Genomic DNA, 253,687 nt, shown 5'->3' on the forward strand with positions numbered 1-253,687 from the left:
TAGAAAGACCAGGAGAGGGAGGGTAATAAAGAAAATTGGGGGTAATTGAATAGAAGAGCACTCGGGCTACGAAAAAAACAGCTGACAGATAGATGAAGAGTAGGAGCACCGTGGAAGGAGAGAGAGAGAGAGAGAGAGGGAGAGAGAGAGAGAGAGAAGAGAGAACGATAGTAAAGAGAGATAGGGAGAGAAGGGCATAGAAGAGGTAAAATAAGCTAAGAGAGAAGAGAGGGACAAGAGAGGGAGAGGAAAGAGGAGAGGAAAGAGAGAGGAGAGAGAAGGTTAAGACGAGAGGAAGAGGGAAAGGACTCAAGAAGAGAGATGGGATTGAGGAAGGACGAGAGCATTCTGAAAGAAGACACTTAATAGAGTAGGACTTAGGAGACGTTAAATCGAGAGACGCTAGGAAAGAGAGACGGGTTCGAGACCGTGAGGAACCGTAGAAGAGATAAGAAGCAGAGGGGGAGCAACCATGAGAGACCCCCTTGCCTTAGACGAAGGAAAGAGATCAGGAAGAAGTAAGATAAGGGAAGAATGAGAGAGCGGACGCTGCCCAGATGACGAGGGATGAGCAGAGTGTATAGCACAGATGAGAGGGCCACAGTCTATGGAGACCGAGGACGAGCGCAGAGCGAGCCGAGGTAGAGGAAGACGGATGCAGAGATGATCGTCAAGACGAGAGCGAGCCCAGAGAGAGCAGAGAAGAGGATCCAGATAGAGACTCCCTGACGAGCATGTGAACGACGGACGAGGAAGAGACAGTGACGGAGAGAGGGAGAGAGGACGGGGAGTAAACCGAGAACGACGAGAGAAAAGCACCAAGGAGAAGGGAAGCAGAGAGAGGACCCCGAGAGAACGTAGGCAAGAAGACGGAAGAGCCCTGAGAGGAGAAGACCCTTGCCGCATGAAGACGAGCTGACCGCTAGAATGCGACAGAGATCTAGAGACGGCTAAAGGGAGAGAGGACGAGGAAGAGCCGAAGAGAGGAGGGAATCCCAGAGAGAGGAAGAGAGGCAAGGAGAGGAAGGGAAAAATTACATGGAGAGAGGTAGAGAAAAGAGAGTTAAAAAGGACGCCAGGAGGAGGAAAAGAGAGTGAGAGGAGGAGTGTGAGAGAGAGAATAGGAAGTTCCAGACCTGAGCTTTCTCACGATTACTTGACAGTGAGGAGGATGGAGTGTTCACCCGAGTACGGAGAGGAGGATAGGAATGAGGAGAGGAATAGCTCTGGATGGGCAATAGTGAGGATAAGAGAGACGGAGTAGCAAGAGCCCGGGTCCGAGGTAGGGGAAGGCAAACCGCAGCAAGGTCTACACGCACTTGGGTGGGGGGGGGGGGTAGGGGAACAGAGAGAAGCGGGAGAACAAAGGTAGAGGAGGATGAGCGAGAAAGTGAAGAGAGCAGGAAGAAAGGGGGAGAGAATGAAGAGCGAGTGTGAGAAGACGAGAGAAGATGGAGCAGGAGAGACAGAGACGGGGAGAGGGAGGGGAGGGGGGAAAGAGGGGGAAGGAGGAATAGGGAGGAAGAGCCCAAGGAAGAGGGAAGAAGATAGCCGCCGGGGATACCGAATTGAATACGATTACTATATGAATGAGGTCGAAGCAACCCTCCCAGGGCTAATCCGGAGAGCAGCCACTCGGGGACATATGTGCGAAGTCGAAGGAGGGTCACACCCAGTGCAAGAAATAAGACATTACCGAAGGCACGGATGGATGATATGAAAAGAGAAGGGAAGAACGTCAAGCAGACCCCTGAGCTCGAGCAAGGAAAAGGAGAAGTAGACGCATACATAGAGAGGAGACCCGAACGAAACCAAGTCACCTGAACGACGGACGAGAAAGGAACAGAGGAAACGAGAGAGCGTGGGAAGAGAAAAGCAGAGGGCGAGAGAGGGGATGAAAGAGCGTGAAGAGCAACAGCGACGACAACGAGATGAGTGACGAAAGAAGAGAGCAAAAGAGGACAATAAAGGATGAGAGAGAGGAGAGAGACGGGAAAGAGGAGAGGGGAGAGGGGCAGAGAGAGGGGCAAGAGAGAGCAGGCAGAGAGAGAAAGAGAGAGAGAGAGAGAGAGAGAGGAAGAGAGAGAGGGACAGAGCGAAAGAGAGAGAGGGAGAGAGAGGAAGAGAGAGAGAACAAAGAGGAGGATCAGTGTAGCAGCTGAAGAGAGAGAGAGAGAGAGAGGGAGGGAGAGAGAGAGAGAGGGAGAGAGAGAGAGAGAGGGAGGGAGAGAGAGAGAGAGAGAGAAAGAGAGGGAGGGAGAGAGAGAGAGAGGGGGAGGGAGAGAGAGAGAGAGAGAGAGAGAGAGGAGAGGGAGAGGGACAGAGAGAGAGCGGGGCACAGAGTAGGTGAAAGTGTGTGTTCACAGTGAATCGGGCTGGTTCACACCGTTGTACATGTCAAGAGAGTGGGAGGCACCACTGAGATTGTAGATTGTAAAAGACAACGGGCACGTCTCACTTTTTGGGTGATTTTTTGCAAACCCCGAGCCTTTTTTCACTCTCTCTGCTTCATGAAGGAGGTCACGGCGAAGAGGAGCTTCGGAGCCCGGACCGCCGACTAGAAGGTATTCACTTAAAATGTGCCGCTCGTAAAGTGATAGAAAGTGTTGGTCGCGCGAATGAGGAGGGGGGGGGGGGGGGTTCTGGCTCCTGGCTTCTGAACCTTAAAGCTGCACGTGAAGGCGTCCGGAGCACAAAGGCAGACGCTGATCTTTAGCTGCGGGGACGCGCGAGGGCGACAGTCACGGAGGCGGCCGGCGGAGCGGCGCGAGCGTCCTCCGAGGCTCGCCTCGCACGTTTTATGTAGGTGTGGGGGGGAGTGGGGGCGGGGGGGGGGGCTCTGCAGTAATTGCTTGTTTCACTCCACGCTGGCATTAAGTCTGATTAGCGCTGCTGTGATGCACCCAGGCTTCAGTCACAGCAGTCGTTTGGTCGTATCTGATTATTTTATTAGCAAATTAATCTTAAAAAGAATGAATGAAAACTACTTAATGCTTGTTTTATCTCATGTTGTAAGTTTATGACGACCTTCTGAATCACAGTAATACCTGCACTGAAGAACTAGAGGAATGATTGATGGCGATAATGAGCATTGGATCAGTCTGGGAGCTTGAAAAGAAACTATTAGCGCGCGTGCTTATGTAAAACCTGCATTTATGTAATCGCTATATTAAAACCTCCCAAACGCTTACAGAAGTGTAATGCACGGGTTCAAAGAGGGTGGAAAAAAAAGTGTTGAAATGGAAAGGTGAGCAGTATCAAATGGGAGCTCATCAACACCCACACTTCACAGGCTTCTTCAGCTGCGACTTGTCAGAATTGTTGCCCTGCTCTCAGCGCTCGTGGCCTCGGCTCGTGGGGAGGTGGAGACCCCGCCAACACTCCTGAGAGGGGCGGGGCCTGACGGCGTTCGCGGCCGCGTCCCAGCTCGTGTCCCTTCATCCTACGCATATAACATAATTGACTCTGCCCAGCCTCCTAAGACCTGCCCTCCACACTGCAATGCACAACCGGCAACATTGGCTTTAAAAGCATTATTTTTTTCCAGCGGCGCCGAGGGGAATTCATTTGGCAAAGAGGGGGGAATAAACAAACTGGGCAATTTAGAGGCGAGTGGGCACGCGAAGATTAATGGCTCCCGCGCATACACAACAATTGGTCATAATGGAAGAAAAGGAGGCCGGGTGACGTCCTCGGAGCCAGAGAGGAGCTGAGTTATGATGCGTAATGTGTGGGTAATGCCAGAGGAGAATGTGATTATGAGGCGAGTGAGTGGAAGATGAAAGACGTACAATCCACTAAGTTGGAGGAGCGAGTCTCGCCGCTGCCGCCGCTGCCGACTTATTGCCACCGTCCTGTCACGTGACGCCGCAGTTTCCCGCTCCCATCTGGCCCCGGAGGGCGCGTGCCAATAAGCTTCCGGTCAGTGACAGCGCTGCGGGCCTCCAGGGTCTGGAGCCCAACGACGGACAGACACGCAGAGACGGCACTTCCAGTGACAGCTCGCAGCGATAAAGGGAAACGGCTTCACTCAGTCGGTTCCGAGCCGTAAAACACCACAGCAACACGTGCTTTAAATCCGCCTCCCGGGAGGGTTAAACTAGGCTACAGTTGTGTGGCGCTGTTCGAAGCGAACACCTAAACAAGATGCGCGCACACACATTCACGAGTTTGTAATTCAAGGACAAACGTGTGCAAAGAAATGCAACATATCCTCCGTGTGTCGTTTAAAGTGACACAAGCACATATAATGACGTGTTTATGGAGCCGATTCTCCGATATGACTGTTAATAAACCTCTATGGGATAATTGTGGCGCTACCCGCGTCGTACTGTGCTCATTAAGACAGTGAACGCAGCACCGGCTCCCCCGGCTCTGCAGGCTTTTCATTACGTGAGGGGGGGGGGGGTTCTCCCGGGGGGGAAAGTGCTGGAGAATCGCTGTAAGCAACGAAAACAGACTCCACACACATTCAGGCTCGTGGAGAAGTGCACAACATCAAAACGATTGACTGCAAAATACAGTCGCAGCCTGCACTGAACGGACGCGTATGGGAGCCGGATTTTCGCCTGCTTAAAGGGACAGACGCTGCTTTTAAACACGACAACGACACAAGTTGTGGGACGTGTCCAAGCACGTAAACATCACCAGAGGAGGAAGCAGCAGCGTCACCTCAGGTCTCACCTCGCTGACGTCACTGGGGGGCGACGAGGAGCCCTGAACTGACCCGGAGCTGTCGCTTCAAGGCTGTGCCGAAGCCCTTTAGATCTGAAGGGTCTCGGTAAAAACGCGTGTTTCCAGCTCCATTTGATACTTTAATTGCCTTTCCTGCCCAACATTCAACCTCCGCCTTTTTTTGTACAGGTGTTGTCAAGCGCCGGTCTCTCACCCCATTCGTTCAAGGTTATAGATGTTGGAGTGTGCAGCGATAAAAGCAGTGAACCAGTCATAGGTGCATGTGAATGCTGAACGGCTCAGAGCTCTTCTGGTTTGGCGGGTGGGTGTGTGAGCTGTACCGGGGCGGCCCTCACTGTGTCAGCCATGTCTAACCGCATTTATTAGACCACTGTTGACTTTTGTCTCTCAGCGTCGCCTTAATGTCGGCGGACGTGCGAGGTAAGTGAAACTGTCAGCGCTGCCCCGTGTGTCTGTGGCTAACGGCCCGCCATAAAATCCACGCCAACGGCTTGACTCATCGCCCCGTGTGTCTGACTACTTATGCTCAGCTTCGGCCGTGGCATCGGATCGCTCGCTTCTGCAGCTGCGTCGCGTCAAGATCCGCAGGCCCGTCCGACCAAGTTTAAACCCCGCCAGGCCCTCGGCACACGTTCTGACCCAATTATATCCTGTCTAAGGGGAAAGATAGCCCACTTTGATCTGCTGGAAGCCGCCGGCCAAGCTTAGGCTGACTGGTCTGGTTCTCTTTGTGTGCGTAACACTTTTCCAGAACAGATGTGTTTTAAGTGCAACCTGAAGGGAGAGCAGGATGTTTCCTGTTAAATGAGGTGGAGGTAATTATTCCAATCATCAACTATCTGATTAGCAGCAGTTATTTGATTAGATGTGCGGGTGATTGAGAGGCCACATCAGAGAGTTTCTGCTTCCTGTGAGGGAGATGCCAGAAACTCTTGGTATCACTTGAATGCTCGTATTTTGATCTGTCCTTTTCAAAATTAATCAAAGAACAGCGTGATGGTCAATTAGGCAGTTGGATTTCATCAAGCACAGATTAGATGAGCACCTAAAGAGTCTACACGACCATCATCAGAGCAACAAAAACGCAGGCTGGACAAACGAAGCATATATTTAAGGTTTATTTTTATGGCTTGCTGATGCATTATGCAGTGGAGGACCCACTTATCATCTCCAGGCAAAGGCCTTCCCCTTCAGACTCCTGCGTCAGAGCACCACCCCCAAACCTGATGGCTAGCGATGCGCCGTTCACCCAAAACCAAGCGTCCTCTCCCCCCTTTGTTGTGACTCATCGCATTCACGCTGTGCCGGAGCGTTCCTCGCGCCCGGCCCTCGTCGCTGGCGGTGGGAAGGCGGCTGAAGGGTAGAGGCCCAGCCGCAGAGAGGAATATAGAGGACACAACTTGGCCGCTCCACTTTCACGGGATGTTAAAGTGGGACAATCTGTTCCTTGGATGATCTCCAACTCTACTTTCTGGGGACCGATACACTGAAAATATATCTATACACACGCTCTGTCCTACATAGGGTGAGAGCGACTGAGTGAGCGCGGGAGAGGAAACAAAGAATACGAGCATCCATTAGGTCTTTGCAGCAGGTCGTGCTGTGTGTTTATGAATTAGCAGACGAAAGGCGAGGAGAAGCCCCTTTATGATTAGAGCCGCGCAATGTTCTGCAGCTGCTAAAAGCAAGTCGTTTAAGGCGGCGGCATTGAACAGCGCAACATCTGATTAGAAGCATTAATCTGATCCCATCAAAAGGTCCAGATTATGTGGAGAGATGGTGGCGAGCGCCGGGTCCAAGGAGCTGATTGATCCGCTGTGGCACCGTGTAGTTGAGGGTCACGGTGGTGGTGGTGGTGGTGGTGGTGGGGGGGGGGGGGGGGGTGCAAGGACGAGATGAGCCGTGACATCCATGATGGACGAGCGAGGAGGTGTGATTCCAGGAGCCACTGTTGCTCCTGTCGATCCGGGCTTCTTCGTGCCCCCCCCCCCCTTCTCGGCCGCTCGCCCTCCTCCACCCCCACGACCTGGTTACTCCGCTCTATGCAAACGCCGCCCCCTCCGTCTTTCCCTTCTCGCGCGTACTTCCTTATCTGGCCTGGTGCAGACTCGCTGTTGTTCAATATTTGATGAGACTTTGTTCATAAATCAAGCCTCTCTATTCCCCGCTGACACACTTGAATGATAGTGTTAATCTCCCCATGCTTGCGGAACGATGTCTTACTAGAATATATTTTCCATAGGTCGAACCCATTCTGTCTCGTGTGTTGTGGTTTTCTGCCCGTCTGAATTCCTGGCGCTGACAGACGCGTACGTCCCGCCCTGTCACTGCCACAGCGTCCTGGGGGGAATCCTTCCACCCAGAACTGCTCGACCAGCAGACTTCCGTCAAAGCGTGGACAGAGCGCGCTCGCTCGAATCCTCGGCCTCTCAAACGCTGCTCACTTTAAAGCGAAGGCATTTGGGGCAATTTACACAAAGAAGGCCCGAAAAAGTAGCTTCAACCGGCATCGGGGACCTAATTGTGTTCTAGCATTAACCGTTCTCTTGGTGATACTCACTAAACTCATCAAATGTTGTATCTTTGCGTATTGGCTTGCTTCCTTATCTCTACAATATTATTTATGTCAATTCCAGGCCACTGTAAGCTGAGCCAGACACCTGTCGATGTTCCTTGATCACCGATAGAGGTTGATAAGTCAAAAATTATAGATCACTTTATGCCCCTTAACCTGCATCTGTGCCATATTTTTACATATTCTATTAACAGCCGATCGACTGTTTATGTACTTGCATGTTGTTAGTCTGTGATCGAACGCCTCTAGACGTGTGTCCTCATTTGAGCTCGTCTCCATTGGTTCCATCTGTCCGTCCGAGCTCCGGCGAAACTCATCTGTTTCAGACTCCCAGCTCATTCGCTATTCAGAGCGCCGATCAGCCAATGAGGCGCTGGGAGATTCCCCCGCATCATTCGCCACCATCACCGCAGCTGCTGGCAACGGCCCCCGGATCCGCATGGCGGCAAACGCCCGGAGCCGCGACTCGCCACAGAACCGGGACAGAACATACGGTGGCGTCAGCTAGCAACGAGACGATCTTAAAGCAAAAATCCACCTGAAAAACAGAGTATTGTTTTAGCTCCATTCATTGATATCAGGACTTCATTCATAAAGGGAAAATCAGTGTAACTGGTATACTCACAATTCTCTGCCTACAAGCAGCACGCTGCCAATTTTAGTAAATCATTCATAGCATGTGGGCAATTTTGACAGTGAGTACAGGGTCAGTCACAGCACCTGATTTAAAAGCAACACAAGCATCACGGCGAGCAGGAGTAATCAGGGGGGTGGAGTTTTCCTTTAAGAGGCTCCCATTTGGCTGTTAGCCCTGGGTTGCGCCTCAGACGGAGCTCGGGCTCCATCATCGGAAGTCGCAATGATCTTGACCTCGTGTGAAGCTAAATTGCATATCCAACTCGCACTCCTCTGCAAAGAACCTGTGATGCCAATTCACAGCGTTTATATATAGCCCGCCTTTCATCAGCCTGCTATTCCCCGTTGCATTCCCAGTGGCTAAATGGAAAATGTGGACCAGCTCTGTGCTCATTCACACATGTGGACTTATTAGCATCGCCGGTGGCTAGATCCTCTATTATTGCACATACTAGGATAACACACATTCTAATTTTAAGCTCACTCCATCAGTGTGATGCCAAGTGTCAAATGACCAACGTTTACTTCCTTCTCTACCTGTTTCCCCACAGCATGTTTCTAAGGATGGCGCCGGTCTCATGGGATAGCCATGTTTTGTCCTCATGACAGCTATGTCACTCAGCCCTCTCTGCAGTGACCCCTGCACAGAAAAGGATGCTGGGAAATAACGAGCACTTTTATCCCGGTCAGGATGACAAAGACGGAGAGGATGAGGAGGAGGAAGAGGAGCAGGCAGGAGAGAACGGGGAAGGGGACCGGGGACGAGACACGGAGAATGGAGTGTTAGAGGGTCTGGAGGAGAGGGAGATGACGGGGGGACGACAGTCCTGGGAAGGCAAGGGCGGCGACGCCATGAAACCGGCAGCCATTGTGGTGGGCAGACAGAGGGCAGAGCGGCCGTTCAGGCCCGGCCTTCTGGGCAGCCGGGGAATCCCCTACACGGCCGGTCACGTCCCGCTTTATCACCACGCAGCCAGTAAACAGCAGAATTTGATCGCAGCCAATCAGCAGCCTCACCACCCGGGACTGAACGCCCTCCAGAAAAGACGGGCCCCAATGGAGCGCAGCATGACCACGGCGGCGCCGCTGGAGGACGCCTTCCTCACCATGATGGTGTTTCGGGTCGGGATCCCTGACATCAAACAAACGGTAGGTGTCCGTCCGCACCAGCCACACCACGAAGCCACGACCATGAGCCTGAATCAGACCTTGAGGAGAAAAGTTGTATCAAACTTTTAGAAATTCCAGTTACTAGAATAAAACTTCCCAAACGGGGCATGAGGTCTTTCCAAATGAGGAATTGGTTCAAGCCGAGTCTCGCAGGTATTCGCTCCTCAGAGAGAGAAGACTTCCATTTGACAAACAGGAATGTCAGGCTGCTTTACACCAGTAACTGAGGGAATGACCTCCTAAAAGCCAAAGTCCAGCCTCTTTGCATCTGTAGCTGTTTTACTTTGCTATTAAAACACTACAGACGAGCTGTACAAGTAGATCTCACACTGTAGACGTCTCACAGGCCCCGAGAGGAACGTGGGGTTTGACCCGCGTCGAGCAGCAGAACCGTGCAGGCGTCTGCCTCAGGTCGGGTCCGGCCGTGATTAGTTTCCCAACCTGACGTTTGTATCACTTCACACTTGTGGCAGGTCCCGTGCGTCCGGTGGCGGCAGGTGAGAATTGTCCAGCCACAAACACCATTTCCAGGTGAGAACGGCCCGGCCCGCTGTGACTCCCGCTCCCCACTCCTGTCTCCCAGAACACGCCGACTGTTCCCGGTGTCAGCTGATATGCCCTCAATAAAACAGTAATTGCTAATTATCTAATGGGTTTTTAATGAGTTTGGGGAGAGCTGGGGAGGCGAGCGACTCGGAAAAGGAAATAATACGCGAGCGCCGTGTCTGTGGGCTTTCTTCTACGTGAAAGCTTATCGAAGTTAATGCTGAGGGTTTCACAACGGGGAGTGAATGGCAGGAGCTACTTAAAGAGAGAGAGCGAGGAAGTTATGAAAATAGGGCTGTGGAGGGAATAAGTAACAAGGAGGATGTATGCATTTACCAAGAACAGTCAGGGAGTCAATCGTGCTCCCGCACGGAGACTGGTGCTGGCAGAAAGACCTCAAACTATAATATACACTATACATTACATTAGAGCCCTCTCCCAGGGAGAGCCAATCACAAATACACACACTAGTACACAACTGCAATCCCATAGGAACACACACACACACACTCTCGACTGCTCCATAACTCGCTTATAAGCCTGCACACACACACACACACACACACACACACACACACACACACACACACACACACACACACACACACACACACACATCCTCATCATGTGGTTTACCTCCCGGGGACCACCAAGACATTGCTACGGCAACGGGCGCCTGCCTACACTAATGAACTGGTTGCCATGCCAATGGAGTTAGCTACACTATCAACTACTGCATCTTAGTGGGGGAGCTGTGGAGGGAGGGGGCTCGCTGGGTGGAGGGTGGGGGGCGAGGGGGGGCACGGGGAGTGTGCTGAGCTGTGCAGTTTGTACTCTGAGTTCTGTGGAACGGAACGAGAGCGCGGACACAAACATCTCGTTTAGCCCTGAGCCCCGCTGTTAACACCCTGTTCCCACTCCAGCTCCGTCCTCCGGCTCCAGACTCTAATAAGAAAAGGGACGAGGAAGGTGATCTGGAAATGCTGAGAAAATGGGATAATACGAGGAAATAGGCAGTGCAGGAATCAGCGTGAAATCAAGCTGGGCACAGTGCGTACACAGAACACATCTGAGATGTGTGTTTGGGGAGCCTCTGGTGAATCACACACACACACACACACACACACACACACACACACACACACACACACACACACACACACACACACACACACACACACACACACACACACACACCCAGTGAGATGCCAGAGACAATTTTCTCTCCAAACTAGACTTGTTTTTTCAGTCCGGATCGTGGTGCAGATCTGACATAATGCATAAAGAGATCAAAGACGAACAGAACCAAAGGGAAATATTTATTCCACTATAAAATCTTCACTCCTTTTTTTTTTTTTACAAGTAAGGAGAAAACAGTGGCGTGGAAATAAAGCCCAGAGCTCCTGGTAGCGTTGAATAAGTCAACTTGGTTCCATGAATGTGGCATGTGATTAATTATTCAGACGAGGCGCATTCATATTCTGCCTGCGTCACATTCTCATGCATTTATCATCCTCCAACTTATGTTGAAACAGTCGTACCACATCATTGAATAATAACATCAGACTAAGTGGTTCGGCTGGAATGACCATCACAGGGAGGACATGTTTTATATTTACAAGCCCGTGTCAGTGACTTTGAGTGCTCTCTAGTATTTCTACCACGTAAAATAATGACCTGACCGACGCTGTTTTGGCCGCTGTGTCTGTCAGAGATGTCTCCAGTTTGACCAGGACTGCACCGTGTGGCACGCCAAGCAGCAGATCATCTGCTCCCTCACCGAGTCGCTGTGGGACGTCTACAACTACGGCCTCTTCCTTCCGGCGGGAGACGGACAGGACGCCAAGTTCCTGGAGGAGGAGCGGGCCCTGAGGGAGTACGCACAGTCCTTTGAGAAGGGAGTGCCTTATCTGGAGGTATGGAGACATCACTAATGCTCCCTCTACAATAATATTTTTATCTCCATATCCCTCAAAAACAATTATTTTAATTAAATTATCAATATTATGTGACTGTCAAATTATGTTTTCCACTTTTTGGGATCTGGGTTGATAAATGGCATCAATATGAAGTTTGCCTGCTGTAATATAATGGTCCCACAGCGCCCTCTAGTGGCCAAGGCGCTGTTACTGTTGAAGTGCTGGGTGCGGCTTACAGTATCACACCACACGGTTCACATCACTGACTCAGAACATGCTTGTGCCCTGCAGACACATCGTCTGCATATGCAGTGTTTATGGCACGGGTAATGAATTTTGAATCAGTGAATCCATATTGTTGGTGATTGTTTACACCAATTCAACCCCTTTCTTCATGTGTTTGAATGCAAATCAGGCTTTAATCTCATTTTTATTCCCAGCTCTGCTTCTGAGTTTCAAATGCTCATAATGAACAGCGCCATGTGAATCACAGCACAATTAGCGACGTTGTTGTTATTGTCTCTATATGCCCTGTGCTGATCAGCTGAACTGTGATGCAGTGAGATGATTCACGGTTTTCACACATATCTTTTTCTGCTCCTCAGTTTAGATACAAAACCAGAGTTTATAAGCAGACTAATCTGGATGAGAAGGCTCTCGCCAAGCTCAGCTCAAAGGTATTTCTGCTCTTTCAAAACATGCCCCGTGCTCCCCAGTCGTTCCTCCTCACTCACACCTTGGCCTCTTTTAGGCCAGTCTGAAGAAGTTCCTGGATTACGTTCAGACTGGAGCAATAGAGAAAATGGCAAAAATCCTGGATAAAGGTCTGGATCCAAATTTCCACGACCCTGACAACGGAGGTGGGTTTGTCACACGGCAGCGCTCGCTGTTCTAGGGTTCACTCAAACACGTGTCCCCCCCCCCCCCCCCCTCCCCCAACCCCAACAGAGACCCCGCTCTCCGTGGCCATGCAGTCCGGCCTGTCGCTGGACGGCATCAGGGTGCTGGTCCAGGGAGGGGCTCACTTGGACTTCAGGACCCGGGACGGCCTGACGCCGCTGCACAAAGCCGTGCGGGCCCACAACCCCGGCGGGCTGATGGTGAGGATGGTGGAACCGATGGGGAGCGGCTCGCAGCCGCCACGGCCATTCACAATGCTCTCCTCCCGCCAGGCCCTCCTGTCCCTGGGGGCGTCTCCGGACTATAAAGACCGCTGTGGCCTGACCCCGCTGTACCACACTGTACTGGCAGGGGGCGACACCTCCTGCTGCGAGACCCTGCTCTACTACCGGGCAAAGTTGGGGACGAGGGACGAGAACGGCTGGGACGAGAGTCACCAGGTAGTCGGCCCGTCCCAGTATCCGTCGGTCCAACGGTTTCCTTTCATATTTTCTGGCGGAGCCTCGCTGGTCTTTGTCTCCATGCACGCACGTCAGCGCTGTACAAATACCCCCCCGTCGCCCTCAGTCTCTCCCTGCCATCTCCTCCCGGCCTTCCTCACTCATCTCCACTCTCTCTCCTCCCTCTCTCTTTCCATAGCGCAGGGATGAAGAGGAGTTTGGAATGGAAGAAATACATAAGGTATCCTTCATCCCAGCTGATAGCGACCAGGCCGCTCATAAAGCTCCTCAGTTCTCACCCTCCTAGAGCTGAATCCACCTGATATCACAGTATCTTACTGTAGATATGGGTGCGTTGCCTGCATTCGCGTCTCGCTGGCATTCTGGGGCATTTGCGTTTGCGCTGTGAGCTGGTTGTCATGGTATTTTATTTTGGTTTCTTTCTTTACTTTGTTCGTATCTTGTGATATTTTAGTCGCTGCAGAAAAATATGAGGAAACCTCTCAGGCTGCTGAAGGCTCCTTTTTTGTTGTTTTTATGTTTTTTGTCTCTTTTCTTTTCCACCATGGTGCAATGTAATTGGCTCTGACCTGTTTTTCTGTAGCAGTAATTATGGATCTAAATGTGGATAGAAAACATTCCCTTCCTTTTCTCTTTGTAATTCTTGTGTCTCTTACTGTATTCTGCCCCTTTTCTTAGCTCTCTTCTCAAACGGCCCTGTCTATGAAATTACCCCCCTTCACGTTAACATTTCTCTGTCTTTATATTTTCAAACTGACGCTCTATCGGCGTGTGTTGCAATCACAAGGCTTGTCAGAACGGCTTTGCCCAGCACTTGGAGCATCTGCTGTTTTACGGAGCAGACACCACGTCTCAAAACGCCTCAGGAAACACCGCACTTCACATTTCGGCCCTGTACAACAAGGCGAGTATGGGACCAGATGGGTCAGAGGAACAGCTTGAGAGGACGTTTTCTGAAGGTGTTAATTGAGCCTTTGCCCCTCTGAATGAGCAGGAGAGCTGTGTCCGCGTTCTCCTGTACAGGGGAGCCAATAAAGAGGCCAAGAACAAGCACGGTCAAACCCCTTTTCAGGTAAACGCTTCAACGTTTCATCTGATCCGCCTGCTCACAAGCCTGAAATGGAACTAGACAATTCTGAGACGGTGTGTTTGCAGCTTGCTGTAATGTCTGGTCACTTTGAACTCGGGGAACTTCTGAAGAACCACAAAGATTCGGACGTAGGTATGTTTTCATGTCAGACTGTTCAGCCACATTTATTTTTACCCATAGCACTCCTATTTGCTTCTATTTTTCTGAATAGCGTCATAATGTTTACTTCCTCTCACGCTGTCTGCTGCTCCCTCACCCTAACGCCTCACCCTAACGCCTCGCATCTCCGTCTTCAGTGCCCTTTTTGGAATCTCCAAAGTATGTTCCTAAGAGAAGAGAGAGTTCCCACACGCTGCCTCTTCCCTCGCTTCACTCCCACCCTCTGCTGCGAGCCAACAGCGATAACACCATGACCCAGTCGGACCCCCTGGGGTTGCCCATCAAGGCTGGAACCAATCCCAACCCCGGACAGGTACTTGTTGGATCTACCAGTCTCATAATGAACTTGTCTGCTGCACATCTGCTTTAAAATGGCGCCTGGTGTGTTCCTACAGGCCCAGCGCAGGGCCTCCATAGGCATGAGAAGCTCCAGCAGCCCCAGAACCCGCACCCGGTCCCCATCCAGAGGAAGGGGAGGAGGCCAAAGCGACACCGAGGAGAGGCATCGGCAGCCACGAGGCCGACACGGGTAAGAGCGGTGGTCACAGCTTACATGAAGGAGAGGGAGCCTGGCGAGGTCCACTATCAGCCAGGGGTCGCTAACCTCCAGTTACGGGGAAGCAACCCTTCGCGTCTCCGCTGCATACCAGCTGCTATTTCTGTCTGCAGGCGTGTCGTGAATTCGAGGCGTGGAGCCGGTGGGCATTGTTGTCCGTCGGCCCAACATGAATAGACGAGCTCCGCTGGGCTTAGGAGCAAAGCGGTAGAAAGGCAGCAGCTAACTGGACACGCGAACGCAAGAGTCCTGTGAACCTTACTGCAGCCATCAACACATTTAAAGGGTCCTCCTTCCTCACATTCCCTCTAGAGTCCCCTATTAGCACATAATAAATTGTTTACTGCAGTAAATGGCATCTATTATGCTGCATGATTATGTAATTCTTTGTGATATACTGCGTGTACTGACTGACAGAGAACACGACTTTAGCATGCGCCGCTATGACGGCTTAGCATGACTCAGCCACTGACTGTCTCTGAACTAGCCGGGGCGAGTTGCCTGGCGTCTCGTTTTGTCTCGTTGCGTTTTCCACAGTCCTACCTCACGGCTTTGCGAGTGACTCTGCCTCCCCCCTCCCTCCCCCCTCTGTCTGCAGGGCAACCTCGGCGGGCAGCGGGGGAGGTCAGGTGAAGCGCATGTACAGCGCAGTGCCGGGGCGGGTGTACGTGGCCACTCGGGCCCACTCGGCCGCCGGAGACAGGGAGCTGTCCCTCAGCAAAGGGGACAAAGTTAAAGGTGACAGGAAGTCAGAAGTAAAAGAAAGCATGATGCCTAATTGCACAAGGAGGATTGTACATTGATCAGAATGTACCTATGCGTGATGGCGGGTGAGGGAGGTGTGGGAGAGGAGGCGGGTGTCTGCCACTCTAACTGTGCCTGTGTGTTGGCCTCTCTCAGTGCTGAGTGTGGGAGAGGGGGGGTACTGGGAGGGCACAGTTAAAGGTCGCACCGGCTGGTTCCCTTCAGACTGCGTGGAAGAGGTGGCGGCTCTCGGCAAAGACAATCGATCAGGTATGAAAAAAGTCGACGCTTCACCTTTATGTTGGTGTTTTAAAAATACACTCTCTCTTTTTAAAATTTTGCTGTAATATGTAGAAACACTGAAGATTTCAGCTTTCCTTTTTTAATCTTTTTGAACTGTTGCTGCATAGATTGAAATCATTTAGGTGATATTTCATTAGCCGTATTAGACATGCTGGAGGGAAGGGCATTCTGGTAAATGGTTTACTTACTCCCTCAGGACGCCGATATCCTTTAAGTCACTGTAACTCCCATGTCACATGTCACAAGCTTGTTTACAGTCGGTTCTAATTTCACAGCCGCACCGTTTCATCCAGTCAGAAAACCAATGAAGACCCAAGCAAGTGTCAAACGTGTCTGATGAACTTGTGCCTCGTGCTGCCACACTTCTAGAAAAAAGCTAGCAAGGCGGTGTCGTGATGGAAGCTCAGCATGTGTTTTGCGTCCATGTGCTTTGCAGAGACGCGGAGCGACAAAGCCAAGAGGAAGCTCTTCCGCAATGTCACCGTCGGAGCCTATGACGGCACCGAGGGCCCCAGGTAATGTAAAGACGAGACGGACCAGCGTCGGTCTGAAATGCTGAATGTGTTTAAAGGTGAAGCTGTGTTTCATGGACGGGCCTCGGCGGGTTCCTCACCGCGTGACACCCGCCGCGTCCTCCCACATCCTGTCTGTGTGTTTGCCGCGTGTCGCTTCCCGCGAGGCCCCTTCTTGGCCGCAGCGGCGGGAGTTTGCTCCCTTGACACCTCCGCGCGCGTGCACGCGCCACACCAGCCTTTGCTCCCGCGCCGGAAATAAAAAAAAAAACCCGAGCGTTACGCGCAAATACCCTCGCGTTATGCGCTCGCGCTGATGAGTCACGAGGAGGCTGATTGCTAGCGTCTTCGCTAGTCGTCACTTTACGGCCGCAGATTGCATCACCCGCGAAGGCTTCGCTTGTGTTTTAAATGGAAGCAGCAGCCGCTGGGGTTGCATTATCCGCGTTAAGTTGGTTAAGTGTAATTGCGGCGCTGTGGTGAAGTGGTGCTCAATTAAGAGTGAGGTGATCCAGATCATGTTCCCTCACTGCAGCTAGGCATTTGGGAGAATGTCAATTACTGTTTGAGAGAGAGCGCGAGATGGGAGAGGGGGGCGTGTTTGTTGGCGTGGCGGCGATGACAGCTCCGCTTTGGCGGCGAGCGAGGAGTTGGCAAGTTGGCGAGTGTGTGTGTAAGTAAATCCAGGGTGGGAATCAGCTGTTAGTATATCTGTGATACACCAGTCTGTGGATAAGCAAATATGAGCTTTCTCCCTCTCTCTGTCTGTTCTGCTGCTTTATTCCCATCCCCCATCTCGTCCTGAAATGCATCTCTCCTCTCCCTCTATTTTATGACTGTCGTCCACCAGCACACACTCAGCCTGTTGTGATAATCTACTATTGTCTTCCTGTCGCTGCGTCTCTGTCTTTCTTTCTCTAGTCTGAAGTGTGCGGGGTGCAGATCAACGCGCGCTCTCTCTCTCTCTCTCTTCCTCTCTCTCTCTCTCTCTCTTCCACTCTCGCTCTCTCTCTCTCTCTCTTCCACTCTCGCTCTCTCTCTCTCTCTCTCTCTTCCACTCTCGCTCTCTCTCTCTCTCTCTCTCTCTCTCTCTCTCTCTCTTCCACTCTCGCTCTCTCTCTCTCTCTCTCTCTCTCTCTCTCTCTCTCTCTCTCTTCCACTCTCGCGGCTTTCTTCGACTGAGCTCTCGCTGGAGGACCGGGAGGCGGGGAGGAGGCGATGTAGCGCGCGCGCGCGCAAAAGAGAGAGAGGGGGAGCGAGCGAGCGAGAGAGAGGCGGGGGGGACATGGCAATGGGGGGATGCGGAGAGAGAGATTTCTCTCTCTCCCTCTCTTCTTCGTGGCCGTCACTGGGCCCCAGAAACAGGAGCGTGTGGTTCATTTACAGGTAGCGGCTGTTTCCTCATTCATTGGCTGGCTATGGATGTGAGGAGAGGACAATGGAGAGAGGGGAGAGGTAGATGATGCTACTGAGAGGCCGTGCCTTTTCCAAGACAGACTAATAAGCTATGTATTCCGTGCGTGTGTCTCTGAGTGTGCGTGCATGCGTGCGTCTTAAATTTGATTTTTTTTCCCTCCTTCCTCTGCATGTGAATCAGTGGGACGCAGCTATTGAATGGAGACTCCGCCGCATGTTTATTTCTGTGTCTTCCTCCCGTGTCTCTGAGCGCTGTGTGCGTGTGTTAGCGCGTGAAAGGTAGCACATATTGATGCATTTCAGTCAGACAGTGTGGGTGTATTTCATTCTCTTTGAGTCATGATTCCTTTAAGCAGATATCCTCCATTCATCAGGATCCCTGTTCCCTCAAAGCGATGTCACGTCCCATATTTCCGTGTGTCTCGTTGTGTCATTAACTGATACGTTGCGTTATGATGGATAAATGTGAATGAGTGAGAAAAGTGGTGGCTGAGGTTTGTCAGTGTCCTCATTGGAGACACCGGTCATTTCTCTCTGTGTGTGTGTGTGTGTGTGTGTGTGTGTGTGTGTGTGTGTGTGTGTGTGTGTGTGTGTGTGTGTGTGACTATACACTGAGTGATATATATTAAGTGTATATACATCATAGTGCATGATTGCAGTGGGAACATCTGTCTTTTTCATCCATCTGCATCCACAGCGTGTGTCACTAACATCTGTCTGGTGGATGGGCATCGACCCCCATCAACCCCCCCCCCCCCAACAATCGCCTGTCTATCTGCATACGTTCAGCAGGTGAATGGTTAAAACAAAGCCTTTCGTTCCCAGTAATTGTGGATAGAAGAGAGGATGACTCAGGAGGGTACATAATAACTCTGGTCTCTCGTAGGCTTCCAGCTCCATGGCAGCCAGTTCACAGGGACGGTGTCCTACTAGCTAGTAGCTATTAAGCCGGGGCGTTTGTGCTTTTCATGGTCGGGCCATAGCAGTCAGTCGGGGCAACAGACCGGCCCAATAGGTTGTAAAGCATCAAGCCGGCGACAGTAAGTCCTGGTGCCCGAGGGACCACCGCCGGACACGTTCCCCCCCCTTGTTGCAGAGGACGGACGAGGGAGCGCGGCGGAACCGTCCACCCACTCCATGTTCCTTTGATCCTCGGAGAGGGAAAGCATGATGGTTGACAGGGTGAGAGAGAGAGAGAAAAAGGAATGAGGTGTGAGGAGCAGATGGCTGGAAGGCGGCTGTGCGTTGGCGAAACAGTAACATTGATGGAGAACACACAAGGGACGGACCTCAGTAGGGGAAACTAGCAGTCGTCTGTTCGGCGCTAAAGTTACGGCTTGGTGTCGAAGTCGGATTCTTCGGGCCTGTCGGCCGCCGCACGCGCGCCGAACTCCATTCTGTACAGCAGGAGGCGGCGTGAAATATAAAAGCACTGTGTTAATGTCGTTGCTGTATATACTGTACGTGTGGGTGGAGGTTTGGTTTCGCGAGGGGCGGAGGCAGATTTTATGAAACTGACGAAACAACACCTGGATGCGCGAGACCAGGTTTAGGTTGAGACGACAAATACTTGGTTTGGTGTCATTTTCATTGGGTTTGAGAAGGCCACGTTTTAAACACCCAGGCTTCCCGTTTACAGAGGAAAGTAATAAAATCCTTATTCCCAGTGGAAATTACATTGGAGTTTACCTAGACGGCATTATCCTGCATGATTTTCTGATTCCGTGTCCAGCCATCACTATAAAAACACCTGCTCTTCAACTAGGCTACAAGTCCCATTCGCTCACACTTGAACCTGTCGAGGAAATCCAATTCTTTTGATTTGATTACAGCTGGGCTGTCGGTTCGAGTTAAGCTGAGAGGCGCAAAACCAACACAAAAACCAGCAGGCCCGGGAAAGAAATATCTGGAATTTCTATGATATCATACAGCTCTGCTCCAGCCCCGGGCTCCCCGACAGCACCGGGGTGAACTGACATTGTTAGAAAGTCAAGTCCAGAAATGAGTCATGAGATGTGGCTGTGTGGAGTCTGTTTAAGCGGCTCTATATTAGAAGAGTTATGAAGCAGCTTGGCCACCAGTCCCAGACATGATAATGGAATAATGAAGGTGCTTCCTGGGACGCTTGATGCGCTGCTCTCTGTCTCCTAATGCGATTGCATCACTAATGCCTGCCATTGCTGTTGCCGGCGTCCCAGGCTGCACGAGGCCCGTTCGGAGGAGATTAGAGTCCCGTCCGACGTCTTGGCGTGTACGATTGGAAGTGTCACGCGTGACTAGTAGCGGCGTGCTGGAGGACGTGAAGCAGGATCCTGCCAGAGGCACTGTGATCTGGGCGTCTTTGGAAGTTTTTATTTTTTGGGGGGGTTGAGTTGCCAAGTGTGCATCAGCCGCGAAGAATTAGTATAGAAATCCATGTCATAGACGCCTCTTCCCACCAGAACCGCCTGTGTGACATTCACCAAACCATCTTTTGCTGCAGCGCCATTTCATGTGTTTTACAAAATACATTATTTGCATGACAGTAGCGGGTTATAAATATATATACTGCATATATATAAGTCACAAGCCATCTTCAAGCTCGTGTCTCTCTTTACGTCCTCTGCCCCTTCTTAGTGACTACATCATTAAGGAGAAGACAGTGCTCCTACAGAAGAAAGACAATGAGGGCTTTGGCTTTGTGCTTAGGGGAGCCAAAGGTGAGCCTCACCTTCAAAACTCTCCTCAGCCTCTGTAGGTTTGGGTTTCGTGCTCTAGTCCCCCCTGATCTACTCACGCTCACCCTTTTAACCCCCCTCCAGCTCAGACTCCCATAGAGGAGTTCACCCCGACGCCAGCTTTTCCTGCTCTGCAGTACCTGGAGTCTGTGGATGAGGGAGGAGTGGCATGGAGGGCCGGCCTGAGGATGGGCGACTTCCTCATCGAGGTACGCTCCCGCGAACGTCGCACTCACGTCGGCGCGCAACCCGGCGCTTTTCGCTCGTCGTCGCCGTTATTTTTGGCCGAGCGCGCGTACGACGCGTACGACCTGCGTCATCGTTTGGCTTTACATAATCACTTTGCCACTTTTACTTACCGACGCCGCTGCCAAGCGTTATTCAGAGGAATAAAGGAGACGACGCGAGCATAGCGTTATGCTAATTCAGCTGCTATTCTCTAGGAAGCTTTTCTGAGTCTGAGACGTGAGGAGCGACTGTAGGTGGAACAACTTGTCTGTGACACACGAGCAGCTCAGGCACTTTCTGGTCATTTTGTTCCTTTTAAAAGTTCCAGTAGGTTGCGCAGAGAACTCTGTTCCATAAATGGTGATTGTCAAACCTTTATTAAGGCTGACACATACAGCTAATTAGTATTCAACCTAATATGAGTCACTTTATAGCTGCCCAAGCCTTTGTAGCTGTGATTTACTGCAGCCGCTGCCTGAGTTGGTGGTGCAACCATCCAGGCGACTGTAATATGTCTTGAAAGAAAAACTATTTTCCTGATATGAGATCGATGCCCCTGTCTCCGCGTGTTGCAGGTTAACGGCCAGAACGTAGTGAAAGTTGGCCACCGGCAGGTGGTCAACATGATCCGACAGGGCGGCAACAGCCTGATGGTGAAGGTGGTGATGGTCGCCCGGAACCCCGAACTGGAGGACACGGCTCGGAAGAGAGGCAAGCGTGTGATGCTTCCATCCTGTGTTTATGACGCGACGCGAGGCTGATTGCATGTTTACTTCAGCCTAAAAGCCCGTTGCCATATGGTTATCGTTGGGGACCGCGTGTTTATGTGTGAACGCTAAACATTAGGCCGGTGTTTGGCCGGATTCTCTTGGCAGCTCCACAGCAGACCAAGAGGCTGACTCCTCCCGCCATCGCCCTGCGCTCCAAGTCAATGACATCAGAGCTGGAGGACATGGGTAAGATGATGGAGAGAGAAAATCTAAAGATGATGTAGTTTTTCTTTTACAAATGAGTTAGAAATTCAACCGAATTTGATGAGAAACTAGTCCTTTGATTTTTTGATGTTTTAAAGTCACAGCTCTTTTCTTTCCTTCTGAATCCCATGTGCTGCACAGTGGACAAAGGTGGGAGCCTCATGTGTACTGTCATTATCTTTTGTGTCCCCATCACCATCCGTCCCATCACATCAGCATTCACGCCATCACATGTTTTAGTATGTACCTCATCCTTTTATTTGCTTTGCACACATGACTACACAGCAGCTATAAACACAACTAATGTCTGCTTCACCCATTACGTATGCTGCAGCAGCCTCTCCGTGGAAAAAGAAAGCAGGTGAATATCAGGCTTTATCGTTACCCCCATCAGCCTCGGAGCTTTAATTAAAAGTCCCGCCTGTTTGATGCACCTTTTTTCTCCTCCTTTTCAGAATACGAGTCGTCTCAGGGCCCCGATAAGAAGAGGACAGTCTATCAGATGGCACTAAGTGAGAAATCACTCGTCTCGTGCTGCAACTTTGTTCTTTAAAAATCCTTGAGGGTTGTTTGGGCTCGGTTGAAACCCGTTGCCTGTGCTCCTCGTGTCTTCGCTCTAGATAAACTGGACGAAATCCTGGCTGCTGCCCAGCACACCATTACATCAGACAACCAGGGCCAGAGAGGTCACGGGGGAAAGAGGGACCGGAGCAAAAGCATTGTTGCAAATGAGGTACTTTTAGTACGTTTAGTAGGAGTTGGGCAAGGTGTAAAAGATGACAGACTCTGCATAGCCTTTTCCTAGAGCGGTGATATCACTTTAACAGATTAGACTGCAGGACATATCCAGTCAAGGAAGTGACTAATGCTAGAAAAAAATAAATCAACTTGGTCTGTATATTTCATATCTGTGTGGTCTGCTGCCCTCGCCCTGCACTTTAAAGAAAATGATTGACAATGTACCACCCACACCAAAACATTTGTTTAACCATGAGTCAGGTTGTGCCCGTTCATTTATGCTCTGTTGCCTGGTAAAACGCAGACCGACTGCTTCTCCTGTATCGCTTTGTGTACCGGTGTGTAAATCCTTCATCTCCTGACTTCACTCGCTTTCAAGTCCTTCTTTGTTCTTTTTCTTTTTTTTTTAAATGGTGCCCCAACACCTGAAGCAACCCTATGAGCAGCAGGCTTCTGTGAGCTTGGTGCAGCCTGGGCCCGGCTTTGGCTACAACCAAGCTCATTTCCAACCGGGCCACGGTCCTCAGCATGCGGTCATGATGCGGCAAAAATCTATCGGTAACAATATTCATTGTTTGACAGACTTTAGCAGATCAGGGGGAGTGTGTGTTGTTAAATGCTAATGTTGTTGTGTTTAGGCGTAACAGAGGAGGAAAGGCAATACCTCCACCCACCTGCTATGAAGCTGGCTCGCAGCCTGTCGGTGCCAGGGCCAGAGGAAATCCCCCCACCCCCCAACACCTCTGCACCAGAGCCCCCTCTATCTGCAGGACCTCATCCTGGCAGAGGCCCGGCTATGCCCATACCCTCTGTCTCTCAAACCCATTTCCAGTTCCACTCCCAACAAGTGCATCCTACTCAAGCAGGCTGGGAGAGGGGAGTCCCCGGTGGGATGAGCCAGCAGGTTATGGTGCCCACCCTCCGAAGACAGTCGGAAGGACTATGTGGCAGAGAGCAGGAGGCGCCCAGGAGAGGTGGGGGCAAGATGGGGGGGTTAAGGAGAGGCTACAGCAGTGCTACGCCGCCTACAAGTGCGAAGCCGAAGGCCCAGCAAGCGCAGCCGCAACACACGCACATGGCCAACCAGCAGGGGGGAGGGGTTGGCAGGGGGGCGGCCAGGAGGGGCGGCCGAGGGGCGCTGATGAAGCAGTCCAAGGTGGAAGACGGCCTGCGGCAGCACCGGGGGAAGGGGGGCACGGCCAAGGAGAAGAGCTCCATCCCCATCCCCACCATCATTGTTAAAGCCCCCTCCACCAGCAGCAGCGGGCGGAGCAGCCAGGGCAGCAGCATGGAGGCGGAGCCCTCCCAAGACGCCGGGGACCAGACATCGGCCGACGCCGGCCCGGACAGCCTCAACGCCAACCTGCCCTCGCCTCTCACCCCCTCGCCGCCCCAGCCCCCCACAGCCAGCCCCATGGCGTCGTCGACCGCTGCGCCGCCGGTTTCCTCGCAGCAGATCTCGGACAACTTGGAATACACGTCGACGTTCGGCACGGCGACCGGGGGAGGGGGCGCGCGGCGAGAACGGGAGCGTTTTAGGGAGATGCGAAGGAAGAGCGCGTCGTTCTTCCTCTCGTCCGAGGAGGACATCCAGGGAGAAGCCGGGGGAGGCGTGGGCGAGGGAGCAGGACCAACAGGACCCCGAATCCAACCTCTACAGGGCTCCCAAATGGAGGTGCCCGCCCCACGACTTCGACCCTCCAAGTCTATAGATGAGGGCATGTTTTCTGGAGACAACTACATCAACTACTCCAGCAGCATGCCCCCAGCCTTTGGCCTGCCAGAGTATTCCTCCCCTGTCCTCAGTCAGGATGGACAGCCAAAGTCGGCCCCCTCCATGTACGGCGCTCAGCCGGCTACTACCTTTATTCACCCGCTGACGGGGAAGGTTCTGGACCCCTCCTCCCCACTCGGCTTAGCCCTGGCTGCAAGAGAAAGAGCCCTTAAGGATGACCACAAGACTCGCAGAGAGGACAGGCACTTTGGTCGGCAGTTGTCCACAGTTGGGTCGTTCCCCACCCCGGTTCAGACCCCAACCCCTTCTCTCTTCGCAACCCCTACACAATCAACCTACAATTCTCCAGTGTCCCTCCACCTGAGCTCTCCCACCACCACCACCTCGCCTGCATCCCTGAGTCGGCCACAGTCACCAAGGATTTTACGTTTGGGAGGAGGTGGGGAGAGAATGGACAGAGAAAAGGAGGGAGGACCTAGGGAGGGTCTTAGAGTTCGCTTTTCCGAGGACAGAAACAGTCAGTATTCAACCCAGTATTACCCACAGAGCCCCAGGGAGCGAGAAAGAGACAAGGAGGTGTACGACGCTCGGTCTGCTCCACCCATACAGCCTCCTCCACCTCCAGCTCAGCCCGCACCCCGCAGACCTTCTTTTCTGCAGATGGAAAGTGCTCCAAACACCAGCTACATCCCACAGTACACCGTCCCCACAGCCCCGGCTCAGACACAAGACGCTATGGGAGAGCAAAGGGCAGGAGCAGGTGGAGGTCTGGGACTGATGGTTCTCCCTCCACCAGCTCCGTCAGTAGATGCAGATGATGAGTTTGTCTTTGCAGATCCCCTGCCTCCTCCTCTACAGTTTGCTAATGGCAAGAGAGAGAGAATCCAGGCGTCTCATCAGCAACATCAGCACCCAAGTCAGCACTCTGCTGCTGCTCCACCCCCTCCGCCCCCTCTTCCGTCTCCCAAGTCCTCGACTGCCCAAGCCTCTCCACAGGGTGGTGACTCTGCCGCCTCCAGCCTCACGTCTTACGACAGCGAAGTCGCCAACCTTACGCAGTCAGCTTTTTCCCCGTCTTATCCATCCCCACAGATATTTCCCCCTTCCTCCACCAACACCACCTCCGCTTCTGCTCTGCCTCCGACATCACTACACAGACCTCAGCCCGTGTCCCAGCCTCATCCCTATTACAGCGGTCCCAACGACCACTCGGTAGGTGGTCACCCCCCAGCGCAGGACAGAGGCACAGCTGCCCTCACCACCACCATGACCTATGCTACCACTACCATGACCGCTACTGCTGCCGCCACCACCACCACGATCTCACCAGCTTCATTTGAATACAGCATTACCATGGCTGGGCCCAAAGCTGGCCTCAGCACGGGGGGCAAAGCTGCTGACCACTCACATCACACTACAGGTACGCCTAAGAGTGGAGACTGGCAAGATACTGTGGTAGACTCTGGTATTGAGGAGCTGGACAGTCATAGCAGTAGCGACCACCATTTAGAAATGCTGGGGCTGAGGGGAGAGAGGGGAGGGGTCCTAGGAGAGGGAGAGAAAGGCGGTGAACATCAGGATTCTTGCACAACCTACTCAGGTGGGCAAATATATGAGGTGCACAGTGCCAAACTGGCAAACCCCGTGTTTCCAAAGATGACTCATTACAAGGAGGGGGGAGGGAGGGTCTCATCTGTAGCGTTACGTAGGCAGAACAGCACCAACCCTGCTCCTCTGCAGTTGCACAGACAAACCAACCCGGAAGATGCCAGGTTAGATGGAGCTCTCCTAGATGAAAGGAAGTGTAAGCAAAGTCGAGACAAAATGGAGGACGGCTTTAGCTCGGCCCTCGCTGCCTGCTTAGAGAGGCCTATGGACGCTCGGTCGCTGACCTGGGGGGAGGTTGAGGAACATGAGCACGGGGGAGGAGTCCAGAGGCCTAGCATGGTTTTGGAGGGCCGCAGGCTGCATTCGCCTCTTTCAGGCGTAAAGGCCAGTATCATTAATGAACTAAGCTCCAAACTGCAACAGATGAGTAGCATGAAGAGCATGGACGACTGGGGTCACGCTCCCAAATCACCCACCATGCACAGGTGTGTCTTCCGTCGCTTGTATTAAGATAGAACGTCTGGCTCCCTCTAACCAAAGTTGACATGTCCGCTCTGTGTCTTGCAGGTACTCAGCGGATTTCACCGATGCATTTCACAGCCCCCCTTCCGGGCGCTCCACCTCGCCGTTACCCACTTCCTCCCCGCAGCATCGTCAGATCCTGACGCCGAACCTGTCGGCCACCCCGTCCGTCTCCCCCTCCCCTCAAGTACCAGTTCAGCGCAACTGGACCCGCTCCCCGTCTCCACAGATGCCTTCATCCCCGGTGCATTCGCACCCTCCCCATTCCCCGACCTACTGCCCGTATCCAACATCACCGAAGCATCGATCCAAGATGCGAAGGCAGACTTTTGATTTCCAGTGCAGTCCCACAAAGGAGCGGTCTGCAGTCTCCCGGCGCCGAGCTCCGAGTCCTCTTATTTATAACACCGAGCAACCAAACCCCACACCTCCCAGACCTTCCTCTCTTCCCATTCTTCCCAGCACACCTGTCTACAGCAATCCTTTCGACTTCCCTGGGCCCCTTACTCCTCCATCTCCAGGCATATCCCTTGGTGACACCTACAAGGCTTCAACACCTCCCCTGTTCTCCCCATCTGGCATACAAAGTCCAAACCCTTTACTTGTGTCCCGCTCTATGTCCCCCACTCATTTTCTCTCTGGGGCCTCCTCCCCTTTGCACTTGCCCCCTAGTCCATCTTGCCTGAATTATCCCCATCTCACTCCTCCTCCACCAGCCAAACCCTTCGCCGTTAAGCCGCTGCCCTACTGGACCAAGTACGACGTGGCAGACTGGCTGGCTTACCTAAACCTGGGTGAACACCGGGAGCGTTTTATAGACAATGAGATCGACGGATCGCACCTCCCTTCGCTCACCAAGGACGACTTCTTGGACCTGGGGGTGACACGCGTCGGACACCGCATGAACATCGAGAGGGCGCTGAAGAAACTCACTGACAGGTGAGGGAAGACGTAGAGACTCTGGGACAAACCGAGGCAGCGTCTAAAGCTCAAAGGAAGCGCCAGAGTTTCTGCAAGTTAGCTGGATCATCCCTCTTCTTTATTAGAGTCTTATTATTTGATAAGTTTTCCCATCTTTCCCTTTCCCGGTAATAATCTATTTTATCCATCTTCATTTCATTTCCATCCATTCCTATTCTTTGATTTGCCCTCCTTCTCTTCCTAGGCGGCTCTCTCCTTTGCATGTCACTACTTCTCCCCGAGACACAGACTGACACGGTGACGGGGTGATATAGAGATGAAAGAAAGAGGGAAAACTAATTGAAAGATGAACAATAATAGAAGATGTACAAGAGAAGAACAGCGGACATCAACTAAATGCTGGATATGAGGAGAGTGTTGTCTTAAATCTGCTACACGTGTAGTGAAAACCTCTACATGACGTTTACTGGTCGAGAAAGTGTACGAAGGATTTAATACTATTATTTCAAAAATGACAATCTTCAACTGAAACTATATGTTAGAACTTTTGATGGACATGCATTTAATTAAACCCCAGTTCTGTGCTGTAAAACACAAACACCTATACACACACACACACACGCACACACAGTTCCTTTCGCGCGCCGACAGACGGATTCCGGCACCATCTGCTGCATAGCTGCGCCGAGGAAAACCTCCGCCTGGGTTCAAGGAAAAGTCGCAAAGTTGCTGCTGAAAACCCCAAAATGTTTCTGCTCCCAACATCCGTTTTGTAGCTTCACGCAGACGAGACATGGGTTTTGTTTGTAAATGCTGACAGAAACCAGTTATATACAGCTATAGTATTCTTTTTATATTTGCTATACTCCTCCAAAGGACCCCCCAATAAGCTTTGTATGTATGTACTTTGCGAGCACTGACTATATCTTACATGTTAAAGGAGATTCAGTATAGAGCCATTTGTTTTGTACCAAGTGGTCGCAATCATTCATTTCAAACCGGTCAGGGTATTTATATTATGTGAATATGAGGACATACAAATGCTGAGAAGATGTTGTTGTGAAGTAGATCAGAGATGGAAAGAGTCTGGTGTCATTTCAACCTGCACATTTTCTTTTGTCCCATGACATTGGCGTTTCGTGGGCACAGCACGGGTGGAGGGTGGGCTCGGTCCACTTTGGCGGCGCCGTGTTAACCGTGCGCGCTCACGCAGCAGGTGCAGTGATCAAAAAAGGGCTTTTCACCACTTCCACGTCTGCCTCACCTCAGTCTTCAGCCTCCGTGAGTCTGTGTTGCTGATTTTGTGCGTGTGTGTTTGTCAACCTGCATTGGTGCCAATGCCCCCCCGACGTACACTTTTCTCTTTCTAATGCCTTTTCAGAGACATATTTATAATAGACAGAAAACACTGATGTTTTCTCTCTCGTTGACAATCCAAGCGGCTCCATTTTCCACACAAACCCTCAAAGACAAAGGCTAAAACCTAATTGTTTGTCGGTGACAGTAAATTCTGTATAATGCACAGAGATGGACACACGAACACCAGTTCAGCAATTTCCTGCAGTGACTCTAACTGTAAGGCAACAACACATCATTTATAGATCTGTATGTAACAACAATGACAATTATAACATATAGTATAATAAAGATAATATTAGTTATGTAAACATTTTTAAGATCTCTGTCTTCCAGTAGTGTGGACACAATCTTTGACGCTTCGTTTTCATTTCGGGTTTTCTGTAAGTGCTTTCTATACTGCTGTGGCCCCGGTGAGGCCGACACACATTAGCTAACGCATATTCTCTCCGTGTGAGTAAAAACGATGACACTGTAGTCTCATGCTCAGCTGCCTCAGTGCTATGACATGATGGATGCTCTCGTGAGAACTCAAAGGACTGAGCAGTAGTGTAGAAAGCATCACATACTATAATTTAAAGGAATATTTTAGGTCTAGTCAAATGCATAATGAATATGACAACATACAGTATGAGAATAGTATGCAGAGATTATATATATATATATATACATATACATGCATAGATATATGTATATATTTATATTTATGAATATAAAGTTTTGTTTAAAATTAAATAAAATATATACTGATAAATGATATGATAGAGGTACAACTGTACAACTAAGGTGTTGAAATAAAGGCTAAAATAAACTGTGGCATTGTTGTGATACTAATTTTCTCCCTGGATTCCTTCTTCTGACAGCTTCACATAACCATCCAATTTGAAGCGCCGTGTTTGAATTGAGTCATTTGGCCGCAGCCCGTCTCAGCGCCGCTGTGGGAGAACACAGCATTGTTTTCAGGTCCAGCTTTACTTTCCCCATCAGGCCTCGTGAGCTGATAGGACCAGAGCGCGTCACTCATGGGGTGGGATGAAGGTGAGCGATGGCTTGATTCAAGGCATTGTTTGCCTGTACGGCCCTGCAGCAAATATATAATATAGCAAATACACAAGCCTGATGTGTCTGATGGTGGAAAGCTGTAATCATAACGCTGCTGTCCAGCCGGAGTTACCCAAGTAGCGACCTGGCGCTGGTACAGAGTGTTATCATGAAGCATCTTAAGCATTTGACGGATTAGTTCACAGATTAGGTTGCTTATCTGTGTTTCTGGTGGAAGCTGCTCCTCTTGAAAATGTGAAAATACAATAACACAAAAGGCAGCAACACTCTGCACCATTAGTAAATGAGGAAATGTGTGTTTGTCAAGTGGGTGAAATGACACTTTAATATCAGCTGGGACGTAGAGTCTCCACCAGGATCTGTTGTATGCATCAAAACATGTCACCCTGTGGTTAAATGTGAGTAAAATCACATAATGACTGCGCTTGACTACAAACTGGCCAATCATAGATTTTTATTTTCAGGTCTTTATGATTTAAAAACAGAAATGTGCAGCAGTTTGTAATGCACAACAATGCAATTATTGAGCATTTGAAAGATTTCTATTTATAATATCTGGAGTGTGTACCCAAGATGACGTTAAACTAAACCCGCTGCAATAACAAGTGCAAAACATCCTCTCTCCTTCGGTGGGTTGTGAAAATAGTCCTTCAGACACTCAGGCTCCGGAGAAGCTGTTAGAAATCAGGAAACGTTTGAAATGTGTAATTACAGCATTTATTATGGGAAGACTGCGAAATCTAAAGCAGACGCAGGCTGCAGTGGATGAACTGGAACCCGGGACGACACTGGGTGACGTCCAGGACGGATCAGAATAAATAAACAGTACGTGGGTGGATGTGCTGCATATGGCAAGGGCTTTGATGGCCTTTCTCTGGGCTCAACCACAAAAGGAACGGAGGGTCGGGAGAGCTGATGTCCAGGTCCTTAGGACTCGCCGCCCATCCCTGCTGTAACGCACAGCCGCTAATAAGCTCACATGTCGCCGTGCCGCCCTGACACGATTCTGTGACCAGCGCCCGGTCAGAAGGAAAGTTCAGCATCTCATTAGCACCATATTGAGAGCGACAGAGGGAGGGACGCGCTGGGAGACCAGAGAAGGGGGGGGGGGGGGCTCCAGCTGTTTTCTAGCTAATAACAGGGGAGAGAAAGTGAGGGGCTAATAGTCACAGAGGGGCTGGAGATCCGAACGGCCCGAGAGAGGAAGCCGGGGAGTTAAACAAGCAAAGAATGGGCCTGACAGAGTGAAGAGGGGAGAAGCGTTCATCCTAAATGATGTCACAGCCGAGAGGGGAGGAGAGCGAGAAAGGTAAGCAAAGCTGTTGCCCTTCGCCCCGAAGCCAATAAGCGCCGGCGATTACAGGCAAATGCGCTCATTTGTTGAACTTATTTCTCTCTCGATTGCGTTGTCTCAGTGTCTCACACCCATTTTCAGTGTGTGTGTGTGTGTGTGTGTGTGTGTGTGTAGGTGTGTGTGTGTGTGTAACTTTAAGTGCCAAGGGAAAATTGGGTCAGGAGAGAGAGAGAGAGGGGGAGAGGAGTGAGGTAGAGAAGTGTGTTGGAGGGGGAGACTCGCTGGGAGAGAGGGAGACGCACAGAGAAATGGAGAGAAGCCCTCAGCGGCCCTGGCACTAGTGCAACGAGTGGTCACTTGAGTAATCACTGGTGATTCAGGGAGAAACGTAAGTGCTGGTTTGCTCAAAGGCATGACTGCTCTGCTGCTGCTCTGCTTTACGCGTCCTCTGCTTTGTGGATGGACTGTTCTTAGCTTGAAATGGACCCGGGTCTCAGAGCGGCTCCGTCCTGGTCCAGAGCGTTCCCTTGTATGGGCAGGAACAGGGAGAGCAGCGGGTGAGAAAGCGCAAGTCGGAGGACGGAGCCGAGGGACGGGGCCGTGGAGGAGTCTCCGTCATGCGGTCTTGTGATGAGGCGTGGTTGGTCACTGTGGTGTCGCTCTGGTGTCACTGTGGTGTCGCTCTGGTGTCGCTCCGACGGTCGCGAGGCCCAAAGTGACTGCGTCCGTTGATTGTGTGTGAACCTTGAATCTCCCGGGTTCCGTCACATGCTACCAGCTTGGCTTTAGTGCGAACGGAGGAGTCACAGTTGGTTCCAACCGGCTTCATATTAGTCAGAGCAAAGGGGAAAGATGACCTTTCCCTGCTGTTTATTTTGGGAAAGCCACAGGAAGAATGCCGGAGCAGCTGTTCCATTCCTGCTGGCAGATCCCACCCGTTTGAATTCCAGCGTGACACATCCGCGACGCTCCCCCTCTTACTCACGCGCCTCGTATCCGAGCAGCGTACGGCAAACGCAACATGAGAGTTGCTACGGCGACGGCGCCAATCATTCGCTATCAGACATTCCTGCTCTATTAACGAGGAAGTCCAACCTGTTGCATCTGCGCCTGCCAATAAAACTCCTTCCCCGCTTCGAAATGCATCGCAAACCAGTCTGACGACTGTTCCTGTATCGCGCCGACTTCTTCTTCTGCTTTCCGAGACAGACGCGGCGCTAATAATGGCGGGCCTCCCCAAGGAGCCGCCCCAGGACGGCAAGAAGCAGAGCTTCTGGATGGTGAGCACTGCGCCCGGAGGGCTCGTTTCCGCCGCAGGCCCGCTCTGCCCGCGTGTCACCACAGGTCTTCCTTTCTCGCCTTCCAGCCTGGGAACTACGTGGCCACGGTGCACAGGACCGAGCAGTCCTTCCAGGCCTGCAACGACATCGTGGCCTGCTTCGCCGAGAGGGCGAAGGTGGAGAAGCAGTACGCGCAGCAGCTGAGCCAGTGGAGCAGCAAGTGGAAGTCCATAGTGGATTCCCGTGAGTAGAGGAGGCTGCGTGATGCCGGGCCACGGGGGGGAGGGGGGTGGGGGGTCTGATTAACTGCTCACCGGCTCCGCTCCATCCCCAGGGCCGCTCTATGGCTCCCTGATGAGGGCGTGGCAGTGCTTCTTCAGCTCGGCCGAGCGCCTGGCCGCCCTCCACTGCTCCGTGTCCCAGGCCCTGGCGGCGGAGGAGGGGGGGCGGGTGAAGACCTGGCAGAAGGAGACCTTCCCCAAGAAGATCTTCTGCGGGTTCAAGGAGAGCCACGACAACAACGCGAGCTTCTCGCGAGCACAGAAACCCTGGTCCAAAAAGCTCCTGAAGGTCTAGAACACACGTCGTATTTCACTTTTGTGTGTTGTGTGGATTAGCTTAGCGTAAAGTTGAACCGCTTAGAGGGTTTGTTTACAGTGTTATTGGTCCCAATATTAGAATAAGAACATGCTGCTAGCTTCTCGCTTTGTTTGTACGCGTGCAGCTGGAGAAGACCCGAGCTGAGTATCACAAGGCCTGTCAGAGAGAGCAGGCGGCTGTGGACAAAGAGAAGCAGGTGAGCGACAGCACGGAGATGAGTCCGGAGAAGAAGCAGAAGTTCACGGCGGCCAGAGAGAAGGCCGCGGAGGAGAGGGAGCGGGTGAGGAGCCGCCGGATGCTAACGCGAGCTAGCGCTAAGCGCTCAGACACGCCTCATCACAAACCTGTTCCCGCAGACGAGGGAGCGCTACGAGAAGACGCTGGAGGACGTGTCCACGTACACGCCGCGCTACATGGAGGAGATGGAGGCCGTCTTTGAGCAGGCGCAGGAGGAGGAGAGGAAGCGGATCAGCTTCCTCAAGCAGGTGTTCCTGTCCATCCACAGGCATCTGGACGTCACCAACAACGAGAGGTGAACGGGGCGGCTCATTCGTGGAGCGGGTGGAACGGGTCGAAGCGGCGGGTGACGCGTGCGGCTCTTCCTTTCTGTCAGTGTGAAGGCGGTGTACAGCGATCTCCACAGCACGCTGATGTCCATCGATGAGCAGGACGATCTGAAATGGTGGAAGAACAACCACGGGCCCAGCATGCCCACCGACTGGCCCAAGATCGAGGTGAGCGAGACCTGTATAAATACTAATGCTGTAATGTTAACAAAGCAGGGATTTGTGTTGCCCTGCAGGAATGGGTGCCACCTGTCAAAAAGTTAAAGAGAAAGAAGAGGAATCAGAAAGGGAAAGAGAGCCGACCGTGAGTAGCAACGCAGCGTTAGCGTTAGCATTAGCGTTAGCGGATGTGGGACTGTTTAAAGACGCTGGTCTCCTCCTTGTCAGCGTGATGATCGGGGGCGTGAAGGTGCGAGCGCTGTACGAGTACAAAGGCGAGGAGGAGGACGAGCTCTCCTTCAGAGCAGGTGACGCCGTCTCACATCCACTACACACGGGCTCCAGTTGTGCGATACGCTCGTGACACGGTTCGCGGGCTGAAAGGATTCCGATCTATAATCGCATTCGCACATGAAATCCAGGCAGACTTCAGAAGAAGAGGCGCCGAGTTGTTAAGTTTGGAGCAACACAGCTCATATTTGCACAGTTGGGTGATGCAGAAATCAGCTGGGCAAATAGCATCTAGTGCTGTCAGTCGAGGCGGAATCCCTTCAGCCACACATGCCGTTCATAAGTCATCCGGTAATTAAAACAGCCCACCCTGACCCGTTCGATGTGTTGCGATGGCAGGTGAGGTGTTCCTGAAGGTGGAGGAGGAGGACGACCAGGGCTGGTGTCGGGGCGTGCTGAGCGGGGGCAAGGAGGGCTTCTACCCGGCCAATTACGTCCAAGTGGTTGACTGAATCAGCCTTTAACTCCTCACACACGGATGTCTGAACTGCTGAGTCTGCGTCAGGATCTGTTTTGAAATATACATATATATATATACACGCTTAAGGCCTTGAGACGCTATTGCTTTGAGTACTTCTACAAATGAATGTGTGATATGAACATGTGTGTGAGCTGTACACGCAGACGGAAGGTTAACACTGACGCAGGATTGCACCGCAGTAACGGTACCTGCTGTAGCCTGTGCTGTTTTCAAACTGCACTGCAGAGATGTTGATTTCTGCCGTATTAACACTGCACCAGGCGAGTGAGGTCCCAGTGTATCTGCTGAACTGCCAAGAGAGACAGAGGATATTTATTTGCTGTCATGTCTGAGTGGGAGCTGATAATGATGAGCTTCACCCGGGCTCAGGTTGACAGTCACGTGTTTACACACAGGAGATTGAATTTCAAAATAAATCCTATCTTGTTTATCTTTCTCAAGGACATTTTTCATTGGATTGCACCTGTACTTTTTTGTGTTGCTAATATAAGAAACTGAGCTAATGAATATGCTGATGTTATTATTTATCTATTTACATTAACTCCTACCGCAAATAAATATTTAATTTGTTATAGAGCTACTATTTACATAAATTAAGCTCTGTCAACAGAAAATAAACACAACTCTGTGCAAAAGATGTTCTTTTATTTTGAAAGACGACCGCAGTGGCATTTACCTTCAACCTACAGTCTTATCTCAGCTTCATGCTTCGTTTACGGTCACGAATGCTTAACCACGATGAGCGTCACGCTGCCGTCACGGGGAGCGAGAACCTGTTTGACGAGACGTCCGCAGCAGAGAATAAATGACAACATGTCTCAAAGCAGCTGAGCCATTTGAGACCAGAAGAGGTTTCACGCTGGAGGAAGAACTTTTACTTTAACGCTCGGAGGACTCTACATGTGTAAGTGTTTTATCTATCTTTGCTTGGAAAATAACTGAAAAATTCAAGACGTGGTTTCTTTATTCTTCACTTCAAGGCGTGACAACGATTATACTGTAACATGATTGCATTGGGCTTGAGTAATAATTGTTCAATTATGTGTTAAGGAAGTCTCCAATTAAAAGGATGTTGGGTTCATTTTTTACAGTAAACTGACACCACGATGGAATTTGCCTGCGGTTTTGTTTACGTGCCCCCGTTGCTAAATCAGAGGAGCTGCCAACAAACCACCGCCAACGGCATCAAGCGCTCAGGTGGGACAAACACTGAACCCATTTAAAAGCCCATTCTGCTTTACATGCACGCGTGTTTGGTTTCCCACATATCTGCAAGGTCAGCGAAGGCAACATGAGTGTTTACTGACTGTTATGTCTGCGGCCACCACTTTACCTGCTGTCAGGTGCACTCAGTGGCTTCCTCCTATGACGTAACTGCAGTTTATTGTTTTTACTGGGAAGCTGCTTGGGCGAATACCATAATGTGTTATGCAACCAGTGACACAACAGTGTTCGGGGAAGCAGTCTGCGAATTCCGTGATTCCGTGATCGCTGCACCCGTTGTCTTGTCTTTGCACTCACTGAACTTCTCCTTTTTTTGCAGCCCTTTTGCCTCCCGCTCACCGGCTCCGTCCTCGCAGCCCTCCCCCGTCTCCCCCGTCTCCCCCCTCTTCGCCAAACAGCACAGAGAAGAGCCGAGAGGCGAGGGAGGCTGGGAGGCCCCCGTACGAGAACGTGGATTTTCAGAATAAAATAAAGAACTTGGCACCTCAGCCAACGCCAGCTCCTCGACGGGCGGGTAATTAAAGCCTGAACGCGACCTCATACTAGATGGTGCTTTGCGTCTGCTGTTTGTGGCAGTCGTGGTGATTTGTCCATTTTGCAGCCCTTCTTCCGCCGTGTATGAGGCAAAACAAGAGCGAGACCCCCGACCCGCCGACGCCTGAGTCCCAGTTAAACGGCCAAGACCTTTACTACTCATACTGTGCACCGGAACGTTGTTGGAGCGAGGCGAAGCCGCCACCGTGTAAATAGACACAACACATATTGTGTGTTTTCAGCTTTTGTGTTGCTGTGGTTGTCTGACAATGTTCTGCTCGACCCCTCAGCCCCGGCCGTGCCCCAGAGGCCCTTGTTCATGGACCTCACCCCAGAGTACGTAATGGTGGTGTCCTCACCATCATCGACGTCCCAGTCTACTACAGGTAAAGCTCAATACAAAACAGTGAGAACACCACTGTCAGACATAGAGCTTCTGTTGAACACTGACGTTATTCCCAAATCGGGACCCACAGACGTGGGGCCTCTTCCAGGGAATCCTAACGTGGTCCTGGTTCCTTTAGGAAGACTGCTCTCAGAGGACGCAGGTCAGTCTCCGTGTATCATCGCCCGAAAATCTCAGTCATCCGTCGTATGATGTTTATTTTGCTTCCTGTTAATTGCATGTTTTCAGTGCAGCCCATCAGAGGACAACCCACCATCTGCACCCAGTGTGGCTCAGTGCTGAACTCCCTCTATGTTAATGTGGTAATTATACCTTTACTCTGGAAGCGTCAAGCGGTGACATAATTAAGAGTGATTGATTTCAAATATGAACAGCTGTGTGGTAAATCTTTTAACCGCTGCTGGGAAACACGGATCATTATTGATCTATTGATCGTTTGAGCTGCAGGTTAGTGTGTGTTGCTTCTGCGCGTCCTCGGGGTTGACCCATCCTCCGAGCGCTTACGAGGACGGCCTGTTTTTGCTCAACCCGGATGAAGCGCCGCTGTGCACCTCCGACGCGCTCCTGATCTTCTGCATCGATATTTCAGGCTCAATGAGTTTGACCTCTAAGGTGAACGCGAACGCCCCCGCGGCCGATGCTGATCCCTGTCTGTGGCTCGTTATGAACCCATCACTGTCTTTCTAGGTCACCGTGGGGAGGTCTGTTCTCCAGAAATCAAGACTCCAGGTCAGTTCCTTCTAATTTTTTGAATTGCTGACAATTCATGAGACTGATTCAACACATTCATCATGGCAATCGCTGATATCATGATCGATTTAAACCAGTTCGTCCGTGAGGCTGTGCTGACGTGTCTTGAGAGACTAAATGAACAGAACCCTGGCGTGAGAGTGGGTCTCGTCACCTTCAACGACGAGGTGTGGACACAATCTGTCTGACTGTATTGTGGTTTGTTGCACAGGTTTTGAGTGAGTAAGATGTCTTGTTTCCAGGTGACGATCCATGGACATAACAGTTTATCGTGGCGTTTCCTGAGCGGTAACGAGTTGACCGACGTGGACTTGCTTAAAAACGCTGCTCACGACTACCCCAGTCCACCTCCCCTCTGGCAGACCAAAGGCCTGTTACAGAAACAAGTCCGGGGGTGAGAAGAAACTCAACCATTTAACTCATTTTATTGTGTGATCAACCCAAGCATGGGTTCAGATATCCGTCCTCTTGATTCTGTTGGTTAATCAAAGGCTACGTCAAAGTGGGCCCACAGCTCTGGGTCCGGCTGCTCTACTGTCTATTGCAATGGCCGCCAGGCAGCCCGGCTCCAAGGTGCGTCTGCTTAAGTCCAGTCACGTGAAAATGAATGATTTCTGTTTGCCCAAGCTCCACGCTGATCCTCTGTCCTCCATGATCTGGAAGGTAATTATATGTACAGACGGGAAGGCCAACACCGACTTGGGAAACCTGGAGGTGGAGGATAACGATGCTCGCACCCTCCTGTCGTCCACCATCTTTTACCAGACGCTGGGGGAATACGCCGCCGATCAGGGGTTGGTGCACGTCACGCCGTCAATGCGTTTACACACGATTAACTAGTAAAAAATCCCTCTATTTCCCTCAGTGTGACGGTGTCTGTGCTGTCTATAGAGGGAACCGACTGCCGGCTGGATGAGCTGGGAAGACTCGTCGATCACACCGGAGGAAACGTGAGTGACGGTGTGCTGAGTCCATTTCCATCCATTCCATCAGACCCGTTTACCCGCGTCTTCTCCTTCAGGTGGTGATAGCGAGTCCCAACATGCTGCAGGCAGAGTTTGAGCAGATGACTGAGGACAGGACCATAGCCACGCACTGTGCCGTCACGCTACGGCTGCCCAAATCGCTGTAAGAGCTCCGTAGCGATGCGCTAAACACTCGTTGGCTCTAGATCGGCCTTATCGCGGCATTGACTGACGCTCTGCTTCAACGCAGGCGCGTGAGAGGGGAGAGGGAGGCGGGAAGCAGAGCGACCAGGGAGGTCGGGAACGTGGACTCGGCCAAAGAGCTCACCTTCCAGTTCGGAGCCGGCGATCCGGACGCGGGAGGTGAGGCGGCATCGCGTGCGGAGCCAAGTATCGCAGCGCGGTGATTATTGCTGAGAAAGGAAGGCTTTTCCATCTGAGGCCGCTGCCAGAGAGAAAACCTGTCGTGAACAAAGCGAGAGCCAGAGTTCCTACAGTGGCGAGCAGCAGCTGGAGACAACGACTAACAACTGGAGCGAGGAGGATTGTTTACTGCCACTGGACGCCCATCTGTGATACCAACTGCAAATATTACACGTCTGATGAAGCTGTTGAAGCTTTATTTGTTAGAACCTGGACTGATAAAGAAAATCATGTTCATGGTGACCAGAGGATGAACCCTGGTGGTCATTTCCTTCATCCAGCACCAGACTGAGTCTCCTTCATCCAGACTGTTGTTTGTGTGCTTTGTTTCAGTGCCGGCACCGTCGTCTGGCGCCCGTGTGCCCATCCAGCTGCAGATCAGGTACAGGAGGAGGAACGGACAGAAGATGCTCAGAGTGATAACATCGGAGCGAGAGGTCACCGATGACAGGTGATGAGGTCATTTCCATAGTGGCATCGATGTGATCAGAGGGCCCTAGCTTGTGCCTGGAGCCTCCTCGTGAGCATAAACAAGTCATTATCAGCGACTGATTAGGACTTGATCAGTGTAAACTGGTCTCAGGAAACCTTCAGGCAAAGTCGTTTAGAAACTCCAAGGAGACTGGTGGTTGCTGAGATACTGGAGCAGAAACGATTGCGCCGTGTAAATCACATTTCTCATCCATTCCACGTCTCGTCACACCGTAATGAACCTCTCCAGCCGCTCCGTCTGCTCCACACGCGCAACGAAGGTCACGTAATTCATCATGCGAGTGGCTGCGAAGTGACCGCCGAGTGTTTTTTTTGGGGGGGTTTCAGGTCGGCGGCGCTGTCCTCGCTGTCCGTGGACATCGTGCAGCTCAACTCGGCCCAGGCCAGCGCCACTCTGGCCGTCAGGGGCCGCTTCCTGGAGGCCCGGCGGGAGGACGAGCAGCAGAGGAAGCTGATCGCCAGAGCCATGTGAGTCAGAGCGAGGACGGTGGAATACGGCCGTGCAGTAACCTCAGCAATAATCAGAATCGAAAGCGTAAATATCATCACGGATAAAAGCGAGGAATGTGCGTGTCTGTTCGTTTGCAGAGAACATAATCACAGCGCAGAGGACAAACACACTTACCAGCAGTGGGTGGAAACCATGGAGCCCATATACAACAACATACACAACTACACCAGGGTCAGTGTGGCCTGCACACGCTTCACATTGAACTGCCTCGACTCAAATGACAAAACTTTCTCAATTCTTCTCTGCTCTTCAGAGGAAATGTGTCATTTCAGACAAAGAGGTATTAACATTACAGCACTTTACTACATTATGTTTTAGTATTAGTATTCCACTGTGCTAACTCTTTGTCCTTCTCTTCCATCCAGCCTCTAACGGATGCTGGTGCAGCGATGCTCTATACCATGAAGCACAGCAACAGAAATTCCCTCTCACGGAGGAAAGCACATCAACCTACAAAACTACCAAAATCTTCCTTTTACGACGTGTGAGACTACGAGACTATACAAGTATTAGCGTTGATTATTTGACTAAATATTGCAAATATACCTCAGATGTAAGTAAATATTAATTATAATATGTAAACTGAACAGGAAACATAAATAAAACTCTCAGAAAGACTCACAGTAAAAAGGTACAGCACTGAGTTGAGAGCAAACTGGAAGATGCAACGAAAGCATTCAACTTTTTACCCATTTTTATTGATATAAAAATGTCATTCTTTGGAATCAGAAGTTGAATTTTTAAATATAACAAATGTTCTATTCTATGACGCTTATTACAAATAATTACACGGTTTCAAACTGTTTCACTGAAGAAAATTAAATTAAAACTGTATTAAAACAACATTTAAATAGATGTTACAGTAATCGGCATATACTGCATGTTTACAACACTACTTTTTATACCACGATTATGACAGGTAAGATAACTGATGAGACGCTATTTACAGTTTATATCATACATTTAAAAAATGTTTAAAAAAACAGCATCAAGGTGCTCACAATTTACATGGAGAGTTCATGTTAAAGGTCGATGCTGTTGAAAAGTGTCCCAGTCTCTAATGGACTTAAGCCATTTAACTGTTGTTTTAAAAACTTACAGTCCCTCTTCTTTGACTAAGTATTCTGGCAAAGTCTGAAAAGACGCCACAGGCACAGTCACTGGGACCGTCAGTGATATGGCACTGGGTTCCACGGTGGAGTGGGGAGCCTCGGTGGGGGGCGGCGGGGACGGGAGCGGGTCCGTGTGCATGATGTTCAGGTCGTCGAGCTGCGCCGCGGCCTTGGCGGCGTCCGTGTGCGTGCGTAAGTGCTTGCGAAGGTAAGCGGCGAACAGGAAGGCTTTGCCGCAGCACGGGCAGCTGTGGGGTTTGCTGGCGGAGTGGATCTTCTGGTGTTTGCGGAGCCCCGATTTGTTGAGGAAGCCTTTGCCGCAGCTGCCGCACACGTGCGGCCTCGGCTTGGGATGCTGCTTCTCGTGCTCCTGCAAGTCCGCCAGCTGGGTGAACTCCGCCCGGCAGGTCTCGCAGGCGTGCGAGGCCATTTTGGCAGCAGTCGGAGGAGCGGGGTCGATGGAGTGGAGATTTTCATGGGCCTGAACTTCATCCCAGCTGCCGAACGTAGCGTCACAATGCGTACAAGAGAACTGGGGGAGGGTTGTGTGGGCAGCAAAGCCTGAGGCTGACCCGGCGTCTGTCTCCTGTTGCTGCTGCTGCTGCTCAGTCTGCTCAGCTAGATGAGTTCTCTCGTGTTTGCGCAGGCTGGAAGACACAACAAACGACTTCAAACACTCCTCGCATTTGAAAGGCCTCTCTCCGGAGTGCACGCGCCGGTGCTTGTTGAGGCTGGAGCGCTCGGCGAACGACTTGTCGCACTCGGTGCACGAAAAGGGCCTGAGACCCGTGTGGACGAGCATGTGGCGCCGCAGGTCCCATGAGGCCACGAAGGCCTTGTCGCAGCTCTGGCACTTGTACGGCCGCTCCCCAGAGTGCACGCGCTCGTGCACGGCCAGGTCGGCCGGCTGCCTGAACCTCTTGGAGCACTTATCACAGGGATAGGGCTTGAAGCCCAGGTGGGCTCTCTGGTGGCGACGGAAGCTGGACGGGTCCGAGAACATCTTTCCACACTGCGGACAGAGGAATGGCTTCTCACCGGAGTGAGTGCGGAGATGGGACTGGTACGAGGACAGCTGCGTGAAGCCCTTGCCGCACTGCTCGCACTGATAGGGTTTGTTCTGCGAGTGAATGCGCTGATGGCAGGCGAGCGAGGAGGAGCGGGAGAAGGCCTTGCCGCAGTCCGAGCACAGGTACGGCTTCTCCCCGGTGTGCGAGCGCTCGTGGTTCTTCAGGTCCTTCAGCTCCGTGTACGTCTTCCCACACTTCTCGCACGCGTAAGGCCGATGGCCCTGGTGGTTTCGCCTGTGTTTTCTGAACACGGACGGATCGGCGAAGCTCTTCCCGCACTCGGCGCAGAAGTACGGCTTCTCCCCCGTGTGCGAGCGCAGGTGCACCTTCATTTTCGACAGGGTGGGATAGCTTTTAGAGCACTGCGGGCAAACGTGAGGACGCTCGCCACTGTGCTGCGTCTTGTGGATTCTCAGACATATAGCCTGCATGAAGGCCTTCCCGCACTCGGTGCATACGAAGGGTTTCTCCCCAGTGTGGGAGCGGCTGTGGTTGCGCAGCTCTGTGGGCGTCTTGTAGGCCTTGTGGCAGTCGGGACACTGAAACGGGCGCTGCACTGAATGAGTGCGCTCGTGCTTCGCCAGCTGAGCCTTGCTGGAGAATGGCTTGGTGCACTGGGAGCACGGGTGTTGCTGCTTACAGTCCTTCACGTGGGCAGAGAGCTTGTGGCTTCGCAGGGCCGACACAGTCCTGAAGGCCTCGGCGCACGTGGAGCATTTGTAGGAAGGCTTGGCTTTGGGGGGTCTTCCTCTGCCGCGCTTCCTCGCAGGCTCGATCCTCGCCGCCTCTTCCTCCGTGATTTCATCCTTCAGCTCATCGTCGCTCAGTTCATCCTTCACAAGAGGAGTGTACTGCTCTGCAGAAGGTGGGCTGCCAGGCTGAGGAGAAGCCATTTTTAAATCTGTAAATAATATTTTTTTTTAGAAAATGTTATTATTTAGATAAACAAATGATCTGCAACATAAGGTGAAATATAGAAGTCGGGCTCATATATGACACATACAAATTAGCAGAGGACCCTGATTGACGGGCTCATGGGGGATCAACGCTCAAACAGCAACGTAACATGAAATAAAATACTAACAGAAATATGCGGGCGTACATTAATTCACAAAATGGCTGGCATTAGGACCTCAGGGACAATAAGCTAACTGGGCTGATGCCAGAGGAAGTTAGCGCCGCAGCGGCACGGACCACTGTTTATGACTGACTGACATGTGTCCCACCGGACACGCGGATCACAGATTACAAGTTAGTGCGATGTTATTGCCGGTCGAACCACATGTGTAAGTTTTCCCCTTTGTGCTAGCTAGCTCGCTAAACATTTTAACTAACTCAAAATGGCTGGCTTTAGGACCGGCTGCACCAACGCACTCTACGCTGTCGACATCATGACCGCTGGAAAGGATCTAGCAAATCTAGCTTTTTGACACTATCATCCCGCGTTGCATCAGAGACACGAATGTCTTTCCTACCTGGACCATGAATAGCTGATCGGTAGCACCAGGGAGATGTTTCCTTACACGGCTGCATTTACCGTGACACGGTGGTTGCTGTTGACTGGCTGCAGGATGGGGGACGGCTCTAGGACCATGATGACGAAAGCTGTCAGAAAGCTAAGCGTCCAACGCGCTAACGTCTTTTACAATTAATAAAGTAAACGTAAAACGCACGATAATTGCAACAGAGCCCGGTTGGAGATAAGATAGCTATTATATTTGTTTTACTGTTGATGTATATAGGTCTGCCAAATTGGAGCCAATTGTGGAGTACAGTACTTCTAGAGCTAGTGCTAGAAGTTAGCATTAGCTAGCGAAAGAGCTAGCTCTGTGAGCGGACCTAAATGTGTCTGAAACAGCTAATTAGGGGTTACGGGTAGTTTTAGATAAAAACCTATGAAATTAACATTTAAAGCTTTTAATTCTTTCAAATTATTTACAAAATCCCTTAAATCGGTATTTAGCTTAGCACGTCCTGTAAAGTGTAAGGGGGACGTTTTTCTCTGCTGCACATTTCCTGTTTCTTAGCAACAAGAGCAATGTGGAAATGGAGCTGGAAGAAAGGGAATTAGAAAAAAAGGTATTGCCCTTTACATAAATCTACATTTTTAAAGTAATGAATGAAAATGTGTCGTTCGGAGCTTTATTGAATAAGACCTGTCGCTGGTGTATGTTTGTGACGCATTTACTGACGTTATTAAGCATTTGAAACGACTTCTTGTCTTTTTGGTGCAATGTTTGTTTAGCTAGCCACGATGATGCTATCGGGTCCGCTAAAACTAGCGGTTAGAGCACTGTTGTGACATAAATGCCCTAATGGGTGTTATACGGTCCGTTCTTCTGTATAATCCAAAGAGGAAGAATATGCTTTTTATATTGTTATTTGTAACGTATTAGTATTTGTTGTTGTTACCGTTAATCTGGAGCAAGAGGCGTCTCCCGGTTTATTGACATAGCTAGCTCTGTTAGCCTGCTGGTGCAGAGATGTAGCAAAGTATGTCAGGCTCGACGAGTGAACTGTTAGTGAGTCTGTCTTCTGCGCTTGTGAACTGCTGTCGGGGAAGCAAAATGAACATAGAGTTTCTGGGTTTTCCGAAGATATAGCGTTGTTGAGTTTGACAGACTTACTTAGGCTTAAAATAGTAACACGTTTACTGAAATAGCAAAGGAATAAGTGTGAGGTTGTACAAAACAAACGCATTGGTAAATGTGTAGTGTAGTTTATCTGCAGGTTACTTTAGTTTATACATAATGTGCATGTTCATATATATTATACTAAAAGTGTACATTTCATTTCTTCTGTCCTCAACAGCTCACATTGCCTGCTTCTAACAAGTTATTCTGATATCGCTCTAAATAAAATTTTTCTTTTTTTATGGACAAGAAAACCATCTAATGCATTACCCTCCTACATTCTCATCTCCCCATCTGGTGCACTTTATTCAGTTGTTACCTTGCGATGGCAGTACAAGACCCTGGCAGGACTACAGGATTTCTTTGCAAGGAGTGTGGCATTGCCTGCCCAAATATGCCCAGGCTGCTCGAGCACATGGATACACACCTTCAACAAGACGGAGAACGCAAATTTAAATGTGATGAATGTGGACGTGGCTATAGGCATGCTGGAAGCCTAGCTAACCACAAAAAGACTCACACAGTGGGTTCTTTCCAATGTAACATATGTGGTAAAGACAACTCCAATGCTTTGGCCCTGAAGAGTCATCTCCGGAGCCACACGTCGCCGAAGAAGTACTCCTGCGCAGAGTGTGGAAAAGCATTTCGTCTGGCATCACAGCTGGCTACGCATGAGAGGGTACATCTCGCCAAACGAGCAAAGGAGCAGTCCTACAGGAAGGTAGATGTGGATAATGTCACACGTGAAACTAGACCTAAAATTAAAAACAATCACTCTCAAAACTTCAGTGGGCATTTAGTCAATGCAGGGACTTCTACTGAATATAGCCCAGCTGAGATCAAGATGGAGGAGGATATATACAATGCAAAAGCTGAGACGGCATCAGACGATGCAGCAAATCGGCCTTTCAGATGTGACTTGTGTGACAAATCATACATACACCATCGGAGCCTGGCCAATCATAAAAAGACTCACCAAGTGGGGAAGTTTGAGTGCACAGTATGTTTAAAACTGTTTAATAACATGGCTGCCCTCTACAGCCACCAGAGAACTCACAAGGCCAGAAATGGGCCAGACAACAGTTCACTGGGGGGGTTGTACACAGGGACTCCAATAGACCAGTTTTCACCTCAGAAGCAGGATGCTCAAGTAAATTTTTGCCATTTGTGTCAGGTACTATTTCCCAATGATGATGAGTTCCAGGAACACATCCAAATGCATAACTCTGCATCTCTGTCCTTCGGGCTTCAAGATGCCTTGTCAGAGAACCATAGTATATCGTACGATGGTAGTATTGCTTCACCGGAGTCAAATCTTTATTCACCTGTGAACAATATTCCTTCAGTATCAACTGTAGATAATCATCAAAGTTTTGATCAGCCACAGGTGCAAATGAGAGGAAACAGTCACATATATTCAGTTTGCTCCAATAGCCAACCCCCATCTTCCAATAGCACTCAGGGAGAACCCCCGATTATGGACGCAAGCAATCTCAATTCCTGCCTAACACACACACAGTACACAGACAATGCATCTGACATGGCAGAGGAAACAGCTGTAGATTCTGGTGATCGTCCCTTCAAGTGTCAAACCTGTGGTAAAAGCTATCGCCACTCTGGGAGCCTCATTAACCACAAAAGGTCACATCAGGTTGGAATTTACCAGTGTTCCATCTGTAGAAAAAGTTATCCTCACCTGGCAGCCCTCAAAAGTCATCTTCGCCTCCACAAAACTCAGCTGCCGTCTTTTAGCCCCAAGTCTGAGGGAGACTGGCTCTCCTCTGAGCCGCTTACTCTGGATAACCAGCAGAGCTGCTTTTCCTCACACGATGAAGAGGACAGCGCTCACCCTGTGCTTGGTATTGATCAGGAGAATGGAGTAAATCACAGCAATGGACTGTTGTACCATGAGCATTTTAATCAGGACTTCTCCCAGGATATGAGTGTGCATCTACCTCACAATGACCACCTGATGCAGAGGCACATGTGTGCAGACTGTGGTGAGACATTTGCAGATATTCCAGGGATTAAGTCTCACAATTGTCCGCTGCTACAGCAGCAGCACGACACTACTAGCAATGACTATGACACTAATGTAAACCTCCAGGACAGCATCAGTCACTGTGCCCTTGGAAATCCGGGAAGTAATGTAGACTTTCACAGCGACCAAAATTACTTTGACCAGAATTTCCATAACAGTCTAAATGGTGACCAGGTAAAAGATGGCACAGACAGTGATGATGCTGAAGAGGACGATGACGATGATGACGGCGACCTTTACCAGTGCTCTATATGTGGCAACAGCTACACCAGCATGAGGGCTCTCAGGAGCCACCTCCGAGGGCACACACAGTCTCACAGTACTCCTGCGAGCTCAGGGCCTTCTTCCTTGTCCTCCCACGAGACGGTGAAAGACGATGAGGTGGGAGAGATGATGATCTGTAGTACCTGTGGGGAGAGTTTTGCCAATAGGCAGGACTTCATCACACATCAGCTTCTACACAAGAACCAGACAGGGCATGATTTACAGACGAGCAATGATGTATCTGGTGATAAGGAAGAGGCACAGAGCAACATCTGTGGTAGCTGTGGCATCTTCTGCACGAGCTACCATCATCTCGAGAACCACGGTTGCACATCTGAGAAGAGCGAGGAGTTGCAGCATAGTGAAGAGGAAAACTTAGTGAACGACATCACCCAGCGTAAAGACACAAACCTCATCAAAGAAAGCGATTCTAAGGCTCGTCGGTACAAATGTGATCAGTGTGGGCGATCGTACCGACATGCCGGCTCTCTCCTCAACCACAAGAAGTCTCACAAAACAGGCGTGTTCCGATGCCTCGTGTGCCAGAAGCGCTTCTACAACCTGTTGGCCCTCAAAAATCATCAGAGGTCTCACTTCGATATTAAAAGGTTGGTTTGAGGAATAATGCACATTATTATCCATGGAGAGTTCTCACGTGTCTAACTTATACCGTGGAGCCTGCAGGTGTTTGGTTACAAAAGCATAATCATTTTGTGGTGTAGTTGGTTTTAGATACATTTTCCTATAAAGACTCTATTTCTAGGCTGTTTTGTAAACAAACGTTTTAACTAATTATGCTGTGTCTCCTGCCCCAGGCACACTTGTCAGGAGTGTGGGAAAGCCTTTAAAATTCAGAAGCAACTGTTGAGCCACCTCAGAAGGCACAAAGAGAACCAAGCCAAAATCCAGGAACTCAACAACCAGATTCAGGCCCTCATGCAGATGAACGGGACTAAATCAGGTTCAGGAATGCAGTCTCCAAATGCCAGTCTGGCTTTTACATCCAGAGAAACAGAGACAGAAAATCTGAAGTCTGAGACCCCAGTCAAATCAGAGGATACCGATGACCAGCGGCCTTTCGCCTGTGACCAGTGTGGCCGTACCTATCGCCATGCTGGAAGCCTGGTCAACCATCGAAATTCCCATAAAACAGGCCAATATTACTGTTCTGTTTGTAACAACACTTACTCTAATCAACTAGCAATGAAGAACCACTTGCGCACCCATTTTGCATATAAGAAGCACTCTTGCCAAAACTGTGGAAAAGGCTTTAGAGGAAAGAAGCAGCTCTTGGCCCACATTTGTGCCGACCTCCGAAAGGACAGAGCCTCAGGCAGGAGGAGCCTCAAATCTAGAGTTTTTAAGTGTAAGGAATGTAAACAGGCCTTTCTCTCTGCCGACCAACTGGACGCCCACACCTGTGACGGACCTTCAGGCAGCAGTGCTGCAAAAACATCTCCAGTAAAAGAAGAGCGACCTTTCACGTGCAACATCTGCAATCGCAGCTATCGCCACGCCGGCTCACTTCTGAACCACAAAAACACCCACAAGACGGGGCACTTCAGCTGCAACTTCTGCTCCAAGCCCTTCACTAACCCCATGGCCCTGCGCAATCACACGCGCATCCACACGCAGAAGAAAAAGTACGTGTGCCTCACGTGCGGGAAGGCCTTCCGCCTCGCCAGTATCCTGCACAACCACCAGAGGGTCCACAACCGAGCGGCGAGCCACTTTAGATGCTCGGCCTGTGGGAAGAGCTTCCAGGGCAGGTCTGGTATGAAGAGGCACCGCTGCTGCAGAGGTCAGGAGAACTCTGCAAGAGCTGGAGTGCAGCAGTCGGAGAGGGCAGACAAGTGCTTCACGTGAGTGTGAAGGTTTCTGTACCAAGAACATATGTAGGTAACACTATGGTAATACTGTTATTGAGGCATGTTTTCTTTAATAACTTACTGTTGAGTTTTAAACATGAACTCATGCCCGTTGCAGGTGTGACCTGTGTGGCCGCTCCTACCGCCATGCTGGCTCCCTCCTCAACCATAAAAAGACCCACTCTGAAAACCTGCTGCACTGTACTCTGTGTCTCCAAACGTTCCCCGATCCCGTCAGTCTGCAGTTACACTCCCAGATGCGGCGCCACTGCTGCCCCGACTGTGGTAAGACTTTCTGCCTGGTTGCACACCTGCAGAGCCACATGGAGGTGCACTCAAAGGACAGGGCTGTGGTCTGCAGCATATGCCAGCAGAGCTTTCCCAACACAGCCAGCTACCAGCAGCATCATGACATGCACCACAGGGCTCAGGGCCCATATCAGCCAGGGGTGGATGAAGCTGCAGATAACGACCTCCACTGGGACTCAGTAAATCAGACTATGAGGATGAATGGGCTGGAGAAGCCGGTCCCACCACCGTTGTCCCATATTCCAGAAAACATCAGACATTCACAGAAGAGTGACGACACTGCGGGCGCGGAAGAGAAAAGTCACGTGTGTGAGCACTGCGGCCGCACTTATCGCCACGCCGGCTCCCTCCTCAACCATAAGAACAGCCACAAGACGGGCTCCTTCTTCTGCTCTGTGTGCCAGAAAGAGTTCACCAACCTGATGGCCCTCAAGAACCACAGGCGCATTCACACGGAGCCCAAGCGCTACCAGTGCCTGGAGTGCGGAAAGGCATTCCGTGTGTCCACTCAGCTCATATGTCACCGAAGGATTCACACCAAAGAGAAGCCCTTCGTCTGTCTGCTGTGCAACAAGAGCTTTTCCAGCAAGTCCAACCTGCGGCACCATCAGAAGATGCACCAAAACACCCAGACCTATGACTCCTTCAGCATAGATGCCGACTCCTTTATGGACATGGACATGGGCTCCTTTCTTTGAAATCATACTCTAAGAAGAGGACAGGTGGTCCTTTGTTATTTATCCATCTATCAATAATTGTAAAACAGTTAGTTTTTTCAGAACTTGCTCCGTGGTCCTTGTAGAAGCACCTTTTGAAGACGCACATCTCATTACTGACTTCCAGTCTTATCTCCACAGCAGATGGCAACATCGCTGAAAAGCCTCCAGAGAGTTTATCTGGCAGCTTTCACCAAGGCTTGAATGTTTTCCGCGAATACACAGGATCCCAGAATACAGGTCAGGAGACGAATCAGCTGCCGCTTAACCCTCAGTGACAAACCAACCAACCAAAGTGAACACAAAGGTGCAGCGCTGGTCCGTGTAGGAACGTCAACAGTGACAAGCTTTTGTAAGACAGTACTGTTCTAACAACTACTTCTCCTGTGCTACAGTATGTATTATTGTGTTCAGTGCCTCTGTAAGTTCTTTAGGAAACAAAGTATAAATACACAAACTATATTTATCTCAGAATCACTTTTGTTAGCTTTGCTATCAGTTCTGAACAACTGTTCAACTTTCTTTTGGGATCTCACATAGGGCAAACCTGTTAAATACCTCTGGGTGTGCAAAGGTCAGTGGCAAAGTGGTTTACTGAAACTGTCAAGTAAATAGTCGCACTGCTAATAATATTCACATTGAGTTACATTGTATGCTAAAATGGATGTATTTATTAATTTATTGCTGTTATTTTATGTATATATATCATTATAAAAAAAAAGTACAAGCTGTCTTCTGAAACCCATGTAGCGTTTAAGGAAATCCATCACTCGATTTGTAACTCAGTTTGTAGGTTGCACAGGTTAGAGCGAATGAGCCAAGTTGGGTGACTGGCAGCACTCAGGGTCAACCTTCAAAAGGTCTGTACCTGACGTGTGACGCCCTGTCGTCAGTTTCTGAACTGAGCATAAGACCTAGGTGATGATGGTTGTCAGTCTCTCCAGTGTTGAGGTGCAGCTCCACGTGCAGTGCATGCTGTAATCAGAAGCATCATCTACATTGACGTGCCAGTGCCTCAAATGTAAGTTGATTGTAGCAGTTTAATGTGAACTTGTTATACTGTACAACGGTATTTCCCCCTTTTTAACTCTAATGACTCAGTCCACTCAGCCATTAACGTTTAGAAATTGAGTATGCTGACAAACAAAAGTATTGAAAACCATAAGGTGAAAGTCACTTCTTTAGCTTCTGTCAAATCACTTTGCATATGTAGTTTTTAACAAAAGGGTGAACAGAATGCCTCGTTTCTAGGAAGCACAAATATTACCAAGACACAACAGAGCTGTGTAGGAGCACCCAGTTTCATCTCAGCCTTCAGGTTCATGAGTCACATTTGTTCTGTGCAAAATGTGCAATTATTGATTCTTTGGATTACTTTGGTCCTGTTGTCTAATGTGCCTATTGTTCCTTAGGTGGTTTCTTTCAACAAATAAGAAATCTAGCAAAAGTGAACACTTTTTTTAATAATCTTTTTTTTTGCCTTACTCATTACGTTTCTCATTGTAGTATGTGCCACTGGTCAGAAGTATGAAATACCTCATTGAAAGCCCTGCCTACCTAGCAACTGATACTTAATGCCTCATACAATTTAATTGTAAAGAAACTGTAAGCATAAAGGCTCCAGTAGTTATCCATGATGAACCACAGAATGGAGGAAGCATTGTCTTTAGTTCGCAGAGGTTCCTTTCCTTCTTTTTGTTCTATTTGCACATATGTAGTTGTAGCCTAATGAGGACAGGCAGGATTTAATAATGCAGCAGACAAGTTGTTTTGTGTGGGTTCGTCATTATTGTATTAAATGTGTCGGTCGGCTCCTCGGTAGCTGACCTCAGCTAGTTGGCAGGTCGTAGTATTTAAGCAATATGCTGCAAGTTTCGTTTCACTGCATGACCTGAGTGCGCGATTCCATTTACTCACACTAGCCTTGAAAAACCACAACGCCGCACCACGTCCTCTCCTGTTACCGGTGATGCATATTGATTTTGGTGTGTCAGATTATCGTGACACGTTCTTCTGCCTCTGTAGCGTTTATGTAAAGCAACACGCGCACATTTCAGGTAAAACTGCAATTTGATTTATTGATCCCATTCACCGCCGGGTAGTTTTATGTGTAAATATTAGACTCACAATATCAGATGGATCTCTGTAAACTCATGGCAAGATTTTCCTCAACAGGAGTAAACTGCTAGATTAGCTATTGTGTAATAAAATCCTTATTCCACATGTTCTGATGTATTGGATTTTTAGTGCTAAGAAATGTCTGGTCAGTATTTAGTTCATATTTCTATAACTATTTTGTCACTGAAGCGTAGATTTTTACTCATGTTAGAGTTAGTTTAGAATCTAAGGAGATTATTGACAAAACTAGTTTAAATTAATTAAACGACTTATACAAGACGGTGTAACGTGTTTGTTTCTTGTCTACATTCTTGCAACTAACAGTCACCAGTACAGCCCAGATTACTAATCAAAGTTGTCAGTTTTATTGTGAAAATACATTTGCTACACGAGCGGTTTATACGGCTGCGTTGGGATAAAGAGGCCAGTGCATGTACAGTATATACAGGTAGGAAGCAGGAGGAGGAAGCAGAGGGTGTTAGCTGGTGCTCAGTGACGTCATTCACTGGCCTGGTGGGGATCGTTCACCTCCCTTTACAATGTGCTGGTACCCTGCAGTTAGAAACAACATCACTGCAGGATGCTTCAAATAAATAATATAAACATCTAAGAAAGAAAAATAGACGGCTATCTATTTTGAGTCCACGTTTCTGTGAGTTTGCCCTCAGTGACCGACGACTGTTTCTCTGCAACAACTTACTGCGCGATGATTAGAGATTAATAAAGGTTTGATCTGCTATAAAACTACACCCTCGCCGACTGTTCGCCGAAAACACTGCAGGCGTGACGCTTCCCGGCTACAGTACATTCTAACGCGCTGGTTAGTGTCAAACCTGGGCGTCTCCTTGGGGTTAATGACGCCCAAACAAGCGGTACGCTGTCCCGGGGGTCGCTGCCCCCTTTCGTCAGGCTGCTGGGAACATGGAGGTACAGCAGGGGGCAAACGCTGGGAGACAGTTCACCTGAAGGGAGCTACATTCAAACGGCTGGATGTGCCGGACGGGTGCCGTGGAATGAGGGGGGGGGGTCGGTCTGCAGCCCAGCGGGGGGTCAGGGGCTGTGTTACATTCAGTGGAGCACGGGTTCTAGTTCCATGTGCTGCGTGGATGAATCCAAGCCTTTTACATCCGACCTAAGTATAAACTAAAGGCACTGATAGAGCCTCTATGCGCCATGTTGCTACTCATACAGAGGTGTGAGGGGTGCTGCTTGAGAGTCGTGGTCACGGTGGGACCGGCACTAAGCTTTGAGAACGGATCTCTCCACAGTCTCATAAGTTAAGATGGTCCATTTCTGCTCAGGAGACCCCGACCCTGCAGTCGCAGTCTTCAGATCCTGGTCCAGAGGTTTTCACGGTCCGGCTCCCAACCAGTCGCCCGTCGATGCTGTCACATCTGTTTCCAAAGGAAGATGAGGCTGCGGAGGCCACGGCAGAGACGTTCGAATAAGCATGATTGGAGCCACATGTGAACTGAAACTGATTATTTGTATGTTTCTGTTCATTCTTCTAAAACACTTTTATTCCTGTTTTTACTTTTATGTCTTATACTTACTGATACGTTTAAGCTTGATAAAGTGGCCCCGCAGTCTCTTCAATGGGTTCTGTAATGCAAAACAAATGTTAACTTAGATTGTTTATGTGTATGTATATAGTGTGTATATGGAGAACGGGGTTACAGCTGTTGTGTTGCTGTGTTTCAGACTCTCACCACGTAGAGGTCGTTTGTGAGACTTGCGTCGGTGCACCATGACCCCGATGATCAAAGCGGCGCCGACCAGCACGACGGCCAGCACCGAGAAGCTGGTGATGGCCGCCAGCTTCCACACGTCGGTCGAGTCCTCCACGTGTTTACCTGCGGACGGAAGAGGGGGGGGGACGTGAGCTGCAGCGCTGCGGGGCGCGCGGAGGGGTTTACGTCATCGGCGCGTGAGTCCGCGTCTTACATGTGTTGCACGAAGGCGTCTTCGGGTACTGCTTGCACGACGCGCACGCCACGCAAACGTCCAGGTCCGCGTTCCAGAACTCCGAGCTGTCACACTGACCTGCACGAGCATAATGTGACGTCATCTCCTAATTGTTCATGAACTTGTCAAAGCTGAACTTTTATGCATTATTAATTAATTGGATCAGGAGATCTGAACAAATAACAGTAATCACTTGGGGTGCAAATAAATCATGCAGTTCAACCAGGTCCGAGGAACTTGGTGGTTTAGTTCTTCTTATAAAATGAAAGCGGGAAATTCCACGCAGATTTCTGATTCAACTTTATTGCCTGAGAGAGAATTACTCAGTAACTCCGGGCGTGAGAGCCCGAGGAGGCAGCGCGAGAGGAGCAGGATGTTTTCACGGCTTCCTTCCGCTGAGCCGCGTTGTTTCTGTTTACGTGCGAGACTTCCAGAAAACCTGAACGTTTCTACCACGGAAAACCGACAGCCGCCGCCGTCGCAGAGTCAACGCCTCGTGTCCTTTTTAACGGCTGCCTGGCATCTGGATTATTAAGAGGAAGCACGGACACGTGAAACAGTTAATGCCAAGCAGAAATGTGAATGGAGACGGTTGTAGTGTTTTTATAGTGTGTGGTTTCCTCTGCAGGTTTAACATCCTGGTTTGGTTAAGACGCATGTGCATCAAAGAAGTACACGAAACAGCAAAACAACCACAAAATAATTTGAAAGAAATATGTATAATGTTTATCTATATCTATAATATATATATCTATATCTATAATAGATAATAGATCTCTGTGCCAGTCCTGTTTGTTTGCCCGCTGCTCTACTGAATCATCGCCATCATTACTAAAAGCAAAACTCTGAGGGGGCACGTTTGATGTAACACAGGCGCGCTTCAAGGCGTCGGCCGCAACCTGTGGTCACTTCACCGACACGAACGGCGGCTAATGAACGCCGCAGTGACGTCACGCCGAGGCGCCTCGCGCGCACGAGCCGGGGCGAGGCGAAACTGGCAACGGGCGCCAGACGCGAGGGAGTTACACGCGAACGAAACGCGTGAAAGCGACCGGCGACGCTTCCCACTGACGCCGGTGCCGCCGCTGTTGGCGGCGGCGGAGCTCGTTGTGCTTTTATGCAGTTTATTCCCAGCCGTTCCCAGACTCTCCAGTGAGTCACAAAAGAAATCCGAGGCCGGGGGGGGGGGGATTTATGGGGTTAGAGGGAAGAATGGGCAGATTACTGCCGCGTGGGTTCGACTTCATTCCGCGAGATCAAATTAATCCCCGCGCATCCATCCTGCTAATTGCTTTTTGTGTTACGGGTCGCAGAGGTGCTGGAGGGTCTTAACGCGCGTGAACGCACGTGGGCGGACGCTCGTTCTCCATCGCGTTAGAGGCCGCGGACGGTGCCTGGGAAATATTTCACATATTCACATTCGCTCGCAAACCACAAACCCGGAGCGGTGCTTTATTTTCCAAGTGGACGGAATCCAAGTGCTAAATCACAGATATACAGTGGGCCGCTCTGTGTGAGTTTCCACCTGGGAACATTCCACAGGACACGCTTCACTCGACAACCAGGCGGCGGAGGGTGTTTCTGACCCGCCGCGGCCAAAAGGCACCTGCATAATCAGCCGTGTTTGAGGCGTCGTGACCTCGAGCTCAGCCGTGTCACAGCCACGTGCTCGGGTCCACGGAGAACCGGCTCGCTCGTTTCATTATAGTTGTGGTCACTGTAGAAATGTGTCACTTCTTTCAAGCATTTCTCCCGATGACCTCATCCTCCACAGACTTTAACTGGACTCTCTTTTTTCCCCCTCCAGGGTTCAAAGGGTCACGGAATGGAACTGAACCTTGGCTGCCGCTCGACCTCCGTCTAAACCCAAACCGCGCTCGAGGTGAAGCGGCGCATGTGTTGCCGAAACCGGAGGAACGCACGAAACCGCTGATGAGGCCGATAAGCGCGACCTTGTTCCCGAGCAGCGAGCTCGAGCGTGACAGCACAAAGAGCCCGTTCGCGTGTTTCACCGGCTTTTTTCTTTTACTATTTTGTCCCCTCCGTCGTGTGGAGCATTTCATTCCAATCATAAGATGCTCGTGAGAAACAGAACGTGACAAATCTCAGCACCTAAGCCTGAAAAGGCATGTTTGGGTGTGGGGGCGCTGCATTTTGTCATTAAGTACACGGGTGGGTGGACCAACAGCTGAAGTCCAGATGTAAAGATGGCTTCTCACGGATAGATTGTGGATCAAACACGCTGCGTGTTTGCTTTGCATCTGGCAGCTTCATTTCCTGGGGGGAAAAAAAATCATCCCAACCCTAGGAATTATTCAACATTCCGTGTTTCCAGTGCAGAGCCGCTGGGTCGAGTCCAAACCTCACGCGTCTGTGGAAACGGCGTCAACTTCTGGGGTCTTTAGTAAAGTTTCCAAAAGGATCTTTGTGCAAAATGGACACGGGCGGTTCACGCGTCGCACGCGGCCCGTCGTTCTCGCCCCGAGGCGCGGATGGACCGGGGGTGAAATAAGGCGATCGGAATGCGGAACCGGTGAGAAATGCAGCGGCTGAGGGGAAGCGACCGTGTAAGCAGAGCCACTATCTGACTCCATTATAGGGAGACGAGACCCCCACGCTCCGCGAGTCCGTGTTCACAGAAAACACGCCGATGGTCTTAGAAAGCATCGAACCCATGAACATAACACGTTGTAAAGTACAAGTTATACGCTTTTCACTTTCTAGTTCGTGTTCAATTTCTGCGTTGATGTTAGTGCGTGAAAAAGTGATTTTACTTACTTTTTTGTGCGCCCACGACGTGGAAATTGGCCACGGCCGCTATAATAAGTCCACATATCGCGCACAGAGCGTTCGAAGCCATGGCGTCCGCGGGTCACGAGCTGCTCGCTGTCGGCTGCGCGATTCCCGAAAGTTCATCTGATTAACAGTCGGCGCTGGGTTTTCGGCGTGGAAAAGCGAGCATCAGAGTGAGTCACCCCGAGGAGTCTGCGCCTTGTTTTAATAGCGCACACACCCACGCTCGCAGTTCAGCTCCTATGAGTCATTTCCTATGTACTGTACTGCTCGGGTTCTCTGTGCGCGCGCCCCCCAGACTCACAGGAAACTCCAGTGCGCCTTCACCCCGACATCAAAGTAGAATCAATCTCCAGGTATGAACGCCCCTCTACATACACTTCACATGTCACGACCACACCCTGAGTTTTGTCTTATATTTTTTATCCGCATATTTTATTTTTTTTACCAAGAGGGTCTGTGTAGTCTGGACTTAATAGTGTTCTCATTGTTATTACCACGCCTGTCGACGTCATCCCCTCCTCGCTGCCAAAAAACACAACTCTCTGGCATGAGCCCGGGTCTCATACACAGAGAAAGGGAGAAACAGCAACCGAGCTCGAGCCAGATGACATGCTCCCCGCTGCCGCGGCCTTTGAGCAAGGCGTGCGTCTCTCCGCTCGGACGCCGCGACGGTTCGGTTTGCGCTCGCTTGCGTGGAACGCTTGTTTCCAGGCTCCTGGCTGTCCCGCACGCAGGGTGGTGGTGCTGACGTCTCGGGCTGGGTGTAGTCTGCTGCTGCTGCAGCGCAAATATGCGGCAGCAACGCCAGTGGACGCATGCCTGGAGCGCTATCAGGTTGGCCCCTGCATCAGACATTAACGAGGAGCAACTGGGCTCTGTCACACACACACACACACACACACACACACACACACAATGACCAGGGTGCTCATTTATCCATGACAGGCACTAGTCTCCTTTTTGCCAGCGTTGAACTCGATTCCTGTGGGGCGACTGTTACTTAACTGCTCCCAAGTGCCTGATAAAGTTTTTTTTTTTTTTAATATTCACTATTTGACGCAGCCACAGCCTGGAACTTGTGCGTGTGTGTGTTACATGGTGTGAACTGCCTTTCCCACAAGCACTAACGTCAAACAGACGCTCACCAGCCTCCCAGTAAATAGCTCATATCATCAGAACAGAGGAAAGGGGGGGGGGGGGGGGGGGCTCACTGGCTCAATTAGGTCTGAATCATGTTGTTACACAGATGTTTTTGTACTCGGCCGTCACGGCTAACCTTTAGGAAAGCAGTCTAAGAGGACCTGGAGCAGCACAGCCCACTAAGGACACCCATATGAGCTGACTTTCCACTGGAGTGATTTCATCAGTAATGAGGCACTATAAGCTGCAGATGTTGTGTCAAACTCTCCAGTGGGAACCATGGCAACGAGATGAACACACACAGAGGACCTTGCCCAAGGTGATCCAAACACTCCTGTATGCGCTGACTGAGAGCCAAACTCTGGCTGATGTTTCTCAGACGTCGTTAATGCTATAGCCTAACAAAAAGCCCGACCACGGGGCCCGTCGGACCTCATGTATTAGAAACACATTTAGCTTCACACATGCAATCGGATGGTTTCTTTTAATGTAGAAATTTCAATTTAAACTCCACTGCCTTGACTGCATTCGCACAACCAGCAGGACAACACAAATTCCAACCACGTAGCACTGCAGTTCCAAGTCCTTCAATACATTAAAAACACTAACGAAGTATGTAAAAGTTTGTTAAAAGACGAGATGCGTAACATGGAAACTGGGGCTAAAACAGGGAAATGGTGCAGAGCAACGTGTCAGAACATCGCCGTGTGCGCAAACAACTGAGTTTATTAACTACAGAACAACAGTCTTGGTTAGATGTGTCACTATGTTTGGTCACAAAAGTAATCACCAACTGGCAATGATGCGGTAAAACAAGTCTTCCCATAGAAAGATGAGCACAGGGCCACACTCATTTCATTTCCCCCCAAAGCGCCTGCCTCAGAGCACGTCTTCCGTTCCTCAGCGCGCTCTCTGATCTGTTCTGATCCGATCCGATCCGCCCCACGTCCTTTGGTTCCGCCCAGCCTCCTTTCGCCGCTGCTCCGCGTCGGGGGTTAGGTGATGTAGATGCGGTGGAAGTCGTTGGCGCCGAAGGCACAGTTGCACTTGGGGCACTTCCTCTGCCGGGTGTCGTAACGCATCTTCAGGCATTCGTAGCAGAACACGTGGAAACACTTGGTGAGCACCGTCTCCTTGTCGCGCATGTTGCAGCAGGGGCAGCGCAGCTTCGCCTGGACACGCAGAAGTATAAATGAATCATTGTTCACGGGCCTCCACTCATTGTATGGTCACACGGCTCACGCTTGAGGGTGTAACAAGTAAGATTCTTCATCTCCCACAGCACAGAGTGGCTATAACACTTAGAGGCCTGACTTCACCTTATGGCTCAGGCTCACAATTACAACATGCACTTATATTTTCTGCCTTGGCTTTTTTGGAGCCGCCCTCTCACCTTGTATTGGTTGATCTCCTCCTGCAGGATCTCGTCGGCGTCGGAGTAGACCTCCACCTTCTTCTGTTTCTCCAGCTTCCGCCTGAGCCGCGACAGATCCTCCTAATTGGCACCGAGAGAAGAGCTGGTCAGCACAGACCCCCCGGGGCTGTCTTCCCGCCCCCTCCCCCCTGGAAAAGATGTCGGCGATAGCTCTCAACAACGTACCTGGGCTCGTTTTAGGTTGCTGCTCTCCCTCTCGCGGGCCGTGCGGTTCTCAGCCACTGACACCTGGATCTCCTTAAGCTTGGCTTGCGTATGCTCCAGCTGCACCTTCAGGTCCTCTGCCAGCTGGGCAGCCTCCACCGCCTGCAGCAGGAAAGGAACCGGACACACTCAATAAAACAAACAGAAAAAAACACACAGTGATGAAATTCCTGAGCTGCAATGTGTTGGTGGTACAGTAAGCGTGGACTAAACATTCCCAGCCCTGTTTTTTTGCACTTCTGCTCCAGAGATACAGTTGCTATAGGTTCATTTTTGAAATTCCAATGTGCAGATGGTTTTCCATCTTTGACCGGGAGCTAATGTGACGTGTTCTCACCTTCCTCTTGTTCAGTTCTAGCGCTTGCGTGCGGACGGCCAGCTCTTTCTCCAGCGTGGCCAGCGTGCCCTGGAGGACGCCCTCCTTCTCCTCCAGCTTCTGCACGACCAGCAGCTGAGCGTCGACCTGGTGGGAGCACAGCGACGGTAACGTTACAGCTCTCCGACACGGCGGACGCCGCCGGCGCCGTGCGAGAGGTTCCACTCGCCTGGGTTTTGAATGTGAGAACCTGGTCGGCCAGCTCCTCCTTCTCCTCTTTCAGCAGCTTGTAGATCTGGTTGGATTTGATCCGCTCGCTCATCAGCTTGAAATTGGCGTCGTCCTTCTCCCTCAACTGCTGCAGCAGGCGGCTGTTCTGCTCCTGCATGTCCTCGAAGGCCTGGCCGGTCACGTCCATCTCACTCAGCAGGGCCTCCTCCTCCTAAAGACAAGCACAGGTATCAGGGGTCAATGCGGTTGTGGCTGCTTCTTAAAAAAAAAAAAAAAACTGACAAGAATGACTGGATTTCATCACAATCAGAGACATCAGCACCAAATCCACAAAAACACGGTAGTGACAACTGAAATTATCTAAGTGATGCATGTGTTTAAAATCTGAATGCCTGTGAACTATTAGAATCATTTGTTTCATTGTTTTAAAGTCAAGAGCATAATTACCACCGTCTTCTCTTCCTAAGTCATTAAATGAACAGTAAATAAGCAAATCATCACTGTACATAGAGAAACGTTGATCAGTGTTCCACTGCGTTTTAAAACGAAACACATGTATAAAATATGTAGTATCACAAACGTAAAGCATTCAAGGAGGACGTCACTATATTACATACGTGAGTCAGTGGATGTTTATGATTCTGTACCTTTAGGGCCGAGCACACCTGGTGCTTTTTGTGCTACCGCTCATGTTGCTTCATGCTGCCCACTTACAAGCCAGCTAGGGCCCATAAACAAGAGTCACACAAACTCACAAGTAGCCTGTTTATGGGCCTGTTTTGGCAATGTGTTATTCCAGCGAGTTAAAGTCTGGCAGCCGAGTCCAGCTCAGCGCAGTTGGTAAACTTGGGCTGCGCAGCAGACGAGAGGCGAACGCGAGGAGCCGAACACATCATCCTGAGTCCAGCCTGTACTTTACCTTCTGTTAGTCGCGTTCTGCAAGACCTCCCAAGCATGAGGGGCTTTAGACTATCAAATGACAACATCTGCTGTCTTCCTTATCATCACAAACTCGCACTAAACATCACTTAACAGCCAGTGGAGCTTTACGTTGGGCGTAATTTCCTCTATTCCTGTAAATGCATTTTTTCCTGCTAATGAATGTGAAATGTTATTTTTAATGACATCACAGATCAAAGTGGAGATGCTTAAAATTTTGAGGGCAAAGTAATAACTGTCAGAAAACGTCTCCATGAGTTATAATGGTTAGGTTAAAATTATAATGACAAATATATTTTGTTTAAAATTATTTCACAACAAATATTGACATCCACAGATAATGGCTTTATGTTTTGCATTCAAAGTGAATTTGTTCTGTCTCTTATCTACTCATGCAATTAAATAGAGACTCTCAACACTGACAACGTGAAGCCCAGCAACGTGAGTGAGGGTGGTTTACACACTCAATCCCACTCCGCGTGGTTCTCTACAGACTCGCCCACACCCAAAACGCCCACCAATGTCTTTTATCCCCATAAATGTCAACATGAGTGTAAAGTCAGCCAGCCGCTCATATTTAAATAACAAGCCAGTGTTTGGTTCCAGTTCCTCTTTAGTGGTCCAGGATTGGGTAACGCTCTCTCTCTTAGTCAAATATGACACTCATTACACTACTTTCATTCTTATACAACCAGCTGGATTATGACTAGACCGGTTTAAATTCCCCAAACAGGGCCAATGATGTATGTGTCTGTTGGTTAGACCACTCTTTTTAAGAGGTTTGAATGTGACGCATGTTAAAGTGTTGGTGTTATGCAATAAAACTGTGCATGCATGTATGTATAGGCTGCCTTTAACAGCTTGTGTTTATGATGGTCTTGCGTTAGAACTAAAGGAGAAGAGTCATGCCTGAGTAGCTCAGTGCTGCATCATCCAACTCTCAGCTCAAGGACCTTTACGTGACCTCAGCTTGACAACTTTAACCTCACCGCTGTTCTTATCCATATTTAAAACCACAGCACCTGCTTAGTGGCGGCAAGCTTCTTCTGCAGATGCTCAATGGTTTCTTCTGCAACCCTGATCTTCCTCAGAGCGTCTTCATCGGCCAGCTTCTTGCTTTCCTTCCTCTCCCTCTCCTCCAGCTCCCGCACTCTCGTCCGCAACTCATCCACCTGGGTTCAAAGAGGAGACAGGAATCTTATGTAACCTACATTTTTAAAACCGTGACAGTAGCTAAGAACAACCTCTGTGATGCAGAACAAAAGGAAATGTGCAACATAAATACAAACCTCAGCTTTAGATTTGCGCTCTGCTGCCATCAGCTGCACTTTGTCTCTTTGCTCCTTAGGAGCTGACTTATACATGTCCAGCAGGAGCTTCATCTCTTTCTGGGACTCCTGGGCTTTTCTGTGAGGGAAGGCAAAAATGTTACACAAACCTCAGCATCAGTGTGATCACATCAATGATCACACTCTTCCTTTCCAACATTGCTCCACTGCAGATTGAATTACAAGCAGGAGGAGAATGAAACAAAAGGGACGCACTTGAGTTCTACTCTGAGCATCTTCAATGTGTCTGAGTCTTTCCTCTTCAGCTCGTCGCTGCGCTGCCTCTCCCGCTCGCGCTCCCTCTCCCGCTCTCGTTCCGCCTCCCTTTCCCTCTCTCGCTCCCGGGCCCGCTGTCTCTCAAGCTCCTTCCTCCTCTCCTCCTCCTCTTCCTGGTCTTCATCGTCTTCCTTCTTGACGTCATTGCTGTCACTCGTCTCCTCTAAAATCAGAACTCCCGTGTCGCCACTCTGACAACGCAACTGTTGATGAAGAATTACTGTTATTGTCTTGATACTGATAAGAGACTCCTCCGTTTAGAGGAAACACATAGTGCTTTCCAATCTGAATGTGGTTTTAACTGTAACCAATAGTTCAAATGTCGCTGAACCCACGTCAACTACCTTATTGATCTCCATCTGTGTTTCCCGCAACTTCCGCTTGTAGCGCTGCACATCACCTTTCAACTGCAGGTTGTGGTTCTGAAGACTGCTGATTAAGTGTCGCATCTCTCTGTTGATTGGTCCTGAGACATCATACAAAAAAGACAAAAGTCACACAACATACACACATTGCTCCCAGTGTGTGGTTTGACCCACTTAACAGCTAAGGCAGTGAAAGATAAACCAGACAATGACATCATCATAACACAATTTATGCATTACTTTTCTCATAATTTCCTCAATTAAAACTACTGCATTTTTCAAATATCTGAGCATCACTGTGTACTATGTGATTTTCCTTCTTCAGAAACGTACCTGCTTGCTCGTTGGCTGCCAGGTTCTGCTCAAACTCGATGCGGAGCATCTCATACTCTTTGCGCACCTGAGCGAGGGTATCCTCCAGCTGGATGACCTCAGTCCGGAGCTTCTTCTGAAGCGACAGCTCATCGCTCTGAACAGTTGAAAAGAAGGTAAAGCTATAATCTGAGACTACACCAAATGTGGGTGCAATTAACCTCTTAGTAAGCTGTTTTATAAACCTTGTTTTTCTAAGTCAGAGCAACGTTACACAATTACACAATATGCTCATACCTCCATGTGCTCAATCTGTCGGAGGTGGGCGTTCTTCGCAGTGAGCAACAGGGCCCGTGCTTCATCCAGCTGGGTTTTGACCCCAAGAGACTCATTGTACAGCAGGGAAAACTGAGACTGCAGGCATTTGTACTCTAGAGTCTCTTTCACAACCTCTTCTGGAATATCACGCAAGTCCATCTGAAAAGAATACAGAGGTCAGAAAAGGTTAGGAAAATCTAAATCCACTACCTTTAGCCATACTATATAATTCTTACATTTACAAAATGATTTGTCTAAAGTTAATCCAAGCACCATCTTTACCTTAAGCTTTTCACTCTCCCTCACAGCCTCCTGAAGCTCCACCTGCAGTTTCTCTAACTCTGCCATGCGGCTATTTGCCAACTCCTGGTTGTGCTCCAACTCTGCATTGAGGCTCTCAAACTAAAAACAAAGTAAGTTTGCTTCACCAAAGATGCATGGCACATATGGTGACATTCGAAGAAACAAAGTTCATGCAAGAGAGATTGCAAAGGTATTTGTCCAAGAAATGATCACCTTCTGAATGTTCAGTGTAATCTGCCCTCCTGGTAGTCCACCTGAGCTGCCGGTGCTGCTGTATCCAGACTTCAGCTGCAGAACATATAACAGGTTATAAAAACAAGTAGAACGTATACTGCAGCTACATACGACAGTATCAACATCCCACACATCACAGACAGAGGCTCAGACATTGATGGCATGCGGTATCACACCTGTTCCATGGCTTCTGCTAGGTGCTTGTTGAGCTTTTGTTCCCTGTTACGCAGTTTCTCAATGTCCCACTGCAGGTCCTCTACCGTCGTCTCCATCTCAGATACCTTGGTCTCCGAGCTGGTAACTTTGTCTACCAACTCATTGTACTGCAGGAGGGTGAGATGTTAAAACAGCAACTTTGTTACGTTTTCTATGTTATATTAAAACACAGTCAGTCAACACCCACAACCAGCACTGCAGGTATCATACCTCCATGGACATTTTGTGGTGTCTGCCCTGCAGGAGCGTGGCCAAGTCTCGCAGTCGACTGTTCTCATCCAGCAGATTGTGGTTCATATTCACAATTTCCGACTGGCTATCATTCTCATAAGCTGCCAATAGACATTGTTATTATACTTATAAGTTAAATTATTAGTTAATTGTAAAACCCAGAAAATTAACAGAATTGTATTTGCATGTATGGCTCAGAATTTATAAAACAAACAAACATATTTACCAGCAGCCTGGATCTGCTTGCACATGTCATCAATGCAGCTGTGCAGTCTGTCAAAAACACAGACCAAGCAAGCGATGGCTTCTTTGCTAAACTGCATACGGTCCTGGAGGTGCAGGGTGAGCTCTTCTTCACTACTGTGCTCCAGTGTAGCAAGGAATCCCTTTGCATTTTCACTTAGAGGAGGAGGGGGCGGAGATGAATCTGCGTAAATTAGGAAAAGGGGGTTGTCTAGAAAAACTCAATCTAGTCATGACCTCAGTAAAATAAATTAGTTCAGCTAGTACTGAATATATAACAAGAAGCTATTTTACCTGTTGTTGTGTCCTTTGTCGGCTCGATTGGTGTCATCAACTCGTCTGACCCAGCAGGAGGAGGAGGAGGCTGCTGTTGCTGCTGCTGCTGCTGCTGCTGTTCGTCCTGACACTCTTCCTGTTGCACCTCCATCTGCTGCTGGTCAGTCTGCTCTCCTTCACTTTGAGCTTCTGGGAGTGGAGGTTGAGGCACAGCAGATGTTGGTGAAGCCAGACGGACACCGTCTTCCTCCATTGGCATGGGGTCTTGGAGAGGAGCTGAGGGTGGAGCCGAGGTACATGCCACAGGGCTTTCTGGTTCAATACGTTTGCGAAGAACAGACACATTCTCTTCCAACTGAAAAATACACAGAGTTAAAAGATAGGTCAATCCTCTTGTTTTCGATTTTTTGTATTTGTTGACAAATCACCAATCATTGCATGAAGTACCTGTGACCAGTAGCGATTAACAATTAGTAGGGTGGTGTCATCAGTTGCTTGTCTCTTCTCCAGCTTTTCAATTTTCTCTCGTAACTCATCCTCCATCGCCTGCCTCTGCTCCAAGCGCTCACACAGCTTCTTGTTCTTGAACTGGAGCACCTTCATGTCCATTTCCTCCTGCACAAACAAATACACACACCATGAAGCAAAAGGAAATCAATGTTGTTATTTTGGTGAATGAAGCCGTGGATCAACTAGAAGTGGTTGCGTGTAGACATGATCGCCGAGCCACTGACCGTAGAAGACACACCAGCTATACGTATTGGCTCAATGAGGGTGGTGGTGGTCTTCTCCTCCTTTTTGCTTTTTTTCTCAGGTGGTCCTGGGGGGCTGTCCCCCCCAGAGGGACGCTTTCCTCCCCCAGCACCTGACATCTTTCCTTCTCCTGCAAGAAATCACGAATGCATGGGAGTAATTCAGGGTAACTGAAGTGTGCAGACGGAGGGCTCATTCATTTGATGACAGTTATTAGCATTACATTACAAGCGCAGGACCTTTCATTTTAACAGCCTGAGACTATTCTTCTGAAGATCTTAGATAAAATACTACTAGATTGTTATGACCGATATTGCGAAAGCAGTGGCCTAAAAAGGTACCAACAATATCTAAGCGTATTTACCAAATTCTACTAAGATTAGGAACACTAGCATGCTTGCTAACGCTAGCTATGCTAACGCTAACGCAATTTTCCGACTCCTGATTAGCTAAACGCCGCTCTCTTCCGGTATATTTTTATGACTAGTGGTCGGGATTTTTGGTTCACACTTCACTATAGAAGTAAGGCACCAGCGAGGACGCCCTATCTGCGTAGATCTGCATACAGCTTTGAAATAAATATTAACATCACAAACCTTGAAAAGGATCGATTGAATATGCAACTCAAAGCATCCAGAGAAGCTACAGGAAATAACGACTGTGTACTTCCGACCAAGATATATTTTTAAAATAACTATTAACTAGCATTATATGTTATTATAATGTCATGTATCTAACTTAAGACATTCTGTATTTTTGTCACCTTTTAATATATATATTTATAAATAATAAATTACGAGTATATAGTCATATCAAACATTACACACTCCGACCGGTAGGTGGCGGTACCGCCACTCTGTGTAGTCACCACAAGCGGCCCTGTGACCAGAATGTAAACATCAGGGGAACTAGGTGCTAGCAAAGTGTTGTGACATTTTTGATAAATAACTCATTGCATCGTCCCGACCACTTCGCACACAACTATGACCTCACAACCGAGTCCTCGGCTTAACATCGGACCTCTATAGTGTCCTTCGCGGGCTGTCACTCCTTTTTTGCCGTTTGATTAGGAAGGTGAGTAGCGATAGCATCCAGTACGGTCAGTGAACCTGCCTCTGCACCAAGGCCAAAGTGATAGCTAGCTACATGGATCAAGGGCATATTGAAGAATGACAACAGAGAAAAAACATAACTGTATACCAAAATACAAAAATACAACATAATCAAAGCTTAATTAGGCAAAACTAAACACAGTCCAACACGCCCTTATCAGGAGCTAGCTTACTGGTTCCTGTTAAATGTTGTCATGTACATTGAGAGATAACCAACAGACTTTTTTTTAATACAGAATCATATGCCGTCAACATGACCAAAGATATTGTTGTTGGAGATGAATTACCAGATTGGGTTGGTGCAAAGGAGTTTTATCAGAAATATGACCCCAAAGAGGTTATTGGCAGGTGAGTTGAACAAAAAACAGAACATACTGTTTTCCATTCAGACGGTGAAAATAATAATGTATACTGTTCAATTTGAATGTCAGGGGTGTGAGCAGTGTGGTGCGCAGGTGTATGCACAGACACACCGGTCAGGAGTTGGCCGTAAAGATCATTGAGATCACCGCAGAGAAGATGACTGTCCAACAGCTGGAGGAAGTGAAAGCCTCCACGCTGAAGGAGATCCACATCCTCAACTTAGTGAAAGGACACCCATCAATTAGTATGTTGGAATTTTCTTCTTTTGGGCCATACGACCATTTTTACACTTGAATGTCCAGTATGGTGTTAATTATTTTGTGTGTCTGTGTTTAGTCACTCTCATTGACTCATATGAGTCCACCACCTTCATATTTTTGGTGTTTGACCTGTGAGTATAACTTAATATTTTCCAGTTCCCCAATTGAAGTAAATTAATTCATTACTATATGATTCATTATTTCTCCCATTTTTCTTTTCAGTATGAGGAGAGGAGAGCTGTTTGACTACCTCACAGAGAAAGTTACTCTGAGTGAAAAGGAAACTAGGTGATCTATAATGAAAATTCAATTCATAATATATATTCAAATGTTGACGTGTATCTGTGTGTACGTATGTTTTCATCTTCACAATGAATTTAATAAGTGGCCTTTATTGCCTTTAAGGCTTCTGGTAAATGATTGCCATATAAAATGGATGTTATTAAGCTCAGTAGCTTTTTTTATGTGAAAACACTGAAGATAGAACAATGTTTTTTCCGACTCAGTCAGACTCCAAGTTGTCCTCAAATTTTCCTTTCTCCACAGGAGTATAATGCGAGCCCTGCTGGAAGCCGTGCAGTACCTCCACTCCCTCAACATTGTCCATCGGGATCTAAAACCTGAGAATATTCTCCTGGATGACGAGGGACACATTAAACTGTCTGACTTTGGTTTTTCAGTGCAGCTGAAGCCTGGAGAGAAACTTAGAGGTACTGTTGTATGAAGATTTCAGCCAGAGGATCCATACTAAAAAGCAAATTGTAGAAAAAATTTTCGGCTTAACAATATTTTTTTGCTTTTGGTCCTAATTAGAACTTTGTGGGACACCTGGTTATTTGGCTCCTGAAATTCTGAAATGTTCCATGGATGAACTTCACCCAGGCTATGGCCAGGAGGTCGATCTGTAGGTGTTCTATTACCTCAGTATATATTTACAAAGCATGATGTTTGCTTCTGTCCTCACTGTATCTTTTTTATCCTCACTCACTCCTTTTGCGTTTCTTGTTTTAATGTTTCTGATGGTAAGCTGGGCATGTGGAGTGATCCTTTTCACCTTACTGGCTGGCTCGCCACCGTTCTGGCATCGCAAACAAATGCTGATGCTGAGGATGATCATGGAGGGTCGCTACCAGTTCAGCTCTCCGGAGTGGGACGACAGGTCTGATACTGTGAAAGATTTGGTGAGCTGATTTTATTTCATATTGAACCCTTTAAACTAAAAATACATGATCCATGTGTTTACAATATTATGCTTTAACCTCATTTTGAAGTAAAGTTTCCACACAAGGAACCAGTTTAATCTATTTCATTATTTTAAAGGTTAACAATTAGACCATCACACTAGTTCATACTGTATTTGCACTTCTCATCTTTATATTGTACTTATCCCGCTCAGATATCTAGGTTGTTGGTGGTGGACCCATTTGTCCGTCTCACTGCTGAACAAGCCTTAGCACATCCCTTCTTCAGACAGTACCAGAAGGAGGATGTGCGGCTTTTCAGTCCCAGAAAGACATTTAGGGTGGGTACACTAAGAGTAGGAAATATGTACATATATATTATACATGATTAACAACAGGTAAGCTGGAAAGTAAGCTTTACTTTCTTTCCTCCTCAGGTGTTGATCGTCAGTGTGCTGGCCTGTATCAGAATCTACAGCCGTTATCGCAGAGTTCGCCCGTTGACTCGGGAGGTGCTGGCCAGAGACCCGTACTCAATCCGTGGCGTCCGCAAACTCATCGATGGCTGCGCCTTCCGTATCTACAGCCACTGGGTTAAGAAGGGGGAGCAGCAGAACCGAGCCGCCCTCTTCCAGAACACGGCTAAATTCATGCTGCTGGGCTTGGAGGAATTTGAAACATAATGGCTCGACCTCATTTTTAAACACCTCAACGTAACCATTTGCATGAGTTATCTATGGGTTACGTCTGTATCTATCCTGTTGAGCAACTGTGTGTTATTTTATTTTAAGACTTCAGGGACCGAGTGTATGAATGCCTTGTACGCACCATGTTTCCGCAAGCTACTAAACATGCAGCGCTTAATACTTATCTGTTTTCTGATCCAAGTTGTGTAAAACCTTGTCCATGTTTTCAGTACCATTTTAACACACATTGCACAATAATTTGATACATTTTGTCACATAGCAGTGTATATTTTGAATTTTATGAGTGAGAGGATGCATTTTTAAGCACTGGTTTAGTTACTAAATAAATAATTATAATATTTAAACTTAAATTAAAAAAGATTATAGATATTTTGCTGTTCTGGATGTAAACCAGAAGACTGTATAAATTTGACACTGAAGAGTAAGACAAATACAGTGTTTTTGTTTAAAAGTCATTTACTCACAATGTATGCAGACATTCCGTAATAGGAAACCAGCTGATACTAACTGTGGAGACCATTTGTGACTGTATTTCCTTCTTAAATAGCATCTACAGTAGTTCTCTAGTCGGTCTGTTAAGTAGCACTTTTCCTAAAAGTGCCTCTCTGAGAAATGTACAGTAATTCTACTAATGCAGATGAACAAAGTACTGTATAGGATGAACTGTTATTACAGCTTATTAAAAATTGTGTTTAAGTGTGAATTATCTTTTTTTATTTTGAGTCAACAGGTCAGTTAACATTTTAGCCCGCTATTTTTTTGGTCTGTGAAGATTCTAGATCTAGTTGTTCAGACACAAGCACCATCGGCTCTTCAGCTTCTTTTTCTGTCTGTGTCTTCAGTTGTGATGTGGAATCTGAAAATAAGTAAATAAAGCATTTACAAAACAGCCTGAGCTGATTTTGACTATAAACGGTTGTGCACAGTTTCACAGAGTCCTCCTATGATTTGTGAGCCCACCAAATGCAGTTTCCTCTTGCTCCGTGATGAATGTTTCCTGTGTTTCAGCGGATTCCTCGTTCTTTGGCACCTCTTGTGTGCCTTCTTCCATAGCAGTTTCAACATGCAAGCACAAGAATGACATTATGAAGATTGCTTGAGGCACTTGAAGCTATTTACCACTAATTGTTTCAAACCCTTGTTAAAGTGATAAACATTCTTGAATTTGAGGATTATCTTTACAGGGGTCTTGTGAAAGTTCAGCCCTTCTTCCTGCGGAGGCGCTGTTTGTTTTGATGTCTCTTTCAGGTACTCACCTCTGCCTAATCTTCACCACTTCCTTTTTCTCACTTTCTGCACAAATCACCTGGACTCTGGATTTGTTTTGTAAGGACTTGTCATTTACTTTTGTCTTTTCATTCAATCATTTACTTGTAAGTCCAGTAATGGTACTTGTTAATTTGTACTAATCCACCTAGTTTGTTAGTCATAAGAGTGTTAAATACTTTGCTCCCAAATCAACCTGTTTAAAATTAACATTAACATTTTTAAGCAGTGCGTACTATTGTGTAATCTTTACCTGAAACAAAAGATTCCTCCTTCCCCATGATCTCTGAATAAGTCAAGTACAGGTCAAGTTTTACCTGTTGAAAATAGTAGAAAAAAAACAAAAAAGGGTCATTTTCAACAGCCTGCTGGACATAAATAGTTTATAGTAACTAATGTCCAACATACCTGAGGAGTGAAAATGTATTTGTAAAGTTTCAAGTGCTGCATGTAGCTGTCGTAGATGTGCTTAAAAATACAGTTTGCCTCCTCAAAACTAAAAAGGTTGATGCTAAAGGGAGGCCGCTGTAGTGCAATGTACAAAGACATTAAAACACAATATCAAACGTGTTTAAGTGAGAAGAATAAGAGAGTTGAATGATGCGGTGACACACCCTGACTGAGTGACAGAGCAGAACCTCTTTGCAGTGGGCCAAACACTGTTCTGCATTGTTCAGTGGTGTCTCTGCAAAAAAAAGTTGTTTGAATTCTACAAAACGATATTAAAACCAGTAGAAACTATACAAATACTGCCTTTTGTCTTAGTATCTCAATTATCGTATATTATATAAAGGCTACACAGTAATTTTTATCTCATTCAACAACATGGCAGTGACACTCTGATTCACGTACCTATGTTGATCTCATGAATAGACTTAATGATGGACAGTAGAGCTGAGGTCTGCTCCTTTTTAAACTTGTGCACTCTACTAAAAAGCACCATCTGGACATAGACCTCCAGCAGAACTCCCCTTCTGGGTTCAGGGTGGTCAACGTCCAAGACGCTGCAGAGAGTACTGTCACAGAAGGGCAGAAAAGTGAAGTCCCTGCAGTGAGAGGGAGATCATGTGGAACTGTGTAATTATGCACTCGGAGAAACCTTTTAAGTTCAGGGATGGACTGTATGTTGTCAATCACTTCCATGTCACAGTAGCTGACATCTGCCCTACAGACACCCAGGAAACAGATGGAGACAGAGATCTGTTAGATATACAAAGGTGTTAAAAGTCAGCAATAAAGAAAGTGTGAACTGGAGAGACAGCTCTCACCACAGCATCACTCTGGCTTTGTGCATCTCAGGTGCCTAGACAGCAAAACAGTTCCTGCTTTCAATGAAATGCAGTACAAAGCAATGCTTAATGTATCCACACTAAGTAATTGCAAAGCCTACCTTTATTCTCATATCCATCTTTGAACAAGTATTTCACAATATGATCAAACTGCTGAGGAACAAACCTGAAAAAAAGAAGTGCCTCTGCTCAGTGTTATATAATCTTTGTTGCTATGTGAAAATATCTGGATGAGAAATATACAAATCAAAAACAGACTGCAGTGACGCTGGATCATTTCCTGTTTGAGTAACTTGCAGTATCTTAGCAACAATGCCCCCCCCCCCCCCCACACACACACACACACAAACGTGCCAGACTTTTATTACGTAAGACCCAGAGTTTTCCGTCTGCCCCACAGTTCAGCGAGTATAACTGGCTCTGTTAAACGGAAAGGGGCGACGGATCAGATTTCACACACTTTTATTTTTTTAAATCTTTATTGATTTAGGAGATAGTGACAAAACATTGTAACGACGAAAGACAATTGCTTCTCTCTTATTGGTTCATCCTTCAGCACGTGACCCCTGATTTCCTTCGCTTCTATTGGCTCTAGCTACGTTATGATCGTAAGTAGCGTGACCAAAACCGGATGTGTCACTTTAGCCGGGAAAATAACAGTAGCAGTGAGCGAGTGGACGTTTTAAATGACGTCAAGCTGTGAAATAACCAAAATTATCAGGTTGATTAGTATGTACTATGCTGCAGAGCTGCATCAGTATGGGGCTGTTTGACATGGGAGTGTTTGGGAACTATTTTAGGCTTAGCATGATAGGCAGGACTTCAAGCCCACAGCAAACCCTTGGTGTTTTTTGTTTTTCAGGATGAAAGACACCAGTAAGGGGAACACCTTTCCTCAGTTTAGAGAAAGGACAGAGACAAATAGAAGCTGGTAGAGACGTATATGTATATATAATATGTTATTAGTAAAATGTGATGACTCATGTTTATACCTTTTCTCCAGTCATGTTATAATGCATTGTGCTTCACATAACCAACTGCCAACAAAAGAAGTAGAGAGAAGCTATAAATGAGTTATCCAAAGGAATCCTTGCTTTGTCGACCTGAAATATTGTTTTTCTAAATGAGATATTTTTATTGTTTGTGTGTTATAATAAAATTTAAAAAAAACCTTTCAGATTCTGCAGCAATGGTTACAAGGTAACCTTTATCTTCCATTTGATGCTGTGGTTCATTTCTCTCTAGTTGTTCCTTTTTTTAAAACTAAAGGTTTAACAGTTCTTCCTTGAACAAACATACGATGTGGATGTTGACTTGAACATGACCGGAGTAATGGTGACACTGCAAACTAGAATCTCAATAGTCAGGTGTGGTTGCTGACTTTGTTCTGCATATGTTTATTAGAATAAACAAGTATTCATCAAGCTTTATTAACAATTAGGTCTATTCATTTCTAGAACTGTTTTAAATTTTCATTCCATTAAAAGGTTAAGCAGCTCTTCCTTCTCAGTTTCATAAGGCCTTTTTTCCACCTCTCTGGAAACGCAGGGAGGACACGGCCCCCCCTGGAGTCCCTTCAGGACTTTTGTGTGGTCCAGGAACCGGCAGTGCCCAGGATTTGATCATGAGGTCTGCACACCTTGCGACTTACGCTCATCGTCTTACCCAGTGCACCACTGAGGAACCCTTCACACTTGGAGCAGCGTTCAGCGCGCTTTTAAAGCTACACTTTGAGAGCAGCATCCAAAAGTTAACATAATCATGCAAGATTTGAACCCACAACCTGACAGCCCAATAGCAGCCTCTTATCTCTCTGTACCACTGCTGAGGCCAATTTGCCACATGTTTGAGGTTGTATTTACTTTTTGCTTGACAAAAATGCCTTAAAAATATGTATAACCAACAACCTCACATCCCTAGAGGGGCCTCTTAGCTCTGAGCCACAACTCTAGTCAGGGTTTGACATCTTTGAGGTTGTATTTACTGTCAACAAGGACTTAAAATTATCTAAATGTACTCAGGACTTGAACCAACAACCTGGCTTTCTGTCAGCAGCTTCTTAACTCTCTTAGCCACTGCCCTGGTCAGTGGAGAATGTATTTGAAGTTGTATTTGGAGGCAATTGACAACTAGGACACAGCTAGTCCTAGTTTAAAGTTGTTTTTCCATAGAGACTCCAGCTCTTTCGAGGCAGCACTGCCTCCTTCCACAGCCTTTTAAAACTAGTGAAACTAACTGAACTTGTCTTCAGCGCAGACAATGTGATGCTTGTTTCTCCTTTCTTGGGAAAGGTGGGGTGGGTGAGGGTCCTTCCTGCAGTAATTTGCTTGTTGTCGGGTTTGAACCAATGACCTTTCATAATACAGGGGCAGGGAACACTTCCTTTACATCAGAGGCAGGACATAGAAACCACTTCTGTAAAATGTTTATATAATGCACTCAAAACACAAAGGTGCAATCACACATTTACAGTAATGTGGGTTTGAACCAGTCACTTCTTTATTAATAAGCAAAGAACATTTCTTTTTACCACAGGGACAAACAAAAAACTGTACTTTGTTCATATGATAGAATAAAAATGATATGCATACATGCATATATATATATATATATATACAGTCAGGACCATAAATATTTGGACAGAGACACAATTCTTCTAATTTTGTTTCTGTACATTACCACAGTGATTTTTAAATGAAACAACTCAGATGCCATTGAAGTGCAGACTTTCAGCTTTAATTCCATGGGTTGAACAAAAAGATTGCATAAAACTGTGAAAAACTAAAGCATTTATTAAACACAATCCCTTCATTTCATGGGCTCGTAAGTAATTGGACAAATGAAATAACTGAAAATAAAATGGTCATTACTAATATTTGGTTGAAAACCCTTTGTTGGCAATGACAGCCTGAAGTCTTGAACTCATGGACATCACGAGATGCTGGGTTTTCTCCTTCTGAATGCTCTGCCAGGCCTTTACTGCAGCGGCTTTCAGTTGCTGTTTGTTTGTGGGCCTTTCTGTCTGCAGTTTAGTCTTCAACAAGTGAAATGCATGCTCAATTGGGTTAAGATCAGGTGACTGACTTGGCCATTCAAGCATATTCCACTTCTTTGCTTTAATAAACTCCTGAGTTGCTTTGGCTGTATGTTTTGGGTCGTTGTCCATCTGTATTATGAAACGCCGCCCAATCAGTTTGACTGCATTCACCTGGATCTGCGCAGACAGTATGTCTCTGAACACCTCAGAATTCATTCGGCTGCTTCTGTCCTGTGTCACGTCATCAATAAACACTAGTGTCCCAGTGCCACTAGCAGCCATGCACGCCCAGGCCATCACACTGCCTCCACAGTGTTTTACTGATGATGTAGTGTGCTTTGGATCATGAGCTTCTCCACGCCTTCTCCATACTTTTCTCTTGCCATCATTCTGGTAGAGGTTGATTTTGGTTTCATCTGTCCAAAGAATGTTTTTCCAGAACTGTGCTGGCTTTTTTAGATGCTTTCTAGCAAAGTCCAATCTGGCCTTTCTATTCTTGAGGCTTATGAGTGGCTTGCACCTTGCAGTGTACCCTCTGTATCTACTTTCATGCAGTCTTCTCTTTATGGTTGACTTGGATATTGATACGCCTACCTCCTGGAGAGTGTTGTTCACTTGGTTGGCTGTTGTGAATGGGTTCCTCTTCACCATGGAAATGATTCTGCGATCATCCACCACTGTTGTCTTCCGTGGACGTCCAGGTCTTTTTGCGTTGCTAAGTTCACCAGTGCTTTCTTTCTTTCTCAAGATGTACCACACTGTTGATTTTGCCACTCCTAATACTGTAGCAATTTCTCGCATGGTTTTTTTCTGTTTTCTCAGCTTAATGATGGCTCGTTTCACCTGCATGGAGAGCTCCTTTGACCGCATGTTGTCTGTTCACAGCAAAATCTTCAAAATGCAAACACGAGTCCTCTAATCAACTCCAGGCCTTTTATCTGCTTCACTCATAATGACATAACAAGGAAATTGTCCACACCTGCCCATGCAATAGCATGGAAGTCAATTGTCCAATTACTTACGAGCCCATGAAATGAAGGGATTGTGTTTAATAAATGCTTTAGTTTTTCACATTTTTATGCAATCTTTTTGGTCAACCCATGGAATTAAAGCTGAGAGTCTGCACTTCAATGGCATCTGAGTTGTTTCATTTAAAATTCACTGTGGTAATGTACAGAAACAAAATTAGAAGAATTGTGTCTCTGTCCAAATATTTATGGTCCTGACTGTATATATATATATATATATATATATATATATATATATATATATATATATATATATATATATATATATATATATATATAGCAATAACAGGATAACCTCTAAAAATGAAGGGTAGCGCAATATGCTTAGACTTAAACTAGCAACCTTAAAAAAATATATTATTGTAAGTCAGTGTATTTTCACTGATGTTCATGAAGCTCTGGAGTGACGTCCCTCATACAGATAATGATAAAAGAGAAGAGTTCTTCATTATTACCAGATGATACTGGGCCTATCCGAAAAGTGATGCAGGTGACAGAAGCAGGGCAAACCCTTCCTGTTTGTCTGGCCTCACAGCAGCTCAGGCCTTAGCGTCTCAATAAGACAGCCAATGAAATAACCCGCCTTGACCGTGGTGCTGCTCGTCTACTGAGCTGTGCTGTGTAGTTTAAGAACATTATCCCCTTGTAATCCACTTTGCCTTCTGCTGCACGCAGGTGGACAGACTGTCAGATAGAGCTGGGTCCCACAGCCACACACACGCACACACAAACACACACCCGCTTCCCTGCTCGGTCGCTCCTCTTGTTCTGGAAAATGAGCCTTTTCTCATGCTGTTTCTTGCCTTTGACCTCTTGTTTCTATTATTTTTAATTTTCTATCGCGATCGCGCTAATTAGCGAGGATTTTCTTCTTCCGACATGGAGGAGCCAGATATACGACAACAGAAGCTGGAGAACCAGGTAAACAGTGCTGACTGATGACATTTACACACAGCTAGAGAATGAACCTTTGAATTGATAGGGTAGATTTTAGCTGACAGACGAGCAAACGCTTAATGTAACTTGTTCCGTGTTTTATTTAGGACATTTTAAAAGGAATAGAGCTTTGATGAGCCTCAGGAGGTCACGGCTCCCTGTGGCAGAACCACCTGCTGTTTAGGACTAGTGCTCAGCGTTTAAGTCTGCTTTATTCTCCACAGGATGTGAGCTGCTGGCTTCTGTCTTTTAAAGTGCTGTATAAATTTGCTAAGCTGCAAAAATCAGCAGATAATCACAAATGCATCATAATTAAGATCACTAAAAATGATCAGCTAGTCTGAATAACAACAGCATTGACCTCCCCTTCGTCTTTCTTTCACAATGTATGTCAGGATGTTAAATCGTGTGTAATATTCTGTCCTTCACAGCGAACCCTGTTGATGAAAAAGCAGCAGAAGAAGAGATCTGACGTTCAGATGGTGGTCGCTAACCGAGACACTCGCCAAAAAACCCGTAAGCACAAAGCTGCCTGCTCCGATGAAACACCTCTGTTAATCAGCCAGTCCATGAGCAACGCTTCCCTGACCGGTAAGTACGACATCATATGTACCCAAGTATGATCAGTTCATGCAGTTATGATTGAAGCAAGTGTTTTTTTTTCTTCTGGAGATCAAGTTGAACATGCCCATGACAACCCAGTGGATGAGATTACCCTGGATGAGAGCGACGTGACAGCAGGCGTGATGTCAGAGGACCTGGCTCCAGAGAGGCCCGTTACTCCCAAAACCATGGACCTGGGGGTCGACAACGAAGCAGAGGTCACGTGCGACGGAGGCGGCGACGCTCACGTCGAGGGGAAGAAGACGAAGAAGAAAGACGTGAAAAGGGGAAATGTCAAGCGTAAGACGTGAACCTCTGGGCTCCACGTGTGTGTTCACCTGATCACTTGTTCATCGGCGACTTGCTGCTTTTTCAGAGGCCGGAGAGAACGAAGACAAAGATATGGAGAGAAAAGAGAAAAAGACCAAGAAGAAGGGCAAAGTGAAGGAATCTGAAGACGCGCAGAGGACGAACAAGACGACCAAACAGGAGCGGAAAAGTAAGCGTTTGTGAATTTAAGGCAGCAGATGTATCATTATTACAAAAGCTGATGGAGGGAACCACAGATTAGATGTTGACTTACTTCTGTTTTTGCAGAGAAACACCTACAGGAGGAGGCTGGGGCCCAGGAGCCAGAGTCAGTGGAGACAGAACCTCTGAAGAAGAACACATCAGACGAAAGCGATGACAAAGAGGAGGACGAGCCCCAGAAACCGGACCTCCAGCCCAAGAAGAAGAAACAACTGGACACATGTAATTTCCTGTGTTCGTCTGAAACCTGATTAATTATCCGTGTGACGTCATTGTAAAGCGCACTGTGCATGTTCTTCACAGCCAGGTGCCAAATAAGCGACGAGAGCAAGGACGAGGAAGGTCGCGTCGCGGAGAGGAAGGAGAAGAAGAGCAGCAGATCGGAAAAGACGGCGTCCAGCCTAGCGTCGCTCAACTCCAACTACCGGCGGAGCTCCTCCACCGCCAGCGAGGCCGACGAAAGGGTGAGACGTTGCGCTGACCCGAAACGGGTCACATTCTGCCACGGACGGCAAAAAAAACCCAACAAAAACGACGAGGCTCTTCTATTTCAGCCAACGTCTCCCATTTCCGTGGAGGACCTGGAGAAGTTCGCTCTGCGTCCGGCACCCAGAGATGTGACCATCCAGTGCAGGGTCACCAGGGACCGCAGGGGCATGGAGAAGGGCATCTACCCCACCTACTACCTCCACATGGAGAGGGAGGACGGAAAGAGGGTTGCTCTCCTTCACTCGCCACGCCTTCCGGTGCATGTTTAGTCACGCGGCGGCTCGTTTTAACACATCTGTTCACTCCCAGGTGTTCCTGATGGCCGGGCGAAAGAGGAAGAAGTGCAAAACGTCCAACTATCTCATTTCCACTGACCCCACAAACCTGTCCAGGGAAACAAACTGCTACATAGGAAAACTAAGGTCAACCTAACCTCTGTGGTGACTCACTAAATATTTATTCTACTTCAGCCTTGATTTTAGGTCGTTTCACTCCTTGCGTCAGGTCCAATGTTCTGGGCACAAAGTTCACGGTTTACGATGGAGGAGAAAACCCGGAGAAGAAGCCCTTCATCAAAGAGTCGGACTCCGTTCGGCAGGAGCTGGCGGCCATTTGCTACGTGAGTTCAGGCGCTTCCCGCGTCGCGCAGCCAGTCGGCGCGTGGTCACGTAACCCCCGCCGATGGTTTTCTCCCAGGAGACCAACGTGCTGGGCTTCAAGGGTCCGAGGAAGATGACGGTGGTCATTCCCGGGATGCTGGAGAGCAACGAGCGGGTGTCCCTTCGGCCAAAGAACGTACGCTGTCGGAACGCGGGCCCCGGATGACGGCTGAACCTAGAGTCATTCGTGAGCTGAAGTGGCCTCTGTCTTTGCCGTAGGATCTGGAGACTCTCCTGGGCCGACACGCCAGCGGCAACACGGACAAACTGGTGACCCTGGTCAACAAATCCCCGAGCTGGAACGAGCAGTCTCAGTCCTATGTGCTCAACTTCCACGGCCGCGTCACTCAGGCCTCGGTCAAAAACTTCCAGATCGTCCACCCTGACAACGGTAAGACCCGCCCACTCGCTGTCACTCATCCCTGGACCAGCGCATCATCACGGGCCCGTCCCTGTCCTGTCTCCCCCCACAGACGATTACATCGTGATGCAGTTCGGCCGCGTGGCCGAGGACGTGTTCTCCATGGATTACAGCTACCCCGTGTGCGCCCTGCAAGCCTTCGCCATCGCGCTGTCGTCCTTCGACGGCAAGCTGGCGTGTGAGTGAGCCGCCGGCGTGCCTCGACCCCCCGCCGCAGCCCTGCGACAGATAGAAGCGTCCAGCTCAATTTAAACCACCCGCGTCATCTTATGTTCCAGGAGAGACCAGGGTTAAAGTGGGTCCGGTGTAATTTCATACTGGAACCGTTTTGGCACTGGAACTAGATGGAGGTCATTCAGTAAACAGAAGTCTTTGTTTTTATATTTGCCAGATGAGTTTTGGGGACAACTGTGAGAAAATGCCTGTTGAAATATTAAAATGGTAAAAGCCGTCCTGTTTGCGCGTCTGTTTCTAATCCACGTCAAACTCGCAGGGCTCCTCCGCTCATCAGATTGCGTGTTCTCATGCTCCATTATCGCGCGTGCGCTGCAGATACAGCTATCTGCATGGAGATAACTGCCCTTGCGCAACATGAGAACGCGAAAACGCTCCCATCTCACGCGCTCATCTCGACGCGTTCTCGTCTGAGCCGTCGAACCGCCTCACGCTGGGGGAGTCATTTGGGTCTCAGCACATATAAATAGGCCTGTGTTATGCGCTGTGGCCAATAACGCGCACGGATATTTTTGATAGCGAAAACCCAAACTCAACCGAAACCCGTTATCGCGTGGACGTGACTGTGCGGGGACCCGCCGAGTTCACGTGTTTCCTGCCTCAAATTGGGCTGTTTTAATGAAACGGAGCTCGACAGACGCCCCTGAACACGCACACGCACCGCCGGGCCTCGGCCCGAAGGGCTGCCACGCTGTTCACGTCCCGTGTCCAACGTGACTCACGTCCACGCCCATGGGCCGTGGTCGATCGGTGGAGGATAGCGCGCTTCAATTTGTAAATCGCCACAATCAGAGACCTCAGGGGGAAGCTCGTATCTTTTACAGAATCACTACAGCGCACAACCAGCGTTCACATGATCTCTGCCGCATTTCTACATGTTGCACAACACGCGTGCAAAGCCTCAAAGGACCCTAAAAAAGACCGGAGAGACGTCACTCAGAGAATGCATTGACAAATAAAAGGTCACAATAATCGGATGACAACTCAAATTATGAGTCGCTTTCCACGAATCATATCTTATGTGAAGTCTGGAGAACGTGTCATTTCTGCAAAGACCAAAACTTCAAAAAAGACAAACTCTGTGCACAGTTTCAAACCACGTGGTTGCCGCGGCAACTGCAGCTTCACCCCCTTCACACACTTTCCATTTACAACAGCCCGTAAAAACGGCACATCCTCCCTCACCGGTGACATGTGAGCGATAGCTATCAGTCAAAGAGGCTGAGACCTCCCTCCCTCAGCCCTCATAACTTCAGGCCCGATGTGACGGCTCTGGACTGAGGTCGCGTCCTGGCTGCGATGGGTCGGAGGCCGGCGCCGCTGTGTCTGCTCGTGTCCATCAGCGTTGTGTGTCTGCGTGGAGACTCTGCCACAGGTTGTGCCTCTTTATATAATACACACACCGTACCACAAGCTGAAGTCTGAAGTCCTATTATAACGATGGTTTATGACGATCCAGCAAAATATGTAAGTTTGTTCAGTTCATGAAGTAGTGTGAAGTAGTTACGACAGAATACGTGCAGTTTATTCATTTAACATGTACACGATGTGCTTAACTTTAAGGCAGTTATTGTTTTAATGGATCTCTACTAAAGCAACCTCTGAATGAGAGAAGTTGAGTCATATTTGTACAGTGCTTTATCAGAAATGTGACATCCAAGATATGAATAAATAAGTCACTATCTATAAATGGGGCACTTCGAGCCAGTTGTAAAGCGTGCTGTACATGTTAGGTGACCACGGTCTCCAGTGTGTGACCGACTACCTGCTCATCAACTGCTCGCTGAACCTGTCGCCGTCAGAAAACACCTCCTACTGGCTCCGTCTGCTGGAAAAATCAGTGGACGGGTGAGGCGCCGCTCCACGCGTTATCGGTGATTTCTGCTCCTGAACACGGTCGATGCGAGTCCTCTCCTCTCTCCGCTTCCTCAGAACGGTCCTCCTGTGTCCCCTGGCGAACGCATCCGGGCGTTCGTCCTGCTCCACCGGACGGTCGGCCGAGCACGAGCCCAAGCTGCTCATGGACATGTACAGCTTTGAGGTGTCGCTCTGCCACGGGCGACGCGGTGCCGCCGAGGCCTGTGAGGTCCTGGAGGAGAGGTTCCAGCCTGCGTTCAACAGTAAGCGGCGCGGCGTGTTCTCGCCCGCGCGCGCGCGTGTGTGTGTGTGTGTGTGTGAACGACGTGTGTCCTCCCCTCAGTTAAACCCAAAGCGCCCTGCTGCTTGGAGGTCACGCGCAACGCGAGCCGGCACCGCTTCGCGTGGAGGAGCACGTACGAGCAGTACAGCAGGTTCACCAACCTGGTCAACAGCTTCACGTACGAGCTGCACCTCTACAGGGGAGCGGCGCGCGTGAGTTCACGGCCCCCCGTGGTGATGTCCTTTGACCTCACTCGTCTGTTTGACTCATTCCACACCTCTCTCGCAGGACGCGTCACATAACATTACCACAGCCCAGACAGAATACTCTGTGGACGACCGGGTGTTGGCGCTGGACGGCGGGTACGCTGCCAAAGTTCGCTCCAGTCCCAACCAGGTGTTTTACGAGGGGCAGTGGAGCGAGTGGTCGGATGAGGTCCGCTGGAGGACAGAGGACGGTTGGTTCCTCCCAACGCCGCGCTCACGAACGCATCCTGGAGAGAGAGCAGCTCATGTTAAGTCTATGCGTGTCCACAGGTCCTTCGACGGACGCGCCGGTCGTCAGCCTCGCTAAGTGGCTATTCATCCCACTGTGGATGCTGTGTGTGCTGGCGCTGCTCGTCTTGCTCATGTGCCACGCTCCTCTTGGGAAGTAAGAGCCTGCCGCACGCACATTATCACAAATCCTCACAAATAGAAGGGATAATGTGTCATTGCTCACACTCACAGGTGGAAGGAAAGCGTCTTTATTCCAAATCCAGCTCCTTATTTCCACACTCTGTACAACAACTTCCAGGGGGATTTCAGGGTACGTTTCTAATTTTAAACAATTTCTCACATGTGAATATCTCCAAGCATCAATTTGATTCTAGAGCTGGGTGGTGACGCAAGGAAACACAGCCGACATGTTACCAGCAGAGGAAACACTTCGAATAGATACCCTGATCAAGAGTCCCGATGCCCAGGAGGACGAGCGGCAGGCACAGGGCTCCCACCAGCTGATGCCGGGCAGCGGATACAGCAACATAACCGGCCACATGTGTGAGGCGTCCCTCCCCTACACCGTGAGCAGCACGGCACCGCTGTCCGAGCCAGAGAGCTCACCGGAGGACGCGGGCGTCTCCGCTCAGTCGGGAAACCCCGCTGAGGGAGACTCCGGATGCTGGCTCTGCAGCAACACGTCTCTGGAGAAGGAGCCGGCGTGGTACTGCAACGATTACTGCACCCTGAGCGCCTTCCAGCAGCTGACGCTAGGCCCTAAAGAGCACCTAGGGGGGGCCGTGCACCCAAGGGATTATCCCGGTGAACGCCTGGAGGGAAGCGTGAATGTGGCTGTAAACAGCAGGAGCAGAATAAAGCCTGAAGTTGAATAATAGTTGGAAGACACGATGCATTAAAGCAACGATCGACAATCTGCTGTAGATGCTATGCTTTCATAGAATTTATGTGAACATATGTAAAGTTTTTCCAAAACATTTAACTGAATTGCATAAGAAATCAATGTAATAGCATCACACAAACCAATGTTTGATATTTTGTGTATCTCTACAGTATTTTACCCTAAATAAAGACGACCTAAATGTTTTGTAGAAACTTTTATTTACGCCAACACATACATGAACAAAGCACCATATAACCTTAGAGTCTGATACAGAAGTAAGCCTACCTGCCTCGGTCATTGTAGCCATTTTTATTTATTCCATAGCAAACACTCTGAATAACAAAAAGACAGCCAAGGCAGCAGATTCTATCATATATTACAGCATGCTGAATAGAAAACCTGGGAAAGAGAATTAGACAGAGCCATCTAGAGACACTAGTGAGATACAACAGTATAAAAGTGCCATTCATTATACAGCAGTTGAAATACTGACAATGAAATAAGCTAATTTTACATTTAAGGGGGGGGAATAAAAGAACAGACCCTGTGATAGAGCAAAAAAAACAAAAACAAAACAAACAAAGACATTGTCTTTCTTCAACAGTGATGACAGCCAGCTTGCATGGAGATGATGAAAATGGTACCGAGCTGTGTCCCTTGCACCACATAAGACAATTAACGTTTTTAAAGAAATTACCAGGGCGCCACAGCACCCGTCCCCTCCCGGCATTATGTGCCAACCGGCATTTAAGAACAAAAAAATGATAGGTCATAGGAGAGCGGGGTGGCACAGAATGTGTGGAGTTTAAATACAAGTCTTTAAGCGAGTCCCGATGTGAGAGGAGCACATTCATTGAGAGACTGAGCGGGGGAGGTGATTCTTGGTAAACCCTTCTGCCGCAGTGGAGCGAGTCTTCTGCCTTACGAGGGGGAGAACTTTTTGGCTTGTGCTCGAACTCTTTTTTCATATTCTACTCTGTTTTGGCTGAAACAGGAAAAAAAAAGCTGTGACCACGGGTCTTTATGAAACCAAGCTAAACAACTAGCTGGCTCTTAGGCTTAAAATGCATCAAAAATTAACAAATAGAATTCCCTATTTAATCTCAAACAGTATTTGAAATAATACACATCAAGCCCTTTTGTAAATACACACCCAGTCCTAACAGAACCTTGTCACAATACACTTCTTTCATTGCCAGACTGCGATCATTAATCCATACTGATCTAGTGTTCACATTCCGAATAGGACTGATGAAAACATTACAAGTCAAAAAATACCGGATGATTTGCTTGTGTAATGACGGAGTTTGATTTACCTTCTTTAAACAAACAAACAAACAAACAAACAAACAAACAAACAAACAAACAAACTAAAATAATTTCCAGTCACAATTCAAAATAAGGCAGGCTTGTATTCAAAGTAGAACCTGACTTTTGCACTGTTCTGGTGCATTACATATGAATATATAAAGTCTTGTCACTCACCAGTAGATTGTGTAAGCCTCTGCTTGGGCTGGATCCTGGATATTTGGCTCATTTAGGAGTTCCTGGATACCTAATAAGATCTGTACAATAAAGAAACCAAAAAGACATATTTGCAAATATTATGCATTAATTATTGCATTAAATAATCAGTGGAAAAATTAATTAAGATGTCTGTTTTCACTTGCACATTTCATAATCTGAACACATCCTAACACTGAACTATAACACTTGGCACACCTGTTTTATTGTGATGGCTGGTCTCCAGTCCTTATCTTCCTCTAGTATAGATAGGCATACTGTGCCTGATGGATACACATTTGGATGGAAGAGAGGAGGCTCAAATTTACCTGAAACCCATAAAAAAGCACTCATGTCTTAAATCCATTACTAATGCCAGACAAAGTTAACAACAGTTCAATATTATAGCCCCCCTCCCACCTACAGCATTAACATGGTGAGTTGGACTAAAAGCAGCAGCTTCTGTTGTTCAAATACTGTCCTAGCATTATATTATCATCCCTTTCAGACACTAAGAAATACAACTCAAGGAACCTGTTGCTGGACGCTAGACGTGAAGTAAATCTAAGTTCTAAATTGGCTGCAACAACCCCTATCCTGTGTGTGATGCACAGTCATGCATTGCTGTAGAGTTCTATTATTTTATACATCTGATAATTGTTAAAAATGTGAGCAGTGATAGCAATACTTTAATCTGAAGACAGATAAAACCTGGTAACTCACATTTTGGAGGTGAAGAAGGATAATCGTCCTTGAACAACATGCGCAACTTGAAGAGGCCGCCTTCCCACGGAGTCTAAAAAGACAGTGATGGGAAAAGCTCAGTCAAAAGGTCCCTGAATCAAACTGTTCATGTGCTTCAAACCCATTTTTATGATATAAAACACACAAAAATAAAAGTATGGTGTAATGAAGCGCCGTTGAATCCACACACACTTCGTTTGACACCTGTTATTGCTGCTATACAAGACAAAGACGCTTCACGTGCAACCAGACAAATACATTACCCCCTTCTTGCCAGGAATCGCACATTCCCAATTCATGAGATTCATGGTTCCATCTGGATTTTTTGTCGGTACAGCAACAAATCCCTGAAACATTGAGGGACAGAGTGTTCATCAGTTGAAACAATGGCACTGGAAGGCGTGGACACGGTGAAGGATGCTCCTTCAAAACACGCTACTTACAAAAGGATGGTCCTTCCGCCATGCCTTGCGCTCCTGGGCAAGCCGGCTCAATGCAATGCCTGACATGATGTGTCAACTCCTGCGGGGAAGGGTGTCAATAATACAAAACCACAGTTGGATTAGTGACTTATAAAGCCACTTAGTGACTCTAAATGGCTAATGGCTCCACATGTGCGTCATGTAAACACTGCTGCTTTTATCAGTCAGCTTTAAATTAACTAAACAACTCAAAATGATAGAGTGACTGTTAAGCAGCTGATGCTTGTGGCGTCTAGAGTAAAACATCCTCTACCAGTAATTACACCACAACAAGGTGGGCGTTTTCAGCTTTTTCCTAAAAGGAACGCACATAATTAGCTAGGTTCGACTGATCTGGACGTTTACTGATCCCACGTGAATTCTAAAAAGGTGACAGCAAGAACACGCGAAGGGGTGTAGCATCAGTGTCTCTAGCATGCTGGGTAATGGATCTCAATTAATCCACCACGTCTGATCATCTCTATGGCAACGCGGATCTAGATGGACTGACAACGAGAGCAGTGCAGCGAAACACCGCTAGCGATGACTATCAATGTTTGCATGCATCAAACTTCACAGCTGAGGAGCTGTTCTGTTAATACGCGACAAACGTGGGACGCGATGGGTGCCCAGCGTTCGTCTGTGCAACGAGCTTACAAGTAGCGGTCCTCGACACGTCGTGAAGCTAATGAGCTAGCCAAGTTAGCCAGTCCCTGTCTACCAAAACAGATTCCCCCCCGATTCGCACCTGGTGTAAACCCGGGCGGGCGTCGGGAAGCGGCGCCGACAACTCGTCTGTTTATGAGCGCGTTAGCGTAAAACTTGCTGTCCCCGCGAACGCCTACCAACTCAGCATCAAACCTATTTGTTCAGCAAGCTAGCCGGTTAGCTCCGTAAGCTAACTCATGTGCGCCAGAGTCGTGCAGTCACTGGCGCTGTTAGCGGCTGACACGGCCTGATGCAGCACAAAAATGCGCAATTCCAGTTGATTTTGACACAATTCTGCTCGTGAAAAAAGTGGTCTCTGCCTTTCCGGTGACGCTTAGTAATATCTACTCTAGCCTAGAAACAATGATAGGACTTATTGTGAAGGAATAACCAACATCACAACCCATTAAAGAATCGGGACAAAGAACGCCAGAGCTAAAGGCGCACATTTGTGCATTACCAAACTAGCGAAAATGGCGCAAACTGAAGCGGGCAAAATGTCATAATACACGACTAAATTATCACGTTCTGTAACCAAGGTGTACTCCTACCTTTCGGTATGGCTGTACTTTCTGTGGTAATTACACGAAACTAATTAATCGTGCTCAAATCCCCTTAAATCTTGTAAAGTTTCCCTCCTGAAAAACCACCCGCTCCGACTCAAGCCACCAGACACAGACACGGCAAAGCGAAACAGTCATATGTCGTTTACTTCCGCTTTTGCCTAAATAACAACATCACATTGAACTTATTTCTTTTAAAGTATAAAGTTATGCACGTGTCAGTAAATCGAACGAGGGTTTTATCTGGTTATATCGATCTTATTTTCAGTCATCTTTTGAGCAACTTGGTCCGTTATATAGAAATATTTACGATATTAGAAGCTAACTCCATAGAAGCCGTCGATTTCTTCGTCCGCCGTTTGGATTTCTAATATACATGTTTAGAAAAGTAAGCAATAAACTGTAACACACAATACAATTACAAATGAGGGTAATTGCTGTAAAGCGTTTATGACATAATTTTAGTAATATGTTCTATACCAGAACGGCGTAAGACAACTTATCAATGCGCGCAAATACGGATTTCTATCTTGTATGCTACGACATCTTTGCCTAGACGACCAACAGTTAACCCAGTCCGCTACGTTTGACAAATTAAACCACCGTATACGTGCAATTGCTTAGGTTATGCTAAAGGTTTCATAACAAATATGTATATAAACAAATTTTATCAAAGCACTTTTACAACCCCGTGTTATTAAACGAACAAAGTAAGGCTTCTCGCCTACATTTAATACAGGCATATTTACAGGCAGCTATGCCGGAATAACAAGTTCAGAGAAACGACACAAGAGGTCGCAACAGATCAACTATTAGATTGATTTTATCACGGCGTGAACGGCGGCTGAGTAGATCGGCACCGCCGAGCTGTGAAACGACAGGAACGGAAGAGCTTAAGGACCGATGGGGACGTATTGGAGTAGTAGTAATTAGTACAAGTTTAAATTTGTAAAGTAAGATGTTTGAAATTCACCAACGAAAAGGGAAGGATAGGGACACATCAACATATCTGTACTGAAGATTACAGATATTTATTTTCTAATCTTCTTCAATAAATGCGCACACACACACACATGAATGACAACATTTTATTGAATTTACCTTATGCAAGACCATATTGAACTGCCTCCATAACATCATACTCAGTTTGTACATTGTTATCATTGCATAAGATCATAATAGGAGTGACCTATGTAGTGATATGAGAATCTTATTGATGTTTTTGTTAGACTGAGGAAAAAATGGCACATTCAATCCCTCTGATTACAAGTGTGATCATATTCAATCATGCATTGCAGTGGTCTGTGGCTTATGACTTGTATGTAAAACAAACTGGGCACTTAAAAGTATTAGGCTACAGGTTTGATACGTTTATCTTAGACATAAAATTATTATTGTCAATGTGAAATGCTTAACCAGACACAAAGTGAATGGGAGATAAGGTAATCCAGCTGCTAAACAACAGAAGGTAAAACACCTCAGAAATAGACTATATCAAATAAGGTCAGAACTAAACCAACTAATCACAATCTCATTGCAGGAAAAAAAAATAATTAAAAGATGACCCAAAGGAACCTTGAACTCTGAACCAACACAGGTGACGTTTCATCATACTAAATGTGTGCTGAGGGTGCAAAGCAGATTGTCTACAACACTCAAGCATATAAATAGATAGAGTATCTAATGTCCATGTGAGTATTAGCTGAGTGGGGAGCGCTAGTTTCCACTGGTGCAGTCACACAGGTCAGACATGGTACCGTGTGTGAGGGAGTGCAAGACAGTACTTAATTGGAAGGCTTCAGAATACTATAGCAAATGTAAACATAGCCTAGCTCTGGCAGGAAAATCCAGTCTACTTCGATTAAAACTCTTCAGAAACTCTTTTCAGATCTCAAATTTTGCACTTTAAAAGCCCTTGTGTGTTCGTGTTTGTTTTATATATATTTTCATGTGTTTATCTAGACTAAAAAACATGCTATACTTGCTTCTGACTTTATAAAACGGTTTCGTCAAGTGTATATGTGAGTAAATGGAGGTTTTGTGTGTCATTAACAAGTATGTATGTACAAAGTGTGCCAGCGTTAAAAAAAAAGGTTACTCATCCCTGACGCTAAGATCAATGTGTACAATACACATAAGACATTGGATTTTGGTCTTCGGGGGGAAAAAAGGCAACACTAAATGATTCGTGAATATCCAACTTATCAAAACCACACATCAAACCTGAAAACAACTTTGTCTATATAAAAAGAAAGTGTTTTTAAAATGCGGTATTTACATCAACATTACAGGCTGTAAGCAATGTGCACAGTGTGGTTTCCACTGTAGTGCTTGTAATGCTGTGCCTGCAAAGGACACACATCAAAAATGCTCAGAAGAATCTATCGCAATGCAGGAAAATAACTAAAATATTCATTTGAAAACGTAACAGTCAACTTCATAGCCAGCCAAGAATAACTTTGTTTTTTTTTGTTTGTCAAAACATGCTCCAAGCATGTTCTCAGTGAAAGACACCATGTTCAGCATCAGCTGTTTCCGCCCTAACTGTGATCTTGGAGGAATCCTGTACAAACAATGCAAAACAGAAGTTAACGTTGTCAAGAGTCTCTAACTTTTTAAAAATCCAGTATAAACAACTTCTATTTCAAGTTGTGTTCTATACAGTGTACAAAATGTGCAGTTTTCTTTAAGAGTTAAATATTAATATTGACTTTGTTATTTACATCAAAACAAAAGCCCCTACAAACTGAGAGTCCCTCACCACTGCTGTTAAACTAATATTTGCCCTCAAAAAAAAAAAAGATCTTAAACAAGTTAAACAAACCAACTAGTGACCGAGCAGAACTCAGTGGTGGAAGAAATCAAAACAAACAACTGAAAGGCTCGAAGCTGAGATGTCACCAGAGGACACGGATGATTGATGATTTACAACTGAAAAACTTAGTTTTTTGGCAGTTCATTTCAGATTCATAACCACAAGGACATCGCAAACTAAATGTAGGTAAAGAATCTATGACGGACTGAATGTGACACTTATATTTTAGTAGAAAGAAGCTGTATGCAGAAAATCAAAACATGGAGACGTTAAAGGTCGCATTAAATACCTAAATGATGTTTAAATGACAAGCATCCTGCATCAGCGTCTGTTGCATCACTATGATCTGTCTAGGTCATTTACTCGTCATCAGTTAAAGCCTGTCATACTTTATCCTTAAGTTCTGGTGACAGTTTGTTATCTGACCACGATTAATAACGGAAAAAAAAGCTGCTGCGTAGCTGGGATGCTCATGACCAGCAATAGAACAGTCTGAAATATTAGAGAAAACATTACTAATTTGTTTTAGGGATGAAATTCACTAAATTATAAATATGCAATTCCCTTTTTACCATCTCTAAAAAATGATTGAGTTTGATACTTTTGACTTATAAAAGACCACACTGATCTCTTAACCAGACCCTTGAGTTGAAGGATACAAGAATCAACGCAACAGCGGACCCTGAGTGAATCATTGGCCTTGTTGACGGCCATATTTTATAGCATAAAACATTTGTTTGTAGCATACAATTCCTCACGTTCAATTAGAAAAACAAAACCGCCGCAAAAAAGAAGAAAAAAAAAAAGGTCCAGTTCAAATGTACAGGCACAAATTGTCAGTAAACATACTTATTTACATTAAAAAGAATAAAAACAAAACGGAGGGAAACAACCAATAAATGTGCCCTCCTTTTTAAATCTACATTGTGCCCGACGTTCTTACAAAGATGATATGTTTGCATCATAACACCTGGAGCTCATAATACTGAGTCTTCTTCACATGCGGGAACCCCGTTCCTGAAGAATCTGCAGGACCAAAACACAACAACACACTGTGAACATCTCCAACTCTACAGTCGGCAGCGTTTGAAAAGCCTTATTAAACTCGTTAGCTCTGTTTGTGCAGCGCACCCTCGCTCCCAGTCAGAAGCAGCCGCTGTAGGCGCTGGCTTAGACAGACTCTAAATAGGATGCAGAGAAAAAAAAAATATGGGCGCGAGAGAGAGGAAAAGAAGATGTTGTGCAAGAAAACTATGCAGTATGTGGTTCCCTTAAAAAGCATGGGACACTGTCATGTGGGATCAACCTGGGTGAAGCAAACACTCGACTGAAGCCGACCACAGCACAGCTGAGCACGGGTCATACTGAATTGTAAACTTCCTTCACCCAGTTCTCGTGCAGCGCTCCAAAGCCGGATCGCTGCACAACAACAGGCTGAACAGAAAGAAGCAGGCAGCGACTACATCCCCTCATTCAGCATCGCCGAATGAGGGGATGTTATGAGTCAAGCTGCTTCAGCTGATGATTCAGCTACTCACCATTAACCGAGGTTCTGAGGGTCGGATTTAAAGGCTGAAATAAATACAGCTCATAGCTCCTGGTTCCTGAGAACTTCACCTGCCGCAAGTGACTCAGGAACCATCGGGCTTTGGCTTGGAGCGATCAGAGCCGATGAGCCTGGCTTCAGTGCATGAGGCGGCTTCAGTCGTGTACGGGCAGAGGGACGACCTAGGAAGCGGTGACTGAGGGACTAAGAGCTGTTGAGCGCTCACCAACGAGCTAAAAGTGCTCAACCCTAATCAGACTCATTCATTTCGTAATCCGTCTCTTCGTCCTCAGTCTGAGCAACATGCAGCATGCAAATGGCACAGAAGACAAGACAGGCGTGTTGGAAAAAAAAAAACACGACAGAAATGAATGGATGTAGAAAACGTTGGGGAAGAGACCAAGGAAACGCAGCTACTGGGTCATGTTTAACAACCACATTTATGACCTGTATGCAAAACTCAATATGCAAAACACACACACACACACTTACCTTCGCCTTCTCACTGGGCTCACTGTTGGTCCCATATGATTGATTGTGCAGCTCCTTGGAGACTACACACAGGAACTCGGCTTGGTCTTCGTTTCCGTAGTTGTAAGAGGAGCCTATGCTGACAAGCTAAAGAGACACGAGAACAGAGCACAGGGGAAGGATTACCCTTAGACTGATGAGCGGAGGCAAGAAGTGGGTTACCCGTGGTGGGAAAACAAGTTCAAATAAAGAAGCTGCCGACCCAAACACGGAGCAGAGAGAGTCTACAGCCTCCTGCAACTTACACTTAAGGCTTTTCAATAATTAAACAGTCCTTTCAGACAAGTTTGACTAATTAGGCACAGCCCAAGAGTTCATAAAGGGTAATCAATCATAATTAATAATTAAAGATGGGATGATTAACGTGCATATTTTCCCTCTTGATTCATTTAAAGCATAAAATGTGAGACCAGACCAACTTGGAGCCCAATTTAAATAAGTGTTAATCGAGTTCCACAAATAAATGCTATATTTAAAAAACCTAAATTCTATATCAGTGCATTTCTAAAAAACAAAAACAAAACTATTCAAATAGTGTTTTTACTTCCTGCTGACATCAAATAGAAGTTATAAAGTGGCAAACCGAAAACTGGGTCATCAGATCAATAACAAAAATAATCAGTGAGTTACAGGAATAAACTGATAAAAGAAAACAGGGCACAAACACATGAATGGGGAAAGAAAAAAAAAAAAAAAAGATGAGCAGATACTGAGGGACTCAATCACAGGAAGCAAACATGCCGGCTGAAAATCAATGAGAAACTGCAGATCAGTCGGCTGTACTCCGATAAGGAGCAGCTTTCCTAACATTGACCACCAGGACCCAGGTGAACAACACAACTAAATGCTACTGTTTCTAGCTCCTGAACTACTTCTAGGGTTTAACTACAATAAAAAGGAAACCAGGACGGACGAAGGCGCTATCACTTTCAGGTGAATCTCGTGAACTGGGAAGAACAGCTCTTCTTCCTGAACGATCCTGCTGCTCAGGTGCAGGTTACTTCTACACTGTGTGCTCAGGTGTGCATGTTCAGACACGCACCACCTCATTAAGCAGAGCCGCTGCCAGAGACTTGTTGTCAGGCGCTCGCTCGTACACTACAGCATGAACGCAGCAAAAAAAAAAAAAAAGAAAATACACAGAAGAGCAAATAATGGGACTTTAGCTGCCGTGGAGCAACAGATACTAAACCCTGGGCCTTTGAGCGTCCAATACACCTGAATCAGAAGAGAAATTAAATGAAAAACGCCTGACTGACGGCAGCACAAGCTCATCTTCCCAAAAGGCTCCTCCATTGCAGAGTTTGCATAGGGAGTGTTTCTAGTTTCCCATCTGACCTGTATAAGGAGATTAATGAAACTCCGGCGATGCATCATCATAAAAGGCCGATCCCGATAGTCAAACATGTGGCTTTTGGATTAGAAGAATTACACTGCACGCATTAGCTGAACACAACCCCTCTGGTCGACGTCACGATATTCCCTCAGAACTCCGATCCATTTCTCTCAGCCGCTAAAACTTTTTTTTTTTTTTTTTTAGACTTCAACAACAACAACAAACAGCACTATTTTACAGCGTAGCCCCTCAAACGGCCGAGCGCCTACGAGCAGGAAACAGAAAGCTGTCGACAAACTCGAACCGTGAAAGCTGTTCAAATCAAATAAAACCACACACGGAAAATAAAGATGTCATGTTCTCTTCATCTCAGTGGTGAGCAGGCAGTAGAAATGAACACTGAAAACAACTGAAATAATAACCAACAGCTGTGTGTGTACTTGGGACAAACAATGGCCAACGGGGTGCGTATAGACATGAGGACCATGCAGTGACCAGCCCGTGGACAGAAAGTTGTGGGACACACCTCTCCGCTGTTGTTTGGCAAAGCAGACTCTTCTCCCTTCACCTCCCTTGACACAATCAGCAGAAACTCTGACTGGTGGGCCCGCCCGTAACCTATACTGACAAGCTGCAACGACCAATCAGAGCACAGAAGGGATGCCCCGGATCATGTATGCGCACATTGAGAAAGATGCGATTTGCTGTTGGGCTGTGGAGCGTTCAGGAGCCGACTCTTCGGGGGGGGGTGGGTCGATGTGAGCGCAGCGCGGTGGGTGAAGCACACGAAGGGCGGAGCGGCGGCTTGGGGGCGGGGCTAGTTACCTGCTCGAACTTCCAGCCGTCGGACATGGTGGACACCATCTGTGTCAGCTCCTCCTCCTGGCACTGGAGCACCCGGTACACGTGCTTCACCGGGATCTGAGGAGGAAGATGAGGATGAGGATGGAGGGACAAGAACAAGGCAGTCAGAGCAATGGAAGAGTCACGGAAACCATTTCACCTGTGATGTTTTGCAGTCGCGTTCCCTGATCTTGTCCTTGATGAGCTTTATTAATGATGTGATGTTGTAGAATTCAGCTTCTTCTAACACACCTTAAAAAAAAAAGTTAAAAACATAAATGGATTTACCTAAAGCAGCTGGGTTTTGGTGCGCAGACATCCATTATAACCCACACAGACATTACCTTCCTCTGCCAGGTCCCTGTTAAGCACCAGTTTGCCATGCCTCAAGTAGTTCAGCACTGGCCCAAAGTACGTGGGGTCTCTGTCTATGAGATAGGCACCTGTTTCATCCTGGAAAGGAAAAATAAAACATTATAAACATTATATCTACTTCTGATAGAACCTCTATAAGGCTTTAGGAGACGTGTGCACACGGCGCGGCACAAATACAATAGCTCTGGGATATCGCTTCACTATCCCCACGGGCCCTGGGTTTGATCCCGATTCCTTCACAAGCAACGGGTATTCCCCTATTTCTGGAAGCGCTGCGATTAGACCATCTTTAGGGAACCGACGGCGAAAACAATTAGAGCAGAACAGAAGAGGATTCAGAGCAGCGGGCCGCGTCCACCGAGGGAAAGCACCTTCGCATACGTCCCACAATTAAGAGTCTCCACCGATACGACGACGGAGCTCAAATGTTAACACAACGTGACACTTTAGCGAGTCGAACTCGCGTGACGCGTTAAAACGCTCATCGCACAAGGAAAGGCCTTCAGCGAATTCAGCGCCGGGCCTCGAACGCTGCGGGATGTTTGACTTTGCGAGTTTGTAGTTCCAGGACGAGCGTTTGCAGCAAAGCAGATCCGTCCTGCGCCTGACGTGACTTAACCCAGGACACGGCTGCATCATCACACACAAACACACAGCCGTGAGCAAACCTCTAAAACGCGTGTGCATTCAAAGCTGGCCGTGCTTCACATGTCCACAGACTTCGCTCAGACCTCATTAGTCTTTCCAATAATGAGAGGCGAAGTCCCAGTGCACTCTCTTTTGTAATGAATCTCCCAACCCTCCTGGCTGGATGACCTCCTTTCCAAAAGGAAAAAAAATATCCCACGGTAACCCAGGGGAGCGCTATTCTGGTCCCAGTGTCCTGTGTCACTTCTTTACTTTGTGTCGACGCCGATGTTTGAGCAGAAGTACAGGTGGACGCTTGAATCGCAGCATCACTGGTATTAATAAGACCTGAGCTGTGTAACAGACTATAAAAATAAACTACTGCACACAGCATAAAAAAACCAAACACATACGAGACGTTACTATACTTATTAACACTGACGTAAACTTTCAGTTGCGTCTTCGCTGGGCACATGCGTCTGCAGAGCACTGGAGGTGACGGTGACCCAGTTCAGAGGACGGATGGATATAGAGGCTCTAACTTGGTCCCGTGTACACAGAGGGGACAAGGTTTTTAATTAAAAACAAAAGACGGCATCTCTGGGGGCCCGGGCGAGGGAGCACTAGGCAACAGACAGAGGAGCGGGGGAAGGAGCAGGGCTGCTGCGAGGTACCGTCTAAAAGGAGCTGGGCTCAAGTACTCGGATGAAACGCTACAAAATTTAACAGCTTTAAAAGTGCAGCTAGAGAAAGCTGCCCCCACCAGCAATGCTAGTTTATCATCCACGAACATGCAGTAAAGGCTAAAGTCCATCAGTGAGCGGCAATAGTCTGCAGTCAGACAGTAAAGCTCCAGTGGTTCCATGTATTCGATGAGATGAAACCGATACGCCCACACGTGACAACCTGCAGACATGGGCCGGCTCAGCCCACGACGCGGCCTTTGGTGGTTTGATCTTGCAAAACTATTCAAAACTACAGCCGTCCGCCCACAGGGGAAACTTAAACGGGCATGACATCAGGTGCATTCGCACTGAACGCGACAATGGATGTAAATTAGGGTTTTTGAGAACTGTGGCTCCCGCAACAGCGCGCTCCAACTCCATTCCTCCCCTGCACACAATACGCATCCTCCCGCAGGAAATACCACGGTGTCCCACCCTCCGAGCGCCTGGTGTCCAGCGGGGCTTTCTGCAGGATTCAACCAAAGTCAGGCCCAAATGCAATGAAAACAGTACAGGAGCAGCAAAAAGTAATGCATATTCTATTTTGCTCATCACAATTAAGAGAGAAATCTACACGAAACCCTGCTCGGCCTTCACTGCCATGAAGCCGATCACCAGCCCTGTGCAAAACACTGCTTAAAGACGTTGCAGTGGATCTTGGGAGTCATGTGACTGTAGCTACTTAGTCAAGTGGAAGCCTGATCCTTGTAGAGTAGGAGTCAGGAGTCCCTCCGGAGTACATGCAGTAATGGCATAGTCAAAGAGGGCTCCATCTTTTAAATAATACACACACCACATCAAAGCTTTATTTCATGAGATGTCTCTTATTTCGAAAGCTGGAACACCGGGGGGGAAAGAAAAGTTTGTTTGATTCTTAGTGAAAGAATCAGGCAGTCATTCGAATGACTACTATCAGCTTGGCCAAGCAGCACCACTGCACGTTTTCCTTTTAAAAATATTTAAAATAGTGAAAATAATGAACAGCTCTGCTTTTAGACGTCCGCTAAAACATTTGCTGTCGAGACCGAGAGGCCGTTAAGAAGCTTCACAGCAAAGCTGGAAAATCACTGCATCCCGACCCGACAGGAGGAGAATGGGGAAGCGCGTCGGAATAAGAATCTAGCTGGGATTTGCTGTATCAAGGCCTGGAGTGAGCCATCAAATTCAAACGTTTCTGTTTTACGGAGCATGAAACTATGTCAGCGTTACTTCAGAACGACGAAGATCATGAGATCAGCCTCGAGTCGCACCTCAACCGGCTCAAGGAGCCCGCGGTTAATCCAGGAATATGGAGCAGCAGGACACAATTTCACTGTTAAATATTTACATTGCCTCCCACAGTGTGCGCAGGCACGATATGCAGGCTGCATCCAGCCACATTTCCTCACACGCGCTGCAGAGAGAGACCTCCATCAGGCAGCAAATGGATATGAATATGAAAAGAATAAAATGTTGAAAGGACAAGAATCCTTTGTGATGGAGCGCTTGAAAAATTGATGCGGCTCTCAGAGCTGGAAAGCTGCGTCTCGGGCTTGAGTGGCCGAGAGCCGAGTAGTTGGAGAGTTGTGAGCAATAAAATCTCATCTAGGCAGAAAATGACAGGAGGGTAGATGATGATTAGTGCACATATCTCAGCTTATAGATAAAACAGAGAGTGTGACACTTGAGCCTCAACTAGCAAACTTAGAATGATGCAATGATAGCAAGACTTCAGCTTGCGCCATTTAAAAAAATAAATCGGATTAAAACAACTTAGAAAGAGAAACTGAAGTAATTCCAATCAAATAGCATTTTATTATGGCTGTGCACATGACAGCGCTTCGTCCCTGTTCTACCCCCATGTGCAAAACAGGCTCCAGTCAACAACATGAATAATGCAGCTCTCCTCAAGAGTCCTGCCGAAGCACGTCAGCCTGCGTGACTGAGGACGGAGCCACACACTTCCTTCTCGGAGAAACACAATACCGCATATGCCTAAAAACTGCGCTTTTCAACCGATCTGTCACTCTGCAGGGCTTCAACGCTCACATAAAGGCCGGTGTTATGCAAAAAAGGGGGGGTGGGGGGTCTATTTGGCTCAGCTGCAAATAAAAAAAAATAAGAAAAGGAGATGAAATCATGTCAGCACATACACAGTGGCGAGTGAAATTATATCTAATAAAAACCTGCCTTTTACTGGGAGTGATCTTGATGCCGACTGCCTGCTGGGGAGAGGTACATTAAAGGCTTGAGAGTCTAATACACACTTAAGACAAAGGATTGCGATGCACTGATCCTTGCTCATGGGAGGATAAACTGGCAAAAAAAGCAAGCTGATTATTCAGAGATTAAGACATTTGCGTGGAAATGGGCAGCGGCGGGTTAGAGTGTCACCTTCGAGCAGAGGTTCGGCTTCACGTGCGCGTCGACGACTCAAAAGGGAGAAATTGGGGCAGAATGTGAACAGTGCGATGAAAATCTGAGCGTGTCACGCGGGCGGGCGATGCGAGAGCGTTGCGCTTGACACAACTGGGGGCCGCGCAGGACTTTACAGTGACAGATGGGCGAGCGGAGAGAAGTGGAGCCATTGATAGAAACGCATGACCTCATCCCCGGCAGCACCTAACTCCACTTGGCAGTGACTTATGTGCTCATTAGCGGAGCTTCATGCCAGCACAGACCGATTACTGCAGATCAAACCGGGCCAAGTACCAGACCAATGCAAAAAGGTCTGCGTGGTGTAAAATGGTTTTAAATGCGAGAAACACGTCACTAGTTTAAATACATTATCGTAAAGATTTAGGATCAACCGTGGCTTTTGTTTGACACCTCGACGTGTGCAACGCATCGGCCTCGGATGGGGAAAGTTTTCAACTCCTGTAAAGGTCGCTAAAGTTCGACGAAACGACTCAACGCCCGTGGCGCGAGCTGGTTCTTCACGCCGCACACCCGAGCCGGCACCGGACCCGACGTTCGGTGCCGTTCGGGTCCATATTAACGAGTGAAACGCGCCAGCTAGCAGCGGGACCGTATGTCATGTGGTGACTGTCGGAATCTAGCTAGCTCGGCGCGCTAACGCTGGCTAGCCGCAAAAAGCAAGTGGCTAATGCGATAAATATGGATCTCGGCATAGGCGGGGGCCAGAGTGAACGGGCCGGTACCCGGAACCATCTGCCGTCGTAGCGAGCGTTCACAAGCAGTTTTAAAATTGAGTTAATCAAGCAGCCACGGTCGCAGCTGCAGGGCTAACTAGCTCGACTAGCTAAGCAGTTACCTTATCGGAGTCGAGCTCGGGGTCAGCTTGGCTCAGTCTGTACAGAAACGACTTGGGATCTCGACACAGCGTCTGTCTCGTTGTCAAAAAATACGTGCCGCCGACGTTCAGTCGGATCCACTTGGACGCTCCGACCGCGGCCGCGGCGCTCCTCTCCGCCGAAGAATGGGCCAGACATCTCCGGTGAACGGAGCCGCTCGTCTCGGAGATATTTTCCGCCATCCCTCTCCCGTGTCTCCTCCGCCCTCGCCGCTGCTCTGCGCTGCTCTGCGCTGCTCTGCTCTGTCTGCGCGGCGGACAGGAAATATCTACAGCTGCAGCCACCAACTTGGGCTCCGCGACTCACGCAGAGCGGGCTGCCAGCGCCGCGGCCACTCCTACTGACCCACTCCGCGGCGGACGCTCGCGTGGGTCCCTCCGGGGGAAAGAGGAGCCGCGCTTCAAGGGGGATCCACGAGGTTTATATTGATTGGAAGGGACTTGCGTTGAAGCGCTACAGTAGATGTTGTAATGATACACATTCCGTTTTATGATCAACTGCACTAAAGTACAGAGCACGAAGTTGATCCCCAGTGTTTGGTGTTTGATTTAAAGACACTCAGACTCTTATGATAGACCCGAACTTTATTTACATGCTGCAGTATGAGAAGCCATGACCACCGAATGCTGCCGTTCTCACTGTCATGACTGTGGTTGTCAACAGAAGACAGGACACATGGCTTTATTGTATGCCTAAATCCCTACATGCTTTAATTACTGGACTACCAAGCATTAAGTGGAAAATTCATCATTCAACATCTACTGACCTAGCCGCACAATAATCAGAGAGAGAATGAGCAGATTCATTAAATTATCAGAATATGATTAAATCACTGAGCAAATAGAAAATGTATGATATAGTAAGAAAAAAGCTGTAAAATATTATAGTTTACAATAATTATTCACATTCAAAGGCTTTACATCTCAATACATACACAACATGGCCCCTGAACATGACTTCAATCCAAATATGATTCATATATTAGAATTTAAATAACACAGAATGAACTAGAGGCTAAACAATAGCCATCAAATAACCTTATACAAGAATAAAAATACAAAAACTGTATCCTAATATCATTGCATTACTTGCTTCAGATTTTAATAATACATCATCTGTACATCACAGTTCTAGTCAGTTACAAGCCAGGTAGAGTTTTCCATACACAATGTAACCGACTGCCATCGACTTGATTCAGACATTTTTTTTCTAACTAAAGGAAAACACTTCTTTAGTGCTTTCTTAACTTTATAGACAGATACAGCAATTTCATCTTCGGTTATTTGGATCAAATAGACATCCTTTAACTGACATCCAACCACGTGGAGCCCCGGGCCCCAGGGCCCGAGGGTGCTATTCACTCCAGTCACACTGCGCACACAGACTCAGCTGAAGGAAGAGGACCTTTGGGAAGGACCTTAAGGTAATATGTCAAAAATTTAAAGCATTATGAGAATACATATTGCTAAAACAAGAGCACAAGTTGACTCGCTTTAATTTCTATTGGGCCAAACGTGAGAAGGAAAACAAAATAAATGCACCAAGGAGCCCAGTGAGGCAGTTCTGCCATTTTGTTCAGGGACAACAGCTTTACTGTGATTGCTTTTGAAATGATAGTATATGTATGTATGTACGTCCGTTGATAGTTTTCTGTTCAGCATGGGGTGGTCAGCACATGAAATTTTGTTTTCAATAGGAAGTACTGTAGATGAGCAGACTATCCCAACAAAAATGAAACTGAATTCACACCACAAAGAAATAGCCAGTGAATGGTACAGAACAGCCGAATCATCCAATAATATTTGCCAATGCAGTCAAAAATACCCACCTTTAAGCTTGAACAAACTACATTTCCAGTGCCCTAGGAAAGAGAAGCAGACAAGGCTGAGCTACAAAACTGGCCATGCAGGAAAGTTATGAGTAGGAAGTACAAGCTAGTGGCATGTTTACCCTTCCCCTGTCAGTGATACCTCCTCAGTAACAGCTGTGGAGGGCTCACACTTATACAGAGACTGATTCAGACCCATCTCTCACTGCAGAGCAGCACTCTGCTTGTTACATAGAGACCTCTTTTGGACTGCAATAACTAAGTATCAAGAGACTAAAAAAGTTAAATACAGTGGGAAGAAATGGGCTCTGACAAAAAAATAATATATATATAGGATTTGCGTTTGGTTAACGCTCAAGACTAAGTCATCTTACAGTATCTGTTACAGCTATGTTGTAAATGCATTAGAAATGGGACCTGACTATAGCTCGCATGTACAATGTAGGATTAGGATATGGTTTAACTAAGATATCAGGATAGGCTGTCATTCACAAAAGCTAGATTTTGTGTTATGGTATCACTGTAGCAGGAAACCAGTCCTTGCACTTGAGATAGTCCTAGCGGTACCCAGGTTTGTGTCAATCTACAGGCCAAGCTTGCCCTTCTTATCCCCCTGCTGAATGTACAAAAAGCAAATGTGCATGGTGGCAGTCTTATCATCCGTACATGGGAAAATGCGATAGAAGCCTCACAGAGAGCACAAAGAACAAGCAAAGCAACCCTGAATCCAAAGTTGTATTTTTCCCATGGTTCTACTCAGGAAAACAAACAAGGTCTAGATGCCAGCGTCTCTAAGAGTTTGTTTACATTGCGATGGTGAAGGGCACTAAAAAGGGTGTTACTCTGCTCAGTGATTGGCCTCAGAGCTAAAAAGGTGTGGCCACAGGAGAAAATGTGCTCCTATAGCCCAGGGTTTTGGTGCCTTTGATAGATCTTTCTCCACACTTCCTGGATCTTCTTGCACCACCTGTCAGCATTTCCGCTGGGGTCCATCAAATAGTATGTTCGGTTAGGCTGCAAACATCACAGCAAGAGAAGACATATTTAGTAAAGTGAACAGAATATAATTAGAAATTCCAAAAATTAGGCAAGTATCAACACGCTGATCAAGATAAACATTTTAGATAAACAAATATGAAATGCACCGTGTGAACAAAGAAGGTTTTGAAGTTCTTGGCCTCAGGGCGTAGCTCAAGGGACCATGGAATCTCCCCTTTCAGAACCTTGTTGACAGGATCCACGTAGTACAGGTGTGGTCCCTCAGTAAGAAGCAGCTGTCTCCGCCGAGCAAACAGACCCTGCAATGGAATGCCACACATCTTTACATGCAAGCTCACCGACAGAGGGTGCTGTTACACAAACTACACTTCCTACACCACTAGTGGCAATGATCCTTTACTTCCCATTTGCTGGCAATAAGTTATACCATGAACAAACCTTTATCGGGAAGAATACACCTAGTAGTCCAGATATCAGACAACATTTTACATGTATACAACAGAAAGTTGTTTGAATTGAATGCACTAAAATATACACACCTTTCGTTTATCTACTGGACCCATTTTTAAGATCAGGTTATTCTCCACAAACTGGTGCCTGTGTAAATAAGAAATAAAAGCTTAATGTCAATTCCCTTGTCTCACTTAAAAAAGACCCGAAGACTAGTCTTCCGTGGTCTTACCAGGGGTTTCCAGTAGTTTGTTTGTTCAGCAATAGCTGCTTCTCCTCTTCAGTGAACTGCAGGTCCAGCTCAAAAGAGTTGTTATCCAAATCATGGATGTACTGTTCAATGTTGCTACTGGACCTCTGTGGGGGAGTAGAGTCATGTGGCGATAAGGAGTGTGATGAGCTGGACTGGGCCACCTGCATGTTACTGAACTGGCTCAGGAGGTCGTCGTACTGTTACAAATGAGATAAGAGGGTGAAAATCACACTCACAAAAGCAAATAATGGACATAAAATCATCATTGTAAAAGTCAGAAAATCTGTTACATTTCCATAACAGTCCTCATCATCCTCAGACATGGCTGGGAGGTAAGGTGTGAGCTTGGGGGGTGTCTGTAGGTGTAGGTCACTCCAGGAGATGGTGTTGAAGAAAGGATGTTGCTTCAAAGGGTCATACCCTCCCATTTCTTCACACCCAATTCTTTTGGAAGGGTCCAGTGACTGCAAGGAAAAAATAAAAACAGGTATGTTTTGATATAACTAAAGACTAGCCCTGCAAAAATCCAATACAAGCACACATCACCACAAGAGCCACAGTACTTTCTAAAAATAACAAAATTTAATCCTATATAAATTCTGCTAAACAATGACCTACCAGAAGCTGTCTGACAAGATCCTTGGCTTTGGGGAAGAATTTCTCTGGGAATTCATACTCCAGTTTTATGATCTTCTGGAATATTAGGTACTCGTTTCTACATCACAAGAAGTACAATAAAAGGCGGTTAAATTGCAAGTGAAATAGATTATAATACATTGAGATAACCAAACTTACTTTGCCACAGTTATATTAAAGAAAAAGACTAAAATAGCAAATCAATGTGATGGGTCAAGCCTTGTGCACAACTTCATGAAAATAAGCCCTCCTTTCTTCTGTTCTTACCCAGCTCTGAATGGTGGTAAACCAGCCACCAGCTGATAGATAATACATCCCAAGGCCCAAAGGTCAGAGCTAAAGACAAAATAAACACAAATAAATGTTTTTGCTTCTTATGTGACACAGGCTATCTGATGAAACGATCAATGATTAGTCGATTCAGGTGATGCATGACAGCTAAACCTTCTTACCTCTTGCAGGCTGACTTTTCTGTTAGCAACTCTGGAGACACATACTGCGCTGTTCCCACAAAGGAGTTTGCTCTCGCTGCCAAACAAAGCAAATAAATAGTAAGATTTTCATGAATAACCATACAGCTTGTTACATGCTCTGTGCTGAAAGGTTCAAGTAAGAGTCAGATCTGTAGTTTTACCTTGTTTACTGTCTGCCGATAACTGTTTTGCTGTGCCAAAATCTGTTATCTGAATGTGCATCTCTTCACTCAAGAGAATATTCTCTGGTTTCAGGTCTCTGAAAATAAAAAAATAGGTTGTAAATATCCATATTTTTATATATATATATATATATATATATATATATATATATATATATATATATATATATGCACGTATAGATACTGACTTACAGAAAGATGCAGAAGGAAATAAATGCCATTACAAAAACAAACACATGTCTCACCTGTGTATTATCCCCTTATTGTGTAAGTATTCTAGGGCACAAACTATTTCAGCAGAGTAGAATCTAGTACAGGTCTCATCAAATGAACCAATTTTGCGAATGTATTTCAAGAGCTCTCCATTCTTAGCGTAGCTCAGACCAAAATCTATAAGGAACTTGTTAAGGATCACTGTGATTCTTTCAGATGTTTTAACAACCATTTCAGAATTGTTTAAAGGCAAAAGGTTACAAACCAACTCATTTCATTAATGTACAGCACACTGGCATTTTGACCTCAAAAGGATACACAACTTCTCATCATCTTGAAATGTGAAGTAGAGCTTGACAAAAAACGGATGATCTAGATTTGACATCAAATCCCTTTCTCTTTTGACGTACTGGGCTTTGTTCTCCTTCATAATATGTCGCTTCTCTAAAATCTTAACTGAAGAAGAGAAAAGACAATGTAAGAAAACAGTAATAAATGCTCAAAGTATAAATCACTACACCCCACAAAAGTTTTGGTTACTCACTTGCATATTCTTTGCTTGTTACCTGCTCTCTGGCCAGTACAACCTTTAGATAAAAACATAACATGGCTTGTTACTTTCTTTTTAGACTTATGTAAAACTAGTTAATCCTCCCACCTGCAAATGAATTGAGGATGAGTCATCCAAGTACATTAATCAAAGGAATGCTAACATGTGGCAACAACTACCCCAGTACAATGTAACAGAATGTGAGCTACATACTGTTGAAAAGGAGCCTTCTCCCAGTATTTTGCCAAATTTGAAGTCCTCTGGCTTTTTCTTGCGCGGCTGCGGTGCCTGGGCAGCTGGCTGTGTGCGGAGGTCTGAGACATGGCTGCTGACAGAGGCCTCTGGGGCTGAGCCCTCCATGCTAGGACAGTGGCTACTGCTTGCGCCTGGGATAGCAAGTGGCGAGCAGGAGTCAGGGTGGTTTCTTACCATTGATGGATGCGAGCAGGAACAGATGACAAGGTTGGGCTTAATGGGCACAACATCATACTGTAATGAGAGGACACGCAGAGAATATACTTAGTAAGAGCAAAACTGTGACTGTTCTGCTTTAAAAACACAAATCATTCATACAGTTCTTCAATAAGGGGACTGTGAAACTTATTTTGCTGGGGATAAATGAGAATCTAATCACAGAAACACTAACTGAAGCCTGCTTCAAAGACCGAGGGTGGCAGGTCACTTACAAGTAATGTGTTACATTCAGTTGTGCAACACAGTGTATGGTGGGAGTACAAGGTAGCACAAACGAGCAACTACACATCTATTACAAAACATGTGTTGAGATCAAATGTTATACATAATAATAATTTACATACATAATATACATTGTCAAGACAGTCCACATGAGGAGCAAAGTCTGAAAACGACAAGGCCACAGTTATAAAAACTGTCAAAGTTAAGGTTTTCATGTGACAGCTGTAATTTCTACAGCGGCTGCACCCAGCTCACCTAAGCTGTATGTAAATAGTAAAATTGACATTACAGTCAACGCACACAAACACAGGGAGAAACTCAGCAAATGACTGCTGAGCCCTCGAACACATCACAACGTTACAGTCACAGTAACGTGTTGTGCTTTTACACGCACCGTTTGCTGTGCGTAACGTCAGTTATTTTTAACACTCCGGCTGTATAGTCGGTGCTAATGGTTTTCATTTTACAACAGCGTTGACGTTAGTTAGTTAGTAATCTTGGCCTAGCTTCTTCTCATTCAAAACCAAGGTGTGGCCCTTTAGCTGTTCTATCCGGAGCTGACTCTATGGTGGCCAACTGGGCTTATAACGAGCTACTGGCCCTTTACTCCTTGGTCAACCGTGTAATGGTTGACAGAGGACGTTAGCTATCGTTTTCGATAACCTAAGCATGAGTCTGAAGTGACAACAGGCCTGAGCGAACTTTCTTTGCTAACTAACGCCTGCTAGCACGCTAACGTTAGTTAGCTAGCTTTGGTGCCTTGTCAAATAATGCCGGCCGTCGATGACAGCGAGTTATAAACTTAATGCTAACAGGCAGCCAATTAGCTAACGTTAGCAGGCTAGGTAGCACATAAGTAACTTCAAAACCTTGTGCAGTTTTCAGGTGATGCCACGTAGTCGTGTTAAGTGTCAGTACACTGAAGTCAATGTTAGAATTTCGACATCAATGGGTTGGCAATCAAAGTTAACGACGTTAACCCAAGAAAGCTGTCTTCTAACCCAATGGTGTAACGCATTGAAGCTAAACTTAGCTTGTTAGCAAGAAATAGCAGCATCGTTTAAAAGCGCGAACCTTCTTAGCTAACATTAGTCAAGCGTTACCAACCTCGGGAAAACGATGATACGTTATATTAAACTAGTAGCACGCGACAGTAATACTGGGTATCTTTAGGAACATATAATTGTGAACTAAACCAGGCGATGGTCAGCTCAAATTAACGAAGCCAGCGTTAGATGTTGTGTTAGCATACGGTAGCCAGCTAACATCCCTAGCTAGTGAGTCGTAACGTTAAACCATGTTTGCGGCTAGCACCGCTCTTCAAATGAAGGCCCGACATAACTATTTGTTGTCAAATAGCCGCCAGACTGTACAATCTGAGCACCGGCCTCGAATTGGTATTCACACTAACGTAACAAAACTCACCAGCTGACTTGTAGCTTTTGCCATGGGAGTTTACCACGAGTATTTATTTGGAATAAAATAATTAGAGAAGCTCCAGTAATGGCTGCCTCTGCGCCTTCATTTTCGAGCTGTGACGTCGTTCCACAACAATGTTACCGCAGGACAGCAGAGGAGAGTCCCGCTGTGTCCGCCCCCTCGCCACATTTACAGCCCACTGAACTCCGTCGAACCGACTGCACCGTGTTAGCGTATTCAAATGCAACAGTAGACATGACCTACAAACTCTTTTTTTTTTTTTTTTACAAGTGTTTGAACTCGTTACAACGCAGTCACAGCAACGTAGATCTACAGGTTCTTCATATTGTTTTGCTTCACTTTTGCGTGCAACTACTCTGAATCCACAAGTCCCATCATCTCCTCATTCTTTAGACTACATGAATCCCAGCACGCGCCTTGAATCCACTGGAAATTGCAAATATTCATTTATTTAGTCCATGATGACAGATGGGAAAACACTTTTACTAAAGTATAATTTTTATGGATACAAAGTTTGTTAGCCCCGAACCTTTTTAGTCCAAGTAGGCAGTGTGTCAGTATTTAAAATAGGTACTTTTAAATTCAGTCTCCATCAGGATGTTGCAACACTGTTTTTGACTCGCTGCTGCTTCCCTTTTCATCTTCTGCTTCATCTTCATCCTCATCTTCGCTCGAGCTGTCTGACTCTGATTCAATAGAATCATCATCATCATCATCATCCGGTGTGCTAAATAAGAAAAAAGAAATGTTATTTAAATTAACTACACCTATTAAAAACTAAGAATGTGTGTTTTTGAAGAACAGCTGGTATTTTTAGGATAAAACTTCTAAACTCCCCAAGGGGAAATTTAAGCAACACCAGCAACAGTAGGTTATAGGTTTTGGCATTTTAGCTGATTGCAATTAAAAGGACTTCATCAGTAGTAATCATTAATCTACCAACATATGGTTTATTATTGTCATATAACATATACATTGGATTCTTAATGCTTACCATTGACGTCTGTTTAGATTCCGACATTCTACTCCCGAGTTAACATCAAATGGGTCTATTAAAAAAAAGACAGCAGCGATTAGCATTCTTCTAAGAAAACAGATGCAACTCCAATATATATCCCCCTTATTACCAAACTCCTCCTCCTCCGGTTTAGTTGAGAGAAACTCCTTTTCAACTGAGAGCAGCTCTTCCTCTGACCGGCATGCAGCATATTGCTCCAATAAAACCTTATTGAGCTCCAAGAACACGGTACCCCACTTGAACTTCTTTAACAGAAGCACAGCCAGTTCCTCAAAACCTGAAAAAGCACCAGAAGTTGTTGAGTTAACAGTATTTTTAAAAAGCAGTTAGAAAGCCAAAATGCAATTCCTAAAATACAACTGAGCACTTACCTACAATGCAGAATGTAGCAGCAAAAGCCTCCACACACGATAACTTGCAAGGTTTACCGTAGTTGACAGGGTTTGCAGCTACAAGGTATGGTAGTAACCTCGGGTGCGAGCCGACCATCTTATTAAAAGGAGTTTCCTCCAGTTTGGCCCAGGAGCAATCGATCACTGCTAACCCATTCTGAGCTATAATCTCCCTGTGTAAAAAGGGGTCTTTGTTAAGCACAAATTACATCAACCAACTAGAGATCCACGGAATCAGAAAAACCTAACTTGTTTTTTTTTCTAAGAAAGAATCTTTGTAAGCACACACTGATCACCTTGCATGACTTAACACACCTGTCTGCTGGTGTCACATACTTTGTCCCCATTGGGCTCAGTATGACTCCATTAAATCTTTGATTGAGGCGAAGGTTGCGTACAAAGCCTTTGCGAGCTAGCTTTCTGCCAGTACACCGTTTTGGATCACAGTGACCCAACTCCCACATCGCAAGTGGACATGGAAACTTAACCTGTGGGGCCTCTGCCCCTTCCTCAAGGTGAAGACTTGCTGAGGGGGCAGACAGAGAACAGAGCACTTGTGTAAGAACCAAGAACAAGCACGATTTCAACCACAAAACATATAAAAATGTGTCTTTTTGTAGTAAACAAGCAAAATATATAACACAAAACAAGTGAAACATGTCTTCTCAACCAGCCAGTGATTACCTTCAAAAGCTGTGTGCATTTCCTCTGTAAAGGCCTCTAAAGATTTCCCCTTCATCCTATGCCGTTTATCTTTGCCTTTGTTGTCAGAGCGCACGAATTTGGCCTGTTTCTTTCGTCCCATGTTGGAACCGGTGGATAACTACTAGTGATCTGCTGTCAGATTGCTTTGTGCATTACAGCTAACAAACATTAGCCGAGTAGCTAATCCGTTGGCCTGACACTAGCACGTGAAACAGAAGGTTTTGCCATTTTATCAACGCTCACACTATTCACTCTAACGATACACCTTAGTTAGTTAAACCTTAGTTAGCGTCGTTTTAAAGACAACTACTAAAACATTAAGAATTAGTTGAAACTAATTTGTATCTTGGAAAGCGCGTCACACGTCGTGGAGTAAATCGCGCATGCTCATATCTGATCTGGGTCATGTGGCGTGTCACGTGACGCACAGCTACGAAAACAAGAAGTAGCTAGTAGCCAGACACGGATGTAACAACTTCAACTTTAAAACAAATAGTCATGCACTGCCTTTTTAATTACACACTACATTTAATACGTTTATTATTATGCTTTTGTATGTTCAGTAAGTATTTATCTATCTAGTTGTACGTATTTTGTTTCATAAAATTCATCTCGTTCAGGTGAATCTGTTTCTCTACAGTAAACTATGGATTATGCGGTAAAATGAAGATTGTGGAGGAGCCAAACACATTTGGGTTTGTTAATATATTTAATGTATGTACATTCATATATTATATCAGTAATTTTGGCTTGACACCAGGTCTTTGCTGACATTTTTTAATTTAGGTTGAACAATCCCTTTTTGGCTCAGGGAAGCAGACTTCAGCCTAAAGTATCCGCATCTCCTGTGTCTGGTAGAATTCAATTCTATGTGTTTAATTGTCCTATAACAATTATAAATCAGTAGGTGAACACTGATTTTCGATCTTATTTTCCTTAAGGCCCTGCACATCTTCATCGACTGGCTGGAAAGTGTTTCAGTCTCATAGAGTCAACGTGAGTATATTGCAAGTTTTCCATCTCTATTCCTTCCTGCTGTAGATACTAATTTTGCAAAAGTCTATAAATTAAATATGTCCTGGTTCATTTTGCAGATATAAATATGAATTCTGTCCATTTCACAACATCACCCAGCATGAGCAGTCTTTCAGGTGGAATGCTTACAGCGGGATACTGGGGTAAGTTGCTTATTGCGTTCTTATTTACAGTGTTTCACCCTCAAACTGTTGGCATGTGCCAACAGTTTGAGGGTTCCTGTGATGCCTACAGGATCTGGCAGGAGTGGGAAATTGCAAACAACACATTCACTGGCATGTGGATGAGAGAAGGAGATAACTGTGGAACCAAAAACAGAGAAACCAAGGTTGGTGTGCAGAAGTTTTCATTTGAGTTTCAATTAATATGCATATCCAATCAAATAAAATGTGTAAAAAGTGAATGAATCACAAGTATCTATCAAAAAAAAGTCCAAATCATTGCACTGAGTAAACTGTGGTTTAAAATAGCGATGTCACTTGTTTTTTATGTTTGGTAGGTGATTCTTATCTGCAGTAATAGCAGCAGGCTTGTACAAGTCTCAGAGCCCAGTACTTGTTTGTACTCTTTAACCTTTGAGACCCCACTTGTTTGCCATCCTCATTCACTTTTAGGTAAGACAGGGGAACAGTGTTACAATGAGAGTCAACACAAAATATAAGTTTAGTTGCCCATTATGTTTTTTTGCTCTGTTTAAGTGTATCCAGCCCTGACTGAGACGCTCCAAAAGGAATGGGATGAAGCTGAACAGGCTCGATATGAGGGTATTATTACTGATCAAGTAAGTTATTAGTAGACATTAGAATGGATATTATTCAGCTATTTACAAAGGGCTTTCCATTAATCACTGGTGTATGTTTTTTTCAGGGTTATAATAATCTGCTTAAAGATATCTTTGAAGATGCAGGTTTCTTGAAAAGCCAAAGAGTGAAAGTCAACATGCCAGAGGCCGCAGCCAATTCAGAAAAACCCAACTCTTTAGATAAATGTGCAAAGGCATGTATATTCATCTAGAAATCTAAATAGTTAGTGTAAATAATAGACGGTTAATAAATATTTTTTTGTTTTTGTACAGGACTTTCAAAAACAGAGACAAGAGATTGAAAGACTACGTGCACTTCTTACTCAACACAACATTCCATTTGATTCAAGTAAGAAACAAGTTAGTCATTTTTAGTTGTACAGTGTTCAGCTGCAGAAACATACTAACTAAACTGTTCCATGCTCAATGTCATAGGTGAAGCAAATGGCACAGAAAGTGCAACAGTTAAAGATCAACACCTACGAGGAGACAATGGCCTCATCAACATGCTGTGAAAATAACCTGGAGCAAGTCAAAATGTAATCTTTACAAAATAACACGTGTCAAAAACCAGGAATCTCTAATATCTGGTGCTGTTCATATGTGTGTCTTCATACAGGGACAAGCAGGTGTTATGAATATTTTATGATTCCAGGAAGTGAAGTCAGGTCAGTATAATATTAGGTTCAGCGAGCTAGCGAGTGAGTTTACTTCCTGCGAGAAGACTCTTAATTAAGACTCTGGCTCTTCTCCCCAATTCAGTGAGCGTTATTGCTACTGCGGTAGTTGGTTGTATGAATACTATGAAACCCTCAAATAAAAATCACAATGTTTTGGATTCAGTTTTATCAGACTTTATCACAATATTTATCATGAATACACAGAGTGGATGACAAGCGTTTGAGTATATCCGGGCAAATATATTTGTTAGGACAAATAAACATTACTGAGGCTTAACTGAAACCATCACTATGTCTGTCTGCTCTCTGTTTTGTTTGTCAAGACCTTAATCTCTCTTCATCTGACCATACTGGTAAAACTGGAAACTTTGTTCTAAATTGAAAAACATCATTCTAGTAAATACATAATTACATTAAAAGGAGAAATGAGGCACCTGTTGTTTTGGTGAAACATTAACCTAGAATGATGATTTAAAAAAAGTTTAAGTCTCTTAAAACCAAGACAGGTCTGAAGCCAGAGATCCAGGCAGTCATTCAACTGAACAGATTTCAGATTTGCTGATGGTGAGGTGGTCTTGTAGGACTGTGGGGAAGAGGTCAGGAAAGCATCTGGATGACTTCTCTGGCTCTGTGCGCCCTCTGCTGGACAAGGCCGTCATCTGGCGCTTGTCCCATCTCTTCAACCAGAGCCAAGGCCTTCTGCACTGTTGTGTCTTTGGCGCCTCCACGGAGCCCCTCAAGATACTGCAACAGCACGGAAAACTTCTCATCTGGAACCTGAAAAACGACTATTATTAATTGACTGTGTTGCAGTTTTATTTATATATTTGGAAAACTTAAGGATTTGCCTTAGCATTTCATAAAGGTACTAAAACTATGCCGTGAAATATTTTTGGTGAAGATGAGAGGGTGTGTTTCTGAAAGAGGAAGAATCAGACCTGGTCGGAGTCAAACATGTGCTGCAGTAACCACGTCTGCCTCGTCTTCTGGAACTTCCACTGTTTTCGCTTTTCAGCCCAGCTGCAAAACACAAAAACCCCCCAACATGAGTGAACTTGAAAAAAAAAAGCAGATACTGCAGCAGGTGGGACACAACTAGCAGCAGTTCAGCAAGATGCTGACTCAGACATTTGTCACTTGAGCCAGCAAGGTTTTGTACACAACTAGTGCAGAATGCGAGAGGCCGGCGTGGCTCATACCAGGTGAGGTATTCTAAGGCCTGCTCGGATGCACTTGGTCCAGATGTTTCCGTTTTCTGTGGCGTCTCTCCTGCTTCTTTCAGCCGCCGCTTCTCTTCCTTTTTCAGGATTTTCTTCATCTTCCTCTCTAGGACCCGTTTCTCCTCAGGACTCAACTCCTCCTCCGCCTCCAGCGCCTCTGCTTTAGCGAGTGGATCTGCAATCTGCCACACCAGACAAACAAAAGGCTTTTGAGTTATCTGCACCAACAGAGCTTCTGTATTCACAGAAAACTATTAAACATCCAGAAAGTACCCAATCACACAAACATTCAATAACAGCAGTTTTTGATCCTTTCCTGACTTTTGATTACAAGTTTCTTCTGTCTGAAATAAAAGCTGGATTTTGAGAGACTATAAAAAACATACATGTCATTTTGCTGCACTAGGCTCTTAAAGCATAACTTAGTGCAGTGCTTGGGTTTAGATCACTTCCTGTTGCACTGCAGCTCATTGGGACGTTTCCTATGCGATCTAAGCATGAGGTCAACATACAAGCCTTCATTCACTGTGGTAAAGTTTACTGTGGTGCAAAAATAGACACCGAGATGCTCATGAATAACCAGCCTGTTAAAGATGTTTCCATCATACATACTGTATATTCTGCACCAGAAAATAACCTGCACTTATAAGTGATTCATCACTATATTAAACTTTTAAAAAAATTAAAAGCCTGTTCTGCAGCACAACTTACACGCTGCAATTAACTGAGGAGAAGCGAAACAGAGGACGCAGTGTGTTGCTCAGCATCGTTCAGCACCTCGCTGAAGAAAAAAAAAAAAACGAGGGAGGGGAGGAAAAGATTCAGATCACGTGGCCACAAAGTCATTCTGAAAGTATGCTGGTGGGGTGCTGCCACCAAAATACAGGAGCTCGAAGTGAGCGGCCGTTTCCATGCACCAAGCATCGCTTCGGACCTTTAATCGGCAGAGACGGACGCAGAGCAGCGAGAGGAGCGAGTAACGGTGGCGGAAATGGTGAGTGGAAGCGTGTGTTCACCGAGCGCGCAGTTCCTCAAAGTGTGGCCTCGCACTGAGGCCACAGCGAATGAATAGAGAGAGGAGCCCAAGGGTTGTGTGTGTAATACACTGACATTTGGTTGAGATTTGGAATTTTCAAACTCTCAGTTAATGCAGGAAGGAAATGAGCATGGAGATGTAATGTTTCTATTTAGATAATGACTTTTGCAGATACTTCACTAGATTTCTGTTCATCCTGGGAGGAAACCAGCAGTGGGCGACTTCGTCTGACGCCGTTATCTCTGCTGTTTTTCAGTCTAATCACAGCACTGCTGCACCGGCGCTCAACACTTCCACCATCCTTATCGTGGACGCCGCCACCGTGAACGCGTCCACTTCGGGAGCCGCCCCCACCCTTCCGCCTGAGATTGCGGCCAATGACATAACATCCAGAGCAAATTACTTCTACAGCTTTTTAGCGAGTCTGGGCTTCGTCGCGGGCTGTTTCCTGCTCTACAGCTTCATTCAGACCTACAGGGCTCAGCGGCGCCTGGCCTGGCTGGAATGTCTGCTCTGGGTCTTCTGTAGCTTCCAGCTGCTGCTGCTGCTCCTCTCTCTCCACATTGTGGCCTACAGGCCCAGCTACATGGAAACCACAGGTCTTGGCTGTGCTGTTCTCTCCTTCTTCATCAACATGGCTTCCCTGTGCGGCCTCCTGGTCTTAGTTCTTATGGCGTATGTCCTAACCTTTGACCCCCCGTCCCACGCCCTGCTGCGGAAGCCAAGGGTTTGTGGTCCTCTTGTGGTCCTGTCATCTTTTCTGACCTGTTTGCTGCTGGCGGGGCTCAGAGGAACAGGCCGCGGAGCCCAGCATGACCACATATGCATTATGGATCCGGTCCGCGTTTCATATGCAGCGACCAAGATGTGCCTGGTGTTTCTGGCTCCCTACAGCCTCCAAACGGGCCTGCTGATAGTCGGCTGTGCCCGGCAGTGGAAGTCTAAGGGGCGCTTTCTGTCAGGCTCCGAGGAGGGTCCCATGTTCCTGACGGTGACCGGGGCCATGTTTTGCTGCTTGCTCTTCTATAACGTGGTGCTGCTGAGAGGAGTGCAGGGACAGACCACGGGGGAGCGGAGCCCCATGGAGCGTGCGCTTCACACCGTGGCGGAGTTGGTCCTGTTCTCAGGGAGCAGCGTCAGCCTCCTGCTGGTGCTGGCCATCCGCAGGCCGTGTCGGGACAGTCTCGTCCAGGTGTTTCGGCAGCTGAGGGACTGCTGTCAGAGGCCGGGGCGCCCACAGCAGAACAGAAACATCATAGCCCCACACATCGAGATCGTAGACACACTGCAGGACATAGAGAAGGACTCTTCTGATGGATATTAAAGGCGTTTGAGATCTGATGTATTCACCAGAAAGGTATTCATTTCTAAATCTTAACATGCTTTTGCCATTTTAAGTGACTGTGTAGCTGTTTCGCATACATGTCCACACTTGATGAAAGTGAAAGTATTTTTTTTATAATTGTCTGTTTTGTAATTTGTTTATCTAAAAAAGCTATTTGCCTAAACATGTTTTGCACAGAGCACCTGAAAAAAACCTCAAATCCTAAAAATCCTCATAAGCAAAGGTATCAGAAAAATAATTATAAGATGGGATGTGTAAAAACATTGATCTAGATAAATATATATATTTTAGTGCATATAGATATTTACATTGAGTCGTCATTTGAAGAGGCTGTAAAATTAAAAGGTGTTGCTACAGAAGATTCTTACTGTAATTAGAATTGATCTCAAATAAGAAACAGTGAGCTTAGACTGTCCTATATTCTATTTGTTTTGTGTAAATATGTTGGTAGTCTGTTATTGCAAAATGTCCCCTGACTCCCATATTTATATATTTTTACATAAACAAACAACAAAACACCCACACAGGCCATTTTATTAGGTACACCTGTACTAAACCTATCATTCCTCAGTTTGCTATCAGGAAGGTGTTAATACTCAATGTTTACTCAATGTACTTGCATTTTTTTTTGGCTGCGTGCATAAATGACCACCACCCATTAAATCAGTGGGTACAGCTGTTCAGGTTGCCAGTGAGTGTAAATTGTATAGTTACAGTGTTAAAAGACGAACTTGTTTTTGCAATAAAACACAAAATACATATAATAAAACAAATGAAATAAAAAGTGTTGTCCTATAGTCAAAGAATTAAATGGAACCTATGATAAAAAGGAAACTGGGGTTGCACGTCTGGCTTAAAAAGACACAATTTCTCTTGTGCATGTGTGCGCCCACATGATGTGCTTGTGTTTGTCGCTGTGGTGGGTGGCGGTTCACTGTGAGCTCTCAGTCAAAGGACAGGGACCAGACGCACAACAGCCAGGAAGCCTCGGTAAGTTAAGCTATTGTCTGTGCGAGTGTTTGTTGCTGCCTGACTTACAATGTCTTGTAGCTTTAGCAAATTCTACATTATTTTATTTTTAAGCAAACTGCATAACTATTAGAATGTTTAAAGCTGATTTTTAGGAAATTTGGATTAAAGAAGTGGATCAATTTCAGGAAGCAAGAGAGAAGTCTTAACAAATACAAATCAAAAATTCATGGTTTACGGCTTAAATGCCTGTCCACCACTATCACAATTATGTATTCTCATAATAAACTATATGACAGAAAAAGAACCGGTCAACTAAAAGTGCACCGTGTATCTAATTATGCCTGTGTCATGTTTGTATGATCATAGATGCACTTTTTTTCCCATTTTTAATATATGTTTTTAATTTTGTGGCTGGACACTGCGTATAGATGGCAGTTCACACACTGTCACTGTATCTGATGGAGCTTGAGAAGATCTGCCTGGAAGAATGGGATAAACTACCCAAATGCAGGTGTGCAATACTTTGACCCTCAGAGACTATAGACAACTGACTGAAGTTATCGTTTTTAGTATGCACATATTTTGTCATTTTAAAATGTGCTCTACAGCACGAATACGCTCTAGAATAAAAAGGGTCCAAATACTGAGATCCAAGTATACGGTATTGTTCATTGACGTGAACTGAATTCCAGGCCAGGACGTCTTCAGCATTACGTCTGCAAGAAAAGCACCTGAAAACAAGGTGTTGACTTACTGAGCTTTCCCTTTCTGCCTAGAACAAACAGTGGGCACCGGCTCTTCTGTCTCTCCAGGACGACCACAGTGCGGCAAGAGGAAACAGATGGCACCTCGGACTCAACAGGGGCTAACGATCCTCAGAAAGCGAACATCTACGAAGACCTAATGCTTCGCCACCACAAACACTAGCTCCAGACAAGGGCTGCAATGGAATATGGACAACACAATGTACCCAGGTTACGGGGTAATGATGGAGTATAACTCCACGGTACACATTAATGGCACTCGTGTAGTGGTGTCTGCAGGTTATCTGCAGGCGGCTACAGAAAACCATCAGCAGTACATTGTTGGCCTCATCCTGTCCAGCCTCTACACCATATTCCTGTTCCCTGTTGGCCTGATTGGGAACATCCTAATCCTAGTAGTCAACCTGGATCACAGCGGCCACTTGACAGCCCCAGACCTGTACTTCGTTAACCTGGCTGTTGCCGATCTTGTGCTTGTGGCCGATTCAGTGATCGAGGTGTTAAACCTAAAGCAGGGGTACTACGACACGGCCGGCCTTTGCACGTTTATGAACCTCTTCCAGCAGGTCAACATGTACAGCAGCGTTTTCTTCCTCACCTGGATGGGCTTTGACCGGTACGTTTCGCTTACTGGAGTCATGGGTCGCAGCATGCCGCGGGCACGCCTCACCTGCTGCCTCGTCTGGGCGTCTTCGTCTTCGCTCACCCTGCTGCCTTTCGCGATAGCTCAGGTGCAACACGCTGGAGAAAGCCACTTCTGCTTTGCCAACGTGACACAGATCCTGTGGCTGGAGGTGATGCTGGGGTTCTTACTGCCTTTCTGCATCCTGGCCCTGTGCTATTGGAGAATAGCCAAGGTACTTCTGCACAGCCAGAGGGTGCAAGTCGGCGCCCAGCAGAGGCCTTGCAGGCAGAAAGCCCTGCGCATGATCTCAGCAGCAGTTCTGGTGTTCTTTTTCTGCTGGCTTCCGGAGAATGTGTTTGTCAGTATTCACCTTCTGAGGGCCAACACAGGCAGCAACACACTGTGGCAGGACTACCCCCTGACAGGACACGCTGTAAGGCTGGCTGCCTTTTCAAACAGCTGCCTGAACCCACTGATCTACAGCTTCCTCGGGGAGACCTTCCAGGTTAAAATGAGGGTTTTCCTCCAACAGAAGGGCAAAAGGACTAAACACAGGACATTCACAGGAAAGTCCAGCTATATACCAGCAGCAAACACATGTACACATGTAATATGTGACGGACCAAGTCAGTTCACAAGATTAAGCTCCAACAGCCTTCTACGAACTGTTTTACCAGACTCCAATACATCCAGTACGTAACACAGGAAATGTGACATATATTGCTGCTATGACCATGAAGACAGTCAATAAAAGTGGGACAATGTGGCAGAACATTGTATGATGTTAAATGTATTAACCAATAATTAACACAAAATAATGTACATTAAAATCCATCATACATACAAATGTAATTCTTGCAACAGCAACACAAATCAGCTGTCGGAGCCCAACTGGCTACTGAAAACATCATAAAACATTATAAGAAAATGTATTCTTACCTCATTTTGTTGCACTTTAGCTTTCACTTGTTCCTGTTTGTGCTTCTTGTCCTTTTTTTGTTTTTTATCATCTGTTGTCTCTGTCAAATCTGGCATTTGTACTGGTAGCTCCTGGATGAAATAAACAGTTTTGTTATTCTGGGAGTGGTCTCAGATTTATCTAAGACAGACCTGAGTACTAAGGATTGCGCAAATCACCTCTTTGTCCAGATTTTTCCTTTTCTTCTTCTTCTTTACTTCAGTGTCTGTTATTTCTTCTGCACATACCTCATTGATAAGTGAACTCATCTTCCTTTTGGAAGAATTTGTTTGCGACTTCACACATTTGTCTTTGGCCATAACACAGTGTATTCCTACAAACAAATCAATAACGTGCGTTAATAGTAGGCATTAACACAGGCAGTAAATAGGTATACACAATTGTTAGAGGACTATGTGTAAGAAACCACAATACGACACAACACAATATGAATACACAATACCACAGAAAAACAATATCGTTGTTATTTGAAATCATTGTGATTTTCCCACTATTAGTATTTAAACTTACTTATTCGGTGAGAAAACGTGCAGGAAGCCTAAACGAACACAAGCATGCGACCTTACCAGGAAGTGATATCGCCAGAACAAAGTGTGATTGGATGGATATATCTCTTGCTTTGTGATTGGTTAACGGGTATGAGAGATTCAGAGACCCTTAGTAAAAAGACGATCCGACAATGTTCATCTTGTGACTTCTACACGAATAATTTAAAATAATGTGAATTGAAAAATTAGTGATTAAAATTTCGTGGAAGAAAATTTCTATAGCAGCTAAACAAGTGGATCGTGATGTAAGATAAATCAAACAAATCTCCCTCTACACGTTAGCGGAACGGTCAAGCAGCGATCTTTCACAGCTGCAGCGGATGGTATTCCAGGTTACACACGCGTGGTTACATGACCTGACCGGAGAGCATTTGAAAAGAAAACTTATAGTGTCAGACAAAACTTGGTGTGGAATAAGATGATCAGTTGTTCGAGATGGCTACATCAGTAAGGCGAGTTTTAACCGGTTTGACACGAGCATCTTTGGGTGAAATGATAATAACCCATAAAGCTACCTCGGCCGTGAGGTGAGTACGAATCTGTGATGGGTCTTTATTAATTGCTTAAACCACGATGCTGTTATTCGTATAATGTATGTTTACATAATATTTTTTTATATAAGCCAAAAAAATTAAGTAATTTCCTGGCGGGGAATTGTGTGTTACTTAGTGATATGGACAGTAATATATGCACACATCAATTCAACTCTTTACCTTGTTTTTAAATAAGATTTAAAGCACCTAATTTGTGTCATGATTCAACCATGGCATTATCGCCTACTTCTGTCACAACACTGATAAATTAAAATACTGAGTCCACATTTAGAATATGAACCGTGTCGTGATAAACTGTTAGATCTCAATTCATCTTTTTGTCAGTAGATGGCATTGCGTGCGGTCCCTAGCTTTGAGCTGTCTGCGATCAGCCAAGTCGAAGCCCACAGAGGATGAAGTGAACAAGCCCATCAAGTTTTCAACCAGTAAAGCCAGTCACAGGACCTGGAAAGTTGACAACTCCATGGGAAGCCACTTCCAGCAGCCCTATTGGAAAGTTCTTTCCATCAGCTTGTTTGCAGCTGCCTTTATTCTGTGGTGTGCGCTGAGAGAGAATACAGACATTGATAAACAGCTGGATACTGACCTGTTTGAGCATTTACCAGCCTTGCGTCCACAAGAGGATGAAGATGAAATCCAAAAGAAATCGGAATAATTTAAGTACATGTATTTCAGGATGTTAATTGTGAGTGAAGCCGTCCATGGCTTGGACTTGGAGTAAAATTTTCCAGACATTACCTTTTGAAAGTGTTTAAAAAAAAATTAAAAGTTTAAACATTTGTCTCCTTGAAGTGTTAGCTTTTTAATACTTATATCTAATATATCTATATCTAATTTCAAACCGTACCAACACGTTATCAACCTGATTAGAGGATTTTTGTTGAGTTAAGGTTTCATCAAATGCTGAACTTTTGGTTTTTATTCAACATTTACCAAGAGTACTGAAGGAGCCAGAGAAACACTTCTAGGCCAATAACTTGAGGTAGTGGAGAGTTTATTTACAGCACAAGAAACGCTATTACATGCAGAGGTACAGATTCTAAAATACACTTGCAAACCTGAGAAGGTCAGTGGAATATGCTTAAGCATTTACAGGTATGAATCTCTACTGTGAAGACTGACAAGAATGTGAGGCAAGGGGAGAAAAAAAAAAGTACAAAAACATGCCTGGACCTACAAATGACAAATTCAATTTTACACATGCTGGTAATAGTTTTAGATTTACAAAGCAAAACCCTCAATAACCCCACCCCCACCCCACTAAAAACTTAAAATCCACTCATTTATGCACGCTCCCCCCTAATCCGCCTGGCCAGCTGAATGTCCTTGGGCATGATGGTGACCCTCTTTGCATGGATAGCACACAGGTTGGTATCCTCAAACAGGCCAACCAAGTATGCCTCACTGGCTTCCTACATGGAGGACAACACAAGTTAAATCCAAGTTCAAGAACAATGAAGGCAAAAAACCCAAACACAAATTTACAGTCACCTGCAGAGCTCCAATAGCTGCACTCTGGAAACGCAGATCTGTCTTGAAATCCTGAGCGATTTCCCTGACAAGGCGCTGGAAGGGCAGCTTCCTGATGAGCAGCTCTGTGGACTTCTGATACCTACGGATCTCACGCAGAGCAACAGTACCAGGCCTGTAGAGAGTTTCACATTACAATCCACATGTTAGCACATCAGCAAATGTTGAACAACATCTAGTGAGTTTTTCTACATCTAGAGCCATACAATTCCCACACAATGATACACTGAACTAAGTAAATTCAGTAGCCACTAAGTTTGCTGCAGCCGCATGCTCGAGTAATGTCCCCCAACAACGGAGAATCCAGCTCATGTATAAACACGTGTACCTGTATCTATGCGGCTTCTTCACGCCGCCGGTGGATGGCGCGCTTTTCCTGGCAGCCTTGGTGGCCAGCTGCTTCCTGGGCGCCTTTCCTCCGGTGGACTTACGAGCGGTCTGCTTGGTACGAGCCATACTTCACCTGCAGGTCCTAAAAACAAAGAGGCCGGGTTAAACAACCCCACGGTTCCACGTCTAGGCTGAAAATAAGGCTCTGGCGTTAATCGCCGCTTCAAAAGGCAAAAAAAAACGCATTTTCACAACAGCCGCTGTGCGACGAACAACATATTTAAAAGTCACAACCCATTTATATTATGTCAATCATTAGCTAGTTTATAACCTAGAATTTAACTAACGTAAGCAACAAATTCACTGACGGCATGTCGGGGCACAACAGCCGGAGAAACTCCGACGATACACAAATGGTTGATAAGGCATGATGCACAAGCTGCGCCACCATTAACCTCCAGGAGAGACACACGTTTCTGTGCTGTCGTTACCAAGTGAATTTAAAGCTAGTATGGACAGTTGCAAAATGGCGCCAGCTACCAGAGGTTGACGCCAACATTAAGACGCCAGCAAAAATATAGCATTGGTGTATCATGAAAAGTACAGCAAACACTCAAGTTTAATTATGACGTTTTAAACCTATGTTAGTTGGCGAATAAAGTTTTAACATAGCACCTTAACGTAGCTAACAGCTAGCGAGGTTGCTATGGCGCGCACCGATTTGTCGTCAATTGACCTGTCGAAAAAACCAAGTAAAAACGTGCTTTAGCGTTTCTCAACGGCCTGAATAGAACAGGAACCTTAAGACAAGACCATCGTCGCTAAAAATAAAAAGCAACGGGACAGCAAATTAATAAACCGGTCGAAAGTACCTTTGTTTGTTTATCTGTGAATCCACGTCTTTTCCTCGCGTGCACGTCGGGTATGTTCGATACTAAGCTTGGGAGGTGGTATTTATAGTCTAAAAGAGGCAGCCCCTGTAAGTCCCGCCCCTAAGCATACAGGATTAGTCCAGAGTAAAGTACTGACGGAATATGATTGGCTCCGCAACAAGGAGGCTTATTACGTCTGCATTTGAAACAAAATGACTCAAAATGTGTTTATTGTATCACCAACTTTTATCCACCCATTTCTAAGATCAATATGAACAACTTTATTCTATTTTCGCACTCTAATATTGTTATGCTTATCACTCAATAGACATAAACAATGCTGACCTACTGAACATCACTGAGTAAATCAGTGGCTTCATGTGCTCGAAAGAAGAATCGTATATTTTAACGTATAATTAATATATGTTTGCTAAAACTGAAAATTAGGTCTTAAAAATAACATTAGCAATAGAAAGCGAGGTGGCCTTTATATTTGTTTTACCCCAAATTACTTGAATAAACTTTGTTTAATTCTGCTTGGTACAAACACAGAATCAGCATGCAACATTTTACTTAACAATGCACGACTGGCGCAATCTGTGCGCCTAAACAAGCGGAACTAGAATGACAGGGGAAACGTCATTGACCGGACCTATTCCAAAGTAGCACCAATGGCGAGTTTTTGAAAACATGATTATCTGGGAAACGTGAAAACAGAAGTGTACAAAAACTTGTTCGGCCGAACATGTCAGTTTCCTCGAGTCGTCGAGTACAAGAAAATTTAGCCTTGGGCCATAATCTGATTGAGCAGGCGACTTTCAGCTTCAGCATTTGCAGCACAGGAAGAGGAGCATGACCGATCGGGAGCTGCTGTTTATAGGTACATTGTGATTTAGCACCTTGATATATTTCGTCATAGCCTTTCTGCGCGTATGCGGTTTATTACATGTCAGTAACAACATGTGGGTGTACGTCGTGGACGTTTTAATCAAGATAAATCCCCCCTTTTGCTTTATTTCTTCATCCGAAAATTAAATACGTTGATTGTTATATTACAAAGTTCATGTCAATGCATTATGTTCAAAAATTTGCCAAGCAAAGTGTTATGTGTGTTTATTTCACAGATATTGAATCCAACAGTTTGTCTACAGCTGAAGGCCGAGCTGAGAAGCCCCTCTGGAATCGCAGCGACAACAAATTTAAATTCAATTTTTTCCCAAACGACTGTCCAGCACTTCAGGGGGAAACATCTGGACTAGACAAAACTGAGCTAATAACAAGTCAGATATCATTTACCAAACAAGGTTCTGGTTTTGCCTTCAACTTCCAGATCCCTTCTGTAACCCCTGTAGAAGACATGGAGACAACAGAAACACTAGATTCCTCTTCTTTAAGCAGCCAACAGTGTGTCAAGGAAAATTTTAACTCTATCCCTGAAATGTCTAAAGCAAAGAAGAAAAAAAAGAAATCTGGAAAAAAGAAGGACTCTGACAATGCAGAACCCAAACAGAATCCAGCTGAGGAAAGCAATGGAAGTGGCAACACAGAGTTGGTCAGTGTGAAATATTTTCTTTAAACTCCTCATGATTAGTGCTTTCTGATTATTTGATTTGTCATTTGAGTGTAACGGTTTATTTAAGAGTGCGGAAGAGCAGCTGAACAGAGAGCTAGACTGGTGCATTGAGCAGCTGGAGATGGGAATGAGGTCCCAGAAGGCTACGCCAAAACAGAGTATGATGTTTATTTTACACTTGGCTCAAAGGTTTCTCAAGGAAATATGTTAAAGGTCCAGATTCAGTTTAAAAATAAAAGCTGAAATTATATTTGGGTTTGAATGAGACAATAAATGCAGCTACATGTGCCATCTTGAATTTGCGTTCTTTACAGAGGAGGATGCTTCCCGTGCCCTTAGGACTCTACGTAGCTCCAAAGCTCCTCTGCCCAAAAAGAGGCAAGTGATGAGAGCCATGGCCGGAGACTATAGGAAAAAAATGGAAGAAGAGAAGAGCAAGCAATTCAAACTCATTCAAAGTGGTGAGAAAATATGGCAGTATAGTAATTTGAACTGCATTACTGTCATTAAGTGATCAAATCATAGATGGTCGATGTGTTCCTCTGTGCCCAACAGAAATGGCATCAGCTTTGGTAAAGGATGCCTCAGATTCTCCAAAGAAGTCTGTTTTCCATCGGAAAGCTGAAGTCCAAACCCAGACCACAGCCAGAAATGTGAACCAGCAGCAGAGAGAAGCCGAGGTCACAGACCAGACTCAGCGTACTCAGGAGGAGACGTCAACTTTTGTCTTTACTCCATCGAAGGAGGTGTTTCACTTTAACTTTTTCTGAATTTTATGTGTGTGAGATATGTGCCTAACATTTTGTGTGAATAGAAACAATAAAGGTCATGGAGATGAACCATGTAAGGCTCGACTGCTTTCCCAGTGTTTCAAAATAAATCTTTTTTATATACTTCTTTGAATTGCCTTTCTTTCATCTCAGACTGTGTGTAAATCAGTGTTTCCGTTGTATATCAAACAGGAAAGAGCAGGGCGTGTTTCAACACGAGCACATGTGAGTGTGACACACAAAACAAAAAAGTTTGCGCCGCCGACTAAACGAGCGAGTTGTTTGTAAGTTTTAAACAAGTGACATCCCCTGAAGTATTACATATAACTTTGTGTAGTTTGTCGTCTGGTGTGTGCGTTTTCGTTCATTGTGAGGAACGTGGGTTTCTATCGGGGTTACGGGATGACGCTGAACTAGATAACTCGTTAGCTAAAAACAAAGTGAGTTAGCCAGTAAACTGAAGAGGGTAAAATATCGACCAGTTAGAACATAAGACTTCGGACTGGTTGTATGTTTATTGATACGCGCAACTCGCATCAATTACTAACCTACTGAGCAAACTTACATTTGTGAATCCCGATCTTCGTAGCGTTGAACACTGATTGTTGGTGTGTGGACGCCGAGAATGTCCGAACTGAGCGATGAGGCCAGTGAGTCTGAGCAGCTGGGCGCCAGCCTCTCCATGTGGCTGGGCGAGTCCCTGGTGCGACCCGAGGAGCTGGACGTTCCCCTGGACCTGCACACCGCTTGCTCCATCGGACAGTACGACGTGGTGGCAGAGTACATCAAGAAGTGGGTGTTTAAGCGCCGATGGTTCCTCCACACGCCTGTCCTTTACCCACAAGTCATGTATTTATGTTTTCTGTTGCTTTTAGACGTGCGGTGAACCTGGATGGTAAGAACATCGGAGGATGGACCCCGCTGATGTACGCGTCCTACATTGGTCATGACAACATTGCAAATCTCCTCTTGGAGGCTGGTGTGAGTGTAAACGCCACCACTGCCAAAGGACTGACCCCACTGATGCTGGCAGCGAGCTGCGGCAATGAAAGTATCGCTTACTTCCTGCTTCAGGTACAAAAAGCTTCTGTATGATCAGTGGTTTTAATTAAACCTTTTACTCACGATATCAAGCGTGTTCTGTTTTTGTGAACACAAAAGCAAGGAGCAGAGCTGGAGCTGAAGGATTCTCGAGGCTGGACCGCTCTGTTCCACTGCACCAGCACAGGCCACCAGCAGATGGTAAAGTTTCTGCTGGATAACAACGCTGATGCCAATGTCAAGTGAGTGTTTTCATCCATCTCCAACTATTGCATCACTTGTTTCAGAATGTGACATTTCATTCTATCTATAGAGAACCAGGATCTGGTTTTACTCCGCTAATGGAAGCTGCTGCTTCTGGACATGAGATCATAGTTCAGTACCTGCTCGATCACGTGAGTAGATCGCTGTCTGAAGGCGTGCTTCTACACCACTAATAGGAGTTGACATGATGTGAAGGAAACCTGAGATGTCTTACGATCCTGAAAAACTATTTGATGTGAATCACTTCTAGAAGGTTAAAGTAGATGTCCGGAATGCGAAAGGAGAGTCTGCCCGTGCCCTAGCAATGACGTATGGCTATACCAAGATCGTCAGCTTTATTGACTCACGTTCTCAAAGGATCAAATCAGGTTTGAGTTTCTTAAGGCTTTTTGAACAGTAGTTTATGTTCTTGGCTGATTTTGATGTGTAAATACACTCTGCCAGGACACGTTGAAGACCTGAGCTCCTCGGAGGAGTCGGACAGTGCTTCCCCAAGGATAAGGCCAGGTCGAAAAGCTAAGGGCATCAGCATCCATGATGGACCTCAGGCCATCGCCAAGTTCCGAGTAGGAGGCACCAGCAAACTGTGTGGTAGTGTCACACGAAATATCCAGTCTTATATCTGGCATTTGATCGTGTAGCTGGGTGTTAACGACACAAAGAGATTATACAAAAATATCAGTCTGTACTTAATATGATTCGAAAACTGAAAAGAGGTGATCCTAGGTGAGATAGCAGGATGTTGTTTCCATACAGAGCCTACCGTTGTGACACCAGGCTACCAAAGGTTTGAACAGAGTGAGAGCATCTGCTACCGTGACGTGACTTCACCCATCAATGAGTTGGATGGCCAAAGCAACAGCAGCAGGGGTGAAGAGCCAACAAATCATGTCATAGCTCACTCAGTTAAGCTTTTGCCAGCCCATTAATATTTTCTTCCCACCGCGACAGATGACAGTCCGTTGTTTGACAATGACATGCTCACAATGAGGAGCAGCAGTAGCAGCAGCGAAGGCCTGCTTCCTGTCATGGGCCTCAACTGGGAAGGCTCTATTGAGAGCAATGAGGTAACACACCAGCACACAAACAGCACCTTTCTAGAGACAAACATACATATGTAGGCATGTGGAGTCAGATTTATTTACCTTTGTCTACCAGGACTCTGATCAGGGCAAAAAGAGCAGCTCCCGCAGATTCAATAAAGGCCATCACTCGAAAGGAAAGAGCCGCCATGGAAGCAACGATGCAGGCAGCACAGGAAACTCTGGGATTCACTCACATGTTGTTCCTCCACCCTCCTATACTGGTCCAAAGGCACGTCTGCGTTTGGAGCCTTATTTGGTTGAGCTAATGAGTAATCTAAATATTGTGTGTCAGTGCTTTCGGGTCTTTAATTCTTGCTTCTTTAGGATCTGGCAGAGTTCTTGGAGCAAATAGGATTCTCTAAGTATCTTCCGTTGCTTGAAAAGCAAGACATTGACCTGCGGATATTTCTCACCCTGACTGAAAATGACCTAAAAGAAATTGGAATCACGTAAGAAAATTCAGTCCCCTTTAACTTAGGCCACAGAAAAACAATATTTTTTCCTCAGAGTGGCATTTTTGTGATCAGGTTGTTTGGACCCAAGCGTAAAATGACTTCAGCAATTGCGAGGTGGCACAGCAGCGCTTGTCCGCCCAGAGATGCTTTGGAACAAGCTTATGCCGACCAGCTTGAGGCTAAGATGCAAGAGATGGCCATTCAGCTGCACAAGGTAACTGTACAGCTGCAAGAACATACTTTCTGGCTTTTCTGAGAACCCATAATAACAACTCTGCCCGCTGTAGCGCTACGAGGAGGTGGAGAGCCTGCAGAGACAGGTGTCTCAGGAGAAGGAGCTCCGAGCTGTGATGGAGGGATGTCTGATGGAGGATAAGATGGCCTGGAGGAGAGTCCAGGCTGAGCTGGTGGAGAACCACCGACTGGCCCAGGACATGAACGCCACACTGGCCAAGGCCCGAGCCTGCCACACTGAACTACTCTCCTGTCTCAGCACTGATGGGAATGACCGTTCTTATAGTTGTTTGGAGGATAACACAAAAGATAACACTGGTCTCAAAGGTGAGATACTTGTTCATTGTCTGTTCACACACCTTCAAATTTTGTGATTTATAAAAGAAATGGTGTAATTTCTCTAGCTGGGGAGTGCCTGACACGCTCTAGTGTCGAAGCTGTAATGAAGAAGTTGGAATCCTATGAAGAAGAAATGGGTAAGATAGCAATAGACGATTTAGTGTTAGTGGAGTCCAATGGAGATACTGATGTCTGGTTGTTTGATTATAACAGGAGGAACTCTGCAGACTGTGCTTCAGAGTCTGAGACGCCTGAGTGCTCCCGAAAAAGTCACCGATAGCTGGGAACGACCTTAGCCGTTACAGGTGAAGGCTTGATTACATGGACACCACAGGTACAGCTGTTTTGAAAGCGGACGTAGTAACGTAATGCATTGGCTTTTTTGTATCCTAAAGGTCTTATTCCAGTAATAACTGACGGAGGGTGATCTAACCACCCTGAACAATCTCACTGAAATGGGAGACGGACGGCCAAAGCCAAGGCCAGCCCTTGTGGACCACGGCAACCATCTGGAACTGGCTGAGGGACCAGAGCTCGCCAGATGTGGACATGGTCAAGGCCAACCACAGTGGCTGCAGGGAAACTACAAGCAGGCAGAAAGGGAACCTGACCCTCACGCTTGTGCTGGTGCTGGTGTAGACTGGACTCCTGTAGTTGGGCTGTAAAGAAGAAGAGGGTCCTGACCGTGCATTAGTGGCTAGTCAGAACGACTATGACTCTCTTCTATGTGAAATGGAGCTAAATGAGTAGGATTTACATATTGGTAGCATCAGTTCAAATTTCTGCAGAACGATACTTTGTGTTTTATATTTGAAAATACTGTCCTGCTGAATGTATAAAGAAGACCAAACAAGTCTGTGAAAGCTGTCAACCATTTTATGTAGTTCAGTATTAGATTCTAGAAGAGGCACATTATTAGAGCAAAGATTTTTCAAATGAGCTGAATATAGTGATAAGGGCTAGTTATGTAATGAATTATTATTATTATTATTATTATACTTTGTGTCGCTTCATTAAAATGATTTGTGGCATCTTGATATCCTCAAATCTTAAACGTTTGACATCCTTGGTACTTAACATTTATTATAATGTATCTTTTCTTTTTTTCCCCACTAGGCAATATTTATGACAAACTAATGAATAGTTCATCACTTTCACTGCAGGACTTAAATGCAATTCAATACAAGGCCACAGTCTTTTCCGATCTAATCAGGGGCTCCAATTAGTTCTACACTATTCGTGTGGTCAGTCTTGAATCTAACAGTGCTGTGTGCAGGCAGCCCGAGCCCAAGGGCCACGACTCTCCCTCCTGATTGTTGGAATGTCCCCCATCTAGTGTGCCCAAGGCCTTGGCAGTAAATCAATGCAGCTTGCTGCTCATTAACCACCTTGGCACAATAAGGATGTTGGCTGAGATCGTCTCTAGCAGCTGAACCAGTTAAAGTGTTTCCTGCATGAAGGTCATTAAGATGTTTTGTGTTGCTTTGTGGGATTACATCTTTTACTTTTTATGCATTCTGATTTTTCTGTTTGCAGCATAAACATCCACATTGACTTTTTAATGTCACTAAAAGGTTGAGCCTTCAGAAATAAGGTCAAGGAGCAGAGGACCATCATCTGTAGTAATGCTCTAGTGCTTATTTACACACTTGATCCGTGGCAGTGGGAAAACAAACTCATGTGACACCCACAAACAGTGTCCAGACTGTAAATGTGCCCAAATAAACAATCGGTGTTGAGCGTTGACTCTGTGCTGATAAAATATTTGGCATCTCCCAGTGATTTACTCATCTAATGAAAATGTGCCAGTTGAACTGACAAATAAATTGTGAAATCATCCAAGCAGTTGCCACGGGGCGACACACTAATGGATGCAACAGCAAACATTTCAACTAAGACAAAGCTGGTCTGTAGATGTGTATCTGGACAGACTTCAGCTGTTGACTGAGTCTAGGTGCGGGACCAGATGCTACAGATGCTGGCAGGCTTAGTGTGGTTGGGGAAAAGCAACAAATACAGTTCCCTACTCTCACTAAGGCAATGTACCAGCACAGCTGCTACTTGAATATGTGGGAATATATAATTGCTCAGCACAGATTTGATCATATTAGCTGTGATTAAGGAAGAGATGTGTGTACATGTGAGTGACGTGAACCCTCCAGGAGGTATTTTACTGACTCGAGACAAAAGCTCTTTTCAGCATGTACTGCTTTAATGTCTTGCTTGAATAGAGAGCTAATTTTCATATAAATTAAATACATATCATCTACAGACCTTCGAGGTTCAAGCTTTCTGTACAAACGTTAACAATCCATTTAAGACGAGCAGTTCTATGTACATTAACTGCCTCTAGGGTTAAAAACCATGTAAAATGCGTCACATTCACAGAAATATTGTTAAATTCTTCAATGTTCTAGTGTAGCATGTTTAAATTTAACAATGGTTTGAAATCAAATTCAAATGCAAATATGAACTCGCATATGATTGTACTTGCTCTTGAATGTGTGTCCAGGACAGCACATACAGTAGAAGGCTCTTCTTTCAAACTAAGTCCACGGGACCTTTGAATGATGTCGGACCGGCCCGCGTGGTGGAGTAGAACCTCTCCTCTGTCTGTGGTGTGTGTGTGTGTGTGTGTGTGTGTGTGAGAGGGCTGCTTCCCGGCCCCTCAGAGGAGCAGCTGTGTTGATGCTGCTTGTGAAAAGCTCAGGTGTACTCACACTGGTGACCGCAGCCTGCCGGACAATGAGCGCTGCTCTTCAGCCAGTTCATTATGTGCTCCAGATGTCCACCATGGCTACAGCCCTGACACCACACAAACAGACCCTTCACCACATGGTGGCACACGGCACATATACTGGCACACTGATGGCACCTAGAGTGGAGACACAGGGCACACAAATAGGAAGATATATTACACAGATTCAAATTCTGGCCTTCGTTTTTCCTGTTCCCAGTTATTATGCTAAGCTACTGTTGCTAGTGCTAATATAATTAATTAGAATTTGCACATCTAGCGCAGCAAATATATTCTGAACAGCGTTTACACCTGTCACAGATCCAGCCCTTGTTGCTCATTGGCCGCTTGCAGTTGCTACAGTTAATGTGTAGTGTTGTGGATGCCTGGTTCAGGCAGGTGATGGCGCTGCATGTACTCAGCTTGATGACCTCATTGGACACATTCCACAGCTCGAATCGCTGCAGTAAGTCTATGTAGGACATGTACCAGTGCTCCTGAAATGGACACAACACATGATTTAAAATCTGTACTTATCACACACTAAAATGCAAATGCATGTTACTGCAAAGACTGCAGAGCAACGCAAGACACCACTGCGTCGTTCCTTCATCTGACCTGGGTCAGGTCATCAATCTCTTTACGAATCCGCTCCCCCAAGACGATGAGCACAGACACAGCCATCTGCACATCCCCCTGCTCGGCATAGTAACTCAGCATCTCCCGCACAATGGGGCAGAAGAAGCTGGCGGGTAAATGTGGGTTGTACAGAGGCTGGGAAATGGAGATGAGAGAAAAGGACTCGATGGGTGTGAGACAAGTGACTTCCGCCTCGTTGCCGCTGACGTGCGGGGAGTCGGCCTTGTCTTGTTGTAGGTGCTCGGGAGCGGATGGGTTGTCGATGATCTCATGGCGCAGCTGAAAGGCCTCCTGGGGCAGAGTGTACTCCTGCTCTTCTTTAATAACAAAAGAAGCAGAGATGATTTTAGACAAAAGACAGCTGAGTATGTTGGCAGTTATAAATAGCAGGTGCTGACGTAGGCAACACTTTAGTTTGCTTAGAGATGCGAGGATGACTGACCTGCTTGGTTGTCATGCTCCATGGAATAGAGGTCATCATCATCTAGCTCAGCATCAATAAACATATACTCGGCCTGGCCCTCGCTGCCCTCTGTCTCCTCGTTTTCTGAGGAGTTTAATCAATGTATTATTTATCCAGAAAATTAAACTTTAACAACCAACCAAAGGACGCAGAGACAGCGCCCATGTCTGGTTTGAACACAGGTTGTGACCACTTTACCTTCGTTGTTGCTGATGTGCGAGTTCCCAGGATCCAGGTGGATGTTGTCCTGTCTGCTCTCGCCTTTACTGCGCTCCAGCCTGCTCTCTGTGCCCACTCCTGGCCCTATTTCCTTTATGCTGAAACTGAAACATACATCAGCATTACACATGAGGCTGTATTCACTTCCATTGCCGAAATGGTATGCACAAAGCTAATTTACCTGTTCATTAAAGGCATGGGCCCCAGTTTACTCAGGTTGTGGTTAAGACCAGGGGCTGTGAGGTTTGCTGGGTCGGAGAACATGATTCTCAGCATGGTCCATGTTGTAGAAACCTTTGTGTTAAAGACAAAAGTCACTTTATTTCTAATGCTTCCATATCTACTAGGAAACCTTAAAAGAGTTAATTAAGCACATATTCGTTCATGTATTGAGCTGTCTGACCTGAGGTCTTTTGAGCTCCTGCGCCACCTTGGCATTGTGATCACACAGCTCAGCAAACGGCTTCCCGCTGAGGAGGTAGAGTTGTGCCGTCTTGACAAACCAGTCCATACGGTTGCTATCCAAGTCTGTCTCAAAGACACTGAGAGCACTGGACACATGGGCAAACTGTTCCGTTGGGTCGGGTTTCTTAAAGAAAAAGATGGGATAGCGACGATCACCTCCAGGGTAGGGCTTTCTGTTAGTGTCACTGCTGATTAGACTCTCTTTGGCTGCAAAGGCCAAATCGCCAAACAACCCAAAGCACAGGCCTTCGGGGTTAGCCTTGTCCACAGGACGAGTGGCATCCTTGAACATATGTTGGTAGAGCGTGCTGTCCTTAGAGCCAGAAAGCAGAAAGTGGGGGTCGTGTTGGTGGCGCCACACGATACCAGTGGTCACATCCTTGTGCTCCTCAAAGGTGGCAAAGGGAATGAAAGGTCTGCGAACGTCCCATACGTAGATGTTGTGGTCCACCATCATGGAACAAGTGGCCAAATGAAATTTCTTCTCTGGACGCCACTTGACTCGTGCCACTGAGGCAATTGTCTGCACACAGTAGATCTCCTTGGGTCGGTTAGTAGTCATGTCCCACACCTTCACCATCTTGTCCCTGCCTCCTGTTGCCAGCCAGCCCCTAAGTAGGAACGCTACATTATAATACTTAAAAAAACAGAAGCTTACACTAGGTGACTCTAAAACATCAGAAGAAAACAAAGACTGTTCTTCATACCTGTCATCTGGGTGCCAGTCACAACAAAACACAGGACCAGTGTGGGCAGTAAACATTCGCTCGTAGCGGTCTGGCCGTCTGATGTCCCACAGCTGGACATTGCCGTTCTCAAATGATGCAGCAAATGTGAAGTAATCCTTCATGCTGAACTGTACGTCCCGTACACTCTCTGACTGACCTGGAGGAGGAGGATGGAGAGAAACGGTCAGCAGTTTAATCTAATATTATTATGGAGAACAACATTTTGGATTTGTAAAGTCACAGAGATTTGACTGAATTAACTAAAGACTAGTCATAATAATATATAAATTAAATCCCTCTTTTCCTGTAATACGATAACAACTTCTGATTTTTAGGTAGATTTATTCTTTGCATCTCACCAAAATAAACATTGCTCTGAATTGCGTGAACACTTAGAGTGTTAATCATCACATTCACTACCTGAGAAAGTGCTTACAGACTCCTTTTTCCGCAGGTCAAAGCACTTCATGAAGCCGTCCTGAGAGCCACTTAACAGCATGTAAACCTCTGTGGGGTGAAAGCACACCTTGTTGACGGTGCGTTTGTGTTCTGTAAACAGCTGGTCCTGCTTGTTACGAGAGGGTTTTCCCAGGTTCCAGGTGACTACTGCCCCATTGGTGGCAGCTGTTGCCAGCAGGTTCTCCTCCATCTGGTGCCACATCACATCTGCACAGCTGAAGTTGAGCGAGGGTTTGCGACCGACGCGGAGGTTCAGCTTCTCCACAAACTGCTCTTCCTCCAGTGTGTAGATCTTGAAGATGTTGCGGCCAGCAACCACCACCTGTGTGGCATCACGACACACACTGATGGCGTTTGCAGGGGCGTCTAAGTGGCAGAACATAGTTCGGCCAGTGATAGAATTGCTGCTGAGGGCTGTGGTTACTCGTGACATCTTCTCCATGTTCCTGAAAAAAAATATATATATATATAAAAGAATAAATATGACAGTAACCTTCCAAGCAGACTAGACATTCACCTAATTTGGCCAATTTAGATTGGAATGTGCTTTAAAGACGAAACGTTACTGTCTACCAGAAGGTGGCACTACAGGATAATAAAATGTTTGTTATAGGTGTCGTCTTGCAGGAGGCAGATTCAGTGACAGGAACAATAAATTAATAAAGAGCTAGTATATATATTTTATCATTTCACATTTATTGTGGTACTTACTCGGTGAAGAACTGCTGGTCCCTTCAATGTCTGCAGTAGAAAAGAGTGTTCCTCATGTGCTCCCATGAGAGCCAACTTGTCAGCAAAAGACTGGCAAGTGACTACAAACGATCCTGTAAGGTGCAGATTTCACACATACCAGTGAAAAATTGTTTGTTTCATCCCAGATACATTGATGTTCATGCATCGGGTGCTGTGTTGTTTTATCCAGTGATCTACAAGCTCACTTGTAAAAGATGCTACGTGCATGTACTTATGTACAAGCACCTGTGAAATTAATGATAACCTGACACCACATGTACATTGCCTAATTTACCTTACTACGAACTAAAATCAAACGATACGACTATACATTCATAAGAAATATATATTCATCAGAACAGACTGCTACTCGTAGAAAACGTACAGTTACTAGTAGTAGTAAGTTATCAACTCGGTCACATGGTCATTCTGTTGATCTCTCCTTCGCCTGTGTATCACACTAAAACTCCGGTAAGATAAGAGTTTTACACTAATCACCTTCTTCGTCGAGCTTACGACTGTGTCATTGCTCGTATCTTAAACCGTATCTGTATATTTTAGAGCTCGTTCGCTTCACACCTCTCACTTGTCTGATGTGGAAGTACAGTACAGCTGCACGTAAACATGAATGGAATGTGACGCTAATGCTAACTGGCTAACCTTAGCCCCCGAGCACTTTTGCAGACACAAAACGAACACGACAAACGATAAGTTTTCTAATTTATGCTAAACAGTTGGCAAAGACATATAAATATTTCACGTTGACTAGCAATGCACACGCAAAGTTAGTAATTAGGTATTTCAAGGAACAGACCTTGTGAAACTGTTGCCCAGTGGTTGCGGTACCGGAAGTAGTATTTGCGATAACCTCGCGAGATTTCCGAATCTCCGAACAGAAGCTTTCCTGCAGTTCATTGAAGAGTTTAGTGACACTGTCTAGAACGTGTGTAATTTTTTTATATTTAACGACACGTGAATGTGTGAAAGTGCGTTTAGATGGTGTTTGTGTGTTTGCAGGTGACATCGTGAGCTGTGCTGCTGCTATGAGTGCTCTCTTTGCCTGTGAGGAGCCAGATACGTGGAGGAGAGTGTATGAACACTACTGGGATGTAGTGGAGGCCAAGGCCAAAGCCAAAGGAAAGAAAGCTGGAGCACTGCTGAACCTCGACAAGTGGTAATGTGACTTCCATGAACTATGTTCCCTCCCAGAAACTGTGTATGTGAGAGTTGTAGAGCCGCAGTATTACGGTGCACACACAAGTACTTAGTCTGAGTCATAACTGTCCTCACTGGAGACTGATGAAGAAGCTCCAGTCTGGGTTTTTTGCCTATATAATAATGTGCATATTAAAAGAGGTCTAAGCAGTAAAAGTAAGCGAGGCAGCCTTCAAAAATGTCATGAATATTTATTGATCATTAAGTGCAGTAAAGAGAATAATAAACTAAATCCATTCAATGTGACTCCTATGACTATAGAAGAGCACCAGCTCTTCTATAGTCACAGTTCTTTAGTGAATTCAGTTTTTCTGTTTCGTCTCATCATGTAATCCCACATTAATCAGACCTTATGTTCTTGAACTAAATAATGAGAAACTGAACATCTAAAATCCCTAACGTGTTGAAAAAAAAACCTTTCTTCTCTATATGACACCTTTGTTATGAATGCCAGGTACCAAGAAGAGTTGCCCACAATAATCTCAAGTCGACCTGACAAACATGTCACTCGGTCAGAGCTCGTGAAGCTGATGGAGTGGAAGCTCACTGTAAGTAGAGACTAGTCACTAAGTCACAATATTCCCACACCCACACAACAGATTGGGTCATTCTTTACCTGATTGATAGTGTAGCTGTGAGGTGGGACTGTGTCCTTAAAGGGCCCTGCACGCTTCTCTGCAGAGAGGGAAGTTCAGGCCGAGGCTGCAGCAGCTGGTGGTGTCCAACAGTGAGGACACTGTGGAGAAATGCTCCAGAAAGGCGTTCGGGCTTCTGCCTGACGTGCAAGCAGCGATCGCAGAGCTCAGCTCCCTGAGAGGCGTGGGACCAGCCACCGCTTCAGGTTTCTCCAGGGTTTCTGTCCTGTTCATGAAAACACTTGCAGGAAATTGATAAAATATTAGGAAGTCGACCTGATAATAAACTGACAACAATGGCACGGTTTAAATAGCCTTTGTGATCTTCATGGTTCCAGCTGTGTTGGCGGCAGGAGCTCCAGAACAAGCCGCGTTCATGTCTGATGAAGCGATGGAGAGCGTACCAGGACTAAAGCCCATCCAGTACACAGCCAAGCACTATGCTTTGTACCTGGACAAGATGCTTGAGCGGACTGAACATTTAAACAAAGGTGAGTGTTGTGCTATTTCAGTATAACCATTTGTTTCTTCGTCATGATTATTGCATGAAATAAAAATAAATTGTGCAGCAGGGAAGGACTCATGTACGTCGTCAGGGTCAAAACAAAATGCAACAAAGCAGTGTTCAGTTGTTTTGCACCACTTACTTGAGAAAACACCCAGAGAAGTGCTATGAGGCCCTTTAAATTCAAGTCCCAAACTGGTCTCTAGAAGCTCGAAAGAAACAAGCGATGGGTGAAATTGTTTGCTGAAACCTAAAAACAGAGCAGCTTGGGGCTAATGGTGGACAAAATGGACATAAATGCAGCATTTGCATCCAGCAAATGAGTTTCCTGTGAGTTTCATCTTTTCTGACGGTTTGCCCTGGGTGAACTTTGTAACAATCCCTATATTTTATTTTCTGCGTATTGGCTTCCAGCATCCAAAGTTTTGAGGGTAAACTGCATTGTTACACACAGCTGTACACGTGAGCTTACCTTACCATTACCTTCCAGTGGATCCGCAGCAGGACTGGACGCCCCACAGGCTGGAGCTGTGTCTGTGGGCGTCGACCACAGCTTCACAGCAGCAGCTCCCACTTCTGCAGGACGTCAACCTGAAGCGCTCTGAGGCCGACACTGACCGCAGACCCAGGAAGAAGCTCAAAGCAACATGAACACTGCTTCTACTGTACTGCTTAAATATTTTTTAAAGTAATTTTTACTAAATAATAAAGTCTTTATGTGAATATGTGATGGAGTATTTGTGTAAATAATGAAACACACATCAATGAATCAATGACACGGAGCAGTGGGATGTTGCCACAGTATTGTTCTTTATTCATATTGTTTCGAAATGAAAGCAAAATACAATGAACAGTACAAAATAAAACAAAATATATTTATATATACAATATAAAATGGTTCAGTTTAGAACATTTAAAAAGTACAATAGCTTGTGAAATAATGAGGACTTTGATAGAAATTATCCATATGTAAATTTAGTTTTTCTTTAGTTGTTTCCTCGTGACCAAGAGAAAAATAGCTTCTGCTTTTCCTTTTGTAAACGCTGTGTTGGTCCGACCTCTCATCCGGTTTAAGAGGCTGGACCTCGTAAGCTTGGCACCATTTTGTCGATACAAGTAAGCAGCTCATGAAAAACCACCACAGCAGCACAGACAGGATGTTTTGGACTCGCTACCGTCAGAGGGACACAGTTGGCATTAAAGGAAATCACCTGGAACATCCTGCGTGACCTCGAGTGGCTCAGGCAGAAACCACGATTGCGAAGAGAATCTCAACCGAGTCGAGAAACCGTGAAACCGAGACTGTAGAAATGGCGTTAACCTAAATCCTACATTGTTCATCACTGACCTTCATCTCCAGAAAAGGAATCTAGTTTGACAGTAACCAGTCTGCCGTCAGTACATTTCTACATCTGTGCTCTGTTACAGACTAGTAAATATTATCTTTGCATGATCAGACGTGGCTTTAGCTTCATTAAAACTATCACAATCTGCAAACACGGAGTTTCACAGCTGCACGTTTAGTTCAGCGGGTGCACAGCAGTTTCTTTACCAAACTGTACCACCTGACCCTGTTTTACACATTGCATCACACCCACATTCACCATCATCTGGGACTGAAGCCAAACACCAACAATCAGGGACGCTGGTGTGAAAGTTCAGGAACCTCCAAAGCAGCTTTTTGTCCGTCTGGAGCTCCAGTTGCCTGCTTTACCCACACAGCCCTGCAGCCCGAGCAGCAAGGAACAATAGGCAAACGCAGCCTGGTCGGCTTGTTGGCGGCAGCGATTCGGAGCGACTGCTGAATCTATGCTTGTAACTTTCTTTTATGGATCATGTAGAATAAATCTAACAGCAAAGCAGCCCTTCAGCCTGAGCTTTTATAGGTTTTAACAAGGCATTGGGCACAACAGCACAATGGATTGGCAAAGGGTAAAACAGCATCAAAGAAAGATTACAGCGTAGAGACCATAGGACGTGACACCCGTCAAATTATAATAGGACTAAAAAGCTCATATGACGAACAGGAAATTAGAAAACGCAGTCAGATGAACGTCAACTGTGGGGGACAAGCAGAGAAATGAGCCGTTTTAAGCTACAGCAGGGTTCACACTGCAGTTGTGACCATATTGAAACAGGGCGTTGTGATGCGAGCGTGACAGGACGCGGAAGCCTGTCAAGGGGCTTTATGCTGTCCCTCACAAACCCAAGCTGTCACATGCCGTCAGCGCCGGCACCAGTCGGGCCCGTCTCTCGTTCTGGAGCTGCTGTCTGAATGTCGGTGGGGCTTTCATCGCACCTTCCCTGTGAAGGTGTTCTGGTGCGGTCGGCTCAGGCCCAGGAGATTTGTCTCAGGAAAGTCGTAACCTACTCCTAAGAAACAAACTTGTTCAGGACATGGTTCTGGTGGCTCTAATAAATAAATACTGAAGGGTTTGCACTGTTTACTGGCAACACTAATTCATAAAAGCTGTATTTGAGTCCTATACGTACTTCTAGGAGGGGTAGGATTCACAGTTCATATGTTCTACTAAAACATAGCCATTTACTAGCCCTTGTACAACCCTTGTGGGTTCCTATGAATCTTAAGTTAAAGAGGCACATTAACCTCCACTCAGGCATCTTCTTCATCTTCATTACAGGCTAACAGGGTATGTATGCATTATTTATCAATGAGTCTTGCTAACCTAAGCAAAAACACAATAATTCTCCATATACTGAAGATTTTCCAACAAGTATCCATAACGTCTGCGAACTGGCTGATCTTTTCTTTTTTAATGTTTTTGAAAATGGCTTATTCCCACATTTAACACGTCCTTGCGCTATTACTGATGTCTGCATGTGGAAGCAAATTCAGAGGACTGTATTTATGACCGACTATCAAAATCGGCAAATGCTCATTTCGTTTCGTTCCAGGCAGCCACTGGACATTCAGATGAATTATTGATTGGGTGAAAGTGGAACATAGCTTGGTTAAATGTAAATCCTCAGCCTCAGCTTTTGCAAGAGCTTCAGCCACTCTGGAGATATTATACAACAGAAGACCTGTCTATAATTTATTTGGCAAAGAAGAAGAACTGCAGCGGAGGCAGACACTCGAGGAGGGAGGGGGGGGGGCACTTGCAAATTGAAGCTCCACCAAACACAAACAAGTTTTGAAAATGAGTTCAGCTACATGAAAACGGCTTTTCAGACGGTCCGGGCTTGTCTTCTTTTACCGCATGTGTTAAATACTCACAACAAACAGATGTTTGATCACGCAGGAAAAACAAAGGTTGACTGATGCGTACGATCAACAAAGACCCTTTCCTCTCTCTAATTAGTTCTTTCTATGGCTTATTTTGTAAAGCACTAGAGATTTATAAAATCAAGTGAGCTCGAGTCGTCTGTGATCGGGGTATTTTGCCTCGTGGGCTATTTTTCAGAGGAGCCATACAGGAGGAAAACAATCATAGCATTAATTTTGCACCATTTGAAACCGTTCTTTTTCCTCCCAAAGAGGAAAAAATACAATAAATATACTCTTGGATATGAACATACAATATACACATCCACTATCAACTGAAAAATGGGGACAACTTAATAACACTATTTTTTTCTTTATAAGTACATTCCTTTACAAAAGTATACAGTCCCTAAGAATGAGAAACTGAGGTATAGACTGGGCCTGACAGAGAGACCCCAATGCCCTGTGGGACGCGAAGGTCAGAGGTCAGGTGATGACTCATCCACGCCCTCCCCAGTTCAGTCTGTCAGAACGAGAGCAGGCAGAACCCAGTGTGTGTGTGTGTGTGTGTGTGTGTGTGTGTGTGCGTGTGTGTGTGTATACGTGTGTGTGTGTGTGTGTGTGTGCGTGTGTGTGTGTATACGTGTGTGTGTGTGTGTGTGTGTGTGTGTGTGTGTGTGTGCGTGCTCCTCTCTCTGCTTTGTCCGTGGTGACCTACAGGATCAGTGGCTCTCAGAGGCAACGAGGAGTGCGTGTGTTTGTGTGTGTCCTTGTCTCGCTGACAGCCACAGAGTATGACATGGCATATTTTACACGGTGCGTCTAGCAGGTCGGTGGGTGGCGACAGACACGCTAGCAGGAGTTCGCTCGCTGAAGTGGTGACATCCAAGGAACTGTCATTTTCTCTTAATTTTCTTTTTCTTTCTCCTCCTGTCGCGCAGGAGCTTTGACTCCTGGTTGTCGCGTGTCGTGTGTGTTGTGTGAACTATATTTCTGTATCCACAGTGTAGGTATAATGTTATGCAATCATTATAGAAAAAGCAAACGCATCCTTGGTGACAGGACCTAGCGCCTCTATCTGGCTTTTACAGCCTCTCCTTCCTTCCTGCAACGGCTCTAACAAGGAATTCTGACAAGGAAAACCAATGATTTCATTTCATTAGACTTAGTGTGTCAGCAACTTAGCACAAAGCCCCAGTGATCCCTGTGAGTTACAGCAGGGCGGTAAAGTGAAATTAAAAAAAAGAAAAAATCAGATTTCACTGGCGCTTCAGATTTTTTTTTTTATTGCTGCCCCAGGTTTAAACGCTCCGTCCTGAAACTCTTTCCACATTTTCCAATTCAGGCTTCTGTTCTGCGAAATGCTGAAACCGTATTCGTTTTGGGGGCGGTTGCTGCAATAGATCCTCATCTCCAATCTTTATAAAAGACAGTAAATTCACTCCTGGCGTTCTCCTCCCTCTGATTCATTTTTCTTTTCATGCCTCATGAACTCAGATTCCTCCTGTTTTAGGTCTTTACGCGTATGAAGGACGCAATAAAACAACAACTGATGCAAGTGCTTTTTAAAAAGCCTCTAAAAAATGCACAATGGCTAAATGCTGACTGAAAGGTTAGCGCTGGTAATGAGAATGACTTCAGAGTATATAAAAGGATATATTGCTCCTCAAAGTGGATCTGAGGAGCGTTCACCTGTATTTGTTGCTACTGTAATCCCTCTTTAATAAAAGAGATATATTTCTTTGATTTGCAAAGTATCTGTAAAAAAGAATTCTTGGTCAATTTTAGTTTTGACTGACTTCTTATCGTTTCATTTGGGTCTAACATGAGAGGAAATGGGAAAGTTAATTACGATCAGAGGGGGGGACTGTATGTGCAGGAGGGCGTGAAGCGGGGGCCGTCATCAGGGAGGGGGGGGGATCTGCACCCCCAGGAGCTCGTACGCGAAGATGTTCCAGAAGATGGCGAAGAGGAGGAAGGTGATGAAGGAGAAGACGATGACCCACCAGGAGCACTGCTTCTGCAGACTCTCCTCGTAGCTGCGCAGGATCAGCAGGCCCATGCTGATGCCCACCACGGCCCCCGACAGGTGTGCCATGAAGCTGGGCTGGGGCCCCGAGGACGGCAGCGGCGGCGAGAAGCGGAGCCAGACGGCGCGGCCCACCTCCGAGCTCACTGTGGAGACAGGACCAGAGTGAGGAGAAGGTCGAGTCAGGAAAGGTCAAAGGTCACATTCATCTGCATCTCTACTCATGGCTTTCGTATGTTATCTGCTATTTGTCCTTTATGCTTTAAGCCTCTGCAGCTGAACGCATTTGTAGCATAAAACAAACGGTAATTTAGTCTTCACACCAGCTGGGTCACATTTTATTCTGAAATGCTGTATCCCATGTTTCGAAAATGCGGAGGAGAGACATAACGTTCCGACGGAGACTCGCCGACTCTCAGTTTGGGGGCGTCAGGCGCCGGACAGATGGAGGGAACATATTGCTCAGTAATGAAAGTCGCAGCGTATCAGCCCGCGTGTAGAGAAAAAGGACAAGTGACTCAAATTCTTTGACAACAAAGCAACGTGTCCAAACAGAGTCTTTCTCTCAGATGATAAATACTTAATAAAGAGTTGCTGCAAATGAAGAATAGTTTGAAGCAATAACTCGGTGCACTCCACATAATAAAAAAGCAGCAGCAGGACATGAGGCGGGACTCTGGGAGGAAATCTGGAGAACTTACTGCAAACCAGCGCCAGGATCATGCGGAGCAGCTTGTACGGACAGCGCATCCCGGCCCAGTTCTGCAGCAGAGAGCGAAAGTGTCACGTCAGCGCAAACAATCACGACACAACCTCAGCGTGCAGCTCACAGTACGTGTGTGTTAGGAGACGGGCACGAAACACTGCGCTCTGAATCCAGGGGTCACGTTCAGAAGACAGAGACGTGACGATACACTTGGCTCTCTCCACTTACTGGTTCCAACCAAGTGGCACAGTATCAATTAGGGCTACGATCACGGAACAGAGGGTGAAAATGACCAACAAATTGCTTCAGTGTTTGTTCAAGTGACATCCTGACCTATAATAATATGTTTACTCCACAGGTTGAATAATTGCACCAATCACATCCTCTCAGTTCTACAGACTGTGGGGGAAAAGAGCCAGGACCAGTTTGCTCCATTACTTTAACACCACGCAACACTGAAAGAATAAGTATATAAATAATAAAAAATAAAAATTATAAAAAATATAAATATTTGGCACTCAGTGTTTCGGCAACTAAATGATGGCTATCGCGCAGGGGAGCGGTCAACACAGCAGGGTGCGATGTGACGCCGCTGCTCTCTGATCGGAGGCGATTTGCATTTGACGTGCCTCCGCTCTCACAGGAGGACGAGGAGGGCGAGCGCTGAACAAAGGGCAGCCAATCCATTTTGTCTGGTACAGATCTGGTTATCACACCGCTGACATTGAAATGGAGCACAGCTGAAGGTGTGTGTGTGTGTGTGCGTGTGTGTGTGAGATTAAGAGGCACCAATATACAAAATGTCCTGGAAACAAACCATGATGGTCAAAGGTTGGACCAGACGTGTCTTTAAGGACTTTCCCCACGACAACCCTGATAAACTGTCTGTTCGGTGCCACGAGCACAGTTCTACAGCTACACAGTCGTTGCTCAGGGCCCGTCAGCGCACTTTGATTTCTATCGCTGCTGGCGTCTCGGCCGCCCACAGTGAACATCAGCATTAGTTAAAGCGATTCGTCAGATGTAACAGCGCCTCAAGAGTTGAGGAGAACGTGGAAGGCATTCCACACAGAAGCCCTGCGACAGAAACGCACACAAATAAATACAGGGAGGAAGAAAAAAACACAAAGGATCCGTCATGCAGCATCTGGGGGGGATTCACTGTCTGTGTCAGGGGACACAAATATCACTTCTTAATAATAGATGTGAGATCCTGACAGGAGACTTGTTGTTACAGATAATGGGAACAGCGAAAGAAGCAAAAGGTACCTGATGACTCGATAATAGGTCATGTGGTGAAAATTATTATTACATTACGGTGTGAACCCACTGCAGTGGGAAAGAAATCGAAATAAATAAAAAAAAAAAGTGGAGCTCGCTGACATTTTCGCTCCATTGGAAACCGCTTTCCAGATGTACAGCGTGTAACAATAGAAGGGACGCCGATGTTGATAACGATGATGCAGTTACCATGACGACGTTGGCCAGATGCGCCGAGCACAGAGCGTAGACCCCCCCGGAGCCGCCCACCACCGGAGCACGCATGTCGGTGATGGACACGGTCAGAGAACCTGCGGAGAGAGACGGAACGTGAGCAGAGTGTGTGTGTGTGTGTGTGTGTGTGTGTGTGTGTGTGTGTGTGTGTGTGTGTGTGTGTGTGTGTGTGTGTTGGTAGGAAGAGCAAAGGACAGCATTTTAGAGTCTGATTACTCATCACAGCATAAGTCACCTTCCTCTGAGCATTTCTCTAAAAAGCTCTTTGTCAAACACGCCCCTGTGCTCCGTCCGCTGACCTTCACGTGCCCTTTAGTTTCACACACACAAACACAAACACGCTCTGTGACGTGAACGGTCTCCGCTCCAGCCGCGGCAGACTGATTACATCAGAGCGGTACGACAGGCGAAATGAAATGAAATGAAATGTTCCAAGTCGTCCGTTCCTTCAGGACGCCGCAATTAAATCGCTATCTGATCAAAGTGTGGCCGGCGGAACGCAGGCGGACGCCGCTGAAGAGGATCGCTTCCAGTCTGCATGCTCCCTAAACACCTCGTGTTGCGTTCACGAGCGCCGAATAATCCGGGATATGGAGATGTGGATAAAAGCCAAATGTGCCGTTTAAGGAGACAGTCGTCATGTTAAATGGACACACAACAGCAGGGCACACATCGCTGCAACCTGTTGACTGCGGAGATAATATATGACCACATTAAGTCCATGTGTGTATTTGATGTTCGAACGCTCAACAGTGTTTGATTAAGTCCTGTCACTTGATTAAACATCCCTGAATAGCAATCTCAGTGTGTTTTGTGTTGAAATGAACAATTTGCATAAACTGTGCAACTACCAGGTTTATCAGCTGCGTGAATGGGAGCGTTTGAAGCTGCATCTGCTGGAGAGGCGTCAGCACGTGAGGATCATCTCTGTGGACGGTGTGGACAATCAGCAGATCCTCCCGCCAGACAACGGAGTAGGGTTAAAAGCGCATGCGCCAACAACGCGAAGGCGCGAACCTGCTGTCCCTCCGCGTTCGCAGCGACGCCGTGAATTAGGACACGATCCCAAGCAGCAGAACTCGCGCTGCCAGGCGCTCGCTCGCGCGGACGGCGTCGGCCGCTGTTAATTATGCAAATGAGCTGATAAGGGAAGCGAAGAGGCCCGATAAAACAAAACAGCCCCTTTTTAATCACACTTGGGGTTTTTGCTGGAGTTGTGATCTCAGATCCTTAACGAACGTTGTCACGTTCATATTTTGTGCGCGCGCGCGCGCACGGCTGCCGAGTAAACGGCCTCAAAGACGCCTCGTCAGCGCGCGGTGGCGGCGGTGATCACGCGAAGACCGATAGTGTCCGGGGCCATTCGTCTCTCATCGCTCCGACGCCTATGGACTATTATGCGGATTTATGGGGCACATGAAGGTTGGCGCTTCAGCTAAAGATTCGAGGAGATTCACTGTGTCCCATTTTTAGCGGTTCCACAAAATCGCAATTACACAGCGTGGCGTGCAGCATGTGGTCTGTGATCTCTTCAAAGTGGAGCAAAAATTCAATTGGAGCAACTTTGGCAGCGTCGACGTCTACATTTTTCTTTTCAGTCCTTTCCCAGGGCTTCATTTCTTTTTGCTGTTAAGTCATTACTTCAATACATTAGATGTGGATTGAAATTGAACAGAAGAATATATTCTCTTTATAAATTAGAAATATTAGCTGGGAGTTTCAACTTTAACTGTTTCGAAAGAGTCAGTACAATAAATATTATTTTAATTATTTTGTGGATGTGAATGCAACACATCACAAACCTGTGAAAAAATACTCAAATAGTGTTCTTATTTTATCTGTATATACGTATATAATAGTAGTAATAATTATCATTGATCCATATTTGACCATAAGTGAACTAGGCTGCTCTGTGATTAATTTTACAGCTGGTTGCAGTCTTGTCAGGGACGTGGCTCCCCATCTGTGGGCGATGAAGAGGAGTCAGTCTGAGACCTCCAGCTCAGAGGAAGAGACCGGCTCCGCAGGGAGGAAACAAACTGCTCGCTCCTCCCGCTCACTCTGCTTTAGCAGCGGCTCCAAAATACCGGTATGAATATTAAACAGGCCTGTGATGCGGGCTCCCCCGCTCGGGGAGGATTTAAGATTTAGCATTCTCGCGCTCAGCGGGAGCCGAGACCCGAGGTGTGCGATTATTTCGGTGCGGCGCTGACAGGTTCCATCCCGCGCCCTGATTATTTATTGTCGCCGTCCCGAAGTCGTCATCAACATCCTCAAATCTCTCCGCGAGCGTGTAACATTCGCAAGTGCCGGCGATATATTCTGTGCAGAGGATATGTCTGGCTCCGCTCAGGGCCCCGGTCGCTCCCCGTCACATGGTTTATTCTCAATTCAGACTTCTCTCACAATCCAAACAGGCTGCACCATTAACGCTGCCCTTAAGATATGGGTCAGCGCTGTGTGTTTCAGTCAGTCTGGAGGAAAGGGGAACGCGAGAGGTGCTAAGCTGATCGGAGGCCAAAGCTTGACAGTGCCTGAGGCTCCACTCCACTCAAGGCTGTGGCAGCAAACGGTGCAATAAAAGCCTCTAATCCTCCAGAAATACTGGGAATCACGTCTCGGCCGAAACATGACACGTCTCACGTATAGTGAAACGCTCGTATTTATAACAATTCAGTGGAGCTTGGAGGGAAAGTGAGCGGCGTGTAAACACAGTCAGCTTTTTGAGAGTTTAATCTAGATGAATGGATTTTTTGGTTATGGGGGCCTGTAAATACTTGACATACATTTAATTTTTTAAAAAGCCTGACAGTAGGTATTTCTGGAAGCCTAAATGGTGTCTGGGAACATTAATATTCATTGAGCTGCACCTCTTGCTTGGCAAGTCAATAAACTACGCAGGCGAGGACCAATAAAGGACAATGAATGTTTATTTAGCCTATCGCTTCGAACTATGAGGAAAAATCACCCACACGGGCCAAATTTATTTTGTCATGAATTATTATGAGACATGAAGAAACTGGGGTTTATCATTCCGAAGCAATCTGTTCTGATTTAATAGTAGAGCTTCGGAATAGAAAAGCACCTGAGCTCACGGGCCTGGATCGGTGGATCAGGGAGGGGCAACGCCTGACAGACAACGCTGAGGGGCTGCTGCCGTTCACGTTCAGCCCGCTCTGTTTGTACACATCCTCCCCGGACCAATCCATCCTGTATGCATTAAATCCCGTGGCCCGGCGCGGAGATGTGCTGAAGTCAGCAGTGCCACAGTCACAGGGCTGCCTCTGTGGGCCAATAAACTGGGAAAGTGCCTGATACGATTTATTTACTAAGCACAAATAAGACTAGAGGGACGCTGATGAAACAAGTCAGTGAGTGGCTGCGTGAGGCACAGTGACACGAAAGACTAGTGGTGCAACCATGCATTCAGATGAACAGCGTTTAAATATTATTATTATAGTCGAACAGTTTCTTCTTTACATTTTATTTTGAAAGGGCATGGCTTCAGATTCTTGTAATGGAGTGGAACTGAAGGCCTATTTGTAACCATAATCATCCTGTCAGACTGGGTGGGTTCCGTTGAAGAGATTTTTCCCCCGAGATGTAGATTGACGCCTCTGTCTCATCCAGACAGGACCAGATAAAGGAAATATCACCTTTACTGGAAATATGTTCCATGACTCATCGTGACTCGTGGCGCTCGGTTCTCATCCAATCTAACATCTTATTCCAGCTCTTCGTGCACCGAGCTGAGCAGCAGCGGGTGTTTTTTTTATGGGGGGGGGCTAAACGCACCTCACACGACATGAAGGCGGAGACGGAGTCTGTAAAGTTTGACTTATCCTCCGTGTCAAGCTGCGGGGGAGCATCCGAACTGTCAGCATCCTCAAAGCGACAAAACGCCACACACTTTCGCTGCCGCGCCGCCGCCGGTGCAGATCATTAGAGGAAAAGCGCTCCGTGACAAGGAACACGCATCCGAGTGTCGGAGCGCGACGTGAAACACGACGCGACTCGTTCTAAAGAACCATCTAAAAAAACAGAACATAAAGGAAGGAGAAGCGATACCGCAATGATTCCCGGGCCGTTAATGCCAAGCTCTGCCCGCGAGCGGCAAACAATTAATCAGTCTCACAGTGAGCCAACGTGGCCACGGTAAACAGACCCTGCCCTTGGTTTCCTCGGAGGCTTATTGTGTTATTCTACCCATGTTCAAATTTGCCACATGAGGAAAAATATGATAATATTTATACTAGCACGCAGCCCAGGGGGCATCGGGGAAAATCAATAATGTCCACAGGCCACATCCTCAGAGCTGCTGAGAGGAGACGACTCAGCACAGCACAGGGTGAAGCATGATGGAAGCTGATCTGGGCTCAGATCATGCAGCGGCAGTGGAGGAAGAGCTGCAGTCGAGTTCGAGCGAAGCCCCTCTCGCTCACGACTGCTTTTTCCGCTAACAAGTTTAACCTTGGATGGAAATTACTCAAATCCTCCCGACATTGCAACAACAAAGAGCGCGAAATCGCTCCCCGCGTTCAAGGTTGTACCGTCGCAGCGACGGCGGCGGCGAGCGTGACGGGATTCTTTATCGGAGAACCTTGAAAAGCGACCACCGACGCAGGCGGGAGGTAAACTTAGAGAAACTGGGTCCCCTCCAAGTCCAACGGGAAGCCTGAGATGTAGAGCCTCACGCGGCAAAGGCCAAGAGACGTCCATAAAGCTGATGGACTCGCTCCTTCCAAATCGGATCATTACGGTAGAGACGCCGGTCACCTCGGCGTTATGAGCCGAGCGCTAGGGGTTGGTTGAAGGGAGCTACGAGGACTCGACTGTGGGGAGGTTGGAAATTACCATAATCAGGCTGGCAGACGCACCAAGGTCACCCCCGCCTCCTCGGAGCACGGTTCAGCTCCGCGCCAGGGGGAGTCCGACTCCAGCTCTACGCACAGCGCTTGAATGGGTTTGTATGTGGAGGCTCATTCCCAGTTGGCACAGGTGACACCCCGGCAACAGGCGTTGCAATCCACAATGAGCACAGAGCGATTAGGATTCACCTGGACACAGCAGCACAGGGACAACTCTGCTGATGAGGCCTCCAGCTTCCCACAGTGACCTCCAGCCAGCCACAATACGCATGCAACCATGATGTCTCCACAAGAGCTGGAGGTGAGTCACAGTCAGAGTCAGAGTCATTTCTTGCTCCTTGATTGGCCTTTTAGTTACATCCCCCACTCATTACCCTAGTTGTGCTTTCTGCTGATGAAGCATGACCTCACATCACTCAACTTTACTTTACATCTATAATTTGACCAAAAAACGTCATGACTCTCTGCTCAGACTCGACGGTAACGCGGCTGTAAATCATTCGGTTCAGCGCTGTTTCTTCATATATAAGCCGTGTGGCATTCAGGATGTTGACGGCACTGCCATCCGTAATATTTATGCCTTTGCAGCTCATCGTCAACACTGAGCTCATTACAAAGCTTCACTACAAATCCACAAGTCACGCTGACAGAAATATAACACAACATAACTCGATCTCCAAGCTTTTCTGAACAGATGTGCACACAAAGAAACAACCAGTGGCCACTTGGCTCCTGAAATGATAATCTCCTATGCTTCTGTTCATCTGGGTGTATTGTAGGTTCCATCAGAAAGCATTTCTACAGGCAGCTCGCGTGCCTCGACTCAACATCAGTATAATCGATGATAGACAAAGTCACTCTTGGCCAGGTACCAAGCTCCTCTGTTCGCTGGCAGTAGATATAATCGCCTAAATACAGTATGTTCAGAGCATCATCCAGTTATACAACAGGAACGGAGGCAAATCCACGCCCGAAGACCTGCAGTCATGCAGAAACAACGCTTTGTTAGCATGAGAGAAGACTGCAACGATCATCAGGCTTAATTAGGAGCGACGATGCAGCGGGTGTCATGGCCGCCGCCGCCGCCGCCGACCCGCCTGGTGCCACGGCTCCATTAATCAACCGCTGAAGGATTAAACATCGCATGGAACTCGGCGTGACGCGTTTGGCTAATGACTGTATCAACTAGCGAGCGACAATGAGGTTAAATTGACACGGAGACGTTTATCACATTTCCATTACAATTCCCCAACAGGACACAAACAAGCGTCAGGCCACGTGACTCTTCGCCCGGAGAGTAATTCGCAACGCCGGCGGGGAGCTGCGGCAGCAGATGATCCCTGGACTGATGACGGAGGGGAACGAGACGAAGGCTTGCAGAGGCTGCTGGAGGACTCGGCTGGTTCCAGCTGCAAGGCGTGAGAGGAGGCAGACAGCCCGAGGCTCACGCAGGGCGGAACACAGTGTTCTGGCACCCGCCGGCGAAGAAGCTCGCGAAGAAGCCGAAGGAGTAGCTCGCCCGCGGGAACGGGGAGAGAGAGAGAGACGGAGGTTCCCTGCTGTTTCCTTAATGTGGGATGAAATGCTGAACGTGACTCAGCATTTAACGACCCTCCCGTCAATGCCGGCCGAAATCCGGGGCGGCTGCCGGTCACGGAATCCGAGGGAGATCTTCATCTGCTGATCACGCAGCAGGAGAGCGGATGCGAAACGAGCAAGGACGAGACTCGGGGTCGGGAAGTAATTACAGGAGGGTTCCTCTTGTCAGCACGCATCCAAGGACGAAGCGTGCGCGGCCATACTTTATTTCAGTGCACAAAAAGGGGGTTTTCTTGCAAAAAGCAGTCAAAAAGATGTAGGTGTTCCCAATGGAGCCGACACAGACTGATGTTCAACGGCATCAGCCCGAATCAGAGGGCGACATCATTACGTGGCCCACATTCATGCATCATCTCAGATGCTTGAACGTGGAGCACGTCCAGAGAGTTGATGTTTGATCCCTCTTGTAACTCGTAGAAACTCCAACGAGTGCACTTTGACTCCGGGCTCCGAGGGAACAAATGTCACCGCGGGTGATCTCGCTCCATCGTGTCAGGCCGAAGCGTGGAAAAAGTGAAAATAAAAACTGCTTCTCAAATGGCTCTTAGGTCGATTCCCCGGAGAGAAACCCTGCATTACTCTCCCACTTTTCCCGCTCGCTCGCTCGCTCTTCTCTATCATCGCGGCTCAAATAAATCAAAGCTACAATAATTCATGAGAGTAAAGAGTGTATTTGCATGCGAGCGGGTCTGGTTCTGAGAGCTGGAGCGGTTTGGAGGAGCTTTGACTCCGCATGTACAGACAGAAGCATGTGTTTGAAAGTCTAAAAACCCTTAGCGAAAATGAAGGAATTGGAAATGAATAGGTAAATGAATACGGCTATCGCTTTGAGAGTGATCACATGAAAGTTAGCAACAGATTTACTGTAGGAGTGAGTGAGTGTATTTTTAAAACTTTAGCGATAACAGTTTGGATGAAACTTAATGAGAGTTCTGGACAAAGATCGGAGCGCTGCAGCCTCTGGGAACCGTGAGTCATCCTACTTACAGTACAGTAAACTCAGTTTGGTGGCCTGCCATTATAAAATATATGAGAAACTCAGAGCGACCGGTCGGGTCGGGTTCATCAGAACTATCATCCATCAGCCCCTGCGGTTTCTCTTCATTACACCCACGCGCCAAGCGGCACCCAAAAATGAAATGCTCAAAGTGCTCGGTTAAAAAATGGCCATCGATCTAAAATAAAATCAGTTTGGGAACAGCTACTTCACACGATAACGGTAATAGACGAGGCACTCACCAGCCAGCACTCCTGCCATGTAAAGCAGACTGATGCGTAAGATGCCGTGGACCATCTCCAGCGGGACGCCGATCATCAGCTGCAGCAGCGCGTTGAAGCCCAGCTGCTCCAGGCTGAGGAGGGGGAACGCAAGGAGAGCAGGGCTCAAATGCCTTTGTACTCCTGCGAGTGCACTTTGACTCAAGCGCCCGTGCAGACGTACCCCACGTGCATGAACATGTAGCTGAAGAAGCGCCACACTTGGGCGCGGTGGCCGGGATGGTAGACCAGGGCGCTCTTCATGAAGTCCGGCTGGTACGTCTGCAGCACCCACTTGTTCAGCATGATGCCGTAGCACATGAACACGATGATCTGCAACACACGCGTGTCGAATCTATTACACACACACATGGACATGTACACGCACACACACACGCTGGTGCAAAAGGTGGAAACCGCTCCCCAAAACAAAACCCATTGTGTTTTATGAGCGACGCGCAGCATTTTCTTCTTCTTCTTCCTCAGCTGATGCCTAATAGACTTGTGGAGACAATTACTGCCTACAGAAACAAAGCACATCTGGTTCAGTGCCATTAATTTCTTTTTCGCGGAATAATGAGTATTTGTCTCTGTGAAATAAAACGAGTGTGAGCTGTGATTATCACATGCTGGTGGTGGTTACGGGCCATTCAGGGCCGTTTGGAGGCATTCTGAGAGCACTTGGCTCGCCTTCCTCTGAATTATGCTAATTCCTGAGGAAATGATGAAGTTCTGTTAAGACCCTATAGGTTATTTTTGCCCGGCTAATCCCAGACCCATTCAGCTGCCGTCCCGTAGGGCCTCCGTGTTAGTGCTTTTCTTTTTTTTTCCCCACACGAACATAATAGGTCAATTAATGCCACTGCGGTGGCCGGGCTGCTTACTGACCTGGTTTCAAAGTTCCAAAATTGGTGTGGAAGTACAAAAAAAGCATGTATGTTGGCTGAACTGAGGGATTTAGCTGGGAGCAATGGCAATAAATGTACCCACTAAGGCTAATGCTACCAGCTCATATTGGGCTCACAGTAAAAGCATGTGATCAAAGGCAGAGAACCTCTACAGTGGCTCTGAGGCAACTGAGCCAACAGAACCGTCAGGAGAAGCTGCTTCAGGTAACAAATGAAATAAATCAAATGAAATTATACAACGACCTACCGATGTTCACTCACATAATTGCACGACTGGCAACAGTATCTGTTAATCAATCGGCGCTGACCTGGACGATGGTGATGATGGCGATGAAGACGGGCGGCGGGCACAGGCGGTTCTGGTGGAAGTACCAGCGCCGGTCCGTCTCGCAGGGCAGGATCTCGTAGGCCACGTAGCGGACGAAGCGCTTGTACAGGCCCAGCCCCGTCTCGTCCAGCAGGATCTCCCTCTGCAGCGTGCGCCGGCCGTTGGCGATGGCCCGTCGGAAGCTGCTGGAGCGTTTGCTGCTCATCTGCGGAGACGGACGGACGAGACACTCGGACCTCACGGAAATAACCAGCACTTCTCAAAGTCGACAGGTGGAGCTTTTCTTGTTGGATCTGAAAGGTTTTGCCGGCTGACAAAGTGGTTAATTGTGACTGGGATTCAGTGGAAAGCTCCGTCTTTGTTTTTCTCTGAGCGGTGACATCTTTGTTTTCGGAAAAAGCTTGTTCCCAGTCGTTTTGAGCATCACAGTCAGCAGCTGGAGGCCTCACCTCGCCGCGATGAACAGATCTCATTATTGCCTGCTGCCGAATTTCTCATCTTAATTAAATCCATTACTTACTTCACGCTAAGTGGCTCAAACACCAGTACAGGAAGATCTCCTGTGGCTCTGCAACTACTCGTACTCGATAGAGTTCACAGAGGAATGATGCTTTATCTAAGTCCTCCTCCTCCCGTCAGTCAATCAGGAGACAGGATGAAGCCACGCTCCTTATTTCAGCCTTTCTCTGTTTTTCTGTTGATGAAAGTTTTTCCATAATCACAACAGATAAAACAGGACTAACACGTTTGTTCCGACATTTTAGTAGCGACTAATATATTAAAGCCACAAAATATGCCCCCCCCCCCCCACAGCAGATGAGAGAACTGAAAATGAATGTCTAAGAGCAAAGTTGAATAATGATGTATAAATGCTTTTTGATTTAGACAAAATGTACATGTGGCTGCTGGCAGACACCATCACAAATGGGCTGCTGGAGTGATTTTGCCCTTGAAAAGCAAATCTTTGTTAAGAGAGAAGTTGTGTGTGTGTGTGTGTGTGTGTGTGTGTGTTATCACAGTCTCCAGGTTTGCTTACTGAGCAGCAGCTCTGCAGCAGCCTGTAGGCCGACTGCACCAACTCTTGATAAGTTCTTTAATATAGAGGCTTAGGGTGGAAACTATCCTAATGCGGCTTTTTTGACAGCCCAAGCAGAGAACTGTCAGGATACGGTTCTTTTCCTGGAGTCAGCCCTGGAAGCGCGCTCACCAACTACAGATAGTTTCCTGTGAATGTATGCGACGGCCAGCGTGGAGGCCTCACAGGCGATGAAATGACTGACACTCAACAAAATCTGTGCATGTCCTTAGAGAACAAGTGGCTAAACGAGCTACTGCATCAAACAATCCACTCGGTTTCTTGGGATGTGATCAACAGCAGAGGTTTATTATAAGTAACAGTAAGCTTAAATAATGTGGCAGCTTCATGTGAAGTGTTATGAAATCTCCAGTGGGGGTTTGTAGGAAACAATTCTCCATGAAAGCAGCCCATTGGTGATTCATTAGCCAGGTTCTGTCGCTGTACCCTCGTTATATGTGGCACAGCAGGGAGCGCGGCGAAGGCTGTGGGTCAGTGTCTGTAAAAACTAATGAGCCAAACAAACCGGAGGACAAGGAGCGTAAACAAATGAGCAAATGATTAAGACATAATGAAAAGATGGTTCCACCAATGGGAGCAGAGGTGTCTTTTTATTCAGGAATATTCAGGAAATTAAAAATATAAGGTTGATGTCTGGACGTCAGGATGCAGTAAAGACCCCATCTACTGGTAATTAAAACAGAGGATGCACAGGGAGGGGGCTGCAGAGTGATGAGGCTGGCTCACCTGCAGATGGAGGAACGCATGCTGAGTACAGACACCAGGCCTGGAAAATGCAGTTATACTGAGTTATACTAGTCAGCTTCCTGCAGCCGTGATGCTGGAAGCGCCCTGATGAAGCGGAGTCCGCCGCGGAGGGAGCGACGCCGAGCGTGGGAGCACCGAGGCAACGACGCCCCCCCACAGGGACAGGGACTGACAGCTGCGTTCAACAGCGAGGGAGCGTCCTCCCTGTGTTGCAGTGCTGTCTTAATGTATCTGCTGCTCTCAGCTCCAGTCAATTGTCCTTGACAGATTAATTAGCCAAAGCACATGGTCAGTGTCTGCAAGCTCGGTAGTAATTAGTAATAACTATTTTTAAAATGTGGTTATTCAGCATCATAGGAGGCTAATAAATAGATACATTATTAAGAGCCTGATCTTTTCTTAATGACACAGACAATAAAGTATTATTTGTTAATAAGTAGCTGGTGCCAATTAGCCGCTCTTCCAACAGCTACTGCACATGTTTACTGTCTCATCTGAGAGTCTTTACACCACCACCCCCCCCACCCTCTCCGGCTCCATCAGACAGACGCACTCCCACTGCAGATCTCAGCCTCGCTCCTTCCACCCTGACCCAGATACTCCACTTCTTTCCTGCCCAAAATCTTTTTTTTTTTTTTTTAAATAAGAGCCTGCCTATTTTTCCACTTCGGTCGTTTTGCAGCCACAGCCTGTCTTCATGGTTTAATCATTTGGGTGCTAAGAATCAAAAATAATAAAAAAAAAGAAAAAAACTTCACTCTACTTAAGCAGAGTGCATCGCTTGAAGCCAGCAGCCTTCCTGACACAAAAAGCCTTTAGTGGAGTCGGTGCGGGATGTGATGGTGAACGGTGGCATCTGTGTCCCTGGAGAGAGGTGCCCTGTAGGCACTTACTGTGTCTATAAATGACTCAAACAAACTGTTTACCAACTACATGCACACTTCCTGTAACTGGGTCTGCGCTCTGTAAAGTGTTTATAATACTACGTACTAATACTCACTTTAAAGCAGCAATATGAATAAATATTCCATAGGATCTCACTTTGTGGATTAGTAGTCAGATTCTATATTCTAGAAGTGTGTGTGCTCGGCTCCCCAGGAGAGGTTTTAGCAGAGTGTTACTCATTCACCCCTCTGGCTGAACCCATGGAGCTGGCTAAGATCGGCCTGCATGGAAGACGAGCGGAGGACGAGCGCCGTCTCGAACGCGTTCACGCCCACCGGGGTCGCGAGGGGTCGCGGCTACGGTTGTGGAACGTATAACAAGAAACAGGAACGATGCCGAAGACGCCACAACCAGAGAAAGACACACACACACACACACACACACACACACACACACACACACACACACACACACACTTTGCTGCTCATTTCAATAATGTGCAGGGAAGTTCCATCTCCCATCAAGGCCCGGCTACAAATCAACTCAAGCACCAGAGTTTAGGCTCTGGCTATAATATAATGGCGGCGCTGAACTTTCCAAATCAAACTACGTCCGTCATCTATCAAACGCCGCGGAGCGCGACTTATAAATCTGCCACAGATACATGGTTGTGACAGGAAGTAGAGAGAAGGCTCGTCGTAGTAAAAGACAGAGAGGACATAAGAAGAAGCCGCGGATGAGGTGAGACAGAGAATAAGTCCACTGGGCAGATTTAGGTAAAAGTCAGGGAGCATGCGAGAGCAAGAGAGCTGAGAGGGTGAAAGCTGCGAGTGTTAGCAAATGGTTGGACCTGGTTGAAAACGTGCAGAGTAAAGAAACCCGCAGCGCTCCACGCATCACACGCAGCACAGCAGGGGGCCCGATTCAAATCACCATCCAAATACCCTCTAAATTAGTCAGCAAAGCGGGACTGGCAGCGCTGGTGTGTATGAATGAGTCAGTGCGTGTGTGTGTCCGACAGAGAGGCCGTGGCTCTCTGCATTAATTAATACAACGCTTAATAGGCTGGCTACGGACGCAAACAGTGGGTCTGTGCAGAACAGCGTGGGTTCGGCCCGCGCGCATTCCCAGCTCATCGTTAAAACCAAACCTGAGGGTCGATATTTGTGTGAGGCCGGCCCTTCTTAAATTACCTCCGATTACTGCCTGCTACTAGCAGTGCTGGGCTAATCGAAGCCAATTAGCATTTGGCTAACGGGCTGCCGCGATGCCGACCGGGTTTTTGTTTCGGAACCGGCGCAAGCTCGCAGGAGGTTTTGGGGCGGAGGAGGGTAATCGGATCAGTACCTTCAAGGACGTGGGGGTTGAGGATGAGAGCGCGCTCAAAACTGATGGATCCGAGAGGAAGGGAGCAGCGAGGGGCGAAGGGTGAAGGTGGAGTTGCTGTGGATGCATGCGGTGATTCATCAGGCAGCTCCACGCGCAGAGGCCTCATCACAAACCACCGGTAACGCGACAAAATGAAACGAATAAGGGAATAAAAGAGAAGTACAAAAACGAGATTAAGAAAATAAAAACATGCCGGGAAATTCGCTCCGTTGAATTAATCACGACACCCGGAGCCGAAGGCAGGCGCTCGCCTCCACACACATGAAAAGGTCCACATGAATGTGTAATAGGAACAGAGCCGTAAGCACGAATAGGTGAATAAAACAGCCTGACCTCAAACTTAAAGCACAGGAAAAATCTGCACTAAAGGGCACAACACTTCACACGTCAGAGTAAAACATGTCAGGGAAGGTGTGTTTGACCTGTGTTTTCTCCACCGGTCCGATGTGGGTGCCCACTAATATTCGCTGCATTCGGTACGTGGAGTGCCTCTGGATTTAGCCCTGCATCAGCTACAGGGATTGATCCTCCTGTTCAGGACAATGGCCTGAACGACCGGGTCAATTCTTTGGCCACCGCGGAGCTTTGTGGCTCTGTCTGAATCAATTCGGTAACCTTTCCTCGAAAACCCAACAAAAGGGGGCCAGTGTGTGTGTGTGTGTGTGTGTGTGTGTGTGTGTGTGTGTGTGACCTCCTCACCAGCTCAATGAGCTCCTGGTAGCACACCTGGCCCTCCTCATTGCTCTGGACGAGCGCTAACAGCATGTCCAGCTTGGACGGGTCCAGCTGCAGCTCATGGTGCTCCACCAGGCTGGTGAAGTTCTCCACTGCGATGAAGCCTGTGTTCTCTGGGTCCAGCTGGAAAAAAAACGACAGACCCACTGTCAGACCAGTGACGGGGGAAAAAATAAAAAAAGACACCGCATGCTAGCAGTTACGCTGGAGCAAATATCGAAGCAGTTGCTGTGATGCTTAATAAAAAGCAGCGCTATCTGTCTGCCCTGAGGGGGAACAGCAGTATAGACAGCTGAGAAATATACAGAGACACAACAGATGAAGACAAATAAAAGCAACAGGGTTGAAAGCATTAGCTCAGACGCTGGTATTAATTATGTTGCTACTATGATGGCTGGAAGCTGCAGTGAACCTCATTAAAGGAAGGACGGCGAGCAGCAGAAGGGCTGCTGATACTGAGAGCAACCAAAGGGGACGGGCGGCCACGTCATCCTAATACTCAGTGACCTGAAGCTTCGTGGAAAGAGAAAGCGTCCAATGAGGCCGACTTCAGCCCGCGTGGACGCTTCATTTGAGGATGAGTCCATCCTCGGTCACGTTCGGCGCCCGCGGCCGCTCACGGAGGCCCGCGGGCCGCAGCGTGCCAGCGTCGCAGCGTAATTGATTCAAGCAGCGTAAAGATGGCAGCGCGAGGTCGCCGGGAATAGCCGGGTTAAAAATGGCTGTTGAAGTATAGGGTGTGACGCTGCCCGCGGTCGGTGTAATGTGGGGGTTTTAAACAGCAGCTGAACGCACTTGTTCCTTCCTTTCCTCCTCCTTACGTTCTCCCCCTCGGACGCAGCTCGATTGCCCTCCAATGAAGCGTTAATTTCTCCCGCCAGTTCCGCTTAGCGCGTCTGACTGTTTGTACGAATGTGCCCGAGGACAATCTGGAGCCGCGCAAACAGGCCACACGGGGAGAGGGCCCGGCCGCTTCTCATTTCACCGTTTCCTCAATGCTAACGCGGCTTCATTATGGTGGCGGGGAGTAGACCACCACCATAGCGTTAGCGTTGCATTAGCGCGGTGTTAGCTTTGCGTTAGTCTGGCGTTAGCATGGCATCAGTTTGGCGTTAGCATTGCATTAGAGTGGCGTTAGCATTGCATTAGCATTGCGTTAGCATAGCGTTAATGTTGCGTTAGCATTGCGTCAGCATGACCCGTGTCCCACAGCGCGACAGAGGTGCGACAAGGGCGGCGTGGAATCAAGGCGCTCTGTCGGTCTCAGGCCTTAAAGCTCCGCCGCTCAACAAAGGTGCTGACGAAGGTCTGGAAGCACGTGAGCGAGCCTCTAAATGTCTTAATTGTACGTGTCTCGTTTCCCCCAACACAGCTTGCAGTGATTTTACAGTCATTTAGTCGAACACAAACATCCCGTTAATACCATTTAATCTGCTTTCATGACTCCCTTAAACACTTATGTATTTATTCACCTGGGAAGGAACAGTAGAGGCATGAACTAATGGGGTAGTGTTGATGACGCTTGACTCCAAATGAAGGTTTTCCCACGGCTGGTTGGCATAGCGATGGGATTTTTGTTGGTTATGATAATTGCAATGCTTTATGTACAGTACAAACATGGGAATCCGCTTGTAGGGAGTATTAGCCCAGCTTTGATATGCACCCATCCTCCCAGGCTGTTACTGATATCACTTCAGGGACGACAGTACGAACGCAAAGGTCAAAAATCCATGAAATCTCTCCGTGTCAAAGGTCACTGAACGTCACACCGTTCACTGTAACGTAAGATTATAGGAAGTGAGTAAACATAAGGAAATAAAGAGACAGACAGGCAAGAGACTGAGAGAGAGACAGAGAGAGAGAGAGAGCTGGGTGGAAATGATGCAGCGGCAGGAGAAGGAGAAGCTATGAACTAGTGGATAAAGAGCAGAGACAGAAATGAAACAAAGCTGCACCGGGGGTAAAAAAAAAATGGGTTATAGAGCGCGAGTCTGCCCAGCGCAGCAGTCTGGCAGCGAGTCGTCTGCTTCTTTTTCCAATCTGAGGGCTGTGACACACTCCAGTACGCTGCATCCACTTGCTAGAGCGGGGAGATAGATCAGATGGTAATGTGCTGCCGGCTTAGCCCGGGCTGACAGGGGGAACAGAGAGCCACACAGGAGACGTCTGATTACTGTCAGCCTCCATATGTCAGCACATCGCTGCACGCGGAGCAGCAGCGCCGGCTCGGCTGCGGCGCCGAACCCGACCCGGCCCGACCCGACCAGGTCCGGCCTGGCCTTATTCAGCAGCGCCACACCGGGAGCCCCGTCCGCATCGAGGATCGGCTCCTTTGGCCAATTAGGCCGATCAATTAGGACGACGAGGAAGGAACGAGCGCGTGGTCGGCTGCTGATGAGGAGCCAGGCAGAATAAAGGGTAAAAGCTCTGAGAGGGGAGCGATTATTGAAGCAATCCAACACTGGCGAGGGCGACACTTTGACAAGCCGCATGTGTTGCCATGGTTACAAGTCGCCTGCGTGTCATCCCTTTCTTGCGATTCCTCCCCTTTCCCCTCTTTTCCCCGACAGATTGGTATTCGAGAGGCAACAGAAAGGAACAAAAGGGGGCGAAAAAAAAGATGATGATGATGATGATGATGATGATGAAAAAAAAATAGGATCCACACGACTGAGAGGGGAACGAAAAACATGGAAGGAAAGACACCGATAACAGAAGAAGACAGAGGGGAGGTTGAGGTGGAGAGGGGGTGTTTGTGTGATGAGGAATGGACCTTAGAAACCATCCAACTGGACCTAGCCCACAACCGAGCACAGAACCCTAGAGTCCTAGACCTGATAGAAACACAGCCAGCAGGCTAAAACGCAGCCAGTCGCACCCTCATCACTGACACGGCCTCTGAATGTGGGACGAGCAGGCTCGGACCCACCGCTGCAGCAAACGCCACGGTCATAAGGTCCACGGGACGCAAGGGGGGTGCATCAGCGGCTCCAGTGTGGTTCCCAGGCCCGGTGTCGGCGGCACGGCCCAGTAACGGGGTCCTTCAGCTGGGCCCCAGAACTTTAAAGGCCTTTTTGAGTGTGTGTGTGTAAGCCTGTCAAGCTTGGAGGGGACAGTGGCATTTCCAAGGCACCAGACAAAACCATGTGCCCTCAGGACCAACCAACTAACACCCCCCCACACACACACACACACACACACACACCGGCCGACACGCATCCTCTCCTTAAGACGGACAGCCACGGAAATAATGCAAACAGTCGTCTAACTACATTTTCTGGCGTTTAAACACAAACAGCCGGAGGCATTTTCAAATACAGCTCAATGCAAATTAGCAGCGGAGATGATGAAAGGGGGCAGAGCAGAGAGCCTTATTATTTCTACTTGACATAAATATGTCAAAACATCATTCACCACCCGGACTCCTTATGGGGAGGACAGAAATAAGCCAGATGAGAGTTGACTGACTTATGTGGGAGATCTCGCTCCACTGACTGTGGGGTTCTTATCGTCTGTGCTGCAACAGAAGGACCGTCGGAGGAAGAGGAGTGTGTGAGTGTGTGCGCGTTTGCCGATCGCGAGCATATGTGTGCGTCCGCGCGGGCCACAAATAGCCTGAGCTCAGCACTGCACCCTCCCGCGGACAAAGACTAATAAACTCAGCCATGTCGCCGTGTCTGCGCCGCTGCAGTGTTTCCGCGTGGTTCCGTGCGACGGGGCTCCTGCAGAGCCCCCGTCCACTCGGGTCCACGTACGGCGTCTACGTGAGGCGGGTTCTGCAGGAAAGACCGGCCCACCTGCTGGGTCCAAGCGCTTCACCTCCTTCTGCTTTAATTAGAGGAACCTCCCAAATCAGAAGGCTGCCGCATGGAGTCGCGGAGGCGGAAGGAAGTTCAGTGCGGGTGGACTGAACCGGGGCCCAGCGGGGCCTCCGGGGCCGGCCCCGGGGCCCTCCATGTCAATCGGATCGATACCACAACCAGCCGCACGCTACAGTCTGCAAACAGCCCGACGACCTGCTACTCCGAGGAAACGGTTATTGACACAGACGAGTCAGAGTTACTGTACCAGCAAAGTGCTTCTACTGTAAATGAGTCACCGGTGTGTCCGCAAGGCGCCTTCACGCTCGGCCCACACGGGCTTCCTCCAAACACGCGCATTCATAAAAATGCAAGTGTGCAAGTCATTGCAGACCCACACACACACACACACACACACACACCCCAGAGGCTCCTGAGCCTGTTAATCAATGTGTTGCTGATGGGTCATTCGTGACCCATAAAGCCTGCAGCAGACAATCAATCTCCCCCCTCCCGAACAGTGACGGCGCGGCCCATTTGTCAATCAGCATAAACAGAGAGGGGCTGGTTCATCACAAAAAGCACCGGGCGCACTATTAAATGTAGGGTTGGAACATAAAGATCTGGCCTCAGATCTCCGTCCGTTCAAACACAGGTTGGACAGTAAACACAGCACAGTGTCAGAAGCCAGATGTGAAAAGGAGCGTTTTCCACTGGTGGAATCCACACAACTCTTCTCCCACTCTTGGATTTTATGCTCTGTCTTCCACTCTCTGACCCTAAAACCGTGCGCGCACATAAGTGACATTGCAAGAAGGAGGAAAAAAAAAAACGTCACATCAACGGCCGCGCGCACATCAATGAACACGCCGCCGCAGCCTCCGAGGCAGCGGCCGCGACTCCGTCTCAGAATGCATGATTTCATTACATCAATCGATTTCATGAATCACATAGTCCAACAATCAAAGCCAAACATACATCTATTCATATTTACATCCCATCCATTATGTCCCCCCCCCCCTCTGCTGTTGCTCATGATCTGACCTCACATTCTCGGGGCCCACATGGCTCCATGACGCTCGCGTCCGTCGACTTGCCTCACGCGCTCATTTTCCTCGTGCAAACAGACCCCCCCCCCCCCGCCCCTTTTCGCTGCCACCGATCCCGGCGGCGGCTCTCACCCGCAGCCTCCGCGTCTCCATCCGTGGACGGACGGATGGCCGGGGAGCCCGTCACCATAGAAACCCCCGCCGCCGCCTGCTCTGTCGCTTACCTGCTCTTGTATGAGCTGAAACAGGGAGCTTCTATCCATATACTGGCCAGGGAGGTGAGAGGAGCCACCGAGGACAAGGGCATAGGGAGGAGCGAGAAGAGATCGGCGGCGGCGGCGGGGACGGGATCAGGTGCGCGCGGGGGGGATTTGCGCGAGGTGGCGGCGGCTCGTGCCTAAATTGCGGCGTCTGGCTCGTTTGCAGCTGCCGCGTCCCCTTAATGAGAGGACGGAGAACGGCCGGCGGGCCAAGTCCCCGTTGGTCTCTCCGCTGGGCTGAGAGCTGGCGCTGAGTGCGTGGACGGCGGCGCAGAACCAGCCGTGACCGTGCGGTGTGCCAGTGCGGCGTGGCGCGGCGCGGCGCGGCAGTAGACCCCGGCTCCGGCGGACGTCGGGCGGGCACGCAGGACGCAGGCGAGGCAGGGGCAGATCCTCATTCACTCGCCTCCTCCTCCTCGCTCTGCTCTATCCCATTGCACTGGCTCACTGGCTCTCTCCCTCTCTCTCTCTCTCTCTCTCCCCCCTTCCCTCCGCACGCGCACCGTGCCGCCCGCATACCAATGAGGCGGGGGGGGGGGGGGTGGCCTCTCTCGTCCAATCGCAGGAGGGGAGGGAGTGGCGAGGGGCTGCGGCTCCTCTCCTCACTACAAGTGCGACGTCTTGGGGGAGGAGGAGGGGGAGGGAGGGGGGGCGCCACTGCGGCTTTGCGCTTGAACAGGACCCCCCACGCAAACGTCTGGTCTCGCTGACACAAACCCACTCAGTGTAAACAAGACAAACGGAGGCATATGGTGGAATCCTGACCACTTTGTGATGAGCGCCATCAGATACAATGCAAATTTAACTGATGACACCGAGATTCTCACAGACAATTATAAGAAGTGGCTGAATAATTTAGAACGTTAAATTGAATTGAATCCTCCGTGCAGTAGTTCGTTATAAGTAAGACTGGAACAAAGGCCGTTTTTCTGTTTAATGCGATGCACATGAAGAGGTCGGTGATGCTCACGCGTGCAGCAGGCGGCGGCTGCGCTTCCTATCACTGAGATCCTCTTTAAAAGGTGATTCCTCTCTGCACAAACCCGCAGTGGCCTCACCTCCTCCTCCTCCTCCTCCTCCTTCTCCTCCTCCTCGGGACAATGGTGATGAGGGAGGACGGAAGCAGCTGAGGGGACGTAAATTTTAAGTCATAAAAAAAAAGTGACGCGGCCTCAAACGCACCCTGGTGTTGACTGTGGCTGTGACCTAGAGAGCCAACGGATCGTGGCTGCGAGGCCTGATTAGATGTAGACTGAGCTCATGAAGCCACATGCGTCGTAATGGATTGGGGTCTGGACCACCTTGAACGTGGCAGAGCTCCCAGTCTTGGGACTCTTGTTCAGACAAAACCCTCCTGAAGCCCATGCAGGTCCATATAAGCGACAGGATTCCCTCCGTGAGGCTTCTTTGTTCAACTGCTAATCAATGATAGGAATTAATCGCCTGTAGTTGCGAGCGTGAATAAGACCGATCTAATTATGAGGGACCTGCGGGAGGATGTGCAGACTGCAATAAGTGGGAAACGAGGGGAAAAAAAAAAGAGTCAAAATGAGCCTGGATTCATCTGTTGCCTTGGTAACCTGAGAGGACTTCCATCAAACAAAAACATGAATGTCAAAAACACAGCGTTACACCACAGGAGTAGAGTCCTGCCCGTACCCATGACAAAACGCTGTATTTATTAACAGACACGGGTAAATATGTGGGGAAGGTGTCCTCGCAGCTCAGCCATGGGTCACGGCTGCATCACTCTTTCCATTACGCCGCCATCAGCTAACATTATCCAGATGAGTGACGGCCCAAGATAAGGCTCCGGTGACAAACGCGGCCCTTGACGGGTGGACGCAGGGGGCGGGGCCACCCACCGGCCTCCGTCCCCTTAACGAGGCCTTTCAGGGCGTTAATTAGGACGGCAGGCTGCGCCGCTCCTCAGCAGCTCAACGACCTCCAGGGCCGCGCGGCAGGTGCTTATTTCTTTGTGTCGGACGAAGGAGAGCGGTGCTTCTGGTGCTGAAGCTGAAGCTAAGTGTGCGCCTTGAAGGTCAGCGTGTCTCAGTCACACCTTCTGACTGTACACTGCATTAGACCAGATGCTAACTGAGCTCTTATGAAGTATAGCTTTTCGTTCTATTACACATTTGTTTGACTCGAGACTGTGCAACAGAGGGACTCACCCTCTGCCCGCTCGATGGAGAACGGCACCGAAACGAATCGGGCCGCCGTACGACACAGTCTGAGCCCGAACTGCCCCATTTAGGAGGATCTCAGGAGGGTAAAGAACCCTGAGACGGGTTTAAGTGAGTGTTAGAGGAACGGGTTTGAAAAAAACACAGCATTAGGACGATAAAGAGGAAGATAGTGAAAAAAATAATAAAAGCAGGACATATTTCAAACTGCATAAATTGAGCATAGGAAACTCACTGCTCCGTGTTCACATATTGTTCCCCCTGGACAATGTGAGTTTTTCCTAGTTTATGGTGGTGAGATGCTTAGTTTGATGCTTAGTTTGTGTAGCAGCTCCTGCATCTACAGTAAAGGAGGGCACGTTAGTTGAGGACGTAAGCCTTTGCTGCCCTCTGCTGGTGAAACCACCTCACGCCACCGTTTCGTGACGAACTGGACAGAACACTTAATACTCGACACACATTCGTCTCCAGGTGAACAACACATTAAGAAGAGCAAAAACAATTCACAACAAAAGAGCACAAGGAAGACAGGAAGGTGTGTACATGAAAGTGTTTTGAAAAGAAAAAAAACTCAAAACAAAAAACCTATACATTCATAAAATGAAAATATACAATATTGTTGAACACACACACAGTAATAGACTGCATTTGTTCAGTGGCAGCTTGTTATGGCAGCATATGTTACTGTTAACCTCCACTGCAGGGTTGAAGTATTAATGGGGCAAGGGATGAAGTCAGGATTAGGGCTAAATGCGGCATAGATCATAGTCAGTGTCAATCAACCGCTTGCTTTTCTTTCAGTGGAGCACATGTGCAAAAAAAACACACCTTTCAACCACTGAGCCAAACATGCTGAGTCATCGGTGTGGGAGACAATAGCCTCTGTTGAAGTCCTCCGCTGTTTGAACCGGCGGCTCACGTGCGTCGACAGGAAGCCGTCACAGCGCTCCGTTACCTGCTCCGCATGCTGAGGCCACGGGCACAGAGGGCACCTTCACGGCGGGGGGCCCGTTCGGCCCGGCCCGGCCCGGCTCGGCCCGGCACTTGGCTGCTGACACCTGCTCAGACAGACAAGTGTTGTCACAACTGTCACAACAGGCCGCAGGGCGTGTGTGGTAGAACCATGTGTTGTGGGAATGTGACACTGCTCCATCACCACTGCGCTGATGCAAACATTTAGCATTAACCATGGGAATAAAGACCATGAACATGCCGTTGTCATATGTTTCCATAGCTACAAACATCCAGGTGGATAAAACACCATTCCACAATTGTAACGTGATTATGCACCGACTGTCTGCTTTGAGCTCCTTTTCTTTATTTCATCTGCAGTAATTGGCAACGTCCACCAAACAACAAAATGGCACAACAACAGGCTTGGGAAAAAAAACCCTCATGAATAAAAGCGATTGAATTCCCAAACCCTCAGTCTAATGATGCTTTAGTGTAGTCGAAGCACGTTTCTCTGCAGGAAATGTCAAATACCTGTTCTCTAAAAATCATCCACACTGTACGTGAACTATACATCTTACTATTTTATATTAATCCGGAACATTTCTTTCAGTGGTCTTTGAGTGCTTAAATATTACTATAGGATTAACATGTAAAGACACATCTTTAGACGTGTATTCCAATATGATTATTAAAAAACAAAGTTATGACATGACAAAGCAGGCAGATGCGTCGTAGCAGGAGAGCACGCGGTCAAATCAAGATGTCTTGACACCAATGACAATTAAAGGCTCCCAGCACTTTGTATATAGAACCTTCACTGAGTTCTGTCCAGTACCTCAAATAACGAAAGGCACCGCGTTATGTAAAATCACCCTCGAATGAGTTGTATTTGCACCGTAGACACCGACTAAAGATAAAAATAGGAACTTTTCATGTTGGCAAAACAAACAGTTGAATTTATGAACAGTAACTTCTCATTTTCTGCCCTCATTAAAAAATAAAAGCAGTAAACTCTAACATATCTATTATGTCTATCAGCCCGTTTATCTTCTCCAACAAACAGTAAATACATCTGTAACGTATTTAAATTAGTAAAGGTAAGTTGATTAACATATGGTGAGTCAACAGATTGCGCGCGCATTTTTGCCGATTGATTAATCGACTACCGCTTTCGGAGCGGTCCTAAACACAAAGACAACGACTCTAAAACGCCCCAGTCAGCAATAACCCCGAACACCAACTACTGGACGGACGCGCGCTGGGTCCAATTAAAAAAAACTCCCAACAACGTCGCGAGCCGCTCCGTCAAAGGCGGCCGCCGCCGACTTGTGGCTCGTTACGGCGATAATTGGCGGCTCTGCCATTGTGCGTCCGGTCGGAGGGAGGACGTCCCTCTGTCGGCGGGAGGAGGGAGCGGAGACGCGTGCGTTCGGCTCGCGCGCGGCCGGACACAATAACGCGTCGGACTCCAAAACAATGAACCGGAGCGCTGCAACAAGCCGAAGTCCACCTCTGCCAGACTTGGCCCGAATAGGATCCACAAACAATGGGCATGTTGTTCATATTAGCATAAAGCAGACCCTGCATTATATAGTAAGTCTATAAGCTGCGCACTGATTCGCTTAATTATTCATTATACCTTTTATTCACTCATCACTTTTTTCTCCATTTAAATATTAACCTCACTCATTCACCACCTCACCCTTTCATCTATCCACTCCCCGTCTCTATAAGCACTGTACAATGCTTCCTAAACACAGTCTGGTATAAAGCCCTTCTCTCCCTCCCACCCTTCATACTCACCCATTCATTAACTCACCCTCTCATCCACTCCCTCCCTCTTTGCCTTAACTGTGCCACATAAAAAAAAAACACAATATCAGTCAGTCACTCCCTCACACTCAAGCCTTCCTTGTCGCTAACCCACTAACTCACCCACCCCCTGGTTAAAACAAAAACACACACAAATAAACAAGACGTGCACCAAACTCATTTAGGGAGACTCAGGGACAGAGGCAATTGTTTTTTTTTTTTCAATTTTATATATTTACATTATTATTGTTATTATTATTAATCGGACACGTTATTTATAATCAGGAGATACAATAATAGGCTTCAGCGTTTGGACAAGAATCGCCCTGACTTGTTTCAACATGGGCAGTGTGTTGGTGCTCGGAGCTGAGCGGGACTGCGCACTGCCGAGCACCCTGGCGCTGTTTTGCACCACTTGCCTGATTCGCGCTGCTACAAATGTGTCTGAGACACAAAAACGGTAGCGTGTAACTCAAATAACCCTGCCCCAAAAAAGTGGCAAGGAGGCTCCAGTGCACTGACTGTGACTTTCAGACAGGAATCAAAATGGCGTTGCAGGGAGGGACATCAGCCTTGATATTAACATCTAAATAATCATGGAGAATAATTGTGAAGTTTGTCGTTCGGGAGACGTTTTCATCTCCGGATTGGCACATTATACGCTAATAAATGAGGTGGAACACATGTCAAACCTGTTATTGGCTGTGGGCTGATGCGCCAGTTGCTGAACAAAAGAAACCATTACTGCGCCCTATAGTGAAGGACTCTGGCTCTGACTGCAGCCCCCCTTTGCAGCTGGACCCACACCTGGACACGTACCAGCCCCTCAGACTCCTCCCTGGAACACGGGGATCCGTTTCAGACCCCGGTGTCACAATCCCCGATGTTTGGAGCTGTTGGCAACTTTCCTGACAATGGAGCTCGAGTGGCGACTGCCTTAGTGACAGTTATAATCAATTCTGCCCCAAAACCAGCAAACGCTGCAAACCCGTCCACCGTATTACAACACGTATGAAGCCCCATTATCGTCCCAAGTGTCACCCGTGACTTAGATACCGTGACATTTAATTTATAGGAGGTTTAACAGCAAATAATCTCTACCACGTCACTCAAAGTCAATGGCCGGACTGTGTTAGTTGGGAAAATGTATCGATGTATTAAAAGCAAAAACGGAATCCGACACTGATTAAACCGCGTGCATGCGTTTGAGCATAGATTCAATTTCGATACGCACTGGCCGATTTTAGCCGTGGCCCCGTCTGTTTGGGTCAATTTAATGCGAATTGTGCAAAATTGTTCACAGCACGCGTGACTTCCAGCGGGTTTTCCTGGAATAAAAGTTGTTCGCCGGCGCCGACGACGGGCGACACGCGCGCCGCCGTGGAGCCCAATGTCCCCGCTATCAGCCCGTGGTGTCGTGTCGAGCAGTTCTCCTCCGTGCTTTTTATATTTGTCCGGAGTTGGAGGATGAAGAAACACAAACGGGACGGCGCCAGTTCCATGGAGTCCGCTAGATCAGCTGCTGGCAGTTGGTGTTCTCAATCACGTCCGCAGAAAGGCTTCATAGGCTCACCGAAGCGCCTGTGGAATAAGACACTTAAGTGATCGCGCGCGCGACCGCGTCACTTTGCGGACATTTATAACATCTTTATATTTATAGAGAAACCCTTTTCGCGGTGCAAACTCTGACTTTCTCGGGAAAAGCTTTGTTCCCGCGCGTCACGCATTTCGCCGTTTCCGACGCTCCCGTGCGGCAGCCGAGCCGAGAGGAATTACACCTCCAGGACTTTGTGAACTTACTCAACACAAAGTCACCATGGCAGAGACGTCGGCGGCTCCGGCCAAGGCGAAGAAAGCGTCCAAGCCCAAGAAGGCTGCGTCTCATCCCAAGTACTCGGACATGATCAAAGCGGCCATCGTCCACGACGCCAGTCGGAGCGGAGCGTCCCGCCAGTCCATCCAGAAGTACGTGAGGAAGAACTACAAGGTGGGCGACAACGCCGACGTGCAGATTAAAATGGCACTGAAGCGGCTGGTGGCGTCCGGGATGCTGCGCCACACCAAAGGCATCGGCGCGTCCGGCTCGTTCCGGCTCACCAAGCCCGAAGACTCCAAAAAGTCCGCCAAGCCGGCGGCACCGGCCAAGCCCAAGAAGGCGGCGAAGCCCGTCAAGCCCAAGAAGGCGGCCAAGCCCAAGAAGGTGCCCAAGACCCCGGAGAAGCCCAAGAAGGCGGCGGCCAAGAAGGTGAAGAAGGTCGCGAAGAAGGCGACGCCGGCGAAGGCGAAGAAGGCGCCGGCGAAGAAAGCCAAGGCGACCAAAGCGAAGGCGAAGCCCGCGAAGAAGGCGGCGAAGCCCAAGGCGAAGTCCCCCAAAAAGGCAGCCAAGTCTGCGAGGAAGAAGTAAAAACGGACAATAGCCCGCACAGCAGCACTGTACATATTTAAGAAAGTGTTTTCGTATATGTATTATTTTTGTAAGGTCTCCTGTAAACTTCTGCGGTTTTCTAGTAGTTCTCTCAATTGCACTATAGCCTAAAGAAGCTGTAGAAACCAGTGAACGTTTGACGTTAATCACGCTGAGGTCCGTCTGATCCTCGGACACATGTTGGCGAGTTAAAGGAATAGTCTGCGTGTACATTTGGACTAAACAGACAGTGTTTGACTGCTGAGCGTAGTGGAGGCTGACAGTTCATCCTAAAGGCGCTAGTTGTTGTTCAAGCTCCATGTGTACATTTTCTCATGTCCACGCGGCTCCTAACAAACATCCCACCGTGTCCGGTCACTTTTAAAGACTGTTTATACTTCAGCCCAATAAACCTTTGCCATCTTCTATTAAATGCTTTTGTGAACTTGTTTGCATTTAATGCGTGACTAATCCGCACTGAGTTAGTGAAAAAGACCCGAGGCTTGTTTTTCTACACACCTTAAAACGCGCACCTCTTTGCGCCACTTTGACGGTGAGCGCAGACAACGCCTGGTGCGAACAGCTGAAGACGAGGGAGGAGTCGCAGCGAAGCCAACAAAACAGCTTTGGGCAGTAGAATAGTGAGTTTTACACTGTGAAAACTCACTAAACAGTTACTTATAAAAAAGAAAAATCAAGGGCATTTTGGGAAGCAATACATTTTCTTCACACCTTTAGAAATATCATTTGAATGTACTTTTATGGAAAACGGTAGAAAGCATAATAGTGCATAGTGAAACTGACCTGAATATAAGCTGCGTGAATGCCAGCATCCACTTTCCTCCACAGCACAGAGGTGGTGCCTGCGCTCCTCGTCCTGCCTCTCACCTGACGCACAACACCGCCACCTGGTGGTGTCTGCTGGTAACACGCCGCGTCGCATACAGCCAGGCTGGAATCACACTGATGGACGTTAGAACGGCATCCAGATTAGTCTAAGAACGAAGTAATAACAGTATGAAGCGGAAAATAGAACTAACCTTGTTGGGCAAAAAGAGGCATGAAGGCTCAAAGTACAATAATAACAGTAACGTGACTTCCAGACAATTGCTGGAAGAAATTACTAGCAATGTCAGTGTAACAAATATACTAATATTAATAAAACACTAACAACTCTACTACACGCACGTAAATGACCCAAGTTACAAAACCTGTTAAATGAAAAACAAATTAATTAAATTGTAAAGGAAATACGTGATTAAACCATAAACTCACCACCCAGTCTGGTCATTTATTAAGCATCTATGTCAGTTCAATTTCAGTAAGAAAGCAGCCATATTGCAAAAGTCACAGATGTCCTGGAGAAACAGCAGGTTGCCGACTAATAATTAGAACAGGCGTTAATGATCCTTACACTGATGCAATGGTAGATTTCCTAACATGATCACAGTGTGTACAATGTCAAGTGAATGTGTGTGCACAAGTAATCCATCGGTGTCCATCAAGTCAAATTTAATGTGGAGGGTTGGATAAAAGCAAAGACAAACTTAACCACATTTGTCATGAACATTTAAAGGATTCCATGAGCGGAAAAATAAACCTCTTTTAGATGCATATAAAATCTGGCATTGTCCAAAGCTTATAACAGCTCATCGTCTCCATGCACAAAGACAATGCGCTCCCTGCCACTGCAAACCAGCAGAGCCCATACTGCTAAAACATCTCAACAATAAAATCAAAGCTAATGAGAGGAGTTCATTCGATCATGAGGCCACAATAAACAACATGCAATGACTGATGCAGTTATTTGGCAAATCAGATATGGAGATGTATCTGTGGTGGTTTGGTCAAGAAGAAAAGTACTGTTCGTTGAGGTGAAGCAGCTGCCAATGAGGATTCCTCACGTGCCACTCATTGGTTCGTCAGTCTAGTCAACCTGCCAAAAACTCCAGTCTCACTAATAACACTCAGGACTGGAGCAAATGAAGCAGAACTGACACTTATCTTCCTGTATTTCAGACATTGTTATAAAGCACCTTTTTGGAAATGATCAGTGGTTTTTGTGTCAGCGTACCAAGCGCAGGCAGGCTGGCTCCTACTCAGCCTGGCTACAGTGTAAGGCAAAAAAAAAAATCTGGCCACAGCATTCATTAGCATCCCACTGGCTTTTGGATCTGCTGACTGGGACGACGGGGGAAAAGTCTGAAAGATTCTGATGCAGACGTCATCTAGTTGACAGTGCCGTGGCTCCGAAGGTTTCGTCTTGAGGAACGGATGGAGAGTTATGTTGAAGAAAAAAAAAAGCTCAGCTGCTACTTGGTCATTTTACTCTAGCGACAGCTCTGTAGATGGCAAAGCCCAGAACCGCAACCACGGCCGAGCCCAACGCAACCCGCAGCCAGAAGGATGTGTTGCTCATATCAGAACCATTCAGGTGTCTGGAGTTTGAAGGGAAGAAAACAAATTAATAAAAGATAAATGACACCAAACAATGAGAATGTTTATATCTGAATAATTACATACGGGTACATCGCTGCCCATGCGAGCCGGGTGTAGATGTTCTTGCTGGTGGAGTCCAGGAAAACGCTAGAGAAGGGCAGTGGTGGAGGCAGGCGGTGTTTATAACAGAACTCAGCTGGGGTCATCCCGTGGAACTGCTTGACTTCAGCAAGGTCCACCTTGGAGGCAACCAGTACACATGGGATTTTGCTCTCCATGTAGTGTTGCTGAATAAGAAACAAGTAAATCGATAAAGTCTAAGGAAGAGTGAACAATGAAAACCAGCACAACACCTGTAATGCCTGCTGTAAGGTAACTGACCTTGTATATACTGGCACAATAGTCAAAGGAATGTGGGTCACTGGTGTCATACATGAGACAAGCAACATCACAGGCAGCGTCTGAGGCTTTCAGAAACTCTGCCTCCACGTCCACCTCATTGAGCTGCAGGAATAAAAAGCATGTTGGGGCTTTAGCCAAGGTGAGAGGTTAAGCATCAGCGCCGGGCTCAGGGTGGGAGTTACTTACAATCAGGTACTTCTCCTGGCTGCTGACTTGGACAGTGTTTATTGCATAGGGAGAGAAGGCACTGCTAGATTTCCCCTTATCCTGCATTATAATGAGAATACAACAGGGATGACGATAAGCATATTCAGGTCCACAATACTGACTCTTGCAGCTCCAGACTAGCAGATGGTGCCATACCACAACACTGTGGCCCACAAAGGCCTGGAGAAAGGCCGTTTTGCCCGTCCCCCGCGGCCCGATCACCTTGCAGAGAAACACTGACCGCTGTGTCTGGCGCTTCTCCAGGTCCACCCTTTTCTCCCGCGTCACTGCACAAACAAGCAAAATACACAAAATATAACCCCCCCGAGTAACAGCACACGCGTGGGCTACTCACAAGTATGACATCATACGACATTTGACAAGAACACCCCAATTATTTCATTACATTAGTTTAACGCAAAACAAAGTATTTACATATTAATAAAAAATAACAGGACATTACTGGTACTTATCCACACAAGGTCTATAGGATTTAACTATATGCACTGAAAACCACTATATTAGTAGTCAGACATATTACATCACACTTTCTAATCCGGGCAAAGCTTTCTGTGAAACCATCCTAATATAGGGCTGGTACAGGAGCTCTGCAGTGACATTACCACCATGCACTGGAGGAAAAACCCGTTCTAGATAATTATCAATAGCATGCACAGTTAATGTGCACTGTGTACTCACATCTCAAGGACGTACGTAAATGCACATAAGCCACGCAGGACCAGATTAAGAATAGTAATCCTCCTATAGTGCTTAACTATGGGAGTGGGATTTAGATTTTCTAGGAGGATGTACAGTTCCATAAGTAGAAGACTCCACTTTTGAAATCGACATGTTTGTCACTGCTGGACGCCTGAGTGAGTGACGTTCATAAGCACACACCTGTGACTGCGGCAGTCTGTGACTCCTGCTCAGTGAGGATGGGATAGCCTAGATATCCTAGGTGCTCCAAGCACCGGTGGATGTCAAGGTATGCGGAAAGCCTGCGTGGAGGGACGGACATACACATGAGGTCTGGGCAGTGCATATTCCACATGACAAGTGTGATCATAGTGAGTGGGTGTGGTCATACAAAGTCATCAATAACTGAGGGAGATACTAACGTCCACTGACAAAGGTAGCCATGATTCGAGATATAGCCCTCATCAGTGGTTGGAACCGTCACATAGACCTCCGAACCCCAGGGCATGTAAGGACACACACAGAACAGGTTCCTGAGCTCTGCTGGGGACAGGGCCGAGTCTTTGTCCTGAGAGGAGAAACAGCAACTAGGTCAAAAACAGAACGCGTGTCCAAATGTTTTATTACTGAACAAGGAGTCAGACCCAGGAGCCCGGTGGAATCACTACTCACTTCATCATACTTCTCAAACAGCTTCTGGAGGAACTGGTGACCTAGATGATTAAGTTCTGTAGTGCAGCCAAAGGGAACTCGTAGCCTGATAACACAGGAACAATAATTAACTCTACCTAATAACTCACACAGTGAAGGCAGCAAACATAGCAGGTGTAAACTAGGTATCTGTGCCACATATGGTTTCCTTTCATTCAGCAAAAGCACATTTTACACAGGAAATGACAGGATGGTTAAAGTCATTACACATACTCTGGGTAGAGGTAATCATCAGTCAGCTCGAGGTTGTCATCATAACCAAACTTCCTGAGGATGGTCCATGTGGTTTCATGACGACCCCTTTGGATAAATAACGTGTTGAGGAACAAAAAACCTACAAAAAAAAAAGACAATACTTGTGTGGTCTTGAAACGGTGTAGTTTCAGGTTGCATGCTCTCATTCATGACTGATTGTTACCGTTTAGGGTCAGGCCATTGTCCTGCACTCCGTCGCTGGTGTTCTTCCACACTACGGTCTTCACGTCTTCTAAGGCTTGAGGTGCCAGAGGATTCCCAAAACAAGATTTCTACATAAAGTTTATCACCAGGATTATTTTAAAGCAAACAGGCAGGGTTTCGGTTCAAATAATAAGAGTCTATAAATTACCTGAAATCTATTGAGTTCAGCATCGCTGAGGATACGATCATTGTCCTGGTCAGAAACATAGAATATTCTGCTGAGGGCTCGGACACACAGTGGTTTCAGCTGTGGACAAAATATGAGACAATAAACAAACGTTTAATTGATTATTGTTGTAAATAATGTGTTGTAAACGTTTTTTTTTTAATTATTGCTTTCTTAAACCATGATGTGCAATAAAAAAGACCTGTTTGTCTTCAGGGTCGTAAAGTGGGGCAGTTGGATGAAGAACTGCCTTCTGCGCATAGTAGAACAGCTCTGAAATGTTTTTCAGGTTCTTAGCTGAACACTTGAAAGAGAGAGAATATGTGAGATGCAATTATCTACACAATTGTCTTTCAAAGCCACCAGCTCTGTACTGAATACAGATGTTGAAGCTCACCTCAACACATGTCTCAATCTCAGAGAACTGGTTCATAATGGGAAGAATGGTTTCCATTGAGCTTCCACAGCGCAGATCTGACTTGTTTCCCACTAGAATGATGGGAACCCTGATATAACACGCAGAACAGTTAATTCAAGATAATGAAACAATATATCTGACTTAAGTTTCAGGAAAAACTATTCATGTAGAGATATAAATAAATTATTTATAATTTAAATAATAATAAATGTGTAATACACACATTCAGTCCATAGATTTATGTCATTTTTAATAATGACATAACACTATAATGCGCTTAAACTGCTTTGCTGTTGAACTTTGGACCTTTGTTTGGATATGACTTTAACAAATCTGTCATAGTTCAGCCAACACACACCCATCAATAAGTCATACATACTTGTTCCCTTTCTCAGCGTCTCCATTTACTAAAGGTATCCATTTAGTTTTGATCTAGAGATAATAAGACAAGAGGCAGTGCAGTTAATATAGTTTAGTATGTGTGTGCATGTATTCAACAGCATGAAGCAAGCACCAGGTGACTACCTTCTCGATGGTGTCCTCGTTGGTGACATCATAAACCACACACACCACATTAGCCTGTGTGGGATAAAGAAAACACAGCTGACAAACACATTACACTCACAGCTTTAGCCCCTTTTGACTCCCGACTCCCATCGCTGGCACATTCAGAGCTCTAGCTCAGTTTAAACACAGCATCTAAGTCTACAGTGATGCTCTACTGGTCACTGGCTTGGGATCAGTCTGTTCTATAGAGTTATAGAGTGCACTCACCTTGATGATTTCATCTTTAAGGACTACGTCACTCTGTTCTTTTTCTGTTGGGATAATGAACAAAGCGCATCCTGAAAGTCATGTCATTCAGACCCACATGCTTTCAAATTGACATTCTCAAATTTCACACGTGTAGTAAACAGTTTTTCAGCTGATGTGTGTCTCTAATATGCTTCTTGGAGTGATATTTTCGTTTTTTTATGTTGGTGGTCGTGACTTGCTACCTGAATAGTCCACTATGTGTGTGGGCACTTTCTCTGGTGTCACATCAGCTGGGATGGTGATCTCTTCAGCTCTGGACGGAACCTGGCACACATTCCTTTGGTTATTTCACAGCTGACACCCCCCCCCCCCCACACACACACACGTCTGAAAATGGAGCTTTGACTTTGTCTTATCCTGCAAAAACTGTTCCGCGGGAGGAAAAAGTGCCGTGAACTATGTACAGTAGGCTCCAAACGAGAACATTACGAGGGCAACACAAACGACACGAACACCCATCAACGACAATGGAGGTCGAGGAAAAGCAGCAGTGGTGTAGAGTTGCACTAAAACTGACCTGTTCTGGAAACTCCTCTCCAACCAAAGACATGATGAGGGACGTCTTCCCCACCTTGGCTGTTAGAACAAGTAACATGAGCACAGTGAGGACCGGTGAACGTGTTACTCGTAACAAACGGCTAACCTCGGCATGGTTAATTAAGCTAATGCAAATGGTAACCACCGTTTACCATGCGGGAGCACATAACGGCAGCTAACGACCAGCTAACAGTCAACCACGGCAACTTTGAAGTGAACTTAGCCGCTAGCTAGCATAGCGGAAATCCACAGCACAGAAAGCGCCACCGCAGAAAACGTTATGTTGTGCTGGGCAGTTTGTTTGCGTTTCACACGCATCGCCATCATCAGTAACCGAGGTACTATTCACGTATAAGTTACTAAGTTAGCCAAACAAGCCACTTTAGCTTGTGGCCAGCTGTCAGTCACAATGACTTACGTTCCCCGAGTAAAAGTATCCTGACGTCTTGCTTCATGTTTCCTCTCCGTGTGAACAACAGCCAGACGTGATGCTCCGCTACACAGACACGTAGCTTTCATTTGAATATCAGATTTCTAACTAAAAAGCAAACGTGTGTCTCCCCACAGGGACATGCACACAAGCTGGAACCATGTCTTTCCGGTTCAAAGCAGCGACGGTGAAATGGCGCCCCCCGCTGGACAAGCGACGAACCGCGGCTCGTGGCTGCGCTGCGGTTTCCTTCCGCTTCTTAAAATGTATGAATTATCAGTTGATATCAAGCTCATCACATGACAGCATTGTAGTCATTTCACCTAAGACATTATAGTTATAAATGATGTGTTTAATTCAAATGTCCACAAACTATGCATTCATGTACATGTACCGATGAAATAACAATCCATTATAAAATCACATTTTAACTAAAATGTAAACTAATAAAAAATAAATAGTGAAACACCTTAACTAAACACTCTAAACCTTTATAAAAACATTTTTTATATTGTATAAAAGCATAAAAATATATCTTTTCTATAAACCCGTGTGAAAAATCTTACACAAAGAGTCAAAAATGTCCCTATAAATATCACATTGCTAAAAAGGGCATAAAATAACATGAACTAGGCATATGTGAAAGGGGAAAGAGTTTTTGAGGTTCATAATAAGATGTGAGCCCCTTAGAGACCCAGCACCTCCCACAGCAGAATCTCATTGTACGCTGCAGTGAAAAGAAGAGCGCCCGAGGGAGAGAAGTGACATGTGTGCAGGGAGTCACTGTGCTGCAGGAAGTCCTGAAACCTGCCACTGCTCGACTTGATCAACTTCAACACTCGCTCTGACAAAAGATGAGACACGCAGTGAGAAATCTAACACATCCAAACTTAAAATGATTCATTTCTTCAGCAAACACGATCAGAGTTTACCTTTTGATCCCACAGCTATGAGTTGCCTCTCAGAGGAGAGACTAAGGCACGTGGCCCAGTGGGGCAGAGCAATCTTTTTTATTATCTGTAGAAAGAAAAATAAAGATTACACATACAGCATATTAATTGATTGTCTGCAATCACAGATGGTAATGCACACAACAGAATCCGAAGAGCTGCAGCACCTGTTTTGTAGTCAGGCTGTAGAAGGAGATCTCTTTCTCTACACCGTAGCCAGTGTAGACCACGAGGCTATGGTCTAATGGGCAAAAGGCAGCCAGACTTGGAGGAGGGCTGTCGTCCTGGAGCACAGAGTTTATTATAAAATTAACAGCTGATTAGATGTAGACTGAAATTACTTTTATTTAAAATATAAAGAAATATAATGATTAGAAGTTCTATCCTTGAAAGGCCCAAGTTGCCCATAGACCACAAAACACATCTGTATATTATACAGTATATTACTACTTAAACTAGACGTTACCCCATAATAGGCTGGAGCGGGAAATGTCAGCCAGTCAAGTAGCTCACACTTGTCCTTTAACCAATCAGCAGCCCACACACTGACTCGTCTGTCAGCACTAGCAGCCAACCACAGTTCATTTCCTTCCAGTCCATACTTCTTACACTATGGAAAAAATATTAAAAAAACAGCACACAAAAACACTGATGAGAAAAATGTATATTAACATGCGACTGAAATGATTCATCTCAAAGTTTCATTGTTCTATGTGTTTCTTTAGTATCACATAAGATCAGCCTTGTAATTGTTTTGTAGTTGACTACACCATATCCTTTAAATCAGGGCCAATTCAAACCTCTCATGTGTCTCTATTGTGCTGCTATTTCAAGATTGGTTTAAGCTCCGCTCCTTGGTCAGTGGTTTAATAAGCGGACCTGTTCATTCACACAGTGGATGGTGGTAATTGCTGCTCCTTTGTGGTCCCTGATGACACGAATAGTTGCTCCATTCACTGGGCTGCTGACGGCCACAAGACCATTCTTCCCAGATGAAAGGATCACATGACCTGTAGGAGGAAAAAGAACTGTTACACAGCTTTACACAGGTGTATCAAAAACACCTGTGACGTAATGAGAGCAGGACATCCACACAGCCTCTGTTGGTGCCTCTCACCACTGGCAGAGTAATGCATGGCAGTAACAGGCACATGATGGGGGTGCAGCTTCATCTCCATTTCTGAGGAAGCGAGCCGAAAGATCCTTAGTGTCCCATCGTTGTATCCTGCAGCCACACATGCCTCGTCTGGGCTGGAAGAAGGGCTCCAGCAAACACAGCCACATGCCTGATCAACAGGGGAACACGGAACGTTCCTGTACAGCATAACCTTTTTTTGTTGTCATCTTCTAAAAGCAGCATTGCAGATGGTTAGTTTATTCTTAACTTATTATTGTAATATAGTCATTCATCATGTATTCCTTTACCTGACTGAGCACCTGGAACTGCACCACAAGCTCATTGTTGGGGACTGACCACACTCTCACACTACCGTCCTCGCTGCAGGTGGCAAAATGGCTTTCACCAGGGTTGAATGCCACATCATTCACCTGAAAAAAGGGAGAAAAACACCCTGGTATCTAAATGTAGCCACATCGTCATCATCATCAACAGCATGAAATCATTGTGGATGTGTATGTCATGTATTTAGTTAGGATTTGCTTAATTAGCTCAAAGCTGTCTGGTACCTTGGTTTTGTGCCCGCTGACCAGTCGGATGCTGCTGTTGTCTGACCAGTTGATGTACCAGAGGGTTCCTGCTGTAGTGCCGACGATACCCATGTCCAGTGGGGAATCAAATCCTGCACTTACTGCTGTCCCATCCAGCATCATCTCTTGTTCCAAGACCACTCTTGTCCCACTGAAGCACAGACAGACATAGAATGATAATGGTGGTATTTCAGTACGGATGATGCCACATTGTGCAGTCATGTATTGTAACAGTCAGTGCAATATCAGGGTACTGCCTACAGTAGGTAAGCCAACAGGACGAGCATTCTTACCTGTTTGCCATAGTACAGGCCCTTTTCTGGAGTTTCATGCCTTGTATACCTTCTACATCCCACAATCGCAACCAGCGAGTGCTGCTGCCAGTCAACAGCCGGTTCCCTTGGCACAGCATCACTCCTACATCACAAAAACATATGATCAAGCACCAGCTATCATTTGTAGAAACCCACAAATGAATACATGTAGGCTACGTTAAACAATGTCAAAGAAATTGTCAAAATGTAATTTGTACCAATCTCTCCTTCATCCGCTTCCCAGGTCATGAAGCAGGACTGTGTGTTCACATCCCAGACGCACACATGTCCTTTATTGCTAGCAGTGAAGAGCAAGGAGTCCATGTGGTAGCACAGAGCTGTGAGTGCCACATCACCAACCTGCGTTGGGACCTTCACCTTCTGGACCTACAAGGGTAAAAAGTGGGTAAAGTGTGGTAACTACAGTAAAGTACGGATTTAGTCTTTTTTTAAGAAAATCTAACCAGGAATGTTTTTTGCTTAGACTAAAGAATACACGTGTCATGTTATGTTGTGGTTTTAGAGTGGAACAATAGCACATCAGTTTGTCCTTAGTGGGTACAGTATTTACATTAAGATCTACATCTTGGCCGTGGGTGTGGAGGAGGCAGAAGTAAACCCCTTGGTTGCCCACACAGGCTAACTGGCTGAATGTTGAGGGGCTGAAAGCTGCTTCATGGAGCGGCCCTGACACTCTCACATTAGAGAGCAGCTGCAAGGTCTTGCTGTTCCACAGAGCCACCTCTGGATGAGAGAAGTCTCCTGTGACACAGAAAAAGTAGTGGTGGTTATCAGTGAAGAAACATATTCATTTCCTGGTTATTATATACAGTAATGAACAAAATTCAAATTGTAAATGATGGATGAAATCCAATATAGCACTTTCTGACCGACGGAGAGAAAGAAGCGATCATCCCTGGAGAAAGCAAGGCCCTGCACTGCGCCCTTATGGTAGGATATGGTGTTATGACAAGTTCCTTTCTCAACGTCCCAAATGCAGATGAGGCTTCTGTGTTGATCACTGCCGCCTGCTGCTGATGCCATCATCTAGACAGAGATAAACGCACATATGTAAAGCAACATGAGTCCACGATGCAAAGTTGGCTCATCTAGCTCCGTTATCTCCCTGACTCTGTCAGCATTTTATCAGACGTGCCCTTCTCTCGTCTCCTGGTGAGAACGACTATGGTGTAATCCTGTTACATGGGTGAAATCCATTTATGAAGCGGCTTTCTAAACATCATTACCAAACCGCTGCAGGCTACAGCTGTTGTGCTCAAACTGCGTGTACATTGTGTAAATTGAAATGAAAAGGTAATACAATAGTCAGCAATGAAATGCAGTTTAAGCAACTATACATGATTATTAAAGAGATGTTAGGTTTCTTCTCTGACTGTAATTCACTCAGAAATATACAGCATGGTCCAAAAATAAAACACAAGTACATACATAACCTGCTTTTCAGATCAAATGTCCATCACCTGAACACACTGCTGTGGACCAGATGTGCTGTGAGCTTCCAAATTACCAGCTCAACGTTCTTTAACTACAGTATGTAAATATTTTCATCAATGCCAACTGCAAAAGAAACTTACAGAGCCCATCCCATGTTAGACCCTATATTGAAGTATATTAAGGAGTACACATACCTGTGCATCATTTGTGACTGCAAGACAGGAGATTTCCTCCCTGTGGCCGTGTAAGTGTCTCTGAGAACCTGTATGAAGGTACTCCACCACGACCACACAGCCACAGGAGTACGCAAATAAACCTGGAACAAAAATGAAAGTCATACATTTGAGTGAAAATAATTAGCAGATCAAAGATTATACGTGCAATTACCTCTCTATTCTACACATATGTAAACTCTGAGCATCTAGTCATCATGTCATGTGCTAGAATTAAGCCAGACTTTCTATCAATTCTATGTCCTCTTGTCTTTAAAGAGTCAGTTTAGTTTGACATGAATGTGTTTTTATACTTTTAGCTATACTTGTACATTGATTAGATAGAGATGACCTTGGTCAGGGCTCCACACCATGTTGCTCCGCCCGTTGCCATTGTAGCCAATCACTGCTTTTAGCTTTATGCCCTTTTCTCCTGCTTGTGGCGCCACAGCGGTCTGATTAGAAACAAGAGTGAAACACAGCAGCAAACATACTAATACTGTACACGCAGACATCTTGCATAGCCCTGCTTACCTGATCAACTGTGGACTTTTTGAGACGTGGAATAAAGTGCTTGTAACAATCTGGAGGCGCTGGCTTATTTCCTGTCAACCCAGCTCACACAGTATTAATTACAAATTAGAGATACCGCAAAAAGAAAGACAACAACAGACAGAGAGTTCAAGTACCAGTGTCCGTGTGACTGGCATTAAAGGAAGATGCGTTGACCAACTCTGTGACTTTGAGGAAGGAAACAGCAGACGTGGGCTCCGAGGAGGAGCCTGAAGCAGTGGCTTGGGCCAGAACAGCTGGGATGTTTGGGCTGATCTCATTAAGAGATGACGAGTGAAAAGCTGCAGAAGAAAAAAAAAAAAAAAATCGAAGAGGTGAGAATACACAGAACTTCTGAGTCTAAGGCTTCTCTGACCAACTGTTTTGTAGCCACTAGCAACAAATATCTTATTAATATAAGTGCATAAACCTTGGTGTTGCTAAGCAACTACTGAAAGCAACTTGTATTTTTATGAGAAGATGAAATATTTTCTGATAGTCAATAAAGATTTAGAAGAATCTAAATAATAAAGTATGCCCATGTAATAGTCCAATGTTTCATTATCTACTAAACCACAAAGTCCCAACACCATGTTTCCAGACTGCTCATGTGCCTTCACACAACAAACAGAATAAGCACAGTCTGAAGCTGTCTGAATTTGAAGTCTGAATTTATATGAAAAGAAAAAAAAACAATGTAGCCAAGTGGCAAGAGCACTTCATAAAATTCAGTGGAACAGTAGGTGGAAGGTTTGTTTACATGAACATGATCATTAATTTTGAATGCTGGGAGGAAGCTAAGCAATAAGATTCGTCACCTGAGAGACTACAGGTGATGCTTAGAGAAAAACATCCACCCAATCCATATAAATGTATATAAACACCATATTAAAATGTAGAGGTTCGTACTGGAACTAGGGAACATCTACTCCATCATACTGTAACAGAATGTGAAGGTAAGGTAATTGAAAAAGAACCTACCATACTGATTAACTCGGTCAAAAGAACTGACATCCAGCTTTGGTGGTGGTGAAGAGGGGAGAGGAGCTGTCTGTCGAGGTATGCCGTGGGAGAACTGAACCTCTTTTACTTCATTGTCTAGCTGAGCTGTTGTATTAAAGCATAATAGCAGCGGTGTTTGAAATGAATGCTTTTTTAATTAGATATATTTTGTATTATTGTAGCAATTCAAATGAAGTTACCTGTGACGTAGCTTACTCTGAGAGGTGAACTGTGGGTAAAGAACACATTTGTATTCACCAACCAAACCACCAGGAAACACACATATTAAAATAAGACCAACACATACAGTAAAAGAAATTATTATTACCAGCTGTCAGTCAAAGAGTCAACTGGATGTGCCAGGAAGTCCCAAAGAAATATGGCATCTCCCACAGAGACTACGCCCAGTTGGTCAGGGGTGAAGCTCACCTGGCAGATGGACTGACTGTGGCCTATGAACATCTGAGTGCAAAGTGTGTCCCATTAAGATAGACACAAGACTTATAATTATTAAATACACAAAACAAGTGACTTCATAAAAAAAGAGATGTAAAAGAGAATTTAAATTCAATGTTGTAGCAAATAGTAGAGATTGTAAAGAATACAGTATTTCACTGTTCACTACCTGAGAGTTAATATCAAGCTGCATGCTATAGTCCCACACTTTCACGGCATTGTCTCCAGCTGTTAGTAGGAATCGACTGTCTTCACTCACAGCAAGGGATGAGCACTTGTGTCTGTGGACTTTAGATACCTGTCAGGAGGGCAGAAATAAAAAACACAAATAACACATACATGACAACAAGCTGCCATTGTAAAGTAAACAGCTTATTCAGTATTAAAGAATTTCATATTTTAGGTTTCTTTGTTTGTCCTCCCAATAAGCCAGCTATTGGTTTCAAGGCTTAATATACAGGAAGCTGTTCTTTGTCACCTCTCGAAGCAGACGGCCCGTTTTGGTGCTAATCCAGAGAATTTTGTTAGCAGACGTAGCAACCAGCAAGTGTTCAGCGGAGGCTGGAGAGAAGCAGACCTTCAGTGCAGAGTCCAGACGGGGGCTCTCTACATCCAAAATACTCACATCGACACGAAGCAACTGCAATGACAAAGCATGGGTCAATGTGGACACAGTAAATAAGCAGATAAACAATATAAGTGTCAGAAGTTGCTTAACATATAACCCCTGCCCAAAGCAGCCTCACTGCCCTTGTTTAATTGCTAAATTAGATTTTAACTTAATTTAATTGGGTAAAGTGCCATATGGAAAGAAGGTAAAAGGTAAGCGCATGCAGCATACCTCATCCAGAGTTCGGGCATCAGCTATGGTGACAATGTACTCTGACGGTCCAACAAACGCTACACAGCAGCTGTCACTGCTCACTGTAAGAGCATCTGGAGCACGCTCAGTGCCTTGGGCTGCCAGTCAATGAGATACAAGGTGAATGAAACACTGATGCTTTTGATATTCAAACCAACAGGCTACTCTATATTTTACATCGATTGGTAATAAAAACTGTATAAATAATGCACACAAAGTCATAGTGAGGTGTGTTTGAGCATACATACACACAACCCTAATCACATTGTGATGGTCTTCAGAGGAATCGTAAAGTGCCAAAGAGCCTTGAGAGTCAGCGCTGTACATAAACTCCCCATTTGGAGAGAAGGCAAGACCCACCACTTCACCCCTGTGCTGCCTGTAATAAACAAACACGAGATACTGTAAGCAAGGGCTCAAAAGCTGCTATTGCTTATGTTCAAACTCACATATGGTCATTATTAAAAACTGCAAACTCTATTGGATTTTCCACATTAGTTTAGACATACATGTGTTCAACCAGAAGCTTCGCACTAGAGATGTCAAAAATTCGAACGGTGCCAGAGCTGAAGCCACAGGAGAAAACCTGCTCGCTGGGATGGAAGGCCACAGAGCAAGGGCTGTCCTCAGATACAAAATCAAACAACTAAAGACAGAAACAAAGTTCATAGATACTTAGTCCCCAAAAGGGCTTAAACTAAAAACAGATCACAGCAGATGAAGATGACCAAATTAGTTTGAAACCCTCAGTATGTGGCCTTCGATACCTGATGCAAGGAATCCATATTCCAAATGCGCACAGTGCCATCAGAAGACGCTGTTGTAAGATGCCGCCGCATGCCATCCACACTGAAGCCGAGGACAGAGTCTGTATGTGATCTCATGAGTGTGTTATAACCGCGGCTGCTCACGTCAAGGTATCCCAGGTTTCCAGTCGAGGTGGAAGCCAGGACCTGAAGGCTATCTGAGGAGGCGGACACCAGGCTCACAGGTCCCTCGTGCTCTAGAAAACAGTGATGCATGTCAAAGGCATTGTTAAAATGTGTGACAGATTACTATGATTTACCGACTACAATGCTTGATGTTCCCACCGGCCTCCAGGAAAACGGCAGAAAAATCAAGGGGCCAGAGCCTTAGGAAACCATCTTCAGAGCCCGTGGCACAAAATGAAGAAGTCACACTGATGCTGTTGATGGCGATACCTGGACCTGGGACACAGACACACCTACATTTTTCTCTTTATACTAAATTAGACATCATCTTTCTCAACTGACATCAGACTCACCTGTGTTAAAAGTCCACTTCTCTCTGCTCTGTTCTCTCTGTTGCACAGGCAACAGCCTCCTGACATTTCTGATAGCAACTCTGCTGTAGTCAATCTCTAAGATATGCCCACTACGACTGCTGGCAAATCTGTGGAAAACAGTTGACAAAGATATTATTTTCTTCTGTCACAAAACACAGGTCTTCTGTAACTTTGTAACTTGTAACTTGCTCACTCACAGTGTTCGATCATCAAGATGCTGCTCAGAAGAGTTTCCTTCTCCAAAGGCCACATCAGTAAAGTCCAGTGAGTGGTATTCTCCCAGGTTTACTGGACATGAGCGGAGTGACCCGTTCCTTACTCGCCACAAACGAATATTATCACGGCCACATGATACCATCCTGAAACAGGCAAATTACTGAATTCTCTAAGAGTTCTAAGTAATGGACACTTTTTTAATTTTTTTTTTCTATAAAGCAGTAAAACATTTACTTTTATGTGAAAAATTGCAATGATGGCTGAAACTAAACTTAAATATACTGTGAATGTAAACAGAAGCCAGAGAACCTTGTATCATCAAAGAAGGCAACCTTCATCGTGTGAATGTCCACATCGGTGTGTGCTTTGGCTAAAATTGCCACCTCTCCAGCTTTGCTAACATTCAGAGTGTTCCACACAACCACGGTCTGTGAAAAGATGAATAAAGACAACAAACAGTCAACTAGCAGCTTTGCTGAGTCATACACTTTAAAGGGTAGCAATTTGTAGTGCATCATAAAATTATAATGGGATGAGAGTCAAAGTAACAATAAAAGCGCTTGATACTCACTTCTGTACAGTGTGCATTCAGCTCTGAATGTTTTTCATTCACAAATTAGAAAATTTAGCCTTTGTATTTGAATTTGCATTCAAGGCTCTTACTGTTTTATTGTGACTATCCTTCCCCACTCCACAGAGGATGCTGCCACTGTATGAGAAGCTTTCAAATGAAAATAGGTACAGTAAGACAAAATGAGTGTGATCACAGTTTGTCTTCATTCATGTAAATCGACTGTTTATGTAAATCCAGGTTACCTAAGAGAAGATAACGAATGAGCATGGATTCTGAACATAGCCAGGCAGTTTTCTTTGTGGTAGTTCCACACTCGTACTACACCATGGTTGCCTGTTTGTGCAGAGGCCAGAATGGTTGTGTTGCCATTAAAAGCTAGTGCCGAAACCTACAATAAAAACATGAATAGACGTTATAAGAATGTCAAATAATAAACAATGGTCTCACTAAATTACCTTTCAAAGATGTTGGCATAATGAACCTGGACTATTCTACATAGTTTATTTACCTTATCAGTGTGACCAATGAAGAATCTCTGCTGGTTAGTGGATATCTTCATAGAGACGATGATAGCATGACACGGGTACACCACTGCATCACCGGATTTGGTCCACAGGGCCTATAATGTGATAGTACACAAATAAAGCTGTGTAATGTTATATGTAATGTTAAATGCCAGTTATATTTCCAGTCCTGAAACCACAAAGTACCATACTTGTAATGTTAAATTACTAATGTTAAATTAATAATGTTTAATTATGTAACTTTAAAAAATACATACATATTTGGTAGTCGCTCCTCCAAAGCCAATAATTCGGTTGAGCCTAAGGATGGGATCTGGAAGCAGTGTCTAATAAGGGGAGCAGAAGTCCAATTCATAATGAGCTCTTACACAATACACAATTTGTCGTTGTGTCTTACCTGCTGTTTGCTCTCTATGGATGATGTTAGATGAGCAGGACGCGGGACAGGCATACACACAATCTATAAACAAGACAAAGACCTATTTACAGTGATACAAGAAAACCTGTATTAAAGCCATCACAGATTAAGCTCATAAATCGCTTTAAGACTGACACACAACAGTCTAACAAAGTACGTTGTATGTAATGTGCAGTACCTCTTCTTCACTTTCTTGCCCGTGTTTGCTGAAACCATCCTCAGGATGCACAAACACATGCACACCACCATCATCACAGTGTGACGTCTGTCCGAGCTGTGGAGAATTGTCCCGCTGGTCAACATTATAGCAAAGCGAGTCAGCCTCCTGGTGAGTGGAGACTACACCAAGCTCAGGAATACTGCTTACAATGGCGGTTCGATTCCTTGGGAGCTGAGTAGACATATAAAAAGAGGGAATTATGTTTACCATGTAGTTGTTCTAGCTTGACCATCTGCCATATTCACAGAGAAAGTACCACTAAAAGCTGCCACACATACTGATTTTGGGGTGGTAATCTGCTGGATAAGGGACACACGATCCCGAACTGGTTTGCTAAGGCTGAGACAGTGAGAGTCTTCTCTCAAAGGCCGTCTTTGATTGGAGACACATCCTGGGAAAAGCAGTTAGAAAGTGTGTTACTAGCTAGAACTGTTGAGGCAAAGCTGGAACAACTCTTACATGTTTAAAATAAATATAGAAATAAGTAGGAGTGTAATGAAAGCAATGACACGACTAGAATTGTTCTCATGCAAAAACTATTTTATGAATCTAAAATAGACTAGAGGTTAAATAAAATTAAAATACATAATAAAAATGATGCGCAGTATAACTTTCATGACTTACTGGCCTTAGGTTTGGGATCTCCTTTCTGAATGGAGTCAAAGGGCAACTTTGTTCCATCTGAGGGAAATCTGTTAGAGTACAGGACCACAAGGGAATTTCATTACATACAAACAATACATAAATAGTATAACAGGTTTTTATGAAAACCCTTTTTTCTAGCAAATTGCTGGTATTGTCTTAGTACTTATAAAAAAAACATTCTTTAGATTTAGTTTGCTCCAATCTAAATTAATTATTCTGCAAATGAATTATGCTCTGTTTAATGGTTGATATTTTGTATTTAACACAGTTCCATTTAGGCAGTTCCAGGTTCTTGGCGAGGTAACCATACTTGATGTAGTCGTAGAGGTCATGCCAAGAGCCTCCTTTGGGCACAGGGAATGACATTTCTCTGGGCATAGGTCCTGTTCCCTGAGCAGAAGCCAGTCCCATCCGCTTGGCCTCACCGAAAGAAACTTCTGTTGAATGAAAAAAATTAAATAAGTAAATATGAAGGAGTAAAATAAGATGCATTTACAAAGGAACTTTGTCAAGATCTGAAAATGAAACAAGCTTTTCCTGTTTGCAATACCCCAAACAATTCCCTAATTTTTCTTTATACTGAATTGTCTCTAGAAAGAACATTGGTACTGTATATTTTCACAACTACACAAAATCCTGTTAAATTAGTACAGGTTCACCTGTGACATAAAATGTACATCCGTCTCTTAATCAAAAATAATAAACACATCCATAGTTTTGTGTAAAAAATGAACACAATCAGCTTGGTCTCACCTGGATCTAGCAGCAAGTCACTTGTGAACATGTTTTTCACCGACATGCTGGAACAAAGCTTGATGCTCTTCAGGTGACTGTAGCATCGGCTGAGGTAAACAGAGAGAGTATACTGCAGGTCCAGCATCAGACAGGTCCAACGCGCTGAAGTGGGAGCTGGACCCAACAAACCTGGGCCACAAGAACAAAAAGAAAATACTGCCAGTAAGACGATTATTTTGTGTATCACAATACACACTATGAGTAGACTAATTAATAAAAAGACAAGTAAATGCACTAAGTAGAACACATGCACGTTCATTATTTACCACTTTTTGCTGATTTTGCTGTGCTCTCATACACTGAATCCTTTGCTGCGCCGCACAGGAAAGGAAACTGAAGCCAGGTAGCAGTAGACTTGAACTCTTTGAACATGTTGGAGAAGGATATCCGGATCACCTGGCCCTGCTACAGAGAATGAGGGCAGATGGTAAGAAGACGACAACAATGAAGATTTTTTACACTGGAGCTGTTGTCTTTGGTTTCACTACATACAAACAATACATAAAAGTGTGTAAAACACCTCTGCAGCAACATCCAGGTGAACCACAAAGTATTTCCCTGGTGTGGGCTTGAAGAGAAGGTAGAAGTAGCGTCCTGTCAGTCCAAGAGAGTGGCTGCTGCTTTTCGGTAGCAGGATGTAGCTGTTGGCAGGAACGGGACCCTTGATCCGGAAAACTGAACACTTCAGTGTCTTGTCCTGGCAGGTTCACAGAGGATGCACATTACATTCAACGAATGAGTATGAATTATTTTGCAGTTAATTTACTTCGCTTCACCATCTGATCACCGATCAGATAAATATTTATGCTGCATGGCCGCATCATGAAGTGTACTTTTACACTAAAAGGCTCTACCACCGTGTGCTTCATTCACTTACCGTGTACGTTGACACGTCTCCCTCCTTCGCAGACTTTTTCCAGTCTTCAACTCTGACATGTTTGAAAATGTTCACGTAAGGATGCTGCCAGCCTGTCAGGTCAAAGCAGTTGTGATAAAAGGTGAGGAGAGCTTTTGCATAAAGCTGTGGCGTCCATCTCACAAACGCTTGTTACACTCACAACTAACGGCCATGATTATGATCGTCAAGGTTAATTTTACCTTTCGTGTCCATTGTGTGCAGAAACGAAGCTACTTCGTCCCGTTGCAACTTCAAGCAAAGGAGTATAGTATAAAAAGTTTGGATGTCGTTAAGCTCGCACAGTTAACAGTCCGCTGCCCAGTGACTAGAGCTATAAATTACTTTTTATTCTGCATCGTTACGAGACACGAGAGGTTAAACCACGCAGCGAGTGAACAGTGGGCTCCTGTTGACAGCATCAAGCTGTTAGCTAGTGCAGCGTTTATCCAGTTCCCGCTCCAGGCTCCGCCGTTGCTAACGAACGCGCTGGACGTATGACGTATGTTTTTCTGCCTGGAATTCTGGGTAATGAAGTCACAAAGGGAATTCAGCCTACACGCTCATATTTTTGGGAATAAAGGGAAACGTTTTAAAAGACCATCTAAGACACCTTTAATTAAGGTTATTATTGTCATTCTTGTCAGAGTTTAAAAAAAATTAAGTTTTAATTTTTTTAACCACAGTCTGTCATATATGATCACACTTTTGATGTCAATATAAAAATCTGTGCTTTAATTTTATAATCCATTATTTATTATTTACAAGTCCTATTTTTACAACTATATAAATTTAACCATATACTTTTAGTCACCATCTTACATATCCACAAAAATGTAAACCATACAGTGAATAGATTAGATTATATTAGATTATATTAGATTAGACTAGATTAGAATAGATTAGATACCACTTTATTAATACCAGAATGGGGAAATGCTTTTAAGCAGCAGCAGGACAGTTGCAGGACAAAGAAAAGAAAAGGAAAGAAAAGTAATAACTGTGCAAAAGGAAACAACAACATTAATAATAATAAACAACAGTATTACCTGTACATACTTATACTGAGAATACTTGTACAGCAGTGATAAACTGTGCAAGAACAAGGCATCAATGTTGTCTCTGCATGCCCTACATATTCACAGCGGTAAAAACAATGTTATATGAATAACGCCCTGCGCCAGCGCTCCTTCCTGCACTGTGGGTGTAACAGTCTGGTGATTAAGGAGCTGCTCAGAGCCTCTACAGTGGTGCAGGGGGTGGAGGGTTCTCCATGATGGATGTTAGTTTACCAGCATCCTTCTGTCCACCACCTCCTCCATGGACTCCAGTGTGCAGCCCAGGACAGAGCCTGTTGTCTGAACCAGCTTGTTGAGGCTCTTCCCGTCTCTGCCTGTACTGCCCCCCCCCCCAGCACACAACTCCATACAGGACTACTGAGGCCACCACAGTGTCATAGAAAGTCCTTAGCAGCTGTCTGCACACACCAAAGGACCTCAGTCTCCTCAGCAGGTGGAGGCCACTCTGGCTGTTCTTATACGTGTTGTTTGACCAGTCCAGTTTACTGTTGAGGATGAACACCCAGGTATTTAAATGTGTCCCCAGTCTCAGTGTCTGAGCCCTGGATGTTCACCGGTGTAGGTGGTGGAGGGGACTTTCTGAAGTCCAGAACGAGCTCTTTTGCTTTGCTGGTGTTGAGGATTTGTTGTTGAGGTGGTTATTTTCACACCAGCCCATAAAGTCAGAGATGACCCCCCTGTCCTCCTACTCGTTTCCCCCCTGATACACATCCAAGATTGGCGGCATCATCGGAGAACTTCTGGAAGTGACCGTGGTGGGAGTTGTACTTGAAGGATGTATTTATATAGATAGTGTGGGAGTAGCTACACGACCTTAAAGCTGAAGCAGGAAGGACACTTACGTTGCCACAAATAATTGTCCAGTCTCCGTCTGATCTCGGTGCTGCAGGGTCTCTCTTCTGCTCATGAACAGGTCAGAACCATCGTTCTGCGAAGAAACTGGCTGAACCTGCATCTAAAAACGTGAACTCTTGTGAGTGGGTGAAACACAATGATGCCCTTGTTGCTGTGAATCTAGATCTGTTGCAATCAGGTGATGGGAGGATGCGTTTACTCGGGTCCAGTCACTGTCGCTATCCTCCAGCTGTGAAGCTTCCTTCTCAGCTCTGTCCTCACCTGCACACAAAGCAGATGTGATCTATTTTATAGATAATGTGCCATTTAATGCAATTCTTTTTCAGACAACTGCAAACAACTGACCTCTGTATTGGCATAACAATAGAGCACAGCCACCAGAAAACCCTAGAGAAAAATAGTCAGATTATCAAATTCTGGTTAATTTCAGGCTTTCAATTTCAGACAAATCAGTACGAGAAAGCAGCCGTTCTCTTGTTTCAATGCACCGACCTGAAATGAAGTGAGAAAAAGGGTGAAAAAGACTTTAACGTAGCGCAGAACGCCTGTCGTCTGCTCATCTGTGGCAAATATGAATATAATCTCATGGATCCCAAAGAGAGGAATAAGGGTTAGGGTTGCTTTGGCCAGCCTAATAGGACAGATCAAACATCAGAGCATTAGCACAACGTCAGCGTTATAATCTATCTGGCTGCTTATTGTAATATTTGAAAGAATCAGACAAATCTCGTGCTGGAAAAACATGCTGAACTTGCCGTAGTTTGTAGTCTGGGTATCCACTTTGGTGGCTGGCCCGTAATTTGGAAAGAATGACCTTCAGGATCTTCATGAAAATCAGAAAGCTGATCTGTCAGAGAGAAAATCACACATTTCTTCTGTTGTTTTTCTTTATTTGTTTTCTTGTTCTATACAGTTACAACATGTCCAAAATGCACTGATATGGCGCATCCTTACAAGTGACGCAAACAGTATTGGGAAACGAATAATCCACCAGTAGCTCATGTTCTCATTGAAGGCCCAACACCTGGAGGAGAAAGCCATTGTAGTCTTAAATGGGCCTCTACACATGATGACACTATATACATTTTATACATGTATGTACACACTTACTCTTTGTTCTCTTTTAACAGCTTCATCACGACCCAGGGAACCACAAACAGCAGAGGAACTCCTACGTTGAGATTGAACAGAGCGCAAGAGGTCAACAAGAAAAATTTACAACGCAAAATAGTTGAACTCATCAATCCACACAGCCTGACCTTATTATCTTAACTCCCTGTGTGTGCGTCTTTATCTACTGCAACCAGTGCGTAACTCACAACTCACCCCAGCCAAGGCAGATATACGGCAAGGGCTTGTTGTTGTCGATGAAAACCGAGGCAATTAGCACCGAGTACAAATACACGGCCTCTCCAAAGAACCAGTAGTGATTGGCCAGGACACAATACTGCATCATAGCCTGCGCTAACCGGCAGCCTAGCGCAGCCTTGAAAAGGAAAGAAGCATGAGAACGCCTGGATCTGACCACGCGCTGGACCTTTGGGACCGACGGCAAACTCCCGACGGACCCACCTGGTGACTGAGCATCTCGCTCACGTCCGACGGTCTCATGATTTGCCGCCCCCAGTGGCGTTCCAGCATGGTGTCTTTAACGATCACGGACACGGCTCGCAGGATGAAGGACAGGAAAAGGTTGGCATGAATGTAGTTCCTGGTGCAATGCAGTTTCCTGTCACGGAGCGTAATAATAAAGAGCGTTGGACAGTGCTCATCACAGTATTGATGCTGTGAGTTATTGGGCAGCTTACCTTACACCCAGAAGGATGATAAGCGCCATCGTGAGTGAGAGGAGGGACAAGGAATAGCCAACGGTGTACAGCACCCTGAAGCTCACCATCAACTGCTTGAACCACAGCTGGGAAGATAAATACACACCAGTTACTTCTCAGCCATGTGAAGTTAGAAATAACTCTAATGACCCCCCCCCCCCACACACACACACACTGGATCATCATTATTTCATTTGCCTGGTACCTCCTGGGATGTGACCTCTTTTTCCTCCTCACACTGACTCATGTCCCTCCACACGCGTCCGCTGCCGTCTCTCTCCCAGAGGCCGTCGGGGCCACACCGCCGACGCACAACGCCCTGCGACACTGGAGGAAACATTAGGCGTTTATTCCTAGTATAGGACAAAGCTGGTTGAAGCCTTGGCACAGAATTGTTTTCATTAGTATTTATTATACAACTATAATATAATTGCTTTCATGGTTGTTTAACAATTAATCGACTCCAAACCATATTTTAAATAAGGAAAATAACATGTATTTGATACTTCTGACAGATGTGGAGTCACTGAAGGTGTCAGTTACTACCTTTGTCGTACCAGGGCAGGTAGAAAGGGCACGAAATGTTGACCGCAGAGCCGGCTGGAGCATCAGGCCAACAGGCGTATCTGTCAAATGTCCTGTTACAAAACAAGCCCACTAGGAAAGAACAATGTACCAAAACAGATGTTTCAATATTTTCTTTTATGCCTTTTATTCTATTTTGCACCACACTCCTTTTTGCTGTCAGCGACTCCATACCTTGAGGAAACGGCTCAGCCGTCATCATTCTGACACAGTTGTCCTTGTACTGGACCCACTTCATGTACGTCTCCTCCAACACTTTCCCACCGACCGTCTCAAACTGTGAGGGCGTGCACAAAAAAAGTGATTTACAAGTCATTGAGATGATGATTTTTCAGGGACCAAATGTTGGGCTGCTTCAGTTCATCCTTATCTTGAGCCAAATTGAGTCATATTGAAAGTCACCTTCGGCAGATTCAGGGAAAGCAGGCAGATCAGATAAGTCATTATGGCCTGTATTCCATCCATCACTGAGGACGTCTTACCCGGAAAACTGAAAGAAACAAAATGAAGGGAATTATTTCAAATTTTAAAAGAGTGCATATGGTCCTACACTGAATTCAGGAAGAGGCCAAATTGACCAAATTGATAGTTGTGAGTCATTCATTCACTGGTAGATGTGGAGCATGAATGAAAACGAACGTTCTGCTCCTCAATTACTGTACGAGGAGAGTGTTGCTTGTTCCTCTGCCTCCGTTTTCATTCTAAGGATGTGAATTACTGTCAATTCCAGCAACGCGTCAACAAAGTATGTCGTCATGCGCACTGAAACCACCGCCGGCCAGATGAACTCAACGCACCCTTGGGTCTATTTAGGAAAGGCTCAAAGAGGTTTACTGTCCCAGCAGGGGGCCAGATGTTTGTCATCAGTGACAGACCCCCCACTGAGAGGGACAGAGGGAGGAGTGACTGGAATGTTAGAAAACCGCCACTAGCTCCTTCATTGCACCTGCACACACCCAATCCAACGTGTGATGCTTCTGGTGTCATAGAGCAGAATCATTAAAAAGTCTGACATGTATCAGATGAAGGAGAACGAACCAGTTCAGAGCCACAGCTCAAACGTAGACGTCATATGTCTGATGCAGATTCGTTGTCTGCATCCCCAGATTGACAGCTGCAAATGTAATTGGATGTTAGGCATAATAACATCCATCCTTTGGATGCTCCTGAACCTGTTGGACATTCAGACATGAGTCATTTAATCCGGGTTTACTGAAACAGCAGCTGCAGTGCGATTCACAGCGTTTACGTGTCTGTTTGCCCGCTTCTCCTGAGCCCCGGCAACAAAAGACGTTACAGCTACACAACTCATTGATCAGGTTTATATTGATTATTATCATAACTGTTATCATTAGACCCGTGCTGATGTAACAGCAAATAAAAATACAAAATGTACTCTAAGTGTGAATCTTGGCCAAACATTTGCAGTATTAATTCACAAAGCAGCCAAGTGCGTTTTTTCGCATGGAAAACGATGCTTTTACATAACTTCATCGTTTCAGACAAAATGTGGACTTCACAAAAGCAGCCTGTGATTAAATGCCTGGGTTTTCTATACATAATGAGAAACATTAGTTATAATCCATATTAGTTGAGAGAACATTTCGTCATCATTTAGTTAAAGACGGCGATCACGAAAACCCGCAAGAAATGGAATCTAGACAATCTGTTCAATCTGAAATCTGAAAATGTATTCTATTATATCACGTTAGTGTCTTGTAAAACGAATTAAATATGGGCGCCGCTAAAAACAAAGAGTAGAGAAGAGTTGCCACTTACACAGCGTGTTACTCCGTCCTCCGTGTGACGACCGTGGGCGACCGTGGGCTGCCCTCCCGCTCACATCACCGCACGGTGCGCGACGCATCCGTCACAAGCAGCTCCACCGCCTCCACCACGTCGTCGTCGTCAGATGGTCAGTCACGTCACACTCGCCTCTCTGTCATTTCCAAACCCCGCACTTTATCGTTTATGGTCGTTTATCACTCCTTTATTTCCAAACTTTCAAGACCTGAAATCGAGTTTACGTGTATGCAGCGAATCCAAACGCAAAAGCAGCCACTGCGGCGTGAGTGTCATCTTTTTGCGCACAGGTATGCGCGTGCGAACAGGTGCGTCACCACTCCGGTGGCCAGATGCCGGATTTTACGCGTCACGGCATTATTGAAGCGGTTACATATACAAACTCTAGATATTAATATTAAATATAGTTCTCGTTGGTGCCACCGAAGCACGAACCAGTTTAGGGCCTAAATAAATTTTTAATATTCCAGCAGGAATATTTTACCTCAACCAGATGTTTCATCGGTGTTTTAATGATTGCTAATATCATATGTTAATAGTTTTTACCTTAAATGGTTATATGTATGTATTTAAATTAAGAATTTGAAATGAAATATATGGAAATTTAATATTATTTATGGAAAAAACACCTTGCAAAGCTTTTCAAAACGCTTGAAAATCTCTATTAAAGTAAACTTTAAAAAGAATACTTTTCCTGCCCTTCAGACAGTTCGGCTGGCAGATATTTTTCGTCCTGAGAAGATCTGCAATGTTTTTCTGCTGCATATATTCTTTTCATGTGGCAGTTCCTTTGTAGGATGCGCAAACATTGCACAGGATCCCTACTGTTCCCCCTGCTGCCACAATAAACCATCTGAGATGAATATTTGTCATAAAATAATAATAATAAATGACGTCTTGTGCACCACAGGTGTAATTTCATCCAGTGGAACTGTAATTTTACTCCTTAGTCTAAAGTTTGTATGAACACAGGTGTGTGAAAGAAGAAAGAACCTTCTTTTGTATTGCTCCGGGGGATGAAGGCGGCATCACTAAAACATTTGTTTCTTCTCAACAGGTGGCACACAGCATACTATACAGTACATGTATACCATATACCAGACCTTCGTTTTTTGCTGCGAAGCTTGATGATGTGTTGCCATGGATACCACTCAGCAGTTTAACCAGTTTTTGCGTCCATTACACATATATTACTGTTACTGCCTTCTTTCTTGTGTTGCCTCAATAATGAAAATGAGCTTCAGGCCTGTTCTGTAGCTTTGAATTAACAGCTTCGTTAAATCCCTCTCTGGTGCTTTAGGAGACTTGAGTGATGCAGAAAAATGTGTTGACAGGGTGCGCAAAAGATTAATGGCAGGTTGAACAAACCCGCTGTGTGAACGCTCAATATTTATTTATGTACTGTACAAGAGACTGGATTGTGCAAAGGGAGCAAAAGTAAAAATTTGATATAGATATTGTTTACAAATAAATACAAAAAACCATCAAAATAAAACACAGCTTATCTTTACATTGCTTTACATTTTATAATTGTATGGGAACTCTTAGAAAAGGCCATTCTTTGGTCAGATGTCCACCACACAGCCTGGAGCGCTGGTTGTGATGGCATCAGAAATGACCTTTGCCCCAGATTCTCCAATGCCGTTGCCCTGTAAACTGGAGGAAGACAGAGACATGGATCAGCTTCTGATATGAACAGCGAGACAATGTGTATTTCTCTGTGGAGATAGAGAAGACAAAGCGTACTTGATGTAAGTCAGCTGGTGGTTTCCCTTTAACGCTGTTGCAATAAATATGGCTCCGTCCATTCCCAGAGAGTTCTCCTGCAGACTGACAATTACACATGACGCAGACGTACAAATCATTTTCTACTGTTGGAGGCACCTTGCAGCTAATCAAGCTAACAACCCGAGGTTAACGGCTGAATCCGTGGTTAAATAGAGTCCTCGGCTACCAGCTGAGCGCTACTGATTCTCCATCCATCATTTTCCCTTGCTAGGCACTGTGGGAGTGCTGGAGGTAGTTTTAGCTGTCACTAGGGGAACAAGCTGAACAGGTCCCCAGTCGATTAGAGGCTGACATGTGGTGACAGACAAGCATTCACAACTCTGGGTAATTTTGATTCACCAATTAACCTGAGTGTGGGAGGAAGTAGAGGAAACGGGACAGGAGGGGAAGAACAGACGGCAGCCCTGCTGCTGTACCGCTACTAGGTCTAAGAAGTTGAGTCCTAATATAGTTATTGCTTTGCATCTAATTGCCGATGAGATGATGTTCCTTCAGCAAATGAAGTGGAGGAGAGGGTAAACATCATTTAATTAGGTCTGGACTTACTTCAAGGACTTCAGACTCCTGTTGCTTTTCAGAGCATTAGCCAGAGCCTTCGCTCCCTCCATCCCCACAGCGTTCCCACGCAGGCTGCAGCACACCATGGACAAATGTCAAAATGATAAACACAAAACCCAGCAACAGCTGTACATTACTGGCAGAATGTCCTGCAGCAAACCAACAATGCCAGGGTGAGGTTATTTTTAGGTTATGTTATTAAGTCCTGCTTACTAATTAAATGTTACATAAAACAGCTCGAACTCACTCCAGTGTTTGTAAGCTCTGGTTGGACATTAGAGCCTCTGCCATGGCAATGGCACCACTTGTGCCCGACGACACCCCCTGAAGACTACAGAAAATACATTAATGTCGGAGAACGATGGGAAAACCACAACACGTCCGAGAAACAAGCTGCGATATTAACCATAATGTGTGAAGAGATGTGTTGGTTTTCAGGGCTTCAGCAAGAAAAATGACTCCTTCGTTCCCAATGGCGTTCTCCTGTAGACTGCCAGCACAGAGAAAGACTGATTCAGCTCAACGGTTGAGGTGAACCCTGACAGTGACTGGACACGAGGCTTTTCAGTAGCAGGAGGCTGGACTCTCGCACTTACTCCAGGAGCTGCATCGTAGCATTAGAGAGCAGCGCGTGGGCCAGAGCTTTGGTGGCTGAAGACTTGATGAAGTTCCACTGGAGGCTGTCAAAGGAATCAGAGAGGACGATGACGTCAACGGCAGGGACCATTATGGGGTCCAAGCTACAGTACCTCTGTAAGACCCGCTTATAATACTGTGTTACTGAAAAACACTTGGACTCCACTCTGCTAATGTCAGGAGCATTTTAAAAGTGATTGAAGCTTGTGATCTCACAGCGTGTGCATGCGTGTGTTGCTTAAAACGTTCGCTTACTGCAACGAGGTGAGGCCCTGATTGACCCTGATTGCTCCAGCGATCGCCTGAACCCCTTCATCGTGCAGCAGATTGGCTGTAAGGCTGGAGACAACAAACCCAGTTATACACACAGTTATAACACAGTTATAACCAGTGCCACACACATCCCATAACGGCGCCGCCGAGCTGTCAATGGCGTGACTCACTCAAGTTCCTGCAGAGAGTTGTTCTCGTGAAGGGCGTGGGCCATGTTCTTCGCTCCCTCCACCCCGATGGAGTTCTCCCTCAAACTAATTACGGAGAAAATACGCCAACGTGAAGGAGCCACGATGAGGATTCGCCAACAAAGCGCAGCCCTTATGCCGAGGAACGCTAATATCGCATTAAAAACAAACCTTGATCTCTACTTTCAATAGGCTCAGATGAGTTTATTAACTTAAAAGCAGTAAAAGCTGAATAACATCAGTCAAAGCATTAAACCTGACACTCACTTCAAGGAGACAAGGCCATGGTTCAGCCTGAGTGCTTTGGTTAGAGCCGTCATCCCCTTGTTGCTGATGGAGTTGCTCTGCAGTCTGCAGAGAGAAAGCTTAACATGAGTAAATGTGTCACGTCTCCGGTGTGTGATCTAATGTATCATGATGACAGTGTCAAGTACAGGGGAAGAGGTACATGTACTGACTGGAGCGAGAGCAGAGTGTGGTTCAGAGTCAACGCCTCTGCCAGAGCGATTGTTCCTTTGTCCCCGAGCTGGTTACTGCAAAGTCTGCAGACACAAAGAGACGGGACAGAGGGATTTGTCCGAATGAACACAGCACAGATCAGTAGAAGGTCTCTGGAGTGGAGCGATATAGGATTTGGAGGGTACATCAGCTTCGTGAGGGTCCGGTTTGTCTTCAGCGCCTCCGCAATCCTCTTGGCTCCTCCCGCTCCGATCGCGTTCTTCCGCATGCTAAACCAAAGGAAGGTCAGACGTGTGAGCACGGACACGCGCGCGCGCTAACGTTAGCGTGCTAACACACAAGCGCATGGAGGGCGACACTCACTTGAGAGACACCAGCTTGCGGTTGCACTGCAGGACTTCCGCCAGGGCCTGAGCCCCTTCCTCCTCAATGGCGTTGTTCTGGAAGCTGATCAGAAACAGTACAGCTCCAGCACCAGCCCAAAGTCTAACGCTGGCATGTGTGAATGAAGGAACCCAAGGAGGTTATACTCACTTAACCGAAACCAGGACTTGGTTCATTTTCAGGGCTTCTGACAGAAACCTGGCACCTTTGGAGCCTATGTTGTTGTTGCGGAGACTAACAAAGAGATGAATAGGCATAAAATAGAGATAAGATTAAAAAAAATCCAACATCCTGTTTTTGTAGATGTCAACTGCTCATGCTTCAGCCATTATAATCAGGCATATGTGAAGGCCACCAAACAGAGCTCACTTGAGCGAAGTTAGCGTGCGGTTCACCAGGAGGGCCCGGCTCAGGGCTTTGGCGCCTTTGTTGCTGATGAGATTCTCAGCCAAACTGAGGAGAGAATTGAAAAGCAGTTCAGTATGTATATGTATATGGGTTGGACTCATATATATATGATGAGTCCACCTCACCTTATCTTCTGAATGTGGCAGTCTTTGGCACTCAGAAGGCTTCCCAGTAGTTCCATGACATCGTCTTTAAAGTGGTTATTCTCCAACCTGTTGCACAGATAAAGCGCTTTAACATCTTTGGCCTCCCCTTCGGGTTCTGACCTGGCTCCCGGCAGCCCCGACCTGAGATGGCTGCAGTAGAGCAGCTGCGGGAGCAGACATTTGACCGTGGCGTAGTTCAAGGAGCCCGTCAGGTTGGTCCGCTCGCTGCACTCGGGGGACACGTGCAGCAGGTACCCCAGCACGACGCAGTGGGCCCTGCTCAGCTTCCCCGCCAGGCTGCCGAGCCGCAGGTCCTCCTCCACGCCGCGCAGCAGCTCCGTGTGCTGCAGCTCCTGCAGGCAGTACGCCAGGTTGACGGCGCGCAGCGACACCACGGCGCCGGCGCCCACCAGGAGGCTCTGCAGAAAGCCCGCTGCCCACGCCTTCTGGTTGCCGTCGTCCTTTCCGAGGGCCAAGAGGCCCCCGAGGGGTTTCAGCGCCGCCGGGCACAGCAGGCCGGTCACGAAGCGCACGAACACGTCCAGGTGGCCGTCGTCGGCCTGCTGCGAGCGCTGGAGGGCGCTTTTGAAGTGGTTCTGGAAGCCGATCTTGGGCCAGGACATGGTGCTTTCTGAGAACAGGTCAAAGATCGCTCGCTTGGAGGAGGCGTGGTAGAACGTGGCCGCGAGGAACTCCTGCAGAGTCAGATGAGTGAACCGGTAGGTGGTGAATATGATGGAGTCCTCCCGAACCAGAAGCCCACTACCGAGGCTGCTTTGAGTTAAGAGCGGCTCGATCCCGTTGGCCCTGAGGTCCTGCTCGCTGAACGTGTACTTGTGCTTGAGGAGGCCATAAAACGCCAGTCGCCCCAGATTCCCCAGCAGTTTACGGTTGCTCCCATGAACCTGGTCCGTTTTTACAGGCTCTCGACCTCTGGGTTCACCCAACTCTGCCTTCATGGAACAAAAGTGAGCGTAGAGCCCCGTGCAGGTCTTTGGGAGGCCTTCCTGCGGTTCACTTTGCATGATGTACGTCAGCGTGTCTGCTACTATCCAGCAAATGCATGGTATGTAGCACATCACCTTTAAAATCTTATGCGACTCCAAGTGCGCCCATATGTTGCTGGAAAACCCCCTCTCGGAAAAGTGGTGCCGGAGGAAGGTCTGGACGTCGTTGGGGCTGAACCCCGGGATCTCGGTGACCCTGTCCACCAGTCCTCCGGGTATGAGCGAGGCTACTCCAGGCCGACACGTGACCCACACTGCGACGTCAGGGAGCAGATTCCCCCGGATGATGTTGGTGACCAGGTCGTCTATGGAGACTTCTTTCTTTGGATCAGTGCAGGACGCTGCGTCGGCGAAATTCAAGGGGCACCTGAATTCGTCCAAACCGTCCAGAATGAGAAGAGTCCGGCAGGAGCTGCTCAGGACCAGACTGGGATCTGTTAGATGGGGAAAGGCCAGTTTGACCAGCCTCTCAGCTGACAGCTTCTCCAGCGAGTTCAGCTCGCAGAAGGTAAACGGCAGGACGAAGCTCACGTCCGTGCAGATCAGCCCTTGGCTCCACTGCTTGATGAAGTGCCGAAGCCAGGTGGTCTTGCCGATGCCGGCCACCCCGACCGTGAGCGAGACCCTGGGCGGCAGGCTGACCCGGGTCAGGGGTTCCAGAAGCTTGGCCAGCCCCAGCTGTCTGAGGTGGTTCCTCCTGCCTCCTCGAGTCGCTCCCACCTGCATCAGGTCGTGTTCTTTCTGCTGGAGGTCCGAGAGGCCGTCCACCAGAAGCAAGGCCCTGTTTGAGATGTTCAGCTGGGGGCAGCTGACCGAGTCTCTGTCTCGGAGCTGCTCGTACCTCCGCAGCAGCACCTCTTTGTGCTCCCTCACGATGCCATCTGCAGAAAACAGCGGGTTTGTGTTGAGTGCTGCAAATTCCTGGAGATCTAGACTACTGTGTGTTTTAAATAACGACTAACACAGGAAGCCGCTTACCATAGTTCACGATGAGCTGAGCCACCTGAGAATCTGAGCTCTCGATGAAACCACGGAGGGCGTCGGAGACTTGGCCGTCTTTGCCGGCGACCACGGCTGTGAACACGCTGACTCGGTCCTGCAGCCGACCCGCCTCCTTGATCCGGGCCTCCTCAGCGGACGTCAGCAGGTCCACCTTTCTCATGTGGGTTAACATTTCCTCCAGGAAGGTGGCTGTAGTGAAGCGCTGGAACTGGTCCTGATGCAGTTGGATCCAGCCAAGCTCTAAAACAAAGAGGTCACAGATCACATCAGAGCAGAGCAGAGGTCACCACATCAAGAACACAGGTGTCAGATCTTTCTTTAAACGTGTACCAGCTAAGAAGATGCCATTTAAATACAAGCATCTGGGACAAATAAGCATTTATATCTAAATAATTTTATTCACCAGGAAAGCAGAAGCGGTGAGGATGATGTCATAGTCTGAGGTAACTAGGCAGCAGTCGAAACATTCATCAGTGTAATAGCTGTCCTTTAAAAAGGTTTTGTTGCATGTGGTGCATAATGTGTAGCCTGCTCACCTTCCGTTTCTGCTTGAGATGAGGACGAACAGGAGCGAGACTGCAGGTCAACGTAGCAGTCGTCCTGCCACGTGATGCGCTTGCTTCGGTCCAGGATGGAATCGTAATGCGTCTTCCGCTCCATGAGAGGTTCTGCTCGTTGCTGCCGTTCTGCATTTCATTCGGGCAAAATTCAGACGTTAACGATCTCACTCATTTGTGCCAGCAGCTCCGTGAGCCCAGTCTGGACAGACAGGCTGAGAAAAAGAAAAGTTGATATTGATTTGCATATAAAACCAGAAATAACCCGGTTGGGGGCCAGCTGTGAACCTACAGTGAATATTATGTTATGAGAGGAGTAATCTGGTAGAATAAGTGTCATGTCATGTAGGGGAGCAAAGAATGCGCAATGTCTGCTATTATGATGAGTTTGGTCCTGCAGCGATCGCACTCCACATTCTGTAACAACAAACACCCTCAGTTTGTTCTTTTCACAGAACACAGCAAATGCAACTTATTTGCATTGCACTGCAGAATTACTAAAAGATGCAGTGAAAGTATTTCAACTCTCTAGATTTAAATGTTGCTAAAGGTTTCAGACAGCGAGACATGCAGAAAATGGCAAACAGCTTCCTGTGTGGTTTCTCAGCCAACACGTCACTTTTCACAAAGGAAGCCGACTTAAACACGCAGACGTTGCAGCGGCTCCACCGTCTCTGCTGGTAATCTAACAGTATTAATGAATGGGGCACTTCCAACTATAGTTCGGCTACTGATGCAGATCCCAGTTACTGGGGACAGTGATTAGACGCTAAAGGGTGAAGCTATGAAGGTCAACGCAGGCTGAAGAATCACACAAAATCATTTCTATTTCCAAAATTAAAACACTGCATGTGACTTTCAAAGCATTATTTTTTAAGCCCAGTGGCAACATGACTTGAAAATTGATGGTACACAGTTTAAGTAAATATTAATAATAGTTCAGTCTGGCCTCAAACTTAATGGCGTCAGGAATAAATTAAAAAAAACAACAACAAAGCGCTGAAATTACTCACCATTGGCTTGTTGAAGTTGTCCAAGAAAGGTGTCAACAAACAAAAACCGATGCCCCCTCACATGAATTATAGGGTAACGCCATAAAAAACACAAAAGCAAACATACGGGAGCTGGAGGTGTGTAGAATATGACAGTACTGTAGCACGCAAGGTATGGGAGCTGCAAACTGGGTGCAGCCCAAGTAGAGAGCATGATGCTGCAGCTTCCTGTCTATCTGATCTGCCTTCCTGTCTTGCGGTTTGCAGGTCAGAGTGAAAAAAAAAGACAGAATCCTTTTGCTTCGCACTTGAACGCACAGTGTGACAAGGCACGAGGTCAGAGTGGCCACATTTCATGTGTGCGTGCCAGAGTCCAACCGCAGAAGTGAACATCCTGCAAAGGACGAGCGCTGCTGAGCGCTACTCACATCAGACCAGGTGTTGATGGTTGAGAAAGGTCAAGTTGAGTCAGACTTAAAAATCAAACAGCAGAAAACACATTTAACGCACCTCAGGAAAAGTATTTTATTTCTAATTTGATACACAAACCATTAAAAGAACAATGAATAGAAAGGATTTGAAAGAAATGCTGAATAGAAATTGTTGACAGTTTTTATTTATTTCCACATGTACTGTACATAAAGGGATGGATGCACCACTTGAACTATGTCCTGTGTGTGTTACAGCTGTGTCATTTGAGTGCAGCTATATATTATCTGGGGTGTGATCCTGAGGTGGAACTGAATCCTCCGGCTTTGTGTTACTGCATATTATTAGACTTTACAGCACAGAGATAAAGAAACCAAACGAAAACAAACAATTAAATTCAACAATTCATAACCTAATTAAGCATTTAAAGCTAAAAAAAGCCTTAATTTACATCATGTCGATGCTTTGACATCTACATTTTTTCATTTTTACATAATAGTTAGCTCAAAGCATCCGCGTTGCTTCTAAAATAAATCTGATTTCATATATAATAGGAAACGTATCAACAGATGTCATTCAGAAGATTTCAGCCGCTACTGAGGTGAAAGAAGCAAACGTCTTCACCTCATGCCACGAGCAAAGCGACAGGACAAGGCAAGCGGCACTGACATTATCAAAAATATAATGTTCTCCAGGTTCAGGTCATGGCACTTGATCTTGGCGATTCTGATTATTTGAATAAGCCTTCATTTTATTTTTTTATCTATTACCTACCAACTAAATCAGCCAGTTTACATCTTTTCATACTTCTAGAATAATTTAACTTCAGATTGGTGCTAAAAGCCACCGCACAAACATCACATTCATAGTATTTACACTTATGGCTGCAGCGGAGACGGCTGAACTGGACCCCACGTCAAGCAAGTACAGCGACAGAACCAACAGAACCGCCTTCACTCTCACGGCTCATTCCTCGAATTTAAAATCAAAATGTAAACAGTTCGCTTAAGGTAAGCATACGAAAGTGGTTACAGACACTCATAGCGAGTTAGCGAAAGACATTCACATTTAAAAGACGACCAAGCCCTTTTCCGTGACCACATCTGAACTGGTTTAAGCACTTTTACAGCATGGAGCAGGAGGCCAACCCAGTTTGAAGGGCAGATACAGACCTATGCATAAAGCTCGCTGCTAAATCACCATAGAACCAGCAGAGAGAAGGATGGAAGGAGCTTCCGCATGAAGCCGGACGTTCTCAGGTAAAGGCTTTTTTTCAACAGTAACAAACAAGTCAACAAAAATGACCAAGTAGGACTCAAGTATTGAAAAGATTCTCCCTTTGATCCTCCTTTTAAAATGGCGCCCATGGTTTGATCTCGGTGGCGCCGTCGACCGCACGGGGCTGCTCCGCGACCAGCGAGCTTCCAGGCGCGAGCAGCGGTTTAAAGCCTGCATTATAGATCGGACAGACCCTCGGCGTGCTCGCTCAGCTCCATGGTGTAATAATCCGCCGGGCGCCTGCGGGGAGAACGCCGACGTTAACCAGCCTCATACGTACGAGTGGAACCAACCCCAGCGCGAGCCCTCACCTCCTCCTGTAGAAGTACGCGACGAGAGCAGCTCCGAGGCCCAGCAGCAGGAGCACTGCCGCGATCAGGCCTATCTGCAGGCCCAGGGTGGAGGCTGGGGGAGACACAGACGCAGGAGCTGAACCCCCCGCGGTGCGAGCCGCGCGCGTCACATCCACCCCCGTGTTACGGCAAGCGCTCGTTGAGCAGAGGAGAGCTTTTCGTTTTGTTTCTGGGACGGATGAACTCGCTGCGAGGAGCGTATTTACCGCAGGAACACTTGAGAATCAGCGAGGACGCGCTTCTTGTTCGGCACAGACGGACGTGAGGTTTTCTAGGCTTTTGTGAGTCTTTGTTGTGTTATAGCATTAGGCTGCATTAAGCCTTTTTCAACCGAGCTTTAAAAGCTGTTCGGCATCTGGAGATCTGCTCAACCAGCGTTTTAATGTAACCTTGAGTTTCTGTGTACCCACATATAATGTAGATTTACAATCGTCCCGAGGCCACGGATGAAGCTCACGGCCAAATGTTGAGCTAATAATAAAACCATCTCACCCGTGCCTGTGTAGCGGCCGGTGGTCGGGGGAGAACAGGCGTCCCCCTGTCCAGACGAAGGGTTCATGTGCGACGTCTGGATGATGAGGGTCTTCTGGTGGTCGGACAGAGCCTGGATGTCCCCCCACACTCGCAGCCACCCGGACACGCAGGAGAAGTTGGTCCCTTCAACGTGAAGGGTCGCTTTTTTAAAAAAAAGAGAAATACGACGCTTCTAACTCACATGATGGAGGTTGTCTGACCTTGGAGGTACAAGGCGGAGATGCCACAGCGGCACCTCTGCTCCAGGTAACGCGCCACCTCAGCCGCCCCCCTTCCCTGGATCACAGCGCTGCAATCTGGGAAAAAGCCTTCCACCGTTAGACCTCACTCACTCACTCACTCACTCACTCACTCACTCACTCACTCACTCACTCACTCACTCACTCACTCACTCACTCACTCACTCACTTCCTGGCTGCTCCTGCCAGTCGCCGGGCAGCGGTCCGAGGCACAGGTCGATGTGGCTGGAGAAGGCGGCGCTGGGGCACAGGTTGGTGCCGCCGGGCGTGGGAGACGAGCTGGTCCAGGACGAGGGGCTCCTCGGCTCGCAGCAGGAGCAGCGGCTGAGGGAGACGGGGCCGCCTCCCACCGACCTGCGCGGACGCGTTCGTTAACCGCGGCCATGGCAGCTTCCTTGTTACGGTTTCTAAAGCTGCCTAAACATTGTGGTAAATCTCTAACGTTAGGAACAGTCACAGACATGAAGCCAATTAAGGCTCTGTGGTGGAGTCAATTAATGTTAGAACCCCGTCCAGTGGTTTCCTAGAACACCGACAGTTTAATTGGGTGTTTTGATCCAACTGTGTGAGATTAACCCACCCTGGTTAGCGGTGGCGCTTGGGTTACCATGGTAACTTTCTCCACTTATAAGTGAGCCTGCTGTGATCAAAAAGCAACACAGGAAGCTTGAGTCCATTAAAATAAGTAGGTCCTCACCTGTCAGGCAGACTCAGTCCGTAACTGTGATTCATCATCTCAGGTTCAAACTGGGGTTTACCTCAGAGCGGGAAGGACATGGCGCCCCCTGGCGGTGGACAAGGAGGAGAGCAGCCGCTGGTTCTCGCTGAACACCAGGACGTCTCTGAGGCTGGAGTTGGTCAGCGCGGTGCCGGCTCTGCAGACGCCGAAAAAGTCGTAGCACAGGACCACGGCCCCTCGAGCCGGCACCGTGGAGTCTCCTGGGAAAGCCTGATCTATACGGGAGAGAGGGAGATTATTATAGAGGAGACGGTGGCGCTGGTCACATCCATAACATGATCCATCATCTTCCACGGCCTCACCTGCCTCCTTGACATTTCCAACGACGTAAAAGCCATGCGCGTCGATGGACCCGCTCAAAGGCACGGCGATGACGGTGCCATCGTGCTCCTCGTCGAACACGGTGAGCACCAGGCCCTGCAGGTCTGTCATGGCCGGGCCTTGCAGCTCCACGAAGGCCCTCTGCTGTCTGTGATTGGTCCAGTAGCCGCTGGTCACCTCGCTGATGACCACGCCCTCGGGGACGGGGGGTGGGCGGGGGCACATGTTTTCCTTCAGAGGGGTGGGCGGAGCTACCTGGGTATCAGAATACCAGGATCAGGACAAGAGTTTAAAGACTTCCGAATACATCTTCTTTCTGCACTCACGGAAAAGGCCGACAGATCATAGGGATAAAGGCCTCTGCAGCGGCTGAGGGCCTCGTCCCCCGGCAGGACCTCCGGGTCCTCCAGCAGAGGCAGCTGACCCGGGGTCAGCGCCTTGCTCAGCTCCTGCGCCTCCCAGTCCGAGCCCCTCTGCCGGTACACGACCGCGTCCAGCAGGCCTCTGGTGGGGATCCCCCCCTGCGTGGACGGCGGCCCGGACGGGCTGCGGTACAGGGCCACGGCGTCCGGCCCGTTCTGGATGGTGTTGGGGGGCAGGCGGAGCGACGGGGCCGGCACCAGCCTGTCGCTGCCCAGCAGGAAGTAGCCCTTGGACGTGGTGAGGTGCCCGCTGAGGCTGATCTCGCGGTAGGGCCTGTTGTTGTGGGCGCTGAACAGCAGGATCCAGACGCCCTGCAGCGAGACCCGGCGGCCCGACGGGTGCCACAGCTCGATGTACTCGCCGTCCTCCGCGGCGCCGGGCGTGTCGGTGTTGAGCTCGTTGATCAGGAAGTCGCTGCTGCCCCACGGCGGCAGGTGAGGGGGCGAATCCGTGCCACCTGGAACGACTAAAGCGCAGGAAGGCATGAACTACTGGTTCTTTACCCTCGGAGACTGTAAACAGGGAATTTCACAGTATTTCTTCAGCCTTTGCCTTCTAGTATTACTTCCTTTTTCCATCATCTACTTTCCCTTCCCCATTGGCCAATACTTGTTCCAGTGATCAAACTTTGCTCCCCACTTCCTCAGCTAGCGGGGGGTGACCTAAAAAAGGCCAGCGAGGTCAGCGTACAGTTCGTAGACGCTGGACAACGGGTCTGTTGTGTCGCCTATTGAGGACGTCTCCATGGGAAGAATAACCAGTTTGAAGACACTGACAGGAAGATGACCGGTGTTGTTTACAGGCCGACGAGCTTCTTTAGAAATAACAGGCTCAATTTGCTGTGAAATATTGTCAGTTGCTTCTTCAGCCTCCCCTATTTCTTATTATATTCTAACAAAAACCAAAAATTGTAAAATCCCGGAGCACTCACGTATGCTGTGGGGGCAGATCTTGGGCCAGGGGCACTGGTTGGGCTGCTCGGGGGTTTGCGGGGCCTCCCAGAACACGCCCGGGTCTCTGGCCCAGGTGGCGACGCCGCAGCGGCTGAGGTAGAAGCCTCCTTCTCTCAAACTGATGAAATGAAAAAATCAAGAAATAAACAAATAATAAAAGCTAAGCCATAGAACTATCATGGATTTTTTCCAAGGACTCTCCAAGGATTTTCTAATATGATTTCTAATACTATTATAATGTAAGATATAAGTAAGCAGAGTGCTACTTCTCTATTGCGATGACACAACATGAGCTAATACTCCCCCCACTTGTTTAGCATTGCTGGCCGTTACCGGGGCTCAATATTCGGAGCAAAAACGCGTGACAGGAGTGCAAAGCCATCACAGTCGCTTGCCTGTGGCTCAGCTGGTAGGGCTGCCTGCCGGGGATGAGGGTCTCTGTGAGGTTGGCACTCGGCCTGCTTCCAGGGCCGGCGAACACGAACGCGTCCAAGGGCTGCGTCTGGCTCAGCGCGCTGCCCACGGGGAAGTCTGCGGCTCTGCCGCTGTAGACGGCCACCGCCCCGGACTCGTCCCCTAAAGCCGCCGGGACAACACAGGTCCTCTGACTGAGCGAGAGACGACGGGCCCCCGCCCCCCCGGCCCCCGGCCCCCGCGGGACCCACTGACCTTTCATGAAGCTCTTGTCTATGCTGGTGGAGATCAGGCCATTCCTGGAGGACTCCGTCTTCACGTCCACGCTCACGCTGACCGTGTCCGTCCTCCCGTCCAGCACCACCAGCGCCAGAGGAGCCGCGGCCGGCGCCTCCGACAGCTCCACGAAGCCGTCCACCTGCCCCCCCCCCAGCTTCAGCTCCGTGATGACGGGGCCGGCGGGCGGGGCCGCGGGCGGGGTGCAGTTGTTCCGCTGGCCCGGGGACGGCGAGGACACCTGAAAGCCCCAGCGGTCCTCGGACAGCAGGCACCTCTCGATGGACTCGTCGCCCTCCAGCGTGGCCTCGTCCTCCACGTGGGCCGGCTCGCCCGGCGTCAGGACCTCGGCGAGCACCTCGGCGCCGCCGGTGCGCCGCGTCATGTACACCACGGCGTCCACCAGACCCGCGGCGGTGACGTTCATCTTCTCGCTGTAGCGGGCGGCGGACGTGCGGTAGAGGACGATGGCGTCCGGGCCGTTCTGGACCGTGTTCGGCGGCAGGGGGATGGCGGGTTTGGGCAGCATGTCCACCGAGCCCACCAGGAAGAAGCCGCGGTCATCCGTGCTCTGGCCCTTCAGGTCCATGACCTTGTAGGCCACGTTCCCGTTGCCGTTGTAGAACACCAGCGTGTAGCCGTCCAGCGCGGCCCGTTGGCCGCTGGTGTGATACAGCTCCACAAACTCAGTGGTGTCCAGTTTGGGGTTGTCGGCGTTGACCTCGCTGATGATGAGGCAGGGGTCCCCGGCGACCGTCACCACCAGGACGAGACCTGCCACCCAGACCAAAGCCACCCCCATGACGTACAGCTCCTCTGTAAGCAGCAGAAAGAACAGGCAGATGACTTGGAAACCTTCACAGTAACGCGATTTCTTCGAGCTCTAAAGACTCTAATGTCCGGGCTTTGCACCACTGATGAGACTAATCAGTGAAGTGCAGGAAATAATCACAATCATGTTGAATTTTACATCCTGTTGCAATAAATTACACATAAAGACTAAGCATCGAGTTGCTTCAAGTGGAACAAGAAATAAGCAGATTAAAGGAATCACTGCTCATGTTCCCAACTTTGCCCCTGAAGCGGAGACCCCACCACATCATGAATGAGTCTTCTATGAGTCTGTGTTTTGTTCATGGTGGCACTGGGATCACACGTCTTTTGCATGAGTCATGAAATGTTGCGAAACACGCTGGAAAGCAGATGGAAACTTTGCGCGAAAAAACGCCGAAGCGCGCGACTGCGCGTCGGTGGGATTCAGTGGTCCGATAATCTGAAATAAATTAGAAGTGTATCATTTCTCAGGATTAACTCGACCGCACGGTGCGGACCGCTGATCCGATTTAATCCCCAAATCACTCAAACGGGGTCCACAATGCGCCATAAACGCAGCGGGACCAGTTTGCGCGATAGTTGCTAGAAAGAAATCGTGGGGACAATAAAACGACCTCTGCGGGTGAAAAAACGCCTCCGGAGTTAAATCCAGCCCTGAAATCAGCCCCGATCTCCCGACTGTTATTCCAGTCACGGCCGAGCCCGCATCTCCCCGACGGAAAGAAGAAAGCCCTGTCAATCTGCCCCCCAGCAACGCAACGCAACGCAACGCAAGGTCCCGCAACAGCGCGTGACTTACGGTCCTGCTGCGGAGCGCGGCTCCCGCTTCACTGTGAAATCTCCCGTCGTCGGAAATAGCGGCGGTAAAGTTTGTTTTGTGCCCTCCGCCGCTCCCTTCATTCACAAAGCAGCACTTTCTCCCCCGGACTGTGGGCGGTCACAGTGGCCGAGGGGGAGGATGCCTGCCGGAGACACCCCCCCTCCCCCCTCCTCTCCCCTCCTCTCCCCTCTTTCCTACCGCTCCATTCAATCATCCACAGCTGAGGATAAAACACCAGTAACGTGATGCTGCTACAGTCAAAAGGCGCGTAACTGAAGCCGTGGCGTGCGTGGAGCCGCCAGTCAAGCGAACTGGAGGCAGAGACCTGTGGGAATGTGTGTGTGTGTGTGTGTGTGTGTGTGTGTGTGTGTGTGTGTGTGTGTGTGTGTGTGTGTGTGACTGAAGAATATGCCACTGGCCTTGAGCCCACTTCAAGGAGCATTAAGGGACCTGGAGGGGCCCCTGACCCCACTGTGAAATAAAAGACCTTTCAACATGTTCCTACTACTCACTCCTTATATTTTGAAATGATTCAATAATTATTTTCTTACATTGTGTAATTGTATGAGTTACCAAAAAGTAAAGCATCCAAAATATATACAATAATAATACAATATTTGAATTACAGTTGCAAAATAATGGTTAATTATTATGTATTGATTAATGTTTAAATGTCTTAATGTAGTACACCTTTTGACTTACACATATGTATTCAGACTATAACTTCATAAGAGAAGATGTAAATCAACAAAGAAATAAGTAAATACTGTACATTTAGTTGTTTGTTAAATGTCCGTAAGTGCCACAAGATGGCGCTATAGTTGCGGGAGTGACTTTGAGCTGACGCACCGCAATCTGCGAGAGAAACGAGACGAAACTATCAGCTGGTGGGACGTGAACAGAGGCGAGTGAGGTTCTCTGAGGTGAATGTGTTTATTGGAACCCTGATTTACAGCTTCCTGTGTAGAAGAACATTTTCATTTGTGTGTGTGCGCGTGCGCTTACAGTGCTACGTCGACACAGAAAAAGGTCGGGTGAAATGTTAATGATGTACATGTTTTGTTTATGGTGAGTGGCTGATCTTTGCAGCTCGGTGCCGGGGCGAGTTTTAAACATTTCAATCGAGTTTGTGTCAAAGCGCTGCTCCCCTTTCAGGAGTCAACACCCCGATGACATCTCATTTATTTGGCTGGTTTGTTTTGATGACTCACCTCTACAGTAAGTCGTCGTTTCGTTGCATCTGATTCATCACTTCTGCCTGTTTGTGCCTGAGAAATACTTCCCCCCTGAATATGATACAGGAAGATGCTCCGTGTAACATAGTACAAGGAAATTAATTAACCTGAAGATTTATTATGAGTTTATCTGCCCATCAGAATCATCACAAAGTCAATTAGAGTCCACTTAAGACCCGGAGGCAAGGATGAGAACTCAGCTGCAGCTGACAGACTATTAATCAGCAGGCAGATAGTTTGATTATGGTAGTTTGTGCAATACACGGATCAGACAATTCTAAGATCAGCCCTTTAGTGGAGCTCATACAAGATGAACCCATATGGGAATAATATGGGCCTCCATAGAGTGCTCGTCTTCATGAGACCAAATATGATTTGATATTATGATGAATAGAAGACCTTCTATTGTTTCACAGACACTTTAAGAAGACACAACCCATAATTACTGGGATATTATCATAAAGCCTCACATGTCTAAAATATTTATAAATGCCGAGGCTGTTACTCGCTGCACTGCTTATCATGGTGAGGCCTGTCCCAGCAGGCGACAGGCGGCTCCACGGGTGCAGTGCATCAAATAAAGCGCATTCTTTTTCTATTACTGAACATCAGACTAATTGATACTCATGGATTCGTCAGCTGATGCTATTTCCACGATTTGTTTTCTTTTTTTAGAGCCAGGTTCTTTAGGAAGGCACAAAGCCTCCTACGGCGATCCAAATCGGCACCGCAGGAGTGCAGAACTACATCCAACTTGGCGGCTCCCAGCCGGATGCACATTTTCCATTCAACTAATCTGCTGTCATGTCACTTGTTTGATCACGGTGAGGAGTGTGACAGCGACTGGATGCGAGCGTTGAGTCATTTTGTTGGAAGCGAAGGCAGCCGGCATCATCGCTGAGTCAGTACCGGGAGCGCCGCTAGCCGGCTGGGGAGGATATTTCCAGCCCCTGGAAGGACGGGGGGCCCGGTTTCTAGACGAATCAAACACGTGGAGCAGAACCAGGCAAATAAAACCACAGAACATCTGGCACCAGACTCCTACAAAACCCCACACAGGCCCAGGAAAAGCTCCCAAACGGTACAGCGCTTCTATCACGTTGAGATTAAAAGGAGATATTTGACAGAGACGATCGCACCAGCGTTGTCTCAGCTCCTCGGAGATGTAATTAGGCTCGTCCCACACATTGCAGCTCCCCAGTCGGATGTGGCAACGCCGCGATCCCAGTGTCACGCAGAGGAAGCGGGATGACGTTAAACCCGCGTAAACTTTTTAATTGATGCTTGGTCGCAGCTGCAGGGCGAGCTAGCTAGCGCGGCTGAGTTTGCTAAGCTAAGCTAAAAGTTACAAAAACAAATGAATAAATGTGCTACATTTCTTGAACTCCGTGGAAAACCTGTATTTTATTTGACATTTTTTGTATATGAGGCGAGAGTTTTTCTTTAGAGTCACAAAGCTGAAGGCACCAGTTTACAGTTTCATGACTTTCCTCCCTGAATGCACCAGGAATTAGCTTTAATTATTCAGTGTTTCTCTTTGCTTGCAAATAAAAAAAATATTTTGGCCTGGTCTACCTTCAGCCGGCGAACAGTGAGAATCTACTGTGTCAAAATAAACCCGTCTGTTTATTTGTGGCAAGGAAGCACTTGTCAGCCAGGTTTCCATTGAGATGTCGTTCTTCTCCAAATGTAGCAGCAACAATAAACCGGCCAGCTGCCTTTTAACCGCTGCAGAAGAAGAGCGCAACGAGGCGACATCATCAAAAGAAGAAGCATCTCAAACACTGGAGCTCTTTATTGGGGTCAAGTTGGGTTTTTCATTGTGTTTGCTCAGAATACAACAAATATACTCTCTTGTCACTTGTACCAGTGTAATAAACTCCCAGTGAGTCAAGTTCGTTGTTTAAATTCGCAGCTCTGCGACGCGACCCCCCCCCCATCACTGATTCAGCAAACCACTACCAGCCTTCTAGTAAATACATATGCAGAGACGGCTCAGCGTGAGGCTGACCCTAAAAGCTTCCGTGGAGCGCTGCGAGCTGATTCCTCACCTCATTAGACACATAGGAAGTGGGACACCGGGAGGAAACAGGAGCATGTAAAGACTATGAGATGTTATAGACGGGTTTCCGGCTAAGCGACTGCACACGTGCGCGTGGTCCAGCCAGGAGGCGCTCGCAGGGAATAACACTGATGAATAATGTGGGAGGGTCCGTCCTCCCTCCCTCCTTTTCCTTCCTTCCTGTCTTGCAGGCACAGAGAAAGCTCCTTTCTGTCAAGACAGAAGCTCATCAGCATTCAGCATGCGCCACCAGCCCACTGCATCCAATCACATGCACTTGAGCATACAGAGTGCACGTGTGTGTGTGTGTGTGTGTGTGTGTGTGTGTGTGTGTGTGTGGCTAATCGCAGAGACAGGCAAGAGAATCCCTTTGTGTTGCCTGAGAGTCCCCAAGGTCATGTCCAGGCACTCGTGAACACATCCAAGACAGGCACAAGTGTGAGGCACAGATGATTCGTTGTGTGTTTCAAAAGCATCACCGTTCTGTTTCCTGTGGCCAGATGTGCATTATTGTTTATCTAAATTATTTATCTGTTTCTCTTCTACATCACCCTGTGAAGTGTCGCAGCCTCGGTCTGAAGAATATTTCCACATAACGGAATCGACGTTCGACTCGACTTTCGCCGAGAGATTGCCGTCGTGTTTAATACCTAGTTTCTATGGCAACCAGCGGCCGCGGCATACCTGACCTACATATGTGCCGTATGTACACAAACACACAGCAGCCATCTGTTACTGTCACTGTCGCACAGCGGCGCGCGGATGCTTTGAGTGGCAGCTTAATGACTTTATCAGACACTGGAGCAAACAACAGCATCTTCTACTGGTCTTTTACAAGAAGAGACAGTGATCACATTGAATGGTTGTTTACTACATCTGTAAATATAAACAAGTAGAGTTCAATGTATTTAAAAGAACAACAGATTTTGGCTGTAATCACGTTTTGGCAACATGAAAGCATATTACTGGTATATATTATATATGAGGCATAGAAATGTGTGTGTAGGAAATTGGCTTTATTATTTAAGTTACTGTGTACATTCAGTTCCGGTAGGATACATTTTGAATATAAAGGTGACTGATGAAGTAGGAAAGTTTCGAATAAAAATTTGGCCAATTGATTTTGGTAAACATTTGTTTTATACGTTGTGGGTTTGCCAGACACAATCCAGGGAAACAGTAGCTGTGACAGTAACAGACCTCACTCTGCTTGTTGTTGGTCTTCTTCCTTTCCTTAGTAGAAACTGAATCTACCATTGGTTCACAAAGAGTAACTCCTGAATCGGATTTGATGACACGCCTTTGATTTTTGGCCCATATACTAACTTGTGTTTCCAAATAATATTATCAAGAAGTGATATGTTTAGAGTGCACCACTTGGAAACAAGGACACTCACTTGGTTTGGACCCCTTCCTGGGAACCGCTTGGACTGGCTGCTCCTGGGGCTGCATGGAACAGTGTGAAGGGTGACATTGCCCTAGGCAGAACCACTGATTCCATCCGACGTGTTGCTGTGTCGGTGAGCAGTGCCCCACTGAGGAGGGAGTGGCCATAGCCGTGGCAGCCAACGTCATCTGAGGAGGAACAAGCTGCTTACAGTATGATCCCTAAACAGATATGAAACTTTACCAAATTCACTAATATCAACAAGCACAATATGTCTCCATCAAATAAAGAGTCATGATCCTCAATGTCTTTATTGAACACTCCAATTTAACATGTTGCTGGTAAGAGGAAAGGTGTTTCAGTGAATAAACTTTGGAAGCAGTGTCCACAAACCTGTCAGACCTGCTTAACAATAATCATGCCGAAGCTGATGCTCCCTCTTCTATCGACACACCCATCGCACAGTTTTTACTGAACTGTACTTTCATTTTAATAGTCATTACGACACAGTGGATATCTAGCCTTGAAAACTTAGAGACATCAAGACTACAACAAAGGGAAACTAAACACAAGGTTTTTCATACAGTGAGTAGATCAATATATTTAATCATTTTACTCACACAAATTGAACATAGAATATTATGTAAACTTGTTGATCAGATAAGTCCTTTTTATATGCTATGATGTTGTAAATTCAGCTTAACTCAAAACTGCTTCTCTGCATTTTCATTTTCACATTTTTTTGTCAGAAAATGCGTTTAAAATTCTGATGTACTGTGAAGCAGGTGTTTGTTTTGTTTGATGCTTGTTTACACTAATTTATTTCAAGCATAATTCTTTTATTAATTTTGGTAAAATGTATGTTTCAGCAGTTCAGAAATCTAAAACCTAATTTCATGAAATCTTTGTGTGTGTTAAAAAACAAAGATTTTCTTTTGTTTGTTGTTAAACTTTAGCTTAAAATGTTACAGATGTGCTACAGATGGAGCGGTTCATTTTTGCTGATTTCAGTCGACTGTCAGTCACCTTTCTGACAATGATCACACACTTATCACACCCTCATCAGCCGACTGTGAGCAGCCCCCCTCCTTGTAACCTGAATCCCCCACCCATTATCCAGCCCTAACCCTAACCACAATAACCTCTAAAGGTGCTTAATATAGCAACTTAGCTAGCTGTTAGCTGTTCGCAAGGAGGCAGAGCAGGCACCTACTGGCCCATACGAATGCGCTGATAAGTTCTGATCAGCCCATTCGTTATGGCTGATAACATCCGAAGCGGTTGGAGCTAGGCTTTCATTCTTAAGTCATTTCAAGCTTCAGAAATGAAATTTCTGAAATGCCTTTTCTTACAGTAACTAACCTGAACAACCTCCTTTGAAAACTCAGGGTTGGAACAGTGCCAGAGTCACTAAACCAAGGAAAGGACACAACCAGCAGGGCAACATACTCTGGAATAACTCAAACTGACACTAATGTGTTACTTTATATTATTGTTCTTCATTTTATTCCATTCCATGTTTTAATCTAGTGTTCTCCCATTGAGTCTTCAATGACATGGCGACATCTCTGCCTGGTGAGTTCAGGCCAGCGTTATCGATCTGACAAAAACATTGATTGATTTCATGGATACTCTGTCTGCTGTTTGTGTGTAGAAATATTTAAGACACGTTTATGAGCTCATTGGCTAAAACTAGGGAAAGAGCATGTTCCCAAACAGGCAGTTTGACCTATGTAGATGTTTACTGAATACTTTACTGCACAGAAGTTATTTCAAAGATTTCTTGTTGTCATTTACAGACGATCTGCTCCCCATCAGACGCACCAAAAGCTTTGAATTCCTTCCACCTTACAGTGAGTTTTATAACACACAGTGTACACACAGTGTACACACAGTATTTGCCAAAACAGCAAAATCAGGGCCAAAAGTTTTGAAAACAAATAAAAAACAAACAAAAAAACAAAACAAAACACGATTTGAAACTGGAATTGAATTTGAAAATACTTATTAATAATAATAATAATAATAATAAATATTGAGAAGGAACAATAATATTTTAAACTAATATCACTGGGCAGGGAGAGCACCTGTAACAAATATCTGCTTGGTAATGATGCACACAGTACCGTGATCACTACAGGGACTTCCCTCACCTCGAGTCCCGCATCAGAGAACTTCTGTCCGGCTGTGGTTGTCAGCCTGTGGCCGATAGCAGACACATGCTGGGTAACGTCTGGGTATCTGGGTTGAAAGCAGCTACAGCAGCCTGAGCTGTATACTGTATGATGGAGCAGGTTTTTATTGCTCTTTGATCATTGCATCATATTAATGGTCTCTGTTGTTTCAAATTAAAAATACTGTAGTTAGAGTTCTGATAGGACATAGAAAGAGGGATAACATTTCTCCTACATTAGCCTCTCTGCACTGGCTGCCTGTAAAATGTAGCATAGAATTTAAATTTCTTCTAGTCACCTACAAAGCACATAAACTCCTTCTTAAAGACCTTTAGTACATTATGCTCTCAGCAGGATCCTGGTGCTTGTCCACTTAAAAAAAGTTTTGCCACAGCAACAACACCAAAGAAATGCAAGAGAGAAATTTCTGAAGCTGTGTCAAATGCAATTGACAAGATAGGACTTAAATGGGACAAGTTGTATAGAGTCACAACGGATGGAGTGCCAACTATGACAGGCAAAAAGGAAGGGTATCTTTGGTGTGTGCCAAGGTGAGAGTGGAAGTTAGGCAGTACAGACACCTGAAAATAATTCAGTTTATATTTGAATTGAAAACCTTTGCATACACTTTATTTTTTCCCCATTTTTGAACAAAAGTATTTTAGCTTCTGTTTCAAATTGTTTTATTTAGTTTTCAAAGCTTACATCACAGCGTTTATTTCGCTGCATGTTATGTAATAAAGTGTTAGAATAAATAGTTTTTAAAGTAAATGCTTTAGAAAGAAAGAAAAATATATAGAGTGAGTTTCACCTTTGAGTTTTCATTAACTGAAACATTAAACTAACTAAACTAAACTAACTAAAAACAGGACCATAAAACTGACCACTGCCTCATGACTGTTTGAACAAACCTGCCTCCTTAAACGTGTTATTCAGCATGTTGTTTATAATGTCTTCACTTACTGTCATGTCCTTTAATTCCAGTGTCTGAGCTGAGGCTGGTTCTGCTGGGGAACAGCTGGTCTGAGAGAAGTTCTGTGGGAAACCTCATACTGGGAAGGGCCGTGTTCAACACTGATCTAGAATCAGGCCAGTGTCTGAGGGCCAGAGTACAGTTTAATGAGAGAGAAATCATCCTCATCAACACCCCAGACCTTCTGCATCCAAACATCTCAGATCACAAACTGACCGAGTCTATAGGAAACTGTGTGAGACTCTCTGATCCTGGACCTCACATCTTCCTGCTGGTTCTGCAGCCTGACGTCTTCAGTGTGGAGCAGGAACTGAGGCTCTGCAGGGTCCTTCAGCTCTTCAGTGATAAATCTTTTCATCATTCGCTGGTACTAAGAGCAGCACCCAGGGCATCTAGCCAGCAAATGTGCTCTGCTCCTTTAGATGACTTCATTAGAAGATGCAAACACAAGCCACTGAGGCTGAAAGACGTTAAGTTGTCCGAGTTGATGAGAAGCTTGGATCAAATTGTAGAAAGAAATAATCATAAGCATCTAAGGTGTGATACCTGGAGCATGAAGCATGACACTCTCTCCAAGTCAGACTCTCCTGGTAAGTGCAAGAAAACTTGATTATATGAGAGTATAGGTAGTGTATAAGTAGAATATAAGACCCAATGGTTGAAAGGGTAATTTTTAATTTCACACTTCCTTTAAAGTGAAATTTATTCCACTCATGTTTTAAAATTATTTAAGCTAAATACTAAATACTGTAAAACAATGAAACATGCCACTTTTCATGACTTATGACAACTTGCAAAGAATATGTTTGTGAAATAATTTATTACCTTTTTCTTTACAGTTCATGATTTCAGGATTGTGCTGTTTGGAAAGATCAACCATATTAAAAAACTTTCCAATTTTATGAAGGAAAAAACCTTAGACTTCAGAAAACTATTAATTGAAACTATAGACATCTTCAGTTTGTCAGTGCAAGCACTGAGAGAAGACATTAGGAACTGTGTGGCTCGTTGCCATCCTGGACCAAACGTTCTGCTGCTCATAGTGAAACACGATTTCACTGAGGAGAACAGAAAAACACTGAAGTTCATGCTGAGTTTGTTTGATCAAGATGCTTTTAAACATTCTCTGGTCGTTATCATGAACGAGGAGAAAGAATCAAGCTCCTCTGTGAATAAGCTTCTTCAGGAATGTGGAGGACGGCAGTACAACATGTCAGACAATAACCATCAACAGCTGATGGAGCTGATCCACAAAACTGTGTGTCAAAACAAAAGATCATTTCTCACTATGACCGATGATGAGAAAGTAAGACCAGAACCTGAGCCCATTGGACCAGTTCTGAACCTGGTTCTGTTTGGTAGTAGAGCAGCAGAGAAGACGTCAGCAGCTAAGGCCATTCTGGGTCAGACTGAGCTGGGTTCAGCCTCCAGCTCCTCCCAGTGTGTTAAACATCAGGGAGAGGTGTGTGGACGTCGGGTTTCTCTGGTGGAGCTGCCTGCTTTGTCTGAAAGAGCTCCGGAGACAGTGATGGAGGAATGGTTCAGGTGCGTCTCCCTCTGTGATCCGGAGGGCGTCCATGCCTTCCTCCTGGTCGTACCCGTGGCTCCCCTCACCGATGAAGACAAGGCAGAGATAGAAAGCATCCAGAACACGTTCAACTCTGGAGTTGTTACCTTCACCATGATCCTGTTCACTGTGGACTCAGATCCTACACATCCAGCTGTTGGTGACTTTGTCAGAGGAACCAGAGACCTCCAGGAGCTGAGTCAGACATGTGGAGGAAGATGCTTTATTCTCAACCTCAGGGACAAGCAGCAGATCCCTGATCTGATGGAAGCTGTGGAGAAGATGACAGCTAACAGATCCAAATGCTTCACCAAGGATGCTTTCACCAGAGGTCTTATAGAGAAAGTTACAAATCTAACACAACTACAGAAGGTGAAACACAGCAGAGAGACTGAGATAAAAAATGAAAATCAGCAGAGTGACTGTCTCAGGATGGTTTTGATTGGAAAGACCGGCAGTGGAAAGAGTGCAACTGGAAACACGATCTTGGGCAGAAACATGTTTCTCTCCAAAGCCTCTCAGATATCAGTGACCAGATTTTGCAGGAAGGCTTCAGGACAGATTAATGGACGACGCGTCACTGTAGTCGATACTCCTGGTTTGTTTGACACATCCCTTTCTGCTGATGTGGTTCAACGGGAGCTTGTAACGTGCATCAACATGTTGTCTCCTGGACCTCACGTGTTCCTACTGGTTCTGTCGATCGGTCGGTTTACAGAGGAAGAAAAAGTAGCTGTGGAAATGATTAAGAGGATGTTTGGTAAAAACTCAGAGAAGTTCATCATTATTACTTTCACCAGAGGAGATGATCTAGAAGATACATCAATCGAAACTTACATTGAGCAAGACTGTTCTGACTTTGTAAAACGTCTAATAAAAGACTGTGGAGGTAGAGTCCATGTGTTCAACAACAAAGACAAAACAAACCGCACACAAGTCATTGAGCTGCTGAACAAGGTTGATGTGATGGTGCAGGAAAACGGTGGCGGCTGCTACACCACGGAGATGTTCCAAGAAGCCGAGTCAGCCATACAACGGGCAGTAGAAAAAATACTGAAAGAGAAGGAAGAAGAAATGCAGAAAGAGAAAGAGGAGCTGGAACGGAAACATGAGGAAGAGATGAACAATGTTAAAAGAAACATGGAAGAACAAATATCTAAAATAGAAACAGAGAAAGAACTGATTGAGAATCAGTTAAAGGAAAAGGAGGAAAAAATGAACAGGGAGCGTGAGGAGAGAGAAAGAGAACGAGAAAAGAGGGAAGAGGAAGATAGAAAGAAAAATGAAGAGGAAGAAGTTCAGCGGCAGGAGTGGAAACAAAAATGTGAAACATTAGAAAAACAAATATCAGAGTCACAGTCGAAGGAAGAACTGATCAGAGAACTGGAGATTCACAAAGAACAGCTGACAAAAGAGAGAGAATCCTGGGAGGAAGAAAGGACGAAGTGGTGGAATAACAGAGACAGAGAAAACATAGAGAGACAAGAGCAGGAACAAAAAAGAATCAAGAAGCTGAAGGAGGAATATGAAGAGATAATAGAGAACTATCAAAAACTGATAAGGGATTATTGCATCAAAATGAAACAAAACGAAAAAGAGAAGAAAACACTGGACACCAGCTACAAAGGGAAACTGAAGGAAATGAAAGAGAAATACGAGGAGGAAGCTAGAAATCAAGCTGAAGAAATAAATGAGTTCAGACAGAAATACACTAAAGACTTTGAAGCTCTCATAGAAAGATATGATGAGGAACTAAAAGACCTGAGACAAATATATGAGAAACAGAAAGAAGACGACTAAAAAGAGTATAAGCTCCTGCATGAGCTTACCGCTCACAAAGAGGAACAAATGAAAGCAGAAGTAAAGGAACTTAAGAACAAACAGGAAGAGGAAATATACAGATTAAAAAAGAAACACGCAAACTGTGTCATTTCCTGATGAGACTCATCAAGTTAAACAATTACTCACCTCTTTAATACCATGGACCAGAACCATCACAGCAAAACATCAACAACAGAGGATTCAATGTGAAGAAGAACATTACACTGAAAAAAACAATCAGGCCTAAAACTTTACGTAATTTAATTACATGTAAATTTTCCATGTAATTTTATCACATAAATACTAGGTAAGAGGTGACAGTTTATGTAAACTCTTTCAGTCAGGTTAGGGTTATGCCATTAAATAAAGGATTATATAAAGTTATTGCAATTTTACACATAAAACTAATGTTTGTGTGAAATAATTACATAAAACAAGGTCAACATGAAGTCATACTTCATTGACTCCTTTGAGGAAATCATGTTATCTGTATCTGAGCTGCTTGCTCACGGGAGGTGAGCAACATATGTGACTTCCCAGGCTAATCTTCTAACCTCTTAGCATCACAGGATTGTTATTGAGAAATACAGGGTTGTCAATTCAAGCCCAATTTTCCCCAAGAGAATCTATTTTTTATGTCTTATCTTCATGTAGATATTTACCATAACCATAAACTGATGAAATAGTTAATGTTAATATGAAATTCCTCATTACCTGTACATGAGGTAATTAGACAAAACACAAGCTTTATCTGTAAAATTGCATCAACTTAATGTAATGTAATTGCATAACCCTTACCAAACTGTTTCATACATTTGAAGTATAGGTTATTTCATATTTTTTACACATAGTATAGTTGTATAGTATGTTTCATATTTGCATTATGTTTATTAAAAAAACATAATCATTTGATGTACATAATACTTGAAAGTTATGAATATGGTTTATTAGGGCCAAGAATAATTTTTGGGGTGTAGGTAACAGTGACAGAACAGCCACTTTACACAAAGTTGGTTGAATGTTAGTTAATGGCTGGTTTATCATAGGTAGATAGATATAGGGTAAAATAGGGTTAAGTGACTATTAATGTAAAGTCTTTCAGTCAGCTTAAGGTTATGCCATTAATTTAATGTAATTTAATTGCATAACACTGACCAACCTGTTTCATAGATTTCAATAAAGGTTATTTGATGTTTTCGCGTACATTACATGAGCATATTTGCTCACATGTTTATGTGGTGGAAATATCCCATAAACAAACAGATGAGAGAGCTGTCTTTTGTGTGATTTATTATAAAAATAAAGGAAAATAAAAATAAAGTGGAAAACAAATTTAAAAACATCGATGTTGATTGTGCACAGCCAAAAAACAGCTGGGGAGATCAGTGCATACACCACGAATGTGTGGTACAAAGAGCCCAGAATCATCAAGTCGCCTCTGCTTTTTAACCCCTTTACCTGGCTCCGCTGGAATGTGTCTCTGAACCAATCAAATTGTTCGTTCCACCTTATCTCGTCGTGAGTGAGAATGCTTACATTCGCTGTAAAGGGAATTACGATGATTATTACGGTTGTTTACACAAAGTCCAAAAGATGGAACATCATTACGGCCACTGGAAAACGTGTAGCGGATAATATTTATAAGTTATGGCAGCTTAAACCTGAAATAAGCAGCTATAGTAAACACAAATCAAGCTAAAGGCCTTAACGAGGCCGCGTGCGGCAATTGATTTCTGGCAGAGAGACACTCTCACCAGTTCTGGGAAGGATCTGTCATAGAACCGTGTAAACAAAGACTGCAAGTCGCACCGAGACGAGCAAGCATCCGGTGTTTACAGCAGGCATTGTGACCACATGTGGATATTCCTATGAATATGCTGATATGTATTGTGCGTCTGCTGTTTCTTCTGATGACTCACTGTCAGGAGCGTTTGTGACACCGTCCATCACTGGCCAGACAGTCTGATAGAATGGGAACGATGAAGCTTGTTGAAGTCCGTCCGTTAGCATCTGTGGCCGAGGAGGACTGTGTGACATTTGTGATGTCATCACTGAGGTGACACAGCTGTGACTCGTACCGTGCAATAAGTTGTGGGCAGCGGGGACATAATCTGTGACTCTCTTGTCATTCAGCCACCAGTCATCTGGCTTCTGGAGGCTGAAGCCCCCTCCGCCACCCGAATGAATCGAAGGGGCCCTTCTCAACAGCACTGAACAATTTTATTGGCAATTATTGACAGTGTAAAAAATCTAGACTGTGACTGACCTTGCAGGCAAATGATTAGTTCATCGATCTGTTTTCTGAGCCCAGTGTGGACTGGAGTACGTGAACATGTTGACACAAGCTAATTAACTGCAGCAAGCAGCCCCTTCAAAAGTAGAAGTAAATATTAATGACATCTGCTTTGAGTCTTTATTCGGTTCCATCTTTTCCATCTGTTGCATCTTAACATACTGTAGCTTGGGATTCAGGGGATGAGTAAGCATTAAAGTCTGGAAAGAAAAGATTTGGCACCTCTTGCATTTATCAAAAAGGCTGCGGACCTCTTGGCCTTTTTACTTTTCCTCTGCATTCTCTTTGTTTTTCTCCCGGGAACACTGAAATCCAAAATAGCTGCTACAGTACCTCCCCTCTTCATCCTGCTGCTCTCCCCCTCTACGTGTCATCGATTTTACCCAGACAGGGCAGGGGACGGTGTTCTCCAGTGGGGCATTCTGGGTAATAAATCTAATTCCTGTCCACACGTCGGGTCTCAGGGGAAGCTCCTGTCCCACTTTTCAGCCAGACAAATATATCCGCAAAATGGTGAAAAGTGGGCCGAGAACGTATCAAATTGCACCTGAACGTGTGTATTTGCTAAAAGCCGGTGGGTTCTTTGATGTCTGGGTTTCTGTCAGTACGCTGGATGTGAAACGCTTCCTGCTTCACCGTCCACAGGCTGCACGTCCTGTGGAACGGAGATTGACAACATGGATTCCAGGCGCTAACGGGCATAAGAGAAGTCTATGCGTCCGTGAGGCCAAATGCCTTCATCATGTTATGATGAGTCTATGTAACGTATGAACCATTTTCTTGGGAACACTAATGACTGAGAAGAGACAGCTGAGGGCATGACTCAGATCATTGCGGTGAGATCAAAATAGGGTCTCACCATTGACATAATGCCTTCCCTAGCCCCTTGACCTAACCCTAATCATCACAACTAAAGGCAGAGGTCTAATCCTTGCTTTAATCAGAACGAAAACTCAATTGTAATTTAAGCCCTAAAAAAATCTTGTCCCCCAAACAGGCCTTTAGAATTGTGGGCCCCACAATCCCCAAGCAGTCATAGGGCCCCACTATGAAGCATAACAAGTTTATTTTAGCCACATTTCGACGTAACACACACACACACACACACACACACACACACACACACACACACACACACACACACACACACACACACACACACACACAGCAAATGTAACACCTGGTTCTGTACAATCTGCATTGCACTGATTGAACAGACACAAGTGCATTTCGGGGCCGCGGAGTGAAATGGCCTCGTATGATTCACTCGTGCACAAGTGGAGAACGCTGAGGAGCAGCAGCTGTCCGACAGCAGAGGCAGCATCCTCTTAATCCACTGCAGGCTGCTCGCAATTACCTACAAGGCACTTGGTGTTTTATTCCCACTCAGCATGTACAAACCGCTTTTCGTTTACAGAGGGCAAACTCTGTAAACTGAGGACGGGACGAGGCTCATTTGCACCTTCGCTGTCTCGTCTTTTATTATGCTGAGTTTAGCGACATAACAGACTTCAGGGAATCTTTCTGCCTGAATGTGTTATAATAATTAAAAATGGAATTTACAGTCTGAGGAACAGCCATTTGAGAGGTTCATTAATTTATAACGACTTCCTGAAAGGAACTGGAGGGAAATTATGTAAGATAATACATCAGACGTTGGTACACACACAGCGTAAACAACATTAGGGGTGTTTCTGCCTGCTGACTCTTAAAAGACACGTTTTCACTTGACACTCTGACCTCAGGCTACAAATACTCCGTTTGGGCGGTGCATTCGACTGCATATGTGCATATGTCGGTCGTGACGGAGACGCTGGGTAGAATTTCCTGCATATTCTCATTTTAGACACAGTCCATTTCCTCGCAGCTGCCCACACGGGGCCGCTTCTGCTGGTACACAGCGGTGCTGATGCAGAATGCATGAGAAGCTACTACAATTAGCCCGCGCGGCCTTTCTCTCTCCTCCGCGTGCGCGTTTGTCGCTCTTTCATCTCCCCGCTTCCAACAAGACCGAGCTATTTCTGTCTGCCTCGCTGATGGAAATTAAAAACACACACACACACACACACACACACACACACACACACACACACACACACACACACACACACACACACACACACACACACACACACACACACATGCAGGCGCCCTCCTTCGACCGGAGCCCTTTGTGAGCCGGTCGACTTGGAGCTCGGCTTTAATCACATCGGAATGTCTCCTTTCATTTAACGGGGCTTCATCCACGCCTGGTCACATTGTGTTCCCCTCTGTCGCCGTCGCTCCTCGTCGCTTGAAAGTGCGCCGTGATCAATAGATAATATTGGCCCGCGGAACAATTCCGCACGCGTAAATAGAGCTTTGGTGGAGAACGATGATTGCAAATGAGATGCGGAGTCACAGTCCTCGTGCGTGAATACCCAGTGGCTGCTATGAAGAGACTATAAAGCGCTCCTTTGACTTGCTTCAGCATTTGATGTGGGAGCGTCCTGATGGAGCCGCTTTCACCTGCTGCCAAAATGATCCTCTGAAGATCAAGGAGAGTTTTTCTTGTTTCTTATACTATAAATGAAGCTCCGCGTAATGAAACAGTGATGCATAACCAATAACTCCTGCAAATTGGCCTTTCTATTTCAGTCTTGTCAATCAGCCTCGGCCACAGACTCTCTCTCTTTACTCTGAAGCTGAAGGTTGCGCCTGTTGTCAGCAGAAACCAATCGATTGTTACGTCTGACTCCGCCGCTGCGGTGACAGCAGTCCTGATGATTGGTCACCGCCCTGGGAGCGCGCTCCGCAGCCGACCGGCCCGGTTCCGAGCGTAAACGGGGCGCCCGGCTCCGATCGCTGCTGCCTAATGAGATGCGTAAATTGAATCATGTAAAAGGTTGTTTAGTTCACCAGCAGGTCCTCATTAGAGTCGTCCCCACATAACCCAGATTTAAAGTGATTATCATGAATCCTGCGTGACTCATATGTGTGGGTCATAATTAATCTCATTAGCACACAAAACCTTGGGATAATTGTGCACCAGCTACTGATGTTTTTAACCCCAGTTGTTGTTTACTCTAATCTGTGCTTCCTTCCCAGTCCCGTGGGGAACATTGAACTGCTGATTGCTATATTTTTACATCACTGTACGCACTATATGTCTGCTCAACATATATTTCTTCCAAATAAATCAGTCTAGCGGTTCATTATAATTTCCTGCACTACTTTTGTGGCGATTTGTCAAACAAACCCATTGCGTCCCGGCTTATTCACAGATGCTTTGCTTCCTAGTGCTGCTGATAGCGTTTGACAATATGTCGGTATTGTTAGTATGAATTCACTTTGTCCCGTTTTTTGCACACGCATTTATTCTTGGACATCAAAAGTTCCAATCACATTTATCCAGTACGGGGTTACCATGGCAACTATGCAATCAGAGACACCCAGGCATCTTCTTTCGCATCTATATTATTCAGATCCCAAAGTTTTACAGCCCACCTGGAAAGATGCAGTCTTTCATGTGGTCCATGGTCTGTCCTCAAAGGAAGACAGCCTCTATCATGCAGGAGGCACCAAACGGACATAGTGTCACGATGCCTCAGCCTCATCCTAATGTCAAGACCACCTATAGATGGAGGATGGGCCTTAAACGCAGCATTCTAAAGGTCATGGAAGTGGGAAAATGTCTAATCAACCCCAGGTTCAGTCTGGTGGAACATATCTGTGTTTTATCACTGAAACTATTCACTGAACCTCTTCATGGGAAACATCACGCGGGAGACAATTCCAATCAGGAAACCACTGCCCAACCAGGGCTGCAGACGTGTCTGTGTCTGCGATTATGCACATAAATTTCATCCTCATCATGGCTCATCCTGCGCTTCACCCACTCTTCCTTACATGTGGCCCGTCTGCGGTGCCAGCGGCCCAACTCAGTGAAGGAAAATGGGTCAGACAGGGACAGAAAGTCTGAAACGCACAACACAGCTGGCCTCGCGCGCGCACACACACACACACACACACACACACACACACACACACACACACACACACACACACACACACACACACACACACACACACATTCATTCTCCTCCTCTTTCAAGCTGAGAAAATAAAAAGACTCGCTCATCCGATCTTTAACGTGTGCTAATTCTCCATTCGCGTACGAAACCACTGCAACGTCCTGTCAATATTTACCACATTAGAAGTTCTACATGTCAAAATCACGTCAGCTCATCTAATCACCCCAGACGTATGTGTTTCCATCACATATGTCTGATTGTATTTATAGCAGCCTCGTCAGAACCGGTGCCAGAGTCGGGTTTGCCAGTGACAGATGGCACTTCCTCTGTTAATCACAGCTATTTCATACAAAGACTGAAAAAAAGTGATATAAATAAAAATATATTGAGCATATTCAACAAATCTATTGGGAAAAAAATGCCTTCCTGCAGGTCTGAGTCACACTTTTGAAGCTGGAAGGGTCGTATTTACTGACTAATTCACCTCAGCGAGTGCTTTTCAACCACGGTTTGTTTCATTTCCGACTCCCGTCTTCAGATTTCCTGGCAGGTGTGCGGGGCAGAGTATTTTTGGTCATCTTTTAATAACCGCCAGTGGAGATGTGATCCATCTTTAGCGATCCGAGCTGGAGCATCTCTGACGCCGGCGATGATGTAAGAGCTCTCACCGCGAGGAGCTCGTCAACGCGCGCGCCCAGGTTTAGCTTCAACACAAGACTCCGCAAACAATCTGGAGAGCATCGCTTCCTGCGGGTCCAAATGTCACAACATTCAGATTGCCAGACTTCCCCGCAGCTTTCATTACTGGAAGACAAAGAGAGAGACGATTAACCAGAGATATGTCTCCAACTAATAAAGCCAGACCAGACTTTGGTGTCAGGGTTCACTTTTCCTGCTGCCATTCTCCGAAAAGCTGCTTACTTGACATCCTGCTAAGTTCCAGGATTTCTGTCATGTTTGCCAGCTTATTGAAATGAGCCCATTGTGGACGCGTGAGAAGGACTGGGGACGAGATTGAAGGAGTTTTTATATCACGAGGGAAAGTGACGGACAAGTCTAACAAAAACAGACTCTAAATGATTTCATCCACATTTCAAGATTCCATTTGGTTCAGTAAGAAATGTCCAGATGCTGATAATAAATCATTAGGTCGTTTACAGCACCATGAGGGCCTATATTCATCTCTGCTCATCCCCGTTGCCTCCGTTCACACGCCACGTACTCGTCTTCCAGGATGGGGTTGCATCTTAAAACCTTCTCTGCCCCCCCTCAGGATGGTGAAGTAGGTCTGACGTACTTTCACGGCAAGAATGACGCAGATGTATTCATGAGAGTAGGTGGCGTAGTCCTCAGGAGAGAAACAGACTGGGGGTGGAGGCGGGGGAAGCATGGGGGGGGGGGGTGAAATGAAAATGAAATGAAATGCAATGAAAGGAGATGAGGAAATTGAGAGAGGAAGTGGAGGTGACTGAGGGAGACAGATGAAGAGGGGGAGTGTGTGAGGGGACAGATTGATGAATGGATGTTGAGGCAAATGCCAATTTACTACACCAGGCGAGCGTTTCCACGCGGGGGGAGGGGGGGGGGGGTCCGCTCCGACACAGGGCCCCGTCTTGTTTTCCGCCCAGAAGTCCCAGAAGTCTGTGTGTGTTGAGCTGCGCCGAAGTAATAGCTGCAAGTTAGACTCGACAACAGGAGCTGAATAGAAGGCTTGAACTACAGTATGCATTAGTTAGTGAAGTGAACTGAATGCAGATACAACACTTTTACGGCCTTGAGTCCACTGTTAGTCATGGAGGCTTCACGTAAAGCTGAGGGCGGCTGCAGGTTGGATTATTCTCTGCATCCCCGCCACTGAGAGCATCCTCATCCCATCTGTTGCTCTGTTACACATTCCAGCCGTTTTAAATGTCAAGCGCGCTATGCTGATTTTGCGGCAATAAAAAGGTCTCATTGACGCGACGCCTCCCGCTGCGCTGCGCCGGAGCGCGAGCGCGGCTTCCGCAGCGGAGCGGCGCGCTGTAAATTGCATTCAAATTTGTTTTCGCTGGCGTTACTTAGAGCCCAATCAGACTGCGCCAGAAACAAGCGCGTGTAAGTGGCTGGCGGCTAATAATATTGGGAGACAGGCGGTGCTCCTGCGCGCGCTGCTTTATATTTAGCTCGGCTTAAGGCAGCTTGTTATTGTCATTGTCAGGGAGGCACTTCTGCGCTTTTATCATTAAAATGTAGAAAAAGATGTAATAAATTCCCAGATGCATCATGAACTCCCGATTAATAATAGGATCGTCGGGTTTATTTGATACCAGCCAATAATCTGTGCAAACTCCATTTTAGTGCTTTATCAAAGATAAGACTTTCAGTGTGTTTCTACAAAATGGCATCAAGAGACAGGAGTAAAACGTTGTCTGCTCGAATTTCAAACTCAGTGTCATCATCATTTAGCTTTAATTAGTGGATAGTGTTAAATTTCCTGTTTCAATAAACGCTCCCTGTTTTGACCCCCCAGAACTGGCCGTTTGAATATCACACGGGCCTTCGGGCGCCGCAATCATGTGTGCAAACAGACCCACTGCGTGCGGAGCTGCTCCTCGGGAACATTTACATGTGTAAATAACCTATTTAAGAGATGCAGCTGATGATGAGGAGGGTGATTGCAGCTCGGCTCCCTCCACGTGAGTGCAGCAGACAATTATTATATTTGTAACGTGTCCCAGGCTAATCAGTCACGTATGAAACGACATCGCTACGCTGTATGTGTGTGTTTTAGCATTAAAACATTTGATACAAATACACGATGAGAAGCAGGAAACAGATGAATGAGCAGGAGGCATGAATTTCACCTACACAAGGTGAAAGAGACGTTTATTAATGTACAGCTGCGGTGAATTAATAGGCGCCCATGCCCTGACTGGGCAAAATGCTAATTAGAGTCACATAGTGTCCACAGCGGTCATTTGTAAACGTGAGCGCGATTTCATTGGCCGAGTTTGAGTAATTGCAGAAGTCAAACGCTCATTAATCTGGTGCAGCGGCTCCCGAACTTTTCCATGACAACTTGGAAAGCGTTTGTTGCTCTGCAGAAGAAAAAAAAAAAAAAACGCAGAAGGAGAAGCGGAGGGTTTTCTCTGCGATGACGATGAAAGTTACTCGTCCATTCATTATTATTGTGATTATTATTAGCACAATGGAGCGGGAGCGCTGGCGGCAGACAATGCTTGTGATTTCAGTCATCACGCTCATTTTCCCCCCGAACAGCTGAGGAGAGGCAGCAGCAGCGGGTGCAGACCACCAGGCTGGCTGCTAGGCAACCGCGGCTTTAATGCTGTTGATTGGCAGCGTTTGTGAGCGTGCACTTACTGGGGACCAGAGGAGAGAGGAGATTTTAGTGAAGTCGGGACGCTTTGGCCGGTTCCTAAACCGTCCCAGGGCTTTTTTTTTTCATTCACTCTTCTTAATTGCAAACATTTGCCTGAAGTACGTCACAGATGTTAACAGCGGAGCCTGCCTTTAACTTCCAGACCAGTCTTTGTGTTTGGGCCGAGGCCCCGCCAGGGCGGGCGGACAGGCCCGAGTACTTTAAAAACGATTAAATTTTAAACTCCTGTTCCTGTTCCCTGCGATTGTTCAGGAAACGCTTACATAACGCGCCAGAAGTTAATCAGCCACGGGGCGACTTGCGTAAGCGGCTCACCCTGGAACCCCACAACATGGTGTGATTACATCTGATCCATCCGGAGACGACATAATGGGTCGTTCTATAGCTAACGAGGTGCTGGGACGGCGTTCATGTTGATTGTTTGGACCGAGCTGATTGTGCGGTTTAGTCTGATTTCGCCAGGTCCAAATTGCAGAAAGCGCTTGTCTGATTGGTTGATCGGGAGCTGGGTGTTTTAGGTGGAAGGCTTTGTTCTCATTAATGCAGGAAGCTGCTTCAAAGTCACTGCTAAATGTTTAAGTGCAAACAAATAAACCATCAATTTTGTCCTGTTTCACGCAGAGTCTAAGCAAATGGTTTTAGAGACACTGTCTTATTATTATTGCTCAGTTGCCTTCAGGTCCCCCCTGTCTATTAGAGCTTCTGTTGTTTACCTTAATCCTCCAAGCTGCTGCTTTTATGAAGCATCTCATTCGTTTACTGGGTTATCTGTGTTACAGGAAGTGGGTGTCGCCCTCAGCAGGTTCCTGCTTTGACCTCAGGAGTCATTTAGGCTGTGACAAACGATGCGGCGCACTGTGACGCAGCCTGTAGTAAAATCGGGCAGCGTGATTCATAACTTTAGCTCATTCACAGCGGCACAGTGTGACTCACGCACTTCTCAACCTGTGGCAAATAAACGCATGTCTAACTTTTGCAGATATAGCTATTTTCAGCCGCACACAGTAACTGTTTAACAGCTACATCGCTGTAGGAAAACATACAGTAAAACACCACCTCATGCAGTAGAACCAGCTTCCATGTTACTGAATTGTTGAATATTGCCTTTTCAAATTGTTTAGTTCAGCTACTCAGATTCTCAAGGAATCCAACAGCATCCCTCCTGGCTCTAATCCTCCTCCATAAGTGTGTCACAGTAACTGAAATAGATTCATTCTTCCACTGGCAGCCGCTGCTCAGTGCTGGGTCACTGCAGAACGAATTATCTGTTGCAGACAGGAGCGTGCGCCCCCGGCGCGCACAGCGGGCCGCGGCCGGCGCCGGTGCCGCGAGTCTGGTCTGTGATGTCAGAGGCGAAGCTGTGGGCGCCCAGCGGGGGGCGAGCTCCATCAACCCGCTGCCGATGCCACACGCGGAAGCAGGCGGATCCCCGCATCCACAGCCCGGCGGCGCCGGCGCCGCCATTAGCAACACGAAGCGCGAGCGACACGAGGCGTCTGCGGTCCAGGAAGAAAGATGATGCGAAACGAAATGCTGCTATTTTACATTCATAACACAATCACTTCAGGGTTAATCATGAATCATGTGCATTAAAGAGAAGACAACTGACTTTGACGTTATTCTTGGATTAAAGGGACAATCCATAGATTCAGGCTGACTTATTTAATTTCCAGATGGGCCAACGCCGTCCTTCATGTCATTTTGACTCAAACTCATCTCCTGCCATTGTTCCTTGGTTAATCCTCGGTTCTTAGTGTCAGTGCATGAAGGAGATGCTGCCGGCTGACTGCGGTGAAGCAGCCTGGGTTACTGAGGGGCTTTTCTCGCAGCCGCGCTCTGTTCCAGTGCTCTTTAACCACAGCGTGTAACCAGTCGACCTCTCCAAGGGGGGCACCCCCCCCTCCACGGTAATAATACTGAATCAATGTCCCAGCAGGCATGTGACAAACACCTCGCAGCCACGGAGAGACTGGCTGGGACGGAACAAAGCTGCAAATTAAAGCATTGACGGAAAGTGTTCCCCACCATATAGTCTGTTGTTAAATGTCACGGCTATCGAGCTCTGCGGTTCACATATTGGCTTTCTAAGAGGAAGTACATCTTGCACCGGACGGCTTTTCCCTTTCAGAGGATCCGCTTAATCTCTCCGTGCCTCGGCCGAATGAGAAGTCATTTAAATTACCCGGCCCAAACAAAGCGGGACGCGGCCGCCCGCCTCCGCCCGGCCTCCTCGGACGGGGAGTCCTCTCCGCTCGCACTAATTCTCCTGTCACAGCTGCACTTCTCGTCTCCCGACTTGTTACCGAAACTCATTAGGAGATAATTGAAAGTAACGACGCTGATTATGAAACGCATCCCAGGGGTCTGTGCAGTTTATGCGGTGACGCTGACGTGTGTGCGATGCCATTGTCTTCCACAAAACCAAAGGGGAGCTGGTGCTGCTTACAGGCAGGAAAAAAACGGCTTGTGATTTATAATTGCGTTGCGCCTCAGCTTGTCTGTCTTCATATTTCCAGAGCTAATTTCCAGGATGAGTTGTTTTTCTTCCCCGTTGATAAAGAACTAGTTAATGACCCTCATATGCAAATAAATCCTCCCAGGAGCTGGTAAATAGCTTTGATATGTACAGTGTGAGGAGAGCTCCTTAACCTGCTCAGGTCTTTTCTCTAAACTCACACCTTCACTAATCCTTCATTCAGCCCAGTAGCAGGTGCAGAGCGTGCAACGAGCCTCGGCCTCATTTCGGGAAGGGACGAGAGACCCGGATCCTCCGAACGCAGCCAGGTGAAACCGCCGCAGCCGCAGGGGCTCAGCTGAGGGGCCGAGGAGGAGGCTGCCGCGTCACTCCGCCCCCCCCCCCCCCCCCCCCCCCCCCCCCGCTCCTCCACCGCTGCGCTAACAAACGCTCCCACCATCCGCGGAAGACGTGCCAGAAGAAAGCGAGCGAGCGAGCGAGAGAGAGAGAGAGAGAGAGATGAGAGCGGCTGGTGATGTGCATGTGGGTCTCCTGTCAGCCAGCAGCCATCTGCTCCACGCAGCCGCCGATCAATTAGAGATGATTTGTTTTTGGGCCTCGTTTTGGTTTTCATGGCTTCTCCTTGACTGACTACTGCTGCAAAGACGAAGAGGTCACTAACTGGAAGTGTAGCGTGATTCACATGGAATGTGAATATGTGGGCGATGAAAGGGACAGGAGGCTCATAGTATGAAATCAAAGTTGTGTGGATGGTGATTTTTGACTACACTCCAACTGTGTACGGGCACATACTGTAATATGCAGTGCTATAAATGTAGCGTGTGGCACCAGGCAACCCCCTTAATGAGCCGCCGGTAGTAATAACACAACGCCCACTCCGATGTACAGAACAAAATGTTTCCCGTCTATATTCAGCCGCACGGGTTCGAACAATACCTTGGCGGCGCGGGGACGCGGACACTTGTACGACGAGAGGAGGATTTCGCAGCTCCTCCAAACTTGGAGGGTCTCAGTTGCTATAGCAATGGTGGCAGACGACCGCACACACCGTCCGGGAGTTTGCGTCTGGCGCCGGTGGACGCCTTCGGGCGGGAGTCACGCAGGTGACCCACATACGAAGAGGACGAATAGGATGAAGGAGGTCGTTCTCTGCATTTTCTGCACCCTCTCACCTCCCTGCCTCCTCTCCTCTCCTCTCGCCTCCTCTCCTTCCTGACTTTCCTTTCCCCGCTCTCGTTCGCTCCCTTCCCAGCTCCGCGCCTGTGATCAGGCTCCATTTCACACGGCGCCCGGCTGGAGATCTGAGGGAGCGCCGAGCATCCTTTCACGCTGGACCCCCCGCTGAGACGACTGTGCCCAGTTTATGGCTTTCAGATCTCCGGCTCCGGCTGCTGTGTCGCGCCTGCAGCCACCGATTCGCAGAATACAGCGCTGACAGAAGAACAGTTCATGGTGCATCTGTCAATTTCGGAGTGAGTCATTTGTAGGTGCCGATTCCAGAAGCGCTGCTCGGTCCCTGCAGGGTTAGAACCAGCAGAAAACTCTGCAGTCTGCGACTTATCTTAGAAATATCACCTTTCCTTGTTTACTATGCAAACCACCTCCAGAGGCACGCTCGCTTGCCCACAGCTGAGTTTCCACCTACTGCTTTATATGTGAAGGCACAGCTGCTACATTTTCTATTCAGCGGAAACACGGCTCATGTATTTGACCTCTGGATGCATAAATGTGTGAAGGCGCTGGCTGACGGCGGAGGGGGGGGGTAAGCTCAGGCTCAGGGTGGGCGGCCATCTGCCTCCACCGGCTGGAGGCAGGGGATGGAGCGGAGCGCAGAACAAGTGCATCATCACTCGCCTACGCGCGCTGCAAGCACACCTGAATTCCTTTTTGCTCCCAAGCCGTGAGGACTTGACAGCCTCCCTTTAGCTGTCAAACATTTCATACTATGATAAGAGCATGACTATGTGCTTTGGAGGGTTCTGGTGGCACTTACTTGAAATGTTGTCATATTTATCCGGATGAAATGTGGCATGGATCACGCTGACACACCTCACAGTCTTGTGTTACTGACAGCTGCATATGTGTGTGAGTGTGTGTGTGTGTGTGTGTGTGGGGGGGGGGGGGGGTTATTGGCCACGGTCATGGACCACCCACTGAGAGCTAAACGCACAGCTTCCTCCAGTCCTGGGGAGTGCGTTTAGCTTCCAGTTCCCAGCATCTTCATCTCTGAGCACTCAGTGCCACCAGGCTTCACAGGGGACACACCTCCTCTCACTATACAGACCGTGTGTCATTGTTGACCTTTTCTCTTTCTTGTACTGTCTGAACTGATTAGCTTTCCTAGGCACATCCACTCACCAACTCACAGCCACTGCCCAAACTAAATCTTTTGCTCAGGCACAACCGCCCGGATGCAGTCGGGCTGTAGATAACTGTCCTCACCCTTGCTGTCGTATCCCAGACGCCTTTGAACTTGTTTTCTCTTGGAGGGCGGCAGATAACGCCTAGCGTATCTGCAGATGATGTTAATTGGACGTTGAGGAGGACATCACCAGTGGACTCAGGGACAGACCAAAGCCTTGAGAAACCACACGTAATCCAAGTTGACCTTCATTTTACCGAGACTCAGAGGAGAATGCAAAGCGGGGCTGAAATAGAAAAGATAAGGAAACACCCAGGAGTCATAGTATATGGTGCATAAATTTATTTTACCATATAATAACATGATGTTTATTCTTTTCCGTTAAAGACACAATACATAGGTATTTACATTAAAATCTACAACAACACTTTTCTGGCAGAAAACAGTTTTGATCAGTAAAAATGGGAAGGCTACTCTCTAGAGCTTCAATAAGACTTTTGAAAATTTGACGCCTCGTCGCTAAAGTCGACAGCTCCTGTCATAACAGTCCACGAGGAACAGTGCAATGTGCAACAACAAATAGTCTAATGATACACGAACCGGCATCAGTTGAAGTGGGGCGTACATGTAATCAGTTATGTCCTGCTCATATAACACGTGTTACATCACTATGCATGACGTTTTTAATCTTGTATGTGATGTGACTAGATGACAAAGTACTGCAATGCAGAGAGAAGCCCAAGATGCAGAGATGTTGCTGGAGACTGATGATTGAAAGTACAACACAGTTAAAAACAAGCCAACCCCCCCAAAGGTCATATTAATGGTTATATTCCTACAAGCATGGGTCGGGGTGGAGGAGTAGCAGCAACCTTCCACTCAAGCTTATTAATCAGTTCTCAGACAGATGTATACTGCATGTTAAAGAGCCCCACTCAACTAAACTGGAAAAACAAGATCCCTAGAAGTGATTTGTGTTTTAAGTCCTTTTTCAAATTTCTGAGTTTTTTTTAGATCTAGTGCATCTATAATAATAATGTCTGCCTGAACTTAGTTATTCTGACACACATTTACATTGAAGTGCAGATGAGTCTTAAAACCCTGTCCTGTAGTTTTCTGTAGGTTGTTCTACAAACCTCAGATGCTCTCGCTAATTTTCAACAAGATTACTTTCTTAATCTCATATAAAAAGGAAATCTCTCAAACCGGCTCTTTCACCTGAGGAATATTGCTAAATTTACCGGCATCCACATTTTTATTACTTGTAGGCTGGACTACGGTGATTTCATACTAATAGGATGCCTCTAAGTCCCTAATAAGCCTCCAGTTAATCCAAAATGCTGCAGCCCAGCGCTGAGGAATTAGCAGGAGAGATGCTATTTCTCCCACATCCCTCTAAGATCTAAAATGGATTCTTTAATCCTCCTCCTTACACATGAAGGTCTTAATGATCCTTCGCCATCATATCTTAAAGACATTATCCGGATAGATCGCCTGCAGGTCTTCTTGTAGTTCCTGGAGTTTCCGAATGTGGAATGGGGGGCAGTGCATGAGTGGAACCAGCTCCCACTTTAAGTTTGAGACCCAAAAACAGAGTTAAGACTCTTTCTCTGGAGGTGAGCGGAGGCAGATGGCTGTTCAACCTGAGCCAGGTTCTGCAGGATGCTCCTTCTGTTAAAGGGAGTCATTTATATAATAATATAGTTTATAAGTTTTCTGTAGAACCTTCTGAGGTCTTCACTATGTAAAGTGCTTTTTGTGAGTAAGGACTACATAAATAAACTATATTTTCACGCACTTTCTGCATTATCACACAGAGAGATCAACAATAAAAGTGGTAGAGTGCATGACTGATTGGGTCTTCACTCCAGTCTAATGACAAATTACTGTCTCGCCAATTCTTCCAAAGCGGACGCCGTTACAGCAGCAACACACCGATCCCCTCTGACGAGGCTCCAGCCTCAGTCCCGTCACCACCGAAGAATCAAAGTGGAAGGAGACAAAGCAAACGATAAGAAGCATGAGCAGCTTTGATTATGCCCAATGTCTGAATAAGGATTTGGTTTGGGCACTGGCTCGTAAAATACAGGCAAATGTGCATCTGTGGAATTGAAATCATCTCGTATAAGAAGCTAAGCCACTGCCAGGACGAGCTGTGGGTGGCGGGAGAGGGGTTCCGTGCCCAGTTATCCCACTTGGGCTAAATTAGACTTGATGCTCAAGATGAGGACAGGAGCTAAACCCGAGGAGCTCTGCTGCTGTCGTCATAGCGACCGAGCTGACGGGCTGTCATGAAAGGAGCAGGGAATTAAAGGAAGTACATACAAACACACACCTGAGTCACATAAATAATGAAATCTAGGCAGGATACAGTAAATAATAGTCACGAGCAGCCCACCAAGGGGTCCACATGCTGGTGGTTTACTGAAGGTTCTTCTCTGATTATGAATTTTTGTTTGAAAGCTGCACACGGCCGCGGCGCCGGTCAGGCTCGGCTGACGCCTCACGTAACATCACTCGCTGACACCGGGGTCACCCGTGAGTGAGCACCGCGGCTCTGGCTCCCACTGATATCTCTGGATGCCTTCCCAGAAAGAGAGAGAGAGAGAGAGGGGCAGATCGAATCACAGGCGAGCGCGGGGTGTTCGACAGCGTTTCAGCGGATCACGCGTTTAGCGCCGCGTCCTCCTAATCCAATGCACCTGCCCATGGACTAAGTGGAGGCAGGATGGGCTGCACTGACTCGTACTGTAACTGGGAAGCCCGGCGATTGAGATGGGAATATGAAGAGATGACTGACGTCTATGGACTGATTTCTGTCACAATGAAGTGAACCCCAATCCACAAAATGCTACGGAACCATGTCAGACATTATAATGGGCTCTAGAGCGTTGTTCTATATATTTCATTTGTTACAATAGACTGTACATTGTGTCATATTTCATTGCTACATACTGTGTTGCCCCAGCGGGAACTGTCCAACACCAAGACCCCTGTTGCTGTAGAAAACGATTAGCTACATGGCTGAACTACCTGATATCAGGGTACACGCCCGGAAATATCAAATTATTTACAGTACAGACTCAGAATTGGCTCCGAGAGCTCCCCTCCTTTACAAAAGTCTTGTGCTTTAGCATTTGGAACGCGCGCCCACACACAACCAAACACGCACAAACAGGTACAAAAGGAACAGTGAAGAGACATTTCCTCTCCGCTCCGGCGTTCGCAGCGCTGCGCTCGCCTTCCTCTCCCCGTTCCGTTTTCAGTGGAAGTGAATGTTTGAAAAGCGGCAGACGCGTTTCCCAGCCAGTCAATGGATTTCCATTAATTATAAAACAGGAAGTGACCCACTGAAGTGTCCTGAGGTGATGCCTGTCACTGAGAAGCCGTCTCTCAGTCTAGACACCGGCGTGAAAGGACGTTTCATATGAACTGCTACATTGTGGTTCTTCTTTTTTTCCATGAGGGTTTCTTCTGAAAAAAAATCTATTTGTAATTTTACGTATTGGAAGTCTGGAAACTGGCAGTAACGCAGTGGACTCAGATCACTGGCCCCTAAATCAGTCAGTATCACCTTAGTGAATGAAACTGTGGCCTCCCTGGAGATAAACACTAAAGTAAAGCCACAGAAACACAGAGTCTGCTTCTATGGAGTCTAATTATATAATCATTAGCACCACCACAGTGTATGGACAAAAAACCCCACGAGTGTCTGGATGGTAGAACGAGCTGCTGAGAGGAGGAGCATCATTAGCCGATGGTTAAACGCTTCCTGAACGGCTACTCGCTTTGGGAAGCAGTCTTTGGTCGCAAATCAAAACCCTAAACGCCGTGTGCAAGTGGAGAGCTGTCCGAGTGTGTACCGCTGATTGATGATGTCCATTTCCACAGCCGGGGATGTGATCCTGAGATTCTCTTTCATGGCTGAAGTACAGTCCCCTTTTCACTGGAGCCTCAGTGGCAGTCATTAACACCTCCTCACGGCTTGTTATTACTGTGAAAAGCCATCTAGTCTCCAGTGCTCGCATTAGTGTAGTCACACACAGATTTCGATCGCCGTTGCCATCACCATCTGGCTTTTGTTCTTGTCTCGTCCCGGAGATGGGTGCTGTCCAGACTCGTCTCTCGGAGACAGCGGGTCAGACAGAACGCTGCGCTTGAGCGGCGCCGGGCGCAGGCAGGATGTTCCTGGGGGGGTGGAGGGCTCGGGGTGTCTGTGGGAGGAACGCGCCGAGGCGGCGGAGGAAGAGGAAGAGCAGCTGCCGGCGCACGCCCCCGAGCTGGACCTCTCGCCCCTCTTGGCTCGGCAGGACGCCCGGCGCCGGAGCTCGCTGACCAGCTCGTACTTGACGAAGCAGAAGACGTCCTTGACGCCGCAGCGCTTCTCCGGCTCGGCGGCCAGCAGCCTCTGGAACATGCGCAGGGCGTCGTCGGTGAAGCGGCGCCACTGGGACGGGTAGGTGCCGGCGGGGCAGCCCGCCTTCTGCCACCGGCGGAACTCCTCGTAGAAGGCGTCGGCGGCCATGGCGGCCTCCCAGGGGAAGTTGCCCGTTAGCATGCAGAACACCAGCACGCCGAAGGCCCACACGTCCAGGCTGGTGGTGACCAGGAAGCCGTCTGTGCGGCTGGCCCGGCACACCTCCGGGGCCGTGTAGGGGATGGTGCCGCTGACCCGTTTTACGCGGCAGCCCACGCGCCGGGTCATGCCGAAGTCCGCTAGCTTGATGCGGCGACACTCGCGGTCGAACAGGAGCACGTTCTCGGGTTTGACGTCGCGATGGACCAGGTTTTTGCTGTGCATGAAGTCCAGGGCCAGTCCCAGCTGCTGCATGCAGCGTTTGACCATCTCCTCCGGTAGACCCACCTGCGAGGAAGACAAAGCACCTTCATCAATGCCGTGTTAAAGACTGTAGATGCAGAAGGACGGGAGGCGATACGAGCACAGAGCGTAACAGTTGGTGTGTTACAGGAAAACAGTGAAAAAAAACTGAAGCCAACTGAAAGAGAAGAGAACCAGGACGAGGCAACGGCGCCGATCCCGCGAGGGCTCGTTAAGAACCGCCGCGACTGAACAGAGCGGCTGATCGGAGCGGCTCTGGATGAATGGGGGGATAATGGCGTTACCTGCGGGGGGATGATGTCGAAGAGGTCCCCGGCGGGGGCGTACTCCTGTCCGAACACGTAGCAGTCCTCGGTCTCGAACAGCACGTCCAGGACTTTGATGATGAAGGGGCTGCAGCCGAGCGAGCCCGTCAGGCTGTACTCCCGCAGGAAGCTCTTCAGCTTCGTCTTGCTCTTGGTGACGAACTTCAGCGCCATTTTGGTGCCTGCGGGCGCACAAAAACGCAAGATACGTCACTACCGTCACAACCGCAATCGGTTGCGAGCGCCCGTTCAGAACTCACCCTGCGTCCGGTGCGCCACCAGGTCCACTTTGCCGTACGTGCCCTTCCCCAGCTCGCGTATGTGCTCGTACTGTTTGGCCACGTCCGCCGCCGACAGCGAGGTGATGGCCAGGGCCTGCATGTCCTCCACGGGCGCCCCGCCGCAGTAGCCCATTTTGGAGGTGGGGGAGCCCCCGCCGCTGCCCACCCGCCCCGGCCCGGACGGGGATAGAGACAGGCTCGCCTTGACGCTGTGGGGCAGACTGGAACAAGAGGACGGGACGGCGGTCATGTGTTTATCACAACATAGGTTTTATTTATGAGTACATCCGTCTGCACAGTGTGTCCCAGAAGGAAGTTCTACCAGTTATACCATTTAACAGGGCTTCATTTCCATGCAATCAATTTAGGGACGGTATCAACAGGGAGAGTGCTCTCAGTAAATGTATTGGACTTCCTGCTGTCCCTGTAGATCACTCTTGCCAGCCTTCAGATAGAGCTGGTCTCAGACAGCACTTACTGGCAGACAGTTATGGAAAAATCAATACGAGCAGGTAGAAGGACTCGCAAATGGAAACAAATGGAAAGAGCTGGCGGCTTACAGGTGTATACATGCTGGCGAGGCATCCCATAGATCATCTGTGACCACTTACACACAGATGCCGCTTATTTTTTTTCTTATCGTAAGAAGCAATCTGTGCGTCTGGGTTTGGCTTCTACAGTGTGAGTGTTTTGAAAAGTAATAGAAAAGTTTGAAGGAGTTCGGTTATTATAACATCCAAGCTTGAAAACGGTGAAGCTGCGTCATGATCACAAGGTTGGACCAGTGATGAGTGACTGTGGATCCTGTTGGTTAACCTATTTATCAGACCTTTTAATGTAATGAGGCACATCACACTAATGATCCCTCCCATTGTTTCAATTGAACCCTTCCCCCTACGCGCGCCATCACATTGAATTGTCTCAAGCATCATTCAGGGCGCCTCGTCCTCTCCTCCCCGAGAAACGGCGTTGAACCGAGGCTCAAACCGCACGAGTGTGTCTGAGTCAACAAAGTCAAAAAAAGAAACAAACACAGGAAAAAAGATGAATTAATGCACGTTATCTAATGTGGAACCGTGGGGCAGGAAGTTTTGCACACATTCTGAAGGTGTTGAGGTTTCTCAGCAAACCTGTGGGAAGAGTGTGATAAAAATAGAGCTTCTGGACAGTGAAATACTGAAATAGGATGTGACCATTTGCTAAACGTTTTTTTTTATTGAAAGGACAAAAAAAACCCTAAGTGCTCTATGTATCTTTGCAGCAGATCACACTTGGCTCTTGATTTCATCACAGACAAGAAGACCGCCCACTCACGAGCATGCCTTGAGCCAGCCGACACACAGACGGGTCCCTCTCCGGCCGTCTGAGCTGTGTTTGACCGTCAAACGTCTCAACGGGACAGACGGACGGACGCACTCGTTCCTCCGACCGAAGCACAGACAGCGCGGAGGCCTGTTTACTGGCTCTGGATTCCACGGGCGCTCCACCGTGGATCATAATCACATTACTCAGCTCCCATAAAGAAAAGAGCACCCCCCCCATCCATTTCCTCCCGCAGAACGGAATTAGGAGGCCTGAAATGTGACGAGTCGCTGGGAGAGGGCGCGGCGCGTGCAGCTGCAGTAACGACGGACCCGGTGCGGGAGGTGCGGGAGCGAAGGCGCGCGGAGCCGCTTCATCGGCCGCGCCGTGACTCGCTGTCAAAGGCCCCCTTTGTGCTCCCGCCTTTTGAGAGGGCGCAGCTGCGACGAGCGCGAGCGCGTGCCCCGCTGGTCTCCCGCGCTGCCCTCCTGTCCTTGCAAGCGGCTAAAGACGAGGCGGCAGCGGCGCGCTCCACATACAGACGAGGGTTCCGCCGCGAGACGCAGAGTGTGTGTGTGCACTCATTGTTAATCATCTGTAAGGCATTTTTTTTCTTATTTACAAAACCAGTCCCTAAGCTGCCTGTTTATTCTTGCAGTGGTGTTGTCACTGTTGTTATCGTACCGTGAAACTTCAATATTGGAGACTTTATTGGTCTATTTGTGGCAGAAAAGCTTGGATATTCAGATCTAAGCATATCAGTAAATAAACCCGAAGAAGCACATTCAGAGGATTTGGCGGAAAACAAGCTTGTTTTCTTAATTCCTGAGGTTTGTGCTCGGCAGCAGCCATCTATTTTCCAGCCCTTTAATTTCCACTGTAATACAGATTTCCCGCTTCGCTTCGTTTAGCAATTACTCAAACAGAGACGAGTGCATTCGCAGGATCACGCTCATTTAAAAAAAACAAAATTGGTTTGTTCCCGGAAATAAGTCAACACCCCAAATCCTACTTCCTGAAAAGCAGAGCGGCGGCGTGAAAGCCGCTCGTGACTGCCTCCTCGCACCCGCACGCGAGTCAAGCTGCCGGAAAGAAAACTGACCTCGGGACGACACTCGTCTCGCCCAGAAATAACGATGTGAGTCTTGGAGTTGCAGCGATCGGTGACATGACGCTTGGAGGCTTCAAACGGATGAGGTTCAAGCATCAATATGGATTCAATCCTCAGAAACAAATTGTGTATATAATAGTTTACGTAATAGAGCCTTTAAAATAATTGGTGTTATTATTCTTCTTTCATCCATTTACGTCCTTTCGAGGTTTTCCTTTTTCTATGAACATGTTGGTGAAGCTTGCATAATTGGCTAATAAAAAACACCTTTCGACTTTGATGAAAGCTTAATGCACAGAGTGGGCTCCCAGTGTTTGTGCTTTTTAGCGCAACCTCCCCGACTCCGCTTCTCTTTCTCTCTCGTCTGCTCCTGAAAATGTAAACAAGGGGGTAATGAAAGAAATAAATAGATGGTGGAGCCTGTCGCTCTGCCTCTCTCTCTCTGTCGCTAATGGACTAGTTGCTCTGCTTTGAGCAGAAGAGTCATTACGAGCCTGATCGGTATAATTTACTGTCAAAGCGCCCAGTGTGCCTTGCCTTTGGGTCAGAGTCAAACCGGCGAATGAAATCCGACGTGACTGATGCGGTTTTCCTCAACGTCTGTCTCAAAATAAACCAGCTGTGCGCATAAATGCACGTTTATAGACGGCACGCGCGGCGATTAGCTTCCTGCCTCTGTATGGAGCAGAGTCCAAATAGGCTTCATGTGACAGCCAGTTGCAGTCAGGACATTTTGTTCACTGCTCAGGCAAAAAAAAAAAAAAAAAGATCTGACTCTCCTTCCTCAGCAGCAAAGAACATTGTTCCTGGCAAGTTGTTGGGTTCAGTGCCTCCGTCAACACGGGACTGAGGAAAACTCCCACTGTGCTGTGATAGCTGAAGCAAGGGCTCGGGCCACGGACCCTCGCTTTGACAAATCACTTGCTCTCGGCTGTGCCCGGGAGCACATACGGGGGATCCCTGCTGGGGCCGAGGGCTGTGTAAGGCTTATTCGTCCCTCCCTCTCTCTCTTTCTCTCTCTCTCCCTACTGTCACACGTCCCACCTTTTCGCAGACGCTCTGCCTCCTGCTGGTTTGACCTATGACCCCCTGCAAAGGATAAACAAAGGTTAAATGACCAACTCGGGTCAGCGAGTAGAGCAACGATGAACTGACATAACAAAGCACAAGCCATCGATACTGTCGGCGATGAGACTCCACAGCATCATCATCACTAGCTGGGGGGGGGGGGATCCAGTGAGACTAACATGAAGCACCCCCTCCCTTAGCACCAAACACTATAGCCTGCATCCCTTTGATGTCAAATGCATGGGGAAATATGTCTCTAATATTAGCTCAGTAAAAATGAGGTCTAGACTGGAGATGTGCAGTAGCTAAATGATGTAACGTCACTGCTGAGGAGGACATTTCCATTTTTCTAATGTTTCCAAACCTGTGACGGCCACATCTTTATCATGATGAGGCAGCGCTTCCATTAGTCTGACCTTCAGTTAGCAAAATGGAATAGGTCAATTAAAACTCAATACACGCAAACATTCATGTGAGGTACATGTAGTAAGTATTTATACTGCACATACACATGGATACGTGATGATGAAGGTATCTACTACGAGCAGTGTTCGCACTTTCCACAGCTCAACTGAACAACTTGGAATTTCAAGATCACTGACGTGTCACACACAAAACAAAGACCCCAGTCACCACTGCATGTCCTCTCCATTTCATGTTTGGACCAAGAGCAAATCCATGTGCGTTGGCTGCTGTTGCCTCCCAGAGTCCATTACCAGCCTGCTGGCTTTATGAGATTTGCTTCATCGAGTCGGTTTCCCATTCGAACGCATTAGGCGGCATTAACAATGAGACACTATCGGTCTGACCTGGAGAAGCTATGAAGAACCATTAAAAGTGAAGTGCTCCATCCAGCTCAGACTCAAACGCAGACAAACAATGCAGAGAATACAGTATTCTGAAATGCATGACAGTTTTGCACTGAGATGGATTTGATTCCTAATGGGAATACAGACGTTCCACCAGAATTGAGTGTAAAAGGTAGATAAAAGAAACTTAATTCAAATCGAAGCATATTATTGCACCGTGGCGCGTTTTTTCTACCAGCCGCAGCTCTTTGTGCTTGTCCCGTAGACCGACCCGCTTCCGGGCAGGTGTCACTCACCTGCTGGCGACCTGTCTCTCTCCTCCGTGGTCCTGCATCCGCACGGCGCGCGGAGCCGCTCCACTCCGCTCCACGCTGATCCGCTGAGGTGTGCGGGCGAACTGACGGGCGCCTCTCGCTCGCTCGTTACCAGTCAGTCAACGGTGCGGAGAGAGAAACGTGCATGTCCTTCGGAAAAGCGAACCGACGCACGAACGGGGACCGGCCGACGTCCTGTTTCTGGAGATGCTCTTGAGTTGGGAGACTTTCAATCACAGCATCGTCTGCTGGATGCTGAGGCGGAGGCGCAGGCTGGGGTCCCTCCTCTGAGCGCCCACCATCTCGCCGTGCCGAGCGGCGCGAGGAGGGCGCATGTTGATCTTGCGCTCCTCCAGTCGGTCTGCGTGACCCAGTTCACCGCCACACAAACACCGCAACCAGGCCAGTCATTCACGTCCACGCAAGGGGGGGGGGGGGGTCTGCTCCGCGCGGCGTGCGTGGATCAACCTGCGGGTCCCGGCTCCTCCTCGGCGTTCGGCGTCCTCCTGCCGCGGTCCACAGGTCCGTCCGCTTTGTCCGTCGGTCCGCAGGGACCCTGGGCTTGATGGGAGGTTGCTCTCAGATGTTCCGCTCGCTGCTGGTCCTACCGGTGAGCCCCTTCATTGTTCACCGTCTCCACCCTCTGGCAAACTAATACGCTCACGTGTCCCGGGTCCTAGCGCCCGGACGCCTCCCGTGCGACAAGAATCCCACCGCAACGTGTTTATGCGCTCTCGCTTTTGATTCATGTTCGGGAGGAGCACGCTGCTCCACTTTTGCATAATTCAACAGCCTCAGGTACTTCACACGGTGACTTTGCCAACTGTCCTCATTAGGAAAGAGCGATGAAAGACTTCCATTTTACCCACTGCCCGAGCAGCTGTCCTTCACTGTACATGTTTAACCACAGGCCTCCTGCCAGACACGTTTGCCAAGCAGAACAGATTGGCGTGAGAAAACATCAAATCAAGGGCTAACCTGAAAGCGTCATTATCAAAGATTATTAATTAGACAGCAGGAGGTATATTTTTTTTATAAATAATGGTAATGACATGACAGTGTTCCCTGTTTAATGTTTTTGTGGTTCATTCATTCATCTTGAACTTACGTCAAACTCTTATTTCAGCCTTTTACTTTCTGTCTATCTTTTCTCAGATGCCAACGAAATCAAGATCTCTGAAAAAATCAGAATAGGAGAATATAATCTTTTTTTAGCTCAAACAATTTGCCTAGTGCTCTTTTGTAGAGGACTTAATGCTAAATAGCTGCATCATCAGCAGCCTCCTGTTTGCATAACTAGCACAGCAGATGCAGTTTCCCCATAGCTATTGTGGGAACGGGACAGAGAAGGTCAAGGAGTTCGGGCCGACAGTACAGAACCAGGGGTCAAACACACCAGAAAGACACACTGCGAACAAATAGAGCACGGCTGCTCCTCCTGACTTTTTTCAGATACCAGGCCCACGTCCTAGTTTTTACTTATTTTATGTGTCACCTCAAGTTTTTCCGTCCCTTAATGTAGAGGGTGGCCTTGTTTTTTGCCTGCTCTCAAATGTATCTTCATGCAGGGTTGTGCGGTGTTGGTGGCCTAGTTGAGCCAGGAAATGACAGTGTCACAGTATGGGATGAGGATATTTACTGAACATGGAACTATGCTTATTGAAATAAACTTGAGGGATTGTTTTGAAACTCTGTAAAACAAAATCATATACTGACTCTCAAATTAACAAATAGGGACGTTTATCTCAGTTCGTTTATTCTTTGTTTTTTAGCGCGAGTTTCAACTGAGACTACGTTTCCCACAATGCTGCATTTGCTGGCACGCGATGGTTGGCTAATGGGTAGTGACGTCATAAACATGCGCCGTGTAACCTTGTGCTAGTGAACGGAGTGTTGTCAATTCAGCTGTGAAAACACGTTTAAAACGTTTCTATGCGTGTTTCGTCATTAACATTACTTCGGAGTCATGAGCAGATATATTTTACCAGTTTCAGTGTTTGGAACCATATTTGGAAGCGCTGTGTTACTGAAGTAAGTACAATTATGCAACAATAGATTATGTACTGTACTATGTCTTGTTTACTGTTGATACCAATATGCATATAGTAATGCATGTAATAAATAAATAAGTAACGCCTTCAGATGTTCTGCATTCACTTAGAGGTGTCATCTAATGTTTTAACGCCTCTCATAGGAACTATGTGACTGGAGGCCGGTGTCCTAGTAAAGCTACCATTGATGGAAAGACTGTGGTTGTAACAGGAGCCAACACAGGCATTGGGAAAGAGACGGCACGAGAGCTGGCCAAGAGAGGTTTGTAGAGCACGTGTTACTTTGATTGGGTGTGAAACATTGTAAGCAGTTACTCTGACGCGCTTATCTTCTTATTCCTTCAATGTAAGGGGCTTGGGTCATTATGGGATGCCGTGACATGGAAAAATGTGAGGCAGCTGCAAAGGAAATACGGGGAAAGACTCTGAATCACCACGTCTGCGCGCGTCACCTCGACCTGGCCTCCATGAAGTCCATTCGAGAGTTTGCGGAGAGAATCAAAAAAGGTGCAGAACAAACACAACACATGCGAAGATTCCTATACAATAATGAAGTACGGCTCCGTTAATATTACCTTGGTTGTTTTGCAGAGGAGCAGCATGTGGATATACTTATAAACAACGCAGGGGTCATGAGATGTCCAGCGTGGAAGACAGAAGATGGATTTGACATGCAGTTTGGAGTCAATCACTTAGGTGCATTAAAAACAGGCCAATTCAGATAAAACTATGTCCGGTTTGCTACAATCTCCTCAAGAAACAAAGAACATTTGTGATTTCAGTCTAATGACCTACAGCTTCTGTATCCCCTTAGGCCACTTTCTGTTGACGAACCTTCTGCTGGATAAGTTGAAAGAGTCTGCCCCCAGCAGAGTGATCAACCTGGCCTCGCTCGCCCACATCGTTGGAAAGATTGACTTTGAGGACTTGAACTGGGAGAAGAAGAAGTTTGATACCAAGCAGGCGTACTGTCAGAGCAAGCTTGCCAATGTTCTGTTCACGAGAGAGCTCGCCAAGCGATTACAAGGCAAGTCTACTGGCTGTTGCCTACGTGGGCATGCGTGGGAGGGAGTACAGCCTATGTTCTTGTTTGTAATTGGCCATTGGATATGTATTTTTAAACAATGCTGCTGTGTGTGTGTGTATATGTTTGCGTGTAACAGGCACGGGAGTCACTGTGAACGCTGTGCACCCAGGCGTTGTTGCCACGGAGCTTGGGAGGCACACGGGTCTGCACCAATCACCATTCTCGAGCTCTGTTCTCTGTGAGTATCCTGCTTCTTTATTGGATTCTGAATATAGAGAAATTAAAAAATCCATTAAGGAGATCTTTTTTGTATAACCATTTTAGAACCTAATGCGAGAGTTTTAAGTCATAGTTAGTCAAACTCACTTAATGCACCTGCGCCTCCTGCAGCCCCCGTTTTCTCCATCTTGGTGAAGAACCCAGAGCTTGGGGCCCAGCCCGTCGTCTATCTGGCCGTGTCCGAGGACATGGAGGGCGTGACGGGGCAGTACTATGATGTAATGACTGAGAAGGAACCAGCGCCTCAGGCCCTTGATGAAGAGGCAGCTCGCAGGCTGTGGGAGGTCAGCAGCCAGCTGGTTGGTCTGGAGGAGGAAGGACGATACAGCAAGTCAAGAACACCAGTAGAAGGCGAAAGCAAAGCTGCACAGACACTTGGTCGAAGATCAGAACCAGTTGTTGGTGCAGTGGAACTTTAGTTCACCTCTTGTAGCTGCACTCGGGTGTGGGATTCTGGTTGGCCATATAGCGATGCGTCTTGTACATGCCTTTATGTTCCTGCATTAGGATATTTTCTATAAACCATGTAAACAGGTGCCTATGTAATCTTTAAACAGATACCGATTACCTTCTGCAAATTTATTTTTGATTTTGTGACTCACCTGCTGTTAAATTTCCAAGTAAAACAATCTAATAATATATTTCTTTTATTTTCATGGGGACAGTCACTGCTGAAATACAGCGCTGGCAAAGACAAGCATATGATGAGCGTCTCACAGTAGACAGGCTTAAAAGCGGACAGACATTAATCTGAATGATGAATGAACAAAACACAGAGATGGAAGACGACCTTGAAGGACAGTCAAGGGTAATTAAAGTCACATTGTTTATTTCGGCTGCAGCAAATATCATTTATATTAATGTAGTTATGTTATAGACTTTTATATTTGTACAAGAGGAAATGCTGATATATAGTGCCACCTAACTGCCAAGCAATGAAATACAAGTGCTGTATGGCTTTTAAAATTGTTTATACAAATATACCAGTAAATATTAAAATCAATTTGAAACACTCTTTTTTTCTGAAATGTTGCACTAATCTAACATGTGGGTTTGTTTAAAGTGTTAGAAAAACTGGCATATGATTGTAACAAACTGAGTCACTCTAAACATCCACATCTACATCTTTTCCTCATGTTTACTCATTCTGCTTGAAACACGCATCAAGTTACAAAAGCACTCATATTTCTGATCCCTAATCTGAAGTGCATTTGAAAGATCTGTTGCATAGAGTTTTATTCAAGGGCATCCCAAAGTACAGATCAATACTGCTCCTTTTTGCACTAATGCACACTGATCTTGAAAACTGATATGCTGTGTCGTCTATTAGAGAATTAGTTTTCCACTTGAGACCG

At 46.8% G+C, this 253,687-nt stretch overlaps 33 protein-coding genes and 3 long non-coding RNA genes across 68 annotated transcripts; 19 read left to right on the plus strand and 17 right to left on the minus strand.

Moving 5' to 3' along the window:
• Positions 1 to 6,601: 6,601 nt before the first annotated feature.
• On the plus strand, positions 6,602 to 29,315 carry LOC114845691 (SH3 and multiple ankyrin repeat domains protein 1-like). The gene is made up of 27 exons (XM_055504643.1): positions 6,602 to 9,055; positions 11,335 to 11,538; positions 12,147 to 12,218; positions 12,293 to 12,401; positions 12,490 to 12,641; positions 12,714 to 12,881; positions 13,081 to 13,122; positions 13,690 to 13,806; positions 13,897 to 13,974; positions 14,058 to 14,124; positions 14,289 to 14,464; positions 14,547 to 14,680; positions 15,306 to 15,445; positions 15,608 to 15,721; positions 16,191 to 16,269; positions 20,299 to 20,381; positions 20,484 to 20,608; positions 21,203 to 21,338; positions 21,503 to 21,583; positions 21,743 to 21,751; positions 21,936 to 21,962; positions 22,057 to 22,113; positions 22,222 to 22,334; positions 22,771 to 22,897; positions 22,978 to 26,167; positions 26,250 to 27,143; positions 27,370 to 29,315. The coding sequence occupies exons 1-27, from the start codon at positions 8,561 to 8,563 to the stop codon at positions 27,416 to 27,418; spliced, it is 7,038 nt and encodes a 2,345-aa protein (XP_055360618.1). The 5' UTR covers positions 6,602 to 8,560; the 3' UTR covers positions 27,419 to 29,315.
• A 1,381-nt stretch (positions 29,316 to 30,696) lies between these two features.
• LOC114845722 (protein kinase C and casein kinase substrate in neurons protein 3-like) lies at positions 30,697 to 34,649 on the plus strand. Of its 2 annotated transcripts, none has more exons than XM_029134092.3 (10): positions 30,697 to 30,852; positions 32,047 to 32,117; positions 32,204 to 32,360; positions 32,452 to 32,687; positions 32,842 to 32,997; positions 33,074 to 33,249; positions 33,331 to 33,451; positions 33,520 to 33,587; positions 33,671 to 33,750; positions 34,073 to 34,649. In XM_029134092.3, the coding sequence occupies exons 1-10, from the start codon at positions 30,816 to 30,818 to the stop codon at positions 34,183 to 34,185; spliced, it is 1,215 nt and encodes a 404-aa protein (XP_028989925.1). In that variant the 5' UTR covers positions 30,697 to 30,815; the 3' UTR covers positions 34,186 to 34,649. The 2 variants fall into 2 exon arrangements, with proteins under 2 accessions (XP_028989925.1, XP_028989926.1); XM_029134093.3 differs by lacking the exon at positions 30,697 to 30,852 and adding an exon at positions 31,066 to 31,225.
• Positions 34,650 to 34,793: 144 nt separating this feature from the next.
• On the plus strand, positions 34,794 to 40,136 carry LOC114845705 (circularly permutated Ras protein 1-like). 3 transcript variants are annotated; one of them, XM_029134059.3, is made up of 21 exons: positions 34,794 to 35,118; positions 35,306 to 35,411; positions 35,758 to 35,952; positions 36,040 to 36,180; positions 36,263 to 36,358; positions 36,449 to 36,520; positions 36,607 to 36,680; positions 36,826 to 36,990; positions 37,066 to 37,107; positions 37,206 to 37,295; positions 37,371 to 37,522; positions 37,620 to 37,701; positions 37,792 to 37,922; positions 37,994 to 38,078; positions 38,150 to 38,256; positions 38,344 to 38,456; positions 38,850 to 38,967; positions 39,336 to 39,476; positions 39,597 to 39,690; positions 39,773 to 39,799; positions 39,885 to 40,136. In XM_029134059.3, the coding sequence occupies exons 2-21, from the start codon at positions 35,321 to 35,323 to the stop codon at positions 40,005 to 40,007; spliced, it is 2,139 nt and encodes a 712-aa protein (XP_028989892.1). In that variant the 5' UTR covers positions 34,794 to 35,118; positions 35,306 to 35,320; the 3' UTR covers positions 40,008 to 40,136. The 3 variants fall into 3 exon arrangements, with proteins under 3 accessions (XP_028989892.1, XP_028989891.1, XP_055360613.1); XM_029134058.3 differs by having other exon boundaries at positions 39,597 to 39,799; XM_055504638.1 differs by lacking the exon at positions 39,773 to 39,799.
• A 59-nt stretch (positions 40,137 to 40,195) lies between these two features.
• On the minus strand, positions 40,196 to 43,308 carry znf668 (zinc finger protein 668). 2 transcript variants are annotated; one of them, XM_029134067.3, is made up of 2 exons: positions 43,177 to 43,308; positions 40,196 to 42,602 (listed from the first exon to the last, which is right to left on the minus strand). In XM_029134067.3, exons 1-2 carry the CDS (start codon positions 43,232 to 43,234, stop codon positions 40,615 to 40,617), a joined length of 2,046 nt encoding a protein of 681 aa, XP_028989900.1. In that variant the 5' UTR covers positions 43,235 to 43,308; the 3' UTR covers positions 40,196 to 40,614. The 2 variants fall into 2 exon arrangements, with proteins under 2 accessions (XP_028989900.1, XP_028989902.1); XM_029134069.3 differs by lacking the exon at positions 43,177 to 43,308 and adding an exon at positions 42,705 to 42,804.
• On the plus strand, positions 42,856 to 51,932 carry znf646 (zinc finger protein 646). Of its 7 annotated transcripts, XM_055504636.1 has the most exons (5): positions 42,856 to 42,987; positions 44,647 to 47,247; positions 47,455 to 48,501; positions 48,626 to 49,538; positions 49,674 to 51,932. In XM_055504636.1, the coding sequence occupies exons 1-4, from the start codon at positions 42,917 to 42,919 to the stop codon at positions 49,512 to 49,514; spliced, it is 4,608 nt and encodes a 1,535-aa protein (XP_055360611.1). In that variant the 5' UTR covers positions 42,856 to 42,916; the 3' UTR covers positions 49,515 to 49,538; positions 49,674 to 51,932. The 7 variants fall into 7 exon arrangements, with proteins under 7 accessions (XP_055360611.1, XP_028989868.2, XP_040924567.1 ...); XM_029134035.3 differs by having other exon boundaries at positions 48,626 to 51,932; XM_041068633.2 differs by lacking the exon at positions 49,674 to 51,932 and having other exon boundaries at positions 47,455 to 48,534; positions 48,626 to 48,764.
• Positions 51,933 to 51,992: 60 nt separating this feature from the next.
• Positions 51,993 to 57,130, minus strand: LOC114845745 (tumor necrosis factor receptor superfamily member 12A). The gene is made up of 5 exons (XM_029134130.3): positions 56,394 to 57,130; positions 53,595 to 53,693; positions 53,360 to 53,503; positions 53,204 to 53,252; positions 51,993 to 53,066 (listed from the first exon to the last, which is right to left on the minus strand). Exons 1-4 carry the CDS (start codon positions 56,473 to 56,475, stop codon positions 53,212 to 53,214), a joined length of 366 nt encoding a protein of 121 aa, XP_028989963.1. The 5' UTR covers positions 56,476 to 57,130; the 3' UTR covers positions 51,993 to 53,066; positions 53,204 to 53,211.
• LOC121201869 (uncharacterized) lies at positions 53,436 to 55,718 on the plus strand. Its single transcript, XR_005897047.2, has 2 exons — positions 53,436 to 53,577; positions 55,423 to 55,718. It is a non-coding gene; the product is annotated as an uncharacterized LOC121201869 (long non-coding RNA).
• Positions 57,131 to 65,498: 8,368 nt separating the features above from the next.
• phkg2 (phosphorylase kinase, gamma 2 (testis)) lies at positions 65,499 to 69,620 on the plus strand. The gene is made up of 10 exons (XM_055504639.1): positions 65,499 to 65,697; positions 66,880 to 66,991; positions 67,075 to 67,250; positions 67,343 to 67,397; positions 67,489 to 67,554; positions 67,813 to 67,976; positions 68,080 to 68,170; positions 68,294 to 68,447; positions 68,663 to 68,788; positions 68,885 to 69,620. Exons 1-10 carry the CDS (start codon positions 65,547 to 65,549, stop codon positions 69,128 to 69,130), a joined length of 1,341 nt encoding a protein of 446 aa, XP_055360614.1. The 5' UTR covers positions 65,499 to 65,546; the 3' UTR covers positions 69,131 to 69,620.
• Positions 69,621 to 69,920: 300 nt separating this feature from the next.
• cfap119 (cilia and flagella associated protein 119) lies at positions 69,921 to 72,140 on the minus strand. 6 transcript variants are annotated; one of them, XM_041068635.2, is made up of 9 exons: positions 71,968 to 72,104; positions 71,811 to 71,875; positions 71,689 to 71,723; positions 71,520 to 71,585; positions 71,273 to 71,436; positions 71,035 to 71,105; positions 70,829 to 70,945; positions 70,115 to 70,737; positions 69,921 to 70,010 (listed from the first exon to the last, which is right to left on the minus strand). In XM_041068635.2, exons 2-8 carry the CDS (start codon positions 71,826 to 71,828, stop codon positions 70,642 to 70,644), a joined length of 567 nt encoding a protein of 188 aa, XP_040924569.1. In that variant the 5' UTR covers positions 71,829 to 71,875; positions 71,968 to 72,104; the 3' UTR covers positions 69,921 to 70,010; positions 70,115 to 70,641. The 6 variants fall into 6 exon arrangements, with proteins under 6 accessions (XP_040924569.1, XP_055360615.1, XP_040924568.1 ...); XM_055504640.1 differs by having other exon boundaries at positions 71,689 to 71,742; positions 71,968 to 71,983; XM_041068634.2 differs by lacking the exon at positions 71,811 to 71,875 and having other exon boundaries at positions 71,876 to 72,133.
• A 3,928-nt stretch (positions 72,141 to 76,068) lies between these two features.
• On the plus strand, positions 76,069 to 79,662 carry si:dkey-220f10.4 (tubby protein homolog). The gene is made up of 12 exons (XM_029134137.1): positions 76,069 to 76,695; positions 77,142 to 77,301; positions 77,383 to 77,613; positions 77,690 to 77,812; positions 77,911 to 78,066; positions 78,148 to 78,308; positions 78,399 to 78,560; positions 78,643 to 78,755; positions 78,838 to 78,952; positions 79,030 to 79,128; positions 79,212 to 79,383; positions 79,466 to 79,662. Exons 1-12 carry the CDS (start codon positions 76,654 to 76,656, stop codon positions 79,597 to 79,599), a joined length of 1,668 nt encoding a protein of 555 aa, XP_028989970.1. The 5' UTR covers positions 76,069 to 76,653; the 3' UTR covers positions 79,600 to 79,662.
• Positions 79,663 to 80,614: 952 nt separating this feature from the next.
• On the plus strand, positions 80,615 to 83,371 carry LOC114845718 (interleukin-21 receptor). Its single transcript, XM_029134082.2, has 8 exons — positions 80,615 to 81,022; positions 81,381 to 81,495; positions 81,580 to 81,767; positions 81,848 to 81,999; positions 82,076 to 82,244; positions 82,324 to 82,438; positions 82,516 to 82,594; positions 82,659 to 83,371. The coding sequence occupies exons 1-8, from the start codon at positions 80,947 to 80,949 to the stop codon at positions 83,157 to 83,159; spliced, it is 1,395 nt and encodes a 464-aa protein (XP_028989915.1). The 5' UTR covers positions 80,615 to 80,946; the 3' UTR covers positions 83,160 to 83,371.
• On the minus strand, positions 83,367 to 87,293 carry ube2ib (ubiquitin-conjugating enzyme E2Ib). 2 transcript variants are annotated; one of them, XM_029134127.3, is made up of 7 exons: positions 87,135 to 87,293; positions 85,858 to 85,936; positions 85,678 to 85,761; positions 85,394 to 85,466; positions 84,890 to 84,999; positions 84,653 to 84,732; positions 83,367 to 84,152 (listed from the first exon to the last, which is right to left on the minus strand). In XM_029134127.3, the coding sequence occupies exons 2-7, from the start codon at positions 85,921 to 85,923 to the stop codon at positions 84,089 to 84,091; spliced, it is 477 nt and encodes a 158-aa protein (XP_028989960.1). In that variant the 5' UTR covers positions 85,924 to 85,936; positions 87,135 to 87,293; the 3' UTR covers positions 83,367 to 84,088. The 2 variants fall into 2 exon arrangements, with proteins under 2 accessions (XP_028989960.1, XP_028989961.1); XM_029134128.3 differs by lacking the exon at positions 87,135 to 87,293 and adding an exon at positions 86,624 to 87,087.
• A 927-nt stretch (positions 87,294 to 88,220) lies between these two features.
• Positions 88,221 to 99,667, minus strand: kctd5b (potassium channel tetramerization domain containing 5b). 2 transcript variants are annotated; one of them, XM_029134118.3, is made up of 7 exons: positions 99,198 to 99,667; positions 94,562 to 94,670; positions 94,378 to 94,469; positions 94,200 to 94,295; positions 93,901 to 94,005; positions 92,000 to 92,125; positions 88,221 to 90,987 (listed from the first exon to the last, which is right to left on the minus strand). In XM_029134118.3, exons 1-7 carry the CDS (start codon positions 99,417 to 99,419, stop codon positions 90,958 to 90,960), a joined length of 780 nt encoding a protein of 259 aa, XP_028989951.1. In that variant the 5' UTR covers positions 99,420 to 99,667; the 3' UTR covers positions 88,221 to 90,957. The 2 variants fall into 2 exon arrangements, with proteins under 2 accessions (XP_028989951.1, XP_028989952.1); XM_029134119.3 differs by lacking the exon at positions 93,901 to 94,005 and having other exon boundaries at positions 99,198 to 99,657.
• Positions 99,668 to 99,803: 136 nt separating this feature from the next.
• On the minus strand, positions 99,804 to 107,205 carry pdpk1b (3-phosphoinositide dependent protein kinase 1b). 2 transcript variants are annotated; one of them, XM_029134077.3, is made up of 14 exons: positions 106,943 to 107,205; positions 105,035 to 105,310; positions 104,816 to 104,858; positions 104,590 to 104,727; positions 104,304 to 104,448; positions 104,038 to 104,135; positions 103,856 to 103,931; positions 103,671 to 103,739; positions 103,386 to 103,482; positions 103,058 to 103,231; positions 102,747 to 102,964; positions 102,604 to 102,661; positions 102,211 to 102,363; positions 99,804 to 102,079 (listed from the first exon to the last, which is right to left on the minus strand). In XM_029134077.3, exons 1-14 carry the CDS (start codon positions 106,964 to 106,966, stop codon positions 101,966 to 101,968), a joined length of 1,683 nt encoding a protein of 560 aa, XP_028989910.1. In that variant the 5' UTR covers positions 106,967 to 107,205; the 3' UTR covers positions 99,804 to 101,965. The 2 variants fall into 2 exon arrangements, with proteins under 2 accessions (XP_028989910.1, XP_040924332.1); XM_041068398.2 differs by lacking the exon at positions 106,943 to 107,205 and adding an exon at positions 106,625 to 106,760.
• A 181-nt stretch (positions 107,206 to 107,386) lies between these two features.
• Positions 107,387 to 109,483, minus strand: tsr3 (TSR3 ribosome maturation factor). The gene is made up of 6 exons (XM_029134112.3): positions 109,052 to 109,483; positions 108,683 to 108,893; positions 108,347 to 108,540; positions 108,085 to 108,252; positions 107,952 to 108,006; positions 107,387 to 107,684 (listed from the first exon to the last, which is right to left on the minus strand). Exons 1-6 carry the CDS (start codon positions 109,170 to 109,172, stop codon positions 107,540 to 107,542), a joined length of 894 nt encoding a protein of 297 aa, XP_028989945.1. The 5' UTR covers positions 109,173 to 109,483; the 3' UTR covers positions 107,387 to 107,539.
• Positions 109,478 to 111,747, plus strand: gnptg (N-acetylglucosamine-1-phosphate transferase subunit gamma). Its single transcript, XM_029134111.3, has 11 exons — positions 109,478 to 109,634; positions 109,713 to 109,767; positions 109,859 to 109,926; positions 110,014 to 110,068; positions 110,167 to 110,250; positions 110,342 to 110,435; positions 110,607 to 110,721; positions 110,806 to 110,888; positions 110,975 to 111,103; positions 111,183 to 111,258; positions 111,345 to 111,747. The coding sequence occupies exons 1-11, from the start codon at positions 109,571 to 109,573 to the stop codon at positions 111,422 to 111,424; spliced, it is 903 nt and encodes a 300-aa protein (XP_028989944.1). The 5' UTR covers positions 109,478 to 109,570; the 3' UTR covers positions 111,425 to 111,747.
• LOC114845737 (uncharacterized protein C7orf50 homolog) lies at positions 111,741 to 137,068 on the minus strand. 2 transcript variants are annotated; one of them, XM_055504445.1, is made up of 6 exons: positions 137,065 to 137,068; positions 118,689 to 118,843; positions 118,491 to 118,601; positions 112,789 to 112,991; positions 112,528 to 112,609; positions 111,741 to 112,366 (listed from the first exon to the last, which is right to left on the minus strand). In XM_055504445.1, exons 2-6 carry the CDS (start codon positions 118,827 to 118,829, stop codon positions 112,187 to 112,189), a joined length of 717 nt encoding a protein of 238 aa, XP_055360420.1. In that variant the 5' UTR covers positions 118,830 to 118,843; positions 137,065 to 137,068; the 3' UTR covers positions 111,741 to 112,186. The 2 variants fall into 2 exon arrangements, with proteins under 2 accessions (XP_055360420.1, XP_028989953.1); XM_029134120.3 differs by lacking the exon at positions 137,065 to 137,068 and adding an exon at positions 119,041 to 119,150.
• LOC114845724 (G-protein coupled estrogen receptor 1-like) lies at positions 113,657 to 118,496 on the plus strand. Of its 3 annotated transcripts, XM_029134096.2 has the most exons (4): positions 113,657 to 113,803; positions 114,102 to 116,180; positions 116,591 to 116,673; positions 116,939 to 118,496. In XM_029134096.2, the coding sequence occupies exon 4, from the start codon at positions 117,115 to 117,117 to the stop codon at positions 118,249 to 118,251; it is 1,137 nt and encodes a 378-aa protein (XP_028989929.1). In that variant the 5' UTR covers positions 113,657 to 113,803; positions 114,102 to 116,180; positions 116,591 to 116,673; positions 116,939 to 117,114; the 3' UTR covers positions 118,252 to 118,496. The 3 variants fall into 3 exon arrangements, with proteins under 3 accessions (XP_028989929.1, XP_028989928.1, XP_028989932.1); XM_029134095.2 differs by having other exon boundaries at positions 114,102 to 116,673; XM_029134099.3 differs by having other exon boundaries at positions 114,102 to 116,673; positions 116,939 to 117,108.
• LOC121201828 (ubiquinol-cytochrome-c reductase complex assembly factor 4) lies at positions 119,381 to 120,411 on the plus strand. Of its 2 annotated transcripts, none has more exons than XM_041068401.2 (2): positions 119,381 to 119,605; positions 119,957 to 120,411. In XM_041068401.2, the coding sequence occupies exons 1-2, from the start codon at positions 119,514 to 119,516 to the stop codon at positions 120,285 to 120,287; spliced, it is 423 nt and encodes a 140-aa protein (XP_040924335.1). In that variant the 5' UTR covers positions 119,381 to 119,513; the 3' UTR covers positions 120,288 to 120,411. The 2 variants fall into 2 exon arrangements, with proteins under 2 accessions (XP_040924335.1, XP_040924336.1); XM_041068402.2 differs by having other exon boundaries at positions 119,385 to 119,605; positions 119,960 to 120,411.
• Positions 120,610 to 122,519, minus strand: h3f3d (H3 histone, family 3D). Its single transcript, XM_029134129.2, has 4 exons — positions 122,365 to 122,519; positions 121,491 to 121,634; positions 121,124 to 121,277; positions 120,610 to 121,044 (listed from the first exon to the last, which is right to left on the minus strand). The coding sequence occupies exons 2-4, from the start codon at positions 121,616 to 121,618 to the stop codon at positions 120,916 to 120,918; spliced, it is 411 nt and encodes a 136-aa protein (XP_028989962.1). The 5' UTR covers positions 121,619 to 121,634; positions 122,365 to 122,519; the 3' UTR covers positions 120,610 to 120,915.
• c19h8orf33 (chromosome 19 C8orf33 homolog) lies at positions 122,993 to 124,830 on the plus strand. Its single transcript, XM_029134110.3, has 5 exons — positions 122,993 to 123,244; positions 123,489 to 123,916; positions 124,005 to 124,095; positions 124,252 to 124,398; positions 124,493 to 124,830. The coding sequence occupies exons 1-5, from the start codon at positions 123,217 to 123,219 to the stop codon at positions 124,705 to 124,707; spliced, it is 909 nt and encodes a 302-aa protein (XP_028989943.1). The 5' UTR covers positions 122,993 to 123,216; the 3' UTR covers positions 124,708 to 124,830.
• anks3 (ankyrin repeat and sterile alpha motif domain containing 3) lies at positions 124,926 to 129,162 on the plus strand. Its single transcript, XM_029134074.3, has 16 exons — positions 124,926 to 124,991; positions 125,297 to 125,499; positions 125,583 to 125,781; positions 125,869 to 125,990; positions 126,062 to 126,143; positions 126,263 to 126,380; positions 126,457 to 126,603; positions 126,769 to 126,882; positions 126,964 to 127,079; positions 127,171 to 127,326; positions 127,422 to 127,546; positions 127,625 to 127,766; positions 127,840 to 128,113; positions 128,191 to 128,262; positions 128,339 to 128,430; positions 128,521 to 129,162. The coding sequence occupies exons 2-15, from the start codon at positions 125,333 to 125,335 to the stop codon at positions 128,419 to 128,421; spliced, it is 1,917 nt and encodes a 638-aa protein (XP_028989907.1). The 5' UTR covers positions 124,926 to 124,991; positions 125,297 to 125,332; the 3' UTR covers positions 128,422 to 128,430; positions 128,521 to 129,162.
• Positions 130,317 to 135,494, minus strand: wdr24 (WD repeat domain 24). Of its 2 annotated transcripts, none has more exons than XM_029134055.2 (11): positions 135,382 to 135,494; positions 134,547 to 134,659; positions 133,797 to 134,281; positions 133,356 to 133,533; positions 132,587 to 133,259; positions 132,365 to 132,477; positions 132,163 to 132,287; positions 131,944 to 132,048; positions 131,481 to 131,818; positions 131,175 to 131,359; positions 130,317 to 131,000 (listed from the first exon to the last, which is right to left on the minus strand). In XM_029134055.2, exons 3-11 carry the CDS (start codon positions 134,275 to 134,277, stop codon positions 130,832 to 130,834), a joined length of 2,367 nt encoding a protein of 788 aa, XP_028989888.1. In that variant the 5' UTR covers positions 134,278 to 134,281; positions 134,547 to 134,659; positions 135,382 to 135,494; the 3' UTR covers positions 130,317 to 130,831. The 2 variants fall into 2 exon arrangements, with proteins under 2 accessions (XP_028989888.1, XP_028989889.1); XM_029134056.3 differs by lacking the exon at positions 135,382 to 135,494 and adding an exon at positions 135,066 to 135,199.
• Positions 134,961 to 137,649, plus strand: zgc:112496 (uncharacterized protein LOC541336 homolog). 2 transcript variants are annotated; one of them, XM_029134122.3, is made up of 6 exons: positions 134,961 to 135,038; positions 135,585 to 135,741; positions 136,237 to 136,330; positions 136,464 to 136,623; positions 136,756 to 136,908; positions 137,413 to 137,649. In XM_029134122.3, exons 2-6 carry the CDS (start codon positions 135,611 to 135,613, stop codon positions 137,571 to 137,573), a joined length of 699 nt encoding a protein of 232 aa, XP_028989955.1. In that variant the 5' UTR covers positions 134,961 to 135,038; positions 135,585 to 135,610; the 3' UTR covers positions 137,574 to 137,649. The 2 variants fall into 2 exon arrangements, with proteins under 2 accessions (XP_028989955.1, XP_028989954.1); XM_029134121.3 differs by lacking the exon at positions 134,961 to 135,038 and adding an exon at positions 135,384 to 135,510.
• A 59-nt stretch (positions 137,650 to 137,708) lies between these two features.
• rhbdl1 (rhomboid, veinlet-like 1 (Drosophila)) lies at positions 137,709 to 163,763 on the minus strand. 5 transcript variants are annotated; one of them, XM_029134100.3, is made up of 8 exons: positions 163,263 to 163,763; positions 158,154 to 158,312; positions 153,318 to 153,542; positions 152,286 to 152,434; positions 152,084 to 152,196; positions 144,354 to 144,454; positions 142,879 to 142,939; positions 137,709 to 142,323 (listed from the first exon to the last, which is right to left on the minus strand). In XM_029134100.3, exons 1-8 carry the CDS (start codon positions 163,299 to 163,301, stop codon positions 142,052 to 142,054), a joined length of 1,119 nt encoding a protein of 372 aa, XP_028989933.1. In that variant the 5' UTR covers positions 163,302 to 163,763; the 3' UTR covers positions 137,709 to 142,051. The 5 variants fall into 5 exon arrangements, with proteins under 5 accessions (XP_028989933.1, XP_055360419.1, XP_028989934.1 ...); XM_055504444.1 differs by lacking the exon at positions 163,263 to 163,763 and adding an exon at positions 163,171 to 163,242; XM_029134101.3 differs by lacking the exon at positions 163,263 to 163,763 and adding an exon at positions 163,034 to 163,153.
• LOC129603401 (uncharacterized) lies at positions 145,230 to 151,556 on the plus strand. Its single transcript, XR_008693217.1, has 3 exons — positions 145,230 to 146,005; positions 146,306 to 146,466; positions 150,501 to 151,556. It is a non-coding gene; the product is annotated as an uncharacterized LOC129603401 (long non-coding RNA).
• Positions 163,764 to 169,831: 6,068 nt separating the features above from the next.
• LOC114845742 (histone H1.0-B) lies at positions 169,832 to 171,099 on the plus strand. The gene has a single exon (XM_029134125.3). The coding sequence runs from the start codon at positions 170,067 to 170,069 to the stop codon at positions 170,652 to 170,654; it is 588 nt and encodes a 195-aa protein (XP_028989958.1). The 5' UTR covers positions 169,832 to 170,066; the 3' UTR covers positions 170,655 to 171,099.
• An 832-nt stretch (positions 171,100 to 171,931) lies between these two features.
• On the minus strand, positions 171,932 to 178,111 carry rhot2 (ras homolog family member T2). The gene is made up of 19 exons (XM_029134076.3): positions 177,927 to 178,111; positions 177,489 to 177,547; positions 177,154 to 177,235; positions 176,930 to 176,973; positions 176,681 to 176,734; positions 176,535 to 176,587; positions 176,135 to 176,243; positions 175,940 to 176,041; positions 175,720 to 175,818; positions 175,531 to 175,639; positions 175,326 to 175,446; positions 175,074 to 175,158; positions 174,824 to 174,969; positions 174,603 to 174,703; positions 173,859 to 173,989; positions 173,682 to 173,762; positions 173,475 to 173,597; positions 173,178 to 173,380; positions 171,932 to 173,092 (listed from the first exon to the last, which is right to left on the minus strand). Exons 1-19 carry the CDS (start codon positions 177,961 to 177,963, stop codon positions 172,975 to 172,977), a joined length of 1,857 nt encoding a protein of 618 aa, XP_028989909.1. The 5' UTR covers positions 177,964 to 178,111; the 3' UTR covers positions 171,932 to 172,974.
• A 182-nt stretch (positions 178,112 to 178,293) lies between these two features.
• On the minus strand, positions 178,294 to 191,520 carry wdr90 (WD repeat domain 90). The gene is made up of 43 exons (XM_041068517.2): positions 191,245 to 191,520; positions 191,024 to 191,115; positions 190,667 to 190,843; positions 190,413 to 190,551; positions 190,105 to 190,275; positions 189,662 to 189,788; positions 189,331 to 189,398; positions 188,985 to 189,097; positions 188,665 to 188,877; positions 188,466 to 188,528; positions 188,326 to 188,394; positions 188,053 to 188,163; positions 187,787 to 187,932; positions 187,634 to 187,691; positions 187,280 to 187,398; positions 186,952 to 187,113; positions 186,734 to 186,861; positions 186,540 to 186,656; positions 186,216 to 186,451; positions 185,958 to 186,094; positions 185,691 to 185,827; positions 185,428 to 185,552; positions 185,065 to 185,226; positions 184,756 to 184,884; positions 184,459 to 184,592; positions 184,331 to 184,359; positions 184,110 to 184,235; positions 183,266 to 183,430; positions 183,111 to 183,181; positions 182,929 to 183,031; positions 182,559 to 182,680; positions 181,800 to 181,956; positions 181,481 to 181,671; positions 181,128 to 181,296; positions 180,889 to 181,012; positions 180,575 to 180,746; positions 180,314 to 180,436; positions 180,006 to 180,174; positions 179,768 to 179,898; positions 179,355 to 179,498; positions 179,056 to 179,172; positions 178,871 to 178,955; positions 178,294 to 178,782 (listed from the first exon to the last, which is right to left on the minus strand). Exons 1-43 carry the CDS (start codon positions 191,255 to 191,257, stop codon positions 178,625 to 178,627), a joined length of 5,502 nt encoding a protein of 1,833 aa, XP_040924451.1. The 5' UTR covers positions 191,258 to 191,520; the 3' UTR covers positions 178,294 to 178,624.
• Positions 191,521 to 191,956: 436 nt separating this feature from the next.
• Positions 191,957 to 197,419, minus strand: LOC114845719 (glucagon receptor-like). 4 transcript variants are annotated; one of them, XM_055504594.1, is made up of 14 exons: positions 197,169 to 197,419; positions 195,792 to 195,879; positions 195,564 to 195,666; positions 195,362 to 195,442; positions 195,010 to 195,131; positions 194,784 to 194,890; positions 194,548 to 194,704; positions 194,302 to 194,461; positions 194,086 to 194,146; positions 193,930 to 193,999; positions 193,731 to 193,822; positions 193,468 to 193,606; positions 193,321 to 193,362; positions 191,957 to 193,236 (listed from the first exon to the last, which is right to left on the minus strand). In XM_055504594.1, the coding sequence occupies exons 2-14, from the start codon at positions 195,852 to 195,854 to the stop codon at positions 193,171 to 193,173; spliced, it is 1,263 nt and encodes a 420-aa protein (XP_055360569.1). In that variant the 5' UTR covers positions 195,855 to 195,879; positions 197,169 to 197,419; the 3' UTR covers positions 191,957 to 193,170. The 4 variants fall into 4 exon arrangements, with proteins under 4 accessions (XP_055360569.1, XP_028989917.1, XP_028989916.1 ...); XM_029134084.3 differs by having other exon boundaries at positions 195,351 to 195,461; positions 197,169 to 197,417; XM_029134087.3 differs by having other exon boundaries at positions 191,958 to 193,236; positions 195,362 to 195,461; positions 197,169 to 197,417.
• Positions 197,420 to 198,563: 1,144 nt separating this feature from the next.
• Positions 198,564 to 205,776, minus strand: nlrc3 (NLR family, CARD domain containing 3). 2 transcript variants are annotated; one of them, XM_029134044.3, is made up of 19 exons: positions 205,612 to 205,776; positions 204,578 to 204,727; positions 204,018 to 204,281; positions 202,174 to 203,920; positions 202,012 to 202,098; positions 201,848 to 201,931; positions 201,629 to 201,712; positions 201,458 to 201,541; positions 201,280 to 201,363; positions 201,094 to 201,177; positions 200,903 to 200,986; positions 200,618 to 200,701; positions 200,430 to 200,513; positions 200,135 to 200,218; positions 199,945 to 200,028; positions 199,786 to 199,869; positions 199,527 to 199,610; positions 198,939 to 199,022; positions 198,564 to 198,848 (listed from the first exon to the last, which is right to left on the minus strand). In XM_029134044.3, the coding sequence occupies exons 2-19, from the start codon at positions 204,699 to 204,701 to the stop codon at positions 198,758 to 198,760; spliced, it is 3,405 nt and encodes a 1,134-aa protein (XP_028989877.1). In that variant the 5' UTR covers positions 204,702 to 204,727; positions 205,612 to 205,776; the 3' UTR covers positions 198,564 to 198,757. The 2 variants fall into 2 exon arrangements, with proteins under 2 accessions (XP_028989877.1, XP_028989876.1); XM_029134043.3 differs by having other exon boundaries at positions 201,094 to 201,363.
• A 314-nt stretch (positions 205,777 to 206,090) lies between these two features.
• si:ch211-183d21.1 (uncharacterized) lies at positions 206,091 to 213,344 on the minus strand. Its single transcript, XM_029134051.3, has 12 exons — positions 213,183 to 213,344; positions 211,529 to 212,365; positions 211,255 to 211,435; positions 210,838 to 210,977; positions 209,810 to 210,372; positions 209,465 to 209,738; positions 209,182 to 209,377; positions 208,593 to 208,777; positions 208,385 to 208,480; positions 208,143 to 208,307; positions 207,609 to 207,702; positions 206,091 to 207,537 (listed from the first exon to the last, which is right to left on the minus strand). Exons 2-12 carry the CDS (start codon positions 212,349 to 212,351, stop codon positions 207,474 to 207,476), a joined length of 2,781 nt encoding a protein of 926 aa, XP_028989884.1. The 5' UTR covers positions 212,352 to 212,365; positions 213,183 to 213,344; the 3' UTR covers positions 206,091 to 207,473.
• A 739-nt stretch (positions 213,345 to 214,083) lies between these two features.
• LOC129603430 (uncharacterized) lies at positions 214,084 to 218,245 on the plus strand. The gene is made up of 3 exons (XR_008693286.1): positions 214,084 to 214,421; positions 215,114 to 216,938; positions 217,061 to 218,245. It is a non-coding gene; the product is annotated as an uncharacterized LOC129603430 (long non-coding RNA).
• Positions 218,246 to 218,363: 118 nt separating this feature from the next.
• On the plus strand, positions 218,364 to 224,949 carry LOC114845699 (GTPase IMAP family member 8-like). The gene is made up of 5 exons (XM_029134047.2): positions 218,364 to 218,472; positions 219,418 to 219,462; positions 219,687 to 219,740; positions 221,046 to 221,624; positions 221,874 to 224,949. The coding sequence occupies exons 2-5, from the start codon at positions 219,444 to 219,446 to the stop codon at positions 224,399 to 224,401; spliced, it is 3,180 nt and encodes a 1,059-aa protein (XP_028989880.1). The 5' UTR covers positions 218,364 to 218,472; positions 219,418 to 219,443; the 3' UTR covers positions 224,402 to 224,949.
• Positions 224,950 to 239,272: 14,323 nt separating this feature from the next.
• On the minus strand, positions 239,273 to 249,865 carry sbk1 (SH3 domain binding kinase 1). The gene is made up of 4 exons (XM_029134090.3): positions 248,958 to 249,865; positions 244,351 to 244,592; positions 244,070 to 244,272; positions 239,273 to 243,809 (listed from the first exon to the last, which is right to left on the minus strand). The coding sequence occupies exons 1-4, from the start codon at positions 248,993 to 248,995 to the stop codon at positions 242,982 to 242,984; spliced, it is 1,311 nt and encodes a 436-aa protein (XP_028989923.1). The 5' UTR covers positions 248,996 to 249,865; the 3' UTR covers positions 239,273 to 242,981.
• Positions 249,866 to 250,810: 945 nt separating this feature from the next.
• On the plus strand, positions 250,811 to 253,347 carry LOC114845727 (retinol dehydrogenase 13-like). Its single transcript, XM_029134106.3, has 7 exons — positions 250,811 to 251,006; positions 251,170 to 251,288; positions 251,378 to 251,533; positions 251,618 to 251,722; positions 251,841 to 252,053; positions 252,190 to 252,291; positions 252,444 to 253,347. The coding sequence occupies exons 1-7, from the start codon at positions 250,942 to 250,944 to the stop codon at positions 252,749 to 252,751; spliced, it is 1,068 nt and encodes a 355-aa protein (XP_028989939.1). The 5' UTR covers positions 250,811 to 250,941; the 3' UTR covers positions 252,752 to 253,347.
• The last annotated feature ends 340 nt before the right edge of the window (positions 253,348 to 253,687 follow it).

This window comes from Betta splendens, chromosome 19, assembly GCF_900634795.4.
Source record: "Betta splendens chromosome 19, fBetSpl5.4, whole genome shotgun sequence".
NCBI classification, from domain to species: domain Eukaryota; kingdom Metazoa; phylum Chordata; class Actinopteri; order Anabantiformes; family Osphronemidae; genus Betta; species Betta splendens.

Excerpts from the sequence above, each read along its gene's own strand:
- LOC114845691 (XM_055504643.1), top strand. The coding sequence starts at position 8,561 with ATGCTGGGAAATAACGAGCACTTTTATCCCGGTCAGGATGACAAAGAC. Across the intron at positions 15,722-16,190 it reads CGGCAAAGACAATCGATCAG|AGACGCGGAGCGACAAAGCC; the intron begins GTATGAAAAAAG and ends TGTGCTTTGCAG. Across the intron at positions 22,335-22,770 it reads AAAGCATTGTTGCAAATGAG|CAACCCTATGAGCAGCAGGC; the intron begins GTACTTTTAGTA and ends CAACACCTGAAG.
- LOC114845722 (XM_029134092.3), top strand. The coding sequence starts at position 30,816 with ATGATGTCACAGCCGAGAGGGGAGGAGAGCGAGAAAG. Across the intron at positions 32,688-32,841 it reads GGTCCAAAAAGCTCCTGAAG|CTGGAGAAGACCCGAGCTGA; the intron begins GTCTAGAACACA and ends GTACGCGTGCAG. Across the intron at positions 33,452-33,519 it reads CCGACTGGCCCAAGATCGAG|GAATGGGTGCCACCTGTCAA; the intron begins GTGAGCGAGACC and ends GTTGCCCTGCAG.
- LOC114845705 (XM_029134058.3), top strand. The coding sequence starts at position 35,321 with ATGGAATTTGCCTGCGGTTTTGTTTACGTGCCCCCGTTGCTAAATCAG. Across the intron at positions 36,681-36,825 it reads ACTCCCTCTATGTTAATGTG|GTTAGTGTGTGTTGCTTCTG; the intron begins GTAATTATACCT and ends TTTGAGCTGCAG. Across the intron at positions 37,108-37,205 it reads TCCAGAAATCAAGACTCCAG|TTCGTCCGTGAGGCTGTGCT; the intron begins GTCAGTTCCTTC and ends GATTTAAACCAG.
- znf646 (XM_029134035.3), top strand. The coding sequence starts at position 42,917 with ATGTGTCCCACCGGACACGCGGATCACAGATTACAAGTTAGTGCGATG. Across the intron at positions 42,988-44,646 it reads TTGCCGGTCGAACCACATGT|TTGTTACCTTGCGATGGCAG; the intron begins GTAAGTTTTCCC and ends CACTTTATTCAG. Across the intron at positions 48,502-48,625 it reads AGGGCAGACAAGTGCTTCAC|GTGTGACCTGTGTGGCCGCT; the intron begins GTGAGTGTGAAG and ends TGCCCGTTGCAG.
- znf668 (XM_029134067.3), bottom strand. The coding sequence starts at position 43,234 with ATGCAGCCGTGTAAGGAAACATCTCCCTGGTGCTACCGATCAGCTATT. Across the intron at positions 42,603-43,176 it reads ATCAGCTATTCATGGTCCAG|ATTTAAAAATGGCTTCTCCT; the intron begins GTAGGAAAGACA and ends TATTATTTACAG.
- LOC114845745 (XM_029134130.3), bottom strand. The coding sequence starts at position 56,475 with ATGGCTTCGAACGCTCTGTGCGCGATATGTGGACTTATTATAGCGGCC. Across the intron at positions 53,694-56,393 it reads CGTCGTGGGCGCACAAAAAA|GTCAGTGTGACAGCTCGGAG; the intron begins GTAAGTAAAATC and ends ATGCTCGTGCAG. Across the intron at positions 53,504-53,594 it reads GACGCCTTCGTGCAACACAT|GTAAACACGTGGAGGACTCG; the intron begins GTAAGACGCGGA and ends TTCCGTCCGCAG.
- phkg2 (XM_055504639.1), top strand. The coding sequence starts at position 65,547 with ATGAGGGTGGTGGTGGTCTTCTCCTCCTTTTTGCTTTTTTTCTCAGGT. Across the intron at positions 66,992-67,074 it reads CCCAAAGAGGTTATTGGCAG|GGGTGTGAGCAGTGTGGTGC; the intron begins GTGAGTTGAACA and ends TTTGAATGTCAG. Across the intron at positions 67,977-68,079 it reads GCCTGGAGAGAAACTTAGAG|AACTTTGTGGGACACCTGGT; the intron begins GTACTGTTGTAT and ends GGTCCTAATTAG.
- cfap119 (XM_041068634.2), bottom strand. The coding sequence starts at position 71,986 with ATGATCCAGCGTCACTGCAGTCTGTTTTTGATTTGTATATTTCTCATC. Across the intron at positions 71,437-71,519 it reads TCCATCCCTGAACTTAAAAG|TACTCTCTGCAGCGTCTTGG; the intron begins GTTTCTCCGAGT and ends CTTCTGTGACAG. Across the intron at positions 71,106-71,272 it reads TATTCATGAGATCAACATAG|AGACACCACTGAACAATGCA; the intron begins GTACGTGAATCA and ends TTTTTTTTGCAG.
- si:dkey-220f10.4 (XM_029134137.1), top strand. The coding sequence starts at position 76,654 with ATGGAGGAGCCAGATATACGACAACAGAAGCTGGAGAACCAG. Across the intron at positions 76,696-77,141 it reads AACAGAAGCTGGAGAACCAG|CGAACCCTGTTGATGAAAAA; the intron begins GTAAACAGTGCT and ends TGTCCTTCACAG. Across the intron at positions 78,953-79,029 it reads AGCTGGCGGCCATTTGCTAC|GAGACCAACGTGCTGGGCTT; the intron begins GTGAGTTCAGGC and ends GTTTTCTCCCAG.
- LOC114845718 (XM_029134082.2), top strand. The coding sequence starts at position 80,947 with ATGGGTCGGAGGCCGGCGCCGCTGTGTCTGCTCGTGTCCATCAGCGTT. Across the intron at positions 81,023-81,380 it reads GCGTGGAGACTCTGCCACAG|GTGACCACGGTCTCCAGTGT; the intron begins GTTGTGCCTCTT and ends TGTACATGTTAG. Across the intron at positions 81,768-81,847 it reads GTTCCAGCCTGCGTTCAACA|TTAAACCCAAAGCGCCCTGC; the intron begins GTAAGCGGCGCG and ends TCCTCCCCTCAG.
- ube2ib (XM_029134127.3), bottom strand. The coding sequence starts at position 85,923 with ATGTCAGGCATTGCATTGAGCCGGCTTGCCCAGGAGCGCAAGGCATGG. Across the intron at positions 85,467-85,677 it reads CGATTCCTGGCAAGAAGGGG|ACTCCGTGGGAAGGCGGCCT; the intron begins GTAATGTATTTG and ends CTGTCTTTTTAG. Across the intron at positions 85,000-85,393 it reads TCCTTCTTCACCTCCAAAAT|GTAAATTTGAGCCTCCTCTC; the intron begins GTGAGTTACCAG and ends TATGGGTTTCAG.
- kctd5b (XM_029134118.3), bottom strand. The coding sequence starts at position 99,419 with ATGGCGGAAAATATCTCCGAGACGAGCGGCTCCGTTCACCGGAGATGT. Across the intron at positions 94,671-99,197 it reads CCGAGCTCGACTCCGATAAG|GATGAAACAGGTGCCTATCT; the intron begins GTAACTGCTTAG and ends TTTCCTTTCCAG. Across the intron at positions 94,006-94,199 it reads ACGGCTGGAAGTTCGAGCAG|CTTGTCAGTATAGGTTACGG; the intron begins GTAACTAGCCCC and ends TGGTCGTTGCAG.
- pdpk1b (XM_029134077.3), bottom strand. The coding sequence starts at position 106,966 with ATGGCAAAAGCTACAAGTCAGCTG. Across the intron at positions 102,662-102,746 it reads CAAACTACTGGAAACCCCTG|GCACCAGTTTGTGGAGAATA; the intron begins GTAAGACCACGG and ends TTATTTACACAG. Across the intron at positions 102,080-102,210 it reads AAACCTTCTTTGTTCACACG|CCTAACCGAACATACTATTT; the intron begins GTGCATTTCATA and ends TGATGTTTGCAG.
- tsr3 (XM_029134112.3), bottom strand. The coding sequence starts at position 109,172 with ATGGGACGAAAGAAACAGGCCAAATTCGTGCGCTCTGACAACAAAGGC. Across the intron at positions 108,253-108,346 it reads TGCTACATTCTGCATTGTAG|GTTTTGAGGAACTGGCTGTG; the intron begins GTAAGTGCTCAG and ends GTGCTTTTTCAG. Across the intron at positions 107,685-107,951 it reads AATCTAAACAGACGTCAATG|CACACCGGATGATGATGATG; the intron begins GTAAGCATTAAG and ends TTTCTTATTTAG.
- gnptg (XM_029134111.3), top strand. The coding sequence starts at position 109,571 with ATGCACTGCCTTTTTAATTACACACTACATTTAATACGTTTATTATTA. Across the intron at positions 109,927-110,013 it reads ATCCGCATCTCCTGTGTCTG|GCCCTGCACATCTTCATCGA; the intron begins GTAGAATTCAAT and ends ATTTTCCTTAAG. Across the intron at positions 110,436-110,606 it reads CCAAAAACAGAGAAACCAAG|GTGATTCTTATCTGCAGTAA; the intron begins GTTGGTGTGCAG and ends TATGTTTGGTAG.
- LOC114845724 (XM_029134095.2), top strand. The coding sequence starts at position 117,115 with ATGGACAACACAATGTACCCAGGTTACGGGGTAATGATGGAGTATAAC.
- LOC114845737 (XM_055504445.1), bottom strand. The coding sequence starts at position 118,829 with ATGGCCAAAGACAAATGTGTGAAGTCGCAAACAAATTCTTCCAAAAGG. Across the intron at positions 118,602-118,688 it reads GGAAAAATCTGGACAAAGAG|GAGCTACCAGTACAAATGCC; the intron begins GTGATTTGCGCA and ends TATTTCATCCAG. Across the intron at positions 112,992-118,490 it reads CTAAAGTGCAACAAAATGAG|ATTGCAGATCCACTCGCTAA; the intron begins GTAAGAATACAT and ends CTGGTGTGGCAG.
- LOC121201828 (XM_041068401.2), top strand. The coding sequence starts at position 119,514 with ATGGCTACATCAGTAAGGCGAGTTTTAACCGGTTTGACACGAGCATCT. Across the intron at positions 119,606-119,956 it reads AAAGCTACCTCGGCCGTGAG|TAGATGGCATTGCGTGCGGT; the intron begins GTGAGTACGAAT and ends TCTTTTTGTCAG.
- h3f3d (XM_029134129.2), bottom strand. The coding sequence starts at position 121,618 with ATGGCTCGTACCAAGCAGACCGCTCGTAAGTCCACCGGAGGAAAGGCG. Across the intron at positions 121,278-121,490 it reads AAGAAGCCGCATAGATACAG|GCCTGGTACTGTTGCTCTGC; the intron begins GTACACGTGTTT and ends AACTCTCTACAG. Across the intron at positions 121,045-121,123 it reads CAGCTATTGGAGCTCTGCAG|GAAGCCAGTGAGGCATACTT; the intron begins GTGACTGTAAAT and ends TCCTCCATGTAG.
- c19h8orf33 (XM_029134110.3), top strand. The coding sequence starts at position 123,217 with ATGACCGATCGGGAGCTGCTGTTTATAG. Across the intron at positions 123,245-123,488 it reads TCGGGAGCTGCTGTTTATAG|ATATTGAATCCAACAGTTTG; the intron begins GTACATTGTGAT and ends TTTATTTCACAG. Across the intron at positions 124,399-124,492 it reads ATTCAAACTCATTCAAAGTG|AAATGGCATCAGCTTTGGTA; the intron begins GTGAGAAAATAT and ends TGTGCCCAACAG.
- anks3 (XM_029134074.3), top strand. The coding sequence starts at position 125,333 with ATGTCCGAACTGAGCGATGAGGCCAGTGAGTCTGAGCAGCTGGGCGCC. Across the intron at positions 125,991-126,061 it reads AACGCTGATGCCAATGTCAA|AGAACCAGGATCTGGTTTTA; the intron begins GTGAGTGTTTTC and ends TTCTATCTATAG. Across the intron at positions 127,767-127,839 it reads TGGCCATTCAGCTGCACAAG|CGCTACGAGGAGGTGGAGAG; the intron begins GTAACTGTACAG and ends TGCCCGCTGTAG.
- wdr24 (XM_029134055.2), bottom strand. The coding sequence starts at position 134,277 with ATGGAGAAGATGTCACGAGTAACCACAGCCCTCAGCAGCAATTCTATC. Across the intron at positions 132,288-132,364 it reads CCCATGCCTTTAATGAACAG|TTTCAGCATAAAGGAAATAG; the intron begins GTAAATTAGCTT and ends TGTATGTTTCAG. Across the intron at positions 131,360-131,480 it reads AGATTGATGACCTGACCCAG|GAGCACTGGTACATGTCCTA; the intron begins GTCAGATGAAGG and ends TGTCCATTTCAG.
- zgc:112496 (XM_029134122.3), top strand. The coding sequence starts at position 135,611 with ATGAGTGCTCTCTTTGCCTGTGAGGAGCCAGATACGTGGAGGAGAGTG. Across the intron at positions 135,742-136,236 it reads CTGCTGAACCTCGACAAGTG|GTACCAAGAAGAGTTGCCCA; the intron begins GTAATGTGACTT and ends TATGAATGCCAG. Across the intron at positions 136,909-137,412 it reads GACTGAACATTTAAACAAAG|TGGATCCGCAGCAGGACTGG; the intron begins GTGAGTGTTGTG and ends ATTACCTTCCAG.
- rhbdl1 (XM_041068399.2), bottom strand. The coding sequence starts at position 159,856 with ATGGGTGCATATCAAAGCTGGGCTAATACTCCCTACAAGCGGATTCCC. Across the intron at positions 144,455-152,083 it reads CATGGCAGGAGTGCTGGCTG|GTTCTCTGACCGTGTCCATC; the intron begins GTGAGTGCCTCG and ends CTCTCTCCGCAG. Across the intron at positions 142,940-144,353 it reads ATCTGGCCAACGTCGTCATG|AACTGGGCCGGGATGCGCTG; the intron begins GTAACTGCATCA and ends TCTCTGCTGCAG.
- LOC114845742 (XM_029134125.3), top strand. The coding sequence starts at position 170,067 with ATGGCAGAGACGTCGGCGGCTCCGGCCAAGGCGAAGAAAGCGTCCAAG.
- rhot2 (XM_029134076.3), bottom strand. The coding sequence starts at position 177,963 with ATGAAGCAAGACGTCAGGATACTTTTACTCGGGGAAC. Across the intron at positions 175,640-175,719 it reads CTGAACTCAATAGATTTCAG|AAATCTTGTTTTGGGAATCC; the intron begins GTAATTTATAGA and ends AACTTTATGTAG. Across the intron at positions 173,381-173,474 it reads ATTGTGCCAGTATATACAAG|CAACACTACATGGAGAGCAA; the intron begins GTCAGTTACCTT and ends TTTCTTATTCAG.
- wdr90 (XM_041068517.2), bottom strand. Across the intron at positions 188,878-188,984 it reads AGATTACCACCCCAAAATCA|CTCCCAAGGAATCGAACCGC; the intron begins GTATGTGTGGCA and ends ATGTCTACTCAG. Across the intron at positions 186,862-186,951 it reads CATCTTGATGATCGAACACT|ATTTGCCAGCAGTCGTAGTG; the intron begins GTGAGTGAGCAA and ends TGTTTTCCACAG.
- LOC114845719 (XM_029134083.3), bottom strand. The coding sequence starts at position 195,854 with ATGGATGGAATACAGGCCATAATGACTTATCTGATCTGCCTGCTTTCC. Across the intron at positions 195,132-195,350 it reads CCTGCCCTGGTACGACAAAG|TGTCGCAGGGCGTTGTGCGT; the intron begins GTAGTAACTGAC and ends TGTTTCCTCCAG. Across the intron at positions 194,147-194,301 it reads GTATATCTGCCTTGGCTGGG|GAGTTCCTCTGCTGTTTGTG; the intron begins GTGAGTTGTGAG and ends ATCTCAACGTAG.
- nlrc3 (XM_029134043.3), bottom strand. The coding sequence starts at position 204,701 with ATGGAGCGGAAGACGCATTACGATTCCATCCTGGACCGAAGCAAGCGC. Across the intron at positions 201,542-201,628 it reads CAAGTCCTGGTTTCGGTTAA|CTTCCAGAACAACGCCATTG; the intron begins GTGAGTATAACC and ends GTTTCTGATCAG. Across the intron at positions 200,987-201,093 it reads CACACTCTGCTCTCGCTCCA|ACTGCAGAGCAACTCCATCA; the intron begins GTCAGTACATGT and ends TTCTCTCTGCAG.
- si:ch211-183d21.1 (XM_029134051.3), bottom strand. The coding sequence starts at position 212,351 with ATGGGGGTGGCTTTGGTCTGGGTGGCAGGTCTCGTCCTGGTGGTGACG. Across the intron at positions 211,436-211,528 it reads AGACAAGAGCTTCATGAAAG|GGGACGAGTCCGGGGCGGTG; the intron begins GTCAGTGGGTCC and ends CGGCGGCTTTAG. Across the intron at positions 210,978-211,254 it reads CCCTACCAGCTGAGCCACAG|TTTGAGAGAAGGAGGCTTCT; the intron begins GCAAGCGACTGT and ends TCATTTCATCAG.
- LOC114845699 (XM_029134047.2), top strand. Across the intron at positions 219,741-221,045 it reads TGAATTCCTTCCACCTTACA|TGTCTGAGCTGAGGCTGGTT; the intron begins GTGAGTTTTATA and ends CTTTAATTCCAG. Across the intron at positions 221,625-221,873 it reads CTCCAAGTCAGACTCTCCTG|TTCATGATTTCAGGATTGTG; the intron begins GTAAGTGCAAGA and ends TTTTCTTTACAG.
- sbk1 (XM_029134090.3), bottom strand. The coding sequence starts at position 248,995 with ATGCAGGACCACGGAGGAGAGAGACAGGTCGCCAGCAG. Across the intron at positions 244,273-244,350 it reads GGTGGCGCACCGGACGCAGG|GCACCAAAATGGCGCTGAAG; the intron begins GTGAGTTCTGAA and ends GTGCGCCCGCAG. Across the intron at positions 243,810-244,069 it reads TCGACATCATCCCCCCGCAG|GTGGGTCTACCGGAGGAGAT; the intron begins GTAACGCCATTA and ends TCTTCCTCGCAG.
- LOC114845727 (XM_029134106.3), top strand. The coding sequence starts at position 250,942 with ATGAGCAGATATATTTTACCAGTTTCAGTGTTTGGAACCATATTTGGA. Across the intron at positions 251,723-251,840 it reads GTTTGGAGTCAATCACTTAG|GCCACTTTCTGTTGACGAAC; the intron begins GTGCATTAAAAA and ends GTATCCCCTTAG. Across the intron at positions 252,292-252,443 it reads ATTCTCGAGCTCTGTTCTCT|CCCCCGTTTTCTCCATCTTG; the intron begins GTGAGTATCCTG and ends CGCCTCCTGCAG.